Source organism: Equus caballus, chromosome 4 (genome assembly GCF_041296265.1).
Source record: "Equus caballus isolate H_3958 breed thoroughbred chromosome 4, TB-T2T, whole genome shotgun sequence".
NCBI lineage: Eukaryota > Metazoa > Chordata > Mammalia > Perissodactyla > Equidae > Equus > Equus caballus.
Genome location: NC_091687.1, coordinates 41,206,160 through 41,494,517, shown reverse-complemented (window position 1 = coordinate 41,494,517; position 288,358 = coordinate 41,206,160). Strand labels below are relative to the sequence as shown.

The following is a 288,358-nucleotide window of genomic DNA, read 5'->3' as shown; positions in this document are numbered from 1 at the left end:
ACTAAAATACACATTGAGAAAAAAAAAAGAAATTAGCCCAGTTTAGCAACTGCTTTGTGTCATTGTCAGGCTAAGCAGAGTCATTAATCCAGAAATAGCAACTATTTCCTATTTTACCTAAAAATAACACTTAGAACAGGGCAACTCAGTTCTGAGACTCAAATTGTGCGTTTTACATCTAATAGTCATAATGACTGCTTACCTCAAGACTTATTTTGTGGATTAAATAATAACTGTGCACATAAAAGAACCCTGGAAATCATGGGAAATAATATAGTATTAAAAATTGTTAATATTTTCTTACTTTATGCAGAAATACCTATGTTCTTTAATTATGTTTACACAATGTTTTGCCATGAAGTGTTTATTTTTATTCTACACAATGCCTCACTATTTTCCTTTACAGTTTATGCTTTTATTACTATGCTTAAGAAATCCTTTCCTCTCTAAACGTTACATAATGTTCATGCATTTATTCTCTTAATTTTTTCAGTCCCTACATTTTAATATTTAATCTAGCTAGAGTTTAATTTTGTTATAAGATGTGTAACTTATTTATCTAAAATTTTCTTTCTTGCAAATGATTAGCCAGTTATCTTTTGAAATGGCAGGGCCAAAAATGCTATGCCGTTTTACAGATGAATAACAAAAGCTCAAGGAAGTAAAATGATGAACAGTGGTGTAAAAGCCAACTCAAACCTGATCTCAACAGCTGATTGTAAGCAGCATTTCCCAGTTCCACATCTACAAATTGGACGTGGTGAAAATATTTACACCAGAAAAAGTGGCAAACACTACAACCAGAGCTTCCTTCCTTCCTTCTTTTCTTCCTTCCTTTTGACAGCCAGTTTGTCAGCACATCATTGGAATAGTCCTCATCCACAGGTGGTGGTATGCTGTGCTAGGGCATTAACAGGATGATAACATAAACATGATCTTTCTTCCTGGAGTAGCATTTGATTTAATGGTAACACATTTACATATAAGAAACACAAGTACAGTATATAGTAGGATATAAAATTCTCATAACTTTTCAAGATTTACATTCATATTACAAAAAATATGTCCTTGTGGCAGACAGATTTCATACATACCCCCAACTCCCAGTACAGATATGAAAAAGATAGGTTAACTCTCCTTGTCCTTTAGGATATCTTCAATGGGAAAGCTTGAAAAGCAGTAGACCAAAATACTTATAAGCACTAGGGTGTCCTCCTACAACCCCTAGTTTGCACATCGTATAATTTTAAGTGATTAAGCTGGAATAAATTTGAAGATCCTCTGGCAGCTCATTGGTCCTTCAAGAACAATACATAACTATTTTCCACTGCCTCATTATCAGCATAGAATTAATGTAAATAGAGCAGAAAATGTACTGCTGGCCAACATACTCTAAATATTTGGAGTGTTAGCAATCATCTCTGATTAGGCAACCTCTAAGACGGCTGGACTTACTGACTCACTTCTAATGAATAAAGTATAGCGAAAGTAATGGGATGTCACTTCAGCAATTAGATTTTTAATAGTCTGTGGCTCGTTTTGGGCCTTCTCTCACTCTCTTCACTTGCTTTCTCTGAGATAAGCGAGCTGCCATGTTTTAAGCTATAGAGAGATCCACATAGCAAGTAACTGATACCGCCAGGCAATAGCCAGCAAGAATCTGAGGTTTTCCAACAGCCACATGAGTGAGCTTAGAGGCAGATCCTTCATGAGCTGGGCCTTGAGATGGAAAGGGTATATTCTCAAAGAATCTGGCTGATACTTTGATTGTAGCTTTGTGATAAACACAAAGCCAGAGACCCAATTTAGCCATGTCAGGATTCCTGACTCTCAGAAACTATGAGATAATGAATGTTTGTTGTCTTAAGCCACTAAAATCTGGAGTGGGATTTGTTATGCAGCAATACAATCCCCAAGGGACTCAACTCAAGGATGATACGGTTGTGAGGGTTTACATGTTAACAGTCTAATGGACCAATGATCAATTTCCCAAACAGATTCCAATGTCATCCAGTGCACCGCTTCTCTTCCGAGAGCCTTTTCCATTTACTCTTCTTGAGGCATAAAGATACCACTACTTACTCCTTGATAGTGATATCTGAATTTCATATATTTGGATTTTTTTTCTTAATAGTCCAACACCTTTTATCTCTGCTCTCCAACTATCACTCAAACACTTTTATTGGCAGCTTAGAGCTGACCTTTTGTTCAGCCTGGAGCTTTGGAACAGAATTATGCTTGGCACAATAGGAAGTGGCCATAGGAAGACTGTATATCTGATGCGAACCTTATTAGCATGAAACTTTGATTGATCAAACTGCCTCAGACTCAGGAAACTGGCTATGGTTGGTCTGCTGAGTGCAGGGACGTGGTTCCATCTTGGCTGAAAATGCAGTAGGGATTTCCCAGGAAAAGAAATAGCTGCTCATAGAAGGGCCCAATGTGTGTAATTGTGCAAGTATGCAGTGACCTCACTCTTAGAGTTTTCACATTTTTAATCACTTTTGCCCTCTCCTGTGTTTAGAGGGCTTTGCAAGTACTCTCTTGTATACCTGGCTCTACTTGATTTTCTTGCTCTATACTACGTAGTTTGCCATGTGGTTTTAAAAAATAACACCAACACAACTTTTCCAGTGGTGATTATCTCTCTGGTTGCACTATGCCATTGTGATTTATTGCTAAGACTTACTGCGGCTCTGGATGGTTGGGGAACGCTTCAGCGCTAAGTGAGTGTAATGCTTAGGAGGAGGTGCTGTCAGCTACTTGTTAGGAGAGAAATCTGCCGTCTGGAACTTATTAAACCATTGCCCACAGGTCAGTGGCAAGGCCAGGAATATGGCCCTGGATTTAATATTTTCTGTCTTTTCCTTGCAATGGAAACAGCATGCTAAGCATTTCTTCCATTTTCTAATCCCTCACCACATAGACTCCTTTAGAAGGTCATCTCAACATCCACTGACATTCATTGCAACGACTTGTAAAATTCTGCTCATTTTTCTCTCTCTGGCTTGACACCATAAGACTACTTGTTTGACCTTGCTCAGCCTAGTTGGCTGCCACTTTTATTGATATTTATATTATACAAAATGGTTCTATTAACCAATCCCCTTGCTAATAAATTTAAACAGTTCTGAATCACTGTTGGTCATTATCAACCTGGTCACTACACCAGTGTGGCCAACTTTTGCTAAGTGATCTTTAATTGTTGCAGCTTGTCCTTTGATATGTAAAGTTGAGTTGGAGATGAGGAAGAAGCATCTTTGACAGTTTACCTCTTCTTCCAGCTGATTTGTCTTGTGAACTGTCCAGGACTAATGCCTTTTCTTCCCATGAGTTAACAAAACTTTCTCTCACAGGAGGATAAATTTTCAGCTACCACATATTCAGACACGTGTTTAAGCTGGATAATGTTTACTAATTTCGGTTTTTACATAGGAAAGCTGGATTGTGGAGGGGAAAGGACTCAGGTTCTCTATTTGCCTACATCCTTCTCCACCTTCAAAGCCCTAATTAAATACCAGCTCCCCATGAAAGTGTACCAAATTTTGCTGGTTGGAAGCAATATCAACAACCTAGGAACTCCTTAGCATTTGGTTGTACCACTCTCATCATGAACCACAGGCAGCTTGCAATTTAGCTATTTGTATGCATCTTTACCTCCCTTACTAAACAACTGACTCCTTGAAATCAATGACCAATATTCATTTTTCCTTTGTATTGCCCCACAACTTCTTGCACAAACACTTGTCTACAGAAGGAGTTCAATAGATATTGGATGAATTGGATTGGATGAATGAAAAAGTGAATGAAAAGAAGGAGTCTACATTTGACAAGGGAGGATGGCACTGGGCAGTTGAGGACCATGGGACTACTAGTAGGAGGTACAAATGAACCTTTGAGGGGGGTGACAGGAGCAGTTGAAAATGATGAATATCTTGGGGGACACATGCAGGTAGTTGACAGAACCCAAAGGTCACCAGTTTAAAAGGTGTGGTCAGGGGCCAGCTGGTGGTGTAGTGGTTGAGTTCCCACTCTCCACTTTGGCAGCCCAGGGTTTGCGGGTTCAGATCCCGGGTGCAGATCTACACACTGCTCGTCAAGCCATGCTGTGGCAGCATCGCAGATATAAAATGAAGAAAGATTGGCACAGATGTTAGCTCAGGACCAATATTCCTCACAAAATTTTTTTTTAAAAGGTGCAGTTAACTTAAAGTGGTATATTTTGAGGTTTTTGTTTGTTTGGTTTTTGCTACCACAAAACTGAGAGAAACAGTTAATTCCCAGATAGTCCCAGAACTATCAAACGGTGAGTAATGGGCATTATTTGACAGTTCTTGAGCATTTGAATTGAGCTAGGCTCTACGTCAAAACACGAAGTAGCTATAATAGGCATATGATATGTTTCCAAAGATCACACACCGTTATTATTATCTCGTGAAAACAATCCTGGAGATCAGTACTTTCAACACTTAAATCACTTTGTGGTTGCAGTGCTACGATGTCACTTCTATATACTGACTGTCCTGAGTTTCTAAATGTGTAAGATGGTAGAAAAAGCACTGATTAGATTTGGAGTATTATCCAATTGTGTGTCTCGCCAGCTGAATAACTTCCAGTAAGCCCCTCTAACCTCTTAGAGTTACATTCTTCTAATTTTAAAATGAGGTCTCAGGTTGGGAAGGCCATCAAGTCACTTCCAGGTCTAACATTCATTGGTTCTGTATTTAGGAATATATCACACAAATGCAGAAAAGACTTTCCCTTTTTTTCACCTCCTCTATCTGGACGGGTCCCTTCCTTCTCCACCAGCCACGGGTTTTTTCCGGACTATGAGGCTTCCTGGATCACAGGAACCCCCTAGTGGCCACCTGGGGAACTCTCACACTAGACGTTTGTTCCGTTTCCTAAACCTTGAGGGAAGCACAGGCACCCTAGAATTCAGTTGATGCTACTTTGTGTAATCTTTTCTCACCTATCAATGTACTTTTCCTTTTCTCTTCCGACTTTTTCCAATTGACTCAGAAAGTATCTTTTTTTCTCCTTTTATTCCCCTTCTACTCTTTATTTCATTGCCTTACATGGTTTATTTATGAGATAAAATAGGGTAACATTTCATTTTTTTAGTAAATTTTTTTCTAAAAACTTCAATAACTTTTTTTGATTATACAAGAACATTTATGTTTATTGTAGAAAGCTTGGGAAATAATAAGAAAATAAATTACCCACAATATTACTATCTAGAGCTATCTACTGGAAATATTTCAGGATATTTCCTTTTAGACTGCTTTTGTATATATATATGTGTAAATAACTTTCAAAATGTAATTTGGATTATGCTACACTTTTATTTTTGTTTTTTGTAACCAGATATTTTTCACTTAACACTTTATACTTTATATCCTATGTATTTTCCAAAGTCAACATTGATTCAACTCTGTATCTCAGATCCCAAGTCTAATAATAATACTTTAGTGATTATTATGTGCCTGGCACTGTTCTAAGCACTTTATATAGATTATCCCCTTAAATCCTCTAAATAACCATGTGATATAGACACTGTTGTTATCCACATCTTAGAGATGTAGAAACAGAGACAGAGAGATGCTAAATAACTTGTTCAGGGTAACACAGCTAACAAAATCTAACGTTGGAATTTGAGCCCAGGAGTACAGCTCCAGAATTTATGCAACTAATTATTATATATATACCATCCTTTATCAACTTTCCTGTCAGCTCTAACTTCAAATACATCCAGAATTTTGGAACTTCTCTCCACTTTCTTGCCACTTCCCTGATCTAAGGTGCCATCATATTTTATCCAGATTATTTGAAAAGCTTCACATCTGGTCTTCCTGCTACTGACCTACCTGTCCACAGCCTGTTTTCAACAAAACAACACGTAAGTACTATCGAGTCAATTCTTCAGTTAAAACCTTCCAATTGCGTCTATGTGACCCAGGACAAGAGCCAGACTCCCTTCTGTAAGGTGGTTCTCTGTGTTCACTTTTAAGTCCCCCATTCTTCTCCTTGCTCGCTGGCTCCCCGTTCCCTCATCCCTCACTGGCCTCCTTATTGTTCCTCAAGTGCATCACAGGTCATTTGTACTTGCTGTCCCCTTTGCCTGGAACATTCTTCCCCAGAACAGCCATATGAATTGCTTTCTTACCTCCTTAAGGTCTCACAAACGTCACCATCTCAGCAAAACTTTCCCTGACCATTGTTTTCTATTTCCTTCAGCCTTATTGAGATATAATCGACAAATAAAATTGTGAGATATTTAAAGTGTAAATGTGATGATTTGATAAATGTATACCTTGTGAAGAACTCACTATTGACTTAATTAACATATCCATCACTCACATATTTACTTTTTCAGGAGCCTCCTATGTCACCACCTTGGTCCCTCACTCTCTAACCATTTTGTAAATTGCAAGTATTCTCTCAATTCCCCCTTGTTGTCCTTGGCAATACCATCTCTCCTCTCTTAATTTTTATTAATATATTAATAAATTGATATAATAGATTAATGTTAATTTTATATAAATATAGAAAAATAGTATGATTAGTATTCTTTGTTTTCTTTCTCTTCTGACTAGCATAGGCAGAGTATGTGTGTGTTTTCCCATTGCTTTTGTGTCAAAAGTTTTCTTCTCACAAAGATTAACTCAACATACATCTTTTAGATGTGTGTTATTCTTAAAAAATATGAATCCTTTAATGTATCTGGAATTTATTTTGCTGTATGATGTGAAATAAATTTTTCCTTCAAACAATTTGATGAATAATGTACCCCATCCACATTAAGATGTGATACTTACTTTGCCATATACTAACGTGTGTATTTTTAATTAATCTCTCTGGCTGGGATTGTGTAAAGCCCATACTCTTTTAATGATTGTGGTTCTAAAAATGTTTAACTATATGACAGGGCAAGTTAACTCATCATCAGTGGTGCATTAACTTTCTCTTAAACACTTTGTCAGGTATTTTCATCACTTTATTCTTAGAAAGTTAATTTAGAATTATGTTGCCTACTTCCAAAACGGGACTGTGATTAGAATTTCATTAAAACTATAAATTATTTGGGAAGAATCAATACTTTCAGGCTATTCAGTGTTTTTATTAAAGAACATGCTATATTTTATTTGTTTATATCCATGATTTGTTCCAAAAGGACTTTAGGTAGATTATATCAATTCATACATTATAAAGCCTTCAATAAGAAGATGAGGAAAATAGGAGAAGAAGAGGAGGAAAACAAAACATAACATGTAATGAGAAGTGAGATCAATGAACAAAATGCATTCCAAATGCTTTTGCACACTCTGTGAAGGGGATCCACAAATCTGTTTAAACCATAGAGAAAATAATGCAAAGAGGGAGCTCCATAGTTTCCCTAAGATTAAAGAAAGCTTTGAAACCAGCGATCAGTTTCTCCCATAGCTGGACTGAAAGTGGGCTCTGAATTGTAATGAACAGCATCTTCAACACATCCTTATTCTCATTCTAGCAACAAACACTATAGGGTTGAAAATTAATTATCCCATATTGCAGGATATCACATAGCAGCACAATTCAGTTCACTTTTGTTGTTTGTTGTTAGTGCTGTGGGGTCGATTCCGACTCCTCGTAACCCAGTGTACAGCAGAGCAGAGCCTGCCAGTTCTTTCTGGACCATCCTCTCACCTTCCAGCACTGTATCAGTCAATGCTCCACTGCTATCCATAGAGTTTTCATGGCCAATTTTTTCGAAAGTGGGTGGCCAGGTCCTTCTTCCTAGTCTGTCTAGTCTGGAAACTTTGCAGAAAACTGTCCTCCAATCCTGCTGGGATTTGAAATACTGGTGGCATAGCTTTCAGCATCATAGCAACACAGTGACAAGCCAAGAGAGGTGGCTGCTTCCTTGATGGGGAAACAACAGGGACCACAGTGCTCTGCCAAATCTTAACCACTAGACCACCAGGGCTGGCCACTTAGAGTTCACTTAGAGTAAAATTATTCAGAACCAAATGATTTGAACCACATTCATAGTTCCTGGTGGATGTCTTAATACAGGGGAAGTTTTAGAATACTTAGATTATAGGGTGGCAATTAGTTTCAACTCAGCTACAATGTCTGATTGGTTCTTGACTATTTTGCGAACAATTCTGAAGCTTCACTGAGGCTTAATAAAAAGGAGTTCTGAGATCAATTACTGATATCCACTGGGCGTTCAGGAGTGAGCAGATGTCACTTCAGAAGCCATTAATTCACTTTATAGGAGGAATGAATGTATTCACAGTTTCTAGAAAATCCTGTATAGAAATAATTTGGTGAAAGATATAAATTTGCAGACTAAAAAAACAAGGCAAACCCCAAACTAGATAATTTCAAAAGACAACAGCAAAAAACCACACCTAGATGTTTTACAAACTACTGAAACCTGAAGACAAAGAAAAAAAATTGAAAGCAGCTGGGTGGCGGGCAGCATGTTAGGTATAGCGGACCGACCACTTGAATGACTGCAGGTATCGCATCAGAAACCAGGCAAGACAGAAGACAAATACCACTTTTAAAAGTGTTGTGTAAAAAGAATTGTAAACCTAGAATTTTTAATATGAAAAAAATCCATCAATAATGAAGACAAAGACACTCTCAGGTGAAGAAAATTAAGAGAATTTGTCTCCATTGATATTTCCTAAAAGAAGTGCTAAAGAAAGTTTTTTAGGCTGAAGGAAATGATAGCAGAGGGAAGCTTGGCACTTCAGGAATGAAAGAGGAACACAGAAATGATAAACATTTTGGAAAATGTAATAGGTCATATTTTTTCTTAAGTTACTTAAAATATGTTTCGTGGTTGTAATAAAAAATCATAATATTGTCTGGGAAAAGGGTTTGGATGTATGTGGATATAATACACTTGGTAACTATGATATAAGAGAGAAGAGTTAAGGGGCCTATAAGGTTGTAAACCTTCTATTTTTTGTTCATTTGGGGTTTTTTTTGGATTGTGACTTATAATTTTATTATTTCAACTCAATCTTCCACCAGCAAGTATTATGCAAGTTTATAAGTGTTCAGGTAAGAAGAACCCTTGAAATTTCAGTTCTCATAAATTACTGGACTGCATTTAGAAGAAAACAAGCATAACATTTGCTTAGGATTCTGTTTTTTAATTATTAGAGGAGAGAGCCTATCATCACTTTCTGGTTTTTTATCATTTTTCTCAATATGGTAAAAAACACACAACGTTAAACATACCATCCTAACCATTTTTAACTACACAGTTCAGTATATGTTAAATACATTCACATTATCATGGAATAGATCTATAGAATTTTTTCTTCTTCAACACTGAAACAATTCCCACTCCCCCCAGTCCTTGGCAACCACCAGTCTACTTTCTGTTTCTATGATTTGGGTTACTTTAGATATTTCATATTATGGAATCAAACAGCATTTGTTGTTTTGTGACTGGATTATTTCTCTTAGCATAACATAGTAGAGGTTTGTCCATGTTGTATCATGTGACAGGATTTTCTTCTTTTTTAAGGCTGCATAATATTCCATTGTGTGTGTATATATGTGTGTTTGTATGTGTGTGTAATCTTAAATATAGATCCTATTTTTTAATCCATTCATCTGGCAGTGGACATTTGGGTTGCTTCTACCTCTTGGCTATTGTGAATAAAGCTATGATGAACACAAGTGTGCAAGTATCTCTTTGAGATTGTGCTTTTAATTCTATTGGATATATATTCAGAAGTGGGATTGCTAGGTCATATGATAATTCAATTTGTAATTTCTTGAGGAACCTCCATACTGTTTTCCATAGAGGCTGCACCATTTTAAATTCCAACCAACACTGCACAAGAGTCCCAACTTCTCCACATCCTCACCAAGACTTGTTATGTTCTGTTCTTTTGAAAGTGGCCATCCTGATGGGTGTGAGGTGATATCTTATTGTGATTTTCTAAATTAATTTTTAGAGCACTTTAAGATTTACAACAAAGTTGAGAAGAAGTTACAAAGGTTTCCCATATACCCCTTGTCCCCACATAAGCCTAGTCTCCCCCATTATCAACATCACCCAGCAGAATGGTATCTTTTTTTTACCAAGGATGAACCTACATTGACACATCATAATCACCCCAAGTTCGTAGTTTATCGTAGAGTTCACTCTTGGTGTTTTACATTCTATGGGTTTGGACGAATTTATAATGACATATATCCATCCTTATAATATCATACAGAGTATTTTCACTGTCCTGAAAATCTTCTTTGTTCTGCCTGTTCACTTCAGCTCCCCACCCACCCATGGGAACTACTGGTTTTTTTATTGTCTCCATAGTTTTGCCTCTTTCAGAATGTGGTATAGTTGGAATGGTACAGTGTGTAGCCTTCTCAGATTGGTTTTGTCCTCTTATTAATATCCATTTAAGGTTCCTCCATGTTTTTTCATGGCTTGACAGCTCATCTCTTTTTAGCACTGAGTAATATTCCACCATCTGACTGTACCACAGTTTGTTTATCCATTCACCTACTGCAGGACATCTTGGTTGCTTCTGAGTTCGGCACCTATGAATAAAGCTGCCGTAAACATCTGTGTGCAGGTTTTTCTGTGAACTTAAGTTTTCCGCTCTTTTGGGTAAACAGCAAGAAGTGCAATTCCTGGATCATATGGTAAGAGTATCTTTTATTTTGTAAAAAACCATCAAACTGTCTTCCACAGCAGCTGTGCCATTTTGCATTCCCACCAGCAATAAATGAGAGTTCCTGTTGTTCCACATCCTCACTAGCATTTGGTGTTGTCAGTGTTCCAGATCTAGGCCATTCTAATAGGTATGTATCTCATTGTTTTAATTTGCATTTCACTCATGACATGATGTGAAACATCTTTTCATATGCTTATTTGCAATCTTATCTTTTTTGGTAGATCTTCTTTGGTGAGGTGTCTGTTAAGGTTTTTGGTCCATTTTTTATTGGGCTGTTTGTTTTCTTATTATTCAATTTTAGCAGTTCTTTGGATAAAAGCCCTTTATCAGATGTGTTTTTGAAAACATTTTCTCTTGGTCTATGGCTTGTCTTCTAATTTTCTTAACATTGCTTTTGCAGAGCAAGTTTTTAATGTCACTGAAGTACAGCTCTTCTATTATTTCTTTTGTGCATTGTGTCTTTGGTGTTGTGTCTAAAAAGACATTACCATATCCAAGTTCATCTAGATTTTCACCTATTTTACCTTCTAGGAATTTTACAGTTTTTCATTTTAAATTTAAGTTTATGATCCATTTTGATTTAATATTCGTGTAGGGTGTAAGGTGTGTTTTGATTCCTTATTTTGCACATGGATGTCCAGTTGTTTCAGCACCATTTGTTGAAGAATCTCTCTCTTCTCCATTGTATTGTCTTTGCTCCTTTGTCAAAGATAAGTTGACTATATTTATGAGGGTATATTTCTGGTTCTCTATTCTGTTCCATTGACCTATTTGTCTATTCTTTCACCAATACCATACTATCTTGATTATGGTAGCTTTATAGGAAGTCTTGAAGTTGGTTAGCTTCAGTCTTCCAATTTTGTGCTTCTTCAATCTTGTGTTGGCTATTCTGGGTCTTTTGCCTCTGTCTACAAACTTTAGAATCAGGTTGTTAATATGCATAAAAGAACTTGTTGGAATTCTGATTGGTTGTGTTGAATCTATAGTTCAAGTTGGGAAGAACTGACATCTTGACAATATTTTTTCCTATCCATGTAACATGGAATATTTCTCTATTTATTTAGTTCTTTTTTCATTTCGTTCATCAGGGTTTTGTAGTTTTCCTCATATAGATGTTGTATATATTTTGTTAGATTTGTAACTAAGTATTTCATTTTGGGGGTGCTAAAGTAAATGGTGCTGTGTTTTTTAATTTCAAATTCCACTTATTCATTGTTGGTATATAGGAAAGAAATTGAATTTTGTATATTAATCTTGTATCCTACAACTTTGTTACAATCATTTATTAGTTCCAGGAGTTTTTTGTTGATTATTGCAGATTTTCTACATGGATGATCATGTCAGCTATGAACAAAGACAGTTTTATGTCTTCCTTCCCAATCTGTATATCTTTTATTTCCTTTTCTTACCTTGGTGTACTAGCAAGTACTTACAGTACAATGTTGAAAAGGAGTGATGACAGGATGACAGAGACTTTCTTGCCTTGTACCTGATCTTAATGGTAAATCTTTGAGTTTCTCATCATTAAGTATGATGTCAGCCGTAGGCTTTTTGTACATAGTCTTTACCAAGTTGTATAAGTTCCCCTCTATTACAAGTTTACTGAGAGTTTTTATCATGCATGGGTGTTGGATTCTGCATCTATTGATATCTCATTGTGGTATTGATTTTCATATCCGTAAAGATTAGTGATAGTAAGCATATTTTCATGTGCTTATTGGCCATTTGCATATCTTCTTTGGAGAAATGCCTATTCAAGTCCTTTGCCTGTTTTTTTAAATTGGGTATTTAATTTTTATTGTTGAGTTGTAGACGTTCCTTATATATTCTGGATATAATCCATATCAGATATATGATTTGCAATTATTTTCTCCCATTCTGTAGGTTGACTTTTCACTCTATTGATTGTTTCCTTTGAAGTACAGAAGTTTTTGAGTTTGATGAAGTCACATTTGTTTATTTTCTATTTTGTTTCCTGTGCTTTTTGTATCACATCCAAGAAATCATTGCCAAATCCAATGTCCTGAAGCTTTCCTCCTATGTTTTCTTCTAGGAATTTTATAGTTTTAGGTCTTTAACAGATTTTGAGTTAATTTTTGTAAATGGTATAAGGTAAGGATCCAAGTTTATTCTTTTGCATGTGGATATCTAGTTTTCCCAACAGAATTTGTTGAAGGAACTCTCCTTTCTGCATGTAGCCTTGGCATCTCTGTTCTATTTCATTGGTCTATATATCGACATTTATTCCAGTACTACACTGTATTAATTACTGTTGCCTTGTAATAGGTTTTGAAATCAACAAGTATGAAACCTCCAGCTTTGTGCTCCTTTATCAAGGATTTTTTGGCTATTCAGGTCTTTTGTGATTCCATGTTAATTTTAGGAAGTTTTGTTCCCTTTTTCTGCAAAAATTGCCATTGAGATTTTGACAGGGATTGCATTGAATCTACAGACAGCTTTGGGTAATGTGAACATTTTAACAATATTAAGGCTTCCGATCTACAAGCACAGGATGTCTTTCCATTTATTTGTGTCTTCTTTGATTTCTTTTAGCAACATTTTGAAGTTTTCAATGTACAAGTATTTCACCTCCTTGGTTTAGTTTATTCCTAAGTATTTTATCCTTTTTTGATGAAATAGTAAATGAGATTGTTTTCTTAATTTCTTTTCCAGATTGGTCATTATCATTGTATGTAAATGTAACTAATTTTTGTGTGTTTACTTTTTATCCTGCAACATTGCTGAAATTGTTTATTAATTGTAATAGTTTTTGCGGAATCTTTAGGGTTTTCTGAATATAGGATCATGTCATCTGTGAACATAGATAATTTTACTTCTTCTTTTGTGATTTGGATGCATTTTCTTTTTATTGTTAAATGCTCTGACTATAACTTCCAGTATTATGTTGAATGGTGGTGATAAAAGTGGACATCTTTGCCTTATTGCTGATCTTAGAGCAAAAGCTTTCAGTCCTTCATTATTGAGTATGATGTTAGCTGTGGGATTTTCATGTATAGCTTTTGTTATGTTGAGTTATTTCCCTTCTATTCCTAATTTGTTGAGTGTTTTATCATGAAAGAGTGTTGAATTCTCTCAAATGCTTTTTCTGTACCAATTGAAATGACCATATGGTTTTCCTCCTTCATTTTGTTAATGTGGTATATTACATCGATTGATTTTTATATGTTGAACCATACTTGAATTCCAGGTATAAATCCCACATGGTCATGGTATCTGATCCTTATACTATGCTGTTGAATTCAGTTTGCTAGTAATTCATTTAGGATTTTTGCATTAATATTCCTCAGGGATCTTGGTGTGTAGTTTTCTTTTCTTATTTTGTCTTTGTGTGGTTTGTGTATCACAGTAGTGCTGGCCTCATATAATAAGTTTAGGGGCATTCACTCCACTCAAATTCTTAAGAAGAGTTTGAGGAGGATTGGTATTAATTCTTCTTTAAATGTTTTGTAGAATTCATCAGTGAAGACTTCTGGTCCTGGGCTGTTCTTTGTTGATAGGTTTTTGATTGTTGATTCAATAACCTTACTAGTTTTAAATCTGTTCAGATTTTTTATTTCTTCATGATTCAGTCTTGGTAGGTTGTATGTTTCCAGGAATTTATCCATTTCTTCTAGGGTATCCAATTGAGGGGAGTATAATTGTTCATAGCAGTCTGTTACATTCCTTTTTATTTCTGCAACATCCATTATAATGACATCTCTTTGATTTCACATTTTGGCTGTTGAGACATCTCTCTTCTTTTCATAGTGTATCAAAGGCTTTGCCAATTTTGTCGATCTCTTCAATAAAAATAACTCTTTGTTTCACTGATTTTTTTCTATTGCTTTTCTATTTCATTTATTTCTACTCTAACCTTTATTATTTTCTTCCTTCTGCTAACTTTGGGTTTACTTTGTTCTACTTTTTCTAGCACCTTGAAGTGTAGGGTTAGGTTGTTGATTTGAGATCTTTCTTTTTTAATGCGTTTACTGCTATAAACTTCCTTCTTAGTACTGCTTTTGCTGCATTCCAAAATTTGGAATGCTGTGTTTTTATTTTCATTTCTCTCCAGATATTTTCTAAATTTCCTTGTGACTTCTTTTACCTATTTTGTTTTTTAAGAGTACAGTGTTTAATTTCCACACATTTGTGGACTTTCCTGTTTTCCTTTTGCTGTTGATTTCTAGTTTTGTTCCATTATGGTTAGAGAAGATACTCTGTATGATTTAAATCTTCCTAAATTTGTTAAGACCTGTTTTATGTCCCACCATTATTCTATCTTGGAGAACATTCCATATGCACTTGAGAAAAATATGTTTTCTGCTGTTGTTGGATAAGGTGTTTCTGTTTATGTCTGTTAGGTCAAATTGGCCTACAGTATTGTTTAAATCTTCTCTTTCCTTGTTGATCGTCTGACTGGTTGTGTATGGCCTCTGGTTTTTACATTAAGATGTAAAATATTAATTCAAAGAAGACAACAAAAAGTTAGGTACATATATTTTAATCTCCAGAGAAAACATTAAAAAATAATACAAATTGATATCAGTCAAATGCCAATACAGAAACTAGAATGTAATTGCTTTAAAAAATTCAAATATCCAATATAAAGTATCAAAGGAGGAACAGAGGGACAAATATCGGTGAAGAAAAATATAAAAGTAATAAAATCCAACCATATAAATCATTACATAAATGCAAATGATCTAAATACACCCATTAAAAGGCAGAAATTATCAGACTGGATTTAAAAAACAGACTCAACTGCAAGCTGCCTATAAAAACATAACTTAAATAGCATGCTACAAATTGATTAAAAGTAAAAGGATGAAGCAAGATATACCATATTTATGAAAAATCAAAGGAACTAGAATGTCCAAAAACTTAAAAAGAAAATGAAGTGGAAGACTCAAGTACTTGATTTAAAATTCATTATAAAACTATAGTAATCAAGACTGTGATTTTGGCAAAAGAATGGGCATGTAAATCAGTGGAATCAGTTGTGTAAATCAGTTGTCTTTTCAACAATTGCTATTGGGACATTTGGTCATCCGTATTCAAAAAAATAAACCTTAATATATATTGCACACATTGTTCAAAAATTGGCTCAAAATGGATCATAGAGATAAATGTAAAATATAGTAGAAAATCTTTGAGATCTTGGGTCAGGCAATAAGTTCTCAGACATGACATCAAATTCACAATCCCATGAAAGAAAAATATGACGACTTCATCAAAATTAAAAGTGTTTGGTCTGTGAAAGACATTTCTAGAATGAAAAGACAAGCCACAAACTCAGAGAAAATATTTTCAAATTACATTTCTGACAAAGGACTTGTATCCGGAATACATGAAGAACTCTCAAAACTCAACAATAAGAAAACCCAATAACAATGGGTAGAAGACTTGAACAAATACCTCACCAAAGAAAATATACAGACGGCAAATAAGCAGATGAAAAGGTAATCAACGTTATTACTCATTATGGAAATACAAATCAAAAATAGAATAAAATTCCACTACCCACCTATTAGAATGACAAAAAAAAAAAAAAAAAAAAACCAATACTAAGTTCTGGCAGGGATGCAGAGAACAACTAGGATTCTCATATGTTGCTTGTGGAAATGCAAAATGGTACAGTCACTAAGAAAAATATCTTGGTGGTTTCTTATAAAGTTAAACATACAGTTACTTTCTACCCCAAAATTCCACTTATAGATATTTATGCAAATGAAGTAAAAACATATGCCTACACAAAAACCCGCTGGAAAATGTTTATAGCAGCTTCATTTGTCAAAAGCTGGAAGCAAGCTACATGTTCCTCATTTGTAGAATGGACAAGTAAATTGTGTTAAATCTATTCAAAGGAATACTACTTAAGAATAAAAAAGGTATGAACTACTGATACCTACGACAACATGCATATGTTTCAAATATATTATGCTAGCTGAAAGAAGCTAGACTCAAGTCTACATACTGTACGATTTATTTTATTTGACATTCTGGAAAATGCAAAATTATATGGATAGAGAACAGCTCAGTGATATCAAGAGTTAAAGAGGTACGTCTGACTATAAAGTGGCAGCCCGCGGACATCTGGAGGGAGTCTTGAAGCTATTCTGTATCTTGACTATGGTAGTCCTTACGTGACTCAACGCATTTGTCAAATCTCATAGAACCATGCAACATAAAGATTGAAATTTATTGCTTATAAATATAAAATAAATTTGAAAAAGATTCAAATGTCCCCACGAATTTCTATTTGAGTCAGAAAACTGAACACAGATTAATATATAGTGCTTTTTCTTAAAAAAGAATGAAAATTCACTATCTTTAACTCTCATTATTGTTCTAGCATTTCATCTTAACAAAGAAAAGTAATAGGATTCTTGTCTTCCTATTATAAAGACATCAATGTACTCAGCAGTGTTGCTAAAATACTCCGTCAAAGGGATGGAGGTAGAAAAGAAGAGATTATGGGCTTTTTGATAAATCTTTGCTTCTGCATGTGTGGTTGTTCTTTAAGCAAGGAAATCTGCTAGTTTTCTGAATAAAGCTGTCCAACAGGAAGAATCAATGAAGCTACTGGCTGATTAATGAGCATGAAAACGCAGACTGTTACTATCTTTATTAACAGTGAAAAAGTATAGAGGGAGTTTAGGTCAAGATGGCGCTGTGAGCAGACGTTGAACTCGCCTCCTCCCACGAACACAACCAGGTTACAACAATTTTGGGAAGAATCACCCTGGGTTGAAAACTGAAAACTGGATAAAAAGAACCCCCACGACAAGGGACGGTCCTGACGAAAGCAGAAGAGGCAGTAACTCTGGCCGGAGAGGAAAAAAGCCACCTTTGGGAGCAGCGGAGCTTCTCAGCTGGACAGGCAGGAGCCACCCTAAGGTACGCAGCCCTCCCTGGAGGAGTGAGGTCTGGAGCGGGTGCAATACTGCTATAGCCATCCTTCGGACTCAGCCCAACTGAGACAGGGGTCTTACTGTCTGGCTTTGCTGGCTATTAACTGCAGCGAGGACACCCCAGAAAAGCTATCGGCCGAAAGCCGAAAAGATCTGGGTCTTAAAGGGCCCACGCACAAACTCACTCATCGCAGCAACCTAAAATCACCAGAGAGAAGGCTGACAGTCCTTTGGTGAAACAAGACTCACTTGGTGGGCTCTGGGGGCATCTTGGTGAGAGGAGGATCCTCTCCTGAGACTGAGACACACTTCGGACCTACAGACACTCACAAACTGAAAGTGAAAGGATGGAAAAAGATATTCCATGCAAATGGCAAAGAAGAGAAAGCAGGGGTAGCAATACTTATAGCAGACAAAATAGACTTTAAATCAAAAACTGTAATAAGAGACAAAGATGGGCACTACATAATGATGAAGGGAACAATCCAACAAGAAAATATAACACTTGTAAATGTCTAAGCGCCCAACATAGGAGCACCTAAATATATGAAGCAATTATTAACAGACATAAGAGGAGAAATAGACAGTAACACAATAATAGTAGGGGACTTTAACACTCCACTTACACAAATGGATAGATCATCCAAACAGAAGATCAATAAGGAAACACTCGCCTTAAAGGACACATTAGACCAGCTGGACTTAGTAGATATACAGAACATTCCATCCAAAAACCAAAAAGAATATACATTCCTTTCAAATGCCCATGGAACATTCTCCAGGATTGATCACATATTAGGCCACAAAACAAGTCTCAATAAATTTAAGAAGATCGAAATAATACCATGCATCTTTTCTGACCACAAAGGTATGAAACTGGAAATCAACTACAGAAAGAAAACCAGAAAAGACAGAAAAATGTGGAGATTGAACAAAATGCTACTGAACAATGATTGGGTCAATGAAGAAATCAAAGAAGAAATAAAAAAATTCCTGGAGACAAATGAAAATGAAAACACGACATGCCAAAATCTGTGGGATACAGCAAAAGCGGTTCTATGAGGGAAGTTTATAGCAATTCAGGCCTACCTCAACAAAGAATAAAAATCCCAAATAGACAATCTAAAAGTGTACCTAAAGGTACTGGAAAAAGAACAACAAACAAAGCCCAAAATAAGCAGAAGGAAGGAAATAATAAAAATCAGAGCAGAAATAAACGAAATAGAGCCAAAAAAAAAAAAAAAAAAGTAGAAAAAATTAATGAAACCAAGAGCTGGTTCTTTGAAAAGATAAACAAAACTGACAAACCCTTAGCTAGACTCACCAAGAAAGAAAGACAGAAGGCTCAAATAAATAAAATCAGAAATGAAAGAGGAGAGATTATAATGGACACCTCAGAAATACAAAAGATAAGAGAATACTATGAAAAGCTATACGCCAACAAATTGGATAATCCAGAAGAAATGGATAAATTCTTAGAAACACACAACCTTCCAAAACTGGACCAAGAAGATGTAGAAAATTGGAATAGACTGATCACCAGTAAGGAGATCGAAACAGCAATTAAAAACCTCCCAAAAAATAAAAGTCTAGGACCAGATGGCTTCCCTGGTGAATTCTACCAAACACTCAAAGAAGCCTTAATACGCATCCTTCTCAAACTCTTCCAAAAAATTGAAGAGGAGGGAGGCTTCCTAACTCATTCTAGGAAGCAAACATTATCCTGATACCAAAACCAGACAAGGACAACACAGAAAAAGAACGTCACAGGCCAATATCACTGATGAACATCGATGCAAAAATCCTCATCAAAATACTAGCAAATCGAATACAACAATACATTAAAAAGATCATACATCTTGATCAAGTGGGTTTAATTCCGGGGATGCAGGGATGGTTCAACATCTGAAAATCTATCAATGTGATACACCACATTAACAAAATGAAGAATAAAAATAACATGATCATCTCAATAGATGCAGAGAAAGCATTTGACAAGATACAGCATCCATTTATGGTAAAAACTCTAAATTGCGTATAGAAGGAAAATACCTCAACATAATAAAGGCCATATATGACAAACCCACCACAAATATCATTCTCAATGGAGAAAAACTGAAAGCTATCCCTCTAAGAACAGGAACCAGACAAGGATGCCCACTGTCACCACTCTTATTTAACATAATATTGGAAGTCCTAGCCAGAACAATCAGGCAAGAAAAAGAAATAAAAGGGATCCACATTGGAAAAGAAGAAGTGAAACTGTCACTCTTTGCAGATGACATGATTTTATATCTAGAAAACCCTAAAGAGTCCACTAAAAAACTTTTAGAAATAATAAGGGAAAACAGTCAAGTTTTGGGATACAAAATCAATGTACAAAAATCCTTTGCATTTCTATACGCTAACAACAAAGTAGCAGAAAGAGAAATTAAGAATACAATCCCATTTACAATTGCAACAAAAAGAATAAAATACCTAAGAATAAACTTAACCAAAGAGGTGAAAGATCTGTACACCAAAAACTATAAAACATTGTTGAAAGAAATCGAAGAAGACACAAAGAAATGGAAAGATATTCCGTGCTCTTGGATTGGAAGAATTAACATTGTTAAAATGTCCATACTTCCTAAAGCAATCTATAGATTCAACGCAATCCCTATCAAAGTTCCAACAACATTTTTTACAGAAATAGAACAAGGAATCCTAAAATTTATATGGAAAAACAAAAGACCCCGAATAGCCAAAGGATTCCTGAGAAAAAAGAACAAAGCTGGAGGTATCACACTCCCTGATTTCAAATTATACTACAAAGTCATAGTAACCAAAACAGCATGGTACTGGCACAAAAACAGACACACAAATCAATGGAACAAAATTGAGAGCCAGAAGTAAACCCACACGTTTATGGACAGCTAATATTCGACAAGGGAGTCAAGAGCATACAATGGAGAAAGGAGAGTCTCTTCAATAAATGGTGTTGGGAAAACTGGACAGCCACATGCAAAAGAATGAAAGTAGACCATTCCCTTACACCATGCACAGAAATCAACTCAAAATGGATTAAAGACTTGAATGTAAGACCCAAAACCATGAGACTTCTAGAAGAAAACATAGGCAGTATGCTCTATGAATTGGTCTGAGCAGCATATTTTCAAGTCCCATGTCTGACCGGGCAAGGGAAACAAAAGAAAAAATGAACAAATGGGACTACATAAAACTAAAAAGTTTCTGCACAGCAAAGGAAACCATCAACAAAACAAAAAGACAACCTGACAATTGGGAGAAGATATTTGCAAACCACATATCAGATAAGGGGTTAATATCCAAAATATACAAAGAACCCATACAGCTCAACAACAAAAAAAGCAACAATCCGATTAGAAAATGGGCAAAAGATCTGAACAGAGATTTCTCCAAAGAAGAAATACAGATGGCCAACAGGCATATGAAAAGATGATCAACATCGTTAGCTATCAGGGAAATGCAAATCAAAACTACAATGAGGTATCACCTCACTCCGGTCAGAATGGCTATAATTAACAAGACAGGAAACAACAAGTGTTGGAGAGGGTGTGGAGAGAAGGGACCCCTTGTTCACTGCTGGTGGCAGTGCAAACTGGTGCAGCCACTATGGAAAGCAGTTTGGAGTATCCTCAGAAAATTAAGGATAGATCTACCATATGATCCAGCTATCCCACTGCTGGGTATTTATCCAAAGAACTTGAAAACACAAAGGCATAAAGATACTTGCACCCCTATGTTCATTGCGGCATTATACACAATAGCCAAGACTTGGAAGCAACCCAGGTGCCCATCAAGGGATGAATGGATAAAGAAGATGTGGTATTTATACACGATGGACTACTACTCAGCCATAAGAAATGACGAAATCCAGCCATTTGTGACAACATGGATGGACCTTGAGGGTATTATGCTCAGTGAAATAAGTCAGAGGGAGAAAGTCAAACACCATATGATCTCACTTATAAGTAGAAGATAAAAACAACAACAAAAAAACACATAGCATTGGAGATTGGACTGGTGGTTACCATTGGGGAAGGGGGGAGGGGGAGGGCAAAAGGGGTGATTAGGCTCACATGTGAGGGGATGCACTATAATTAGTGTTCAGGTGGTGAACATGATGTAATGTATCCAGAATTTGAAATATGATGTACATCTGAAAAAAATAAAAATGAAACAACAACAACAAAAAAAAAAGAAAAAGTACAGACATTAAGAAGAAACGGAGAGAAAGACACATGAGTGATTCGTTTTCTCTAGCCCTAACTCATTGTTCTCAGGAACCTACTTATATCTGCATGTTAATGAAAAATAAACTGTAATAAATATTAGGGGTTTTTGGTAGGAAATGACGTTGTAGTATTGTGGGATAAGATTGATTTGATCCTATAAACAATATCTGATGTAATAGATGTTGTTTTTTAATTTCTTGGTGTTTCTTTTCCTAAATCTTCATTATCTACTTTACTTCTCATCTTTTTCTGTTTCTTTTGTCCAGTAGGAGAAAATAAAATACTTTCATTTTAGGTGTGTTATGGATTTTGCTAATTCTTCCAAAAAGCCACTAGTATTAGTGGAATAGGCAACTCCATCATAGTCTTAACCAGCTTGAAAGATATCCCTGAAACTAGTTAGTCAAAAGGAGAATCATCAAAGTGGACATGAGGAAATCATATTCAGCTGTTTCCCTACAATTAATCGATTCTAAGTCCCTTGCAGTTCTTCTTACCACACTCCCATGTTATATTGTTGTTGTGGCCGTGGAAATATTAGAGATGGGGGAATTGATAGAACCAAACTTAAAATATAGTCTTGTATGTAAGTATATGTACAGGTACATAATTTCTTTACTTTGCATCAGATCACTTTCTGTTAACACAATTTCTCTAGAAAGAAATGTAGTATTATAATGACAAATTTTCCAATTTGGATAATTTCCTGAGTACCTAACTGTTGAACTCTAAATTTAGTGTTGAGGAATCAATATGAACATTTATTAAAAGTGGAACAACATGCCATTTTCTGCTTCTGTTTGATTCATTGAGGAGTGTCTCATATATATTAGCTCATGTTTGTGATGAATGTTAGTGTTTAGGATCCAAAGATCAAGGAGAGATGTGTGGACCACAGGGGAGGGAAACATAAGAGGTGATGACCATGGAATAGGGAAACAGGTCAATCCTTTAGGCCTAAGGAATAACGAAGAGATTGAGTGGCCAACCTAGAACCCAGTGTCACCTACAATGTAACCCTAGTAGAAAACTGAAGTCTACAACTCCTTTGTCTCTCTGCCTTTGGAGTATCTGTCAACACTCCTCTTTCCCCAGTCCCTCCTCGTCACAGAGTCACTAGCTCCTCCCCTCATCCCATAATCTTGTCCCCATCCCCTATCTAGCTCAAGTTCCTGTATAAGAACATTTTCAGTCACTTAGATCTCAGAGAGTCTCTGCTTTTACCACCCAGAAGGCAATACGTTAATGGAAAAGATCAAATATTCTCTACTAGAGTGGGATGTTTCTTTGAGAGACAACTTTGAATATGTTTCCCACAGAAACATTGCACTATTGTTATATTAATGCAATACTATAACTCAGATATGTTTAGAATTGGCCTTACCAAGAGATATAAATATCCTGCATGATATTTTCTCCCAAAGAAAAATGTCTTCCAACTCCCGGACAAGTAATGTACAATCAAACTTTTAAAACCCTACCCCCATTGTTATAGTAGGAATTTCAGGTGTATTTGTATGCATTGTTTTCTTCATTACTGTAAATTTCTGGGCATGAGGGATAAGATTAAACCTTTTATAAGATTAGCAAGGAAGATAGAGTATCTAGTTTGTGCCATAAGCTAGGCTCTGGAGAAGAGAAAATTAATCACCATCAGTTGTTTATTATACACAAATTTGGCTATGGTCTATGCTTGGACATTTCAAAAGGAAATAAACAAATCTAGTCTCTTCCCTCAGGGAACTTAAAATTAAGCATTGGCTATTCCAATAAAGCCATAGAGGTCCAGGAAACATGTAAATTAAATAAGAAGTATTTATCAGTCAAAATAGAAATTGAATTAAATGAGAATTGATCTTCTCAGAAGAATAATCCCCAAAGTGTTCTGAAAGGTTATAGTGCATCCCCTAGCAACAGTGAGGGGCTGTACTGTGATGCTTTCCCTGAGACACTTGGCTTCGCCCACCACCAAAACTGTGGAGGACCTTTCTGTGCATCAAGAAGCACTGGGAACACCAAGCGTCCACTCTCAGTCTTAACACTGCACCTGTCAGGAAAGCATGACTCTGCTCTGATGCTCTCTTTATTCTCTATAGTCATTCAAGATTGGAACTTTATTTTCTATTTTGAAAATAAGGAATTCCTTATGTTATAGCATGTTGGTTTGGTTGAAGGACATAAAGAAAATCTGGCCTCACACAAATATATAATTGGAAAAGGGAGGAGTATTTTAGTAGGCTTTTTAAGATAATTTCATATTCAACAAGATTTTATAAGTGGTAGTTTCTTAAAAGTTAGTTGAAACAGGAGATCTGAAACAATGTCAATAAACTTTCCATATTCTGTCACATTAAGTTGATTTGTCTATCTTGAATTTTGAATGAATCTTGAATCCATGTAAGATTTGGTAACAGCAAACATTGGTCATTTGGAAAATATTGGATCATTGAGCTATGCAGGCCTTCTAAATGTTCACACGTTTCATGAAACAACATAAAGAACATTTGTCAATATCTGTAACAATCTTTTCAGGAAAGTCTTTATGTATTGGGAAGCTGTCAGGCTCATGTTGATGGATACAAATTTTCCAAAAGCCTAATTTTCACTTAGAATGTCTATCATCGGCACTGTTTTCATTTTCAATAGTGTGCTGTGGTTGCTTTGCAATGGTTTGTGAGACCCAATTATCTATTCTCATGTCTATGTTCAATGACATCAAGTTGGTAGTTTGAAATCAGCCGAGCTGGGAGAACTCACACCGCAGAAACTGACTACAAATCTACACATTGGGACTTTCTTTTTTGCCCAGAGGGCTAGTTGTTAAATATTTATCAGTATATCACTGGTTGTTTTCCTTGAAGTGACAGGTTTACATTTTGTTGAAGATAAATTTGCTGCCAAATATTTGAAATTTAAATAATGATAGGTTGTCTGAAAGTCATTCTTTAAAAAAAGAAATGTTCCATGAAGAAGCAGTTCATTCATCTTATAATACAAACTATTGGACAAATCCTTTTCCTTCAGACAACAAAGGAACTTTTTAGTTCGCAATATGCTTTATGCACATTTCTTCTTCCTTGAAACAGAATAATAAAAAAGACATGTATTCAAGTGTCAAAATGTAATAAAATTAGGAATTTTTACTGCTTCATCAAAACATTCCTACAGAGCCAGCAGTTTTACCCACCATTGCTTTTCAACACTTGTGCAAACGTCACCTTGGTGAAAAATGCAAATAACACCTTAGTATTTTTATCAAAATAGTTTTATAAATCCTCTGAGAGTATCTCAGGATCCCCAGAGTACTATAGTCTATACTATGAGAACCATATTTTAAGACAAACAGAAACCTAGAAAATTTACTACCAATATACTCTCACTTAAAAAAGTCTAAAGAAAATAAGGCCTAAAGAAGAAAATATCAACATTAGATGATATCAGAAGGAGAATTTGAGATGCAAGAAGGGATGATGAAAAAATAAAATGAGCTAGCCCTGACAGCCCCGCAGTTCAAGTTCAGCACACTCCACTTCAGTGTCCCAGGTTCAGTTCCTAGGCAGAACCACACCACTCATCTGTCAATAGCCATGCTGTGGCAGTGGCTCATGTCGAAGAACCAGAACGACTTACAACTAAAGCATATAACTGTGTACTGGGGCTTTGGGGAGAAAAAAAAATGAGAGAAGGATTGTCAACAGACGTAAGGTCAGAGTGAGTCTTTCCCAGCAAATAAAATAAAATAAAATGATATGCACCTGTTAAATGAAAATAGATATGACATAATAAGCATGAAATAATAATAATGTATGTGCTGAGGGATTAAATACACAAGAGGAAACTAAACTTGCACATAATAGAAGTATTTAACTCAGGAGAGAAGGCAAATGAAAATAAGATGTTTGAAATTCTTGATTTGTTTCAGAAGAGGGACAAGACGTTAACTTTAGACTATAGTAAGTCAAATATGAATACTAAATTTTCTGGGGAAGCATTAAAATATTAGAAATAATACATGCCCTTACATTATACTTCAAATATGCAGAAGAAAAAAATTTAAAAAATAAAGGGAGAATAAATAACTGAAAAAGATCACAACAATATACCTAAGTAAATTTATAATTAAAACAAATAAAAATCAATTAACTTATCTTATTAAGAGGGAAATATTGAGGATTTCCACTTTTCTCTATGATAGAGTAGTTTGTAGAAGACCAATCTTCCCATTGAGAATAATTGCCGGCTGTAATAAAAATGAAAAAAACAACTGTTTGAACACATCAGAGAGCAGCATAGACTCTCAGAACTTGAGCAGCCTAGATTACAGAGAGGATGGAAACACACTGAGGTGGCCATCACATTCTCTGACTGTTTTCTCCTTGAAATATTTGCCAATAAGTATTGTTGTCAAGCTAGAGATCTAGCCAAAAGCAGCAGCTCTGAACCTTGAACACTCTTCTGAGGCTGGGGAGACAGATCGAGTTTAACACTCCAAGACAGCAAGAACTTGTGGGACCAGGATCCTGCAGTTTAAGAAACTACAGAGAACCAGCCTGACCTTCTGCATTGCTTTTTCTCTTGATACATTTTCCGTATTCTATGCTTTGTAGGATAGAGATCTAAAAGCTGAGAAACCAGGGGCTGGCCCTGTGGCCGAGTGGTTAAGTTCACGCGCTCCGCTGCTGGCAGCCCAGTGTTTCGCTGGTTTGAATCCTGGGCGCAGACATGGCACTGCTCATCAAACCATGCTGAGGTGGCATCCCACATGCCACAACTAGAAGGACCCACAACGAAATATACAACTATGTACCGGGGGGCTTTGGGTTGAAAAAGGAAAAAATAAAATCTTTAAAAGCTGAGAAACCAGTTGTCTTATGAAATTCTCCATCTTGACACCTATTTTCTTGAATACAAAAATCACAATTATTTTAAAATTTACATATGATACTTCCAAAACCTAGTTCACCTGTGAATCTGTTTCTATTAACTGTTTTCTTTGTTTGCTTTTGATCATTTTTGTCACGTGGCTGGCCTCATAGATTTTATTTGAATATTGAACATTGTGTATGTAATATTGTAGTTTATCTGATTGTTGCCATTTTCCCCTAGAGGAGATTTAAAGATTTAATTTTCTTTTTTCAGGTAGTTAGAATAGGGTCACATCTTACTTCTGACAGAAACATTTGCATATTGATGAAAAGTTTTAATCCACAGAAATACATAATAATTCTAAACTTGTGTATATCTAAGTGTAGTTTAAAAATGTATCAAGCAAAAGATAGGCAGAACAATAATAAGTAATTCTACCTTTTAACACTGAGTAATTCATAGCTCAGGAAAACATTCCCCAGTAAAGACAAAGATTGAACAATAGAACGAATAAGTTTGAACTAATGAAAATTATAAACACTGTACTTATGCATAAGAAGCCAGAAGATGCTCCTTAAAAATATACATTTTTAACTGAACCTAGAACATTTACCAAAATTGGCTGGGCTTTAGGCCATTAATCAAGTCTTGATAAATCTCAATCCCACAAACTATTTCTTTCATCAAAATGCAATGGAGATAGAAATCAATATCAAAATATATCTTTCAAGGGGCTGGCCCCGTGGCCGAGTGGTTAAGTTCGCGCGCTCCGCTGCAGGCGGCCCAGTGTTTCGTTGGTTCGAATCCTGGGCGCGGACATGGCACTGCTCGTCAGACCACGCTGAGGCAGCGTCCCATATGCCACAACTAGAAGAACCCACAACGAAGAATATACAACTATGTACTGGGGGGCTTTGGGGAGAAAAAGGAAAAAATAAAATCTTTAAAAAAAAAAAAAAAAGAATGTTTTAAAAAATATATATATCTTTCAAAACCACATATATCTGGATATTTTAAAACCTTTGTAAATAATTCAAATACAAAAAATCATAACAAAAATTAGAAATATTCAGGGCTATATAATGAGAAAAGTAGAAAATCTCAAAACTTGCATGTGATGGTTAATTTTATATGTCAACTTGACTGCGCTAAGGGAGGCCCAGAGAGCTGGTACAACATTATATCTGGGTGTCTCTTTGAAGGTGTTTCCAGAGGAGATTAGCATTTGAATCGGTGAACTGAATAAAGCAGATAGCCCTCCCCAGTGTGGATGGACATCATCCATCTCTTGAGGACCTGAATAGAAGAGAAAGGCAGAGGAAGGGTGAATTTGCTCTCTCTCCTTGTTCTGAGACATCCATCTTTTATCCTTAGACATCAGACATCCATGCTCCTGGTTCTAGGGCTTTCAGACTCAGATGGGAACTTACACCATCAGCCCCTCACACACACACACACACAAACACAAACACACACACACACACACACACCATTCTCAGGCCTTCAGACTTGGTCTGAATTATACCAGTGACCTTCCTAGTTCTCTAGCTTGCAGACAGCATACGCTGGGACTTTTCAGCTTCCATAATCGTATGAGCCAGTTCCTGTAATAAATCTGTGGGATGCATCCAAAGAAACACGAGGAAGAAATTTTAGACTTAAATGCTCATGTTAAGAAAAAAAGACAAAGTGAATGAGCTAAGCTTTCAGTTTGTTAGGAAAAGCATACAGAATAAACCAAAAGAAAGTAGAAAGAAGAAATAAAAAAAGATCAACAAAGCTAAAATTTGGTTTAACGAAAGACCTAGTAAAATTTATAAATTTCAGGTAAAGCTGATGAATAAAAATAAAAGAAAACACAAAGAAAACTATTTAAAATGAAACAGAGAAGAAAACGTTACAGCAAAGATTTATAAAAGACAAAAAGAATACATTTGAAAACTTAGACCAAAATACATTCCTAGGAAAAAAACTTTACTGAAACTAAGCGTAGAAAAGGAGAGTCCTTAAACAGTTTCAAAAAATTGAATAAGTAGTTAATATATACCCACAAATAAAACACCAGGTTCAGATGGCTTTAAGGTAAATTCTACCGAAACTCAGAGGCAGTTATTTCCACTTATTTCCTCTTCTAGAGGTTGTAAACAAAGGTACTCTCCACAATTCGTTTTATGAGGCCAACGTTATCTTAGTATTAAAACCAGAGAAGAACCGTATGTGCATCAAACATTACAAACTACTCTCAATTATGAATATAGATCTGAAATCTAAATAAAATTTTAATAGATACGACCCATCAATGTGATTTTAAAAACTGTATTTATTCCAGAAGTGCAGAATTAGTCAACATTAGGAAATCTATCTATGTTATTCTTCGCATTACATTATATAATCATCTCAATAGATTCGAGGGAAATAATCAATATAAGCAAACATTTGTTCATGTTAAAAATTCTTATCAAACTAGGAATAGAATTTATTTCCTTAATTTGATAAAAGATATCCTCAAAAACCCTCTAACAAAGAGCACATTCAGTATAAGTGTGAAAGCAGCCCTTTAAAAACCAGGAACAAGACAAATACGTCCATTAACACCACATAAATCCCACATTGTGTGGGAGGTACTGGACAGCTTAAAAGTACAAGAAAAGGCAGGCATGTTAAAGAAACAGAACAGAAGCAAAACTAAATTATTTGTAGTAGATACGAATTGCCTACAAAGAAAACCCAAAAGAATGCATAGACAAGATATTAGAATTAATAGGAGAATTCAGCAAGAGTACTACACATAAGATCTAGGCAAAAATCAATTGCATTTCTATACCAATAACAAGGTGTTAGAAAATGTAATTAAAAGATACAATTTTCAATAGCAACAAGGGATTTAAGGTGTCTGTGGTACCTAGAAATACACCCAACAAAAGATATTGTGAAAACAATTTTGGAAGACATTAAAGATCGAAATAAAAGAATAACAAGAGCATGGAGATGGAGCTAACAAAAGATGAAGCTGAAGATGTAGTCAGGGCCAGATCATGATGGGTTTTGGGGTCTTTTTAAGTTGTGGGAATAATTCTGAAAGCAATGAGTATCCACTGAAGGAGTTTAAGTAGGGATAAATATGCTGGCAATGGTTTGGTGAGCAGACTGAAGAGGGGTGACATTTGGGATCAGGAAACAAGCTAGGAGGCTTTTTCAACTGTCCTGGTGAGATTGAGGGTGACCTGAACTAGGCTGTCCAAAAGGTCCTTGGTGGCCTTGTCCTTGACTGCCTCTCCAGCTTCACACTTTATCAGTCCCATCTTGTGCTCTATGCTCTATGTTCTTGCAGTTCAATGGGCTCCACATGGTCTCTCATACCTCCAGAACTATTATGAAACCCGGTATGCTGGGACACATTTCAGATTACCTTTCTCTGACAGTGACCTGGGTAACAGTCATCTTTCAGATCTAAGCTTAGCTGTTGCATCCAATTGGAAAATTTTTACTGTTCCTCCAAAATTGAGGCAGTTTTTTCACATAATAGTCTTTTCATACTCCTACTGTAATATCTAAAACACTGTATTGAAATCGTCTCTTTATTCTGTTGCCTCCCCTATTGACTGAAAGCATCTCTAAGTCAGACAGCTAGGCCTTATTCAACACTGTATCCCTAGCACCTAACATATACTTGGGCTTCAAAAAATATATGTTGCGAGAGAGAGAGATGGGTGCAGGGAGGGGAGAAAAGGCAGAGAAGGAAGGAAGGACAGAAGGCAAAAAGAAAAAAATTCCATCCATTATTTGACATTTCAAAGGTCTTTTTCATATCCCGAATAGAACACTAGCGATAATTTAATGCAACTGAAAAGCTTAATCCTGTCTGGAAAATGTAGCTCATGTGGGATTTCTACCTGCACAATCTTACCCTTGGGTGGAGGAAGTGGTGGATTTTTGCCTGAGTGAAGGTACAAAGCAGAAGTTGACAAACTATGGCCTGTAGGCCATATTTGGCCTCAGTCCGTTTTGTAAGTAGTTATATTGGAACCGAGTCATGTTTATTCATCTATATATAGTCTTATGACCACTTTCATTCTACAACATCCAACATCTAAATAATTGTGATGTAGACCCACAATGTCTAAAATACTTACTATCTTGCCTTTTACACTTTCACAATTCGTTGTGTAAAGAGCCAGAGCTCACCTGGTCAGTTGTAAGTTTCTTAATTACGACTATCTCCTGATGGCAGAAGAGCACAACAGAACCTCTGCTCTCTTTCAAGTTCAGTCCTTGGTGTAGTGGGTTGGGTTAGACAACATGACAAATCACCTTGGGGTAACAGATTATTGTACAAAAATTTTTAAATGAGAGAGACAGAGACGGAGAGAATCATTGATAAGAGTTAATGTCTGAATATCTTCTTGATATAGAAAAAGAAGTCCTCTCCACTCATATAAAATAAAGTGTCAGACACTATACCCAGGACGTGGTTTTCTTTTGTCATTTTAGAATATTTCTCATGCTTATGAAAGATCTAAGACTGGAGTTGTGGAGGCTGTTCTATTTTTTCTTTAAAGATTGGCACCTGAGCTAACATCTATTGCCAATCTTCTCTTTTTCTTCTTCTTCTCCTCAAAACTCTCCAGTACATAGTTGTGTATTCTAATTCTAAGTCTTTCTGGTTGTGCTATGTGGGTTGCCACCTCAGCATGGCTTGATGAGTGGTGCTAGGTCCATGCCCAGGATCTGAATCAGTGAAACTCTGGGCCACTGAAGCAGAGCGCTTGAACTTACCACTCGGCCACAGGGCCAGCCCCTGCTCTATTTTTATTTAAGAATAGCTGATCTTGGCTGAGGGCTATGGAGCTGTTAATGTCAAAGTTCTTCCTTTCACAAAGACTCAAAGAATTTTTACCTTTTGTGGCTATGGCACATTTGTGTCAACTACAGTCACTTCTCAAGGTGAGCCTCATGACACAGATGTTTCCTTAACAGATCCAGATGCAATCCAAATAAAAGGGTACTTCAAGAACTTACATATTTTATTGTGGCTCTAAGTTACTATTTTCAAGAATTCATATAGAATCCTAGGACCGTTTTAAGATTGGAAAAGTCACACTTAGGTCTATTTATCAAAAATTGGAAATATCATACTGATTAGTTTTACTTGGATGCTTCAAAGAATAATTAAGCAAACCATCAATTAATCATTTTGCAGTTACATAAAAAATAACTCTCTGGGATAAAAATTATCATAGTTTTGTGACAAGTTATTCCTTTCAGCTATCCTTCTAGAGCTGCAAAATTATGTCTCTCAGTATTTCAAGAAAAATATTGGTATGTTTGTTCTTTATTGTGCAGAGTTTACTTCATTTACAAATGTATCTTTTTATATACTTTAAGATCTTTCTAAAAAATTATGTATAAACAGAATTTCTAGTAATATGTGTCAAGAATGTCTTTTTTTAATCTTAGAAATTCAGATTAAAATCCTGACTCTTGCCTTGTATTTTAAGTGATCCTGTAAATTATTTAATCTCTCTGAATTTTCATCCCCCTTTTATAAAATGGGGAGAACGATAGTATTTATCTCCTAGGGTACTGTGAGGATCAAATGAGCTAACAAATGTAAAGCTATATTGCATTATCTGGAATGTGGTAAATGCTCAAAAAATGTTAATATTATTATTCTGCCTGCATTGAGGAAACTAACTATGGTGTTTCACCACAAGTGAAAGCTCCTTGGTGAAATCAGTTGTTATACAAGTAAGCTTTTTCCTACTTGATTGAATTCTGGGCTTTGTGTTGGTATTTGGAGTTTTTTGTTTGTTTTGCTTTCTTGTTTTTAGCTAATTTGTGTTTCTTCCGTGGCTTTTCTTAAAGTGGTCCAGCTTTACCCAGTATTCTTGGCAGATTGTCACTTGGATCATAATTACTTGGCAATATCTTTTAAAAGACATAGCAAACCTATAGCACACGCGCCATCACTTCATTCTTCCACTCCAGAAAAGACACCGTTAATCAATGACAGCACTTCTTTTCCACCTGAGTCCTAACATAAGCTCAGAATTCTCCTCAATACGTGACTCCTGGAAAGCAAGAGAGTAGCTCAAGGGTAATATATGAGCTGAAATCTGGTTGGTATCCCTGATTTAGGAGATGGCACCTGTTAAAATTGTTATTTGTATTTTTTATCCTCCAATACCTTCCACTCCTTTTAGGTCTTCTCTTCAATGCCTATCTTTTTACTTGCCTAAGTCTTGGATCTACCAGTGATTGCCACCCATCCCATCATTTCTAAGATCCATTGCTAACATTGATACTAAGATGCTGCTTATTAAATTTCTATACTACAAGGAGCTGCATAGAAAATCAAACTTGCCTGTAGTAGATTACATGAACATTAACAAATAGACACATTTAAAATTTAAAATGACAATAGAATCAAATGCTATGGAGGAAAAGTATATAACAGGAGTCCTGATGAAATCTAGTGAGTCAGAAAAGGCTTCCCTAAGGTAGCGATGTTTACGCTGAAATGCAAAAGATGAATAGGATTTAAGTAGAAGTAGGAGTTGGTGAGAAGTAAAAATATTCCAGACAGAGAGGCCAGTATGAGTGAAGGTTTAGGGATAGGAGGAACTCAGTATGTGTAAAGAACTGAGAAGTTCAGTGGTAGGGCCTTGGATTGAAGGTAAGGGGAGTTGTGGTTAGATAGGTAGGCAGGGGCCAAATCATTTAAGGGCATTGGGAGTACATTAAGTATTTGTGACTTCATCATATGAACAAGTTGAAAGTATTAAAGAGGTTAAGCAGGGGAGTGGCATGATCAGATTTGCCTTTTTAAAGATTATTCTGGGCAACATTTAGTAGACTGATTACAGTCGAGTAAGAATGCATGCAGGAACTTCAAATGGGAGCCTATTAGAGTAGCCCAAGTAGGAAATGATAGTAACAGATCATGGAGAAGTGGGGGGAGATGAAAGATATTTCAGAGATAAAATCAACAGGGCATTTTGATGCATTGCATATGATAGGTGAGGAAAAGGGTGATCATGGATGACTCTCAGGTTTTTGCTTATGGAATTGGGGGCATGTGATGTCATCCCCTGAATTAAGGAACATTGCACAAGGATCAGCCTTGGGTAGAAGGTCATGAGTTCAGTTTGGGGGAAGGTTAGTTGGCTACACATTTGAGGTGTTCAAGCACTGACAGGATGCAGTTGGATACACACATCTGAAACTCAAAGAACTCAGACATAGAGATATAACTTTGTTAGTAATGCATGTATAGTGGTAATTTGTTATATGTGTGGATAATACCATAAAAGGAGAGAGTAAAAATTGTAATCAGAAATGGCCTTAGAATTCAGACTTGAGATCCCTGATGTTTAAAGGTCAGCTGGATGGAAAGAAGCCTATAGAAGAGGTGAAATGTTCAGGAATAGGGAGAGAATTCAGGAGGAAATCAGGAAAATGTTGTGTCATGGAAGCTAAGAAGAGACAGTGTTTCCGAACAGAAGGCAACCTAAGAGCATTGAATGCTCCTGAGGTAAGTTAAGGTGAAGGTTTAGACTTAAAGTAGAGGTTTTTGGGAGATTTTAAATGAAGGCTAAGTGGTGGGGTTGGAAACTAGATTGGAAGTAGCTGAAGGTTGTGTGATTTGTGAGGAAATGCCAATGGGGAGCACAAGGAGAAGAGAATTTCAGGGAGGAAGAGGGTTCAGGGAGGCTCGGTTTGATTTTTCAGACAGGAAAGACTTGGGCATATTCAGATTGATGAGAAAGAGTCTACATAGAAGGAATATCTGAAAGTATGGTAGAAAGGAGAGGTAGTGGGGAGCTTAAGGTTCCTGGGAAGGAAAGGGGACGTGGAAGTCAGAGCACAAGTGGTGGTCACAGGTAGAGGAGGCACATCTCTAACGTGAGATGAGGGAAGGAGAGGAGAATCAGACAGATGGAAGTAGGTGTCTCAGCAACAATGCGAGGGGTACAGGAAAGGCAGAGTGTACAAGTGTGGGATTTTCCTCATACGACCAGCTTGAGGTCATCATGGCTTATGTGAACTACATCCAAATCTGTGCTTTAGAGATAATAATATCCAACCCTCTCCTCCTTTTTGAAAAAAAATAATCAGGAGATTCTTTTTCTAATGTGCTCTTAGCAATCAGTAGAAAGCAGGGCTCAGAGAGTTCTAACATTGTTTGGTCTCTTTAAAATCTCCACAAGGTGCATTTTTAAAATTATACAGAAACTGAATCCTCTTCAAATTGGCAGAGATGAGGAGAGTGTTGGTGTGGCTCCGCCTTGCCCTGTCAGCAGGTATAAAGACTTCTGCTCCTTAAAGCAACACAGCTTGGCCTCAAAGGGAGTATAAAGTTTTACTTTACGCAGGCAGCTTTTATAAAACAGTAGTTTCCTTTGGAGTTGAAAAGGCGTTCACCTTTTAAACTTCACTGGAGATAGAGATGTTATGGAGGCAACTTAAAAATGCGTTTCTTTGGTATAAAGAGAAAGAAAGATGATAAAACAAATTAATATTTGACTGGGCATGTAAGTGGAAGAGTATCATCTCATTAATTTTAGGAAGGCTCAGAGTCACATCGCCGTCTCTTAGCTGTCACGCCAACATGGGACTGGTTAATGAGAAACGCTGCACTGACTTGAATTTCACTAGTCCCTCAGGTCCTTTTTCCTATTTCATCTCAAAATAACGGACCAGCATGTTTCAGTTAGAAAAATCTTCAGTGATCTCATTACCAACTCATTGTCTGTAATTAAAATAGCCATAAATTTAAGGAAAAGGATAATAGGTTTTGATATGCTAGTCCCAGTATAGCCTCTGAAAAGAAAGTTCTCAAATATTTTTGAACACTGAGGACTTTTCTGCAGTTTTCATGCTAAGGAATAAGGGTGAGAGTTTTCACCTCCAAGAACTTGGTGACAGAAACTTCCCTTTTCCTTTCTTCTGAAGTATTTCTTCCCTTAATGTCTATTTAACATGACAAAATCACAGACTTAAACTACTTCACTGCATTGTGGAGTAGTCTCAGTAAATAAATTAGGTACATAACTGATAAGCAGTATCTCATTATTGAATTCAGCCTGGTGAAGTTAAATTCATTAAATTAGGCTCTTAACGTGCCTTTGCCCTGGGTTTCAGTCTCTGGTGAGCTAAAACTCCCAGCCATCTATTTACCCATTCCTTCTTGATGGCTCAGTCCTCACCGCTTTCCCAGTTTGAGATTGTTTCGTCAGTTACCCAGATCCTAACTCGTTGGTTCTATCTGCTTGATTTCCAAGTAAGTAAAGATCTTCCTGCCTCAGTTATTTACAGGTTACTTTTTCCTTCGTATTGAATTGTGAGTCTGTGCAATATCTAAAAAGTTGTACTCCCTCTGTCCCCTCTATCCTCTATACTGCCTCTAATTTGAAAACTCAAATGTCTATAGAGACCCAGCATGTGTCATAAATAAGAGAAGTGATTGAAGTGTAATGCAGTAGAAGAACCTGTAAATAGAAGGGGCTGTGGCTACTCACTTCCACTCTAATGCAGCCATAGTTTTGCTAGTCTTTCCAATTTATCATAAAAAGACAGACATCCAGACTATACAAAATATCTCAGGTATTAAGTGTGGGCAAATAGCTCAATATGTTGTGTGGGTCAAACAGATTTATGCATGGATTTGGGGCCACAGGTCACAGCTTTGTTGCCTCTGGTCATCAAGTTCGTGAGAAGGGCCAGTTCGGACACTGTGGGTGGCTCAGACTCAGAGGCCCTTAGCACCCAGCCACACTGATATGTTGTTGTGTTTCTGAGAACTGCAACTGAGCATGAATGTAACCTGAGAGGTTGCAATTCAGCCTGCACATGGTGGGACCAGCAAGGTCCTCCTCAAGAGTGGACAAGTGCCCGTTAGACTGTATAGGTCCAAGCTTCAGCAGCAACTATAATAAAGAGCATAGGTAGTAAACTGATCAGTCTTTCTGGTCTTCTGTTTACTTGCTACTTGGAAAGAGGATTAATTCCTCCTTTACCCCCTAATTTTAGTGCCTGAATTAGCCTGTCATGTTCTTAGGAAACTGGGGAGGATGGTTATCCTCAAGGGGATAATGCTGAACTAACTACAACAATACCAGACCTTTAAAAATTCATTTAAAACTAAGTATAACTATGTTTGTACCCATATTGGTGAAAAGGACAGTAAGAGTGAAAAGAAAATCATTAATACTTCTAAAATTTCAATTTACTTTTGGATTATTAACACCAGGTGACTGTCAAACTCATGTAAGTCTGGGGTATTTTGTTAGCCATATGTTGTGCAAGTTAGGACCCTTTAACGAACACCACTATTTTGTTAGATAGATCCCATTTGGATCTCCTTATCCATGCATCAATGTTTAGAATGAATTCCTTAAGGTTTTGCAGCTCAGTTGAGAAATAGGCTTTAACCAAGAAAAGGAGAATTTGCAAAATTAAAGTCACATATAATTCAGCAATCCATCATCATCCTATAAAGAGGGAAATAGAAGCTTGAGCAATCTTCTGGAACCCCAAATGAGTCCAAGTCAGCGTAGATGGAAACTGTCTACTGCCCATTGTTCTCATTCTTGCAGGGCAAACATTAAAGCAAACTTCTTAGGCAATCTGGATTAGAATGTCAACTATTTACAGGAACCGTCTGGGAATGCTATCTGCCCAGCACTTCTAGAGGACTTTATAGTCTCCACTGCAATGCAAAAGCCTCTTGTCCCACTGGACCCAGCTAGCTCATTTTCAGGAAACCTAGACTGAGCACCTGGGCTCATTTTTGTATAGTCCTGCTCCTTGTATCACACCAGAGAAGTTCTACCTTCCTTCACTATTATTGGCCCCTTGAAAAGCAAATATCCATGTCCTATACAAATATGCAGACATCTGGTACTTTATACATCCAAATCTGGTAATGGGAGCTAGAAAGTGCCGAGAAAACTAAAATACACATGCAATTTCCAAACTTCACTTATCACTTATAAACTGTTCTTTTTGCTAAACCTGCTAAGGGACCGACAGGCAATTTGTTAGATCTGGGTTTTAGGTATTTGACCTTCACATGTCTGCCTTGGAAGTGGCAACGTGTGTTGGTATGGTTCAAAGACAGAGAGAGCCAGGATGGTACCTGATTGACTGGTGGACATACCACATAGAGGGAGTACCTAGTGTGCCTCTCCAAGAAAATATTCAGGACCTTAAAAGGGCAGTGGGGACATTCCTCTAACAGGAATGTGTGGTTCTGGCTTTTTCTGTATTTTAGATAGTAGTTGTCATGGTTTTTAAACCCAGAAAATCCAAAGATCATGTCTGGATTGTTTTCTCTGTCCCAAGATGATGTTGAAGTGGACTCTGGTCAAGATTCTAGGATGACTAAAGCATACTCCTGTCTTGAGCCTGCTTTGTGGAAATATTCACTCTGGACCAATTCATCAGAAGATGTATTCTTTAGCTTCACAAACATCTGTCCCTCCACAAACTCTTGCTCCATCCTGGAGACCTGAGTAGGGTAGGGTACTCAGTCATCTGCCAGGACCAATAATTGTTCATGTAGATGGGAAGAGCACAATGTTGATGCTCTTCATATTATTGTGCATCTGAGTCATGGTGAGAAGCTAAGTGATGGTAAATGTGCACTGGTTGGCTGATTTTTCTTAGACTCATTTTATCAGCCAGGGATCCAAGAGAAAACAAATGGCATAATGGAATTATGCTAACTTAGGATAACCTTATGAGAGTTTAATACAAGGACTTTTTACAAACTATGGTCAGGATACAGGGAAATGAGAAAAGATAGTGCAGGACCCTGGGAGGGGGAGAGAAGAGTTCACCACCCTAAGCCTAAAGGCAGATGAAGAGGAGGAACACTTATTGGAATTGGAAGGACAGAGCTAAGAAATGAGAGCCACCTATCAGAAGCTAAGGCCTTAGATGGAGGGACTCACCCAGCCATCACACACCCCATAGGAAAGAACTGGGGAAACAAATATCCTGACCTCACTTTCTTCCATGCCTCTCCTCCCTCCTTTTCACCTCCTATTGTGCTACCAACTGGCAAAATCCAGTGCTCAATCTGATCCCAGAAGACCAGGGCAGAGCGTGTTGGAGAATAATAAAGAATGAATCTGAAGAGGAAAGGAAAGATATCCAACACTCTCACCCACTAAGTAGGGGGAAAGGAAGTGACATTCCTCGTGAAGGGTCAGTGAAGACCAATAAAACAGGCCAAAATTATAATGCCCAAAGTGCCTCAGAGCTTCAGGAGTCAAATTAAAACTGCCAGACCACATGGAACCACAAGTGACCTGCTTATGCTTTCTCCATAGGAAAGGCTCCAGAACACTGAGGTCTCCATTCCTTTTGCTTTTGCCAAATGACCCCTTCAATTGGTACTGGGCACTTGGGTGTTATCTGAACCTCATCACTCAGCACACATTAGTGACAAGTGTTGGATGGTACTTGGCTATAAGAGGAACATCCAGAGAGAGTTGATTTCTTCACACTGATAGAAAAGAAAATCAGGTAGACGATGTGTGATATTGTGACTATGGACAGTGACGTATATTCTAACTTGTTTGTTTCTGACATCATTCTTTTTCACCCATCATGCCAAGGCTTGTCACTCCTAATCAGGTTCACATCATTATTCTCACATGAGTGCTCAGCTATCTAATTTTGATGATGCTGGTTATTTTTAAGACAGCTTCTCTTTCTTTTATTCCTCATCTTCTGTACCTTTGGTATTAAAAAGATTTCCCTAAATTTCTATCTTCAGAGAAAATAGTAAGGACCAGGGCTGCCTGAACTTGGACATTCTCAGAACTTTCCTTTTCTGTCTCATAACACTTCTCTTGTAACCTTTCAGAGTCCTGAGAAAATAAAATGAAATAATATATGAGGAATCTTTTTCAAAAATATTTTTGTTTTACTCTTGTGCCTCTTTTTACAGTTTCTGTATTTTCCCACGATTTCTTTCAGGGAATTGGCTGATTCCTATTTTATTTTTATTTGTATACGAGGAGCTTATTTTATCTTATTGATTTTCGTTGTAATAAAAGGAAAAGCCCATACGCATAAGCTCACGTGTGTGTTCACACACACACATACATCCATTCACAGAGAAACCATACGCAGCCATTTCTATTCTTTCTGAATGTTCATGTTTGAAAATTATTGGAAACAAGGCCAATGAATTCGCACCTAGAAGCAATGGTGAGAAATACGGCCACTATCACCTTTAAGAGGAAAAAATAATATAACTTGGGAGTAAGTTCTTCTTAGGAAAATAGTGTTTCCTTTGCATTATTTTCTTAATTTTCTCTTCATGAAGGAACTAAGAGAGCTTTGTCAATTATTGCTCTCCTTCCTACTATAAAAATTATAAGCATTTTAGAAGGTCTGAAGGTTAATTTTCTACAATGCTTATTTTAAAATATAAATTACTTTCAAGTGTATGACTTCACTGTGCATGTTATCTGTATAGTAAGAGTAGAGAGTAATATACATTGAGTTCACATTAATAATTTGAAACTATAGTATTATCATGTAGTTCACCCAGACAAATTAACATTCATTGAAAAATGATATTTATACGTTTTATGCCTAATGTGAGCACCTGAATCTTTACCACTGTGGCAGAATCCATCTTCCAAGTTCAGAAATCTGTCTATATCTTAATCTTTAGAGAGGCTCTTCAACTGGAACTCTTGTGGTCTACAACATCCCTGAACATCCACTCTGAAAAGAGAACTGTATTTAGTGTTCACTACATTTAACACAGGCATAATTTTTTATATAAAGCGATGTTTTGATATAAACTTCCAATTCTTCCTCACCTGCGATCGGTAAGCCCCTTGACCAGTATGTCTAAGAGCACAGTGTCTTTTCTGAGCCAATAAGGATTCCTGTTCATGAAGGCACTACAGCTCACTCTCCTGGTTTCTGCTGAGTCTGCCCTAGGACACTGTCTTTTTATATCAGATATCCTTACCGTCTGGAATAAATTTTTAGTCTTTGCTTATAGGCTTCTTCAAAGCTTCCTTTCAGTATAGAAACCTTATAACTTTGTTATTAAGGTGGTATTACTTTCTTCCATTACATTCAAGACGTGCTTCTGATCACTCATTAAGCTAGGAAATACTAGTCTTTCTGAGATGCTCAGATGCTGTCTTTCTTTTCTCTCTGAATACTTTGTGTCCTAATCTATTAGAAAATTTCATGTTCTACTTGAAAATTCAAATGTTCTATTGTCGTATCTAATTAAAAACTGATTTCCATCTCACCTTCATCCTTACCCATTGCTCAAAATTGTAAATACTGAAGTATGTCCTACATTGCACACACAAACTCTTGGTATAATATCTCAGGGAGGTGATAGTGTTTAAAATGTATACACCTAAGAGTATATAAGTGAAATTGACAAACATGTGGAATAACTGCCTTCATTTCCTCTTCTTCATCCAAGGCACAGATGTTCAATGAGCCACAATATTTTTTTCTATTGGATCCAAATTTCAACTGATCAGAGTTATAAGATGACATCCACCTACCTCCCAGATGTAGTGGATACATTATCCGCCTTAAGAATATTGCATTTTTGGCAAGGTTTATAACAAAAAGTAATCTATGTTTCTGTAAATAGTGTCATGAGGAAGATCATTAATTTGAAATAAAAATATTGAGAAGGATAATGGGAGGGAAAAGATTCACTTCTATCAACCCAATGGATCGGCTACTGAAGAAGACCATTTACTTCAGGCTAAAAGTACTATGGTAATTCACCTTAATGAACCACTAATTTGCTCTAAAAATTGCTTTAATTTAATACGACTCAGAAAATATTATGTCTCGTAACTTTTTATGCCCAACACTTAGCATAGTACCTCACGGAGTGTACTTGTCTATCATTATTCATCACTTCTGAGGTAATCTGTCTTCCTGCTTCCCTGATGACCACATATTGTAAACTGTAAACTTCTATCCCCAGCCACTTTTGATTAAACTATGGCTTCTCCCAGAATTTAGAAACTTATGAAAGATCCAGGAGTCAGGAATTGGCCCAGAGTTATGTTGTGTCACAACGTTTTCTTTGGAAACTTTAAGAGGATAAAGTAAGGGAAGCACATTTTTCATAAAAAAAAAGTATTGATTGCTTAATTAAGAAACTATGAAGTTTTTTGCCACCAATTATGCCACTTAAATGAAGTAGCTATGACAGAGTAATGATATTACCAAAAACAGTGAGAAGAGAAAGATAAAATGCAAATATTGCTTATAAGAAACTGTCAGTGACCTGCCAGAACTGGAGGAATCTAAACATAAAGAAAAATACACCAAAGCACATCATAAATAAATTGCTCAAAACCCATGGTAATGAACAAACCTTAAAAGAAGCTATAGAAAAAAAAAAAGATAGTAAGGAGGAACAAGGATAAGGATAACAATAGATTTCTCATTGGTAACAATGCAAGCAGGAAGTCAGTAGAGCAATGTTCATAAAGAACTAGAACAAAAAAACACTGTTAACCAGTTAACCTATACCCAGTTAACATATCTTTCAAAAGTGAAAGCAAAATGAAGACTTTTTCAGACATGCAAAAGCAAAAAGAACTCATCACCAGCAAACCTGCACTACAAGAAATATTAAAGATAGTCCTTCAGGGAGAAAAAACCCCACAATATCAGATGAGAATATGGAACTACAAAAAGAGAAAAAGGGCACCAGAAATGATGCCCACATAAGTAAATATATAACATTGTTTCTAATTTTAAGAATCACATTGAAATATAATTTACTATTTAAACAGAAATAATAGAAATGTGTTGTGGAGTTTATGACATATGTATGTAAAATGGGTGACAATATTACAGAGTCTGGGAGGAAATATATAAAAGTATAGTATCGTAAGATTCCTATACTATGCAGAAAGTAGTAATATCACTTGAAGACAAACTGTGATAAATTAAAATTACACTAAACACCCTAAAGCAACCACAAAATAAAACAAAACATGTTAGTTAATAAACCAACAAAGGAAATAAAAGCGGAGTCCTAAAAAACTACTCAACTAATTCACAAGGAGTAAAGAAGGGACAGAGAAGGATTGGGGCAAAAAGAATGGAAATAGCAAGATGACACACGATTTAAAACAAACTGTATCAATAATCACATCGAATGTAAATGGTCTCAATAGTCCAACTGAAAGAAAGACATTGTCACATTGGATTTAAAAAGCAAGATTCAATTATATGCTACCTATAAGAAATGCACTTTATATCATAAATAACTTAAAAGTAAAATAATGGAAAAAGATATACTACACTAACCTTTATCAAAAGAAAGAAGGGGTGGCTATATTAATATCAGGCAAAGTAAATTACAAATCGAGGAACATTACCAGGAATAGAAGAGGAGGTCATTTCATGATGATAAAGCAGTCAATTCAATAAGATGTAACGATTCTAAACATTTATGCCCCTCATAACAATGCATCAAAATAAACGAAGCAAAGATTAACAGAACAACAAGGAGAAATAGACAAATCTACAATTACAATTATAGATGTCAATATCCCTCTCCTAATAATTAATAGAACAAAGTGACTTACATCAGTACAATATAAAAGGCTTCAAAAGCTTGATTTAATTGACATAAAACACCACCCAACAACAGTTTAACAGATATTATTCTCAAGTACATGTAGAATATGTACCAATAGGTCGTATTTTAACCCACAAAATATGTTCCAAAATTTTTTAAAGATTCATGTCTGTTCCAGGACAACAGTGAAATTAGACTGGAAATCAGTACTAGAAAGAACACTGAGAAATCCCCCAATACTTGGAAACAAAATAATACGCTTTCAAGTGTCTCATGGGTCAAGAGAAATCAAAATTAGAAAGTGTATTTGAATTCAGTAAAAATGAAAACACAACATATCACAATATATGGAATGCCACTAAAGCACTACTTAGAGAATATATTGAAAAGTTTCAAAGAAATGACACAACTTATACTATAGGAAATTAGAAAAAGATGAGCAAATAAAACACAGTTAGCAGAAGAAAGAAGATAGTAAAGATAAAAATGGAAATCAATAAAATGGAAAATATAAAAATAATATAAATAATAGATGGAAGCAAAATCTGGTTCTTTAAGAGTATAAAGTTTACAAACATCAAGAAAGATTGATCAGGAAAAAAAATAGAGACGGTAACTAATGAGTAGGTGATATTAATACAGATTCTACAGATTTAAAAGATAAGGAAATACTAAAAATAACTTTATGTCAATAAATTCACCAGTTACATGAAATGGATAAATACCTTGAAAAATACAAACTGCTAAAGCTGACTTACAAAGAAATAGGTAACCAAAATAGCCCTGTGCCTATAAAAGGAATGGAATTTGTGGTTTAAAATCTCCCTACAAAGGAAACTCCAGGCCCAGATGACTTTGCTGGTAACTTCTAACAAATATTTAAGAAATAAATAATATCTATTCAAACTCTTTGATAAATTCAATGAGGAGGAATGTATTCCTACTCACCCTAAGAGGCCAGATTTATGCTGATAACCAAAAGCAGACAAAGACTATACAAGAAAGAAAACTACGAAGTAATAACCTGGATGAATACAGATGCAAAATCCAAACAAAAAATTAAAAGAGTTGTATAATATATGAAAATGACAATACGTCAAACCAAGTGTCATTTATCTGTGGAATTTGGAGTTGGGTTAACATTAAAAAATCAGTCAATGTAGGGGCCAGCCCAGTGGAACAATGGTTAAGTTTGCACATTCCACTTCGGTGGCCTGGGGTTCGCCAGTTCAGATCCTGGGTATGGACCTAGCACCGCTTATCAAGCCATGCTGTGGCAGGCTTGCTACATATAAAATAGAGGAAGATGGGCACAGATGTTAGCTCAGGGCCAATCTTCCTCAGCAAAAAGAGGAGGATTGGCAGCGAATGTTAGCTCAGGGCTAATCTTCCTTAGCAAAAAGAGGAGGATTGGCAACGGATGTTAGCTCAGGGCTAATCTTCCTCAAAAAAAAAAAAAGAATTGGTCAATGTAATCCATCATATCAACTAACTTAAAAGAGAAAAATCATAGATCATTTCAATGGAAAATATTCACCTTATAGTCATAGTAAAAAACATCCAGCAAGCTAGTAATAGAAGGGAACTTATTCAAACTAATAAGGGGCATCTAAGGAAACCTTACAGATAACATGGTATTTGATGCTTTTGCCCCAAGATGATGAATGAGACAAGGACGCTAGCTCTTGCCACTTTACTCAACACTATGCTAGAGATTCTAGCCAGTACAATAACAGGGAAGTAGAAATAAAGGGGATCCAGACTAAAAAATAAAAAGCAATATGGCATTTATTCACAGATAACATGATCATCTATGTTGAAAATCTGGCTGGGATGAAGAGAAAGCCAAAGCTTCATTTATTGCTGGCAGGAATGTAAAACAGTACAGCCTCTTTGAAGAACTGTTTGGAAGTTTCTTTAAAAGTGAAAAATAAACTTACCTGTTATTCAGCAATTCCATTCTTAGGTATCTACACAGGAAAAATGTAAGCATGTGTTCAAACAAGGACTTGTACACAAATATCCGTAGCAGCATTTTACATAGTAGCCCCAAACTGGAAACAATTAATATTCATTGACTGGCAATGGATAAACAAAATGTATATCGCTACTATTCATCAATAAAAATAAACAAACTACTGATAACATACTCAACATGGATGAACCTCAAAAATACTACACTAAGTGAAAGGAGTCATACACAAAATACTACATTTGTATGGCTCCATTTACGTGAAATATCTAGAAAAGGCAAATCTACAGAGACAGAAAGATCAGTAGTCGCCTGGGGCAGAGTCTGAAGCAAGTGATTGACTACAAACAGGCATGAGGAAACTTTTTGGAGCTATGGAAATATTTTAAAATTGCATCATGGTGACAGGTGTACGACTCTATAAGTTTATTGAAAATCACTGAATTGTATAGTTACAGTGGGTGAATTTTATAGTATGTAAATTATACTTTAATAAAACTGTTTATTTTAAAGCCAATGAGGGCTTGGAGTGCGATGTTTAGATGAAATAAATTTGGCAGTATATTTATAATTATTGATGCTAGGTGATGGGTAATGGGGGTCCATTGTAATATTCCTTTTACTTTTCTGTATGTTTGAACATTTTCAGAATAAAAACTAAAAACAAAAAGAGAGTAACTGATTCATATTTTGATCTATTGTGCAAATTCTTTTGTACAATCTGACTAGTGTATTATTAGCATATGCTATTCATACCCCTAAGCACCCATATTCATTTTTAACCAATAACTCTGTTGACCTAAACTTCCTAATATTTCCTATCTCAATCATTTATCATTGTTAATAAGTCTGGAGAGCCACTTTCAATTTAATTTTTCTCTTCAATTATAAATGAGCCAAACACCTGATTTTCATGCATTTCCACATTTCAGCAATCTTGTTCAATACACTATGAGATTACCGAAAGCTTGGGCATTAGACGCTCCGTGCCAGTGCCGAGGCAAAGGAAGGAAAGAAGCTGCTTTACATATTGCTTCCAAGTTTCCTCCTTGTTTTTACTTTAGTCATTGATTAATAGTTCCCTAAGAAGTTATAATATGCCTGAAACTAGTTTATAAGTTTTTTCCATAAGGAAATTGTGAGCACTTGAATTTAATCCCATTTCCTCAGCCGCTACGTCAGGAGTTCCTGTGAAGAAGTGGCTGGTTCTCTCTCAGTTCTGCCAACAACACGTACTGTGATTTTGGAGAAGTAGTCACCTAACTTCTCTTTATCTGAGTCGTCTCCAAGATTAGGACCACAACTCTTAAACGCTACTCACTTGACTTGGAGATTGAATCCTAATTCATATTTCTGGAGATATGACATTCATACCAGGTGAAGTTTCTGAAGTCCTCCATGATTTTTTCTACAATCAGAATTATTCATTTCACCTGAGTTTTAATATCACTTTGATTATAATTCATCTTCAAGTTTATCATACTGTGATTGCATTATGGGAAGACAATTTTATGCCTGTCTCTCCAGTGAGGGTATAAACTCTTTGAAACGTGACGTTGGACAAACCACATTCTGTTAATCTTTGAATCTCAGAAGTTAGTGTAGCGATCTCTCAAAAAGTTTGTTGAATTGAATTGAATTAGAGTTCATCTTGTCCAATGTCTACATTTTACAGATGAAGGGACTTAAGCCTAAACAGTATTTCTTCACCTTTTCCACATCACGACACACACAGGAAATATGAACATTTGTGCAGTACACTAAGGTCATTGAATGAGGCTGCTCCAAGACAGAAGCTTCCCTGGAAGCTCCAGCAGGCCCAGGCGTCCCACCCCCACCCACCTTGCCCCTCTCGGGATGCTGCTGGCAGATCATTATCTCAGCCTGGTCATAACCCTTTCACAGCAGACCTGAGTGCCAAGGCATACCAGGAGGAGGCGAGGCTCTGGTTGTGTGTCTGCCTCATCAGCCAGCCTTCCAGCTTCAAATACTTTCCATGTTCAATTGCAATTAAATGTGTGCAATTAAGTTTGTATAGCAATAAACTTGTTACTAAATAAAACACTTGCTTTTTTTATTCAGATGGTGGCCAACTCCTCCTGCCTTATTTCTGTATAATTCTCTGTGAATAAAATCATCTTAAATTATGCTCTCCAAAATGTGAGTGGGATATTTTGAATAAATATTAGGTTTCATTTTCTATGTTCTCAGATACAATGTTTCTATCCATCCTAGTTTCAGGTCATGGACTCTTTTCTTCATTAAAAAAATACTAATAAAAAAGATCTTTTATGGCTGTGTTGTATAAAGATGAATATAATCCAGGCTGAATTAATTATTATAGACTCATTATTATAACACATTTTTTTCTTACTTTAAAAGAAAGTATAAATAAAATATTTTCTTGGGCCCTATGTACTGTGCCTAATGGAAAAGTTGGCTCTGCCCAGTTCATTCTTGATTTCCGGCTTTGAAGTTTACCCACATAGGAACACTTTAGTTAACCATTCCATGGGCTAAATTTCTGGATGTCTCCAGCAGCAGAACAATTGGTCTCAGCAATGATTGAACAAAAAGATAGCAGAGTTGAATGTGCAAGCAAGGACAGAAAACAGTGTATTCTAATCCCTACTCTAGGGCACATTAATGTGCCCTGGGCAAGTCCATTGGATTTAGCCAAATTACCTTTGTTCACTTAAAAACAACTCATGGGAGACTAAGTTGGAACACTTTGAATCATTATCTAAGACTTCACACCGTGAAGAAAGTTGCCCACCTGACTGCTGCTGAGTTATTGATGTTTGTCACAGAAACTGAAGGCAAAATCTGAATTCACAGGCTACATAGAATCTGATCTCTCATGCTTTCTGGTTCCTAATTATTTTCAATTGGAAAAGGCTCTCATGTTTTCCAGAGAGTAAGTGGCTCTGAATTAGTGTAAGGCATGATAGATTGATGGGCACAGAGTAAGTGGCTTAGCTCCTGCTCTTAGTTGCATGGTGAAGGCAGAAAGCCTTTCCTTGCTTTTCACTTTTCCATGGGTTGTATTCAGCGCTCTTTCTCACAGTGCATCTGGGTGAAAACTGATGTTAGGTGAGGAGTCTCTTACCTTCACTCAGACTCCATTCTGAAATGTGTCATTTCCAGGTGGGCTCAGATCTGATCAAACACCAAAAGTCTAGGTCCCTGATAGCTCTCTTTTCTACATTCTTTGATATGCATAACAGGGCCAAAGTTGCTGCTGCTAGTTTCATAAAGCACCGACTTCCACAAGGAATCTCATGATTGTCGACTTGCATGCCAGAAAGACAACTATTTTCCACAGGCATTTATCCCCTCTATTTCAATGAACTGCTTTCCTCGGAGAATTCAGCGCCTCTTCCGTGTTGGGAACTCAGATTGGGTGCTGACTACTAGCGAGGGCTCTTTCTCCCTTCGGACTCCTCAGGAAGGAGCTCTCTGTTTAATTCCTTTACAAAGTCTTCCGGAGGTTGTTCCGGCAACACTTCTGCATTCAGACGTGTAACTGAGACTGCAATCTCCTCTCAGTCCCAGGACCTATGGGTGGGATAGCGGGGTGGAATTAGTAATAAGAAAAGCAGCTATTGTATTTGTGGATTTTAATTTACCCATTTAGACATATTTATTGAATGTTTACTAAATACCAAGTCCTAGATTCCAATACACAAAGAGGAAAGACAATTTCTGTTCTAATAGAGTTCACACAATCCCAGAGAAGAGACAATAAGTAACAACACTTATATTGGAGATAGATAGATGCTATGATTGAAATAACAAGAAAAAGATCTGTGCATGCTCTACAATTGAGAAATATCAAGGTGGTGACACCTTATGGTTAACACTAGATAAATTCAGATTATTTCTTCATTTGGGCTTAATGTGTTTTTCCTACTTCATGGTTTCTATAGGTGGTGGGTACTATTCTCCGATTCCTGCTGTTTCAGTCTTGTTGTTTAATATCATCTGGTGTCCTGTTCATTCTAAAACTCATCTTTCCCCAGCACCATTTTCCTATATTCTTCCCAGATTTTCCACCAAAGAGGTGAAATGTTTATTTTTAAAAGTTAAATAGAAAAGATATATATGCTTTGTAAATGCAGAGGCAGGGTCCTGTATTAGAGTCCCATGACTGCTGTAACACATTACCACAAACGTGCTGCCTTGAAACAATGCAAATTCATTCTCTTACAATTCTGGGGGGGCTAGAAATACAGAAGCAGCTTCACTGCACTAAAGTGAAAGTGCCCACAGGGCCGCATTCCTTCTGGAGGCTCCAGAGAACTTATTTCTTTGCCTTTTCCAGCACTAAAGATACTCCTTGGCTTGTGTCCCCTTTGTCTATTTTCAAAGTTCATCAATCCAACCTCTACTTCCGATGTCACATGGCCTTCCTTCTGGTTCTGTTCCTCCTACACCCCCCTTATAAGGACCCTCATGACTTCATGGGTCCGCTGAATAATCCATGATAATTGAAGAATCCCTAACTGCATCTGCAAAATTCCTCTTTCTATTTAAGGTAATATTCACAGGTACCAGAGATTAGGCTGTGGACATATTTGGGGGACTGTTATTCAGCCTATCATAGGTATCTCGAGCCCAAGGAATTTGTGAAATAGATTCAGCTCTTATGTTTCTGGGTGGCACATTCTATACCACCGCTATGCACTTCCCTAGGGCTCAGCACATTCCTGGATCTTGATTATATATCAAAAATATTTTTACACTGTTAATATAAATACTAATATGTGCTAAGATACAAGTGTAGTGGGTGTAATAATAAAAAAAACTCACGACCAGAGAATAAGGGAAAGAATGCTGCAAGTTACTTAGTTTCTGAGATCTGGTTTTTTGGAGACAACATGGGGTTGATATCTACCTTGTAGAACTGCAGTGAGGATGACGTAAAATGTATTTAATGTCTTATTACAGTACCTGGGACAGGATCAAACCCTCAAAAATAGCAGCTCTGATTATTATTCATAGCAGTAGCATTATCAAAATTATTATTATGTCAGAGTCCTTTTTAGGTAAATGAGTGAAATGAATCCTGAAGGAGATTAAAATGTGCCACCACCGGCAGGCCTTCAAAGCCTAATTATGATTTGGTTGCAATAAAATTTATTAAAATCACGACTCTTTATAACTACGTGTGCCATCTCCCTTCACTCTTGTGAAATTCAGAGATTTTCCCCAAGATTCGGGGTACAATGGAAAGAACTCTGAATATGCTGGGTTTAAAATGGTTAAATAAAGTAATCATTGTTTTATGATATCTTTTGGCCTTCTACTAAAGAAACTGTGCAAGCAAGCATGTCACCCTGTCTTTTGTGCTTATTTCGTCTCCCTTATTTTTCATGAAGTGCCTAGAGAAGGGCACTTTCAATTTCTGCCACTTATTGTTCTGCAGTAATTTCTGAAACATTCATAAGAACGTGTTTAAGGAACTGAATACAAGTGTGACTGGAGAAAGCAAGTAAAGTCATATTAGGACTCTTGGCTACGAGTGACAGAAACTCAAACAAGCTTTTTTCAAAAAGAAAAGATAATTTATTGGTTCTCTTAACTGGAAAATTTAAGAGCTGAATTTTGGAGTTGAGATTGTTATGGAAGAGAGAAAATTCTTATGATTAAAAATGAATGTGAGAACCTGCATTAATATTGAAAAATAATTATAAGCCAGTGAAAGTTTCTGCTGAAGCAAGTACGGTGGTCAAATTTGAAGGGTGTTTTTTTCAGTAATGAAATAATGCATTTACTCAAAAAATTTGGATGACGCACATAGTTGGACCATATTGGGTTGCCCCTCACACAGACTTTCTGCCTTCTCTGCCCTACTGTGTACTTCAGGACTGACTCATATGAACTGGGCTTCCTTGTCCTCTACTTTCTGATTTGTTCAGCCAATATCAGGCACTGTTGGAAAGTTTAACGGTAGAAGGAGACAACTCAATGTACTTATTCCTACAGTTCCTCCTGCTCTGCCTTGTGTTGACTTAGGCTGTGTTCCTTGACCAAAACTTCAGCTTCTTACATATGAGTCTTTCCCGTAGCTAGAGGTCTCAGAAGGTTCCAATAAACTTTTGCTGCCTTTTTCCTTTCAAGCCTACAGGTAATAATAGCTTTCAGCTTTTGCTAGCTGTTGGGAGGTTTGCCATTCTTTATTGATTTTCTTTAAACCTTGTCACATATGTGTAAAAAATTGGTTTATTAAACTATTTTTCAACATCCCCTTATAATGTTGCTTTTTCCTGCTGATTTCATGTCTGATACAGTAATTTATACTGGATCTGGCCCTGACAAAGACCTTCAAAATGTAATTCTGTAATTGGGTTGCTCTCATATCAGATGGGTACACTAACTGTATTGTGCAGATGGGAGGATGGGCCTTATTGATCCCAATTCTTCATCTCCCTACAACAGAATTGTGCAGCCATACTCTTGCCATGGACTCAAGATGGGCAGAGCGAACTTTCTCATCCCTTTATGAAAGTAGATGATGCTTCCAAAGCATGAGCCAACCACCACTGGAGCCACAGTGATTTTGCAGGTTATATGTTCATAATCTTAAGTCAAAGTGAGCAGTAGCACCTATCCTGCATGTCCCCTCAGAGTCCAGGAAGGCCTTAATCTCTCTGAGTCATTAGCCAACAGAATAATTACTCTTAGATATCTATTCCACAGAGCAAGAACTAAAAGAATTAAATGACTGCTTTTGCTCTATGTAGAGAGTATCTAAGTACCCAAAGCAAGAGGAAATTTTTCAATGATCAATTATGTGGAAAAAATGAATAAGTTGTTTGAGTTAGAAAGCGTCCAATGAAATATTCTTACGTATCTCTGGTAATGAGAGAGCAATGATATGAAGAGGGGAAAAGCCCTAAATCAGGCATAAAGTTGACTTTGTTACATCCCTCCCTTATATTTTGTATAATTTCTGTGGGGTCAATCACATAATTTGCGTCATATCAGTTTATATTTTTAACAACTGAGAGTTTGAGGGACCTCTAAGTTTGCTTCTACATTTTATATTTCAAATGTCTGACAGTTTTTAATTCTTTTTGAAATTTCTGCATTCCAAGAGGTCTTCTAAAGCCTCAGCAACTTGGTGAAGTCAATCAGGACTTTAAACACAGTGTTCCAAGTAGGAAATGGAATGTAAACACAGGCTGAGTATCTCAGTGACCTTTGAAATAGTGGCGCCATGCCGATTGCAAAGTAATATCATATCACAGCACTGTCAAGACCATGAAAGAAGACATTTAAACTAAATACCAACAAATAGAAAAAAGGAAGAGTGCCACTGAATCAGCTGCTGCATTGTATTCCATTCAGAATCCAAACAGAAATTTTTGGTAGTTACAAAGTTTCACACAGGCAATTTCAACCTCATGCGGAGTATGAGCAGTACGAGGATCAGCGGTATGGAAGCATGAGCAGCGGATTGGCAGGATTGGAGAAAAGCAAAACATTTCCTCTAGCTTCCAAGTAACTCCCAACATTGTTGAAAAACTCTCTTAGGTCTAACAGAGTAAAGTGTGCAAAAACGTGGAAAAGGCTAACAGAGGTAAGACAGGGCAGCTGGTGCTGGCCTTCAATTGCTATAGAATCTGTTAACCTCCCTTATCAGAAAGAAGGTTTGCTCAGAGCAAGAGTACTGACCATCCGGGATCCCTTGAGCCTGGTCTTGCGGTGGGTACTTTCTTCCCCAAAGTTAAAATGCATGGAGTTGATTTACCAAATTGGTCATAATGGGAAAGGGGGCTTGAAATGAGTGTCAGGTGCCAAGATATAGACAAAACTGAGGGCCAGAGAACTAGGAATATAGGAGTTAGGAATACTAGATTAAAATGAAGAAAAGAAGAGGGAGTGTGAACAAATTCTGGAGCTAGAGGTTCATTGCTTGTGATAGAACCTTTAGACACTGCCAATATATGTGGGTTGGACTCTGGGGTGGGGGAAAGAATAAAGCAATAAATATCACATCTCTTCACCATCCACGTTCTGAACAAGTTGAAAAATAAATAGTAGTTATGGAGAGCAAATTATCACTTTTATTAACCAGTGGTTAGGTTGGAGAACCTTTAGGTGGAATAGTGAAGTAGATTGCCAATACTGGGCCCCTGAATTAAATAGACTTAGGCACCTAGTTGCAAGCAGTGCTGGACTAGTCAAGGCCTCCCTGCATTGTGGAGATCTGTCCAAGTAGGACTCACAGTATGAGGAAGTAGAGGAGAACTTGTCCTGTTGCAGGCAGGCATGGTCCCAGAGAAACAAGTAGCACTGAGCCAAGCCTGTCTAGTTATCCTCCCAAGTTTACCACTCAGATAAATCATTCTACTTCCTCAGGACATAGCAAGTAAAGCAGAGGACAGAGATCTTGCTTATACTGATTGAGTTCTAGTCACAGGAAGGAAAGATTAGGAATAGGGAAAGCACCTTCCTCAGTAATAGGAAGTAGCTCAGTTTGGATGGACTGACAGGGGCCAAAGCGGAAAGAGCTCAGAAAGATATGGAAGCATCAGCCAGGAAGGGTAGAGGTCACAGTGCTGTGCCCCAGGAGCTGGAAGGAAGCAGTGCCCATCCTAATCCAACCTCTATGCAATCGCCACATTTTCAGGAACCTTGGAAATCCAGCTGAGGACAAAACATGTTAATCAACCCCGGCACTTTCATCATGATATTCCTATAGCTGTTTGTACTCCAACACTTCCCTATAGTCACTTGGTACTTTATACTTTTCAAAATAGTTCCATATATTGTCGTTTTACTTATACTCATCATCATCCTGTTTGTGGAGACAAGACTATCATTATTATTTCTATTTTAAAGAAAAGTACAGAGAGCTAAAATGTCATTTTCTTGGAAGATATTTACTAGAAGAACTAAAACACGATACTAAACAAGAACTGAAACATAGGTTTCCTAAAATTTTTATGACTAGAATATGAAACTTCTGATTTACTTGTTGGTATATGCAGAAGCTAATAAAGAAAGCTAGATATGTATCTTAACATATTGGCCTTATTCTTAGAATATGAAAATTCAAATATTTGGAGATTCAGGCTGGAGCAAAGTCATTAACCATCTTGTGCGGCTACCTTTGACCCATTCAATCCATGAGCTAAAATTTTACACATATAGAGAAAATTCAGCTTTGTTTTTTTTTTTTGGCACATCTATTAAAGGTGAGTTTACAGATTTTTTTTTTAATTTTTATTTTTTTCAGATGTACATCATATTTCAAATTCTGGATACATTACATCATGTTCACCACCCTAACACTAATTATAGTTCATCCCCACACATGTGACCCTAATCACCCCTTTTGCCCTCCCCCTCCCCCCTTCCCCAATGGTAACCACCAGTCCAATCTCCAATGCTATGTGTGTGGGGGGTTTTTTGTCGTTTTTATCTTCTACTTATGAGCGAGATCATATGGTGTTTGACTTTCCCCCTCTGACTTATTTCACTCAGCATAATACCCTCAAGGTCCATCCATGTTGTCACAAATGGCTGGATTTCATCATTTCTTATGGCTGAGTAGTAGTCTATCGTGTATAAATACCACATCTTCTTTATCCATTCGTCCCTTGATGGGCACCTAGGTTGCTTCCAAGTCTTGGCTATTGTGTATAATGCTGCAATGAACGTAGGGGTGCAAGTATCTTTATGCCTTTGTGTTTTCAAGTTCTTTGGATATATACCCAGCAGTGGAATAGCTGGATCATATGGTAGATCTATCCTTAATTTTCTGAGGATACTCCAAACTGCTTTCCATAGTGGCTGCACCAGTTTGCATTGCCACCAGCAGTGAACAAGCATTTATGGACAGCTAATATTCGACAAGGGAGCCAAGAGCATACAATGGAGAAAGGAGAGTCTCTTCCATAAACGGTGTTGGGAAAACTGGACAGCCACATGCAAAAGAATGAAAGTAGACCATTCCCTTACACCATGCACAAAAATCAACTCAAAATGGATTAAAGACTTGAATGTAAGACCCGTAACCATGAGACTTCTAGAAGAAAACATAGGCAGTACGCTCTATGACATTGGTCTGAGCAGCATATTTTCAAGTCCCATGTCTGACCGGGCAAGGGAAACAAAAGAGAAAATGAGCAAATGGGACTACATCAAACTAAAAAGTTTCTGCACAGCAAAGGAAACCATCAACAAAACAAAAAGACAACCTGACAATTGGGAGAAGATATTTGCAAACCACATATCAGATAAGGGGTTAATATCCAAAATATACAAAGAACCCATACAGCTCAACAACAAAAATCCAACAATCCGATTAGAAAATGGGCAAAAGATCTGAACAGAGATTTCTCCAAAGAAGAAATTCAGATGGCCAGCAGGCATATGAAAAGATGCTCAACATCATTAGCTATCAGGGAAATGCAAATCAAAACTACAATGAGATATCACCTCACTCTGGTCAGAATGGCTATAATTAACAAGACAGGAAACAACAAGTGTTGGAGAGGGTGTGGAGAGAAGGGAACCCTTGTTCACTACAGATATTTTATTTCAGATTTCTTTTTTGCTAAACTGACAGTAATATAGAAAAATCTTCCTAACCATTCTTTTTAAGGGAAAGGACTTTTGTGTGTAAGCCAGTCACTTATTCACTTATACTAAAGTGCACAATAAGTGCTAGGTTCTATTCTGGGTGCTTGTTTATACAAAGAAGAGAAAGATTTGTCTTTAGTTGTGTATATTCAACTCACGGAAATGGACACATAGGTGAACGTAATAAATTATTGCGGCTGAAATGATAGGGGGATATATACCCTGCAATGGAGGCTCAAAGGATAAAGTAAAGAAAATTGGTTTTGAAGTCTAAACTTTTAGAAGTTTTTTGGAGATTTTGTATAATATATAAATTCTTTTCTACCAGAATTTTACTTTACAAATTGCATGGGAGCTGGGTTTACCCTACTCAGCGTGTAAGCAAAAATGATTTATCTTTACTATCCACAAAAATTTTTTGAAGGGAAAATGTAAATGATCGATATTAATTATCATTGTGTGAATGATCACTTTAGCATTTCCCTGGTTATTACAGTGTCATAAGGTGGTGATTAGGAGAGAAAAACACTTGGATCCCAGAACAGTTAGAATAATATAGGGACTGAATGATATGTTTCTGAAAGACAACATGTTCCATTATCCTAGTCGAGAACAAAGTGACAAGTCCCTATAGAATCTCCAGACTGACTTAGCAATTAGCTAAGAATTTAATGAATCCACAGAAAAAAAAACTATTTTCATGATTTTCTCTGTGCCCATTGGGGTACTTTCAGTGAAACACAGGATGTACCTAATCACATAGAATCCCATGAAAATGACTTATGCTGTTACTGAAATACTGAGCCATCTTTTACAGAACAGAAAATATTTCTAGTAGTATCCACCTTGCAAGAATCTTCATCTATGAAAAGTTCTTTAGAAAAAGGTTTTTCTGCATAAGAAAGTGAGCCTGTGCTAGTTTTCCTGGTAAACATTCTCTATCTCCCATGTCAATTGAATAATTCATTCTATTCAAGTAGAGAGGATCCCATAGGGTCTGTTTATCTCTTGATGGGAACATAAGCCATAGTTATGACACAATTGTCCAGCTCTGAAGCACTCAGTTCTAAAAATATTCACCTGTGTCAATATGGGACCCACCTAGAAGACACAAGTGGCACAATTATTCACAGTTCTATAAGAGTTCTTTCATTATGATTTTTTTCTTCGTCCTAATGCATTTGTGTCTCACCTTTTTCTTTTTGAAATGAATAACCTATGTAATTGTGTGTTTCTCAGAGACAATTGAGATATGAACAGCAAGTAATTCATAGATTTAATTCCCTGAGTTTGGTAAAATTCTTGAGAAAATCAATGGCCTTAGTGCTAACAAATGTACCTCAAAATAGGGCATGAGATTAGAGCAAGCTGCAGTGAGGTCACGGGTGGCCCCACAAAGCCTGATAGGGAAAAACCTGTGGTACAAAGTCACTAGGCAGCACTTCTAGAAATGACAGGCTATTTGTCATATAACGAGGAGTAAATAGCATCAGGCTGTAGGTGTGAAACTGGTAGTGGAAATGTAGAAGCCTCAGAAAGGGCAGATAGAGAGGTAGGAAGAAATTAAGCTACAGGGTTGATGTTGGGCGTTCACTAGCAGTCAGTCTGATAAGGTCAAGCTTCATGGTGCCCAAATAAAAGAACTCAAAAAGTAGACACAGTCAATGTTGGTTGATGATGATGATAAGTTTTGAGGACAGAACCAGCCAAGAGTCTGAGCTAGATAGTGCAGGTAAAATACTATAGGGAAGATTGAGTAGACAGGTGGTATTAAACTTAGTACTGAGAGTCCCAGGAATCGAATCTCTGAGTTAAGAGGAGGACGAGGAGCTGGGAGGTCAGCAAGTGTTATGGATTGAACGTGTTTTCCCTCAAAATTCATACGTTGAAGCTCTAACATCCAGTGTGGCTGTATTTGGAGTAAGGAAGTAATTATGATTAAATGAGGTCATAAGGCGGGGTCCTGATCCAATAGGATCAGTGTCCTTATAAGAAGAGACACCAGAGCTCACTCCCTCTCTTCTGTGCACACACAGGGAAGGCAACGCAAGCACACAGTAAGAAGGCAGTTTCTGCAACCCAAGGGGAGAGCACTCACCAGACACTAACAGCCCTGCTGGCACATTCATCTTGGGCTTCCAGTCTCCAGAACTTTAAGAAAATAAATTTCTGTTGTTTAAGTCTCCCAGCCTGTGGTATTTTGTTATGGCAGCCCAAGCAGACTAACTGGCAGGCAAAGAACTTTGGAAAGGGAGTTATATGATTTTAGGATTCAGTGAAGCCTGTGAGCTGAGGAATGTGCTGCTATAGTGTTAGATTTTACCTTTCTCAATAGGACGTAAGCTGCAGGACAGCAGGGGCTTAAGTCATTTCCTGCTACATCCTCAATTCCTAGAACACAACAGGTGTTTGATAAACATTTGTTGAGTGAATTTCACCTTACCAAAATTGGCCATAGACCTGCAGTAATGGCAATCAGAAACAAAAGCAGAGAATAAAATAGCTCCCAGTACAGCATTTTGTACACAAAAGACACTGGACTGATATTTACCCAAAACAGAGATAATGTGGAAACCGTCATTATACCTTCTCCAAAGTTTCAGAGTAAAAGTCATTCTTTAGACTGCTAAACAATTGCCTCTGGGCCAATTCCATTGTCTTTTGAAAGGCAAGAGGTAGAAAACACTGTTGATGAAAGGCAGCTCATTCAGGATGAACTTAATGGACTTCTTCATTTTTCCAAGAAAATAGTTATTGAGTGATCATGACCTGATACTGGAAACAAACTAGGAAACAATGTACAAAAGCCAAAAGTGTGTATGTCCGTTTGTGTGTTATGAAACATCTCATAATTCGCATGTTGTCCAGTGATAAAGTCAAGTCAATCAAAGTACAGATGATTAATATTGTGAAAACCACATGATATATGTACATGTATGGGAATTTTATAGGGAACGACTAGAGAGCGTAGGAGCAAGCCCCACAGTGTAAGCCCATTTTAAGCCACTGTTTGTGTCATGTACACTGACATTCCATTAGTCAAAGCAAATCGCAAACAAGGCCAAAGTCAAGGAGCAAGAACATTCATTTTACACACCAAGAAACCACAGCGAGGATGCACATGTGGAATTGCATTACAGAGGAATGAAGTGTCGAAACCAATAATTCAATCTAATACAATTGGTGTTTTCTGATTTTTAAAGTTTTTGAAAATCTTTGTGATTAGTAGTGTTAAGCTACTGCAGTATCATTTTGCTTATTCTTGATTATTAAAGAGATTAAACATATTTTCATGGAGTTATGTGGCCAGGTGAGTTTCATATTTTTCATACGTAGGAGTGTTATATATATACTCCCAAATCAAGTTAATTGTCCATTGTATGTTTTGTGCATATCTTCTCTCACATCTCCTAAAGTGGCTTGTCTTCACTTTCTTCTAGTACTTTGAGGACCAAAAGGTTTCATTTTAATGTAATTGAACTTATCTATCACTTTTATACTGGAAGCTATTCTATATTTTTAAAGAACTTCTTCCCTATTCAAAAATTACAAATAAAATTTTATATTAATTTCTTTAAAATAGTAGTTTTGCCTTTAACAATTAGATCTTTATTTCTTCTGGGAATTTTGGGCAGATACAGTATGCAGTAGTAGTAGTCCAATTTTGTTTCTTTTTCCCACATGGATTCCCACTTTTCCAGCACCTTTTGTTGAACAGTCTGCATTTCTCCACGGATCTGTTATGCTCTCTCTCTCAAATATCGTGCCCATTTATGTATGATTCTTCTCTGGGCTATTTGTTCTGCCCACCGTTCTATATGTTTGTCGCTGAAACATGTTGTTTTCTTTATTAGAAATTAACAATAATCTTGATATCTAGTAAGAAAGGTCCGCTTACATTGTGAATAGGGCAAGTTAAAATGTCATACAATTCAATGTTCTTACTCAGATTCATCTATTTTTCTTAAATAAATGCTTCTCAGTTTACTTCAAGCCTTTGGTTAATTTCCAGAGTTCTACCAAGGCTGATTATCAGAATTTTTGCTAGCGTTCCATTGTTTTTATGGACAGAAGGATTTCTGGAGGTCTTTACTCTGCAATTTCTGCTGACATCACTCTGAAAAATAAATGTTTAAATACTAAATTAATATCCAACAACTTACAACAACTCACCTACCAATTCTAAAAATTTATCTATCAATACATTTGAAATGCTATATGTTCAATCATTGATGAATAGCAACAATTTTGTTTCTTTTCCATTCTTCAGGATTTTTTTTGCTTTATTAGAACCTCTAATACAATGTTTAAGCAAAGCAACTTTCTTGTCTTATTATCAATCACAAAGCAAACTTTCTGGTTTTGCTGTTAAGTGTAATGTTGCTATAGATATTTTTCTATGACCTCTAGCACATTAAGAAACTTTGGTTTTTCTCAATTTTCTAAGATTTCTATCTTACATGAATGTTGGATTTTTCCGCATGTGTTAAAACAAAAATATAGTTATTCTCCTTTACACTCTTAATGTGGTGATTTATATTAACAGATTTTTTAACGTTAAACCAAACTTTAATTTCTTAGATAAATTCTGTGATTTCTTATTCTTTTATGTTTCCTGGAATATAATTGCTAACATTTTGTTTAGAATTTTGCATCCCTATTCATGATTGAAATTGGCTTGTAATTTTCCTTCCTCAAGTAGTGGTGGCATCAATATGATACCAGACTCAAAAAAAATGACAAGTTTTTTCACATTACCTGGAAGATTTTGTGTAAAATTAGAATACTTTCTTCCCTGAAATCACTGAACCTTGGATTCTGCTTGTGAAACAATTTTTGATTGCTAGTCCAATTCTTTAATTCAAATTTGGGTTCTTTATTTCTTCTCAGTTGGTTATGGTAGCTTATACTTTTCTAGGAATTTATCCATTCTGCCTAAAATTTCAAAATTGTTAGTATAAAGTTTTCCATAGTACATTGTTACAATTTTTAAATCTCTGTATCATTTATAATGATGTCACCTTTTTTATTGCTGATATTTGTGCATTTTTTTTATCAGTCACTGGAATTTTGTCAGTTATGTTAGTTTTTTTTCGAAAAATCAACTTTTGCCCTTTCTGCTCTTTTCATTTGCATGTTTATTTTCTATTTTATAAATTTCTTGTCTTGTTTAATTTTCTTATTTTTATTTTTCAATTCTTATTCTGACATCTTGAGGAAGATCTTAGTTCTTTAATTTGCAGATTTTTTTAATAATATATGCATCAAAGTCTATTTTTTCCTTTAAATACTACCACTGAATATACATGTTCATATTTTATTCAATATTTTGAATCTTTTTCAAGCAGAGATTTAATATGAATAACTTGGCCCAACATTTTGCCAGAAGTAGAAGTCAGTTCTCGTCTTCTATTGATAGAACCACCACTTTCTTCTTGGCTCATCCTATTCTTAAAATTATCAAAAATATAGCATTCTATATCTTTCTCCACCTTGTCTTTATTTTTCCCAATGCCTCCTTGATTTCAATAACTTACTATATTCTATTGCTACTATGTAAGTTTATTTTACCTCTCACATTTTATACAGTAGACTTCCCTTCTGATCAATTCTATCCAGCAACACGATCTTTTGGAATCATTGCATAAAGATCAGAAGATATATCTAGATTTCCTTGTATATTTAAACACTTTCAATATGTACAAATATTTCTGAATCTTTACATGTTGAGTTTCACTCATTCACATCATCTTTATTGTTACATTTAATTTATTTAATTTGAAATATAGAGCTTTCTCAGTCCTTCTCATTCAGATTTTTTTTCAAGTGACAAGAGACCATGGCACTTACCCTAAAACCCAAAACAAAACAATCTGGACAAGTTTCAAAATAATACTGAATTAAAGACACCAAGAAATACAAATGAGCTAAAATACAGAAAGTGATAAGACATTAATATTCTTAGAACACTAGTGAAAGGAAAAAGAATATGACATAGAAAGAAGTACAAGAAACAGCTGAACTTTTAACAGCTGCATGTAAGTTAGTGTGACATATTAATATCCTAAGGAATCTCAGCTACAGATTGAATCTGTTACCATCTGCCAATTATTTCCCTCATATCTTCACCAAATATTCAACAATAGTATACTGAAACCTGGGAGCAGGGAAGGTGACAAGGCTTCCTACATGTTCCAGATAACAACCTTAGCAAGTAGGGGGTCAGGAAAAGAAAGATAAAAAAATTACAGTGCTGCCTCAGGCTTTCAAATATCAAAAACTGGGGACACATCCTTGTTCAAGAGAAGAAATAGTTAACAAATGCAGATCAAGAGATTTTTAAGGTGGTGGAATTAATTAACAGGGACTTTAAAATAATTGTGATTAAAATGCTAGAGGACCTAGTAAAAATGGTGGGTGAAATGTGTAAAGAGGTGGGAAAATGCATCAGAGAGATGAAAGCTACAATCAAAACTAAATGGAAATGCTCATAGTGAAAATTACCACATCCAAAATTAAAAATTTATTTATTGGACTTAGCAGAGGAGAAGATCAGAAAACTTGAAGATAGGTTAAATAGAAACAATTTCAACTAAAACTCAAAGATTTTTCCAAGTGAACATAACAAAACAATTATGTGTAATTGTAGTCCCAAAAAGAGTGAAAGGATGAGGCAGAATGAACATTTGTGATAATGACTGAAAACTTTCAAAAACTAGTGACACACATCAACTATTGATCCAAAATTCTCAGCAAAGTAAATATCATAAATACAAAGAAAACTATACCTGTGTACAGCATGATCAACTCCTGAAAATCAAAGATAAAGAATAATTATTGAAAGTAGCCAGACAAGAAAAGACTGAATACAAAGAGGAAGAAAAGAATATAAATGATGCCAATAATTTTATCAGAAATAATAAAGGCCAGATGACAATGGAATGATATCTTTAAAGTGCTAAAAGAACATAAGATAAAAAATGTCAAATCTAGAATTTTATCTCCACAGAAAATATCCTTCAACTATGAAAGGAGTATAAAAATGTTCCCAGATAGCCAAAGCTAAGAGAATTTGTCTCCAGCAAATCCACACTTCAAAAAAAAAAAAAATATATATATATATATATATGAAGGAATGAAGAGTATCAGAAAGAGTAAACAGCTGAGTAAACAAAAAATATTTTTTTAAATTGCATTTATTATATTTGCATTATATTGTATTTACAAATTTTTAAAAGGTGATTCTTATTAAAAAATAGTAACAAAAATTTTTGGAGATTACAGGTAGAAGTAAGTTAATAATAACTTCAGAAAGAAAGAGTGGGGAAAATAAATGAAATTATATTATTATAATTTTTTTAAGGTTCCTATGCAGATCCTGAAGTGCCTTTTATTGCTATTATTTAAAGGTGGACGGTGGTAACAATGATTTCTGTTGTAATCTCTAGAGCAACTACTAAAAAAATAAAATAGATATAGCTTAAAAAGTCAATGCAAGAAACAAAATAAGATTGAAAAAATGGTATTTACCAAAAGAAGGCAAAAAATGAGAAACAGAGAAACAAAGTACAAATGGAATACACAGCTAACACCAAAATGAGATACTGAACCAACTATATTAATAATTATATTAAATGCAAATAGAATAACCATTCCAGCTAAGACAGAGATTACTACACTGAAGGAGAAAACAAGACTCAACTATATGCTGTTTACATAAAACAGACTTTAAGAATAAAGGCACAGACATGTTGAAAATAAAAATGGAAAATATTCCCATGCAAACTCTAAGCCTGAGAAAGCTTGTATGGCCATACTAATTTCAGACAAAAAAGACTTCAAGACAAGAATATTACTACAGTCATGCACCACACAGTTATGTTTCAATCAACGACGGACCACATATATAACAGTGGTCCCGTAAGATTAGTGCCATATAGCCTAGATGAGTAGTAAGCCATACTATTTAGGTTTGTGTAAGTACACTCTGTGATGTTCCCATAATGACAAAATCGCCTAATGATGCATTTCTCAGAACTTATCCCCATTGCTAAGCGATGCATGACCGTAGAAACAAAAGAGGGCATTTCATGACAAAATAACAGTTTATCAAGAAAACATAAAATCTGGGCCAGCCTGGTGATGTAGTGATTAAGTTCGTATGCTCCACTTAGTGACGCAGGGTTCACGGGTTTGGATCCAGGGCAGGGATCTACTCACTCCTCATCAAGCCAAACTGTGGCAGCACGCCCCCTTACAAAATAGAGGAAGATTGGCACAGATGTTAGCTCATGGCCAATCTTCCTCACCAAAAAAAAAAAAAGAAAACATAAAATCCCAAACATGTGTGCACCTAATTATAGGAGAGCTTCAAAATACTTTAATCAAATTTGACAAAACTAATGGAAGAAATAGATAAATCCATAATCAAAGTTGGAGATTTTAGCAAACCTTTCTCAATAACTATTAGAATAAGTAGAGAAAAAGTCAGTAAAAATATAGATTTCAAAAAACTCTCAAACAATCTGAGCCAACTAACAATTATAGAACACTACTCCCAAATGCCAACTATACATTCAAGTGCACCTGGAACTTTCACTAAGATTGTATAGTGGGCCTTAACCAAATTGCAATAAATATCAAATAATTGTAATTACACAGAATATAATCTCACACTACAACAGTGTTAAATTAGAAATCAATAAATATATCTACAAATATATTTAGAATACACAGAAAGTATAGAAATTTTAATACTTAGGAAATAGAATAAGTATGTATTTAAGTAAATACATATTTAAATAAGTATATAAATACACATATAAAGTAAATACAATATATAAATATATAGAAATTATAAATATGCAGAAAATGGAGAAATTAAACGAAGTATGCCCTAATTATCCTAGGTCAAAGAAGATATACAGGTAAATTAGAGCATATATTGGGATAAATAATAATAAAACCACAACAAATAAAAATATGTGAGCTGTGGTTGAAACAATGCTGAAAGGGAAATTTATAGCTTGAAATGTAATTTTGCAAAAAGAAGAAAAGCCTAAAATTCTCCTTGAAGAAGCCAGAAAAAGAGAAGCAAATTATATGTAAGGTAAAATTAAAAATTAAAAATGACTGGAAACCATTGAAATAGAAAATGAACTAAAAATAAAGAAAATCAAGAAGCTGGAAAGTTGGTTTTCTGAAAAGAATAATATAGGTAGAATCACCAAGAAAAAATAAAGGAACCACAAATTAAGGAATCAGGAATAAAAACATTAAAATGATAAATAAGGACGTGTGAGCAACAAAATAAAATGTGGATAAATATAACAGCCAGCAAATGGATGGATTTCAAAAATACCTTGTTTAATTAAGGAAACCAGGCATGGCAGACTTCCCAATATTTCTATTTGAATTCCAAGAAGAGGTAAACTTCATTAACAGTGACAGATATTAAAGTCATGGAAGGTGTTGGGGTGGCAGAGGGGAAATGATTAAAAAGGTGCATGAGGGAAGTTTCTGCTGTGCTGGAAATGGTCTGTAGCTTTGGTGTTTACACAGGTGTATACAATTGTTAAAATCGAGCAATTAAGATCTGTGTAATCATTCCATGCTAACCATTCCTCAATTAAAGAAAAAAAACTTGAAAAGTAGACCTTTCCTGCTTGCATCCTACTTAGAAGAGAGGTTGAGCCCTCCCATTAGCATTCTTTTACATCTTCAGCGATCTGATATTCCTCCTTTCTTAGCTTTCTCTCAATCCGCTAGCCCTATGTATCTCTCCCCAAATATGTTTTTCCGTCTCTGTGAGCCTTTCCCAAAGCTATTTGTGCTTTCTAGAATACTGTCCTCCTTGACCTATGCAAATTAAAGCTCAGTTTTAATCTCCCTTAAGGTCTTGCCCGTCTACTCTTGCTGTTATTATTATTGTTAACATTACTAATAATAATAACTGCCAGTTATTGAGCACTTTATATGATGTACGCTGTGCTGTTTTATTAGTTAAGTCACTTCTCATAACAGCCACAGGAGATAGGTGATATTATCCGTAGCCCTTTATAGTAAACTAGGCTCAAATGCAATTTGCAGAATATTACACAACTAGAGAGAAGTAGAGCCAAGATCATCTCACTATGAAGATTGTGCTCTTAGGCCCATTATACTACAGTCAATCATATGCTTTCTTTTGGTCAGTAAAAATAAGCACTTTAATATAGTGGTTTTTTACTGTCACTGTCTCTTAAGGATAGAAACCAAGGCTTTCATTTGGCTTACTCCTCCTAAAATACTTAACATATCTGTAGTCACATAGACAACTAGGCAAATGGTTGTTGATTGATTAAAAATAAAGTCATTGTCTCCTAATCGCTGGGGCTAGATCTTTGCCTAAGTAAATAAAGGAAACAGTCACAATAATTATGGCTAAAATAATGGGAGTTTTGTTGACTTGAACACTAACTTATTGCCAATACTATCGCTTGTCTGACACACCCTGGGTGGGTTATACCATGGTAATGATGAAAGCCAACCTCTTAAACATTAACATGAATATAGGGACACACTTGTTATCTGTACAAATATTTGTTATTAATTAGAGCTGTAATGAAAGCAGAGCTGTCATTTGGGTAAAGAGCTTTTAACACAAAATTAAAGCTAAGGGTGTTTTATTCTACTTCCTTGTATTTCTAAAAGACTACGTGACAAATGTTGCTTCCTGTAATTTGAGTTGTCTCTTGTTAAATTAGTTGCGTGGAAATTCCCTGTCGTCTTTGTTTCTTTACTTAAAAGCTAAGTGTTGCCTTTCTGAATGTCCCCAAGTGTTCTTATTTTATATCTCAGTGAATAGTCATTGTGCAAGTTTTCTCCACCCCTGCCACTTCTGATCTTCTCAGTGTCACAGAGAACTACAGTTATTTGCCTTTCCCCTGCCCTCTGACTTCAGGTAGGCCTGGCTACCATTAGGAGGAATAGCAAAAGATTGGAGGGCAGGAATAGGGTAAAATCCAGGATATTTCTTTCTTTCTTCTCTCTCTAATTCTGGTGACATCTCTGGCAGGGGTCACATATTCTGCTGGCTCCAACTTCCATCACACAGCCTTCCATCTACCCTCATAAAAATATCTAGCTTCTGGATTCTAGTAATACCACCTCTTCATCTTGTCCCTCCAGCCCTGGGATGGTAGTGCTGCCACATCACAAATAATATTATTAAAAATTAGTGCCTTTCTAAAATAATCTGTCATTGCTCTGTCTTGAGATAAAACAGAATATATTTTGTTAAACCAATTGAAATTCAGGACTCATTAGGTCTACTGTAGAGACTCACTGAGATGAGCCCTTACTACAGACATCTGGAGCTGCACTGATTGATGTTGTCCACTGTCTCTTAGATATTCATCCAGGAAACTCAGAATTGAAGCTTTCTATATCAGGAACAGAAAATTAAAAAGTGTTCTTTGTACCTACCATTCTATTATGAGTAGATAGGAGTAGCCACGTGTCCCACCAAGGCCAGCACAATCTTTAATAACCTGCCTGATGTTAACCTGACAGCAAGTTAAATGTCTACAAAGTTGGTCAGTGAATAAAAGGCCTGAACCCATGGTTGCTATCATTTACCTGAAAAGCTCCATCAATGTCCTCTATTGACAACGAAAAAAACAAAGATAGCCTAACATAGGCATATCTAATGATTCTGGAAGAGGATTTAACGTCACTTAGGTAATGTGTGATCTTAGAAAACATACTTCATCCTTTGGACCACAATTTACAGACCGCAGTCTGTAGCAGCTGATCTCCAAGTCCCTTTTCCTTTTAATGTTCCTTGTTCTGAAGTCTCCCATCTGCCTTTATTTGACAATATTCTCTCCTAATTAATTGGCTAGACATGTGTAAAGGAAAATGAGAAACAGGACTCCCAAAGAACTGTGATATGGAAAAATAAAATTATGGGTAGTATATGGAAGCCAGGACTAATATTAGTGGAAACGCTAAAAGAAAAAAATGCTAACCCATGCAAAAAGAATACTATCAGAAAGTCAGACTGAGTGGAGTGAAAGGCAAAAATGCGTAGCTCAATTAGAACAGAAGCAAAGAGAAAAGCACCAAAGAGAGAACCCAGCAAAAGAAGCTAACGAGGGAATAATTTTCTTGTACTCTCTCTTAAGTACAAGGAGCAGTAAAGCCCGCACTTCATTTCAGTCCCTGAGATAATTATAAATAAATACACATAAGAAGATGATCTTTTAAACCAAAATTTATGGTGTCTCAAACAATGTGGAAAAGCTTTTTTTCCTGTTTAATAAGTATATACTCTGAGATGGGGAGTATTTTATTCTCAGGCTAGTGGAAAGGAATTGCTTGATCATCTGACAGAGTCAATCTCCAAAATATTTCCAACCTCTTTTCCCTTCATTTCTCATTCTATTTCATTCCCAGGTAACTGGAAATTAAGCAGGAGGGAAATCCAATCTCTTATGTAGTTTCAATTAAAAATAGAAAACAGTTTATCAAGTTGAGTAGGTTCCTTTGAGCATTTTTACTCTATGAATAATGTATTCCTGAAGAGTAACAGAGAAGAAACATCAGTGGAAGAATGTCACACAACAGAGGCGTACCTCTGTATTTGGAGAGGAATTTGCCAGAGAGAAAATTGAGTTGCTCAGTATTGTGGTCAATGTATACAATTATAAGGAGTGTTATGGCAATACAAAATAGCTTCAGAATTTCCCAATACCAGCTCACTGTTTAATCTATAAAGTATTCTGAGTGTCTTCAGAACTGGTTGCCACAGAGTTTGGGGGTTTTCTCTTCTCGTCATGGGATAGGGCATGATATCGGTTATTTTATACATAAATGGAGAACTCAAGACTTTGACAATAGAGTGGAGCTCCAAGATTCCAGAGGTAAAATGTGACTCTCACAGCATGTGACCACAAGGACCGTAGGAGCATTACATAGAATAATTTATGTTATTTGCTCCCAAATCTCCCCCATCTCTTAACCAATCTACCAACCCTGAGTGTAGAAGGGAAAATATCTGATCCTTTGGAATCTGTTCCACTAAGTTGGGAGTACTAGATACTCCTATGGGGTTGGGGATCGTCAATCCTAGACGTGATTGTCAAAATAGCAACATAAATATAGATATTGTATATAATATATACTTTATAATAGTAAATATTATATATATTTTATATATACAATATAAAAAACAAAAAAGCAATAATAATAGTAGTTATATCTAATACTTACTTGAGGACTTATGTATACATTACCTTATACTTTAATTTTCAAAACGATTCTCTGAAGTAGGTATTATTACAGTATACCTTTTACAAATGAGGAAAGCAAGACTTGGAGAAGTTATATCAAACAGCCACAGGGCATGATGTACTCCTTTCAGGTCTCACCCACTAGCAATGCTAGATATTTTACCAATTATATTATACTAAAATTACATTATATGTTTAATGTTGTCTCTCAGAAGAAAAGTTTCTGAGACTACAGAGAAAATGCTTATTTTTAGAATGGTTCACGAAAGTTTCTGTGTGTGGCTATGATGTTAAACAAGATAATGCAGTACTTCCATTTCTATTTTGCCAGTATATGTAATAAGTATTTAGATTTTGTTTTAAAAGCATTTCCAAGTTGTGTTGCATGTGTACAAATAGAGATATTCATCATTTATATAACGAATATATTCATGACTTAGTCACCATCAGGTTTCTAACTCAACTGAAAAATACCAGCCACTACAGTGATTGCTTTTCAAACAACTTTACTGAGATATAATTCACATATGATGCAATTCACTTACTTAAAGTGTACAATTCAACATTTTTAGTATATTCACAGGGTTGTGAAATGACCATCTCAATCTATTTTAAAATATTTTGTCCTCCCTAAAAGAAATCCCATGCCTATTAATAGTAAGTACCCATTCCTCTTCAAACTTCCTCCCCCACCTCCATTAGCCCTGAGGAACCACTAATTTACTTTATGTCTCTATAAATTTCCGTATCCTAGATATTTCATATAAATGTAGATATACAATCCATGTTCTTTTATGACTAACTTTTTTTTACTGAGACTATTGCTTTATAGATTGTTCTATGTTGTAATATGTACCAGCTCAATTTATTTTTATTGTAAAATAATATTCCATTGAATGAATATACATCATATTTACCTACTCATCAGTTGATGAATATTTGAGTTCTTTTTACTTGTTGACTGTTATGAATTATGCTACTATGAACATTGTGTAGAAGAGGACATAGGTTTTTATTTCTCTTGGGTCTACATCCAGGAGCAGAATTGCTAGTCTATACAGTAACTCTATTTTTTACTTTTTGAGGGACTGCTAAACTGATTTCAACAGCAACTGCACCATTTTACATTTCAACTAGCAATGTTTGAGTTTCAAATTCTTTACATCTTTGCCAACAGTTGTCATTATCTATCTTTTTGATTATAGCTATCCTAGTGAGTGTGACCTGTATCACACCATGGTTTTGATTTGCATTCCCCTAATGACTGCTGATGTTGAGAATTTTTTCATATGCTTAATAGCCAGTTATATGTTTTCTTTGGAGAAATGTTTATTCAAATCCTTTGCCTATTTTTAAAATTGCTATTTTTTTTATTGAGGTAAAACTCATGCAACATAAAATTAACCATTTAAAAGTGTATAATTCCATGGCATTCAGTACACTCACAATGTAATGCAACCATTATTTCTAATTAATTCCAAAAAGAATCAGGTGTTCCATATAAATCATACTATTTATGTAAACTATATAGACAACGTTTATAGTATGGCTCAAGACCCTAAGCATGCAAAGCACTCTTACCAGCCAAAGCATTCCATGAGCTCAATTCTCAAGAGCTGGCCAAAGGTCAACAATAAAAAGAAGCTTTTCTGGGAAACATGCAAGGTTTGCCCTGCTAGGTTAACCCTTTTCCACACAATGTATATCCAGAACATATAAATAACTCTTAAAACTCAATAACAAGGCAAACAAACCAATAGAAATGGTAAAAAGATTTTATAAAAACCTCCACTAAAGAAGATATGTAGATGGCCAATAAACACCTAGAAAAGATTCTCAGTATCTTTGCTTATCATGGAAATGCAAATTGAATCACAGTGAGATACCACTAAATATGACTAAAATAGGATAGAATTAGGCAAACTAGTCTGTAATGCTGGAAATACGATCACTGGCTGCTTAGGGCTGGAGATGGGGAAGTGGGGTTGACAGCAAAGGCCACCAAAGAATTTTGGGGAGTAAAGAAACCCTATCTTGATTAGGGTTGTGGTTGTATACATTTGTCAAAACTCATCAAATAGAACCTTTAAAATGATTGCATTTTATTGTACACAAAGACATATACAATGACCTTGCAAAAGTAGATTTGTGAAAAATAAAGCTAGAGCCACCGGATCAATACTATTGCATTTTACCACTTGTCTTCCAGTTATGTGAGTAAATAAATCTCCTTACTTTTAAACCAATTTGAATTGATTTTCTGTTACTTGCTTCCAAAAGCATCTTTACTGATATATCCATCAATTGTGAACAATACAGAAAACATTTACAGATAATCCAGTCAATTATTTTGTGTATAAAACTCATGCATATCAAACAATTAGATTATAAAAATAGTTCTCATGTATTTTCACAGCTTCAACTACAATTATACTTTAATCTGTATTTTAATCTGTATTTTAACATATGTTCAATTCCTAACTAAAAATGATACATCATTTTTAAAATTTATTTGTTGCTAACGATGCACTTTCTCCAAAAAAGATGGAATTTAAACTAAATTAAACTAAAATCCTTAATTGTTAAATGGTATATATGTGAAATTTGCCTTTAAGTAAATATTATTAAATTCAAAAAAGTATATATATTCAGATATATTGTGAATTTCATGACATTCTGATCTGAAATTACATAATATATATTACAAATATAAATACCCAAAACTATTAATTTTTAAAAATTTCCAATATATAAAAAAGAATTTAGATGGATAATGATGGATAAATAGATAGATATTTGGGATAAACTTTTCTAAATTTGAGAATGTTGATTTTCGGTATTAGAGAATTGGAAGTATTATGGAAAACGTCACAGTCACAGGCTGCTAAACATTATTGTAGTTAGTTTTTTTTTTCTTCTTCTATTGTTAGTCATGACTGCAGCTCTCTCCTTTTGATTCTTTCATCTATCCTCTTTGCTATCAATGAACACCTTAAAGAAAGAAAGAAAATGACCCAAAACATGTAGATCGCATGATCAGCCCAGGAACGATAAGGAATTTCCATTTATTCCTGAATTGTATCCTTTATTCTTATATCTATCTTTCTCTGTATGTTTTCCTTAGAAACAGCACAATGGAGAAGAGCAACAAGGCTGCCACTTTGTCAGTTAATTTGGATTGGGTACCTGCTTACATTTCCACAATGTGTTAAACTACTTTCCAAATTCATCTCAGAAGGTGCTTCTGATGTGATTGAATTTTCATCTCAATAACTGTGGGATCATTTTATGCCCTGGAATCAAAGTTTCATTTTCTTTTGTTCCATTTTCATTAATGAATAGGTTAACCAGATACTCGTGCCTAGCTAAACAAAGTTGCATTATATTTTTCTTGTATGATGCAGTAGTGGTGACGCTGTGTTCTAATTCAGTTGGTTCGTGCTATAGTTACATGTTTGTGTCCCCTCAGAGTTCATGTGTTAAAAATCTAATGCCCAAGGTGTTAGTATTAGGAGGTGGGGCCTTTGCAAGGAACTAAATCATGAAGAAAGAGCCCTCATGAAGGAGGTTAGCGCGCTTACAAAAGAGGCCTGATGGAGCTTCCTAACCCTTCCACCATATGAGCATGCAACTGAAAGTCAGCAATCTGCAAACCAGAAGAGGAACTTCACCAGAACCCGACCACGCTGGCAGCCTGATCTCGGACTTCCAGCCTCCAGAACTGCAAGAAATAAATTTCTGTTGTTTATAAGCATGTGTTATAGCAGCCCGAGCTGAGATGTTGAGTTGAGATGTTCTCACATTGATATTCTTTTCCAGCACTTTTATAGTGGAGCTCCCTATATAATGTCCATCCACACAAAATAAATAGATGAACTTATTTTCGCTCTGTAACGACTTTCTCTTTTCAATAGGTTAAGGAAAAAAAACTTCTAAGTAGTCATTAAAAACATCTTCTGAAATATGAGACTCTTATTAAATAAATATCTAATAATTACTACAGAGAAACAGTAGAAGATAGTGGTCAAATCCTGGGGTTCTGAATTCTGTAGGCCTCGGCTCCGAAGAGTTTTCTACTAGTAGCAGTATCACCAAGGAGACACAACCTCTCTAAGCTTTACTTTTCTAATCTAATAAATAGACAAATTAGAGCAGTCGTAAGAGCAAAATTAAATTATAAATAAGAAAATGAAAGTGTAGTTAGCAAAGTGAACGAAGTGACAAATGCTAGTGTTCAGTAAAGGTTAACTTTTGTTCTTAAAATTTACCATTATTATTTTTTCCAGACCCTAATAATAATATTTTATTTTAATTATTTGCTAAGCTATTGGATTATAAAGATAAATTAAAACATCGGAAACAGTGTTGTTCAGCCTATTAGAGAAACAAGACATGCTAACAGATGCTTATAATCTAGTGAGATTATCATGGGATGAAAACTGTGCTGTGGTATTTCAAGGGAAGAAGATATTATAGATTAGTTTTACCTGAGAGTACGAGAGAAAGTAAAGGGTGACAGCTGCTGGAAAGATGAAGAGAAAATCTTCATGAATGTTATGACGTTTGTTTCCTCATAAACTACCTGTATGAGTCTGGTCATTTAAGTCCCCCATTTACCACAATGACTATTTTAGACTTTATCCACCCCTCCTCACACTTACAATATCTCCTTTCCTCCCCACATTCTCAACAGATGACAATGATTCATAGTTTTTGGAGGAAATAGAAGCCAGCAGTCTGGGACCCCATTAATTTCATTTTTCCTAATTTGCAATCCTTTCCACATGAGAATCTGTCAATATCCCTTCATTCCTGTTGCACTAAAGGAACTTAACCTCCTTGTGTACTTTGGCTCTCATCTCCTCCCCTTCTCAGGAAACAATATTATCTATTCCTCCTTTCCTTTTGTTTATTTAACAACTCTTTTCAACTGGATTCTTCTAGTTGGCTTTTAAATACATTGTGTCACTTATAGAAAAAAAAAAACATCTCCAGCCACTTCCTGATCTTCTCCCCTTCACACTTTAGAGTTTTCTATATTTATTGTTTTTTCCTCACCCTCACTTTTCATCTCACTTCAAGCTGGTTTGTTCCCCCATTGTTTCATTTCAACAATTCTTTCTAGGGTAATCAATAAATCTCATTTGACTAACTGCAAGAAAAATACTTCTTATTTGACATCTAAGGAGCATGTGTCACACTGGCAATGCTCTTTTCCTTCAAACACTTGTTTTCTCAGTTTCCATGACACAATACTTCTTTTTCCTTCACAACTGATTGTCTGTCTGTCTCCCACGTGGGCTTACTGACCTCCACTTGGCCATTAAATGTTACAATTCTTGGGGCTGGCCCTGTGGCCAAGTGGTTAAGCTTCATGCTCTACTTCAACAGCTCAGGGTTTCACCAGTTCAGATCCTGGGCATGGACGTGGCACCACTCATCAGGCCCTGCTGAGGCGGCATCCCACATAGCACAACCAGAAGGACCAAAAGCTAGAATATACAACTATGTACTAGGGGGCTTTGGGGAGAAGAAGAAAAAAAAAGAAGATCTGCAACAGACGTTAGCTCAGGTGCCAATCTTTAAAAATGAATAAATAAACAACTTAATTAATTAATTAAAATTCTTTAAGTTCCATCGTTTTCTCATGCTATACTCTCCATTGGTGATGTCATCCATGTCCATGACTTTACTTATCACCATTACACCAATGACTCATATCCAACTGCCTACTAAGCATCTCCTGTTAATTATCTCAAAGCCACATCAAACTCTACACATTTAAAGCCCAGTTCATGTTTTGCACCTCCTACAACCACAACATAACCCACTTAGCATGGTGGTCTTCCAATGTGTGACAAACCACGAATGGTGACAAACCAGACATCTGCTTCCTTATCCCCCAATCTGTCTCAAAGTCAAATCAATTTTAGCTCCTGAATATCTCTTACTTCTGTCTATCTTTTCCTCTATATCCACTACCACTGCCACAGTCCAAGCTGCTATTATCTCTCACTCCAGTAACTGTAATGTCCTCTGTATTTGTTTTCTTTTGCCAAGTAACAAGTTACCACAAACTGAGTGACTTAAAACAACACCAATTTATTAGCTCACAGTTTTGTATGTCAAAAATCCAGCATGGAACAGGCATAGCTAGGTTCTGTGCTCTGGGCATCAAAAGACTGAAACCAAGGTGTCAGGTAGACTGAGTACTTATCTGCAGGCTCTGAGGATGATATGCTTTGAAGCTTATTCTTGTTATTGGAAGAACTAAGTTCCTTGCAGTTGTAGGACTGAAGTTCCCATTTCCTTGCAGCATGTCATCCATGACTGCTCTCAGCTCTTTCCTTCTTTCATTCCTTTCTCTCCATATTCAAGTCATCAATGGCACATGAAATCCTTCTTGTGCTTTGAATCTCTAGCCCTCTCTTCTGCAGTCTGCTAAAGAAAATTCTCTGCCTTTAATGATTTTAAGGCCAGGTCAAATCCACACAGATAATCTGCCCATTTCAAGGTAAATGGATTTGGGACCTTAATTCATCTGTAAAATCTCTTCACAGGAGTGCCAAGATTAGTATTTTATTGGACAGCTGGGAGAAGGTATGTGTACACCAGAGAACAGAAATCTTGGGGATCATCTTAAAAATTCTGCCTACCATACTCTCTATATTTATTCTTGTCCCCTCCTACAGCTAATTCATGCTTGAGCCAAAGTAATCACAGCATACCCCATCCTTGACACTGAATGAATAAACTCCACTGCTTTTTTGTTGGTGTCTATATAAGGTAAAATGGAAACTAACCATTTAAGTCTTTGTATCATTTTGATCAAAGAAGTGTGATATAATTTTCACACAATTGGATGATAATTATCTAGCAAAAGGGCTATCAGCAAGGAAGAATTGTGTAGGGCTCAAATAAAATAGCCTCAAATATTGGACTACTCCTTATTTTATAACTACATGATAGTTCAATGATTTGAATTATAAACCTAATTTGAACCTGTAAGTAGGCAGTTCTGAGAGGCACCTTGGGGGACAGTTTGTACAGACAATCTAGTGAGAGCTGAGAGGAAACCTGATAGAATAAAAAATAGATATCAAACAGAGGGTTTGAGCTGTGTCTAAATATGAACATTCAAACATGCATATATAGAACTTTGTGATACTGCAGACTGGTTTCTTCTCCCACTGACCAGTTGCCCATGTCAGTGTAAGTAAATTGAATTTTCGTGGTTAAACTGTTAACTGTTTGGTATGCTCACAAAGACAGGTATTTTGTTTATTCGTTTGCTTGTTTTGGTGAGGAAGATGGACCCTGAGCTAACATCTGTTGCCAATCTTCCTTTTATTGCTTGAGGAAGATTGCTGCTGAGCTAACATCAGTGCCAATCTTTCTTTACTTTGTATGTGGGATGCTGCCACAGCATGATGAGCCGTGTGTATGCCTGCACCCGAGATCTGAACCTGCGAACCCTGGGCCGCCGAAGTGGAGTGTTCGAACTTAACTACTATGCCACCAGGCTGACCCCAAGACAGATTTTTAGATGAGAAAAAAGCAGAGTTTGCTTCCTTGGAAGGATAATGAATTTAAATGGGATTTTAGAGTTATATGGAACAGCTCTGTTTAATTGGTGTGGTGACCAAGAGTTGTGGGAATGACCAGCAAATGGGCTAGAAAAGACATTGTTAACAGAAATAATGAAGATATGGATATGCAGTATACGGGAGTAATAGCAAACAACTTGGGATAAAATAGAAAAAAAAGAGCATGAAATTTGGGAGATTAGAAAGGCATATTTGAAGTATGTGATGAAAAGTCTCATTTTCCTTGAGTACTACAAAGGGTTTATTATAGGCTGAATGGGCAGCCTTCTGTTATGGGCAAAAGTGCAATGGTATCAAAGATTCTCCATCTCTTGGCATCCTATGGCATCCTTTGGAGAGGCTCCCTGAGGACAGAGTGCAGCAGGACATACCATGTGGCTGTGCTTTAGCAGAGAAACCACACCACTCCCTCCCCCCGCTGCTCCCACACTGACTTTTTGTTTTTAATGGGGCAAGCCGAGGTACTCATTGTAGAGTTTGGGTCAAAATAACCTGCTTTGGCATCAAAAAGTCTGAGCTTAAGTGCCAGCTGCTCAGAAGAGTACTAGAAAATCCAGGCACCTACAAGCTGGAGATACTGGTAGTCTCTCCAACTGGGAACAGGAGACCTTAGTCCCTTAGTCAGGCAACTCAGGGAGACTATCTAAAGCTACACATCAGAGGAATCCTGGCTGCATCTCCCCATACAATGCTAACAGGATTATATTTCATTCTCCAGGGTGGGAGAACCATTGGAGGTTTCCAAACAGGTGACAGACATGACCAGGTCAGTGGTCAGGATGACTAGTAACAATGTGAGTGGTGGATTTGGTAAGAGAACATACACAAGAGGTAAAGACATCATTAAGAAAACTATAAAATAAGGCAGACCATGAAGTAGGCAGATATCCTGCAAGAAAGGGGATGGATTCTAGAGATATTCTGTATATCTGACAAAACTTTAACTCAGTCATCTTGATTTTCATTAAACCACCACTCTATCATTCAATAAGTACTCTTTACATGTTCTTCTTGGAACTAAATTTAGGTTTGTTGCTAGGACATTAGCATCATCAAAGACCCAAAAGATCTTCTGGAACTCTCTCACCCTTAATTTCTTAGGTATCCACCCAGCCATGAAATATGTAAATAAAATATATGTTTCATACAAAATCAACATGTAACCAAAATATATATTAGTTAAAGCATTTTGAAAACTGTAAGGTATTGAACAAATTCCTGATGCCTAAACTTTCTTAGGCAGATTCAACTGCACTCCTATCTGATCACCTAAACATGCAAAGCCCAGAGAACAAGATTAATCTACCCAAGGTCTTTTGACTTCTGTGAGAATCAAGACGGTCCTTGAGGTAGCCCAGAATGTCGATCTTTATTGAACGATATCCTAATCAGGAGTCTTGTCCTTTGGTCACTTCTACTTTCTCAAAAACAGGGGACTTCCTACTCTTTCTGATATATTGGTAGCTTCCCAGTGAATCACAGAATTCAATTCTATTATTCAATTCAATCCAAAGGATTTTTATTAAGCATTTACTACTTATGCAGCATGACTGGTAGACACTGTGAGAGAAATCAACAGTAAGTAAGCAACTATTACTACTCTCAAGTAATCCAAAATCCAGTAAGGAAGACAGACATAATCAATTAAAATGTAGTGTCAAAAGTGAAACAAATGAAGGTATATATAAAGGGCTATGGGGCATAGAGTGAATATCAAATTGTAACCCTTTTCTTCCCCTACTAATTTTCCAGGAAGGTTTACCAAAAACTGACATCTGGATTTATTTTCAGAGGCAATCTATATATAAATAAAAAGAAATAGTGTAAGATCAGTTATTCCTAACATTATCAAAAATAAAAATTTCCAAATATCCCTACATGAGCGTAGTTTTACTTTAATTATGGATTGTTTGGAAAACTCAGAATGACAAAAAACTTTTGCCTTTAGTTGGTAAATAAATCACAAATTAAATTTCACATATATCTAATAGAAAAAAATGCACCGTGAAAAATCTTTTTAATCATTAAAGTATTTTCCTTTAATTTAATGGACATTTAAAATTGATTATTTTAACTTTACTAATCATGGGAATATCTATTTATATTTCAAAAATTAAAATGCATACATATGAGCTACTTTCAGTCTATAGAAAATATTTGATGCATTTAAGGATTTACATTTTCTTCAAACTCCAATAAATCTACAGGCTCCCAGACATTTGAAGTATGTAATTTGAGAGTTACTAGTCTAGGTGGCCTATAACTCAGAAAAGGAAGAACAGTTTGGATCTCTGGGACACTAAGAAAGAATTAGAAAGTGTGTGGGAAACTAGAATGGAACTGAGAATAGTCATAGGTGTTTTACACTCAGTATGTCTGTGTGTATGTCAATATGTCCCTAATACAAAATGTAAAATTGTAGGGACATTAATGATTTTCTTTTTTGGTCCTTCTCATTTTACAGTGTGGGAACTGAAAATCAGGGAAGTTAAAATATTGCCAAGAGTTACCAAGCAATACAACCAAAAGTATGATCTTGGTTCTTGACTCTAAGTATATCCTTTTATCCAACCCATTAAATTAAAGGAAAATATCCTAATGACTAAAAAGATTTTTTGCAGTGCACTTTTTTCTAATAGATGATGTAAAATTTAATTTATGATTTATTGACCAAGCTAAAGGCAAATTTTTATGGTAATTGTATAGAAAAGAAGACAATTATAAAGAATATAAAATCTATATTGATAGTAATTTGTATATAAATAAGTTTGATTGGAAACTTGAAAATAAAAATTGACACATTTCCCTTCCCAAAAATGGGACCCCCACAAAAACCACAAACAACTTAAAGCTTCTTTCCTCCAAGAAAGACTTGTGTTTATAGCTCATTGAGCATTCTAGGTCAGAATAATTATGCAGGAGAAGAAATACCGGACAATGCAAGAACTGACACTTCATTCCTACTCCTACAATAATTACTTGGCTTCATTTCCTAAAGTCTTAGATGAGGAGTTAATTTCCTTTCTGTTGTTCTGACTATAAATGAGACTGTCATTTACTTCTGTTTAATTCTGATTAAAAGTAATGACCACTTAAGTATCATTATTTAATCTAGTTTTAATCAAAATCGTCTGTCACCACCAATAATAGAATTTAAAACATGTAATAATGTGATGTATTTACCCAGCATTTTATGTGTAGCTCAAACAAGGAAACAAGTCCTACATTGTATCTCTTTAAAGAGCATCTGTATTCTTTTACAGAATGGATCAATGGTGGATTTTTGTCACCAAGGACCTTATAGTTCAAAGTTCAGGAGGCACAAGGCTTTTGCATCCTGCATAGAAAACAGTTGGAACTGAAGGCCTTGCACAAAGATGAGTCACCTGTCACAACATCACTGGGATGAGACCTTCCCTCCCAAAGGTTTCAGACATTGTAACTATTGAATCAAGACTACGAACATAAACACTTAAATTAAAGATATAAAGTAAGAATTTGAAAACAGGAAAACAGAAAAATTAAAAAGCTAATGAAAAGTTAAAACACAAATAGATTCAGCTGAAATTTTGAGCTATTAAATTGGGAACTAGATATTGAATTAGATGCAGAAAATATAAAAAAATTAGGAAATATAGAATGTGTAAAGACAAAGCCTGTCATAAGTTCACGGGAGCTCCAGAAGAGAAATAAGAAAATGGCAGTGGGAAAAAGAAAACCAGCTTTACCGGGTAAAAGTTCTAGAAATAAGAGTTCAGATCTGGGAAAGAAGCTGGAAATATAAAGAGGAAATCATGGCAGTGCAAGAAGAAAAGTGAAGCCAAAATTCAGAGTATAAACTGCCCAAATCACTACTAACAATTACATATGCATGATGGGGTTGATCCCAGGGACTTGGAGGAAAGGCTCACAGAGACCACAAAGAAATCAACTCTTGAAAAGTAGAGTGATACTGAGCCAGATCTGTGAGTTTGATGATTTTTTTGACTGAGTGTCAGATCTAAGAACCTCAACCAACTCCAAGTAAGATTGAAAAATACAAATAAGGGGCCATCCCAGTGGCATAGCAGTTAAGTTCGTGCGCTCTGCTTTGGTGGCCCAGTATTCGCCTGTTTGGATCCCAGGCATGGACCTACACATCGCTTATCAAGCCATACTGTGGCAGGTATCCCACATATAAAAATATAGAGGAAGAGGGGCACAGATGTTAACTCAGGGCAAATCTTCCTCAGCAAAAATAGGAGGATTGGCAGTGGATGTTAGCTCAGGGCTAATCTTCCTCAAAAAAAAAATAAAAATAAAAGCTCTTCTAGACACATCATACTCAGCTGTACTTCACCATACTGATGAAAGCCAAAGATAAAGAGAAAATCTTGAAACCAGCCAGAGAAAAATGGCATATTATATAGAGAATAATAATGATTAGATAACAGATGATTTACCAGAAATTCTCCAAGCCAGAAGACATTGAAATGACATACAGGCATACCTCCATTTTATTGCACTCTGCTTTATCGTACTTTGTAGACACTGCCTTTTATAAAGACCCTCCACCAGCAAAAAGATTGAAAATCACTGAAGGCTCAGATGATGGTTAGCATTTTTTAGCAATAAAGTATTTTTTTAACTAAGGCGTGCACATTTTTTTTAGACATAATGCTATTGCACACAGACTACAGTATAGTGTAAAGATAACTTGTAGAAGCGCTGGAAAAATAAAAAGTTCATGTGACTTGCTTTTTTGTGATAGTTGCTTTATTGCAGTGGTCTGAAACCAAATCCACAATATCTCCCAGGCTGTATTCATGGGGCTGAAGGAAAAAAGTTCCAGCATTATTTACAATAGCCAAGACATGGAAAAAATCTAAGTGTCCTTCAATGGATGAATGGATAAAGAAGTTGTGGTATATAACTACAATGGGATATTATTCAGCCATAAAAAAATGAGAAAATCCTACCATTTGCAACAACATGGATGGACTTTGAAGGCATTATGTTAAGTGAAATAAGTCAGACAGAGAAAGACAAATTGTATGATCTCACTTACATGTGGAATCTAAAAAAACAGGAGATCAAACTTGTGGTTACCAGAGGCAGAGAGTGAGAAGAGAAATAGGAGGAAGGTGGTTAAAATGTACAAACTTTCAGCTATAAGATAAACAAGTACTAAAAGGTAATGTATTGGCAAGTGGGCAAATGGGACAATATGATGACTATAGCTAATACTGCTGTATGGTATATAAGAAAGTTGTTGAGAGTAAGTCGTAAGAGTTCTCATCACAAAGAGAAAAGTTTTTTCCTTTTTTCTTTTTTTCTTTCTTTTCTTTTTATTATATCTATATGAGAAGATGGATGTTGAACCTATTCTGGTAATCATTTCACAATATATGTAAATCAAACCATCATGCTGTACTCAAAACTTATACAGTGATGTACATCAATTATTTCTCAATAAAATTGGGGAAAAAATTGCCAACTAAGAATTCTATATCCAGTGAAGATAAACTCCAAAGATAAAATTGAAATAAATAAATTTTTGTATAAACAAAACCCAAGAGTATTTACACCTCACAGACTTGTTCTATAAGAAGTACTATAGGGCAACTCAAATCTACAGAAAGAAATTTTAAAAACCAAAAATGATAAAGATGTGAACATATATATGAGTAAAAGTATAGAAGATCGAATGACACCAACAACCACATGGTAACTTTGTGAGGTAACGGATGTGTTAACTAACCTCATTGTGGTAATCATTTTGCAATATATACATATATCAAATCATCACATTGTACACTTTAAACTTCTGCAATATCTGTCAATTCTATCTCAATAAAGCTGTAAAAAATAACCACATTAACCTACTACCAATTTTATAACACTACATCCAACAACTAAAGATGCATATTCTTTTCAAGTGTTTATAAAATGTACATGAAGGTAGACCATATGATGGACCACAAAACAAATCTTTAAAATGTTTGAAAAGGTTGAAATTTTACACAATATATTCCCCTACAAAAACGAAATCAAATTATGAATCACCAAATAATACATCTACAAAAGCCCCAGATATCTGGAACTTAAGCCATTTACATTTAAGCAACTCATGTGTCAAAGAAGAAATCACAAAGAAAATTAGAAAATATTTTTAACCATTAGTAATAAAAGCACAACACGTTAACATCTTTGGAATGCAGCTAAAGCAGTATTTAGAAGGAAATTTTAGTCATTAAAGGCTTATGTAAGAAAATAGAGTCTCAAATCAATGACCTAATCTTTTCCACTAGAATCCAACAACTAAAGAAACTAGAAAAAAACCAGCCAATTACATCCAAAGAAAGCATAAAGAAGGAAATAATAAATACAAAGGCAGAAAACAATAAAACAGAAAACCAATAGAGAAAATCAATGAAACCAATGTTTTTTCTTTAAAACAAACTGAAGACTTCTATTAAGGCTGATCAGGAAAAAAGAAAACACAAGTTATCAGTACCAGGCATGAAAGAAAGGACATCACTACAGATCTTACAGACATTATGAATAACTTTATACTAATAAATTAGAAAACTAAGAGTAAATTAAATCCCTTGAAAGACATAAATTACCAAAGCTCACTTAAGGAAAGATACGTAACCTGAATAAGCCTGTACCTATTAAAGAAATGGAACCCATATTTGAAAACCTTCTTACAAGGAAAACTTCAGCCCCAAATAGCTTCACTAGTGAATTCTACAAAACATTTAAGAAAGAAATACCAACTTTACATACAATGCTTCAGAAAATTGAAGAGGAAGAATTATGCCATAACTTATTTTATGAGGTAAGCCTTATTGTGATATCAAAAATCAGACAAGGATATCACAAGAAAAGAGAATTACAGAAATGTAAATGCAAAAAATAAATATGAGATATAAAAGTTCTTGAGAAAATTCTAAAGGAGCAGAGAGAAGACAAAATGAAAAGAGGCTGTTGGATGTCCAATACTCTACAGGAAGAAGGCAGGCTGCTAAAATTACTCAGGTGCACGCACATGCTACCTTTCACCAAAAAAGAAATATGACTAAGAGGATGAAATCAAGAGCAGAGAGAGCATAGCCAAGACCCTCCAGGGCACAAATGAGAGCTCAGAGGGCAGAGTAGAGAGCCATGAAGGATTATCCCTGTCTTGAAATCAACCCAAGGAACTCAAGCTAGAGTTTGCCTTGCTAAATTTCAGAACTGTGTTGGACCAATAATTCCGTATTACCTCCCATTTTTGCCTTTTTTGAATTGGAATGCCTATAATTGTGTGCCTATTCTTGCCCCACAATTGTGTGTAGGGAGTGTTGGGGGTCACATAAATTCTCTTTTCAGTTTCACAGGTCCAAGGATGAAGAGTACTTGTGTCCCAGGAGTTACACTTCATGGATTATACCCAGGAGCCTCATTTGCATGTAACTCAGATAACGTAAATGTTGAGAGTTTGAACTTTTGAGCTAGTAAGATGTAGACGAGATTCTGGATTTGAGCCACTGCTGCAATGGGGTGAGACTCTTGGATCCTTGGGAGGGAATGGATGTGTTGTGCATTTGGCAGGGACTTGAATCTTTGGGGGCCAGATGGCAGACTGTGGCAGGCAGAACTGTAAGACAGCCCCCAAGAATTATCACCCACCTTGTACACGTGTCCTGGTAATACCTGGGACCTTGAACAAGATGGATTTTACTCCAGTGATTAGGTTATGTTATAGGCAGAGTTAACCTTAAGATAGGAAGATTATCCAAGTGGATCTGATCAAATCATATGAACCTTTAAAAGCAGAGAATTTTCTTCAACTGGTCACATAACAGACAGTGAGATTTTCAAAGCGTACAAAAGATTTGATATGTCATTCGTAGCTTGAAGATCTACGTTATTAATATGCCTTACCTGGACTGATAGAAGGTGGAAATGGGGGTGATAAGGAAGAAGAGGGAAAATTATATGACCCAATTATATGTAAAATTATGTGTCTGGGAGTGTGGATGAATGCACAAAAGATACATTAAAGCATGAACTAAAATGTTAGTGGTAGTTATTTAGGTATAGTGACATTTCAGGAGATCTTACAAGTATCTGTATGTATCTTTTGAATAACACAGAGATGTATTATTTATTTAATACTGAATAAAGTGCAACTGTTTTTACCATGGGGAAAATAAAATTTAAAAATATTTGTTCAAAAATAACATACAAAAAAGTAACTGTGATATCACAAGTGAAATAAGATTGGAAGATGGGGGAGTCAAGGTGGGAGAGAGAAATTCTGTAAATCAATAAGAACAAAGTCAAACAACCACGGAGAAAAATATAGCAAAAGATATGAACAAAAATTTTCAGAAAAGCAAAACTCAATAGCAAATAAACATAGGACAACATGCTAGTGATCATATAAATGCAAAATAAAATCACAATAAGATTCAATTTCATACTCCTAGACTGACAAAAAATACATAAAAATAAGGTCTAATAATAGTAAGTGTTAATGAGATTGTGAAATAATAAGAACTCCCTTATACCTGGCTGGGGAAAGTGTAAGAGTAAGAACAATTTGGGGATATCTGGTAAATCTGAAGATGCATTTCCTCTGATCTAGCAGATTTCTTGCCAGAGACCCTCTCACACATGTACACAGGAAGACATACACACAAATGCTCAGTGCAGCACTGTTTGTAACAGAAGCAAATTGTAAACAACCTAAATGTCCTTCAGTTGAAGGACAGATAGATAAACTTTACTCTATTTATCTATGTAAGAGTTGCATCAGCATGGATGAATCTCAAAAAATTTCATTTTAATAAAAAAACAAGTTGTTAGAGGAAACACTGAGTATGAGACCATTTATTATAAAACAGGCAGAACAACAACATATGTAGTAAAAACTTACATGGGAAGATAAACACTAATTCTTGAGGTTGGAGAAGGATAAATAGGAATGAGACCAGGATGATACATGTAGGGATTTCCAGCAATAGTTTCTTTTTAAAATTTTTTTTTTAAAAAGTGACAAAATGTTACGATTGACAAACCTGAGGGAAGGATGAAAGATGATGATGATGAAGATATAAAGATAGATGGATTAGATCAAATGTTTCATAATGAAAAAATCTTGCAGTATTATAAAAACGTATTTTCCAAGCTTCTGCTGATAATAATTTTTACAATGGAAATATGTCTAAAATTACTTGGCACATATTAGCTAATAAAGCTTCACTTTATTTTACTAATTGAGGATAACTTATTATTACTGAGCTGTCAAAGTTCTATTAGGGTTCATTTTTTTTATCATAATTTCATGAGGAACAGAACTCTAACACAGATATACCTAACAATTGATCAAACCAAGGCACAGTTGAACCAGTCATTTCAACCCTCATCAAGATCAATACCAATCACTACAATATTGATTGGAATACAAAGCCAGACATAGATAGTGAAGCTGGAGGAAATGATTACCTCAAGCTGATTCTATAACCAGTGCAGAAGTGGTCCAAGGGATGAGAAACAGCAAAATCCTTCCAATGTGTCAGCTGCATTAGATTAATGTAGAATACTACCCTTCAACTCTTCTTTGGTTGTTAATCCTCTACTTTACTTTCTGGAAAAACTTTGCTTTTAATTCTGCCCTTTTGGGCTCAGAAATGACTACATTATTTCTGAAGATTTCCTATACTCATTTTCCAAAGAGCAGGTCCAATCTATTTGACAATATAATTAAATGGGAATGTGGCTTCTCTTATGCTGAATTAAGAATCAGAATGTAAAATCCAGAGAAGGAAGATTTGGGAGACTCACACAAGCTGTGTGAGAAGGGACAAGATTGTGATGTACTGATATTTCATAACATAAACCATAATATTATTATATAACATACATCTTCTTGAAATTTGAAAGCCTTTATAATGAATGAATACCTTTAAATACTCTGTGGCATATGAAAATGTTGATTTATTTCTATATGATTATAATCATTACTAGAATTGAAATGCACCAACTGTAGGACTGTGATATACAAATAGAGAAGACAGTGTGCTTTTATGGGCATTTAAAATGCAGTAGGTAAAGATATTATTCATGTTTCTTTTATTATCTTCTTAAGCCAATCCCCATAATGACACTTGGAATCGTGGAATGCATTAATTGGTGAGATAACATAATCTGGGTACTCAAGCAGCAGAATTCTGAATATCCAGCAAAGCAAAAGCCTCTAATAGTATGCTTACAAGTAATGCCATCGAGCTCATATAATAGAGGTATACCTAATAGCTGCTGCCAGACATAAGGTGTAGCAAGCAGCTTTCAGAATATGGAAGGGCAAAATTCTATTTCAAAACGTTTTTTCCCCCAAGTTAGGGGAAAGATAGAGAACATCCCTATAGACCTCTCAGCGTTTAAACCTCGACAAAGCAGTGTGGGAGAGGTAATCTGATGGTGCTTGTGAAAGAAAAGATGTAGATCACATTATTCATGGATACCACCTGCTGGTAGACATGCGGCGTTGCTACACAGAGAAGGGCAGGGAGGGGAAACATGCGAAGAAATGGAAAGACCAGAGTATACTGAATAGAGAAATAATGATATTTAGAAAAGAATGACAAAATTGAGTAGGGTTAGAGCAAGCTGGTGACAACACCTATTCCTTCAAGATCTTTGCAAACAAATTTCTGAGTTTTGACTTTGAAAAGTCTGTAGTAGTAGTGACGTAGCAATTGGCTCCACTTTGTAACTAACAATAATTGTACCTAAATCCAAGATTTCTGGGCTATTAATTCTTATATCTAGAGCACTGATTTTCAAAGGGGACAATTTTGCTCCCCCCATTGGGAAATTTGTCAATGTCTGGAGACAATTTTATTTGTCACGATGCGGGGGCAGGGAGGGGTGCTACTGACATCTAGTGCGTAGAGGCCAGGGGTGCTGCTGCTAAGTACCCTGCAATACACAGGACAGCCCCCACAACAACGCATAAACCAGCCAAAAATGAAAATAGGGTCAAACTTGAGAAATCCTGACTGAGAGGAATCAATTCAAAGATAAAAATACACAAAACTAATGTTAAACCACAACAAACCTGCTGGGTTTTATTTTATTTAATAAACACTTATGTAGTACTTACTATGCATCTAGTGCTCCTCTGAGAGCTTTATAAACATTAACATATTTTATTCTCATAACAACCCTAGGAGGTATATATTATTAATAATTCCATTTTAAAAATGGGGGAACTGAAACAGAAAGAGCTTCAACAGCTTGTCCGACTTGCTTGTCACAACTAGTCAGTACTGGAGCCGTAATCTGAACCCAGAGGGCCTGGCTCCACAGTCTATTCCCTAGACTGTGAAACTAGGCTGATCATCTTTCAGTGGATATGTTCTTCTAATTGAAGGAAATATCCAAAAATAGGATTACCATTTCAATGATTTTCCTGCTCACCTTGGGGTCTTCTGCTAGAACAGCATGAGTTCAATGTGTTGTCAGGCACTGCTCCCTTTGGCATCCCTGTTTCAAGGGAATAGGCTAGTGCAGTGAAAAAAAAAAACTTTGGGTTTTGAAATTCAGAAGGCCTGAGTTCAAACTATCCTTCTTCCTTAACATTATGGCCTCCACCAACTATCTAAGCCTCAGTTTCCCTCTTATAAAATAGAGTCATTAATACTTGCAGACGTTGCAAAGAATAGAGATAAGATGCGTGGTGTGTGTAGCACATAGAAGGCACTGAAAGGCTAAATAGCCAATAAAAATGGTTATTATCATTATTTTTCTATTTAATAGACTGAAGTTTCTTACCAATATCCAACTGGTCCCACATTCTCTCTTCCCGTCCATTCAAGTCTGAATATCTAGTTCTTGAATGATTCAGACTCTCCCAGTCAGCCCCACTAAATGAAGCTAATTCTTCCATTTTCCTGGCTATGGAATAAGTGAAGTCACTGGGACAACGCATATAGAAATACGTTTTATTGTGGTTGAGACTTGAAGTTCTTGAAAAAGTAATTTTTATTCATCCTCTTGCTATGTTGATTTCTTTGTCTTAGCCGGTTTAGATATAAATTCATGTCTCCTATATTATTCTTTATCTGAAGCAAGATAACGCCCTGGTCTCACATAGACTATAACATTACAAATAGTTCAATTTGTGTTTACCATGTCAAATTTGACTCATTAGATTGCCAGTAGTAGATCCACTCAAGAAAAGAAATTCAGGTGTTAATTCATACCACTGGGAAGTTTGGAAATGTAGCTAGGTCCTGGGATTCAAGCATGGCTAGACAGAGAACATTGCCTCTTTGGACATCTCTTAGAATCTTCTGTCTCCACTGGTTTTCTCTTTGGCTTCTTCAGAATAGAAAAGATGACTAATAGTTACCCCATATATCCCACACTTATAGGCTAGTGGCTTTGGAGCCTCAGCCTGAAGGGCAGGCATCTGTTCTAACACACCTTTGGGAGCCTGCTAGGATGCTCTCTGGGTACAGAGACCATCTCCGCACTTCCTTCTGCGCACTCCAGGGCGCCAGTATCTCCTGGAGGGGAACTTTTGCTCTGGGGCCCAGCTCTTTGCGCCGCTGCCCAGGGGATGCTCCTTGATCGCCTGGCTCCGGGTCCAGGGGTCCTTCCCTTCCTGGGTCCCAAGGGACTGTAACAATTGGAGAAACAGTTCTTGGTAGGATGCCACCCCTAAGGCACCGCACAAACAGCGGGCTGAAACACATCCATTTTTCTGTGAAAGAGGCCTGTTTGCTCATCCTGGAATCTGGCGTGAGGGGCAGGCTTCTGCTTTGGCACACCTCTAGGGCCCTAAGATGTGCTCCCAGGGAACGGAGGCCAGAGCACCCATCTTTGGGTTCTGCCGCTGTCTCGCCACAGCTCTGCGGTATCTCCCAAACAGGAGCTTATGCTCTGGGTTGGAGCCCCAAGTTTTGCGACTGCCACCCAGGGGACACTTCTAGATCACCAATGGCTGGCCAGAGGGGCATATGCTTACAGTCCGCAGGGCTGTATACACTCGCATACTTTAACAGGCGCTGCCTGAAGTCTGCCTTCCAGTCGCATACACAAATATAACACGTTAGAAAACTCTAAACAAGAAAAATTGTCTTCCACAATCTCAGCAGCAGGCCTTGACTTTGTCATTTATACCACTCTCCAGTCCTTGTTCACATTTATTTTCAGAATCTGTATTGACTTTTACCTTCTACTGTGGTAATTTTAAAATACAATATTTGTTTTTAAAAAGATCTCTCTTAATGAGCTATGCATAAGCTCTACCAAACATAGCATTAGTTTCTAATACATATGTCATGAATAACTTTATGAATATCGTAGGTTACCGTCCTTGTGTTTCTTGTGCTCTCCTGCAGGATTTTATGGGCAGTATTTCATTGGATCAAAATAAATATTTTATATTCATCTTTTCAATTCTTGCTTATTAAACTTCACAGATATAGTCAATGGTTCCCTGTGATACAATACTAAGACCAAACAATTAACTCATTTTATTTAAAAAAATTTTTTCTAGCTTCAAAACCTCTGCATGCATTTACCACAATCATTTGAGGATTTTTTTAAAGATCCTTGTTAATCTTTTGAGGTTCACTCATTAACTTTGCCAAATATAATATCAACAAATCTCTACAATAATGTTTAAGCAAATTTGGTTACTTTTAAAACAAGTTTGCAATGTTTTATTTATTTAAGCACTTTTGGAAATATAAAAAGACAGGGGGCATCCTTGAAAAGCAACTATTTTAAAAACTTATAAATTCTCTGGTACATGAACTTTGTGTTAATACTTGTATAAATGCATACCACTGCCTCTTCCAGTACCGTAAGGCTTAATGATTATGACCTTAGGGTAACATTAAAGTTTTTTTTTTAAGTAGGTAGTACCTGATATATTTTTGTGAACATTTAATTTTTCACTTGGAGGCAGGGTGAGGGATTGGTGACTCTGTGATTATTTACATCAGAGTAATTCTAATGGGTAGCCTTCCTTAAAGTAGATAAATTAACCTTATCGTTAAACCTTATTGCATTTTAAATGCTCTTTGTGGTCTTGACTGTTTGAGTTACATATACCACATATTTAGAAAACTCTAAATAAGAAAAATAATCTTTCACACTCTTCCCAGCAATCTCTGACGTTTTCATTTGTGCCACCCTCCAGTCCTTGTCCACATTTATTTTAGATAGTTGTCATAGAATTGTGAACATTCCAGGCTCTATGGCAAGAATATAAGGAAGTTATTTTTCATCAGACCTCTTTGCATCATTCTGCCCAAAGTTCACGAGTAAATCTTTTCATTACCTCTTTTTTCTGGTCTTGTTTTTACTTAATGAAATCTATTCCCATTAAAAAAGCTTACCCAGCACAGGTCTTCACTATTGGTTAACATCTATCTTTCCATCCAACAGTGTCCCATTTTTCCTGGTCCTGCATTTGGTATCCTATTTAGATTTTGTCCAAGTTTCACTATTACTCTTTATGTCATCCCTAAAAATTGTATGGCAGAAGAAAACATCCCCTCAAAATTGTTCAGACAAGATATAAATCCAAGAGTTGCTTACTACAAAAAGCCATTTTCTTGGCATCTTAACTCCATTTCTGAGCAATTGAGAGCTCAACCAGATGGGACACAAAACAGAAAATATTATTAAGTACTATTCTAATTGCTTTTCACATATTTTAACTTTTCTAATATTCGCAATAACCCAATGATGTAGCTACCATTATTAATCCCATTTTGCAAATAAGGAGACAGGCAGAGAAAGGTTAGACAACTTTCCCAGTGCAAGCAATCTGGCTCCAGAGTCTGTGGGTTTAATCATTGCACATATTTTCTCTTTTATATACGATTAACATTGCCCACCTTGTTCTCGCTTTCTGCCATATACATCCACAGGTCTTAGTCATATTTGAGAGTACCTAAATATACATAAGGAATGCCGTCTTAGAATTTTCTATAAGTCTTGAGCTAAAAAAATTAGATTACATTTCCAATATTTTAGATTTTAAAAAGAATTTCAGGAATTGTAATTCAACTTCAGAAGTATTTGAGAAAAGGTCAAGGAGATTGTTGAAGTATAGACTAGTATTTTTCATTTAATTGTAGTCTTATAACATGGTACAGCAGACAAGGAATTAAGCTAGAAGTCGGAAGACTCAGCTCTGGTCTTGGCACTGCTCCTAGATATGTGTGTTAGTTTAGATAAGTCACTTTCTTTTTAAATTAGTTTCTTCATCTGATAAAAAAAATTCCAAACAAAAATACATGTTTTGCCCATATCACTGTTCTGAAGACAAATGAGATAATGTATTGGGGGCACTCTGTAGGTTAGTCAGTGTTATGTACGATGCTACACAATGGGAGTTATTCTAGAATGTGGCTAAGAGCAGGCTCTAGTGTCTTTTTCATATACTTCCTAGGTATATTACCTTGGCCAAGTTCTTTAAACTTTCTAATATTCCATTTCCTCAACTTTAAAAAGTTATAAGAGGGCTTAATAATAGAAGAGACTTCCCAGGAGTTTTGTTTATTTTATATAAGATAACGCAAGTATAGTCTGAGTTTCCTCAGACCCTGGTCCTGAGACAAGGATTCAAGTGCAACTAATTTAGCGAGGTAGGGAAATGAGACAAAGCAGGCAAGGAAGCAATAAAAGGTATGTGTGAGACAGATTACCACCTTGGCTTACTGGGAACTTAATCCTGCTGGGGAGCTCTTGAGTCTGAGGAAGGCACGGAACATATACTTCAGAAACATACAAAATCATTCTGCTTCATTTGGACAATTTCCATCTACTCATTTTAGAGTTAATTGATCCTCTCATTTCCCATGTCCACTCAGTTACCAAACCCATCAAATCAATGTTTGTTTCTGATATTCTATTTTCACTTCTAGAATTTCTACCTGTCTCTCTCTCACAGTTGCTATTTCTCTGCTTTAATTCTGCATCTGTTCACATCTCTTCTCTACCTGTCCTGTTTATTATTGCTACATAATAAATTACTCACACGCTTAGCAGCTGCAAATAACCATTCTAGTTTGCTCATGATTCTATCGTAATTCGGGAAAGGCTTAGCCTTTGCTGTCTCCCATGTGGTTCTAGGAGGATACCAGCTGGGACCGCAGTCATCTGAAGGCTCAAGTGGGCTGGGTATCAAGATGTCTCAACCCACAATGGACAGTTGATGCTGGATGTTACCTGAGAGCTCAGCTAAGGCTATTGACCTGAGTACTTACATGTGCCCTCTCCAGGATGGCAATCTGAAGGTAGTCAGACTTCTTACCTGGCATCTGGCTTCCTCCAGAGGAAGCAACCAAGAGGATCAGAAGGAAGCTGCATAATTTTTTCTGATATAGCCTCAGGAGTCACATAGGATCACTTCTGCCTTACTCTGTTCAAACTTTATCAGTTTGAAGCAGATAAAAAACCTGTCCACATTCAAGGGAAGGTAAAATAGACATCACTTCTCAGTGAAGAGTCTCAAAGAATTTGGGGACCATGTTTTAAAATCATCACACCACTTTTACATATAAATTATTTAATATATTTGTCATAGTCATTTTAAAGACCTTTTCTGCTAATTCCAATATCTGTGTTGTCTGTGGGTCAGCTTCAACTAACTCTTTACTTAACTGTGAATGACATTGTCCTGTCTCTGCATACATCATTATCTTCACAGGTGGTTGATTTGCTACCTTTACTGTATTTTTGCCTTTTTATTCCCTAGTATTTTGTTGTGTTTTTTTTTTTGATAATTTTCTTATCACTATTTGTGGTCTTTTCTTTCCCACTTAAATAAGTCCCTTCAGCATTTCTTGTAGAACTGGTTTCTTGGTGATATATTCCTTTAATTTTTGGATAGAGTATTCTTGGCTGTAAGTTTTTTCCTTTCAGCACTTTAAATATGTCATGTTACTCTCTTCTAGCATGTAGGGCTTTGGCTGAGAAGTCTGCCAATAACCTTATGGGCATTCCTTTTTACGTCACTTTTTGCCTTTCTCCTGTCTCTTTTAGGATTCTCTTTTATCTTTAATTTTGGACATTTTAAGTATAATATGTCTTGGTGTGGGCCTCTCGGTGTTCATCTTGTTTGGTGCTCTCTGTGCTTCCTGTACTTTGATATCTGTGTCCTTCCTTAAGTTAGGAAAGTTCTCAGCTCTTATTTCTTCAAATAGAGTCTCTGCCCCTTTGTCTCTCTTTTCTCCTTCTGGGACACCTATAATACAAATGTTAGTGGGCTTGACATTGTCCCAGATTTCCCTTAGACTGTTCTCATTCTGTCTGATTCTTTTTTCCTTTATCTGATCAGCTTGGGTGATGTCCTCTAGTCCTTCTTCCAGCTCGCTGATCCATTCTTCTATATCATCTACTCTGCTATTGAGTCCTTCTAGTGAATTGTTCGTTTCCAGTATTGTATTCTTCATTTCTGATTGGTTCTTTTTTATATTTTCCAATGCTTTGTTGACATTCTCACTGTGTTCATCCAGTCTTCTCCCAATATCGGTGAGCATCCTTATGAATTTTTGTTTGAATTCTTTGTCAGGTAGATTGCTTATTTCTATTTCATTTAGTTCTTTTTATGGGGTTTTGTCCTGTTCCCTTGCTTGGAATGTGTTCCTTTGCCTCCTCATTATGCTTCTTTCTCTGTGCTTATATCTATGTATCAGGTGATTCAGCTATGTCTCCTGATCTTGGAGAATTGGCCTTATGTGAGAGATGACTTTTGAGGCCCAGCAGTGTACTTCCCTCTCCTCACCAGCCCAAATGATCCAGGAGTGACCCCTGTGTGGGCTACTTGTGTCCTTTTGCTGTGGCAGGGTTGCTCTTACTGCAGGTACCCAGGGAGTCTAGTCTTTCCCTCCCTGGATGGCTGTTTCTAAATTGGGTTTGGGGAACCCCAGCACCATTGGCTACAAGGTCTAATAGCACACTCTGGTAGCAATTTTCCTGTTAATTAAGTAGGTACCCAGTGTAGCTGGTTTCTAGGCTCAGGGGCTTACTGTTGCTACAGGCCTCAGGCCTGAAAGGCAGTTGTCAGCTCTCTTAGGATTGCAGCTGAGTGGGGCTGGTCTTAGGTACAGGAGCACCCAATAGTTTCAGGCTTTGGAAGGTGGGGCTGATCCTCTTTGTGGCTTTTTGTGAAGCACAGGTCTTCTGCCACTGGTAAGCCCCACCCCCGACAGGTCCACACACACCATCAACACAGCCCTGGTCCATACACACTTCCAGACCCTCTGTAGCATACCCTATCACCCCATTGCAGTGGCCCTCACCTCTCTACCAATGCCCCCCACACTTCACCTGGTCCTCACACAGACCCTGACCTACAGAGGTGGACACAGTCACCTGCCTGTAGGGGATCAAGGCACCCAGTCTATGCAGGCTGACAAGAAGCCTGAGGGCTTGCTATGGGTGTGGCCAGTCCCTAAGGCAGGCTGCCTGCTGTGTCTTAACTGGATTAAATCTGCACTCTAGTGAGTGTGGCAGACCCCTGGGCTAATAGGCCAGGGGAAGAACTTCAATGGCATCTGCCAGGGTCTGTGTCAGCATGCTTGTGCTAGGTCACAACAATGGCTGCCACCAAAGTCTGTCTCTGGACAGGTCTCATCTCTCACCAAGATGCACCTAGAGCCTACCAGGTGAGTTTCTTTTCACCAAAAGACTGTGCAGCTTTCTTTTTGGTGATTTTAGGTTGCTCTCTGAGATGGGTCAATTTGTGCGTGGGTCCTTTAAGAGGTGAGTTTTTCAGTTTTCATTCAATAGTCTTTCTGGGGGTATTCCCCTTTGCAGTTAATAGCTGGTGAAGCCAGATAGTAGGACACTCATCTCAGTTGTGTTGTGTCTTAAGGATGCTTATAGCGGTAATGTGCCCCCACTAAGGTCCCCACTTCTCCAGGGACGGCTGTGTACCTTAGGGTGGCTCCTGCCTGGCTGGCTGTGAAGATCTGCCACCTGTGAAGGTGGCTTTCTTTCTCTCCAGAAGGAATTTCTGCCTCTTTCCCCTCAGTCAAGACTGTCTCTTGTTGTGGGGGTTCTTTTTATGCAGTTTTCCGTTTTCTCTCCACAGTAGTTTTTCCAAGAATAGTTGTAACCTGGTTGTGTGTATGGGAGGAGGTGAGTTCAGAGTCTGCCTATGCCGCCACCTTGACAAGATCTCCCCAGGGACTTATATGGATAAAATTACCCTAGGAATTTCACATGCTCCCCCTCAGAGAGGCCACTAGGTTGTGCTGGTGAGTGAGTATAATCTACAGTTGGGTGATCTGTCTTGGCTTTTATTTCAACTTTAGCTGGATCCAATTCACCACTGGGTTCAAATATTTCAATGGTGAGATCAGGTCTTTCCTGAGCACAGGAAGATGCTGAAGATCTCTACCTTATAGCCCAACTGCCAACATTATATATTGCTGGAACTTTTCTTTGCTTTCTAACTTTCTATCCTTCTTTTCTGGCCCCAGTTTTCCATGGGCCTATGCTTGGTGATGGTTGCATCCACCTCAGGGCCATCTCTCTGAGCTCTCCTGCTCTGCCCTTAGCCTCCAGAGGCCTGCTTCCTTGCACTTGATGAGGGTTCTTTGCACCTTGGGGATATACCTCTTAGCTTTCTTTCCCTGCACCTAGCTTTCACACTTTCTTGCTGTGCTTCATTGAAGGTCTCATGGGAAAGAACTTACGCCTATGTGTGGACTTGCTTTGTGACTGGGGTTTTCAGAAATCTAATTGCTCATTGCCATCTACATATAGTCATTAAAAGTTCATTGAAAATTTAGCTATTTCTCTTTACCTCTATCTATTGAAAGCTTCTCCCACCAAGGCTCCAGGGATTATAGCAGGCATAAGCATCTTCTTTCCTAAAAAGAGCTAATTTGTTTCCAGAATTAAAGTTATTTGGATTTCTTTACATCCTCAGCTCTCTGAAAAGTTTCTGAAAGACTATGATTTTATAGTAGCATATATGACGTGTTTTTGTTGTCACGGAGGGGAATGATGATCTCTTTCAATGTTCTACATTAGAAACTGATTTTGAATGGGAAGAATTTCCCTGCTATATATAGCATAACTTCACTTCACGATGCTAAGGTCCGCAATGTGATTCTTCTATTAGGGCTTGCTAGAGATTCCATACATTATATCATTTGACAACATATCCCTGGTGCAAGGCCATGAATGTCTATTTTTGTTCATCCCACGTGAATGTGAAATGTTTTTGATCCTCTTTCTTGATTGAGATTGAAAAAAAAAAAAAAACCCACTCCTATCAGATGAACAGTAGTATACAATATGCCAGAAACTATACTGATCTGTTCTAATAAAGATATATCTGGCATAGCAACTGTAATTGGGGCTACCACTTACTCAAGTTTTAAGAAGCATACCATTATCCACCATGGTCCATTTGGTTTTTGCAGGAATAACATCTGTGTGCTTTGGTTTTTGAAAGTGGCAATGATCTCTGACATTCTAGCTAAGATACTTCTGATTTACTATCTTGCATGGCACAATGCAGTTTAAGGGGCTTTCACATGGCCTTTCCCACTATAATGGATATCATTCCAAAGGTAAAGGAATCAATAGGAGAGTCCCATCAGCTACTAAATATATCTATCCTTTTAAGCATATTGGTATTAGATAAATAACCACAAGTTGATCCATGGACCCATTGAACTCACTGTCAGATGGACTTAGGTCATGGCTCTATTTTGCATCCGGCTTCAGTATACTTCACTCTAACTAGAGAGTTATCATAGCACTGATGTGTCCCAGAAGTAACCTCTGAGACAAGGTGAATTAATTATCTATTGTGTACAACAAATTATTGCAAAATATTATGTTAGCATTTATTATCTTACATAATTCCTGAGAGTCAGGAATCCAGGTGTGGCTTAACTATGTGATTCTGTATTAGGGCCTCTAATGAGGTGGTAGCTGGAGTCATCTAAAGGCATGACCAGGGCCAGGAGATCTGTTTCCATGATGGCTGATTCACATGGCTGTTAGCAGAAGGCCTCGGCTCCTTGCCACATGTACCTCTCTATAGAACTACTTGAGTTTTCACACAACATGGCAGCTAGCTTTCTCCAGAGCAAGTGATCAAAGAGAGACAGCAAGGAGTAACCCATGATGCCTTTTACTCCTACACAGAACGTCATTTCTACCATAGCCTATTGGTTAGAAATAAGTCACTAATTCTAGGTGAATTAAGGGAGGGAATTTGGCTCCACCTTTTAGAAGGAGTGTTTAAGGATTGTGGTCATATCCTAAAGCCACTCCGAAAGGATTCGTGCACAAATAGTTTAGTCAGAAAACAATCCTAGGAAATATCAGAAGGAGACAGAGACAGAGAAGAAAACGATCCAATAAAGGGCATATTAACAAGTAAGTTACCATTGAAGACAACTGAAGTGTAACACCACTGGGAAGCTTGGAAAAACACATCTCAGAGTTTTCTTACCCAAGATGTGATAGAGCAGATTATTTGTGCAAGAACTCCACCAGTCACTAGTTAACATACAACACTTATGCTCACAATTTGTTTTCCATATCTAGTTACTGGCCTCAATCAACTTTAAGGAACCAGGATGCCAAGAATTGATGACCACAGCTCTTAAGAATCAAATCCTAACCCAGAAGAAAGAAGGGCCTAGAGTTTCTTCCACAGTGGCAGATTGGAGAGATAATGGCAACCAATGAGAGTCCTGAGGGAAAAAGGAATAATAAGGGGTAAACTTGGAGGTCACAGGGCCTGAGGGAGAAGACGTGCGGTCTGGGGGTTTCCCTATCCCTCTGTCACCTTTACCAATGAATCAGAGAAGGCCTGATCCAACATCTATAGATTGATTATGAGGACTCACTGCATGTTTCCCATATTATTAGCCATGTTATCTATTCATTTCACTAATTTGTAGGGTACTTAACATACAGCTGTCTTCACTTGGCCTACAGAAGAAGCAATGCCTGAAACTCTGCTGAGCCTCGTCTCTGCTTCCCATGGGTATTCCCATTTTCTATAACCAATGGTACATCCTTGCTTCCATAGAGGTAGTGATAGTAAGGAAAGGAAAAGTTCTCAGCCATTGAACTTGGGCAAGACCAGATAATGATGAAACCCTGTTATTTGCTATCTTTCTGCTAACCAATATATCTGGTTAATGAAATTCTCTATTTCCCACACCAGGCTAGATATCTGGAAATGTATTATATTGAGGAAATAAGTGTGTCAAGCTTCTAATAATCTTATTCATTTCCATCACTACAGGTAGAGTAGCTTTCAAATGAAATGTGAAGTGAAGATCCAGACCTTCTGTGATCATTTGAGATTTTATTACACTTTCCATGAGATTGACGTTACTAACCCCAGTGCCTTGCTCAATTCAAATGAAAGTAATTATATTTTGTCTCAGTCACCTTTTTGAATTTATAATCTCAAAGGAAAATGATTTCTTTTTTCCACACATTGGGCTTTGATTTTGTGCATTTTTAGAGAGTTCCTAAGTTTGTCAATCACTTTAAATTTCACAAAGAAGTCTTGACTTTTAACCAAGAAAAAAAAAAGATGGGAACTATTTATTTAAAGAAGCCATAATTAGCAGTGTTACCAAATTAAACCAACATATTCAGCATTGGATTTTTGTGTGAATAAATGGATATTATCAGCCTCCATGTTACCATAGAAATAATCAGCAAAATACAATAAAAGATAGCACGTTTCTCTAATATGGGGAAGTGGGAATATTAGCCAAAGATCTGGCAGGTTCAGGGCAGATTTTCCTCTAATCAAAACAGAATTAAATCTTGGAAACAAAGTAATGGGGCCAGACAGAAAACAGGTAATTTTTAGCTGACTACTTTATGATTTACCTCGGAGTTATTAGGTTTTGTCCACTAGAAGTTTCCTACTGAGAGGAAACTTCTTTCTGAGGGAGCTCAGTTCATATCAGTCCCAACTATCCCCTAGTTATTCTTCACACTATTATTTCACTTTGTAATATTATTCATCACAGTTAAGAATGATAATTCTTTGTCCTAGTTTATGACATATGACATAGAAAGAAGAGGTAGGGAAAGTATGCAGATTGAATATTAGCCACAAAGATTTTGCTTTCACATATCATTAAATTCATCTTTTATTTACACTACATTGATGGGTCATTTCTTTTCTCTGTGTTTCCTGAACACCTTCCTGAGAGCAGAATTGTTTAGAAATATAATTTGGTGATGTGTTTCTAAAATTGGCTCTGGAGATTTTGTTGAAAATATTGTAAATATTCCTTGCATGGGTCAACTTATTTTTCAAAAAGTTTGTAGTGAGAGTGAGAGCATAGAAAGGGGAGGTACTGAAAATATATGATAAGCAACACGGCCTGGGCTCTGACCAATCAGAATGGATGTTACAACTAATAAGAACACGGGCCACAAACAGTGCATCTATATCTGCGCCTACTACACAACTATGTAATGTGAGGGCAGCGGTCACCAGGATAAATTGTTAGGATGTAGGAATAATGATGAAGGTATGTGTGTATTTTTTTAACATCTCAGCAAAGCTGATATAATGTAGGATTAAAAGCACAGTAACAGATATTACAATGCTCATTCTCTTACCAAAAGGAAAAATAAACACTGAAAGAATCTTAAGATAATAAGATGCCTGACTGATTTGAATGTAGAAAAATGTTTTATAATTACTAAAGTGGAATAATGGTCATCATTTCTAGTGGCCTTTAAATTTATGTTAAAAGATTTTATTTTGTATGCAATGCATACACCAACGAACTCATGTCCCACATCGGTAATCATTTCTCTATCAGATAACAGGATTTACATAGAGATGAGTTTCATGTGAAAACTGCTTTTGGTTTATTGCTAGCAATAGATAATTTGGTGAAGTCTCTAACTATGCAAAGGGGCCACCCATGATTAAAAGGGCTCATCGATGCCCCCTGAACAGTGCGTGGAATGCTTAGAATTCCAAGAAATTATCCAAATTTCAAAATGAAAAAATAATAGGATGACCATGGAGAAAAAAGATTATTTTGAAGTTATTTCAGAAGAGTAAACACCCTAAGCTTTCTTTTGTGTACTCAAAAAAGAATCTAGAGAATTTGTTAAGATTTACATTGGATACAAACAGGTCATGAGATTGTAAAGAAAAAAGGAACAAGAAATGAAAATGATCACTCAATGAACCCTCAGCAGTTTAAATTCTTGTTTCACAAAGTAACCACAAATTCTCATTTGACCTTCCATCACTCCCAGTCACTCTCTAGACACCTACAAGAAGAGAAAGTGCTTTGTCTAAAAGAGAATTTCTCTTTGTGAGATCCTGAACAACCCATGCCATATTCAATAGTCCTGTAGAAGATGGAGAATGTGTGTATTCTGAGATAATGGTGTATTTCATTTCCTTCCCTTTTTGTTAACTTTAACAGCCCTCTTTGGTATATCAAACTATTTACACACAGGAAACTAATATTTACAACTTTCTTGCCACTTAGGTGTGTGTCTACCCAGTTAAGATGACAATTTTCTTGACTTCAATCATTGGACCTTTGTAAAACATACATTTATAGAATCATATTTTCATAAATCACTGTTTTTCAAGACTTCTTTTACCACAACTCAGTAAAAAGTACATTTTTCACTGGCCCAGTAAATGTATTCATATGCTTACATATACATGTAATTGAAACAAAGACCCTCACTATACAGTGAAAACCAATATTCTCTATTTTGTTGCAGTTGGGTCACTCTTAAGCTGCTACATTGTATGTGTTCATTTTAATCTCTTGTCCAGACCTACTAAATTGACGTCACAACCCATCTATGGCTTGCTTTCTTCAATTTGGGAAACACTGTTGTGAAAATCTCAAAATGTTATCTAGACCCTTGTTTCAAATGGGAACAAATCAAGAAAAGGGACTCTCTCTTAGAAATGATAAATTCTGTGGGGAAAAAAATCACTCTTTCCTGAGATAACCTACCAAGCCAACTGAGCAGGAATCTGTTTCAGGCCCAAGGGCATGTTTAGCTAAATGCTTTTAAACAATCTCTGAAGCTTGATGGCGAAAGTCCAGAACCTCACAATGTGTAGAAACTCTATAGTACCGCACATGAATTCACCATGCAGTTCCCCTTTATTGCTTCCAGAGGTGAAGTTATGCGTTAAATGTAGAAGGACTGAAAGAGGCAATTGCCTCTTTGTCTGGAATAAGACCTTGAGGAAGAACAGGGGCTTAAGGGCTGTGAGATGCCAGTGTGAACCTGATGCTGTGACATTATTTCAACACCGTGATATCAATATCAATGTCAAATAGAATGGGTATTATATAGAGGGCTGACAGAGGCAAGAGCCACACAAAATGATCTCATGGTTCTATAAGCCTACCCCAAGACATACTTAGTACTATTTTTATGATATAACAAAAAAAGTGTTCGGAGCATTTTCCTAGTGTCTAAACTGCTTAGCATTTATTTCATTTTAATTTGTCTTTGCTTTCTCTAATGTTCCACTGTACTCTTAAACCACAAGTTCCCAGGCATGGTCCTGTGTTTTAATCATACATAAAGAATATATATATTCTTTTAAGTTACAAATTAAAGTTTTATGGCCCTTGAAGCCCTTCGAAAGAAAAAATATGCACAGCAAACAATGTTTTTCTTCTCTTCCTAAAGAAAATGCAATAAAACAGCATGACTAGAAAATTTTTCCTCATTTAAAATATTTTTTTCTGGGAAAGGTATTATTTGGGTCGGTGTAAGGACTTAGTGGCATGGTTTATTTGATATGATCCATTATCTGGCATTATGCATTATTTTACCATGGAATATATTCTAGTAAAAGGAAGTAGAGGGATCATTTTTTAGAACCACATTATCTTATTCAGGCTTTTGAACTGTTCATGCACATTGAAGAGAGAGCTCTGAGTCCCCAAAGGTTTAATGCACCCATATGAAATAAAGAAGAGAGTCTCTTCCTCCTGGTAGGCTTAATGTGGAGAGAAGAAAGACCAAGAGACAAGAAAATTCAATAATACAAGTTACACTGAATTTAATACAAACATGTACAGTCATCCCAAATAAAAACATTTTGATACACCTTAAAATTCTAAGCAACTAAAAATAGCTATGCAAACACCAGGACCATCTTGTTGCATAAAGTTTGTGATCTCTTTGGCATAAAATAGGAAAGTATAAAAAGGAAGGCATATATGTAGATATGGTATGAATATACTCTCATCTCTGAATGAGATGGAGAAAGTAATTGATCGTTTTGCTGGCGGTTTTTTTAAAGTCTTTTAGTAGATTATCTCAGTCAGATATATGGTTTATTTGTAATTAAAATTTTTATATTCAGCAGGATATATGTCAGTCAAATCAACCCCAAACACATTTTAAATAATCACTTATTCAACAGGTGACTTGATATTTATCTTATATCCTCTCACATCCAAAGTTTTACTATATATTTGAATGAAAGCTACTTGTTATTATAATAAATTGGAATTTTTTGACGTGTAAGTACTTATTTAAGAAACAAAAACTTAAGTAAAATTAATCTGGAGAGGAAAAATATGTATTTGATGTGAATTTATACTTTAAATATGTATTTTAATGTGTGTCTGTGTGTGTGTGTTTGTGTGTATGCTTACAGTGGCACTATTTTCTCTTTAGAGTAAAATAAGCAATTTTTAGTTAAAGATGGCATTAGCAATTATAATATTGCTGAAGCCAAATTTTCTCAACAGTAATATTGAGAGTTTTAGAGTTAGCTGAATATTGAAAACAACTTAATTACTTTAGTCTTAAAAGAGACCCTACATCATTTCTCACAAAGACATTTCAAGTCATGTGTGACTTGATTTCAAATACTACAGGTCCATATTATTAATCTTTGAATGCCAGACCAGAAATTAAAATTAAAAACCTCCCAACTGCAAACCTTTATCTTTAATCATTAGCAAATATTTATAACACAAGCTCGATAGAATATCTGAGTTTGCTACTTGTTAAAACAATTTTTTTAATTCTAGAAATTTTTCTTATTTTCTTAGACTATATAAAACATACTATTAATCAGTATCATTAAAAGACATCCATTGTGTGGACAGGAAGTATTAATACACAAGTGTCATTTGCCACAAATGACTCATGGTTGAGGAGGAGCTCTGTTTAGACACTTCCACATGGCCTCTGAGAAGGCCTATAGGAAGTTTAGGCAAGCCCAGGTCAGTAAGGATTAGAATAGAATCTAAAGTTCTGTTTTCCTGGTTCTGTCTTTCTTCGGGGCAGTGAGAGTGGTGTTTTAGTACATTGGAGTGGCGACTTCTGGGAAGATGGAGGAAACGACCAAAATAGGTCTCATGGCCTGCTTTGGCTTAGAGCTATTTGGGCCACAAGGTTAGGAAAAAGGACTCCTTCACACAGCCCAGCCCAGAATTCTTGGCTTTTGAGACAAAATCCCAGTTAATGTAAAATATTACATTGCCTGCTTTGTCTCCTTTGTGCATGGATTCCTTCTGGGAGCTGAAGGGGAACTAGGGGTGTTTGGACTAAATACTGTGTTTGGCATTCAGCCCAAATATTATGCATCTGGCCTTGTTTCAGTAAGCCAGCAAGTACATGCCTAGGAATGGACATTTGGAGAAAAATTTACAATGTGAACAAATTTCTGTATCAGAAACGGCTTCTTCCTTTTAAACCACAAAATGAAAGTTCACTTTTCTAATATTTATAGGATTGGGAATACAGAAAATTCTGGGATTTTAAAGGATAAGCCATTTAAAAACCTGCTGATGAGATTCAAGGGAACAGGCATCCGGCCATGGCCAGAACAATATTTGTTTAGGAGAATACAGGGACTCATTCTTAACCTTCAGAGCAAAGGGGAAGTTGCTGTTCTTGTGGCCTGAATCCCACAAGGAGTCAGCAGAGCTCTTGCTAAATCCTCAGTGGGTATCAAAGGCTGGAACTTGTTTCTAGTGTCAAGGAAGCCTCAATCCAAACCAGGAATATGGGTGTTGCGGATTTTGCTAGCCTGACTTAACTTTGCTTTGGTTATTGGTATATTGATTGGTTAGTTGTTTGATCTATTTATTGATATAAAAAATCAGCACTGAGAACTTTCATATTTCTACATGGGAAGTCAGGTTATATTCCAAATAGAAAAAAAGATGTAGTAGACAAAGAATATTGAGTTATAATAAAAATGTTTTTTCATTTACTCAGCAGATATTTATTGAGCACCTATTATGTGCTAAAGGAGTGAAGCCCATTCACAGCCCAAGAGAGTTGAGATGAGTTCAGGAAACGAGCAGGTATGAGTTCAGGAGAAAGAAGGAGTAGGGTTACAGCTGGAGACCTGGGAAGAGGGTATATGCTTCTGATTTGGCCCTGAGGAGCCAGTCTTCTGAGGGAAGCATCTGGGAGCACAGCTTTTGGCAGCAGAGACTTAACAAGCTCCTTCAGATTTCCAAAATATCATAGGGAAGGGCAGACAATAACACAATTAATCTCTTGTTGCAAGATTTCTTTCAAATGTCTCGACATCTGGAAGATTGAGTGACAGCCTGGAAACCTGAAACCAAGAGACTCTCCCTGTATATTTTCTCTATATTTCTCCTGTCTACTTTCTTTCCTCAAATAACGCTAATGCTCTTTAGATATCAACTTTAGTCTGGACCTAGATTTTCATATGTACTGACTTGAAGAAATTTCTTTGCTTGGGAATTATAATTGTATAAGAGAATCAGCATTTAGAGTATAAGTTTCTACTCTTAGATTTTGGGGTCTTGTTGCATTTTGGGGATATTTATAGTTAAGTCACATAGGTATCTTTCCAATGTTATAGTCCTATGTTGTGTTGACATTCTGGAACCTCAAAAAATTAGAATATATGAGAAACTGGTCATATTAATTAACTTTTCTTACACAACAAACAAACTGTAATGACTTCTATTTGCTCATGACTCTGGTTTGGCATTTTAGGCAGGGCTATCTGGGACAGCTTGTTTTCAAGTCTTGGCAGCTTGGCTCTCTCACGTGTTCATGGTCAGTTGGCAGGTGGGCCAGGGTCTGGCTTGCCTGGATGGCCTTGCTCACATGTATAGTAGCTGGCATGGGCTTTCAGCAGAGGTGCTTCAATTCTTTCGCGCATGGCCTCTTCATATGGCTGATTCAGGCTTCCCGACAGTGGCTGGGTTTCAGGATGTCATGGCCCAATGCACAAATGCTTATCAAGCCTCTGCCTGCACCACATATACTGATGTTTAATGGGACAAAGTAAGCCATGGGGACAACCCCAGAGTCAATATGGAAAGGAATACACGAGAGCATGGATGGTTAGAGGCATAACTCATTGGGGCATTAATATAACAATATGCCACAGTTGTGGTGGAATAATCCCTCTTTAGTGATAATGAAGGATCCAGCTTAGTTCCTTGCAAAATGACATGAGCTAAACACACACACACACACATACTTATTCACTTGAGGGGAACTCTTTTAGATAGAGCCAAATAGCATAAGAAGAAATGCTAAAGGTAAATCTTTGAATTATCATTCCATTGTGAGAAAAAGAGTGATCCATATGTAAGCAAGTAATTTCTGCTTAGTAGAAATAAGTCAGAAACTTGATTTGCCCTTCTCTGTGGAAACAGGCATTTTCTTGATACTTAAAGGAGTTTGATTGCATTATTTGGCTATAGTCCCCGTATCACAATGTGTAACACTGTTTGTTGAATGTGATTGGACAGCAAGGAGAATTATTCAAGATAGGAAATGAAAGAGATGGCAGATTCTTGACTTGATGTGGCCTTAGAGTTAGCTTAATGTTTTATCTTGACTGATTGCAGAAACTTCTGGAGGAATTATAAAAGATTTGAGAGTGTGGTGGTTTTGAAATATGTCCACAAATTCTTTGATAGCCCTTCCTTCAAGTCGCAGAGTTTCATTTCCCTCCTCTTGAGTGTGGACTGGAATTAGTGACAAATAGAGTGTGGCAGAAGTGATGGGTAGCGACACACAAAATCAGGATATAAAGACATGTTGGCTTTCTCTTTGGTCTCCTCTTGGATCACACATTCTGGAGGAAGCAGCTGCCATGTTATAAGGACACTCAAGGGGCTCTACTGAAGGGTTCGTGTGGTGCGAGACTGGGGCATCCAGCCAACAGCTATGTGAGTGAGCCATCATGGAAGTGGATTCTCCAACCCCAGCCAAGCTTTCAAATGACTGTAGTGCCACCTGATATCTTGAGTGCAACCTTGTGAGAAACTCTGAACCAGAACCACCCTGCTTAGCCATTCCCAGATTTCTGTCTCTCAGAAACTGTGTGAGATAATAAATGTTTGTTGATTTAAGCTACTAAGTTTTGGGGTAATTTGTTTCACAGCAATAGAGTACAGAAGAACAACCTCTATCATTAATCCCAGATGCACAAAATAGAATACTGAAAGCACTCAAGAAAATCACCCCAGTGATGCAGGTGGGACTTACGGATGTTTGCTGACATCTTCCCCAAGGAGAAACAGCCCCACCTCAGCTGATCATAGACTCGACCTTTAACTCTATGGAGTTAGTTTCACAGAAGAACGAATGCAAAGATAACAATTTTGGCTTATGGTTAAAGAAGCTAAAACTCTTCCTCAACCCCTCTCCTCCTTACTCTGTCTTCAGGATGAATCTGAATCTACTGAAAAATACTCTACCACCAAGAAACAGCATGTACTACACTGAATTTCTGGGAAAGGAACCACTGGTTAATAAATCCGGCACAAAGAGGTGTGGCCCCATTTAGACAATTCCCATGAAGCCTAGGTGGTGAGAAGCCTGGGGCTACTGCCGCAGAGTAGGGCCACGTACTCTTCACTCTTTCTTTCTACTTTTTGAGAAAAAAAATTCTATCCACAATTCTGAGAGAAGCCCAGAAGTTGTTTTCCCTTTAAAAAAATAATGCCAGCTGTCTCTCCTTCTCTCCTGCCTCTCTTCTTCTCTTCTCCTTCCTGGAAACTAGACCTGCACTCTTGTCTCACTAGGAGAATATCTGGAGTGAACTGCTTAGCAAAATTCCATTCTAGGCAACAGAGGCAAACATCAATCTCTAATCAATCTCTCTCTCTCTCCCTCATTGTGCTACTTTCTGACTGCTTTTTCTCAAACACAAGCACAGGTGTTGCCATCAGAAGTAAGATCCTAGGTTCCAAGGAGGATCTGGAGGGGAAGTAGCCTACCACATATAGGGAAAAAGAGTTTTCCACAAAGCCCAGCCTACCTACTACAGCTTTACACTGGGTTCTAGAAGAAAAACCCAGCTAAGAATGAAATATCACTTTGCCTTCTTTGTGATTCTTTGTGTGTATATATGTCTTTGGGGCTTTCAGGAAAGGAGGCAGAAGCTAGGTTCAGATGTTTGTTGGTTCTAAGTGACAACTGTTATTTGTTGTTTTTTTAAATATATAATTACTAAGTGGAATTTGGGAATTGTTTACTTGCATTAATTGGGGGATCAAGTTAAGAAATGGATACAATGTCATCATCCTAGACCATCATATTGTCAAATTGTCAGTCAGGCTAATGCTCTGTAAAATGTGAGGAAATGAAGGATTATTCCAAGCAGGAATTGGGCACTGTAATAGCAAAATTCTGTAGTGTCAAGTTCAAAGTGAGGCACATTGGAAATAGCAATTTAACATCCTTTGTCCTGATTTTGTAGTTTCTGTACCCAACTCCCATTATTTCAGGAGGCAGTTTGCCTGAGTATGAACTGTGGAATTGGATCACAGCTGATAAACTGTGGAAAAATTTAACCACTTGTAGAAAAAAACGAATAAAAAAAGACCCAAGAGTTATCACTGTCATGATAGCTTAACGAAATCTTCTGTTTGGTCTGAAAAGAACTTTAAAAAGCAAAACTCTAGTCAGTCTAAAGAAGTGAATATCACATATTAAAAGTATCGTTGAGTGTCTGGTATATGCCAAATTCACTATGTGATTATCTCATTTAATTTTCATTAAAAATGCCTGTGAGGGCAGCTCTATTATTTTATAGATAAGGAAACTAAGGCTTAAGAATTTAAATGTGTTCATGATCACACAAAGAGTCAGGAGGCAAATCTAGGTAGGCTGACCCCAGAATGTTCATTCCTAACCAGCCACTATAGTATCTCTAACAGAAAAGAACCACTAAAGTACCATTAAATACCACCAGCAAATTCTGCTAGAGAATTATGAGATTTCACTCATAGAAATACTTAAGACCTGATGATTTCAAAGGAGAGAAATAAAGAATATTGGTAATATTATAGTCTGTCTGTCTGTCTCTCTTCTCTCATTCTTTCTCTTATTCTATCCTTTTTCTCTGACTCAAACCTGGGTATCCAGGAGATATTCTTTATGTAGCTCAAAATTGCCACTTTCTTCCACATTCAAAACACAGTCTCAGGTCATTGTGGTCATTTCCTTGACCAACAGTTCCCAGCATCCCAGAGAAAATCTATATGCTGCACCCATCATTGTTGCCCAGCGAAGCTGTTGTAAAATGTTCTTCTCTTACCTGCATCACTGAACAGGCAGCTTTCTTATCCACTTCAACTGTTCTGGTACTGAATCCACAAAAACAGCATTGCTCTGAGCCCTCAGCTTTGTACAAGAATATCAGCGACATCTGCTGTTTGACTCTCTGCATTATCTCCTCCTTACTTTAGAACTCTGGCATTGAGCCTGAGGGAGCTAGCTAGACAATCTGAGTATCACTTCACCATGACGAAATGAAAGTGTGCTCTCCTCATGTCATGTATGAAATGTCAGGAAGATATTTCTTCCTCAAGCCTTATGATAATTAGGGAAAGGAGAGCAGAGATGGTTGTCAGCCCCGGGAACAGATACTTGTTTTCTCTCCACCAGGCTCCTTGGTTACTCATGAAAACAGCCCCTGGTAGATCCACTAACCAACCCTCAGAACATGCCCAGATAAATCTGAATCTGCAAGAGACAGAGTTAGGGTATCATTCTAGCATTCTGAATACATTGTCATAAACCCATCATTAGTCAGTCACAGGACAGTCACTATATTATAACCTATTCAAGTGCCCATTTTTAAAATGTGTGCTTTAGGTTGGTATCAAGTAGTTTGTGATAATACTAAGTATTTTTTATGATTAAACTAAAAGCTCAACAATTCTGCATAAATTACAATTTTTATATTTAGGAAACCTTCCAATTTCATTTCACAAAGAAAATATTATAGAAAATTATAATATCGTCAGTGTATTTGTGTGTCGATTAAGGTATAAATATCATGCCAGTTAAGGACATTTCTAATCACAGAGACAGCACTGATAAGATCTTGGTTCAGAAAGATGCCACTAAAATAAACCTTCTTTGTTATGCAAAAACAAGGTAACAATTAAGTATATATTTGCAGGGCAAGTTTGTGTGGGGAAGTTGTAAAATAACCTTTTTTCAATGAATCTAAGCTGTCTTTTCTGATATCCGTGGTATGCAAAGCTCACCAGTGGGAAGAATGGACAATATGCATAAGAAATGTAATACCTTTTGGGAAAGAACTTGAGAACCCAATCTCTGCTCTCCAAGACTCTACATCAAGACAACTTGGCAGAAGAGACTGAGTTGCCCTCTCTGAGGTCCACTGGCAGAAATGGACTCTAAAGCTCCCCAAAAGGAATGAACCAAGTGGGAAAAGGCAGTTTGGACTCTTGACACGGAAGCTCAGGGTTCACGGGCAACAGTCCAGGGCTGGTTATAGCACAATAAATCTAGGGCTGGAAGCCCTTTGGGACCCAGCCAGCTTGCTTTGAGAAAAAATGGTTGAGGATGTCAGCTATTCTAAATCAAGACCTTTTGGTGCTGTGATCACCATGGGGCCAGCAATGGCATCTCTTCAGAGTGAAACAAGCATTCCTAGTCTTGTGTGTGACCAATCTTCAACATTGCCACTGGTATGTCAAGAAGCAACAGCAAGAGTAGACTCATGAACTTCCAGTTATGTCTCAGTCTGGCATTTGAAAATAGGATTGAAATTTCACTCTACTAGAACTGAGTAACTCCTAGAGTTCTTGGGTAAATTTAAGGTAAAAGGATACAAGAAACATCTAATGGCCTTCCAGCAATTAAGAACAGTTGGAAGTGTTAGTTATTAATCCAATTTATAATAGAATTATTTGTACATATATCCCCCAAGTTGTGAAGAGTCCTTATATTGGCTTTTCTGCTTACCCATCTTCCTGCTCCAGTTGTCTTACTCTTGTTTCTTAGAATCACCTCCCAAATGAACCACCTATAACCAAGTGTTTGTGTCAAGCTCCACTTTTGGGAGAACACAAATTAAGACAGGCACTTTGAGGAACAGTAGTGGAATAACTGGGTTCCAGGCAGGGATGAAATCTTGAGCAAGAGCACAAAAGTGGATCAGAGGGTGCTACTAAGAGTGTCTCAGCAGATTGGCTTTAACACAGGCCTGGGAGGAATGCAACGATGAAGAGTGCACTGGAAAGAAAGCCTTCGTGAGAGCTCAGGCTAGAAAAATACAAATTGCAGAGTGATTTGTATGTCGAGCTGAAAAGTTTGGATTCTATTTTTTTAAGACATAATGATTCATAGAACAGTTCTGAGCAGCCAAATGGAAGGTGCAAATATATATTTCAGGAAAATAACTCCAACAGAAGTATGGAGAACATAGGAAACTGGAGAAATAGAGAGACAAGTTGCAAGACCACCAGTGTCCCACATGAGAAGACATGAGGCCTTGAACTAAGGTAGTGGTGTAGAAGTAGGAAGGAGGCTAAATATTTGAGAGATATTTAAGAGCTATAATCAACTGGAAGGCAATGTAATGTGATGGTTAATAGTGTAAACTCTGGAGTGAGAGTGCCTGGATTTCAATCCTGTCTCCATCATGGCCCAGGTGTTGTTTGAGGAAGGATTTTAAACTTTCTAAGCCCTAATTTCCTCATGGGTAATATGGGGATACTAATAGTAAATGCCTGATAGAGGTATTGAGTATTAATTGAAATAATGTTGAGTTCTTGGCACAATGCCTGGCAGATCGTGATCATCACTGACAGTATAGAAAGTCTGATAAAAGCGTCAAAGATACAGCTATTATTTCTATTTGGTCAAAAAGGATTAAATTTTTTTTCAAAGCTTTACATTACCATAATAAAATATAAAATTATTTCTATATATATCTCCTCCTAGAAACACTTGAAGTCAAGTGTTATTATTCCAGTTAAGATTCACGTAGAAGTAATGTCTTGCCTAAGGTCACACAGGCTGCAAGTGGCAGGTCCAAGATTTGAACCATGATCTCTTAATGTCAGTATCACGTCTTGATCCACTAACCTAGAAATGCCCCTAGGCACCAGCATGTACATGTGTGATAGGATATGGAAGATAGGAGTTTCCTTCATACAGAAGCCATTTAGGAAGAGCCTACTCTGTTACTAGAAAATCTCTTAGAGGCTAACTGCATAAGACCTTGTACCTGCTCTGAAGACTGCCATAGCAATGATTGGGATGGAAGGATATTGGACATCTATAGTTTCTTGTGGTATCTTGGTTAATTCTCTTAACAATTCAGTGAGGTAGACATGTTCATCATTATTTTCCAGATAAGGAAATCTAGGCTGAGAGAAATTAATCTACTTACCCATAGTCATAGGAGCAAATGAGAAAGCTGAGATTTGGGCCCTGATCCGCATGATTCTAAATCATAGTTTTTCAGAGTTTGAGATCTTAGAGATGTGGTGTTCCCAGGAGATCACAAATTCTAAAGATGCATTCAGATGAATACAGACCAAAGTGGTGTGGAGATTGAGAACTTTGAAATTGAAGATACCAAAAACTGATGAAAGTAGATCAGAAAGTAAATGATGAAAATCTAGAGAATAAAGGCAGAAATTGTCATGGAAATCAACTCATATGGGTCAAGTACGGGTTATTGAAAACACAGGGACAGGTCTGTGTGAAAGAGAGTGAGGTATGCAATTAAACAAAGGCAGACAGGTTTGGCAGACGGTTTTATAAGTGGATAGTGGGATTTGAAAGAGGAATTATTTTTCTTGATGGCAGGGTAATAACTTCCTAAAGAGTTAGGGATTTCTTGCCACCTTACATTTAATCCATGCCTTTTTTCTGAGTAAAATAATTTTATAGATTATATTGTACTGAGTTTCTGCTATTGGGAAACAAAAATCTATATCATCTTATAAATTGGAATCTGAAAGTACTAAGTTGGAGAACAGGATACTTTAAATTCCCATTGTTGGCTTGGAAATTAACTTAATAGTTTTCTTATATTTTATATTAAAATAACAGTGTGATGGTATAATGACTGTGACAAGGTTGTTAATTGTCTTCCCCCAAATCCATTCTCTCCATTCACCCTCGGTAACAGAACTCAGTTTTGTTTGGGTGACAAGGTTACTAGTTAAAAGACTAAAAGTTGCATATTTTCTTGTGAAAACATAGAGCTCAAGTCAATGAGATGTTAGCGGAAGATTTATGTGAGACTTCAGAGAAACTATAGGTTGCCTCTGAAGACTCTAAGGATGGCAGAGTAGCAAGATAAAGGGAGACTGGATCCCTGATAATCCTAGAGTCATCACAATGCCAGCGGCTGCCTACCTCTAGACTCATCTATGAGCAAGTTAAGATTTTCCTGTGTGTTAAGCTCCTATTACTTTGGGTTTTCCCATTTTATATGGCCAAATCTGATCCTAACCAAGATATGACTAATTAGATTGACTCATCACTGAGTTAGGCTGTTGTTAAATACTAGATAATTTTAAATTAAAATTGAAGTAAACAATGACAAGCTGATGATTCAAGTAATTTAAAATTTACAAATGGAGTTTATAGCTGAGTTTGGTCCATGAGTATCAAATGTAATAATTATTTGAAAGTTGTTCTAAGAGAAATGAGTCAAAGTTAGGTGATAATAGATAAAAATTGCCTTGAATTTCTTCCCCATTTCCAATATTTCACATACAGAGCATAAGCAACAAAGTGTGTGAACTATTTCCATACATAATCAATGTTCTTATGCTAAAAGGAAAGTGTTCAAATGCAACAGCAATGCAGGAGCTCATTTTAATCTCCAATATACACTGAAGTATCTATACTTTTCTGTTAAATTATATTGTTGAAGAAAATGTGCTATATTTAAAGGTAATGTGATTCTTAAATATAAATCTTATGATAATCCACTATACATTAAATTAGTAATAAAAGAAATAGCAGACTGTGGAAGAGTCATGAATATGCTTGTTAAAATCTTTTCCCAAAATGTTGCTATAGTTTGGCTATAATTCTTCTGTTTTACCCTCTATGTGGGTTCCATACCTGACTGGGTAATTCCAGACTGAGAGAAGACCTTAGGAGATATTGATCCCAGCATAGGGTACTTCCAAAAAGAAGGAGAGGTTGGAAGGAAAGGATGATAGCACAATACTAAGTGGGATATCACGCATACTTGTTAATTGGGAGAATGAAAAAAATAATAATTAATGATAGAGAGAATGTAGACAATCAAGCCCAATTTCTGTCAAGAAGTAGAGAAGGGAACTCCAAGTAGCAACTTTCTTAGCTTTAAAATGAAAACAGATCCACTTAAAGTGTCACACTAGTCAGAAAGTATTGCTTATGCCCTGATTTTATCTTGTTTTATGCTTTATTACAGAGTAATTTATGTAACCCCACAATCTCAATCATCACTTCTTACAGATGAATCTCAAATGTCTCTCTCCAAGCCTCATTTTGGCCCTGAATTCCAGACTTGAATACTGTTATCTTCATATGGACATGAAATAGGCATCAGCAACCCAAAGACATTAAAAATGAAAAATAACTATTTCCCTCTGCCCTGCTCCCAACTTACATGAGCTCTACCTAGGTTATGCCATCACCTTTACTACCCATTTTTACCTACTCTCTCTTGCTCGTCCCTAAATGGACTTACTCCTGCAAGTTTCCTTTTATTTATCGCCTCCTTTCCATTGTCTCTGCTAACGATCTAAATTAGCCACCATCACCCCCCAACACCCACTCAGACATCCAACAGGACATCCTTATAACTGATCTCCATCTTTTCTGTCACATTCCCCTTCAAATGAAGACAATGCATTTCCTGAAACCCAGATCTGACCATGCTTATTCTCTCTTTAAAAGTCTTCAACGACAATCTATCCCTAACCCCCTTTACGTTTTCACCTCCTGTCATTTATTTCCCATGTCCTTATAGTCTGATGACATGAAGCAATTCACATCTCTTCAAACAACATCAGCTTTTGGGGCCTTTATGACTTCCTGGTGCTCTTTCCTCTGCATGAGATGCACTGTTTACTCCCCTTCTGTGCCTGTTCATATTACCCACATGTGGACGTCTGTGGCACCTTCTTTGGCCTTCCCTTTCAAAATGAATTGTTCTCTCTTCTTCGTATTCTTAAAGCATTTAGTACACACATCTATTAAAACATTTATATTTTGTGTAGTGCTTAATTTTTTACTTTCCTTTCCATCACTAGGCTGTGAGTTCTTTGAGAGCAAAGACCACATTTTATCTGTTTTTATATCCTTAATATATAACACCCTATATTGTACATAGTAGGTGCTTGATTTTTCTGAATTGATATAAAATGTGCTGTCATGTTACCCAAATAAAGGTTGTTTTTTTGTTTTAGCGGCTTTCCTCTCTCCCTGAAAAAAAAATATCCATTACTTTAGCTTTATTCTCAAGAGGTAATGACCTAAAGCGAGCAGAGAATCAAACTTGGGAGATACTCATACTACTATTGCATTTATATGGCACATTTTAAGTGCACCATAATGCTTAATAATCACCCTAATTATTTATTAAAATTTACCTCTCTTTTCCAGTTAATTAAACTTGCATTTGGTAAAGCTATCCAATTTTGGCAGATAAGCAGCTTATTTTATGCGTATGTATGTGTGTTAAAGGCTGACTGGATACAATTTTTACAGCAGTAGAAGTTTTCAAATTTCTCTCCCTACTTAAATACATGGCAACATCCCTTCTTTAATAGAGGAAGGCTCTTCCAAAGAAACAACGAGACTTAATCTATTGACTCTAAAGGGGTAAATCTTAAATAATTTAGAGAGTTGCTGGTTTTTTCCTTTATATATCCACACACTTATAGATTAAAAGTACCCTATTTTAAAAAACAAAAACATAAATATTAAGAGTTTATAGCATGGTTTTTGGTTTTCCTAAATAATTTTTCCTACTATGAGTAAATGATCTACATTTTATGCCAAAAAAAAAAAAGTAGAGCTCTTATTACTTTAGACATTCTCATCTTGGAAATGTACTAATTCCAATATTCCTTTTCTAGGAGCTATTTGCCTTCCTCTCTGTTTTTTGGATGCAGGTGCCATTTTTGGAGTACACAAGCAGAAGCACACACATTTTACAGATGTGCAGAGTCTCTGGAACTGCTGGTATAATTCTGGAGCTTCAATCACAAAAATATCACATTCCAAAAGAGTCAGTCTTCTCGCGGCACCATTCTGTAAGGGGCTTCCTCTGGACATCCAAATGGAAATGGTATTGAAACTCGATTACAAGTTTTATTTTTTCAAGGTAGGGGGGCTGTAATTTTTTTCTTTTTACAACATTTTTGTTATGTATATGTGAAATATTTTAAACATACCAAAGATATACAGAAATTAACTTAGCCTTCTATATAACTATCACCTAGATTTGACAGGTGTTAATATTTTGTCACCGTTTACTTCAGATTTTTTAAGAAATAAAACTGTATCAATATATCCTAAGTCCTACTCCCCATCCTTTCTCCATCTCTCTCATCTGAGTGATAATACAGATAATAATAGTGTATCTTGTTTATGGATGCACCTACATGAAAATATAATGAAATGAAAATATAATGAATGTATGCAGTGTATGTGTGCAATGTAATGTATGTAATGTAATGTAACGAATGTAAATGTAATGAAAATATAAAGGCTTCTTTTCACTAGAAACTTGACAATTACAAGTAAGAATATATTCATCCAAAATCTGCGAAACCATATTCTAGAGTCTAGAGCAGGAGTTGACAAACTTTTTAGGTAAAAGGCAAGATAGTAAATATTTCAGACCTCTGTTGCTACTACTTGACTCTGCTTTTGTAGTGCAAAAGCGGCCATAGACAATACACAAATGAATGAGCATGGCTGTGCTCCTATACAATTTTATTTAACAAAATATATGGCAGACCGGATTTGGCCCACAGGCTGTTGTTTGCTGACCCCTCCACTAGACAGTCTGGTTTGACCTATTTAATTTTATTAAACAGTTACGTGAAACACAATTATATGTAGAATAAGCTATAAATAAATAATATTCACTGTGGTTCTTGTAACAACATCTCTAAAAGAGATCAAAATTGTCACCAATATCCATTCTCCTCTTCTTTTATAATGATATAATTTTTAGCATATGGTGGTCTGGCATAAAGCCTGATTTTCCCATACTCCTTTGTGGTTTGTGGCCATATGACTAAGTTGTGCCCAATGAACTATAAGGACAAGAGCCACATAGCAGCGTCTGTGAATTCTCCTCAAAAGAAAGCTGGCACACACCCTTTGATACGTTTTCTTTTGCTTCCTGCATCCTGCTTTGCAATGCAATGGCAGTCACTGGAATGCTGTCTTAACTCAGGAGGCCATGAGCCTCACCCTGGCAATGGGAGAGCAAGGAGTTGGAAGGAACCGGGTATTTGAGGACTTGGTAGGAGCAGATCCTATGAGCCATATTATCCCTCAAATGCCCATGTCAATATATTTTTTGATGAAAGAAATAAACTTTAATATTATTAATCCACATTTATTTGAAGTTCTTTCAGCCATACCTAATTCCTGATGTAACTTTCAGGCCTATTCAGGAGGCAATAGGCAAAACTCTCAAGCTCACCCAACATCAATGTTCTCATCTAACATAATCTCCTCCCTCCTCATCCAGATTCTGCACTGCTCACTTCTCTTCATCATGGAACCTGTGGAAGACTGATCGTATTTACTTAGAATAGGAAGTTATACAAAATGTAAAGAAGTATCAACATGCTCTCTACAACTGTTCAAAGCATAGACCTAAAATGCTATGCAGAGACTTTATCCCTTTTATTTCCCTAATTCTGATTAACACGAATACCTACAGTAGATTCATACAAATGTTAAAGATTTCACTGTGCTTTGTTTTAAATGTTTGTGCCTATTACCTTGGATAACTCTCTTTAGCTGTACTGCCAAGTGTTTCCCCACAGGCGCTGCTATAATGGTAGTTGTTGTTGTTATTTGTCCTGCCATAGCCGTGGCTGGAAGAAAACAGATTCCAGACTGGACAAAACCTGAAAAGAGTTACCCTGAGGCATGAAAACCCTGTAAACTGTATGTAATCCATACCATGTAAACCATGTAATCTATACATTGAACTTCCTATCATATGACCCACTAGATATAACATCCTGGGTTTGGAGTCATTCGTTTTACATGTGTTTTTATATAAAGCACTTTTGCTCATCAGATCCTAGATGATGACTGGAGGAGGGAAGTTGCAAAGGGAACTACAATCTCAATTTAAATGCAATTTAAAATAAGAGAAAGATAAGCAGATACAATTAATATTTCTAACATGGGAAAACTACTGGTGAGAAAAGAATCAGAATGTTAATGCTGCTTATCTCTGTGAAGTTATAGATGATTTATTTCTTCCTTTTTATTTTCTAAATATTCTACAACAAACATTTATTACTTTTGAAAACAGAAAAAAAATTTATACTTTAAGTTCCTGAAAAACTTGATTAAATTAAAAAAACACATATAATGAAAAATATGAGGCAAATCAACATGACACATAAATTAAGAGCAAATAATAGACCACCAGTTCTCATTCATTTGCATTAAAGGAAGGCAACCAAGATATAGCTACCCAAAGAGCAAATGACCCAATGTTCAATTTCAGTTTGGTTGGTTTTGGAACACTTGTGCGATTAACCCCCTGGTCTCTTCTTCTCTGAGCCCTTGAACCTCAGTTTCCTCCTCTGTCAAACTGTAACCATCTCTCAGAGCTGCTGAGAGGACTGAAAATTGACGTGAAAGCACCTGGATTTCAATTTCCAGCAGATGAATAACCAGTTCCTATTATTGTAAACAGCGATGTACATCTGTATAACAGATGTTCAATAAATTCAGGAAATGCTATGTGAGTGCACACTGTGAGTGCACACTGTGAGCATCAGTGTTGTGTGGGAAACAAAGATGAATGGGAAAGCTGCTCTGCACTCAAAGACATTACAATTGAGTTGGAGGAATAAGACATATATCCAGATAGTTACCATACCATGTTCCTGGTAAGAGAGGAACAAAGTACAAAGAAGTTCAGAGGCAAATTAAGAAAGGTTTTACAGGGCAGGGTATTCCAGCATAAAGATGTAAAGAGACATTCTGCTAAAGGACGTAAAAATCCTGAATTCTAGAGTTGGCTGCCCCAGCAACTATGTGAAAAAGGACAAGGTTATAAACCCTGTCTGAGTTTCAGATTCATCATTTTTCCAATTAGGAGAATTTTCCCAGATGATCTCTAGGATAACTTCTGCTTTTATAACAAATATTGATATAGTATTTTGTGCAAAAATTGATCTAACTTCTTCATAGCTATAGCTATAGATAAAGATTTTCTGTGTGTGTGTATGCGTGTATGTGTGTGTGTGTATGTGTGTGTGATATAGTATAAGGGCACACATATAAACCTTAGGATACAAATACAATTATTACCTTTCCCATTTTTCAGCTGAGGAACTGAAGCACAGAAAGATAAAGTAAATTGCCTAAAACCACGCAAGTTGGATTCAAAGCCAGGCACTCTCCAGTCAGTACCATTTGAGTGAAGCCTTGAAAGGTTTTTAGGATTTTATAAAAAATAGCAAAAAAGGAGTACTTTCCAGAATGGAAACGCACTATGAGCAAAGGCAGAGAAGCAGGCGAGTCAGAGAGCTTCAGGGAGGCAGCATGTGATCGAGACAAGAGTTGGAATATTTATTCATGTTGTGACAGTGATAAAATTACTTAAATACTACAAGCTTTAATTTCTGTAAGTTAGGGATAATGACATGCTCCTTGTAGAGTTGAAGAGAAGATCAGATAAGATAATGCATGTAAAATGCTAAACACAGTGGCTGGCACAAGGTGGGCACCTAATAAATTGAAGCTGTTACTAATTACTAATGGTGTGAATAGCCTAGTTTGGCTAAAACAGGTCAGGATAGGGTAAGACCTGGACAGTAATTGGCTACAAAGGTAGTTCAGATACAACTTGGGAAGATCTTGAATGTCTGGCCAGGAAGTTTGGATTTTTTATGAAGTCACTTAAAGTTTTCAGAGGGAATTTTGTATGTCTACAGCCACTATTAAACTTGTTTGAGTTTCCTGAGCACTCATTTAGTGAGCAGGAGGAAAATAGTACTATGGGAGGATCCTAGGCTAAATAATAAAGATGTATGGAAAAAAATCCACATCCATTTCTAAGGACACTGGCTCTGACCCCCCAGTTTGTGAGACTGTTCAATTTTCTAGATAAAAAAATATATTATTATATTCTAGAAGTACCAATTTCTAAAAGACTGAAATTACAGAAAGAAATTTTTAAATAGGAAATGATTAAACTGCCTTTATTCGTTTATCATCCAAAGGTCAATGCCAAATCTATGACTTCTCATTCTGAGCCAATGAGGCTGTGTCAAGGAAAAAAAAAGACAGACAGAAAGAAAACATGAACCAAATAAAAAGTCTGAATCCAACCTAGTTGAACATTCACAGGAATAAATGTGAAGTCAGGCAATTTCATTGATAAGTAATCAACATATTTATTGAATATGGGCTATATGCCTTACACTTTGCTAAGAGTTCGCATGCTTTATTTTGATTAATTCCCATAGCATACTCATAGCTAAGTATTTTATTATCACCATCTTTTAAATAGAAAACAAAGTCTCAGAGACATTAAGTAATTTGCCAAAGTACACATAGATGTTAAATGACTTGAACCAAGATTGAAAAACAGTATTTGCTGCTCTATTATTTAGTGCAAACTAATAAAATCACCATTACTACCACCTCTACCCACATCTCCACCACCACCACCATCACAACCACTAGCACTACCACTGTCACCACTACGATTACAACCACCACCTCCTGCAACACTATTAACACTATCATGACTATCACCACCACGACCAAATCACCAGAAATACCAACACTACCACCCATCGGGACTACCACCACCTCCACCAGCACCATCACAATCACTAGCACTATCACAATCACTAGCACCACCACTACTACCTTTATGTCTACCACCACCATCACCACTGCCACCACCACCAACAGCAACATCTGCCCAACAACCATACCACCACCACCACCACTATCTCCACCACGACTACCACACCATTGTCACAACTACTGACACCACAACTATCATCACCACCACAACCACCATCACCACCAATACCACAGCTAATACAAAGCACCTCCACCACCACCACTCCCTTCTGCCTCTAAAGAAGACTAGTTCCTTTACACCGAATATTGTCCCAGGAAAAATATTTGATATCCATAAAATCTCCCAAGAATAGATTTGTTTCCCAACTTCCTTCTACATGAGGGGCTTCTCCTCATCAACAACACTCCCCTCCCAGGACAACTGTCTACTACAGATATTTCTGCTACAGATAGTTGCCAAGATATTTTTGAGATCGAGAAGACCAGAATCAGTCCTATTTTCCATGGTCATGCACTTATGTATTTTATAAGGAATATTTCTAAATGTTAAAAGAATAAAGTTTATAAGATGAAATGCATATTTGAGAGGAATGATTCTAAAACCTTGCAGCTTCAAGGATGATCCATAAACCAGTGTCATGGGCCCGGGAGCTTGTCAGAAATGCATGGTCCCAAGCCCTGTCCCTGATCTTTTAAATCAGAATCCGCATTTTAACAAGATGCTCAGGCGATGTGCCGCATGTTAAAATTTGAAATGTACTGCCCTAAACCCCTTAACCAAATCTATCATCCTGCACACAACCGTGGGAGATTTCTGTGTGTCCACTTGTTTGAAGAGCTCAACTCCAACTCATAAGAAACATAAAAACATTTCCTTTTAAATAATAGTATAGAGTTGTTTTCAAAAAGCTGAGAATCTGATCATCGAGTGACGAAAATTCTTTCTTAGAAAGGGTAAGGCAGGTTGCAATAAGTAGGAGTAGAAATTTTGAGTGGAAGGGAAAGAAATATTAGAAAAGGGTTAAAAACAAGGTAAAATTTGAACAGATATTTGAAAGAAACAATAACAGAGAGAAAACGTTCTTTAAATAGAACAGGAATAAAAAGGACATGGGAAAATGCTGCCCCCCTTTGAAGTAGAGAAGGGAAACTGGTAAATGCTGAAGCTAAAGTGCCAGAGGCTGTTAACGAGGTTCTGAAGATGTGTTTTTCACTCACCCCCCCATATATAGAGTAATCTGTAATCAATTTAGTAATCTAATCAATTTAGTATTCTGTAGGAAATTTTTAAGAACAACTACGGTGACGAGGGTAGTTTAGGAATCACCAGGGATGAAATACCTGATCTCTCAGAGTCCCTTCCTCCCCTTTAACCCTTGTTCCTAGTCACGCTCTTTCTCTTTATGCTAAAAGACTCCTTTTTCTTTTCAGTTTCCACCTTTGAAACATGCGTGCACCCTGGTCATCATCTGCCTCTCTGAGTAATGGAGGCAATTAAAATCAATTTCTGAAGTATTTATAGATGTTTACCATAGGCCTAACCTTTTGTCATTTAGAATCACAGGATTTTAGGAAATCAGAGAGTCCTACCTGAAGTGAAGCGGTCCATCTGATTCTGTGTCCCTTATAAACCAGTGTCTCTGTTCATTCCCTCTGTCTCTCCCGCCAGCTGGGATTGGTGCCGGTGGGGCAGAAGATTCCAAATTCTATAAAAACATTTTCATACATTAAAGGCCTCAATTTTAGCAGTTGGGTCAATTGTTTCTCTCCCTATTTTTATTTTGCCTTAAAAATATCTTTTCTCAGTGTCTTAGACTGATTCCATTTTATTCTACTCTTTAAATGCTCCGGCCATGCATCAAAACAACATTTTTGCTTAAACTATGAACTGGAAAGAATCTACTATAAATGTTTAAACACAATATCCAAAGAAAAGTTGTGTGGACAATATATTCTACTGTTACAAGATTTCATTCATGTATATTTACCATATAATTTTAAATATCACCTCTTATTTTATACTAAAAGAGGTAAATTCTATTTCTGGGGTACATAAAGCTCCGTGTTTCTAACATTAGCCCACCCACACCAGAGTCTGTTAGTGCCAGAGTATTAGATTTCAGAAAGACGATAACTAGTAAAAACAAATCTCTTCCCAGGCAGAATTAATCCCCTCTTTTCTGAGCTCCCAGGGCACTGGAACATACTTCTGCTGCAGATCTTTGAATTATTATTAATTGTTTAAATGATTTGACTCTTCCATTAGACCCTACTGTGCCTGGAAGGCAAAAAATCCACTGTAATTCAGATGGCTGGCTGTTCAGTTTGTGGTTGGTTGAAACAGAAATTATTTTTTGAAAGATTTTTTTTGGCTGTCACTTAAAAATATGTAAATCTGTATAGAATTGCCTATTAAAATACTCTTGTGCCTCACTATTTTCTATCTATAAAAGTATATCTCTGTGCTAAGTAGTTACTGAATCAAGGCCAGTCAAATAGATATTAATATATATATATATATGTATATCATGTATTAGACTGCCTGTGTTAGAATCTGGGCTCATTTGTCCAATCATTTCACCCATTAAGCATCAGTCTCTGCATCTGTACAATCGGGATAATAAGCATGCCTGCTTCCTAGAGTTAAAGTGAGATAACGCGTTAAAGTGCTTAATACAATGCCTAGCATACAGTAGGTGATAGATGTTCAATAAAGCTGTTGATTTTTAATCAGAAAACAGAAAACTCAGAATCGTGGATATTAAACACAAATCAAAGTTTGCTTTAGTTCTGAGGGGAGTTGTACATTCTCTTGCATTTTAGCACTCTGCCAACATATCCTCAGACAACCCCAGCTGCAGGGCCAGTGCCATGTGAGGGTTCTCTCCTAATTTAACTTCATATGGATAGTCCAAAAAGCACTGAAAATTACCACGACCTATGTCACTCAGTGCAAGCCAAATACCTCCCATTTCCCGGATTCCTGATCACAGACTAAATACAACCAAATTACAGAGAGCCCTTTATACATACACACACTCACACATATACACATAATCACAAAAGAGTAGATTCCAGACCCTTGTGGTATTTATTTTCATTTAATGAGGGGCTGGGGGAGGTGAAGCAGCACTGTATGAGAATTTTACTAGGGGGCTCAGAATGGCTGGTTCCTTCTCATCCACATCCCAGCTCAAGGAGGGCCTTCCCTGAGCATCCTAGGGCAGTGCTATCCCATACCCGCCTCTCAGTCCTCTGTCCATGATCTTCATAGCATTGTCAGTATCTGAAATCAACTCATTTCTTATTTTGTTTATTATCTATCTCCATCCTCCCATGAGAATGTAAAATTTTTGAACTCAATTATTCATTATTTATTAAATGAATTAATGAATGGATGCATGCATCAATTTACTTCCGCAGTTTTTCTCCTGGCTCCTGTGTTTACCTCTAGAATTCTCTCTAGAAGCTAGAAAATATCTGACTATTTCCCAGCTTCATCAGAGATGGAGGAATTAGTTTCCACTGCTACTTAATGGTGTATGCCCCTGCCATCCCCTCCTAGCCTGAGTTATTTATTCATAAAGTTAACAGTTAACCCAAGTGAAGTTTATATAAGTACAATCTGGAAAGACACTTCCTAGTTTAAGTGGAATTTGTTTTTTCCTCTGCCAGGAGACACATTCTGTAGAGAAACACAATGTGTTATACCCTTTGAAAGGTGAAGGGAGAAGAGAGCCTTACAAGAGCATCATCTCCTATTTCAGGAAAAGAGGCTGAAAATCGAAGCACGAGACTACCCTCAAGAGAGCTTGATCTATCAGGTGGAAGTTCAAATTATTTCTAAAGGAAAATATTTATTTTTTGCCAAGGTGAATTATTATTCTGGCATGATGAGATCTGTAGATGTGCGAAGAGTAATTATATAAAAGATAATCGCCAGCTGTTGTCGATTTGGAAGGAGGCTACAAGAGGAAGAAACAAATGTCCTCAAATAGATTGTGGGCTCACTGAGGATAGGGGCTGCATATTATATTTTGGGGTCCCTCATGGGTGGCTAGCTCAATGTGTTGTGACCTATGGTAACATTAAATCTGCATTAAATTGCAGACACATACGTATGAGGGATTGAGCTGCATTTCAATGTGAGGAAAACTTTGCTGATCAGGGAGTTAACAAAGCTAGGAAATGGATTCCCGAGAGAGGCCAGAAACTTTTTCTTTAAATTTCTTTTCAAAAGAGAACAAACTAATCCGATAAACGTTTTTTTCCCCAAATATAACAAAATGCATACTTCGTTTTAGGCTGACTTTTCTGTCCCTCCACATGACCTTCCCATGTATTACCATCTTTAACAAGAACAAGTTGTAGTCAAGTTAGTTTTTAATAAAGGGCAATCTTCCTTCCACTCACTGCAATTCAAAAATTTCATGATTTTATGGAAAAGTCATCGGACTCTAAAACCATAAATGGCATTAAAGTGATATGGCCCAAACCTTGGTTTTGCAGATGAGTAAAGCTTGTTCTGGAGAGACGGAGTTGAGACGTCACACAGCTCTCCCACGGTGACTTACTTCCTCAGGAGTGATAATAGACGGTTTGAGGATAGAAGGAGAGTTTGCATCTAAAGGCTGTTCTTTAGTACCCAAACATGGGAGACAAGATCTACAACAGAATTCTCCCTAAATTAATATCTGCCCAATGGGGAAAATTTTTTAAGGGGGGGGGGCAGAAGGAAAGAGGCAAAGTCTCATAAATACAGAGAATTTTATAGTCATAAGTAATCAGTAAAAATACCAGAAATGTGTGATTACCACATTTTAAGATGCTTATTTACTGAATGCCCCTTTGATGAACTAATTTCCTTTGGAGGCTTATTTGTAATTATAAAGTATTCTATTTGAAGACTAGCTTATTACAACCTTGATTGTGAGTCGCAGAAACAAATATACTTTACTTGCATCTCAGTACACACATAGAAGACACACAGGTTTCAAGAAACCATGCTCACACTCACCACAGGAGATGCATTCTACTACTTTTCTCTTCCACTTCATTTTTAAAACATTGTTTGTGCCTACTAAATTGATTTCAGTACCCACTAGTGGGTTCCACGGCATTTCCCCAAATGCTACCAATTCCTCTTACCAGACCATCCCCAGGTTAATACCCACTCTCCAAGGATTTACAACACTGTATCCGCATAGAAAATATTTTGACAGTGTTAAGACAGCAGTAGAGTTAAATTTCTGTAAATTCCAAGTGCTTCTAACAGGTGCAAACCCCTTCGTGCTCAATAAACATGTGTTGCTGATAAAGTCAGTTTTATCCTTTCCAGAGACCAGAGAGCCTCATCCTTGATCCACTTCTACTCTACCCTTCCCTGAAATCTTCTTCCTACAGAGTGCTCTCCTTTTTCCCTCCAATATTGTCTCTAACACAATTAGCACTTTAATCAGTCTGGGTCTTTTATGCTTCTACCGCACACAGTTTAAGGTTTATAATACACTCATGCCCTTTTTCTCACTAATTCTTAGACTTCTGTTTTGTCTCTCTAAGTTAAGGTAAAGGGCTGTGTCCCACACATCTTCAGTAGCTGTGCGGAACCAAAACCGTCCTGCCTTCCGAAAACTGGTTGTCATTCAGTGACGTAGGATGCCCTAGGTTAACCTCCAGCAGAGAAAGCTCCCTGTGCTTGCTCGATCACGCAATGCAGAGGACAGCAGCACCCTCCATTCAGCAAAAATCTCCCTGATTCAAAGTTATTTCTGTGATTTGGGCTATGACGGGGAAATTCTCAATGTTTGGCCTCCAGCACTTGACCATAGGAGACACTCAAACAACTTTAATAATTTTCTGCTTGTTGGCACCGAAAAAGGGTAATTAGAGTTGTGAAAGAGAATTCTTAAAGGAGAGCATGGTCAGGTGTTGGCTGGTCAGCAGCAGCTGGGAAGCAGGGAGCTATCGAACCCAGGACAGATGTCAAAGCACAGAGTGCATATTTGCATCTAAATGCTGAATTCAGAGGTTTCTTGTACAGGTTTTGTTTCTGTTATTGTACATGTGTGTGTTGTGTGTGTCTGTGTGTGTGTTGTGTGTGTCTATGTGCTCCTTTGCAAGATTTCTCTCCCAATTGCGCAGCTTCCTTTCCTGGTCACATTTTTTTTACTGCTAACAACATCATTCCCACTTAGATCCCCCGAATAAAGGGACTCTAGAATATTCCCCTGCAGTGGGGCGGTGCTGTAGGGTTTGAATGCATGGTGAGTCACACGCAGCCCTCTGGGTCACCAGACTGGAGGTGGCAGGAAAGGGGGGGGGGCGCCAATGGAGGTGAGAGAGAGTCTGGAAAAACAAAACCCCTGAAAGGTCTGGTGGGAGACCTGATCTGCCCCTGGACTCTGTCTTCTGTTGGGTCCCCTGAAAGCCCCCAGTCACAAGAATTAGGGGTCCCTGAAGTCCCTCTGGGATGGGGAGTGGGAGCTCAAAATAGGACAGAGACACACGCACCTTTTGCTATAGAGTAACTAATCTCTCCAGAGAAGGGATCCGAGCACAGATGGGTGCAGGTTGCAATCCCATTCCCAAGGCATTTCTGTCAACTTGGTGCTTAGGAGAAACTCAGACTGCCCAGGAAAGTGTGCTGTGTTGCCATCTGGCTTTCTTGCTGTCCTGTTATGTTGTTACCATTATTTCTTTTGCTGAGCACACAGTGTTGGTGACCTGGACGGTGCACGGCCACTTTGCAGTCCTGGGATGCGCGGGATACTGCTTTCTTAGCCCAACGCCCCTTGAAAAAGAGTTAGGAAAAAAGTGTCCGCTGCTGCCTTGCTCTACGCAGCGGTGGGCTAAAAGATGTTAAGGGCTGTGCGTCTTTGAAGCCAACTTGCCCGCTTCCCAGGGCGCTCCCGCCAGCCCGGGTTGCGTCCTGCTTGGAATCGGATAGTCCCAGGCTCCTCCTGGCATCAAGGGCTTTAGGAGGAAGAAGGAGGAGTTGCAGTCTCCGACACCAAGTCTAGTACTCGAGACCTTGGTCTTCTCACGCCGTCCTCACTGCGCTCATTCACCCTAGGCTACTATGCCCATCAGCAGCCCCCTACGTGGAGGGCGCTGTTCCCCAAAATCCAGCCTCCGCCCCATGCTCCGGACAGCTGCCTAACTCCGGATGCTTTCCCAGGGCTTGCCGGACCCCTGTAGCCCCTCTGCCTCCTAGCTCCTTTTCTTGCCTCTTCCCAGCGCCCCAGCTCCTAGCCAACCGTTTTCCCACCCATCCCCATATACTTTCACTACCTCGCCCACTACCGACTGTCTCCAGAGGCTCCCAGGTGGTGCTGTCCCCCGAATAGTGGCTGAAGGAGCCAGAGTGGCACGATCTCTGGGTGTGGGTTCTTTTGGAAACTCACCTCCCTCCGGAATTTGCATCCTCCGGGGAGAGGACAGGGCTCCCAGAAAGCTGTCTCTAGGGACGGGCTACGAATCTCGCAGCCCAGACTGTCGCCCCCTACCCATCCCTCCCTACTCAACGTCTAACTCGAGTCCCTCTCTTGCTTCCCGTGTTTACGCGGCGTTTTGGTCTCCGGGACCCTTGGGGTGAGCCCCGGCCGGGACCGGAGGAAGGCAGCCCCTGCGGGCGCAGCCCCATTAGCGGGCCGGGGCTGGAGGGGCTGGAGCGGAGGCGCTCGGAGCTCTCCTGCTCGCCCCTCCCTCTCCAGAGACAGGAGCCGGCTGACGGGGGCGGGAGGGCAGGCGCTCATCAATTCCGCAGCCACCTCCTCTGCTGCCCACGGGGAGGCGGGCAGGGGTGGGGCGGGAGCGCGGGTGAGTATTAAGACTCTTAAGTCGGGAGAAGTTTGCGCACAGCTCACAGCTGGGCGAGGGAAGGAAGGCGCCGGCAAGGTGAGCCTCCTGGACTTTGGGGAGGTGGAAATAAAGCATGGGGAAAGAACAGTTGCCTGTTAGCCTACAATACAAGCTGGGGCTGGGTTTAAACCATCACTTAAGGCAGAATTAAAGTGTCAGGAAATCAGGAGAGGGGCAGGAGACAGAGGGCTCAGGACTAACGCAGTTTGTTCTCATGTCAAATTAGGACGGCCAGCCCCCCAGACGCTGGGTGGGCTGTGCCGCGCGGCTGGCGGACCTTCCCGGGTTGGAGAGGTGCGCACCGTCTGCACCTCACCCCGCGGCTGACAGCTCCTGCTCAGGAGATGAGCGCTGTAGCTTGAGTTCCTGAGTCTCTGGAGCCACCACTTGCGAATGTCCTTCGCTTCTACTGAGCTGTGCCCAGCCGCTAAGTGAGAGTATTCCAGGTAAGGAAGGTCTGGGAACCAGCGGGACTTAAAGCTTTGGGATGTTCCCGGGGACGGTTAACAGTGCAGGTGTGCTAGGTACCTTGTTGTTTGATTGCAAAACTGCAGTTTGGCTGTGGTGTTTGTAGGGTCTGATGTAGGGTCAGCTTAGTCTCAGTCGCTTCACTTTACCCTTGATTAAGGAAAAGATAGTTGTCCGAAGAAGGTGCTACAACTTACGGGTTCATATTGAAGTCTTCTAAATTTTTGAGACTTTTACTAGGGTGTTAATATCAATTTTCCTTCAAAAGTTTTATTCTCCAACTTACTGGATATGAAAATTACGGGGCTGAAAGTTGTGGATTTTTTCCAGAAGATGTTTACTAACTAACAAACATAATCTCATCTATGTGATGTGTCATGGTTGTTCTGGATATTGGGAATGAGTACAGTGGTGAATGGAGTTGCTTGTTAAGTCATGTTTTACAGAGAATTATTTTCCAACAATCATTTATGCATAGCAGCCATTCTTCACACCTATTAGGAAAAATATGTTGTGTGCGTAGTTTCCAAAAGGGACTCTTTTTTTTTTATGATGCTCTTTCCAAGCCTGGGTGAAAGACATCAAGAAAAGCTCTAGCAAATTAGTTCTTCTTCCCAAAACATTCATTTTCCTTGAGGTCCAAGGAAATCCAATCAAATTCAAAATTCAACAATCCAATTCGATGTTTAACTCTTTATTCAGACTTCATTTTGCAAATTACCTAAGACAAGTTCTATCTGAAAGCTTGAACCTGTTAATATATAGTAACTGCAAGTCTAGAAGGCAGGGTTCTAGCTACTGATCTTCCGGAGACCCTGACGATTTCCTGGCTGTGGTTAACCTGAACCAAGTCATCTGTTCAAGACTACTTATTGAAATTGTTGGGTGATTGAGAGTGAAATGTTCAAAATAAACCAAAACGTGACGACATAGTTCCTGAAACTAATCTTTAAACAGCAGAGTGTCCAAGTTTGTGTGTCTTAAGTGATAATAGAAATCAAATGTTATATACGTTAGGGCCACTTTGGCTTACCGTTAAAGACAAGGTAGCAATGCTTTTGGTGTTGTGGGATTTATAAAGTATCATCTGTAGTAGCATACTGCTAGCCTACTATGTGTTCTGGTAAACAACTCAGCTTTGAAAAGTCAAAATTGCTCGTTTTCTACACTAGCGTTGTGAGAGGAACTCATAGGTGATTAGATTTGCAAAAGGTCTTTGCAGTTGAAGTCAGTATTCTCAGTGGGCACTGATTTCTACTCAATATTTTAACTTAGCTCCAAACATCCGTCAGTCGGGATTTGTTTGGGTTCAATGCCTCTAATCTACAGTTAATTTTAGGAACTATAGCCACAAGAATAATATTCAGTCATATTGTAAAATGCTCCAAGATTGTTTACTGACCACACCAACACAATGAGTATAGTAAACATGAAATCCTTATTATAAACTTGTTCACAAGAACACATAAATAATCTTAGAGTTGCATTGTTTCATGATGCTTGGAGTTGAAGAAAATTAGCTTAATATGGCTTCTGCTTCCCATTTTCTTGTGTCTTTGGAACTCCGGATAATGAATGATGATGAATGGATAAAGATAGCATTTGTTTCAATCAGTTAAAGAAATGAAGCTAAATCTTGGAATAGCAGTGCTGTGGCTGCTCTGTTCTTGGTAAACTTCTCAGACTCTTCAAAGTTGACATGAATAAAGATATTATCTACCGTTGGTTTTTACTGCAGTAAGAATAAAATGGAAATAGGAGACGTGATATTTTCAATGATAACCCAACCAAGTGTTCTTACTCAGGCTCCGAATTAGAATCAACGGGAGAGCTTTCAAAAAATATGGATGCCCAGACCCTATCCCAAACCAATTAAATCAGAATAGCTGAGGAAGAGGTCTACATTTTAATTTTTTCTTTTACGTCATTGTAATGTGCAGCCATGATTGGGAACTACTGACCAAGATGGTTCCTGTCGGATTTGGTGGAGCCCGTTAATATCGGAGAGTCTTGGTGAAAATAAATGCCGTATGTTCTATTCTTGGTCTAATCTTTTCTTCTTTAAAAAAAAAATACAACTTGATTTCCCAATTAGAAGAAAGAGATTTTTTTTCTTTGATGGTAGATGTTTAAATCATAACAGCTTCAGGCAAAAAACATTTTTTTCCAGAACAGCTATTGAGTTTGAAGCGTATCTGACCATTCAGGAAATGCTTTAGTAAATTAACTCTGGTTTTAAGAGATGTTAGAAATAATGCTTTATGAAACACAGAATTTCATCTCATTTTGTTAAGACCTGCATGATGTGTAATGTGCAAGTATGTACCCTTTGGAAAGGGGAGAAGGAGGAAAATTGTACCATTCTCCTTGGCAAACCAACTAACATATCCCAGGTGCTGATTATGTTCTAGTATTTTCACATAAATTATTTTCTTTAAAGCTCACAATAGCCTTGTGAGGTACCAGCAATTATTCTGATTTTACATATGAGGAAATTAAGGACCCATTAGGTTAATGAACTTGCTCAAAGCCACAAACCAAGTAAATTTAATATGTATTTGAACCCAGGTTTTTTTATTCTAGGTTCAATATTATAATAAAATATATATATTTATATACATAGTTCTATATATTTTTTTAATTTAAGGACAGCATTTTTTTAAAAGCAATATTGGCTAGGAACATAGATTCTGGCATGGCTCTGCTTGGGTTTCATTCCCGGCTCCATCACCTTCTAAGAAGCTGTGTTCTTTTGAGCAAGTAATCTAACCTCTCCATGCTTTAATTTCCTTTGTAAAATGAGGTTTTTCTAATGAGAATTAAATGAGTTAATATTTGTAAATTATTTTGGGTAGGTGCCTGGTGCATAGTAGGTTCTATGTAAGATTTTTTCTTAAATGTCATTTATTTAAAAAATATTCTTGATTGTTTATTGTATGCCAAGCATTGCATTAAAACTGAAGATATATAGACACGGCATGCCCCTAGCCTCCAGGATTCTGTGTCTACTTGAAAATAACCAATACATAAATAATATTCCACCTAGGTATTAGATTTTCTTCCACTTTAATTATAATTAAAAGCATTATTTTGTGTGACAACTGTGTGCTTTTCAATGTTAATATGATCTTCCAGAGGCCCATGTAATGAGTATTATGAAACCAAGTGGTAATATTTTGTGTTATCACAATGGTATTAACTTGTTTTCAATTCTACTATCAAAACACAGAAAATAATATTAACATATGTTTCTGGCTTCAATTTATAAGTTCAGAAAACTGGTAATATGGAAAGGTTTCGAGACTTTAAAATTTTATTTTAGAGGGGAAGCATTGGTAGAAAATGTCATCAGACTCAATTCCTCAGTTCTTCTAAGTGCAATTTTCTTGAATTGGTTTTCCGAAAAGAGCATTGTCTGATTGCAATGTAGTGGGGTTTTTTAAGAAAAATAATTTTACAGTAGGAAGAGTGGATCAAGGAGTACAGTTAAAGGTCTCTGATATGGAGCTGGCTTGGCCAGAATATACATCATCGGAGCCGACGATGCTCCAGCTCCATGCCACTGCCCAGTGTCGCATGATACCTCCAGGGTACCCGTGGATACCTGAGGTCTAAGATTCTGTCTTTGTTCAAATGGAAAGCCTCTCTTTATTAAAAATGGCATATGAATTGGTATTCTTTGTAAAAGAATAACATAGACACTCTAAGCCTAAGGAGCAATTTCTCAAAGAAATAAAGTACCTGGCTCTTTGAAATATTTTTTCTGATTTTGTAATCAATATTTAACCATTCTATTTCATTAAAATTTCTGTTTGCAAATGTGTGTCTTTCTTCTCTCTTTTGAAATCTCAAGGCTACTCCCAATATTTCCCATGGATGCTGCATTTTTCTTCCTTGTAGTTTCACTGCTACCTCTCTAGTTTAAGCTTTTATTACCTTTAACAAAATAGTTAAATATGCTCCTAATAGTCTGTCACATTCAGTCTCTCTGTGCTGCATTCAGTGTTATACAACACGGTCAGATTTGTTTTCCAAGCTCCCATGTCGTCACCCTCTATTCATAATATTCCGTGATTGCGCAGGAACTATCAGACGTAGAACCACTCTTCAGCCTGGCATTTAAGATGTTTCATGACATAATCCCATTTTATCTTTCCTACTCAAGTCAGGTAGAAAACCACAACAGATGCCTAATTCCAGTGCTGAAGCCATAGTGACACCACAAAAATTGACTCCAGAGTCCATCTTACTCTTTCAGCCCTATGCCCTTGCCTGTCAACCTCAGTTTGTATTCTATTGCTTCAGAATTGGGGTGTGTGGTGGGGGGAGCCCTATACATCAATGGTTCAGCTGCAGAGCTATTTTGCTTTGATTTTGGTTTCTTTCCGAAGCCATAGTCCCTATCCCCACCTTTTATCTGTCTGGTAGTTCAGAATTTTGGCATTTCAAGTCTTACGTTCCTCCGTCCTTCAGAATATATTAATTATTCCTCCATAAGACATCCAACAAATTTCCATCCTTGTAGCTTTGCTCATATTTTAAAACAATAAATATTTACTAAATTCCTATTACAGTTCCTGGCTTCATGAGGACTGTAGTAGACAGACTAACCGACAGACAATTACACACGTGTGTGGTATGGTAAGTACTCCAATAGAGAAATGCCATGAACATTCTGGAAGCAGGGAGGGACAGCACTGAGCTGGGCATAGGGAAGCAGTCTGAGGAGGTGACCCTAAAGGGGATATGACTCAGCATTGAAATGACAAGACAGAAAGAAGCAGATAAGGAGGGGAAGAGTTGAAGCATGTTACAGGTAGGACACCAGACTGTAAAAAGCCCTGGAGACTTGAAACAACATGGTGATTTAGGGAAGGTGTTTGGGTTGGTCCTGGTGACGTGTTCTGGGCACTAATCACAAAGAGGCTTATGTGCCTGACACACTAAAGGGTTTGCATTTTGTCATGAAGACAATGGGTCCTGGAAGGAGTTAAGGTAAGGGACTGAAATAATCAGATCTGCCATTCTGGTAGATCACTCTGGTGGAAAGATAGGAGGAATATTACATTGAAAAGGGAATGGATACAAATTAACAGGAAGCCCGGAGCCTTATTGCAGTAACAGAGGGGAGAAACAATTAGGAAGAAAAACAGGAGAGTTTTGTAGGAGTAGCTGGTGAATGATAGAAACTTGAGGTGGGATGAATGAGGGAAATGGCCGATTGTGTGATGAAGTCTAAGTTCTTTCACAGATAATAGCAGAGAAGGATGTCATTCACACAGTCAGAACAAGTAATATTTTGGGGAAGGAAGATGAATTTTATTTGGAACATGATGCATTTGGCTTATCCATATGGCGAGGTCCAGTAGAAGTAGACACAGAAATTTGTGTCTTAAGAGAGAATTCTGTACTAGAGATATAGATTTGGGAGACAGAAGGGTATCTATTTCAGCTGATGATGTAGGAATGGAGGATATCACCTACAGAGAAGTAAAAGAAGGAAAGAAGAAAATAAAGGCAGAAAATTAAAAAAAAAAAAAAGAAAGAAAGAAAGAAAGAAAGAAAAACATCTAAGATAGACCTTTGAACCTTGGGGAGCACCAATTTTTTTTAAAGAGACAAATGGAAAACAAGCCTACGAAAAAGACAGAGATGAAAGGAAAAAGCACAAGAAGAAGGGATTTTATGGAAACCAGGGAGAAGAAAGTGGGCACCTAAGCAGGATGTTGCAAGTAAATCAAGTAGGATAAGGACTGAGAGATTGCAGGTGGATTTAACTAAGCACAATTTCCATAGTGGGTTGGGTGTGGGTGACGAATAAATAGGAAGTAAGGAGGGGGCCAGCCCAGTGGCACATTGGTTAAGTTTACACATTCCGCTTTGGCGGCCCCAGGGTTTGCAGGTTCGGATCCCAGGTGCGGATCTTCTCACCGCTTGTCAAGTCATATAGAGTAGAGGAAGATGGGCACAGATGTTAACTCAGGGCTAGTCTTCCTCAGCAAAAAAGAGGAGGATTGGCAGCAAATGTTAGCTCAGGGCTAATCTTCCTCAAAATAAAAAAAGAGAAGATAGGAAATGAGGAAAGGGAGACACTGAGTATACACAACAACTTCAATCAGTTTGGCCATGCACTGCTTACTTTATGTCCCCTTTTTGAAATCTTTGTTGTAAATTCCGTCAAGTCAATTCCAGTTCCTAGCTACAGCAAAGTAGAACCCGGCTGGTATTTTTGCGGCATCCTCAGAAGTTGGTGGCCAGGTCTTTCTTCCTAGTCTGTTTTAGTCTGGAAGCTCTGTTGAACACTGTCCATCATGGGAAACCCTGCTGGTATTTGAAATACCAGTGGCATGGCTTTCAGCATCGCATCACCACTGCAGCCGCTGAAGTAGGACAACTGAGAGACAGGTGGTATGGTTCCCTGACCAGGAAACGAACCCAGGCAGCGGCAGTGGGAGCTCCAAATCTTAACTACTAGACCACCAAGGTTGGCTTTTGAAATCTTACTGTCCCCTAAAGTTTAACTTAAATGCTGCTTCCTTTTTTTAGCCTTACGTGGATGGTCAATGACACCTGCCCGGTAAGCAAGATGTAATATGACATCCTGATATCTCTTTCCTTAGAGTTTCCCAAGGTACCATGTGTGCATACGTGTGTGTATATTCCTCCACTGTGTCATTCATTCATTGACATAAACTCTCTTGATCTCTTTATTATAATAGTGTATTGGGGGAAAAAAATATCGGTTTTATAAACCCCTACCCTCAAGGATTACAATCTAGAAATCCCAGCATTTCAGCATCCAAATATTTCTCTGAATGTTTGTGCACTCAAAAATTCCACAGATGAGTTTTTCAGGGAAATATACCAATGTGGGATCACAAATTATACCATTTTATACTTGTGTTATGGCTGTTTATTCTCCCTTTTCTGTTAATTTTTTTTATTTCCCTACTAGATTAAAAAAGACAGAGTCACCCTTTTATCTTGTATCCAGCACACGCAGGAGACATTCTCTTCTCTTAGTGAAATGAGTTAAACTTACCTAAATGTGGCCATAAATATGGTGCTTTTTTTTCCTAAAATGATTTTTCTCATATTGAGGCTTAAAATTTTCTTCTTTTAAGTATCAACTAGCTATTGCCCCAGAGATTTCAGCCTCTTCTCTCTGGTACTTCCTCCAAATCAATAATCCATTCACATTTCTTACCTTGGCACTCTTATTTCCGGCTTAAGTCACTGTTGACTTGAGAAGCCACCTCTGTTTTCTTCATTGAGCATTTGAAGCATAACTTACATACTCAGAACACAGCATTCAGTTTGAACAGAACTGGTTTCCATCAGCCTCTTTACCTTTTCTTAATCATAAAGTATATACCTACTCCTACCCCTGCCTCTTGCACTAAGTTGAAACTACATAGGTGGTATTTATACCTCTGTAGACAAAAAAAAAAAAAAAAAATGGGACTTTCCTTCTCATATTCCCAATATGAACTGGAGCCCTGGAAGCAATTAATCCTAAATTATTTGAATAACTGATCATCAGTAAGTTAATATCTCCTAGACCTTAGGAATATAACTAAAATAATAACAAAAACAGCTCCAATTCATTGAACCCCTATTGTCTGCTGGATACAGTGATGCTCAGTCACTTATCATGACAGTCCTATGAGATATGATCAGGCCCATTCTGTAGGTGAAGAAACAGAGACACAGAAGACTTACATGACATGCCAAGGTTCACATATCTCAGAAGCTGCAGAGCTAGAACTCAAACCTAAGTTTGCCTGATGCCAAAAGACTATGCTCATTCCACTACTGCAGTCAAGTGACACTTTGATGGTGACTTAAAGATCTTTTTGTTGTAATTGATATTTATTAACCATCTTGAATGATCAGAGCCTTTAATAACAGATGGAATTAGGAACCCCTCTCCGTGGACTTTTAAGTCAATCTCTCTGGAGGCTTTAAGCTCAGCTTTCCAACCCAGTGGGGCTACAGGAGCCATGACTATCCTGATGGACAGAGCCCAGTCTTTTGGAACAACCCAAAATGGTCCAGGCTCATGACATGTGGCCAGTGGACATTTTAGGTCGCCACGTATTTAAGCAGGAGCTTTCCGCACAGCAGTGAAAATGTGAAATGTGAAATAGTTCTTCTGGGAATTTAGACTTTCGTGTCTGACCCAAATCTATTTCCATTAAGTAGACACTAAATGAATTTATTGTAAATAAATATGAATTTGGTGTCAGCCAAATATGAAAGCTATATTTATCCTTTCCTGGAGCCCAAAAGTAGCATCACTTGTCCCAGGACTATACTAGGAAAAAAATATCTCCTTGATAATAACAATTTTTAAAGGAAAGTTTTGCCATTTGAGGAAATTTCCTCTCTGGCGGGCTGTTCATAAAGTCAACCCGGACAACAGGGGAAAAGGAAAGGCAAATTGCACTGCTGCCAAATTTAAATTTCAAATTGACTTGACTCACCCATTAATTAACCCAAACTTTGGCATAATTATTTGTTGCTGACCTTAAGTCTGACACAGAATTCTTGCAAGCATGAGGGTGTGTTGTAGAAAATGTTGGTGTTTACAAACATTGAGATGGGCTCTCTTTAGCCCAAGATTCAAAGAACACAATAATGCAAATTACTTCAGCACCTCCATCCCTGGCCTACAACAGGGCTAAAAGGTCAGGACAATATTAGAACACTTTTGCATTCCCAGCATCATATAGACTGCAAAGATGGCATTAAGGCAGAAGCCCAGTAAAGTGGTGAACGATCATTGTTGCTTGAGGGCCAATTCAGGAAAAGCAAGAATTTACTGGGTTGGTTTTTTTTTCCTATTCACAATGAAAATAATTTCACTGCATCCAATGAGAAAAATGTATATTCTTGCAAATTAGATATTTTTTAGTGAATAGAAGTTCAATGTGAAACATGGCATTTCTTCTTAGCTACTAAAATATTAATAATTTGGGCAAATTTAGGGAGTAGCAACTTGGAGTCAGAAAATACCAAAACTGGGAGTTGTAATCTTGTTGAGCTGCGTTTTAATTTGTTGAAGAGGATTCCTAGTATTCGAGGTGATGCCATACATTTTCTTCGAAACTAATATTTTACCCTTATTATTGACCAGGAGTGTAATGTTTTCATTAAAGAGGAGACTGAGTCAGAGATGGCATATTTCCCCATCAGCAGGTGACAGTACTGCCATGAGCACTCCAGCCTTCTGACTCCTAGTCTAGTGCTGTCCCTGAAGAGTCTGCAAAGTTTCAGGGAGTCATGAGCATTTGCAGAAAAATATTTGCATGACTGTACTTATAGATGACCACAAGGAGAGTTAAACACATAAATAAGGCTGACCCTAGACTACATTGCATAAGAGGTGGAGCCTGACTCTGGTGTCCCCTCTCTTCTCTTTGTTTCTCAATCATCTACTGCTTGCAGTGTTCCCATTTATTCCAGAAGCCTGCTTTCTTAGGGAAAAGCCCCGTTGCTTGAGTCTTTCCACAATCTCCCCCTCAACTCCCTTTTGCCTGCCCAAATTAATTGCTTTTCTTTTACCCTATTCCTATAAACCATGCTGTCTGCAGATAATGTAGTAATGGAATAAACCTTTATTTCCTTCAGGAAAAAAATATTTGCATTAACAGTGATCAGGAGATGATCCTTGAGCCTGACATTTCCTGATGCGTTATTTGAGCAAATCAGTTTGGATCTTTATTCTCAAACTTGAACCTTTCTACTACACATAAGCGTATTAAAAGTTATGAGAAGTCCACTTCAGTGCATGTCCACCACTTGTACTGCAGCTCACCCGCTGCCACGTCTCCGCGGACCACTCCAACGGCCTCCTGCTGGCCTGCTCACCAGCCCTTGCACCCATCCCCTGCACGTTCTCTGCTCAGCACCCAAGTGAATTCCTAAAGTGTAAATCAGATCAGGTTTCCTCTCTGTTTACAACCGTTTAATGGCTTCCAACCACACCTGAACCCATGCTCACACCCTCCTCACCATGGCCTCAAGCTCCTCTGTGATCTGGCTGTCGCAGCCTGGGGCTCCAACCTCATCTCCCCAGACTACTCACTCCACCACACTGATCTTGATCCATTCACCAGAACACACCACATTCTTTGCTCATCTCTCTGTCTGGGATGCTCTTTAACTCACTTTCACATGTTTAGCTTTTTCTCTTACTTCAGGCTTTAGCTTAAATGTCGCTACCTCTAATGTGTTGTCCTGTCAATCTCTATCTCAGCTTCTTGTTTATTTCCTTCATAATACTTGATACAATGTAGTCATCTTACCTTTTTGAGTCCGTTTCTTTTATGTTCTATCACTTGCATTAGAATACAAATTCTGTGAGGTCCGTTTTGTGGACTCTTTAAATTTCCAGCACTCAGTAAATACCTGTTTAATGAATGAAGGAAGTTATCCATCTAATCTTGTCCTATCACAGCGTTTCTCAATTTCTGTGACCATAAGACCCTTTTGTGGGGCACCAACTCTTAATATCCTGCTGAAAATCTTTGGGAAATCTGCCTTTTCTGAAAGAAAGTTAAGATAATAATGGGGGTTTTAAGTGCTGAAGCAAGTGTGGCTTAGGGCAGGCGGGCCTTTTTGGTAATTTGCAAATCTCCCTTTAGATGTGGTGACTCACAGTGGGATTGACCGTCTGGTTTCGTGTTTATGAGTCTGAATGGGCCCAGTACCTGCTGAGGTAAAATGGTACCCAAGTCTTTAAGGGCGAATTTTAATCTATATCACTCTTGGAGGTTATGGAGGTTTTTTAAATCTAATGATTTTTATAAGTTATCGTAACGACATCTACTGTGCATGGCCTCTGTTGAATCTGCAGTTTTTACCAACCACAGTTGTCACCTAGCTGCCTTATTGCCTATACATAAAGGTAGGAATTTCTAAGTAAAATGCTAAAAACTTTGCACAAATTATTAGGTTCAAATGGGATTTTTTATAAGTATCGCAAGTTGCAACATGCAAAACCAGCTGAAGTCAGAAGGGCACCCCATCAATCATTATAACTAACTTGTACATGGTAGAGTCGTAGAAATTAAGTGATGATGTTGGAACTGACCAGATCATAATCGAAACAGGGCCAAATGTGAAACTTGGATCAATATCCAATTCCCAGGAAAGTGTAATTTCCAGTTTTTAAGAAAAGCATGTTTTAAAATTTTCAAGGAAAATTAGACGTAAAATAAATTAATAAATTTATTGAAAATTTCAAAAATGATAATAATAATGACAATAGTAGCTAATGCTTACATAGCACCTACTATGAGCCGGTAAAATTCTAAACATTTTGTAGATATTAATATACTTAATCTTCACAGCAACCCTCTCAGGTAGGTGCTATTATCCCCTTTACACAATGAGGAAACTGAAGCACAGAGAGGTAAGTAACCTATGGAAGAACACACAGCTAATCCATGACAGATTTGGAAATAAAACTAAGGAGATCTGGCTCCAGAGAGTAAGTAAATCTGAAAAGGGAAATGTGCTGATTATAAATTTATGTTAAAAGCTTAACAACCTAAGTTTTGTCATTATGATGTAAAGTGGCTTGCAGTTTTGCATTTTTGAGTCTTTCAACAGTGGATCCATGGGTTTCTCTCTTTTTCTTAGAAAATTAAAGGAATCAAGTAGTGGCTTTCCTTATTTGTTCTAAATATTAATCTCTCCAGCTGTCACGGGATGTACCCATGCTAATAGTATTCCACTCTGCCCTGTGGTTTACAAGAAGGAGAAATTGTACTTTGCCAAGTTGACACCTCATTCATAATAAGCAGAGTCAAATGCAAGAACTTAATTTTTTGTTGTTGTTTTAAAGGTGTAATTTCTACTAAAAAAATACAAAACACAACTCTTGACAAAACATGATTGTAAAGGGCATTTCAAAACTACATTTTGATTATTTACGGGAAAATTAGTCAGAAATCCATGATCTTTATGGTTGTAATGGGTGAAGGAAAAAAAGTGGTCTAAAAATGGCCAGTTGAATTTTAATTAGTCTAAAAATGGTCAAGTTTCCTACTCACTCACTTAGCGATGATAAACTTTCCAATATCTATTTTGGAGTGTGGCAACTCTTTTCCGTGTGTTCTGCAGGGTCTCATTTCCCTCTGCGATGACTCCGTTGGCACTCTCTGTACTTGTGCGACGGGAGGGATCTGTTCAGATGCCCAAAGGAAAATCTATGTGTACTTCCATGTTCAATTACTCAGCCTTTTGCACATGATTTTTATTTACCATCCATGATATGTTTTTAATTTATTTACCAAATCTGCAATTATTTTCTTTTCTAGTATTAATTTTAGCTCTTATATTTACTGTTTTAAAATTTTTCATGCATTTTATTCTGCAATACGTTTTAGTCTAAAGCTTTTTTCCCCTTCTGCACTGTTAACAGCTCATCTTAAGAATAATGAAAGGAAGAATGGAAAACGTGTGTTTCAGGGAGATTTCTCAGAATATTGATCTAGAACCTAACTGCTTTGCATTAGATTATCCACTTTCCCTGGGCATCAGGTCATTTTTCCAGCAGTAGGTTATCATTTTAGAGGCGAGGAAATGAATACACTAGAAAGTGAGAAGATTTTTATCTTTCAGAGTTATATAAAAGTGTAATCAAATTCATGGAGAAAAAGACATGTATACAGCACAAGGAAAAACTGTTTTATTTCAGTCTAGTTGGAAAAGAAAATCTTAACATTTCTTCTCTTAATATTTCTTCTATCAATTTGATATGATGCTATATTCTAAGTATTCAAGAAAAAAATAGTTCGAGATCTTCTTTGCCCTTTATCAATCTCAAAATATTACAGAATAATATTTATATTCAGTAATGCAAAATATGCTCTGAGGACAGGGGGAAAAAAGCACCTGATCTTTAACACACAAACGTGTAGTGAATGCTTTTGCAGATTGATCAGCGTCTCTAATAGAAGAGAAGCAGTCATCATTCTATTCAGTTTAGGGAATCTTCAAATAGCTAAGTTAGTCAATCAATTTAGCAGAAGCACAGAGTTTCATAAACATTGCAATACAGAATTCATTTAGACCCTGCCCGAATGTTTCCCTGCCAGAAAGCCAAACAGCAATCCAGTCTACAAACTTAGGAAGGTTCTAATTCAGAGCAGACCGACTCTGGCAATAGCACGTTGAACCTCAAAAGACAAGATAGAGCCTGTTTTCTCTGACTTCTTTATTGATTTCACAGTCATGGATTTTTCTAAGCTCCCTTTTGTTGTTTGATATTTCCAATCTGTACCACTTCTTAGCAAAACAAGAACAATACGTTTGAGCTCCTCTTCATATTTACTATAAATTCCCACCAAAATGATTCAGGATAAAAGCCCTAGTTTAATACCGCAGGTATTGTCAATAAAAGTTCTCTCTCACCATCGATTTTTACCTATGCACACCTGTCCCCAGCCTTCGCTCGCATTCTTAAGTGTTCATTATGTTAGATTATGCTCATCCGTAATCTACTTGTATATTTGAGGAATCTTCAAAAGAACATAATGCCTCCCTCCCATGTTCCCTCTTCTTCTCAGTCACTCACGTGTAAGTCTTCCAAAGCAACCTTCTCCCTTTTCCCACTCCTTAGTACACAGGTGCTGATAGATGATTCTAGCAGATCTTAGACATCCTAATCCAACTCCTTCATCATATAAATGAAGAAATAAAAGAGATATGCCTTCTCCAGTATCACATAGATATTTTCTCTTTTTCCCTCTATCAGATGTTTTGAGGGGTATAGGTGGGAATAGCTATTCCAATTCCATCCAGTGGTGCACCAGACAATTTTAGATTTGGATAGAGAAGTGTATATTAGAAAGAAAATAGGACATTCTTCATCAAGGAGCCAAGATTATAGCAATGTAGGCTGAGTTTATCCCTCCTTTTGACTGCATTACTGTCCAGAATCTCCCAGTTGGCCAGATTCCACCCCACATGAAATAAAAGAAAGGGCCGGGATCCAGACATAAGCATCTTGGTGACTAGGGGGCAGTAGATGTGAGAGATAAATGCCTCTTGGGTGACTCCCTGAATTGTCCAGGATGATGGACACTTGAAAATATAGACATAGACAGGAGAGAAAGCTAGCTTCTCTGGTCTTACCATTACTCATTGTATCCAGGCTGGAGGGTTTTATGTTGTAAAGTCTTCTTTTTTACTTTCTTCTTCACAATACTTTTAAGCAGAGCTCGAACATAGATAATGCTGAATTTTTAAGAGATAATTTTGCATGTATTTTGCTTTTAGGATTTTTCAGTGTGCTTGTTTAAATAACATTCAAAACTTTTCCAAGGCAATTTGTTGATGGAATTGCTTTCAGATGCATTCGGAACCTTAAAGGACAAATAATTGGGACAGGTAAGTTTTTAGACACATGGTAGAGGGATTGGCTGGAACCTGGGACAGAATTCCAAGTAGGGCAGCAAAGAGGGGTTTGAGGGAGCCAAGAGCAGTCTGACAATAGCGAATGAAATAGGGGAATAGGGAGTGGAGAGGTCACAAAAATAATAATGACTACCATTTATCAGGCTTCTGATAAATGTCAATCTATGTACAAATATGCATTATCTCATTTAGGCTGCACAACAACCCTGCAAATTAGGTACTTTTATTTCCACTTTACAGATGGGAAAACTGAAAATCAAAGAAGCTGAATAAATTAATAATAAAAGAAGAAGAAATCAGAATAAAAATGATTATAATTAATACTAAGTTAAAAACGAACATTTTTGAGGGCTTATTATGTTAGTTCTTGGATAAATTATCCCATTTAATTCTCCTTATAATCACAGGCATTGTTATACCTATTTTACCTCCAGGGAATAGTGAGGCTTAGAGACTTGAAGAAAGATGATCTAACTAGAAGCAGAGGCAGGATTTAAATGTAAAGTGCCTAACTAAAGAGCCTGTGGCTTGAATTGCTGTCCTGTGCATGCATTCTCACCCAGGTCTGTGTGCTGCTCAGTTCATGATTTTTCAGGCTCTCACATGGCATTTAAAATAGTAGTTCTCAAATTTGGTCTGATGACCCACGCTGGTCCACGATGGAGTTTCACTGTCTGGCAGCAAAATAAAAACATCAAAGACAATGTCAGAAGTTTCTCTTACCACTAAGTGTGTTCAATTTAAAGGATTGCACTTTGTTCTGAGACTATATTCTTCCTGTTCCAGAGCAAAAATGTCCCTTCTTTTTAATCTAATATGATGATAATTTATGATAGTTTTTAAAAATATTCTTTATTTAAAAATTATCAATTTGTCAACCCTATGCCCCCTACTTCACATCAGGGACAATGGGAAAGGACATGTATTTATTCATAAAATTTAAAAATCTGGGCTCCTCTGAAAAAGGAAAAGAATGATGTTTGGGAATGAGGGGTGGCACACAAAGCAAACTCCAACTTTGCCCAAGGTTAACCCTTCTCTAGTGAGTACCACTTTATATTTTTATAGAATTTCCAAAGAAGCAGGTTACACTTGAAAGAAAATGATATCAGTGTATAAATATATTTTTATAGAATAACACTCTCCATCTACAAAACGCCTAAGCTTTGGTTGAGTAATGTGCACACGGTCTAGGAAGCTTGTTCACATTCCGTATCTCATTTGATCTGTGCGCAGCACTCCCTGACACAGTGCTCCTGTAACAAGAAGGGTTCTGTGTTCAGAATATACAGTAGGATATACTACTTAGTACTGTTTGGCCTCTCTTAGCCTCAGTTTTCTTTAAGGAAGGAATGATTTCTATCTTACAGGATTGTTTCACAGATTTTAAATAAAGTAGAAAAAGTGCCGAACATAGCACAAGGCACACGTCAGTCAGTAACTGCTATCTATTATAATTATTATGATACTCATTTTACCGAGGAGAAAACTATAACAGATTAAAACACAAACTAAAGTAACTCATCTAGTTAAGTGATGGAATTGGGGCTCGAATCTAATTCTATCCACATCCCAAAGCTTCTTTTGGTTACCCCTCACCTACAATTCTATGTGAATCCCAAACCTCTCTTTGCTATCCCACATCTCTGTTCCAGTGATGTTAAAAATCCGGGACATCCCATTGATTTAAATGGCCTCCATCATTCTGTAGATACATTTCAGATGATGCTGTCCATATGGGCACAGCACATAAACTTCTCAGTACGAAAACCAGATGAAGTTTAAAATGATTTGTTGTGTATGTCAATCCAATAAAGTAACATTAAAACAAATATGAGTAGGAATGGAAATTGTAAACATTACCAGATGATATGAAACATAAGATCCTGCAGTGCATAAAGGAGGCAGTAGCTGAAGGTCATCAGTTTAATGAGAAGATAAAATTTGAAAGTGAACCTATAATTTTGATATCTATAAAAGAGGCTTCGTTGTGTGACTAGTGCATGTCAGCAGGTGTATTTTCCTAAATTACAGACACTGATTGTCAGTGTGGTGTTTGTTATTTAAATTACCTGAAGAGTGACTTCATTTCCTTAGGATAGAGTGTGGCTTTAGTTGTCGATGGAAGATTAGAAAAAGTGGGCATCTCACTGATTCCGTACTCAGGCACTTTGTTTTCATCATAATCCTAAAGAATAAGAAGTTTCTGTCTTTTTAAAGAGAAAGGAGAAGTATGACATATCTCAGTCCTCAGAGCAAGCAAATGAGGAAGGAAAGCCAATTCCTTTTCTTTTCTTTCGGAGGGGTTTTCTCTTAATATAGCATGCTCTAATTTAGAGTTCCATCTCTTGTTTTGAGTTCATCAGAGATCTGGATCTTAAATAGCTGCTTCTAATATGCTCAGAGACAAATGTATACTGAATATACACTATGTTGTGAGAATGGGTACCTTGAACTTAAAGAATTTAACAGTTATTAACTAGGTTGCATATCTTCCTGTGATTTAGGGTGCAAATTTGCAGCAGAGAGCTTGTCACATGGTGTGGCAGCCACCAGACAGGGAAGATAAGAAGGCTGGATTTCCAAAGGGAAGTTAAGAGTAATACAAGAGACAAGGACTCCAGAGAGAGTATGAAAGAGTGGGAGATAATGTTTGAGAATCTCACTTGCTGTACCGATTTTTTAAAATTTTTATATTCAAAGGCCAGCAAATTTTTTCAACTAACTTTGCCCCATTAGTAGTAATGAGTAGAACATCCAAAATGTTTTTTTCGAGTACCTGAGTATCTTGCCAGCAATTCACCACGACTCCTAAAAGTGAGAAGGGGAGAGAATCCCAGCATTTAGCTTTGAGCTCTGCAGGTTTATTTCAGGTAAGGGAAATATTTTAGGTGAAATAATTGATTTAACTTATAATACCAATGAATCATTTTGCTAAGCCACAAAAAGGCAAGGGCCTTGGTACACAACCCATGAGAGTGTGGAAGGCACTTCTTTATCTGTTTATTTCTGTTCTCATCACTTTATTTTTTGACCTTTTTCTTTTTTTGTAGTGAGAATGCTGAAGATCCACTTTCTTAGTAAATTTCAAGTATATCGTACAGTATTATTAACTATCGTCACCTTGCTGTATGCTGGAAGTCCCTTCTTAATAGGCAAGATGTAGGAAACAAGATCAGCCCATTTTCCTAGAAAGCAATCATGGGAACTGATTTGTTTTAGAGGCTGGGGGTAGAGAGCAGAAAAGTTTTGGCTTACTGGTCTCCAATTAAGCAGTTCTGCCCTGTGCACTGTGCGAATCTTGCTAAGAAAGAGGTACCTCAGGAACTTACCTGCCAAATTTCAAAGTTACAATTTGCTGCCAGTTTTACCCTATTTTTTCAAATAATTTTCTCAACTTCTCTTTTATCCTCATGACATGGAAATTGATGATAGGGACAGGGATTTTATTAGTTGTCAGATTTTTTTAACCTCCCATCTCCTCTCCTTACTGCACTGAAGCGGGAGTTGTTGAATTTTGACCAGCAACAGAAGCACTCAGAGCTTGTTAAAATGTGGATTGCTGGCTCCACCCCAGAGTTTCTGTTTCACTCTAGGCTGGAGCCCCAAAATTGACATTTCTATTAAGTTCCCAGGCGATGCTGATGCTATTGGTCAAGCTGTCAAGCTCACAAATACCTCCCAGGTATCCCTTTCAACCACTCTCTTCCTTATCCCTTCATAGTTCAAGGGTTTTCAACTTGACTTCTCCATGCCCATGACTGTCTCGCTTTGTCAGCCCTTGTTTCCCCGGCCAGTGTCAGCAAAGCACCAATAGTAATGCGATTGTATGTGAGTGAAGCATTCCAGATGCTTTCCTTCTTCACTGCCCATGTTGCTAATATTTCCTTTCCTTCCGATACTTCCAGTATTTTCTTTCCAATATTTCCAATTCATATCAAAAATACCTGGGTGAATAGGAAGAACAGATTGTTTTTCTCCCTTGTTTTCTTCATTCCAGTTAAATGTTGATTAATATAATAAAAGGAATCATCTTTGTTTCAAAGACCGTCGAGAACAGCAAGACATCTGAAATCTGCCCTCCGTTCTCAATATCTCCACTGAGGCTTTGAGAGAGACAAAAAACCATGAAGCCCTATTTATTGCAAATGGCGTTCTTTAGCTCACTAAAGGTGAAAGTTCCAGCAAGTAGCTATTTTTCCTTCCTAAAAAATAATGGTAATAAATTACCAGGGTAAATTATTTACCAGAGTAAATAATGTCCTTTTAAATAGTACACATAAATTAACAATTGCCAAACCTTGGTATACAAAGAAATAAAGATCCTACCAATATGACTGCTTTTAAAACTACTACTGCTGGCATAATAGTTATATGGAAGGCAAGAATTGCTTTGTTTCTTTCTAAAAATTAGATATAGTGCAATAGTTACAAGGGTGTTTTTATCTTTGTTTTATGTTGTTTTCTGTATTTGTTTAACAATAAAAAAGTCTCAAGGAAAAGCAAAAAAAAATGAGTGTAAAAAAGACTACTAGATTTAAATTTGTTTATTCACATTGCATATGTTGAGTACCTATTCTGGGCCAGGTAGTTTTAGGCAATTAACATACAGCAATAAAAGACAGACAAGGCCGTGCTTCTCTGGATGCATTCTAATGCAGAAGACAGGTGAAAAACAAATAAATATAACCAAAAGATTAAAAGGAGTTAGAGTCTTGCCTTATCAAAGGTCAAAACACACCATGAAACTGAAATGACTAAAATACTATGATATTGACACAGAAAACGATAAATGAATGAATGAAACAGACTAAAGTCTCCAGAAACACCTTGGAATTTAGTATATGATAACATCAGCATTTCAAGTCAGTGGTGAAATGATGGGAAATTCAAAATACCTATCTACCTTGTGTCACTCATAAACAAATACTGATGTATTTCAGGTCTAAGGTCTAATGTATTTCAAGTCTAAGTATAAATATTAAAACTGTAAATGTATGGGCCGGCCCGGTGGCGCAGCGGTTAAGTGCCCACATTCCTCTTTGGCGGCTTGGGATTCGCCGGTTTGGATCCGGGGTGCGGACATGGCACCACTTGGGACACCATGCTGTGGCAGGAGTCCCACATATAAAGTAGAGGAAGATGGGCACGGATGTTAGCTCAGGGCCAGTCTTCCTCAGCAAAAGGAGGAAGATTGGCAGTAGATGTTAGCTCAGGGCTAATCTTCCTCAAAAGAAATTTAAAAATAAAAAATAATGAAAAAAACTGTAAGTGTACTAGGATGAATATATAAGAGAATATATTTGTTATATCTAGGTGTTATCGTTCTAAGCTTAATGCAAACCCCAAAAGCCCCTAAAAGGGGGGCAAATGAAAGATTTGACTATATCTAAATGTAGAATTTCTATAAACTGATAATTTTCAAATGTAAAATTATGTCACCTAACCACATGGAAAAAGTATTTGCAACATGTAGAACAAATAATATTTATTGAACACATACTCCATACTAAACACCATCCTAAAAATTAACAAATATTGTATCATTCTTAAGACTCAAGAAAAATCTATCCGGTGTGTAGTCTTATTATCCTCATCTTATATGTGAACAGCCTGAGAATTGGAGACTTCAGACGAGGTGCTGAAGTCGTCTAGTAAGAAAGAGGCAACACTGAGCTTTAACTCAGGGCTCCCTGGCTCCAGAGTTGAAGTCACCAAACACTGAGACACAAAGAGCTCCTATAAATCTGCAAGAAAAAGGAACAGTAACCCAGTTTTTAAAAAATTAGAGTTTATGAATCCATGGAAGATGAACCAAGTGGCCAAGGTCATTACAATAAGGCATGCAGGCTCACTCCTATCAAGGAAAAGCAGGTGATTTGGTATTACATGTCAAAATTAGGAATGCTGAAATGCTTTGGCTGGCCCAGCACTTCTATTTATTATCTACCCCAGAGAAATGAGGGTCTTTGTGTACATACCCTTCAGTAGCTCTGTAATGTGCCTTGCAATATTATTTGTAATACTTCAAAGATGAATACTCCCTACACACCAATCACTGGGGAACAGTTAAATGTATCATGGCAAACCTGTATCGTGCAATACTATACAGCTATTAAAGAAGCATGAAAGTTGATCTATATGTACTTACATGGAAGAACATTTCAGGAGAATATATCTACATAGATCAATGCATCCTGTTTTGTAAAATTGCACATTCTACACACATCTATGTGCACACGCAAAAAAATATCTAGAATGGTAATCCTCAAATCATTAATGGTTTCTACTTTTGAGCAGTTATACTGGGGAAATGGGATGGGTATGAGGGAGAACTTTAACTTATATAACATAAAATGAAGTATAAAATAAGATAAAGATTCTCTCCAATTTAGATTTCGTAATTAAGAATATGTATTTTTTAAAAGAAATAAGAAAAATGCAATGGAAAATATTTTTTAAACAAATTTTAATTAAACAGTAAAGAACATATCAAAGACATTCCAAGTAAAACAGCATAGCCCATTTCTTCTTGAACATGATCTCTGAATGCAAGGAAAACACTTCCCATTTATATCTGACTAAGAATATCAGTGCTCTTGAGTGTCAAGCTTTGCTTTCATTCTTTTCCAGGCCACTGATGACAAAAGCCACCCAAATTCCATTTCCGTTTCATCTTCCATCCCCAGTCTGCTGTTTTAAAGCAAAATCTTGCCCTAGAAAAACAAATTCAAGTATCCCCATGAATCTTGGTGACTGAAGGATAACATGGATGAATTCAGAAAGGATTGCACGCCCATATTCATTGTTGAGCTATTTGCAGGATGTAGTATTTGGTTAAAGTAAGCCATGCAGTGTGAAACATCTGCTCCAAGCATTTGGCCATCTGAGTTACTCACCTCTATATTACAGATTAATTTTATTCTTTTCACAATTGGTGAAAAGGATCTCAGTGGATATGGAATGTTTTGATTTGATTAAAACTTGAGCAGAAATACCTGTTCATTCATAAATGTGATAAACTTCCTCTGTTCACCAGTCAACCTCTAGTCTTGTCTTCTTGCTGTCAAGTTCTTGTTTATCAAGCCCTATTTTTAAAGATATGATTTAAGATTAGATGTTACCTTGATGTTTATACCTGTTTTACCATACCAGTCATAAACTCAGCACTGTGCTTAATCTGTAACGCTTTGATGTGGTCATTGATCTGCATCAATAAACTATCTAACAAGTTTGGAATTCAATGTCTCCCCTTTGATAAATGCCTATCCCTTCAAAACAACTTGAAGGGAGACATCATTCTAAAAGCTTACATTTAATCTGCTCCACAAGTAACTTTTTGCTGTTTAAACCACTATCAAATTTACTTGGGCCTATCAGCCCTAGGCCCACCCCAGCTATTCCAAGGAGCTTAGGAGTATGCAGGCCTGCCATTTCTTCTTCACAGCCAGTTTGGGGATAATGTCAGTCTTTCTCTAGCCCACCCACAGTCCCTAAGGGCCCCAAGTTAACTATGCCCACACTGCTTTGGAGCACAGAGGGGATGGGGCATTGCTGGATCCTGATCAGATCAAAATCCCCTCTATCAAGCTCCTGACCTTCTATTCATCCAGAAGTTTCTCCAGCGGCGTGCAAAGTATTGACACCTGAGTAGTAGTTCTGTTTGACATTCTCTGATAGGTCTCTGGCTGGGACCTACCTGCATGGAAGTTCCCACCAGCTCTTGAGTCCAAGGGAGGCTGGCCCAACAGTTATCCCAAAACCACAGTGACCCTCAGTGTATCAGTGACGTGCAGAGACTCTGGAGTCAGAGTTTCTAAGATCAAGTCCTGGCCCTGCCGGTTACTGGCAACATGGCCTGGGGCAAATAGTTTAACCTGCCATGCCTCAGTTTCCTCATCCATTCAGTAGAGGTATTAGTTCCAACCTCTCAGAGTTATGGTGTCAATAGAGATTTGAATAAGTAAGGCTGTTAGCAGAGTGTCTAGTACAGAATTAGTGCTCAAATATTAACGACAATATGTACTTTATAAAATGGCATGTACTTATAGTATGTGGCCTGGCAATCGGACTGTTCACCATCTCTGCCTTCAGAATTCTGCATTCGTCCTGTCCCTGCAGCTGAGCCCTCTCTTTGGAACGCAGCACTTAGCTTAGACTAGAGATAGCTGCTGCTTCTTGGTCTTGAACTTTCTGTTCTTCCGATGGACAATTGCTGGACTCTTATCCTTATGGTCCTCTTATGTCCCTCATTCCTTGAGATTTAGCTATCTTGTTCTTAGAAAAGGCTGATGATGAATATCAATGCTTTTCTGCAAACAAATTATAACAGCGTCATCTTTAATACTTTAGGTCACTTGTGCTAACTTCTATCTCCTTTGATCTCTTTGCATGTAGATTTCCTTTCTTTGAGGATAATAAATGGTTCTTAATCTATAAGGAATAGGAACAGATCTCTTCTAGGAAGTGTTGAAAATCTTTCTTGCCAATCTCTAAAGAACAGAATATCAAGAGAAATAAATATACTGTCAAACAGATGACTTCTAATAGAAGCGGCCCCTCTCACAAAGCTCCAAAGCACCTCTTTATACACCAATGTTCATGATGGGTTATTAAAAATACACATCTTCTCATACGAAAAAATAAACAGATCAAACCAAAGTCTTGTGGCGATTTACCAAAGCCACCATGAAAATATCACACCAAAGCACAAAGTAGAGTGGATTTGTCAGTCTGAGGTTTATCTTTTGATCCTGACAAGTTTCACAGTTAAAGTTCAAATCCAGATGTCTTGAACAAATTAACAAGTTTCCTCTCTCTTGTCTGCTCTAGAGCTCTATGGTGAGAGTGATGCTGAGGTCACATCTAGGCACAGTGGCATTGAGTGCCCTGCCAGAAGATTACTATCTATCATTGCTACAGGAGTGTGAAGTGATGAGATCTGTACCACACAGTTACCATTCCTGCTTCTTTTTGGTTCTCACATACATTCCCTTTGTGTAATCAAAGTATGTGTGCATTTGGTAGAAAGGGAGAGTGCAATGAAATCTGGGGAGTAGAGGCAGGGATTATTCTGAACCAGGCATTATTCAAAGCACTTCACAGGTACTCATTCATGGCATTACTACAATAACCCTAAAAAGTACATACTGTTGTTAGCCTCATTTTATAAATGAAGACATTGGGGCACAGAAAAATGTCAGTAACTTGCCAAAGATGGTACAGCTAATAATGAGGAAATCTCCTTGGCAGAGCTGACAGGAAGTCTGGTTTAACACTCTGTGTCTTCACCACTGTACTAATATGCCTGCTAAGTTTTTTGCGCAAAAAATAATAGAGATTAAATTTTCAGGAATCTCTTTCTACACCATGAGTTTTGTAAACCTCGCACTATAAAATCATAGCATGGGAAGGGATCTTGCTGGTTATCTAGACCAAACTTCTACCTGTGAAAGGATCCAGTTCCTGGTACCCAGTGCCATCTCTCCCATCTCAGTATCTCCTGGCTCTTCCCTAGTTGAACAGCTCTCAAAACTCTTTGATATATGGAACCAAAATCTACCTCCCCATGAGTCACACCTTTGATCCTATTTGTGTCCTCTATGGAGCAAACAAACCAAACTATGCTTTCTTCCACATGATGGCAATCAACATGTCATCAGTGAAGTCTCTCTACCATGAGTGAAATTTGATAAGCAAGGAGGCAGGAGATTTTCAAAACAACTCGTAATTAAGTAAAAGGTCGTTTTATTTTAAAACTTTCTCTCTCTAAACCAACACTATACATTTCAAAAGAAGAAGAAAGTAGTTAGAGTTCATATTTCCATTCATAGCTAAAAAGATGGATACCTTTGGGGCTGGCCTGGTGGCGCAGCAGTTAAGTTCCCACATTCTGCTTTGGCGGCCCAGGGTGCGCTGGTTCGGATCCCGGGTGCGGACACGGCACGGCTTGGTAAGCCATGCTGTGGTAGGCGTCCTACATATAAAGTAGAGGAAGATGGGCACGGATGTTAGCTTAGGCCAGTCTCCTCGGCAAAAAGAGGAATATTGGTTGCAGCTGTTAGCTTAGGGCTAATCTTCCCCCAAAAATAAAAAATTAAATCAAATAAAAAACCCATTGAAGGAAGTTGTTATTGTTTGAACATTAAAAGATTGATTCAGAGCATATGAATTATGTTAGCAAAAAGCCTTCAGTAATAAATGAGGAAATAACTTGTTATCAGAAAGTTGGAAAAGCTTCCTGCATATACCCCAGAGCTTTATTCCTACCAATGCCTTGCTGTTGAAACACACATTTCAAGTTCTTGAGCGCATTTTTTGGGAGTTGACAAGTTGTCCAGTAGGTGGCAGAGTGTTAACACTCTGTTAATGGCTTTTCGTGTTAAAAGGAATTTCTTAAACTTGGTTGAAAAGCAGTCTCAGGAAGGACTTGCTTTATATGTATGTTGTTGAAACAAACATGCAGCATATTTATCTCATTTTTGGAAATACATTTCAAGATTAAATAATTTTTGAGTTTTTATATCTTGTTTGGGGTTTGTTAATTTTATACTCATTCATTATGGCTTCTTCCTCCAAATATTTATATTATACACTTTCACTTTTCTTCCCTGAGAAATAAGTAGAAGCAGATATAGATGAAAAGTGGGTTTTCTAATATGTCAAGTAGGTGTTCTGCCATCTTTAATCCATCCAGATAGTGTACTTACCTAATAATTCTTTTCCAATTGTTCCAGTTCCCACATCTCATTTTCTTGAGTGTGTGTGTTTAGCCCAAATGGAAATTCTTCATTACAAAAAATGCAAATTCTAAAGATGCTAAAATCTACCAAATTGACAAATTTCTCCACTAATTTGTCTTTAAGTGGAAAATAAAACCACATAGTACATTATGTAGTAAACACTGTCTAACCAAGTCATCATTTTAAGAAACAAAGCTGATTTAATGTGCTGCACTGGGTAAGATAGAAAAGATCGCACCTCACATTTTGACATATTGTATTTAGCTAAAGTGCAACAAATGATGAACTCTATCATCATGTTCTGAAGCAAATCATTGCATTTAATTATGTTGCCAGTCTGATCTTTCCAGAAGATAAGATTTTTAGTGACTGAAACTGAATTGCTTATTTGCAATGGTTGAAACCCTGCTCCATCAGTAGCCTGTGGTAGTTTGGGATAGATTAGCTCCTGGATAGCCCCTCTTGAATGTAGTTATTGTGATAATATTTAAACACTGCTCGCGGTCTTTACATATCAGTTGAGTCACAAAGATGCATAACTGCATCAGCCTTGCATTTCCCATTAACTCTACTCTATAAGGCCTTCAGTGAACCTTCCCTCTGCAGAGGGGTCATCCAGTCAGATGGTCTAAATGAATTCTAAGAGCAACCTCTTAACTTTTTTACTTTGATCTCTTCATCTTGATACCCTAATCACAAATCTTAACCTAAAATTATTCTCTTGGGAAAGTTTCTATGAAAAATAATGAATAACTTCAGCTTCCAAAGTAATTGTCTTCATAGTATCTAATGTCAGTTTCCTAAGCTGGGTATTTGAAATGGTCCACTAGCTGAGAATGCTCAAGAAACAAACTGGAAAATTCAGTAGTTGAGAATATCTCATTCTCTCTTTTCTACCAGTTTTCCCCTTCTCACTCCACCTTCCCTAGTTGAAAGGGGTATAGAATTGAGAATTATGTGAATCATCTGAAAAATGTTATTGTCCTTAAGGTCTAAGAGTACTTTATCCTCATTCAGTCTCCAACACTGACATAAATCTCCAGGCGAATCATAGTGTCCATATGATGTGTGGTCTTGTCTCATTGTACACTGGTGACAGATAGAGCAGTGATCAGTTTAATTAAAGTTAGAATATTAAAAGTAACTTTTTGGCTGGACCATATTATTGTAAATGCTTTAGACAAATTAAATCAATTACATCAAATTGCACATTTGTTGTAATGAATGATTGGCAAATCCAATAAGACTTACCAGAAGCAAACCACGTGTTTCCTGGACATAAGTAGAAGACTCCAAAAGGCTCAACATTGAGAACATTTGCTGTTACATAAAGCAAACTTCCTGCCCCTGAGTCTACTAAATCCTACTTCTTGTTCTTGCATGTCAACCAACAGGGCTGATCACATTATAAATTAATACATAAACAAGGTCTGATGGATCGCTGAACTACCACATAAGGTTGAAAGCTAGAAATATTTGCTTCTTAAAGTTACAATTTTTGAGTCAGGAAGGGCCTTGTTGAACCCCTGGTCTCCAAGTGGAGTCATTCTTCATATGAATTCTTCAGCAGCTCTTCCAAAGTTGCCGTGGCAGTGAGGGAGTGGCTGGGCCATAGCCACAGCCAACTTCTACCAGAGCAGCTCAGCTTTCTATTCTCCACCTGAGATCCCATTGGAATAAAGAGTGTGGAAGCTAAAATGGTAAATGAATCTCATTCAACCCCTTCATTGTAAACGTGAGAAAATGAAGGCACAAAAAGGCTAAATGACCAGCCAGACATCCTTCCTTGAATAACCTCTAGAAATGTAACAATAGAAAATTCTACATCATTTATTTTTGTCATATGCGTTAACTCATATTTCCTTTTCACTTCCTAAAAGTAAGGAAATAATTAACTCAGTGTAACACTTTTGTACTTGAAAATAATTTTTACTTGAAAATTTTGATGATCAAACCATTACAGTTCTCTGAAGGAAAAACAGTGTACAAATATAAATCTTAAGAGTCCCAGATAATAAAAATTTAAATATACACACACATGAGAATAATTTCTTCTGGATAGCATTATCATTGCAATTATTATCAATTTACAATTATGCAAGACAACATAAATACACCATGAATTTTAGTAGTTACTAAATATCTAAGTAAAACTTTACTGTAAGTGCTTCTCTTAATGAGACGGATGAAGTGTTTTGTTTGTGAAGTTTTATTTTTCTGTTTTTCTTGCTGAGAAAATTTGTTTACATGAAAAAGAAAATGTAATAGGATGAGTTTTATTAGAGTTATGTCCCTCAGTTCTGTGAAGTCCTCCCTCATTATAGGTCAAAGTCAAAAGTCACTTAATGATTGACATTAAGTTAAGAATTTTGTCTAATCATTTTTTCAGCTTAACAATCTATTTAGTTCTTCCTGTAATTTTGTGGAAAGCAAAGAATTGGACTCCAACTAACTTGCAAAAAGATTTGTTAGTCAGTCATCATATGTCATTCACTTTACCAACACAACAGCAGTATTTGGAGCCAGGAAGGTTCTTTACACACCAAAAGATGCACTAATCATTGGTGAGTGGTGAACTTTTGTGTTTTGTTTATTTGTTTGTTCTTTTGAAAAGTGGAAGAGAGGTGTTTCTGAAAAGTGATAAGAGAAAAAAGAACTTGGCCTACCTCAGACAAATTCTAAGGCAGATCACTCTTAGGAAAGAGTTTATGTAGAGGCTGAGAATCTAGAAATTTATACTCAAAATTACTCATATGCCCTCTACCTTAGAAAGTGTTCGCATAGCCGGGATTATGTGCATACCCATTTGAAGGCCACTGGTTTAGGGAAGTCTCAAGGTGAGCAACGTGCTAGAGCCAGAGGAGTGTGGCTTGAAACAGTCATTGGTTCACATACTTAGGAATCAGGGAAATTGGACAAATTCCTTTTTAGAAGCAAACTTTCTCCCACACAGTGGTTGTAAGGCCTTGATGAGAAGGCACACTTGGGAACACAGAATACAGAGGTCAAATGGATCCAGAAATGGTTGATTCCGGCACATTGAGTTATTGGGACCAATTACTTGCATTGAATACTCAGGTAAGTGTGACTTTCCAAGTATTATGAAATGTAATTGCATGGGACCAGCTAGAGCTGGGATTGGGAGAGGAACATCCACATTCTGACTCAAACTCCACGTGATTGACCTATGTGACTTCGAGTGGATCAATAAATGCCATTTTCCTGTCCATAAAACAGAGATGCTAATTACCTGTGGCCAGCTTCAAATTCTTTGTTGAATGAGGAATAGTACAAATGTGGTTGTCGTGGGCAAAACCACACAAAAGAAAAATTATTCAAATAAAATACTATGATCTTCATTTTTAAGGCACTGGAAGTTTTAAAGATCAAAAAAGTAAGGTAATTAACATAATAATAACTGACATTTTTAAAATGCAGTTTACTTAGTACTCTCCATTTATTTCTTTATTTACCCGAAAGAGTTTTCTGCATTCAGGAGTTAGAGATCAACAAAAAGCAATGCTACTTACAACACTAAGTATAACGTGAACTTCAAAGGAAAGTGTGTTCTAGAAATTAGCACATATTGTCCTCATGTCACACTAGCTGGGCACTAACCACCAGCTAGAATATTCTAACTCCAGTTTTTAATCCAAGTCCACCTGCTAATGTCTCAAGAGTAGAGTTCCCACAAGCCACATAACCATTCCTGAGAGGTCTGTACCATGACATCAGGGGTCTTTTTCCCTGCTTCCTGGAAGTTGCTAGGGTCAAGTGGGAGAATTTCCATCCTCCTTCTGCACTTTCTTCCCTGGGGGCTAGCAGACCCCTCTTTCTGCGAGCTTGTCCTCTCATGTATCTTTACTACTTTGAGTTCCTAAGGGGGAGAAGAATGAAAGCACACATAGCAGCTTTTCCTCATGAAGAGAACTCAAATCTGAATCCAGATTCTGCTTTACTCGAAGAATATACTATAAATTAGGAGTCACTCAGCTTCAGGACAAACCTTGGGGACACGCCATGACAAACGCTGAAGCCAGACTGCCAGGGTTTGACATCCAGCCTCTCCCAGTTACAAACTGTGTGGCTTCAGAGAAATTACTTAGACTTTCTATAAATTAGTAACTCACCTGCAAAATGAGGATCATAATAATAGTGTCTTTCTCATAGTTCTTGTTAAAACAAAGGATAATAGGTCACATAAGTAATATGACCTTATAAAGTATCATTCAAACTGGTGCACTTTTGTGAGTGGACAAGGATGTTATTAATAATTACATTAGGACAGTAGGAATAAGCCAGGATTTTCCTGGGAAATCCAGGATTATGAGATTGTCCCATCATAAAACACCCAGCATGATGCCTGGCACCTTGGCAGAATGAGCTATTAACATCCTATTAATATTGCCTGAGAGATTATGGCCAAAAAAATTTCTGTTCCATATTAGTATTTTCTGTTCTCTTCCATATTAATACTAGTATTAATACTAATAAATTCAGAATTTGTTAATTTGCAGGAGCTTTTTTTTTAATAAGGGGAAAGGATGTGTGCTCAAATGTATATGTTTAGGAGGGTCCCTTACCACTGTTTCACTTATTCAGGCCCTACCTTCACTTTGTGCAAGAGAAACATAAGCATGGAGTGTACGAAGGAGGCTCCTTGTGTTCATTCCAATCCCCACCCTTGCCTGATGATGAAAGAGGGGTGATGTGAGGGCAGCCCCAGTGGTAACAGGACTAAAGTTTAACTTCAGGAAGTTGACCGTTACTTTTGTTTAGATTTAAAAAAATTAAAAACACTGTGTCAAAAGTCCAGCAAAAATAATTGGTAATAGAAGCAAAGAAATTCCAGACTCAGAAGTCCCATGAAGTCATCTCTATACCTCTTGCCAGCATAGGGTCTTTTTAAAGCATGTTCTCAGGGTCCTGGCCAGCCTAGCATCAGCTGCCCCAAGATGGGGCTTCCCTCATTTCTTTGGCAAAACATCATTGAAGTCCAGCAGGCAAGGTCTTCTGACCTGGATTTCTAGTTTGGTATAATCCTATTACTAGGAGATGCCACATTAAGTTTCTGTTAAATGCAACTTCTTAACCAACATTTACTGCTTTTGAACCTGTGCATCTAGAAGCAGAATTTACATTACATAGTTCAAATTCTTTTAATATTTACCATCCAAATTATCTTTCCCAAGTCTAAATTTAACAAAACCAGCACCCTATACTTGGCAAGAGGACAGGACTTTTTAATCTATGTAACGTGAAAGGCAACGGCATGCGTGAAGATCACGTTTTACTGAAGAGTCTAATAGGTTCCTTTTTTCCTGATAATAGTATCGACAGCAATAGCATTTGCATAGGGCCTCCCAGTTTACAGAGTAAGCCAAGATACATTATCTCATGGGTATTTTATTCTTTCGGTTCCACCAATTTAGCACACAGCAGGTCCAACCTCGTGCCTGAAGCGGCCTAAAGAGAAAGCCCAGGCAGTAGTACCATGCAGTGTGTTTTCAGCCCTTCTCCACAGTCCAGGGAAAGTGTGGGACAGCTCGCGAAAAGATGAGTTCATGTTCAGCCTGGGAAAGCGGCACAGCGGCCTTTCCTGCTGCTCGGCATGAAATGAGCCTTGAGCAGCATGAAATCACTGACCACAGGTGTAGAGATTCACAGTGACATAAATATCTTTGCTGTTTAGCAGTTGGAGGAAAGCTGTGGGAAGATTTGCCACAAGCTCCTCCTGGCCAAGTCTGCCTTTATGAAGAAATGGTCATTTAGGCCGCACTGTTGCCAGGGAGCTTGATGAGCCTCATCCCAACTTCCACTCTTCTTAAAGGGCTAAAAGACGCGAGGAAGAATTGGAGGTGATGTAGGTGGATACTTGCCTCAGGCCTTTCCAAGGAAAAGAGCAAAGAGGAAAATCATAGAGTGCCCAACCGGTAGATATGTTTGACCACAAACACTTCAAATTTTCTATGTGTTAAAAAAAAAACTCCATAAACAAAACTTACCAAGACAAATAAAGGCAAAATGGTAACCTATATGACAAATTATCAACAATACAACTATATAGAGTGTTTTAAAATTCTTTCAAAAAATGAGTTAAACATATGAAAATACAAAAAGGGAAAGCAAATCACTAAAAGGGGATAAAATCTTAAAATATGTGGAAAATGTTCCAATCCACTAATGATGAAAGATATGTAAATTAATGTAATAAATATACCATGTTTGCCTATAAAAGTGGAGATCTTTTTCTTTAATTATAGTATCCAACCTTAGCCAGGGTGTGGAAGGGGAGACTTTGTATCATCTGATTTCAATTTTCAACACTTCTTTCATTTTATTCGGTATCAGACTAAATTTCACTTATCTATTTTATTTACTCATTTCTTATCAAGGTAAGCAGGATATAGCTGGGTTTTTTAAACAAATTAAAAGTTATTGTCTTTTAATGGAAAAATATATTCCAACTATGTGTATTGTCAAAATTGGCATGATTAATCTTAAATTTAGCTGTAAATTCTCCAGTGTCCCTTCATTCTACTATTTTTTTATGCAGTCTATGTTTTGTTTACTTTTAATTTCTGTTGAAATTTAAAAGGTAAAATTCTTATAGCAATTATTATCACATATAAATATACTCTAATTACTAATGGCAATAGTTATAAACAGACCATTAAGAGAAAAAATACAAATAACCAATAATACAAAATATTAAATACAGTATGTTTATCAATTTGATAGAATATTTTGTAGTTATTAAATTTTTTATTTTTAAAAACCTTTTGGCATGGAAAAAACTCACAATATAATAAAAGCTTGACAAAAAACTAGTACAATATGATCCCAAATGTATATGTGTGTGTGCGTGTGTGCGTTTGTGTGTAGCATTCATTGAAAAAAGGCTGAGAGGTAAATACGTCAAAATAGCAACAATTGTTACCTATTTATCAATTATGGGGAACTTTTTCTCTACCGTATTTTTCTAGATTTTCCAAACTTTATGTAATGAGTTCATACTATTTTTATAACCCCAAAACAACTATTAAAGTGAATTTTAACATAATGCTTATCAATGTGCTTCTCAGAAAGCAAAAACATCAGACACTCATCTAATATCTTCTAGCAGATTATAGGGATTATTTAGAAGTCCAGAGACCCAGTTTACAATGCATGGTGACAGGCCAAGCCCTTTAAGAAGAGTGGCTAGTTCCAGCCACACAGCAAGCTCGATATTTGTCCGTACTGATGGACAAATAGACAGAATGAAACTTGACTTGCACTCTGCAAACTGTTTTCATACATTAGCATAGAAGTCACAACCTTGAGATGCCCTCTAGCCCATAGATGGTCTAACATATACCAAGAGAACATAAAATAAAACACTTTAGCAGCTGATTTTTTAATTATAGAAGTATTTGATATATTGTTCTGAAGTCAATATTTAATGCCAATGCAGCAGTGAATGTATTTTCCCCTAGTTTCTATCGCCTGATTTCAATTCTGTTGCTCTTTTATCTTAAAAAGAATTCAGTGCTCAGTTTCTGTTTCATTTACAAAGCCTTAATATGGTTTTGTTCCTTTGGAGTTTGTCATCTAATTTGTATCTATGGTTCAGCCCAGTGGAGTGAATTTGCATGGCAATCTAGACTACAAATTACAAACTCAAAATACCTCTGAAATTTTGCAGTCTTTATAAGCCTACAGTTTTAATGCCAAATCACTTGTCATTTTTCTTAATGAAATTGAATTTTTTGCTGCTGATATTGAACTATTTTCTATTAAATCCTTCCCAATTGATTATAAACGAGGAAAGAGGTTGCATCAAGTTGATTTATAGACGAATGCTAATTTCATATATTCCCATTCTCTGTTGTAGCACTCAAATGTAATGAAGACATATATCTTTTCCTTAGAGTTGTCTTAAAGTTTGAGAATTTTAAAAATAGGACAATTTGGGATAAAACAATACAAATTGTTTAAAAGGAACAAGAAAAAGTATTTACTTAAAATAAATTGATTACCATTGGGCACTAAATTAGCCTCCAATTTTCCTGTAAATAAATGCAAATACAAAGACACATAAAGATCAAAATAGTTAGAAAATGTATCAGCAAAGTAAAATTTTTTCTGGATCTCAGTTCAAACAAAACTTTATCACATGGTTCCATTTATGAAAAATATTAAATTTCAGCACAAAATACTTTCAACCACAGTTTTACCAAAGATAGAGTGACTGTATTTAAGTAGACAATGTGTCCTTCCATACAAGAGAACCATAGCCAACCGTTGACTCCTTTCTTCCTACGTAATGTGTTCATGCAACTGTTTCAGAGGTATCAAAAACTCACCAAGTCCAAAATTGAACTACCTGCCCCTCAAATCCTGCTGAATTAATCAGTATTTTGGATTGCATGCAACAGAAACTAATTTGCAGTCACGTTAGCAATGAGTATTTTTTTTTGGAAGAATCCTAGGGCAGCTTAAAGAAACTGAAAGTAGCTACTCTCTCCTCCCTCTTACCTCCCCTCTAGAGAATAGAACTAGACATTGAAAGGCCTGCAAGAAGCCTGGCAGTACTTTCTTTCTAGCTCTTATCTCTGCTCCTCTCTGCTCATCTGCTTCATTTCACTGCAGACTTGCAATATCTATAGCAGAAGACAGTTGCCACACAGATCCTGCTTTGATGTGGGTCCTCCAGTTCAGGCCATACAAAGACATGGACTGCCTCTTTTTTCTTAATCTCTAGAATCTTGTCATGGGAAGGCTTCTTTCAGTGTCCAGAGCACACCATTCTCTCTCCCAATCACAGGCTTTGCCTGTTTCCCCAGCCAGCACACCTATGCCTAGCTAATTCTTAGGGATCATTGGGCTGTCACCTTGAAAGTCATTTCCTCCAGGAGGCTTTCTCTTAATTCTTAGACCATTCTTTCATTAATTCATTAACTGAACAAATATTTACTGAGCACCTACTCTGTGTCACACACAGTGATGGTACTGGATGAACACTGGTCCTTGCCTTCAAGGAGCTTATGTTCTGTGAGAAATATGTAAGTATTCATTATGATAAATACAATAAAGGAATGCAATAGGATAAAGAATAACAGGAGGACCTCAGGGTGGTCAGAGAAGGCCTACCTGAGGAGGTGATATTTCAACTGAGACCTCCAAAGGACAAGGAGTCAGGGCTCTGATCCAAGCAAAGGAATCAGAATATACAACAGCTCCGAGGTGCATTTGAAGAATTGAAGGGAGACTAGTGTCTCTCAAGGCACCGAGAACATGAACAAGAGTTGCCATGACAGAAAATGAGATCATTCCAAAAAATGGTGGTAGAGCAGAGGTGAACAATTAGTAAGGTGCACACCAGATTTGGCTGTAGGCACATTTTGATTGACTGGTAGAATATTTTAATTATCTTTTTAAAAATGTTACTGCGTTAGGCAGGGCAGCACTCCACACTCCACACTTCCATCGGGCCAGATTCAGACTTCTATGCTACTTGCCAGTCCCTGGAATTCCATTTGGAAGGTGCTGGAAAGAACTGGATTAGCTGTTGCACATGCTGTTTCTGAGGATATGTGGAAACCCCTAATACAATGTTTATAAACTTTGAGGTTATTCATAAAGTGGGATGAGCTGAATGGAATCTTGGAGCCACAGTAGAATCCAGCTCAAGATGGTAATGAGAACCGAGAGCATCTGCTTGGTCTTATTGCAGGCTGGCCCTTTCATTTATCTGGATAGTAAATGCTCCCAAATTATTTACATAAGGAGATAAAGGCAATGCTCTTAAAAGTTTTATATCTTTATACAAACATATAACATATCCCATACATATGTTCTCAGGATTGATTACTGATTTTTTTCCTTCTTTTTATGAAGGTTTTCATAACAGTATGATTTGCCACATCTGCTGCCTTCACTTCTTTCAGTAAAATTCTAACTCAATATGTAGCCCCTGCATCTGAATTAGACAAATAATATATTTTAAAAAAGGCATGGGGGCCAGCCCGGTGGCGCAGCAGTTAAGTTCGCATGTTCTGCTTCGGGAGCCTGGGATTCGCTGGTTCGGATCCCGGGTGTGGACTTACCCACTGCTTGTCAAGCCATGCTGTGGCAGGCGTCCCACATGTAAAACTGAGGAAGATTGGCACGTATGTTAGCTCAGGGCCAATCTTCCTCAGCAAAAAGAGGAGGATTGGCAGCAGATGTTAGCTCAGAGCTAATCTTCCTCAAAAATAAATAAATAAATAATGAAATTTTTAAAAACTGCCTGAATCAGTGTCCCTTGAAATTTTTAAACCTAAATCTAACATATCTCAGCTTAGTGATAATCTTACTATAAAAAACACTTACAAATAATTATACTGCTTTCAGGGTTATAACTAATTATGTTTTTTCTTTTAAAATATATTATTCATACCGTGTATGTGTATATGCTGTGTAATGTTTCTCTTTATCAAAGGAATTTCCATAATTTTTATCCTTTATTTGTGCCTCCCTGAGATTTTAATGATACCTGGGATTGTTTGTGACCATTTTCTATCAATGATCAGTCACATTTCTTTTGAAAAAATCTTTCTTGATGATAAAAAAGAAAAAACAGCTCACATTGTTTTGATATATCTAACAATTAAATCTTAGAAAAAATTATTTGAAAAATACCCTGAAATGACAGTTATCAGTTACAGTGGGTAAACAAAAGAAGATGACACCCACTCAGACACTTAAAACTGTCAAAATCAAAACTGAGCCAAATTGGAAGCTCAAACTGAGCTATACAAAACTGGTTCCAGCTTATTTTATATAAAGGACATAGATACCCTCTTATTAGATTTCTTTTTTCAGCAATAGGAGTAAAGGACACAGTGAAATTCTTTAGGACTTCTGTGGTCTTTCTTTAATGGCATTTTTTGCCTTCTTATTTGTTTTGGTGTATTTTCAATATCTGATAAGGCAAGGGAAAATAAAATAAGGGTCTACCTTTACACCTGAGTTATAGCCTAAATATACATTCACTTGCCTGGGGAGGTACCTCTCATTGGACTCTGATGTTCGACTTCAGTAAAGTCAAACACAGTAAATGCTCTCCTTTACTTAATTGCTGTACTGAAAGCAATTTTTAAGTTCATACTGGCCAAATTATGTATTCACAGATCTAAATTACACCTATACATTCTCTCTTTTCAAAAGGCTACTTTTGGAGTGATGCATATCTTAATTTACATAACAAAGAACCCAGAGACATTCCACTAAATTATCAGGCATTTTGCTATAAATTCCGACATTCGCTTGCTTCCTGTCCCCTTTCTGAAAAATGGTGGCTTCTCAGAGAGTTTCAGAAGGGCTAGTACAAGCTTAATCAGCACTTCCCAACTTCAATTTCTTTCAATCTAATGTGGAAGACAAACTCTAGCTGTCTCTGTTTGTCTCTTATTTTTCCCCTTTTAATTTACAGGTGCAAATCACTGAGATAGCAAGCAAGAATTTAATTCTGAGTTTTGATTTTTGTGGTTAATGATATGTAATGATCTATACCTAGAAATTTTATTAGCTGTATTATGTCAAAAAAGAATGGAACCTTTAAGTAAAGCCTGTGTTTGTCCACACAGATAAGAAATAGCATGATTCCATTATAGAAGTGCTTTCAGAAATATACTGCACTCTGAAAATTGTGGAAACATATTAAACGTACAAAAATGCTTCAAAATTTATTTATGTGCCACAGAAAATGGTGACCATAAATTAATTCCTAATGGAACACTGTTATGTCATGAACGATTAACATGTATTCGGTTATGGTATTAGGAAGACCAGCTTATAATGCCAAATCATAATATAAATCTTAAAGGAAGCATACAGAAACATAAAGTGGTCCGTTTACCTATTTCTTTCTCTTATTTGTTAACAATTTTGTTTCAGATTTGAAAACTTAAAGTATGATTTGTGGTTTATCTGACTTCAGTCTGCATTCACAAGCTTGTTATGCAATGTATTCGTTTTCCACTGCTGCTATGGATACACCTCTCAGGATCCCCCAAGGTTGAAATCATGATATCAGTCCTCCTCTGGTCTCATTAGAGTTGGGAGTCCTCTTCCAAGGATGTTTCAAGGCTGTTGGCAGAATTTAGCTTTTTGCAGTTGTAGGATAGGGGTTCCTGTTTTGTTGCTGGTTGTGGGACTGAAGTACCAACTTTCTTCCTAGCTTTTGGCCAGGGACCACTCTTAGCTCCTAGAGGTTGCCTATAGTTCTTTGCCATGTGGCCCCTTCCACATGCCCTTTCATTCTTCCAATTTCTGATTTCTGGAAGAGTCCATTTCCTTTAAAGACTCACCTGATTAACTCAAGCCCACTCAGGAAAACCTCTCGTTTGATTAACTCAAAATCAACAGATTTGAGGCCTTAATTATATTTGCAAAAATCCTTCACTTTTGTCATATAACATAGCCTAATCATGGGAGTGAAATGGAATACATTCACAGTCTCGCTCACACTCAAGGGGAATGGATTATGTTGGGACAGTAGACAAGACAGGCAGGAATATTGGGGGTCATCTTAGAATTTTGCCTACCACATGCTGAAGAAGCCAACATCACCAAGAAATCAAGTAATTAACTCTTACTGAGTACTTGCCATGTGCCAGCTCCATGCTAGGCAATTTGCTTCTATTAATTCATTTTGACACTCACAACAATCTCATGGTGGAATTGGTCTTATTATCCTTGTTCTACATATGAGGAAACCAAGCCTTTTAGAAGCATTTGGTGACTTGCCCAAGAACACACAACAAGCAAGTATCAGAGCTGGGATGTAATCATAGGTCAGATATATCTGATTTCAGAGACCTGTGCCACATGGAAATGACTCGCCTGGATGTCATTGACCAAAGAATACATTGTCATAGACTCTTAAGGAGAATTATTGATTTCAGAGGAATGCGTCTTCTTTTAATCGTGCATTTATCAACCAACAAAGGTTTATCAAGTTCCTCACATTTCCTGGAACACTAGGCTGAGCAATCAGTGGTTATACGGCTCTCTACTAGATCCTTGTCCTCAAAAGTTCATGATCAAAGTAGGAGAAATAACATACAATCCAGTATGATTAACTGTAGTCACTATGTTGCTAAGAAAGTATACCTTAGAAGTTCTTATCAGAAGAAAAAAAATTGTAACTATATCTGGTGATGGATGTTAACTAGATTTATCATGACAATCATTTGGCAATATATACAAATAGCAAATCATTATATTGTACTCCTGAAGTTAATATAATGTTATATATCATTTATATCAATAAAAAATGAGAGAAGATAATCGTTTGCCTCCCCTATATAGCAACCAAGATCTTAAATGCATAAAACATGATACATTTGTCAAACTAATGGTACCGTAAATAAATGTAGACCACTTTGAGCTTAAAAACTTATAAAAAACTTCAGAAAGGAAATGAGACTTTGATTTAAGGGATTGGGATTTCATAAATCCTTACACTGGGTGTTTGGATGAACTTTTTATATATAGAAGAAAATTATCTGGGATCTTTTGTGATACATCAACATGTATCACATGTTGTATCCTAAATAAAGCATATCAGGCCTCTAAGTTCAGATTCTTCTAGCGCTAAGAAACACAAAACCTGGAGAGAACATAGAGTAGAGATTCTTCTCTGAGGCTCCTAGACACTAGACGAGTCTTTTTCAGAGTGTGGTGCAGTCTTCATACATCAGTTTCATTTAGAGTTTGTTAAAATGCAGATTCTAAGCCTCTCTTCAGTTGTATTCAGTAATATCTCAGGGATTTGGTCTCAGGAATCTACTTCTTAAACAACCACCTGAGAAGATTCTTATTTCAATAACCACTATCCTGGAGGGTGCACGTACAGGCTTTGAGGTAGAGCATATCCTGAAACGGTGCACAAAGTCTTAACATGTGTGCCTATCTGCCTGGAGAATGGCTTCCATCAGACTATCAAAAGGGTCTGTGACCCAAAAAGAGGTTAAGAATCACTAAAATATAAGAGAGAAGGCTAAGGTATTTTAAAGATAGAGAAACAGAATATTTCCAACGTTCAGAGGATCAGAACTGTCTAGCTCAGGATAGAAACACTACCCTGAGGGTGGATCTGAGCACGCAGTGATGTTAAATGGATGGTAATTCTGACCAAGTGCTCGTCACCTCTGTTGAAGGTAGAAGAAGAATAACGATCATAAACTGTCGCAAAAGGAATCGAGACAGGACATAAACACTTCTTCACACTAAAAATGCTGAGAATACCCCAGAGGGTGGGAAGAAACCAGGCAGTCACCTATCCAGAAAGTCAGACACACTGAAAGATACATTATTCAGGTCTGTCTGCTTTTCCAACAGAAAATGTAATTATGCATTCTTGGTTGTTTAATAAATTCTTCCTGTTTGATAAATGCTTTATAAATGCTCATTTACAATGAAGAAAACTATTTCACAACTTTTTCTTAGTTTATTTCTTTAACTTGTTTTCGTAGAACTTCAAACTTACTAAAAAATCACAAGAATAGCGTAAGGAATTCCTACGTATCCTTTATCCAGATTTACCAATCCATTTGCTTTATCATTTTTTTATAATTATTTTTTTGGACCATTTAAGAGGAAGTTGAAAACATTGTGCCCCTTTACCCTGAAATACTTCAGTGCGTATTTTTTAAGAATAAGTATATCCTTTTACATAACGACAGATGAGTTCTCAAAATCAGGACATTTAACAATGATTGAATACTATTATTTAATCCATAGTCCACATTTAAATTCCCACATCACTAATTTTTTATATCAAGAATGACCCAAAAGAAACTTCATGAAAAAAAGGCCAGAAAATTAAAAAGTCACTAAACATATAAAGAAACAAAAAGCTTTCCTCTTGGGAAAAAAAAATGATGCTCTCTACTATTCTTTACAATTTTCACAGATTTTATTTTTCCATAATGTCAGAAGAGCTGAGAGTTTTCTGCGAGATCTCTGGTTTTTCTTTCCAAAATCAGTTAACAGGAAACATTAACGTTTCTTAAACAGAGGCTCATGGCATGAGACAGATCTCTTTAAGGTGATCAGTACAGCGAGAACAAAATTAATGCCCAGAACTGGAGACACGGTAGGCCTCTCACTTCCGTGAAATAGCATGTGTCTGTCTAAGGGCAAAAAGCATTTAGCATAGAAAATAGCTATCCGGATTTATTTTGCACTTTAAAAATGCTTTTATGCTTCCTCCTGGCACTTGCAGCTGATAATCAATGACTAGAAGCAAGAAATAATTTCTGGACAGTCTCCTCAGTCAACTTATTCCTTCTCCTCAGACAGAATAGCAAAATACTAACCTGAATGCGTTTTCTCTCTTGGTACATGAACATAAACACATATGATATTAAATAAATAAGCAAAATTTATTTTTTTATTCAATTCAACAAAGGCTAAGACAGCTGAGATTTGAGAAGATGCAAATAACTATTTCAAAGGTAAAAAAAACAATTGAAAATTCTTTTTTTATGCAAAGAACTTTAAATACCGCGGCATTAGTTGACAGTTCAGCCTGGTTTGGTAGTTCCCCCGAGTCCACACTGGCTCCTAATTTCCTGATTAAGTCAGAGAAATGGTCATGCTGCCTCTTAGGCCAGGGGCAAGTGCTTAGAGAGTGTATACAGCCTTGAGTACATAAGCCAAGGTTATCTACTTCTGGTTTTCAAATTTTTAAATTCTTAGGCAATTTTCTGTATATCTCAAGTGAAAACTACTGAGTGAAGGAGGGATATCTTTTGGTCTCCATGAGAACATTAATTCATTCACTCATTCAAAAATTGTGAACTTGAGTTTATTGATAGAAGTAGCAGCACAGTAATAATCATTGTCTGTATATTAGTTTTCAGTTTATAAAGGACTTTAGCAAACATAATACCATGTAATCCTCATCCTTACTCCTGTAAGATAGAGGCTCTAAATGTCTTCATTTTACAATGAACTGTGCTTAAGTGCTAAGGAGAATGAAATGTTAAACAAGGAAGGCCTGTGTACTGAAGGAATTTAAGCTTACATGGTGAAGTACACAGCTAGGTGGAATTTTATTTTAATATGAAGAATACAATTTGCATTTCAGCTTGTTTGATATAAATTATCCAATGGATTTCTTTTGTGCAATTACCAGGGTCTCATAGAAGCCGTGTCTTACGACTAGAAGAAATGCTGACTGTACTTGGAGAAATGGAGCACAAGCATATAACTAAAAATCATAGGTCACAAGAGTCAATGCCAGTGAAATTTACACTCATTTTGCTGTGTATTCACATGAAGAATTATGGGAGAATTATTGAGGGGCAATATAGTTTACTGAGTTAGGAAAATTTAGCTCTATCACTAATTTAATGGTATTGGGCAAGTTTGTAATTCTCTGAATCTCAGTTTTCTCTTGTATAAGATGAAGGTAATAATCAGTCTCTCTCTTGGTTTTTATATAGATTGAGACACTATACATAAAATACCTAGTATAGCTCAGTAAATGTTATATCTTTTGTATGAGTATTTGAATGGTTCTGTATGGGACTATTCAAATATTTCTAAACACTGTAGGCTCTCTGGACTTGTGTAAGAGTAAATATTTCTTGTAGCATCTGTGTCTCTCTTCAGTAAAGCCTTATGATACAATGATTTTACTGAAAAATGGGAGAGGAGAAAATATAATGAAACTTGTTTCACAAAAATATTGTCCTCAGTTCTGCAACCACTATTACACGTGTGTTTAATAATCTCTCATTAGCACTACAAGAAATGCAAACTCTTCCTAAGAATGGTTTCTTTTGATACCATAATTAGTAAAACTTTGGAATTTTGCTGGAAGGGGTGCTAACAAGGATAGATAGAAATAACATGTATCTGCATTTACATCTTTATTCAAAAGAACAACAAATTGTGCAGTTTAGGGCATGCTTCTTAATCTCGCTCAGCTTTACTTTCTATTCTTTCTACAGGAACTACTAATGTTCACTTTTTAGGGCTGTTGTTAATATTAGAGATAGTGTGCAATACTTGCCAAACATCTGATAGGTGTATAGTAAATCATATTTCTTAGTTTTATATTCAGCTATTTGATACAGAACCTTATGACACTGACAAAATGTTCATAGTCAGCTTTCCCCTTTAGATCATTCTTTTTAAAGTGGCATCTTTAAAATCCTCCTTCTGTTGGATAAAGGGATCTTTTGTTAACCAATGGTTAGCAATATAGAGCTGGTCTTAGGATAATGAGAGTATCTACACCAACTGCTAAATAAACGTCAGGAAGGTACAGGCATACTGCTACCAAACTCGTGAACAATGACCCCCAGATTTGTTTCCCAAAGAAATAACATTTACAGCAGAAAAAAAGTGAATACTTTCTAAATTTACTGGGCAAGGAGGAAAACAGCTCTAAAATGTTGATAGCTTATCTCTGTGAATTTTAGATCTACTTACTACTAAGCCTCATAAGCAAAGGACCCTATCTTTCCACTCTCCTTCAATCAGAGGAAACCCAGTGTAAAACAATGAGATGAACAGCCTTTTACTTTAATGTGTTTCTCCACCCTCACTTCCCAGTTTGTGTCTATGCTGATGCTTCATAAACACAAAAACATAAAAATCAATAGCAGCTTCATGCTTTATCTCTCCCATTGGTCTTTGCCTTTCAAAAGAAGTCAAAGGCCAACTGAATTTCAATCGAAAACATGAAGCATAATTTGTAAAAATGTCTGGCTTCTGGAGGAAAAGCTGCCAAATTAGGAAGACAATTAGAACTTTCTGGAAAAATAAAGTCACATTGGATAATTGGTACTCAGCCATCTCTTGGGCATTTTAGTTAATCCAGGAGAAATGGAACTGTCCCTCAGACACACTTTTGGCTTATTCGAAATGAAAATCGCAAACTGAGTCCCACTGAAAAGGAAGTATTCTTCAATTTACATTACCTCTTTTATTGAATAGAACAAAAATAAAAATGAGAAAATCAGCACCACTTTTATTCTCTAAAATGTTAGTCCCTGGGCAACTTTTAGAGAAGTATCATCTTTAATCCCTCAAATTTCACAAGATGTGTTTCTAGGTGTTGTCCCACTTCATACTTGTCAGAGTCCTGGGAGGTATTCACCATTATCATCCTTGTTTTGTGAAAGATCAGAAAAAATAGTTCAGGTTGAATAGGTAGTTATCAACAAAGCTGAGGGTAGAGTTAATTTATCCTGTTCAGTGGACTAAGTACTGAGTGCCTCTTGTGAACCAGGTCCCCTTCCACCCAATGCTGCTGGGCTTTCCTCTTTATTATTGCAGGATTTCCTCTCTGCTTGGCCATGGTCCGGCAGAGCAAAAGGGGCTGTGCAAACTCTCACTACACTAATGCTATGAGTTGGCCAACAAGGCAGAGGGCTTTGGATCCTCCAACTTGCATTGCACCACAAAGCCCAGAAACCCCAGCCCATACTGGGTGATCCTCCTGGCTGTGTTTCCTGGGTTAGACTGCATTGCCCAAGAGAAAAAAAAGTCAAAGCTCTTCTCTTTGATCTAGAACTGTAAATCCTTTGGAGGCTTTTATTCCATAATCTTTCTTTGAGCAGAAAAGTAGTATCTGAAATTGGCAAAACTAACTAAAGCAGTTGATAGTCAAGCAACTAGAACATATGATCACTTTCTTCCTAAAGTTAAGGCCAGCTCTAATTTTAATGATGATCCAAAGACGTCTTGGCTCTCTGTGTCTCCTGGGTGTACCAGAGTCATATGAAGGAAAGCCAGAACACCAATTTTCCCACTGGTTTGGCAGTACCTTGATCTTTTGTAAGCATATTAGCCAAGCATATCAGCCTCTTATCCTACATCTGGTTTGCCAAACATTTCCACATTGACCAGGAAGTGGAAAATTGTCTTTCACACCAACGACAATTGAATACTCACATCATATTTGAGATTTTTCTGCTTTGGACATGAGCAATCAGGCTCTGTGGTGTAGATGTATATTGAATTCCTGCAGAGTCCTCTAAGTCTTTTGGCAAAGGAGCACCCCTGCCATTTTTATTCTAAAGAATTGAATCCATAGGCCACAATCTGTCCACCATTCCGAAGCCTAGCCAAATGGACTGTGAGTGAGGCTGATCTAATTTGGGAATCATTCCAGTTCTGAAATAAAGTGCCTTAATAATTTTGTTCCATGTGTATCAGCCATTGACTGAGGTTTTGGCCCACCACAAACAGCAATTATGCAGCTTTCTCATTACTATCATTATCCGTCTGCAAAGCGTCCTGTCGATAAACTGCATTCTCTGCTGCTGCTTGGAGGTCTTCTTTAACCTAAGCTCCTGAATAATATTCTGTTCTGCCTAAGGTAAAAGGAGATGTGGCAAAGATAAGCACATGCAACAGAACGGCTTGTAAAGGTAGATCAGTGAGACCGGTGGCTAGAGGAGGAAACTGTGAAAGACTGGCAAGAGTTCCCTTCTTGTCTTCAGCACAGCCCTACGCTCAGAGCTAACCCCTTTCAACACCAATATAATCTCTTTGGGGCTTGTGGGTGTAGCTGTTTATTATAGAGCCTGTCCTTGCCTTTAGATAGCCTTAATCATGCAGTGTCTGTCCCAAAATTGAGAAGAGAAGTTTTGAATTAGTGAGAACTTTGATTATTTTACCAATACTTTCTTTTATTCATATCACACAGTTATGACAATTATTTCTGCATGGCCATTTATAGCTAGTATTTGAGAGTATTCAGTAGTGTTAATACTAACAAAATTCATATTCATCTTACAGTTTGTGTAAGTTGTTTTCTTAAAATCTCAGAAAGAATTATATTTTTAATTTGGTGAGAATGTTAACTACATTATGAGCTTTGTTGATTTATTTATTCAGTATACTAAATATTCTTCAGCTAAATTTAAAAACAACTTCTGTGATAATTTGTTGATAATGATTTCACTGTATTAAAATTTTAGTTACACTTTGAATTTTGATTAAGACTTTGGCCACCAGATCTTTGGGTTGTTTCAATTATCATAAAGCCAGAGGGTTCCTGTTTTTGTTTGTTTTTAAGCTTCTATTAGTAGTGGCTTTCACAGTTGGCTCTGTTGACATGGAAACCAATATAAAGAAGAAACAGAATAAAAGAAATAAGGATTAAAAGAATATAAATATAATTTTATGACCACATATATTCATATTCCCATGAAATTCTGGAATTACTTTGTAGAGTAAATAGAAATAAATTCAAGGAAAAGGAATATCTTTCATATTGGCTCCCTAGATCGGTAATTTGCTAATTTTTCCATCTTCCAAGGTGGTTTGTGATGTTCAGTTCTATTTTGTGATATATAAATGTGATGTATGATTGAAGAAATATTCCTAAAGTCATAAGACATGGAAGATGGACATACGGAACACCAAAGGTGATAACTTAGCATCTCAGGTCCCTGGAAGGATGCAAAGACTTTAACAGCAACTCAGCCTAGGTTCCCACACTCAGTAACTTTCAAGCTACCATTGCCTAAAGCAACTTCTTCTTCACAGAGTGAAGTCGCATTTAGCATCCATGTAGGGCTGTGTTGATAAATTATTAATTCAAATACATTAATTCTAATGAATTCAAAATGGAAATTAAAGATGAGAATTAAACATCCTACCGTGAACAAATAATGTTTTATAATTGAAATATAACATAAATTATAATATTACTTTAACTTTTACATTCCACTGTGTTCTCTCTGGAGAGCCTCTTTTCCAGGCACTTCCAAGTAGCTTAGAGCAGAGGTTCTCAAATTTTAGCTTGCATGGAAATCATCTGGAGGCTTTCTAAAAGCACTGATTGCTGGGCCTCACCACAGAGTTTCTGGCTCAATAGGCCTGGGATGCAGCCAAAGAATTTGCATTTCTAACAAGCTCTCAAGTGATGCTGATGCAGCTGGTCTAGGGACAACACTTGAAGAACCACTGGCTTAGAGGACCATCTATCCTGCTAGGATTGGATTTTCCGTCAATCAGCCATTTTGAAAGCTCTAAAATGAGCAAAGAATTAATTTTTTTCTCAGCTTTATTGAGGTTTAATTGACATGTAACACTGTGTAAGTTTGAGATGTACAACGTGTTGCTTAATGAGCAAAGAATTTATATAAGGATCGAAGAAAGTTGGAGTATTGCTAGGAGATGCTTTGAATAGCACCTAGTATTACTGTTTGTTTCTGGAGATTCAGAGGTTCTTTTCACAGATGGTGCTGCTCTCCTCAATCAAAGAAGTTAACTGCCAACATCTGTGTGCCTAATTGCCATCTGTGCTCTCTGGAACCCTACTAACAGGAGAACATGTCAAAGATCTTTAATAAATTTTAAAATACAACACTTATGGATGATCTTAAGCACTTTTTACATAAAGGAAATTATGGGCCTCCTGTCTAATATATTGAGCTTAGACTAAGCAAAAACATGAATATTTTGATTTATAAATTTACAACCTCTGTGTGCCACTGACTTCCTATGAGGATCACTTAACCTTTCCCAGCACTGTATTTTCTCAGTTCCATAATAAGGGACAATTATGTTGACCTGTAGCATAACTATATGAGAACATGATTAATGGAAAAGAGCTCTTTTCAGAACTTAGCTTTCTAGACTATAAATAATGGTCAAAGTGCTTATTATCATATGTTTGCTCAATTTGGCTAACCAATTTGCCTGAGAGTTCATGATATAAAAACATGAGTACCAGTAGAGAGCAGTGAAAAAAAGATCTCTGTTTTATATATAGAAATGTAGTAATAGTGATGTTTATGAGGCTTTTGCTATTATGAGGGGAGTATAAATTGAACTGTTAATCTAAACACAGAGGAAAATTTTGCCTTCATACATATGAAGAGTAATTTTATTGTACTATCTTTCCAATGACTACTGTATTTTAGAGTGGTAATCACTGACTTTGTCCAAACCTTAGTCATCTTTCCATTCATTTATCCATCATTCATTGAACAAATACTAATACCTAGTGTTCTATTTGAATTGTGGTTGGAACTGTGCCTTGACCCTACGTTTTAATTAAAGTTGTGTAAGTCCCAGACACAAGATGTTCAAACATGAAATTAAAAGAAATAAAGAAAACAAATGAAAACACACCTGGCTTTTATGGGATAAGTGATTTAAGAATAAATGAAAAAGCATAATATCAAATATGCTGTTTTGCAAATTTTCGTGGTTTTCAAATTTTTGCTTTACTTTGAAACTATATGGAATACATACTTATACCTTTATCATAGGTTCACTTCTCAAATTTCATTCACTAAGTTGTTCATCCATGTGTGCAACAGGCATTAAAATAAACTAATTTTCCTATAATCATAGTCCAGGCCAGTGCCTACAGATATAGAACACAGCATTACTCCAAGAAAAATTGGAGACCAAGGTTTTCTACAGAAATAAAGCCAAACATTTCTCTTTCACAAAATCTGCAATGAAGTTGGTTAAATACCATCTATCAGTTTCAGGCTAAGTTAGCACCTTGAGTGGGGGTAATCAGAAGTCTTATTCAGGAGAAGTATTTTGGGGTAGAATAGAACATTTGCATTATGGAACTCTGACTTTAGGAAATTTCACTGTGGCTTTTCCTTTGGTTTAATTTGTTCTTTAAAGGCTAAATATGAGTAAGACATATTTCTAATTATTTTCCCATTAAAGTTTTAAAAAATTATATTACCTTTTCAAATTAAAAATCAATTTTGATATATTTAAATGGAGAATAACGTTTTAGAGCTTATTTATATTATATCATAAAATTTAAAATTTCGCAGCGATTTCCCAAACATTATTGAGGGTACAGTTTGGACCAAACACTATGCAAGACTCTGGTAAGGTAGAAGTGAGTAGATGTGAGGTGGACCTGAGAGCGCTCAGGCCAGTGCTAATCTTTGTTAGTAGTGGACAGAATTTATTTAAACATAAACTTAACTTTTGGACTAATCAGAGATATGAGAGCATTTCCTGGGCAGTTTTAGACTCTTTGAGGAAAAAAGACTAATATTTCATAGCAATAGACAATAGAGTGTTATAGTCTGGAACTTCAAATAAGCCATTAGATTACTATGCTTCTTTAATAAGCTTACTAAATTAAATTTAAAATGTTCACACTTTGAGGCAATGAATAACAAAAATTTCATCTCTGCAATTAAAACCAAGCAGGTCTGTTTTCTCCAGAGATGCCTCAGCTTTAATGATTTTGACCCTGAAGACAGCAGTTCCTTTCCCACTAGAGCAAACTTGCATGAAGCGGCACAGAAGTCTGCCCCCATGAACGGGCTCCTATTAGTCAAGCACTTCTGTTGTTTGTGTTTATCTTCTGTAATAGCGGGGGCCATTGTTCTGTCTCAGAAGCTTATATACAGAGCTATTCCTAGACAGTATTTTGAAGTGGGCAAAATTTGTTTTGGATGCTTTCTTTCAAGAACCGTTCAGTCATTTTCTGAAGATGTCTACCTACTTCAGTTGTTTGTCATCTTCAATCAAAGGATCTAAAAAAATTTTTAAATAAAATATTTATTACTCAAAAATCACAAAACTAAATAAGTATAAAATAAACTTAAGTGATTAAATTTTCAAATGATGTTCATAAGTTGATAGCATTTATAGTTTGGAAGTGATTAAAGTTTAAAACTATATGAAGACTTTTGAGACACCTTTAGAGAGAGACAACATTTAGATATAAAATTTAACTATAGATTTGTGCTTCTTAATGAATAGTATATAATATATATTAACTTATAAAAATTATATGTCATACATACAAATTTGCATTTATATGAATATTTCAGTATGTATAAATATATGTAAATATGACATAAATATGAATATTTTATATATATATATATATCTCTTCTGAAACTCACTCATTTGCCAAGCCACCTATCTGACAGAGAAGGAAAAAGATACGTTATTGAGTGAATTTAAGGTTCTGTTAGAGCTGTAGAGCTACTTTTGCATATAATCACTTCTTATAAAGAAAAATACATTTCATAATACGAATCCAAATTTGAGAGAAAGAGAACACTCATGAAGAAGAAATAGATTTTTTTCTCAAAACTATTTTATTCTGATCCATAGTTTTATTTGCTTTGGAAAAATTTGGTTCACCTTGTATCAATAGATAGCTAACCTAACGTCATGCATTCTGAGAATGGAATGACCCAAAGCTAGAATTTTGGTATCTTATGCTTATTTATAATCTTATCCTGTCAAACATAGACTTTCTCTCTCCTTTAAAAAAAAATTTGTTGAAGTCGTAAGGAACTAAGTTGTTGAATAAACTAAAACTTATATAGTTATAAAAACTAACATCTTGTATGACCTCTCTATTGACAGACTCATGGAATCATTTTCTTTCTTTTTGCAATAATTTGCTGTTTAAACTGTGTGACCACGCTGAATGGAGTAGAATTTTATAAATTATCATTTCACATTGTTTTATACTCTCTAGAATATCTTGAAAGTCTTCTTATTAACATTATTTATGACTACACTTAAATAAATAACCCATATACAAATCTAAGTGACTCAAAATATTTATTATAAATTGCAGTCTAATTTTTCTCTTTACCTTGTCTCTGAATCAATATTGGTAATACTTTACCTTTTTTCCTCCTTCTTTATACTATTTTGTAGAGGATATTGACCATTTACTTCTAAAGGGCAATATCAATGTAGTGAATTGATACAAGTAAAAGAATAAATGCCGAAGGAGGTGGTGTCTCTATCATGTTCTCTACTGTTGAGCAGTGTCAGCTTGGAGAAAATCGCTTCATCACTCAGGGTTCAAGTTTCCTCACCTAAAAAACCAAAAACAATCGAATTCACATAGATGTATACTAGAGGTTCTTTCTGTATTTTACTGCCAATGAATCCTTTTGGAATAGTGGTTTCTAATCTTTACATTGACTCCTCATTAGAAGAGCTCATTGAGAAATATCCATTGGTTGTAATCACATTCCATCTGTCCTTGTTTATCTCCTATGTCTAGAAGTGACAATGGATACAAAAAGGTGAATTCCAAATTTGCTTATGTTTTCCACTAGGATTAAGCACTGATTTTTCTCACTATACAATAATTCTTTTCCAAAAAGCACTCAGTCACTTTTAAATTAACTTAATAAGAAACAAGTCTTTAAAACACATAAAGAACATTAAACAAAAGAAAATATTTGAAGCCCTTACTGATATATTCTATAGTCAAAGAAGTAATGAGCAAATGGAAGTTATACACATTTTGCAACGCATGTAGAGAAGTGTTTAAGAACACTTGTAAAAAAGATGTTTCTAAGAACACAAAACAGAGAGCGAGAGAAAAAGAGAGAGGGAAAGAAAAGAAGGAAGGAAGGAAAGAATTTAAGGATTAACACAGATAGACTAAAAACTAGACTAAAATCTCTAGCCTTGATCTCAATGAGCGTACTGCAGTAGTGATATCCAGAGAGATAGATTGCTGTCTGGCAAAATAGATCCAAATTGAGTTCCTGGCTCCTGGCTCCTTTTGCTTTGTGTTTAGCATACACACTCTGACCTGCTCTACACCATCTTCTGCTCTCAACCTTAAATTGAAAGGCTCTCTGCTCTTGATGGGATAGTTATTTCATGTTATTAGTCTGAACATAGTTCTAAGAAATCCAACCAGGGAGCTTCTGAGATTGAAGCTTCTGCAAGTCCTGAGTAGCCTAGCAACTTCTGTTATGCTACATTCAGATTCTGTAAGAAATTCAAGTAATTCGAGAAAAGTACAGCAGGGAGTCAATGTTAAAAGGTCATGCTTTTCAATATTTTTTGAATTGGTCAAAGGGGAAGAATAAGATGTGTAGAACAGTGGAAAGATAGGAATGTTTAAGTGATTTCTAAAAGAATATTATTACCAAAAAAATGCTTATCATTTTCTATTTAATTGAGACCAGGAAAAGAAAAAACTTTTAAGCCTCAAGATTTGAGACTATTATTTGGCCACAAGACTTTCCCAGTAATGATAATTATAATTGACATTTATGAAACACTTTCCATTTGTTCAGGCACTTCTCTATGTACATTGCATACATTAATTTCTTTAATTCTCCAACCAACCCTATAAGGTAAATATTTATAGTAGCCTTTTATTTTAAAGATGAAGAGACTGATGTTTACAGAGGTGACATGATTGCTTTAAAATTTTCAGTTTTATGCTAGAAACCAATACAGACACAAAATGCTCTCTGAAGCGTACTTTTTTATAAGTGTCTTTGGAATTAATTTTCTGAAAAAGGTTGTAGAGTCTCATTATCTACTTAGGGTCCAAGGGTTAAATATAGAGATATTTATAAAAATTATACACACGCACACACACATTATTTTCATTTTTATTTATTTTGTTTCCAAGTCTAATATTTTGATAATTCTTTGAGATTAATTGCATATGTGAGCTCCTTGTGAGAGGAGTAATTTTATAAATATCAGTAAGTTTATGATAACTTGGAATTAAGTTTGCTTACTTAGTATTAGAATGCATTTTTCTCCTCAAGCAGAAATGAAATTAATAGATAAAATATTTGAGATTTAATATTAATTTGATGGTAACTTGGAAAAGAAAATTGTAAATATATGTACCAAATAAATTGGAAAAAAATATAGACCAAAATATTGGAGGTGGTTGTGTTGGGGTGGTGGGACTCTAGCCAATTTTCTTCTTCATTCTACATGTATTTTCCATTTTATTTAATGAGTGGTTGTTACCTCTATGATGAAAAATATTTAAGTATGGAAATAGGAAATGTAACTACAGAGTGCTATAATTAGAGAGTCTTAGAGTTATAAATATATTATCTAGAATAAATTTCTATAAAATATGGACATCTATTATAGAAATTTCTAGGCAGTGATATGCAATTTGTTAGATTTGGGATCTTAGAAACTCACTACTTCAAAAGGAAATCATTAAAGTATTAGATATTGAAAGTAGATCTTGAACTTTCGATATCTACTTATCGGAAACATTTATCTTGACCTAAATTTTATTTCACTATTGTGGTTTAGACTTAAAAATATAAGAATTGCGTATAGATTTAAAAAAGCAATCAAAGGGAATGTTTTGCTCATTTGCCTAGTGCCTTTGAAGTACTTTTGAAGTGCTGCTTTAAGGCACTTTGCTCAGCACCATTTGGGGCTTGCCAAGCCCAGCAGAATATGAGTCCTGTCCTCAAAGAACTCCCAGTCTAGTTGAAGACGTGAGACATATACCCAACAAAAGTTAAAAAAATATTGAAGACATAAGAGGGATAGAATTGATTCATTGGTTCATTCAGCAAACGTTATGGAACACCTACTAGTTGATGGGAATGCAGCGGTCAGCAGGATACAGTCTCTGCCCTAGATATCATCACAGTCCATAGAGGAGATAGAGAAGAAATCCAGTGATTATGAGACAAATGTACGCATTTATCCATCCTTTTATCTCTAGTTCGTTTTTAAAGCTTCGCTAAGCACCCTCTGTGAAGCTACCAAAAAAAAGTGAGGGGTAGAGAAACACGTCAAAATTAAATCCTTGTGGAGAGGAATTTACTACATAGAATGAAGTAGGCAACTGTTTGCATTTGAAATGATTGGAGAGAAAATTTAAAACAATCCTTCTAGGTTTTGAGTGATAAGGAGGGAAATAAAATAGAAACCTGATTAAACTAGGGGCACATTCAGGGATGAAATATTCTCGAGCATTCATTTTAACAATAACTTTTGAATTACTATATTCTATTAAACTTCAAAGAGACAGGTATTGTGAAACAATATTTTTTGAATGCTAATTTAAAACATTAACAATAGTGTAGTAGCAGAGTCATCTCAATTTTCTTAACCTATTTTACACAAACCAAAAATACAGCAAGTAATAAGCTAATTAAAAATAAGTTGATTATGCTTTGGTTTTTGCTTCCAAAAGGTTTGCAAGTGGCATAAGAGAGCATACTTTTACAAATTTTTGTTAAATTCTGGTCTTTTTTCTTAGTCATTTGCACCTTCATAACAATGTGAGAGGAACCACACAAAACAAGATGGGCTGATGGAGTTAAAAGAAACCTGGTCTACAGGTGGCACGGCTTTTCCTTGCTGTGCCTTAGATTAGCTTTGTGATCTGGTGCAAATGACTCAAGCTTTTCGTGACTCAGTTTACTCAGCTTCAAAATGGGAAAATCTGAAGGAAATTGTAAAAAGAGCTACCTTTCAGCTTTATAATACTTTACTTTTATAAATCTTTGACTCCTAAAAATTTACTCAAAAAGAGCAAGTCTCGCTCTGTCTCCCTCTCCCTTCCTTCCTTTCTTTCTCTCTCTTTTTGCTATCTCTTTTTCTCTGTCTCTTAATGTCATACATGTACACACATATATGTATTATGTGTAAATACATATATGTACATACCTATCTATCTATCTATATGTATGTGTTTATATATATATATATATGAGAGAAATATGTATATATATGAGAGAAAACAAAGCCATAAACAGGTATTTGAGGTTTATTTTACATGTTATATTTCCTCATTTCTTGTACTGCTTGGAATATCTCCTCAAAGAAAATTTAAGCCACACTTTCACTTCTGATGTCAATTTTTAAACACTTTCAGTAAATGCCACCATCTTTAGTTAACATCTCCGAAGTTTTGATAATTCACCAAAGGGCACATACCTGGTTGTACTATTTCCTCAAGGCCTCTGAGATATAGATGTCAATTTAATGATCAGTAGTCTGCCTTGACTATTTTTAATGACTCTGGGCTTGATGAGAGATCTGTTTTTGAATTGTTAGAAGTACAATTTGAGAAGTTTCTGATGAATTTCCAGAATGACTTACAGTATGTCATCCCAGAAAACTGCACTTTTGTTTGCAGGAACAGACTGAAATTTTTGTTTGAAAAATCATTAACATTTTATCAAGATTGTAGGTCCTATAATCAAAAGAACAGCAGGTGGTTATAGATATCTTTGTTAGCTCGGGGAATACTATTTGTCGTGTGTGTGTGTCTGTGTGTGTGTGTGTGTGTGTGTGTGTACACATGAGCACACACAACCTCTGGTTCTGAGAGTCCTAGAAGAACCCAGAGGACCAAAAACTGAAAGAGATAGAAAAGTACTTCATAGCCACACATTATCTAAAGCAAACAGTCATGTAATATCCAATTCAATGAAAGACGATAAATCTCACAGAGAAAAGAAAAGTAGTTTCAAACATTTTACAAATCAATAAATGAATAGCAGCATTGAGAGCTTTAAATTTATTTTCTTTTTATTTTGCTAGATTTACCACCTAGAGAATCGGCTACTCAGTTTTTAAGTTGATGAGGTATCTGGCTTCCTCCATGATATGAATGATATGCTTCACACTACTTAAAAAAAGTCACTGCCCAGATACCCACACAAACATATATGCAGGGTTTCCTCATATACTTATACTTGGGATATTATCTTGGAACTGTTGTGTAAAAAATAAAAACAAAACTATCTGGGGAAGAGAGGCAGAATTCACTGAAAATGATAAACTCCAGATGTGTATTTATAGCTTTCTGATTTCTCCAAGATGATACTATAAAATCATAGCCTAATTGCATAACAAAAGTTTAGCAATCAGACTATTGCATCCTTCAGAATTTTGATAAAGTAGTGATAATGCAGGTTTGAGGTGTTTACATAATAGAGTACATATCAGCTATGTATGTAACAGATATGGGGATATCTATGCATGTTGATATACGTGGCTCTGCACAGCTCTAAATGGGAGAGTCCCTAACAATCAATTTATGTGGATACAAAAAGAATCTGTTGGAAAAAAAATCTAGAATCCAGGATGAAAAATAGAAGGAAACACACAGGGCTTTAATTTTGACTTGTCAGTAGCAGATTCTACCCCTAGTTTTCTGAGTAGCAGATTTACTTTTTTGGTGCCTTAGTTTTTTTGGTTAGGTAAGAAAAAGATTTGAGAACTGTGAATGTGCATACTGTGATACATGACCTATTACATTTTATCTATGAAAATAGAGTTTCTCCTCCTTACTGGTAGGATGAACAGTCTACTATTTCCCATGTCCAGAAGAGGTGGTCAATTGCTGCTCTACCAAACACATCTTCTGAGGAGGTGCTCTTGTGGCCTGTGGCGATGGGTTGCTGGACAGACTTACCGCTGCCTGGAACTGCATGAAGTTACCTGGCCCACCCAGGCTGGTCACAACTTTGGCCTTATGGGCAACAACTCAAGCAATTGGAACTTTGAAGTACTGGAACTTAATAGGCCTTAGAGCTGTTTACTAAATTAGAGTTAAATAGGCAAATTATTGGGCTTCTTGAATAGGTTGTATCTACTAGGTTAAGTGTTTGGACCTTTCACTGGCTGTGAAAAAAAGGAAAGGAAATATGCTCACTACACAGGGGGCAATGGAGAAACACCAAATGTTTTATGGCCGTGATGTCTTATTGCAGAAAGCCACGGTGACCTTTCTCAAATTGCATGTGTTCATTGCTCATGGGCTCCGACATCGTTTAAAGTGGCCACATAAAAAGTATAAACACAAAAACACCCACCAATTTTGTCTTCACCTCAGAGTAAAAGGGCTCACCGAAACTTGGCCACTCTGTAAAGTAGAAAGTGCAGCGTGTACCGTTCAAAAAATAAATAAATAATAATCAGGCATCTTCTGTGGGTGAAAGCCTGCATTTCTTGTCAGAGTATTTGTTGTCATAGTCAGCTCTGTCTTTGAGAAATAAATGATTTTGGTAGGGTTAACTTTTTCCTTTTTTTTAGCTATAGGTGGAATTGTTTCGAATCAAGCGACGGAATCTGTTTAATTATTAAATCCTGGTATCAGTGAAATGAAAGGAAAATATCTGGATAAATGCCACACATGTTGTTACATGTTACATTTAAATAGAGTAAAAAAGAACAACTTAAACTAAGTCCTCATATACACCTATCATCTCACTGCCCCGTCAGGTAGAAGGACGTGATTTCCCTTTTCCTTTGTGAACACTCTTTGGCAATTTTGATTCAAGGTTTATCTTCCTCTTGTTTTCTTTCTTCATTTTTTGCGTATTCAATAATTTCTGCTTGAGAAATTGAAGGTAGCATTTGCAACTCTGATATTTTTCTACAAATGAGAAGTAGCTTCTTCATCTTCAGTAATAATAGCCATTTATTCTATTTTATAAAAATATTTTGGAGATTGTATTTGAAGACCAGACTATATCATAATGGAACTGAGTTTAAAAATATCTTTCAAAGTATTTTAATAATAATATAAATTATGATAACACTCAACACATTAATTGAATGCTTACTGTGTGCCAGGGACTGTTAAACATTCTGTCTGTATTTATCCAATCCGCCAGCTGCCCTGTAGGAACTATCATTCACATTATTGTACAAATGAGAAAACTGAGAAGTTAAGTTACTTTCCTAGGGCCGTACTGCTAAAAAATGAAAGAGCTGGGGTACGAATCCAGAAAGTCTAACTCTAGAATCGCTATCCAATAAAATAATTTTATTTAAAATTATTATATTGATGATAGGTATCCGTTTTCATTTAGGCTAATTTACGTTAAGCTAACCAGATAATTATGGCAATATAAAGAATTCTAGATAATATGACAACCAAATTTACAGAACTTAAATTCACAGAGCAGATCACACAGAGGAAAAGATTGGTATGTATGAGTGAAGACTGGAAATCTTTAAAGTCTGTAACTTTAGGACGATCTTAACACATAGGAGATTGTGCAGAGCGGTTAATGAGCATAACTCACTAATTACTTAGCATGGTTTAAGCTTTTTATTATAAAATTAACATGCGTATTATATAAAAGTTAAATAATACAAAAGATTTACCTAAAAATAAAAGTACTTTTTCTCTCAAGCCCACAACTCAACTCCCCAGAAGGACCCACCATAAATAATTTCTTTTGAATCCTTCTGGATACTTTTTGGTAAACACAAATATATGTTTATTAGAAACACAAATGAGATCAAACTATAAATACTGTTATAGAGGTTTTTTTTGACTTAGTGCATCTTGGGGTCTTTCCATGTCATCCCGCAGAGATTGATTGCATTTTTTTTAACAGTTAATGTTCCCCTTCATTGATGAAAAATAACTATTGTATATTGTTTCCAAATTTTTGCTGTTTCAAAATAATAACACATTTTAGTCTTTGCTGTGTGAACAGGTGAGAAAGTTCCTCATGTTAATTTGGCATTTATTTAATTATAATGGAGTTAATTAATTATTAATAGTAGAGTTAAGAAAGTATTTAATTATAAGTGGAACTTTCCCATATTTATTTTCTTTTTACCATTTTTATCATGTTTTTTATCTTATTTTTTTCTTTGTTTTTATAAAGATTTAGGCTATTTTCTGTCATATATGTTGTGAATATTTTCCCCGGTTCCAGGTTTATGTTTTGCTTATTTATGTTTTGCTCTGTGTGTATGTGTATGTGGTACTGTAAAAAAATTTTAAATCTCTATCTTGTCAAAACTATCAGTCTTGTCTTTTCTGCCTCCTGAGTTTGATATTCTTGGAGGGCTTTTTCCTCTTCCATGATTATAACAATATTCATATTTTTATCTACTATTTTTAATGTTTCATGTTTTTGCACGTATTTATTTTATCCGCCTGAAATTTTCTTAGATATAGGGAATGAAGAAGTAACCCAGTTTTTTCCCAAATGGCTTTGCGGTTGTCCCAGCACCATTTATTGAGTAGTTCATCTTTTTCCCTACCAATATAAAATGCCATTTTTACCCTATAATAAATTCCCATGGAGAGTTGGACTTATTTCTGGATCTTCTATATAGTTATAGTGAACTACTCCCCTTTAAAGTTCTCCTTGGGTCACCATTTTACTCAACAAGGTTTCTTTATCTTGGATAGAAAATATATCCTCATTATAGCTAAGAGATAGAAAGTAATCCTAAGAGGTCAATAAGACAGGCTGCCTTCGTAGCAACTATACACAAAGAAGTCATATGTGTGTATATGTTTAATATCTCAAATCCTTAAGGTTTTAGCAGCTTCGATGTAAGAATAATTTAGTTTTCTTTTCTTTCTACATAATGTCATCTACTCTTAGTTCTTAGTCAAATAATCTTTAAGAATTCTAAAAAGATGGCAGCATTGTTATGAATTGTTGTAACATTATATTTAAAAGGTCTTTTCAAAAATAAAAATAATTTATGTGCAATAATCATTCATAGTTTATAATATGTAATTATTTAGTCTTCCCAAATATCATCTAAATTTTACAGTAGGGATATTTGTCTCAGAAATGCAAGTCGTTAGCCCAGGACCATATGGCTAGCAAATAACAGAGATCTCAAATCAAACTCAGGTCTTTTGACAGTAATCCAAAACTCTTTCCAGTATTTCAGATTTCCTGGTTAGAAGCATTTTCAGAGTTTGGGCTTTGTGCCTGGCACTGCAATAGGCATTGAGTGGTAGAAAAAGAATCTTCAGTTCTGACCCCCTATGTTAAAGTGGAAATCACCTCTGAAGTCCCTTATAGACTAGCCAGAGGCAAACTGAAGCGGTGGCTTATCTCAACACCCTCTTGGCAACTTTATAGTATCCTCTTCTCAAACACCAGTCATGTCATGCTCTCATGGTTCTAATGGACAAACAACACCCCAATGTCCTACCCAAGCCTGTCCTCCTTGGACTTACGTGCTCTGAACCACAATTCCTTTTCACTCTCAATGCTGCAAACTTACTGCTCTGCATCCTAAAGTGGTGTCCTAATAACCCAGAAGAATTTAAGAGTGATGCCACATTCTCCTCTCTTCTGGGTGTTTGTACTTTAGGAAGGACTTCTAGCAATTGATTATTACCCTTTTATTATAAAAGTAAATATATAATCCTGTTTAAAAAATAAGTAGCATTATGGGAAACTTCACCCATCATTCTACAATAAGAGATAAACAATCTTAATCTTCACATATATGTATATATTTGCATGATAGAGCAAAGAGAAAATGGGCCTTTGAGTGGAAAGATCTGGGTCCTAGTTCTTTCTTTAGCATTTATAAATTGGGTAATAATGGCAATTTCCTTGAACTCCTAGTCCTATATCTAGCCTATATGGTAAAACATGGACAAGTTTGACTTGTCTAAGCCTCATTTCCTTATCTATAAAATCAATATATTTGTGTTTGCTCTCCCCATTAAGGGCTGCTGTGAGATACAATTGAGATCATGTATATAGAAATCAACTGCAAAATATAATGTAGCATAAGATCAAAGATTTAGAACAATGCAGTCTTAGGGATGCTGATCTTTGTATAAGTCTGCTCATACCTTTCTGCTCTCTATTGATGTGAGGGATCTACTGCTGGTACGTAAGGAGATTGAGAATGACACAAACAAGTGTGCTAATTATTCTGCAGAAGCATTGAGGCTTTAAAATAAAAACTCCATCATAACATACAAAAACAGAGACGCTTTCCATCTCTTCCCTTGCACTATGAAGTAACCAACAGTTTGTTCTCACTATGTTGAAGGTGGGCATAACTCCCCTAAAATAGGTTTTCTTTGTCTTGCCCACAACTGGAACTTACTAATTTTTTTATTAGGCAAGTATAGCAGCAGAAACAACTCAGTCAGCAGAGTGGAGCAGATTACATCTATAGGATGTCAGTATCATTTTCCCTGTTTTCAAGGCAAATGAAATCTTTCATGCCTTAGTTTCAATGACTAAGACAAGAAGCTGGCCTGTGGGTGGAGGTCAATTGCAATTTGATAAGGACCTTGGTCTCAAAATATATTAAAGATCAGAATATCATATTAAAGATTAGAATGAAGTTTCCTGAGCTGTTATAAGAACTAGAGAATGCCAATTTTCAAGGGACCTTAGACATCAGCTAAAAAAGCCCTTTCATTTTATAGATGGGAAGCTAGAGCCATATATTGATTAGCCTAAGATGGTATGGGTACAGTGAGTGGTAAATCAAGACAAGTATTGATCAGTAACATCACTTGAATATTAAAATTTGTAACTCCAGTAATTACTTACACTCTTTAAGTTTTCTTCTAATTTTGGTTATAAATATCGCTTCATAGGTACTTAGGACACTCTCTAAAATGCTCTCTCCACCTGCTCAGGACACAGAAGTTGTTCTGTATATGGATTACATACTCAGAGGAACCTTTCCATAGAGAGGGGAGGAAGAAGGATAGGAATGCTGCGATTCTATTGTTTCTGTTGTCACTCTTCCTTTCTCCTTATTTCTTTAATTTGAAAGTTCTACGCTCAGTTGCATCCAGGATGTCTAGAGCAACATGCCCCAATATGATGTTCTCAGGATGTCACGTCAGTCACTCCTTCCTTTCTTCTTAATCTCTCTGTGCCTCATTTTTTTTTCTTCTGTAGAATGAGGGTGACAGTAGTATCTACCCCATTCATTAATGTGAGAATTAAATGAGATGACATATGTAAACCACTTTGAACATTGCTGAGACATAGTAAATACTAATAATATTAGCTATTATTATTACTATTGTTGTTTACTAAATCCTTCCTTCAGACAGTGTTAGTGAGATACCACCTTCTAAAGTAGGTAAGGTTATTCACAAGGCACGTGGAAAAATCTGGACAGACAGCTTCAATATATTTTTTGATATTATTTTAAATCCCAAATCTTAAAAGGCCAGTTTAAGAGCAAAATAATTTTAAGATCTCATTGAACATTGTTCCTTGTAATTATAACGACAGAAGATTGTGTAGAGGATAGTATGTGAATCAACATAACTTTTTTTTACTGTGTAAAATTTAAAATTTGGTTATGAAAGGAAAAAGTTTGCCAGGAATGCCCAAAAACAATCCCATAAATGTGTGACTCTATCCTAATAATCTTATTGCACAAAGAGCCAAATGTTATTATCTTAATTCTGTAAGCTTTCTAAGGACTTTTTACTTCTTGGACTGTATCTGGACCCTTTTCCTGACTTCTTAGGCTTTCTGGAGGCTGCATTCTTAAATTATAGTTTGTTCCCAAAGAGAAACGAAACTTGTCCAGGTTACAATAAAAGTAAGTGTCTATATATTGAATGCTTTTTGCCCGTCAAATGTTTTATGGACCCAACTTCCTTGAAGTTCACATTAACACTGCAAGACAGACATTATGATCCCCATTTTCCAAATGAGAAAATGGAGCCTCAGAGACATTGACTGATTTTCCCAAGGCCACACAGCTTGTAAATGCCATAACAGGAATTCAAACCTAGCTTGGTCGTTTCACGATGCCATGTGGAAAGTTTAAGAAGTTTTATTGAGAAAACAGCATTCTATAAAATATTAGCTTTTAAAATATATATAGAAATATTAAGAATAAAACATAAGGAACAACTCAAATGGAAATATAAAAACAGAAGAAATATCTTTTTAAACCAGCTGTTCTGTGAGAAATCAGTGGATTTTTATTGCAGTATTCAACAGAATGTCCTAGCGAATAAAAATATATATACTTTTACTTTGAGCCATGAATGTTGTTAGAAATATTTTTCTTCATTTTAACATTTATTAATATGAGTGATTAGCTTGATTTTCCTTAAAAATAATAATTTTTTTCACATCTCTGTGGGGCAATTGAGACTTCTAATTGTCCTTGGGGATTATTCATATCCCAGTTCCCTCTGCAGCCAATATTACTTTAAGACCATCCTAGAAGCACATGATGGGGCATGGGGGGGGCGGAGTTGGGATTCCCATGCAGGTGAAGGTCCCCTCTCAGGGCTTTCCGGGTAGCTCAGAGCATTATAGAGGTGCAGCAGCCTCCTGCAGCAGCTTTTGTCTGGATTTGGCAATGGGCATGTATTGAGGAGTGTTAATGGTCACTCCTGGCCTTCATGGGGCCTCTGGTTTGCCTTAAATATTTTGTTTGTTACATAGCAGGCTCTACTGCCTTATTAATTAGATGCCAGTTCCTAAGTATGGTAATCATACATTGGAAAAAAATGTGGTTATCATAAATTATGTCAGTGTTGCCATTTATCGAGGAAAAAAATTTTATGAATGCTATTTAGAACCAGCCAATTTTCTATGGAATCATACGATACTCTTGTGTGAAGGGACAGATGCAGCCAAACTGCATGGAGCTCTTTAAGAACCGCTGAAGAGCCTTTCCCACTCTGAAAGAGAGCTCCTTTTTAATTAGACTTTTCAGATTTTCTGTATGTCATAGTATCAAAAATATAATCATCTTAAATATTTTAGGATCTCCAGCTGAATTTAATTAAGCATGAGTGCACCCCCGTGTTTATATGCACCAAATGGTTGTTGATTCCATGTACATTTTACAAAAGTTTCATGTTACATATATTTTTAAGGTTCTGAATTACTTTTATTACTAATTGTGGTACCATAAAACAAAAGAAACGCTTTTCTAAAATGAGGAAACCATCGTGAGGCACTGGGAAAATGAAAACATGGTCTGTAGAGCCAGAAAAACTTAGGTTTGAATTTAGACTCTGCCTCTTACTAAATGGAAGACTTTGAATAAGTCTCTTAATCTCTCTGGAGTGCGTTTTCTTCTTCAATAAAATGAAGGTGACAACAGGGTTGTTGTGAAGTAAAAGCTTGATGCCTGGCCATACCAGATCTCCAACAATTTTGAGTTTAAGGAGATTGTTAGCAGTACCTATGAATCCTTCCCCAATCTCACTCCATTCCCTTCCCACTCAGAGGCAACTATTATTTGTTATTCTAAAATTTCTGGTTGTTATCTCCATTATTTTCCTAATTACATGTGTTTGTGTCCCTAAGCAATACATATATCCTTTTTTTCACCTTGCGTATTTTGACACTTGTCTTTCTCTTCTCAGCTCAAGGTCACCTTCTCCGTGAAGTCTTCCCCAGACCCCCAGGCCCCAGCTCCCTGACTGTTCCTGCCTCCGGGATTGCTCTTCCCCAGCCCATTCTCCAGATAGAATCCTGTCACTCTCCTAATCAACACTCTAGAGGCTCTCCAGTTCTCTTGGTCCAGGCTTAGAGATGAAGGATTTGATGCAACGTATGCAAATGCAGTGTTCTTCCTCGTTTTCTCAAAAGACTGATTAAAGCTCCCTTGGGAAAGCCTGGCTACTCCCTGATGGCTGCCTTTCTGGCCCACCAGGAGAGAGTAGGATCTTCACAGAGCTGTCCCAGAGAGGCCTGGAGGCTCTCTGGCAGTGAAAGACGACCGACCCCACCTTAATATTTACTGGGGACCTTTCCTCCCGGGGCTATTGGACAGGGCTTGAGCTCCTCATGTTACTCTGAACCAGAAAAATGTGGAGCAGAGAAATGCTGACGTACTCCGACTTCAAAATATAGTTTTTAGGGGAAGACACATTGTTATCACATTGTTATCACATCAATGTAAATCATTATGGAGCACTCACTCCTCTACTCTGAGTTCCACTCTGATCAATGAAATAATGTAAATAAACACCTTTGCTCACAACAGGGAAATTTATAGGGAGAAAAAAATATCTCAAAAGCCTTTAGAAAAGTTTTTTTTCAAAAAGATATAGGTCATTCCAAATAATCTCTGAAAATCCCTTCTATATTAAAAAAATTAGTAGAATTATTATAAAGATAATACCTAACTAATGGTCAAACTAATGATGTAGGCAAACTGTATTTTTATGTATTCAGCCTATAAATATCCACATTTTGGAATTCTAATTAAATATTACTGATTTTACTATAGAGATTTTTCAGTTCTATGTTTAAACTTTCATGATATACTGGTGTCATATATATAACTCACTTGATACTGAGTCCTTAGTGACATAGTCTACAAATGCAACATTGTTCCTGGACTAAATATTATTCACTTGATGGAATGATTTCCATTGAGGAAATAAACTGGGAACTTGGTGTTTGGCAGAAAGTTAATCTCCAAATGTGAGTATTCCAAACGTTGCTTTGGCCAAAGTCTTTAGAAAGAAAATGAAGCTAGTTTCTGCTTGGAAAGCAGTTGACCTCCAAAGTTTTAGATTGATTCTAAATTGGAATTTTTTGCTGAGTTGTCTTGAAAGTTTTTTCATTTTGTTTTGTTTGATCATATGTACTAAAAGGTCCAAAAGGCCCTAGGGCATCTGTTTATTTACATGATATGAGGTTAGGAATCGTGGTAGTTTTTAAACACCCTATTAGGGTCTTCTCTTTCCCAGATAACAATATCATATTTCTAATAACTTGAGACTCAGAGTTGCCAGCAACTCCTGAGAGACTGGCTCCCCAAATTAGATTTCAGTAATGTGCAAGAGAAGCCTTCATCATTGCCTGTCCAAAAGCCACTATTGTTGGGGACAATTCAAGAGATTTGGGGGAAAGCATTTTGTCTGGGAATCTTATGGGATTCCTGCCTGCCTTGCTTTTATGTGAACCAACGTGGCACCACTGTGCCTTGCTCTGCCCTCACCTCAGTCACACTCTCTCGAAGGCAGAGTCCAACTTCTAGAAACAAAACATCATTTTCTCTCACTAAAACCAGGTCATCTTTCAAGTGAAAACATTCTATCTAATTTGCTGATGGTCATCTTTATGTTTCCTGGGCAGGTGGGCTGGTGGTTCTGAGAAGGACAAATTGATGCCCCTCGCCTGGCAGAGATTTTCATTAGGGTTCAGTTGAGTCACAGCCTCACAGGGTGGTGTTTTCCTTTATGTCATAGTTCATTTCTGCAACACAGGATTTTTAACGTAGGAATTGGATTTTCTATGATCAAGAAAGAAGAATCATATAATTTTCATGTGATTTTCTTCCCTTAAAATAAACTGTTTTCCTCATTTCAGAGTTAAGAATCACTTTGTTTATAAAAATAGAAAAGCATACCAAATGCCTCCTGACAGAGAAGCTCACTTTTCCTCTCTTCTCTATTTCCCTTCAGGTAGAAATCTCAGGGCAAGTGAAAGGCAAGAGTAAAATGAAGAGCTAAAAGTTAATTTTAGAGGTAGCCATACTTCTCCCCAGGAATTTAAGGGGATGTCTCCTTCCCTACCCTTGGTCCCACCCAGAGAATGAGAACCCTGAATGAGAGGCCAGGGAACCAATGTGCTTTCAGAGTTCCCCAGGTGATTCTAAAAGGCACCCAGGCTTGAGAAACCCTAAAGTTTCCCATCGTGAAACAAGACTACCTCTTGTGTCCCCAGCTTGCACTTGCTACTACAAATTACCCATGCAACTTAATATTGGCTATACTGTTTGTGTATCTGAAAGGTGGAGGTGGTGAGTGGTGATAACTGTTCAGCTTTTTTTTTTCATTGTGAAAACCACAGGCAAAAGCACTTACCTTCCGTATAGCAATTCATTCCTTTAAGGATGTTGTAAATGTGCATCAGTGTGATTAGGATGATTGATACAATGTTTCCACTCCATCCACTCTGTCAGAATTAAAGCTCCCAAGGTATATAGTTAATGGCTATTATATTCGTCTATTTTTAAATTTTTCATTCATTCATTCATTCAACAAATATCCGTTGGATATACCTCATGATATTCTCTTATTTAGAATGCCACATCACAGGATCATGGATCCCAGTGCTGGAAGGAACCTAGTCCAATTTTCCCAATTAGAAGACGGAAAAACTGAGACCCAGAGGTTATCGTACTTATTCAAGACTAGTTACACTGGAGTAACACAATTAGTTAGTGGCAGAGCTAGAAATAGACACCAATACTCTTCCTTAATATTTTACCTGAGGACCTTGAGCTATATTTCATTACAGTTATCTATTGTTGCATAAAAACTTACCCCAACATTTAGTAGCTTCAAACAATAAAAATCACTTCTTATTTCTCACTGTTTCCGTGAGTCAGGAAGTTAGACGGGGCATAGCAGGAACAACTTGATCTTGTTCCTTGATGTCTGGGGCTTCACTGGAAGAGTTATAGGTAGGGGACTAGGATCATCTGAAGGCTCTTTCATCACATGTGCAGCAGTTGATGCTGGGACTATCAATCAGATTGGCCCTTCCATGTATTATGGCCTGGGCTTCCTTATAACATGGTACCTGGGTTCCAAGGGCAAGTGTCTCAACAAAAAAAGAGAGCCAAGGAGAAACCATCAGCCTTTTGTAGCTGAGCCTAGAAAGTCATGAAGAACCATTTCTGCCACACTCTGAAGGTCAAGTCAGTTCCTAAGATATGCCCAGATTCAAGAGGAGGGAATATAGATCCCAGCTCTTGATGCAGGAGTGTCCACACCATATTGTAAGATCATGTGGGATGATATATAGTGGAGCTGCCATATTTGGGAGAATACTATCTGCCACAAGTCAGAGGTTACTTATGGGAGCATGATACAAGTTGAAAACAGTATCCATTACTTTTTTATATAAATGGGCCAAGACAGCACAACCCCACCAAGAATACCTCCTTGAAAAGCCTAAATTCAATCATGCTTTAACAATATATCTCCTCAAACACAGGCACACACATACAGTTTATGCCCTCCACATTTAATGTTCTGCTCTATCTTCATGCTCTGGCTTATTAATGCTACATAAATGATGGTAGTAAGAGCCTTGAAAAATTGAACAATATTCTTTATTATTTTTCACAGTGTTTGGAAAGTTAAGGGACTTTAGTCCCATCAAACGGACGCTCAAGAAGTCAGAAAAAATTATAATATATCTGGGAAACTGAGTAAAGTAAGGCAACTGAATGTCTCCTGGAACCTAGAACTTTCCCCTCCCAAGCGTATATTTTCCAGCTTCCTCTTCTCTTCTCTTCTCTTCTCTGTATCCTTATCTAGAACGTAGCTCTGAAAGGATATTGCTTGTGCCTTTCTCACCCGCCATCACATTTCGAGTGCTAGCATAGTCCTTGGCATAATATGTATATATTTTGATATATATGATATATATGTCATATAATATATAGATATGTATGTCAATATATATATTGAGCCATTTTATATCTCCTTTCAGAAATGTAAGGTGTGTAGTGTGCACAGTGCAGGGTGTGTGTGTGTATGCTGAAAATATCGAAAGACTTCTTTTTATTATCATTGCAATTTTTTCCTTCTGTTTATACATGGGAGAGAAGTAGAATTGTATTGGCTTTATTTCCAGCATGGATAAGGAGGTTCATAGTCAAAACTCACTAGAGATTTATTAAGTAAAGTCATATTAGAAAATATCTCATCCTTTTAGAAGATTAAAGAGTGTATATCTGAATGTTGAGAGATAAGAATCATTGAGAGATTTTAAACCCAATAGGATATTATTTTCTGTTGTGATTAATGCAAAATAACAAGAAAAGTTAAAACATTTTAAATCATCTAACTAATTTAATTTCATGATGGTAAACCTTAGTTTTACTTTTTTGTTTTTAAAATTTACTACATTGACATCTTGTTTTGGAAAATAGTCCATTTTTGGCTGCCTTATTGTTGCTGATATAGTTGAGCAAATATCACTATAATTTAGCAGATTCAAACTTTTTAGACATGCAATTACCAATTTGGCTACTGACACAGGGGGCCATTGTTATTATCTTATTTAGGAACTATCTCTCATATTGCATGTAATAACTTAAATACATGCATAGAGATAATATTAAAAGGTAAGATGAAAAATCTCTCTAATGCTTTCAATTTAATCTCAGCATTAATTTGTTGTGTAAGTCTCAAAGGAAGAACATTCTAATTAATTCATCCTTTCTAACCACTACACATGTAGAAGATTTAAGTCCTTGTTCTCTCAATTTTCAAAGTTCTATCAATTCATTTGGGAATTATTTTCTAAATATTTTTAGAATTTAAAACACAGTCCTTGAATTAAAAATGTAGCAGGGACAGAGTCCTTGATTCAAGCAGCATTAATTGAATAACCCTTAAGTCAAACCCCAACTGAAGAGTCCTTTAAAACTAACTTGAATTCTAAAATACATTCCTAAAGAAGCACATGTATAAAGTTTTTCCTGAAGTTATAACATGATTAAAGGCAATGTTGAAAGAGTTAAACATTACTCAATCATGACAATTATTTTTATATCCTTTAAAAATGAAAATCTTGGGCCATCTATTTAGCAGAGCGCTCTACTCTATAATTATGATGTATCTAAAACTTAAAGACTTGTTTGGAAAAATACCTAGTATTGTTAATCTGCAAATGAAGGTCACAAGTCTTTTTAGATGGTCCATGAAGTTTTTTGTTGTAGCATCTATGTTTATGATCTATTTATCTATAATCGCTGTCTATGCTTTCATTCTTGGGAGGAACTAATAACATATTCTTTTTTCTTTCAACTCCTAAAAAGAATATATATGTAATGACTTTATATTGTGTACACACACATGCAGTGGAAGGCATAAATGGGTGGGACAAATGATTCTTGAATTCCTTTGCCACTCAAGTTACCCATAAATTGAAAATGTGAGCACCACTTATCTACATAATATCTTATTCCTAGTTTGCCTGAAATTTTCCCTTCATTAGTTGATTCAATCTCTTCTGGCATCTATTTGGCATAAGTGCAGCCTATTAGAAATTAATTCCCCAAATTTTCCTGATTAGTGAGTGCACAGATATGATAACCATTTTGTGAGTACTGAGAGGTAGAAAATACTTAGCTAGCTTTTTCTGTACTGAGTATCTAGTTTATTTAATTTTAAGCAAGGGAGTATGAAAGAAAAACCCAAATTCCCAATTTTTAACCCAGCTCTATAGAAATTAAAATCAGGGACCATGACAGCATAGTCACTAAGTGCATGGATTATAAGATCTCAGAGATCTGCTATTGAATCCTAGCTCTGCCACTTTCTTATCTACAAGTCTTCCCTCATAGGGTTGTTGAGTGAATTAATTTAGACAATGAAAGTAAAGGCCTTTAGCACCTTTCCAGGCACACAGCTATTATCACACTTACAAAGTGATCATTACAAGGGCCACACTCTACTGGACTTTTATTTCAAACAGGGTTAATTAAAAATATTTCAATGACCCTACCTACTAGACCATTCAACTATTTACAGTCATGACTTTCATTTTGTTTATTGCTGAGTGCGAGTTTAGTGCCAACAGAAGCAGAATTAAGGTTTAAGTTCAATTAAATTGCATTAAAAAGCAATTGTATTTAATGCTTTAATTGGAGTGTATTGAAAAGCCCACCCTCCTTTGTGAGTCTACCTGCTTTCTGATAGCCACACTTCTGAGAATGTAGTCCATCCATCTGGAAAATATTTTACATTTTGCTTTGACTCATTCTTCCCTTTTGTTGACTAAACACATTGAATTTGTTTTTGGTAAAATACCCAATATATACATTTGGCTGGCTCTCTTTCCCACAGTTCTTCGGTTTGGGAGAGCCCTGAGGTCAGGGTCTGTGAACAGTAGCCTCATCATTCATACTGGGTTAAGAAGAACTTTGATGAACTGAGTATTTTGGTTTTGATCTTAATTATCTTTGGTTGTATAGACTCTGCATTTGATTCTGACAAAAAGAGAAAAACATAGAACTGCATTTTAAAATTCCATAATTTAGGAATATTGGAGCAGTTAATCAAGGAGTATTAGTTGTAATCTAGCCCAATACTCACCTTGATGGCCAACTCTAGAATTAGCTCAATTCTGCAGAGAGCAACCTTGAAACCGACATTGATGCATTTGTGAATAATTGCTTCAATAGAGTTAAGTTAGAAAAAAATCTAAGTAATTTACATCTGTCTTTAAGCAATAATCATTCCAAAGTATTATTAGCTTACACGCATGATTTAGATAAAAGTCAATATAGTCAATACAGTTGATCTTGGAAAATAACATTTGTCTAATGTTATTAAAATGAGTAGCCATAAATCTCTTAATGCCCTTTAGATTTGGTCCTCATTGGAGGTTTTTGGTGGTTATACTGGGTTGCTAACAAGAACAAAGAATCGTAATTAAATTTCTGATTAAGTCTTGTTTATGTACCATAACTTCTTTATATACTTAATTTTTTAAAAATGAACTGGGAAAGTGAGTAATTTGCCAGTTCTTCATAAGGACCAAGGTTTCATTGATAAAACAGGTTGCAACATGTTCACTTCACCCGAAATATTAAATTGTCACATTGGCATTGACTTTGACATCATCATTTTAGATAAAAGCTCCTTATAACAGAGGCTTGAATATTAGCTGTTAGGAACATGGTGGGAAACAACTGCTATGATGAAAACTATTTGCATCATCATGACCGACATTTAGGGATTCAGTGGCTGGCCATCCCTGATGTCATTAATCCCACTTAATCGCTGTTTTTCAAAGGAATTTAGCTAATTTTACAAAAACTGCTTATTCAGCCATACAAAAAGGATGATTTCCAAGACTCTCAAATTTCATGGAAATGGGTCCTTAAATAATAGGAAGAAAAGGAAAGCTTTGTAATTATTAAATTACATTTGATGGTGCATTTCTCTATTAGCAAATATATGCTACTGGAATTGGAAATACAGGGGCAAGCTTGTCCCTCGTAAGGTTCTAGGTGAAATATCTTTGTGTGGAATCCCAGAAATGGTGAGAAGATTGGAAAACATGTGTAAATAAGAGGATCCATGAAGGTAGCTCCCACTCAGGCATTCTCTGTAGTGCATAATGACTCATGAGAGCAAGAAGGCGTCTGAATCAGTAAATATTTGATGAGTGAATTTATAAATACAATAAGTGCTCTCTACCTCATTCCATCCCACCTCCATTTCTGCAAACACAAATTTACAGAGATACGAGTACAATGAGCAGCAAGGATATGGGAGAGAGGAGGAAAGCGGAAAACTCTACAGCTAGTGAGCATTGATGCAACAGTGCCTATGGTTAATATCCAACAATTGTTCTGATTGGTGGATGTTTAAATAGCAAAGATTGTTAAATGCTTTGAATAACACTACAGGATATTCCTTTATTCAACCCATTTTATTCAGGTCTAGGCACCTTCTACACTAAGATATCCTTGAAATCAGAACCAAACAAAATTCCTGAAGGTGATTAAGCGAAATCAAACTGGATGAGAGGATGAACTGACGTCCTGGGTCACTTCTGTCTCAACTACACCCGGCCTCGGAGGCTTTACTGGCACAAGACTGAAGCCAACTAGGAAAAACCTTTGATGTGAGGCAGGGCAGTAATTTAGAGTGTACACTAGTTTGGGAATCCATGATAGCGGTTTCCCCAGAGCTCTTCCATTAACTTTCTAACCAATTTGAGGGAAATCATCTCAGTAGTTTTTATTAACTCATCTGTCCAGTGAAAAGTTTGGAAAATTTGAATTCTAGAATCCATTCCAGTTCATTGTCTAATGAAATCAGGCTTATCTTTTTCTGAAAGAGGATTTTTTTTCAATAATGTGTGTATAAGGACACAATAATGAGTATATAAGAACTAAATCATAAACCTACAATTTTAAATTCCTGTTGATATTTATAGAATGATTTGATGTATGTATGACATTGAATTCTACATAAACATTTTAAAGTTTGACTTAAAAGGGTTCATAGCTTGTATCAGCCAATGCACATCCTCTCAGGAAGTCTCCTCGGTAAGAGAGAAGGATATCAGTGTTTGTGAAACTGGACCTTCAAAACAAAGCACCAACATGTTTAACTCAGTCATCTATTCATAAGAGTTGAGATAATCTAGACAAGTTGTGGCAAAGTCTTGCAATTTCTGTTCCAATATAATAAAGAAATGCTAATAAGTGTGCAACATTCACCTAAACCCACAGCCTTTTCTGCTAATAAAGAGAGAGCAACACACCTTTCACCTTTCATTCACTGAAATCAAAGGAAGTCAACTATTAGCGAAGCTTGCCTGTTCATTCTTTGAGTGTTGATTGCACATTATTATTGGTAAAGATAATTGGTAACAAGAGTTAATTCAAATGAATTTAATTAAAGGATCCATTTTTGCAGGACTTCTCAGAACTTTTAATATCCTAACATAAATATCTTAACATAAATATAAAATTTTTCCAGAAAAGAGCACATGGTATTCCACATTGTTCAAAGCTTCTCTTTTTCATCATTAATTAAGTAGTCACAAGGATCATGTTTCGGAGAACACAAGGTGGAAAAGGCTGTTTTCATTTATTTTTTGTTGGAGGGTCAAATAGACCCAATATTTATCTAATTGCTATGCTGTCTGTGTCTGCAAAATATGGTTTTAGTATTTTGTTGCAGCTCAACTTAGAGCCACTGTTGGAGTGAGGAGAACCCTTAATTACGATCCAGTTGCCTAACTTATAGATAGTGAAATTGATGTCCAGAAAGGTGCAATTATGTGCTTAAGAGTCATGTGAAGTTTGAGGTTGTTCTAGGATTAGAATATGGATTCCTTATTCCTACCCCCAGTGTTTTTTTTTTCGTTACACTGCACTGCCTCCTCTTCTCATATTTACCATAGCCGATGTCAACAGAAGTGCTTATAAAGAACCCATGAACATTCTAATTACAGTCAGCTGCATTTTAGGTTCTCCAAATAGAAGACCCTGCTGACAATTCAAATTCTGTTTGTCCAAATTTGAGTTTATTTCTTCCTTGTTATATGCCAGTGTATACGTAATGTAATGACTAAGAACACGGACTTTGGAACCAGCCCGCATACAGTTTCTTCAATGTATTCAGTGATTCCTGCATCCTCATCTTTGCTCAAGCTGACCCTTTAGACTGGAATATGTTTCTCCCAACCTCTCACATACTGAAGTTAAACTTTATCTTGAGATGGCATTAAAACACATGTAATAAGTGCATGATGTATTTTTAATTAAAATGATTTGAACCAAACAGTTTCTATCTCCCCTTTCCCTATCATGGCTGCTATTGGAGATCCAGTAATAGAAAGTATTCATGGAGTTACAGTGCCCTTTCCTCAAATTAATTTTAATTAGCCAAATTTTATCTAATTATCCATGAATAATATCCATTTGAGTAATGGCACACTTTGAACTGCACATGACTCTGAACTATTTCTGCAAGATCTCATCACTTTTTAATGTTACCCAGCCAACTGCTTAGAGGCAATCTGTTTTATTCAATACATGTTTGTTGAGCACTTACTATGTCAGGTCATTGACATGAGTCAAAGAAAAAGTCTTATTTCTTTTCAATATGACATCTGTTTTATTCTGCTTCACTTCTTCTCCAGATTCTTCCTTTTACCTTGTGTGCCAACTGTTTACCAAAAACAGCTCCCCGATGCAGACAGTGCTAGTTTTTACCAGCAAATCTGGATTTAGATGGGCATTTTAAACTCGTAATGAGGAGCAGGAAGGCTCTCTGTTTTGCTTAATGTGGCAACCTAAATTGGATTTATGACCTTATGCCTTGGCAAATTAGTTCCTATTGTAATGAAGGATGATTTTCTAATAGGTTATATAACCAAGGAGTTATCCAAACAGAAGGCAAGCTAGCGTACCCATGGCTTCACAAACTTCACTTACCTGTTCACTCGGACCATATCTACAGAAATATTAAATAGAGCTATGTTCAAAAGAAATACCAAGTTTCAAATTTGAAACAGATGCTAGGCCTTGGGTGGCATAAGCCCACAGCCATTTTCAAATAAGGAATGCCTGCCTTTTCTCTTTCCTACTCTTCACCCATACCCCTCATCCAATTCCTTGTTATTATAGCCAGGGTATTAGAGAAGAGGTTCTTGACGAATAATGCTCCAAAGGAGGAATTGCCTCTGAGATGCCTTTTATAGCTTTGGGCTTCATACCAAGGCTAGGGAGTATTTAAGACCTCAAAAATTCCACTTTTGCTCCATGGAGAAGAAAAAAGAAAATTTTAAGTAAAAGGGCAGCTCTTTCTCATGAGTTGTGGACTTAATTGACTATCGTGGGTTAGAAATTGCCATTGAGCCAAGAGATCATTTTCCAAAGTATATTCTGTAGATGTGTTAATAATTGTTATCATAAAAAAACTTTTTTCATGGTCAAACAGGTTTGGAGAATTAAGAGTTAAAGTCAAACTAGTGTTTTTGATACAGGAAAATTAGATACTTTAAAGTGCTAATGTCTATGGTAAATCTCTAAGAGGAATATAGGAAATGCTTAATTTCCTGAATTTTTTGGCCATGGAAATTTTATTTTATACTGCTTCTCAAGGGATTACTGCTATTCTATGGAATACACTTTTGGAAATGCTGATCTATAAGAATAGACACATTATTTTCAGACATTGACATTTCATATTCTTTCCACAAAAAAATAAAAATAATAACTTTACTTTTCAAGGAAAATCTGTTCTCCGTAAATGAAGATCATTCTATTCAATCATCATCATTGCATTAGTGATTTAAACTCTATGCTCAGGAGGCATGGTGTCCACTGATCAACTCACTCCTGCAACAGAGGGGTACAATTTTCTACAAGGAGATTAGTGACGAGTGTTCACCGTGGATTCAAAGCAGTGCAGATTCTGTCATCCCACCCAGTAATTGAACCACTGTCCAAGTTTACTTCATCTCTATTTTCTAAATCATGCTCCACAATTGGGTTTTTAGAGTCCACATTCATGTGGTTTATCAATGGGGCTCCCACAAGAGCTTCTGTTTAAGAAAGTGGTTAAAAGACATCTCAGAAACCGCTGCCCTAGGTAACTAGACTACTGAGACAGATCCAAGGGGATCAGTATGCTTCATATATGGGAGTGTGTTCTATTCAAGGAGGAGACAACTAAGGAGTCTTTCTATAGACAGAAAACTGGCATAGAGGTGAAGCTCCTTGCCCAAAACTAAAGAAATAGTAAAAGTAGAAGCAGAAATTAGAGTCTCTTGGCTCCACAATTAGGGCTCTTTGGGAACAGAATAATGCTTCCTGCCTTGCCAAATTCTGACCCTAAATCATCCCTTAAACTAAGCAACCAAGATTGACTGAGCATTTGCTATATTCCAGACTCTTTCCTAGGTTCTAGGGTTACAAGACTGAACAAAGTTGTTGCTGTAGAGAAGGAAGAGGGAAAACATCAAGAAGCAAGTAAACAAACAAATAATCAGATGTCAAAGTTAACCGGTTTTTTTTCTGAGTCATCTTCCAGGTGTACCAGATGACTGTCTGAGCACAGATTAAGTCTCACCTGTTCCCATTCCAAATTGAAATTTTCTAAATTGCATTTTTATCTCCATTAGCTGCCGTTTGCCTGACTTTGTCATTTCCTATCTGGGTCCAGGTTTAACTCTAAGCCTGAAGTCAAAACTCTTCTCCTCAAGGCCACTGAATTCTGAACCCTGCCTATCGAAAACTGCACATTAGTCTTGCCCTAGATTAAACCCTGCAGTCTATCCATCCTTTAATCATACATTCAACTAAGCTATAAATCTTTGTTAGTTCATTTTGGGTTTTCCATAGCTGTCGCTCTTATTAACTCTGTTTCTTCATTCTTTTTTCTCTTTCCTTTGAAGAATCTTGAGAAGGAGGATTACCTCATTCTGCATTCTGGTTCTACTCCTCTTTGCCTATTTTTCCCCCTTAAACTCATAAAGCCCTGTTTTTCTTTACAATCTACCTATAAGTTCTTTCTCCCCTTATCACAAACCGCCATGAAATACTTTTCTCAAAGAGAGGCATATCTATAAGGTACTGTTTAACCCTGGACAGTTACATTTGAACTTTTCTGACTCGAGGCAGGTTCAGTACAGCCCAGATCTACCATAAAGTTGCATATGAGGAATTTGTTCTAGTTCAAAATAATGCAAGAGTATTTAAAATTATAGACCTCTTCAATTAATAGGAAAAAAGAAAGGACTTTGTTTCTTGGCTAAACCCCTCTGTCATTTCCAAATGTTCACTCTCAGACCTATTTTCATTCGCCTTAGTTGTTCATGGTAAAATTGTAAAAGCAGTGTGTGAAATCAAGGGCCTTAACATCATGGGGCTCCCCTTTCCTACAATATGGTGACTGTGCAGCTCCATTCACCTTAGGGGTGACAAGTCTCCCACCACCTCTATTGCTTCTTATTATAATGATACTGTTGAGTCAAAACTGAGCAACTTACACTTTACAAAATATCAAATGACATCAAATATATGACACAGATAGAACAAGCCAATTAACTGCCTAACTGCCCCATAGTCACCTTCATAGAGGAGCTGGCATCTCCCTGAACTAAGCTCTCACATTTGGAATTAATGAGCAGGACTTTCATGTGAAGAAGAGATCTGACTTTAAATTCTGACACCTGTAATGTTCCACACATCCTGCTTCCCTCAGAGGCTAAATCATAGGACTATCATAAGAAGCAGACCTTTAGGAATTCAATGTATGTCTATGATTTCCTTCTAAAAATGCAGGATCTAGTTAAGGAAAGCTGTGTTGATTTCACAAGTATGTTTACATTTCAAAGGTCCTACCTTTCACAGCAGGATATAAATCTTCTTCAATACTCAGGTAGTAATATTCCCAATTAAGGGAGAAGACAGATTAAAAGCTCCTCCTCTTCCACCTACTTCGCCTTCCTGAATTCCTTCATTATTGGTCCTCACACCCAAGCTAGCAATCTAGGAGACAACTTTAATTTCTCCGTCTTTATTTCTCTCCATGATTATCCTGGTGCTTGTTGATATAGGAGGACCCTGTATTATATTCCTAGCCAAGAGTTTTATGTATTTACTTAAAGTCTGTAGGGAATCACTGAAGGAGGATACAATTCTATTCATTTTGGTGTATAAAATGGGTTCGAGATCAAGACTTGAAGCAGGGAAACTAGTTGTGAGGCACTTGCTAGTGTTCTGAAGAGAAAGATGGAGACCTACACTAAGGTAGTAGAGAGGGGTGGACATATATGAAAAGATACCAAATGCAGATAGAATCAGAGTCCTGGAGACAAGATCTTGGGCATGGAGGAGTGTGTGGAATCAAGGATGATCCCTGATTTCTCCTTCAGACAATTCATGGATAATTGTGCAAGTCACTGACATGGGAATGTGAAGAATTGGAGAGGGAAAATAATACATTCAGATTTGTTAATGTGGTGGTGTAGAGAGGATACAGTTGGAAAATATCGGAGTGCTATGCTTCATTTAATTTGTTAGACCGCAAACCACCATCATTGTCAGTAATAATAATCATGTGTAAGTGATTGTGTGATGCACCAGGGATATCTAGATAACTAAAACATAGTTCTTATCTGAAAGGGGTTTAGCATCAGGGAAGGTTATTAGGTTGTGTATATGCATAGATGAAAATGTATGGCAGGCATATAAGTGCCAAAAGGGTGTTTTAGGTAATAAATTTCCAAGGCACTCAAAATCTACTTTTCTAGCCTTATTTTCACTTCCTGAGAAGTTCTAAGCTCCAGCTAAATTATATTCCTTATTCTTTGGTTACCCCTAAATTTTCCTTTCTCCATATCTTGTTTTAGTCTGCTTTCTTTGCCTATATGTCTTTGCTTTTCAAAATCCTATTCACTTTTCAAATTATATGTCAATATACCAATCCCGGCATGGCCCCCCAATCAGGAATCATCCCTCTCTTTTATGAGGCTCTGTATTTGTACCATTTTATGAACTTTTCACCCAGTTTGTATTATGGTTATTTTGGCACATCTTGTATTATTCGTATCTACTCCATGCCCCCTCCCCATGCTCAATTTCTTGTAAATGGAACCATATCTCATCCAGCCCACCCATATTTGCATTCCTTGTAGTGCCTTAGCAATTAATACGTGTATGTTTGTGTTTTTAACTAAGTAGTGAACTTGAAGTAAATCAGAAGCAATAAATAATGATTGCCATATGACACTTGAAAATTATACTTTACATTCTCAATTTCCTGTCATACAGATATGTAAATTGAATACAACTTAGGCTCTTGGAGGGGGCAAATCTATTAGGCACACAGTGTAGATGCTAACTCAGCAGAATACATAAGTGTAAGATGTCAGATGCAATCATAACTACCCCCTCATTAAAATATAGTTTTCACATAAATCCCACTGATGAAAAAAAATGTTTCAGCCCTTTACTACCTTTCCTGTGTAAAATTATTTGCAGAGTCATGAAAAACTGTTTGATATTTGTGACAAAGCAGACTGCTTCTGACTATTGTGCTCTTGAGTAAATAGTGAGCTGTTAGGTGATGTACTCAATTCTTGCTGTGGAAGAAATTTATTGTTAATAGCAACTTGAAGCTTGAAGAAAATTTTGTAGGAAGGAAAAATACTCAAGGCTCCAAATAAGACTACTTAAATAAAAGTTGACCTTAAAGTACCTAGAGGGCATGACTATTGATCATTTACAAACCATGGATTTTACTTGTTCGTGTGCAATGAGAGGTGACTTCTGTGTGAATGTTTCCATTGAAATTTCCAGCAGTTCTATTGATGCCACATGTTAACTGAAGTCCACATTGATCGTTTTTGATTTCTCTCAGTCCTTTATTTTGGTCCTGATATGTAAAGGTGGCTCCAGAATTTCTTAATAGGAAGACTTTAGACAACAACCAGATACAAAGCCTTCCTGGCTGAAAGGAAGGGTGATGGAATACGCAGCTGCATTTGCATCACAATCATACCATTCTTAACTTACATGGATTTTATTTAGGGGGTCTTGGGACATCGATCCTCTGCAAATCAAATAGAAGACGAGAAAAAGAAACACTATTGTCAATATTAAAGCTATGTTAATTTAAATGTCTTTGTTACTTTTACATTTTTCTAGGACTTATAAGATCATCTTCAAAAACCAAAAATGAAGTTCTCACTTACGCGCCGGTGCTTGGTACTGTTCATCTTCCTAAATGTAAGTAAAACAAAATTATTCTAAACTATGTTAATCAAGAGTGCTTAAAAAGGGAGGAATCTTTTGAATATGATTGAAGGGTAGACATTATTCTCCAGAAGCCAAAACTAAGTTCCTCAAAACTATCGTTTTCTTAGTATTTTGTTAACAAATCTCCCCTCTGAACTTTTACTGACTTAGGTTAGTGTTATGGTTTACCCAGATATGTGAGCTTTGTTTGTTTACAAAAATTTAGCATTAATGTGGGGGCTGGCCCAGTGGCATAGCAGTTAGGTTTGTGCTCTCTGCTTCAGCAGCCTGGGGTTCGCTTTTTCGGATCCCAGTTGCCGACCTACACACCATTTATCAAGCCATGCTGTGGCAGCATCTCACATATAAAGTAGAGGAACATGGGCACGGATATTAGCTCAGGGCCAATCTTCTTCAGCACAAAGAGGAGGATTGGCAGTGGACATTAGCGCAGGGCTAATCTTCCTCAAAAAAAAATTAGCATTAACTTGAGTCATCTCCATATTATTTTGGAAATTAACATTGAAGGTTAATCATGTTCTTGGATAAATGTTTTCCATGTTAGACATGTGGATTTGAATTAGAGTTTCTGGGCCTCTGTCTTTATAAAACATCCGAATTCTTTCAGTCTGAGGATTGATTTCAAATGTATTTATCAAATACTGACTAAGAATCTTAAGTCTTAACATACCACAGTCATTCCATAACTCTACAGCCTTTTAAATCATGTCTAGTTTATGTAATTTTATATTATTTTATTGCTAAATGATTTGGCAAGTAGTCAGAACTATAATTGTCTTAGAAAACACCATCAATGCCTATTTATTTGCATCAATTTAGTTAACCCACCATCATATCAGCTTCAATAGCACATGAAAGGCAGATAGTAAGTTTTACATAAACAAATTTGGAGTTGTCTTGATCCTTATCCTCTTTACCACATCAGAACAACATTGGCCAATGACTTATAACTGGTAGTAAAGATCCCTCAATATCTGATGTTGTTATACTCACCCAAAGCTTGCCTAGGGTTCCAGGATTTCCATCGTTAATTAATGTGTAATCACAGGCTTCTAAATTTGCATAAACTGTTTCTCTTTACATTATTTGAGGAAAAGTATTACTAATATTCCATAAATGTTAATTTAATTTTTAAAGGAATTTTTATTTTATAATATTATAAATCAAATAAGTAGTTTATGGCAATGATTGCTAATGTAGCCCTTTTGTACCTATTTGGATAATGAGTATAATTTATTTTATTATGTAATACTGTCATATTATTTTAATTTTTAGGCAAAGTACAGTATAATTTGCTAAACGTAATCCAGTATTTGGAAATGCACATAACTTCATGCCATTGGAAATATAATAAAAACATTTAAACAAGAATATTTTAGAAACTATTAGAATATTTTATTGTGTCTGTAAATGCCCAAGCCTTATGCTGTATTCTGTTGATGCAGAAATATTGGTATATTCTCTTCATAAATAGATATTGTTATTTTTCATAGCTCAAATAAAATCCTATGTGATCAACTATATGTGAATATTTCCAAATAATTTCATTTCATAAAGCATATACTTATACTAGATATTGATAGAAGAAAAACTAAGTAACTACTAGATATTAAGATAGTTGGAATATTACCACCTTTCTTATTATGATGACTACAGGTAATTTTTGATGTGTTAAAAACATGAAGTAGGTCACTTTTATTCAAAATTTTTACCTTATATATTTTAAAATTCAAAGACTGAAAGAATTTCGCATATTTGCACCAGCCCTGGACAGAAATGTTTTATGGTTTGTGGGCGTCTCTTTTACTGTCAGACATAATTGCACCGGGCACTTAAATGGCTCTGTGCTCTCTTTGCTGTAACAAGAAAGTTGCTTTTCTGTCTGTATTTGGATTATATATTTGATTTGGAGGATTTGTCCACAAAAAATTTTTGATACATCAGTTTCCTTCTAAAACACTGATTGTGTTCCACATTGATAGTCCTCAGAGAAAAGTAAATTTTTTAAAAATAACATTGATTTTAATTCCTTCAAAATGTCACTTCTTAGATACATTATTGTGAAAAAACACTACCAGTATATTGATTAAGTTCTACTAACCTGATTTCCAAATGGTCTTTAAAGTGCTAGTTTGGGTCACCACATTTCATTAGCTACGTCTGCATTAACCAAGACCACCCACTCGCTTCCTCTCCCTTATCTGCAGTAATGCAACATGGTTAGAACAGTGCTGGGCACATAGAGAGCGCTCAAAAAATGCTGGTGCTGCTGCTGCTGCTGACAATGATAACACCAATGATTAAGACATAGGAAACCTGGTTCTTCTGAGAAGCATTTTATTGTTGTTGATTACTTAGCTATATTCTCCTATTTACTTTGAATTGATGCTATGTGCAACAGTTTTGTTCTTTATATAATGCTTAAGTAGAAAGTACATAGGACATCAACCAGGCATCTAATCCTACCTGGAAGAACCAGGGCTAACACTTTACAAAGTTGTGCTTTATCCTTTGTTATTTTGAAAAGTATAAGTAACTGAAAACTACCAACAATTACAACTAAAAGTTACAAATAAATAAAATTACAAATAATTCTAACATATACATTATTAGTATTAAGGATGGCAACATGGAAATCCTGTTGGTTATATCAATTTGACTCATATTCCTTTTAGAACAGTTCTATCCTGTGGCAATCAGCAGGAATCTCTCCCTTCAGCACAGTAGCATGGGTCCCTACATTCAGTAGGTTTGAACCATTGCAGAGATGGATGATTTCTCAAAGTTCTACTCAGAACCACTCTGTAATTGTTCTGTCTCAGTACTTCTAGAAACCACCTGTAACCCAAAAGTAGGTTGATTGTCTTAAATCATGTATCTTACATGAGGTGCTTGAGCACATGGCCATTCAAATCATATTGCTTTCCTCTGGACTCCATGATTAGGTGGAAGAAACCTCCTAGAATGTAAGCTCGATGAGGGCAGGGACCTTGCCAGTCTTGTTCACTGCTGAATCTCCAGAACCTAGAACAGTGCCTGGCATGTGAGAGGCACTCAAAGTATTTATTAACCAAAAGAACCAGCGATGTTTCGGCTGCGGACTACAGCTGTTGGTGGCAGCTTGGTGGTCGTATGTGTGGCGCCATTTATTTGACCCCTTTAGGAGTGACATCACATATACGGCGGCTAAACTGCTACATAAGACAACAATTAAGCGGTTGTTTTTGTTTTGTTTTGGAAGAATCATGTGAGATGGCTTGTATGCAAAACTTTGAACATCAATCTTTATTCAGAAAAGCAATATGTCCCTACTGTCTCATTTCTATCTTCATGTCATATATTTCTTTATATCCTCCAAATATATAGTATAAACATAACACTATGATAAGTAGAGTATTTTTAAATCTTTCACATCATTGGTAGTTTTATCTAATCACTACTGCTTCTATTGTGCCTTTTTATTGCTGAAAATTATACCACCTCATTAGCAATTTTTATCTGTATTACATTATCAGCAAAAAGTTTAATATGTTTAATGAACTTTATGAAATTTTTGTACATGTTATTTTTAAGCAGTAGTAATTCCATGATTGGATTCATACGTATATAATAGCTATATAGCTATATGTCTATATCTACATATCTATATCTAAATATCTGGTATATATACATATATAACAGAATGCCTCAACCTGTATGTTATTTTCAGAAGAAAGTCTGAAAATTCAGCTACCACTGGAAAAATTCCATCATCAGTGCTCAGACATGAAGCAGACCAGGAGCGGACTCAGATTATTATGGCTCATCTAAAGACAAAGGTTCTAATTCCTCATTCCTTCAGTGTTGAAACAATCTCTGCTGAACCAGGCTCCAAACTACGTTCACTGGAGTTTGTTTCAATATTGCAAGAATGATAAAATTGATGCTACTGTCATCTACATGACCTATACCCACTCTTGCAGATGGTCTTATCTCCACTATTCCTGATGTTAAAACTGCATTAAACCAAATAATGCTGTAGTAGAAAATACAAGTATAGGATTTTCCACTTGATATCCTTGCACATACTGCCTCCCCATGGCTTCTATGAATTTCCAACTAGTGCAGGAATGTTTCTTAATTGGTTGTCCAGTCCATGTAAAGATAGAATTCAGAATGTGACTTCTGGAAAGAATGCCAAATTTAAGCAAAATAGTCCCTAATGTCAAAAATATCTAATATAAGTGACAGAAAAGATTGATATATGACATCGTATTTCATCTTCTAATTTGATTTGAAGATGGTGAGAAAATGGCCTAGACATAAAAAATATATCAGATGATAATTGTTGTATCAACTAAAATTTCTAAGAATAGAGCCACAAAGAATCTAACATAGGTGTACAAGCTGAACCAATCATTAATATTTCTTACTGTGAGGACACAATAATTTATTAAAGATCATGGTTACATTATCTTTAGTCGAATTGTTAAAACACACACACACACATTCATAGAAATGTAGGCTAATAAAATCCCACAAGAAGCTTTAACATAAAATTTCTTCAAAATACGTTTTTTCACCCCCAAATCACATTCCAATTCCTGATGGAGCATCTCAGCATTTAATGATTGATGTTTCTTCACCTCCCACAATTTCTGGTGTCAGGAAATATTTTGTAGTGTTGGTCTTTCTTGCTAGACTGTAAGCTCCTTGAGGGCAGCATCTATGCTTGCTTTATTCAGCACTGTGTGCCCAGCATCTAGCATAATATTGGCAGATCAATTTCGATGACTATTTGCTGATTGATTGATCTTAAAACCAGTTGGAAAAGGGCATTTTGAGAACAGAATGGTGTTTAACTACGTTGGTAAAGGATTTGTACATTTTTAATCATTTTTGTTGGTTCGTTAATTTTCTTCTATCATAAATTCAAGAGGCATCAAAATTAGAAATAATCCTAATATTTAAAGAGTAGTGTCAACTATATTCACAATAAGTGTCCATCTAGGGTTATAACAGTAATAAGCATTTACCTTCTCCTGTTTGCAAGCGATTTCTACTCAGATGGCTTGCTGGCACCTCCAAAACAAGTCCGCATTAGACCTGACCTTCTTCCCTCTAGTAAAGGTTTCCTTTCCTAACTTCTCCTCTTTCTCCGAGCACTACCATTTTTTTTCCAGTTACATAAGCTAAAATATATGGGCTATTTGACTATTACTGTTCTCTATTCCTTATATTCAATTATGCCTTTGTGCTTTTATTATTTGAGAAAGTGCTGAGGAACACACCTGCGTGGTACTAGTCCATGCCTTCAGCTTCCCGGCTGCGTCCCCAACTCTAATCTGTGGACATCTGATGTCTCCCACGAATTCTACTAGCACTCTCCTTTCTTACCCTTCGCTGATCACAAAGCTGCAAAACTCTTTGTTTTATTATCATGTTTTAATAATATTAGCTAAAATGTCATGAGCCTTTCATGTCCCAGGCACCTTGTATTTGTATTTGTTTTCCCAGGGCTCTGCTTTATCTCATTTTCCTCACCTCCATTTCTTACTAACCCTCAAAAATGCCCCCCTCCTGACAGGATGGTTTCCTTACAGTGTCTCACACATGCCTTTCCTGCCTCTGGGCTTACCTGCGTTCCTTCCCCTCCATCCAGAAAGCCTTCCCTCTCCTTGCTGCCCATGCAGACACTACATAGACTCGAGGTCCGGTTCAAATTCCACCCCATATCTGTAGTCATCCCTGACTATTCTTGCTCCGTGCTCTCTCTCCACTATGAATTTTTATTGTATTATGTGCTGTACAGTTTAGCGTTTAGCGATATGCTATCTCATAGGATAGGATGCCCCATCTACACAATGACATACACTGGAAAACAGTGAGGCTCTATCATGAATAGCCTGGGGTAGACAGGTCAACTGAATTATGCTGAGTTTGTTTTAGAGGCTGTGGGGAAGAGAGAAAAGTACATAACACTATTTTTGCCATTGATACATTTGGGAAAACTTCAATCTTAGAATAATTTAGACAGAATAAGGCCAAACAAAAGAATATTTCAACAGATGCATGATAGAGAGAGAGCAAGAACTATTCTCAACTTCAGAAGAAGAAAAGTCAGTGCGGGCTAAAGCTTGCAAATCTTCTCAAAAAAAGTCTTTATTGAGAACATGGATATAAAAAACCATGGATGCAAGCACTACAAAAAAACATCACAGCCACAAAAGAAACTGAAATCTATATAAACACAACTTAGGACAATATGTCAGACGGTGCTGTCTTCAGACACATACACACACATCAACTTTAATAAACAGGACCTATGATGGTGATGAGGATTAACCAAGACTGACAAAACTAATGCCAGCCTGTACCAAAAAAGCAAAAGCGCTAAGAGAAACATTTAAGATTTACATTGATTTTCAGCAGTCAACATGAATTACCCTGTATAGGTCATCTGCTGGTGAAACCAATTCAAAGAGATTAAGGCCAGTTATCCAAGGCAAAATATCTCAGAAGAACAGAGTTCGTTCTATGGAATAAATGGGGTAAATTTTTGGCAGTGTACACAATGTAAGCACAAATAAAAATTAGCTGGAAGAATCCAATAAAAAGCTTATTTATTGCACTAATATATCTATTTTTAATAACATGATTCATGATTCTTTGGATTTCCAAAGAAGGCAAAGTTGATTTAATATTAGTATGTTTTGGAAATCAGATTATTTGCTTTGTTTACTTCTAAACTTTACAGTGATAATAAAATTAAAACAATTTTATATGATAAAGAGTTGCATGAGTTTGTGTTGGCGCTCTACATTTTCAATAGTGAACAGAATGAATGCAAATAAGAAATTTGTACGTAGAATTTGTAGATGAAATATAAATAAGCTTTTTAGTTATAAAGCAAAAATATAATACATAGAGACCATGCATAATTGTTCCTTAAAGAAGAAGAAATATGTGCTTTCAAACTTTTTGATTGTCTCATTTATTTATGTATACACCCATCCCTTCTCCTATAAGTAACCGACTTTCCTTTTTAATACAGCACCCAACCCCAATTCTTCCTGCCTCTTCGAATGACACCTACCCTCCAACAATAGAGTCCGAGCCATTTCTGTACGTTCTAGGACGAAAGAGAATGATGGATGCACAGTACAAATGCTATGACCGAATGAAACAACTACCCCCATACCAAGGAGAAGGTAAAAAGAAGGATGTATGTGAACATGTGTTTCAAACATCGTTAAAGGGTTATTTTCTTCCATGGGTAAATACGTGTTGACTAATTTTAATGTAATGTGCCAGCAGGTTTAACAGCAGTTTTCATACCATGATACGTTTGTGTATTTCATGCAGCAGACATGCCTAGTTTCTTTGCTCAAGTTCAGCCAACTGCTTTTTTGGCTAACATCTGCACCTATGACAAAACTATTTCAGTAACTCAGTATTCACACCTGGCAAACAGGAACAATACAGGACTAAGTGAGGAAGAGGAATTGGAAAATGACAGGAAGGGAATTGGAAAACAGTAGGCCGAGAATTTGCCTGAGGTGGAACCTGTCAAAACCCGTTTTGTTTGGGTTAATTATGCAGTATCTTCCCTTAACTGTCAATTGGTTGGCAACTCATGGTATTCTTTCTCCTTTTCTACCCTTAGTTCGCAGAGGAATTAGAAAAAGATATCTCCTAGGCAGATATTGTTTATCTGTCACCTTCTCTAAGATGCTCTAAGTAATTGCCCAAATGTTCTCGGGCTAAGTATATTCTATTAGCTATAAAGAGCTCAGAGAAAAACAAAAGGGAGAATGTGGTGGCCAAACATTGCTACATCAATTTAAATTCTCTCCCTTGTCCCCCAGAACATTTGAAAAGACCCAACAAGATCTTGTACACCCTTGTGTATTCTAAGACAACACAGCTTGGTATGGGGAAGAATTGGTTAAATATACTCTATTCTACATATGGTTTGCCTTCAAACCATTAAAGTTTTAATTTGTAGTTCCTATTTTTAGCATTTTCCACTGAACAAAAAATCAAGTCAATTGAAGAAAGATAGATACATATTCTTCTGCCTGCAGTAGTTTCAGGGTTTTTTTTAAGAACCTGAAAAGGCTTTAGATGCAACTTGGGCCAAAGAAGAAACCATTTCTCTGAAGCAAATGAAGTAGAAACAAGACTGATATTTGTAGAGATTGAGTGCAGTCTCCTTCGCTTTTGTCTTAGATATCTTGGGAAGCTGAACTTTCGTGCTATGATCATTATTTAAAACTTTTTTTTTTTTAAAGAACTGCCTTCAAAGCCTGAGGCTCATTCTTTTGAATATCTTTATAGAGGTAAATCTTCATGTTTTAGGATAGATTTAAGTTTTGAAAGCAGTGAGAAACCACTTGGACCTAATGTTGATGAATATATAAAGTGATCAAACTGAGCATTGTTTTAGCCATTAACAAAGTGTGATTCTAAAGTAATAAGACTTTTATTTGTGATCCATTTACTGGCTGCAAATGCATCACCAATAGGAATTTTGAACAATTGCATATCACCTTTCGATTAAGAATAGAAGTACCCAAGCCAACCTTTTTGGAGGTTAATGCTTAATAGGATACATGCGTTCCAAAGGCATATAGTTTTTTCAAGGTAAACCTTTTATTCACGAGTGATGTTGCATATGCTTTCACCAGAATTATCTTGTAGCATTTCTGGAGATACTTTAAAGGAAAGATTTTGGAGGGAAGATTCCGTACAGATGACATATATGTCTTTTGAGGAACAAAAGGAGAAAACCCTACAAAAATGTAAATTTCATTAGTAGTTAGTAAAGTTAATAGCTTTATTTTGTTGTTGCTGCTGCTGTTACTGTTGTTTTTAATATTTCTATATACAAATGGAAAGCCCCTGTCTATGCCCTGTAAAATCCTGCTGAGGATTCTGCGATTTTGGACAGCCCCAATATTAATTTCTTTCTAAACGGCCAGGTCCGTACTGCAACCGCACCTGGGATGGATGGCTGTGCTGGGATGACACGCCGGCTGGAGTTCTGTCCTATCAGTACTGCCCAGATTATTTTCCAGACTTTGATCCAGCAGGTAGAACATTTATTCTCATTTTATATTTTGCTATGAAGATTTTAGAGTTTTCCTGGTTCTGTAAAGAAAATCAGGTGTAAAATATACCTTCCTAATCATGCTCTACAAATTTGAGCATGTTCTGAAACATTTCCATAAGTGAAATATTACCCAGTTGCACAAATGTTGCGAGCTATCCTATTTTTAAGTCCTGTTACTGGTCACTTGTGCACATCAGTCATAAATTCTATTAAATTTTAAATAAAAATGAAATGTTTATATATTTTAAATATTTGATATTAAATTTTAATAAAAATTTAAGTTATTTTTTCTAAAACTGTGAAACGTTTTATTTAAATGCGTTTTTAAATTTTCAGTTGTCTTACATTTGATGACATGCAAATGCTTGCTCTAGAGTTTGCGTATACTGAGCTGGTATAACGTGCATGATGGAAATTTTATATAACTTTGGAAATTACATAAAATTGTCATGTGTAAGAGAAAATAAATCAGAAGGTAGTAATTATAGACACTTACCAGATTTCTGTTCCAACAGTAGATTATTAAAATATGCTCAGTAAATAAGACTAAGACCGTTAAAATGCATTATACTTAACACCCAGCTCTGTGCCCTGCACAAACGTGAGTGGTGAACAAATGTGGGTTAAGTAAATTAGTGACACCAAATTCACTTTCGTTATAAAAGTAACATATAAATACCTTTCATTGAATATCTTTTTTTAAGTTTTCAAAACATTTTTTTATATATTGTCTCATTTTGTACTCACACAATATTTGATACAAAACTGCAAGTGAACGTGAGTCTCCTGAGCTCTTACCTAACCCTCTCTCTATATTTAAGCTCAACAGTCTTGGAAAAGCATTTGAGAAACAGCATTTCTAAATCTCCGTACAAACTTGTGCAGATTGAAGCACTTTTAGAACTTTCAAGGAAGGAAATATTTTTCCTTTAGGCTTCAATCTAGTCACACTGGTGTGGTAGGAAGTTGGGCTAGGGTGCTTAGGCAGGATGAAGATCTGGGAGTACCAGGTACTGAGTAGAGTAAGAATCTAGAGGGTTACAGTTGTGTTTCTTAGAATTGCCAGATATCCAAATAGATTGAAGCCCTGAAATCCAAGAGTCTCAGTGGCTAGTGGTCAGAAGCAATGCAGAGGAGTGTTCGAGGAGATGTATGAGGTGGTATAACAGCCTCGATCCAGAGACTAGACACATGGGGGTGGGGAATGGGATTGCGTAGGTGCTACTAGTGAGTGATTCTCAACTTGGCTAAGAAGACGGGAAACTTAAAAACTTCCTGATGCCTGGGACCACTCTAGACATTCTGATTTAATTAGCCTAGAGTGCAGCCTAGGCATCAGGATTTTTAAAAGTTCTACTTTTGACTAAATGTGCAGCCAAGATGAAAATATGTCAAAGAAAGTCCAGATAAGAAAGTGGCTGCGGAGGGCTAGCCTGATGGACTAATTTTTGCCATTTTGGCATGCTCCACTTCGTCAGGCTGGGTTTGCAGGTTCAGATCCTGGGCGCAGACCTACACCACTTGTTGCCATGTTGTGGCGGCAACCCAGATATAAAGTAGAGGAAGATTGGCACAGATGTTAGCTCAGGGCAAATGTAAGAGAGTTAGAACTTCCACTCAGTGGAAGGGAATGCCAGGGTCCTGACAAAGGAGGATCTTTAAATTATCTGGTGTGGACTAGAACTAGCATTTTGAAGAGAAGAGTCAGTATTTGTTTCCAGTTTAAGAGATTATGGAAAACCAACCTTGACTTTCAGATTTTTCCAAGAGCTGTCTGGTCAGTTTCTACCATGTTTCAAAGTCAACCAGCCCATCTGGTTACCTTTGCTTATTGACTATGAATGACAAGAGGTTATTGCCCATAGACTACAAGTGAGGACATCAGTTAAGATAGAAAACAGCAGTCACATGGTAAAATCTAGGCAAGAAAGTTTCAGGAATCCAGATTAGAGCAAAGAAATTAGTATATGCCTGAGACAATGTTTCGGAGATGGTTTTTGTGCTTCCTTCAAGGATGAGATACAAAGTTCCACCCCAGTAAGACAGAGATAATGGAAAGGGGATTACATGGGCCACTTTTAAAACAAGTTCAGGCCAGCTACCTCTGGGAATTCTCATTTGATGGAAAAGTCTGGGTGTGAAGAGAGAAAGAGCTTAATGTTGAGCAGAGCACTCCTGTAAACTAACTAAATGCTATTTGACGGTCACCCTTCAGGCCTTTATTGGCTCTTCCCAATAAATGGTGCTCCATTAGTCTTGATTTGACAACTACATTAGCAGTAACTTGATTGGCGTAAAGAGCTGTTCTGCAATTGAGGCTACAAGGCCGCTTCCAAAGCAGCAATGGGCTCTTGCCAAAGTGGCTATAATTATTGACTAAAAAGCAAGATTTTGGTCAGCAAAACAGGGACTTCCAGGCATAGATCTATCTTTACAGCCTGTTTTTTAGATAGAACACCCTCAGCTGGGGGACAAATCCACTTCAAAGGAAAAGAACATCTTAAATATGCCTATATTCAACAAACTTGGACACTTTAGGATTTACTGTTGACCCAAAGCCAGATCTTGATACACAAAACAGTTTTATGAAAGATGACAGATTTCATCTTAAACAAAGCGCTTGGTAAAAGACAGGTAGATCATGAAAGCATGAATAACAGTCTTGAAATTCAAAAGAGGCTGAAAGTCTGAAGGAATATGCTAGAGTGTAAAAAGCCAGTTTAACAAGGTATTTAGGCCCTGACCTTGGAGTCAAACACTCAAACATTAATGGCACAGAGCCAAGATGGTCACCATATGGTTGAGGACAGTGATTCTCAAGCCTCATATCCTTTGGAACTGGTGAGCTCTTTAAAAATGCTGATTCCTGGGGCCTCCCCAGGTCAAGCGAATTTGAATCTCTGGAGATTGGGCCCGAGAGTCTGTAAAGCTCCCTCACGTGAGTCTAGAGTGAGGGAAACATGCTGTCCTCTTCATGGGGCAGTCCAAACTTCGAATATTTTGGAAGGAAACACCAATATCAGAGCGCATGCAGACAGGCTCGAGGCTGTGAGGGCACAGCAAGCTGTGTGGTGTGAGTAAAGGGGCAGGTCTGGTTTGGAAGGGGAAGTCAGAGTAGACATATCCTTTCTTCAAAGATTGAAAGATTTGCCAGGTGGAGGAGGATGAATTCTGATAGCTGCAGCAGTTAGGACCAGAAAAGGCCTAGATGCAGACTTTGGTTAAATTAAAGCAAAACAATAAAATTTCCTACAGTCCTAACCATGACTGGAATGGACTTCTTCGGGAGGAACACGCCTCCTCCATGTAACATATTTTGCCATGCATAGCTACGCAACTTTGTTAAAACCACATTATATTCATTTCGATAAAACAAAAAACTACTTACTGACAATATAACAAAGATAAAATGCTACAGTACAAACCACTTTTTTAAAAATTGCAAGTAAGCTTAGAATGGTCATTGTCAACAAATAACATTAGCAAAATCGTTGTCCAATTTTCAACATCAGCTTTCTGTGCTGATTAGTGCTAACCCTTTTTGAAACACTGTGGTGTCCAATGGTGAGTCTTTAAAGAGTTTTTGTCCAATGGCTGTCTCAGCAAATTCACAATTTTAAATTTTTCTATTTAACTTTGCAACAAATTTACATTAAGCAACGACGATTCTAATAGGTTGCTTAACAATATCTTTTGCTTGAAAAATCTGTTTTTCATTGATTTTAAATAATGGTTGGAGTAGACATACAAACAAATCTACAATTTGCAGTTTAAATCTTGTGTTTAGTTTAGGGTATCTGTTTCAGTCATACAATGAAAAATGATACATTTCAACGAAAAATTGCCAAAGATAAAAGGATTTTCGTACTAGCTCTTAGCATACTGATTGACTAACCAAAACTACTGACATAACATTATTTTAATATTATCAGAAATGAGTGATATTTCAGCCAAATAAGGGTTTTTTTTTAACGTGAATTGTTTCCTTAGCCTTCAAAACAATAACAGTATCCTCCAACTGTTAGTGTGTGACTCTGACTTCTCTTTTAGCACCTCTAAAAAAAATTAGAACCATATATAAAAGGATTATTCATGGGTGTGATGGCTTTGCCTTTGCCAATGAAGAAAAAATGCTTCAAAAATATTTTCCCTAAGAAATTTTCAAAAATCAAAACTCTGTATGGGTTCCAAATACACTGGTAAAATCTCCTCATGTTATATTAATGCAGGGTTGCTATATGATCTCTGAGGCAATAAATGCATTGGAGAGGTACTTTGGAGAACTAGAGGAAGTCTGAATAACTCAGATTAAATTTGGCAAGTGCATCCATTTTAGTGTTTACTTGTTCCTTGTTTCTATTTTACTTAATTCAATACATATAATATTTTTCTTCCAATTGCGTAGCCAGTTAGGTTAGAATTCAAATACTATTTTGCAGTCAACAAAATTATTTACAATCCTTTGGGTCACCGGAATGGAGTATAGATAACCTTGCCACAAGACTATGAGGCTTAACGCAGAGTTTACTGGCCTTGCAATAGCTTTGGAATCAAGTAAACCTGGATTTGATCCCTGCCCTTACTACCTCCTGGCTGTGAAAAGGGAATTTACTCAACTTCTGTGAGCCTCAGTTTCCTCATATGTACAGTGGGAAGACCAATACCCACCTTAAAAGGTCATTATCAACATTTAAGATAATCCTGCAAAGTGCTTAGCACAGGGCCTGGTCCATAGCAGGCAGAAATCTTGAATATGCCAATCCAGCTGAATCAGCAAATTTCAGTAACTATCACCTAAGAGATGATTAAAGAAGTATAGGGTAGGCTAAATCTGTAAATTCCTAATACATTTTCTGTGGGATGAAGAGAGATGATTCATATGTTATGCCCTTTTGAGAGGCATAAAATGCCTTCTTGATACATCTCTTAGTTTGGGGCTTCTTTGTTCTATTGGATTTAACCATATGATGTTGCCAATATTTGACTATTTGACCCACAAACACTGCAATTTCACACAGCCAGCCTAATTAGTAAATATTCATTTATATTTATTCAAGTGAATAAAGGAAGAAAGTATGGTCTTGCTCTTCTCACATAGTTCCCATCTAAAATCAGAAGTTTAACATTGTTTAAAAATATGAGGTACAGTGAGGGTAGCACTTTGGAGCCTGACAGACCTGGGATTAAACCCTCGCTCAGCCACTGTCTAGTGACTTTTCAAACTCCATAACCCCCCTCACTGCCTGCTTCCTGTTTGTGAAGTGGAGATAGCAATGTCTGCTTTACGTGGCTCTGCTGAAGATAAAGTGAGACAGCGGATATTAAAGCATCTTGTGTAATGCAGGATTCGTGGTGATCTCTATTGACTTCTACCCACATTCAAGTTCCATAAAGTGATTAACACTTTGGAATGGCTTTTAAGCCTTAACTTATTATTTTTCTTTCTTGGTGTTTGAGATAATAATGTGATAACCGTTATGTTTCATTAACAGAAAAGGTAACAAAATACTGTGATGAGAAAGGAGATTGGTTTAAACATCCTGAGAACAATCGAACCTGGTCCAACTATACTATGTGTAATGCTTTCACTCCTGAGAAACTGAAGGTAGGTGATATTTCAAATTTCAGTATTGGGTAGGAATGCCATTATTTATACATGGAAATGTATTCATAACTGTAAAATATGTGCTACCGAGAAGCCAGCCTGTTTTAAAGAAGGAAATAAGATAGTGACCTGTACGTTCTAGGGACTCCATGAAGTGGTATTAGAGCAAATGACATTTTACTTCTTGGTTGGCACTCAGTGTCGATGGGAGTTCCATGAGCATACGGAATCAGGCCACTTATGGCAAGGGGAATAGTGTCATGGGACACATGATGGGATTCCCTGTGATGCCAGATATTAGGCAGCATTTCCAAGGACTCTCTAAGATCTCTCTTCTCCTGGAACAGTTACAAAACTCCAGATTTCTCCACAAGTCACAAGCTAACACTTACCCCCACTCCCTGCCCGGAGATGTCCAATAGTTTTACCATCAGGCCCTGAAGGAACCCTAAGAATGGGGAGTCTCATCAGCCTGTTGATACAGATATGGCTATTTAGGTGATTTTCAGTGGAAATCCATTCTGATTTGTTAGTACTTGTCTCATGCTGGCTGTTAAATATTTTTGATATCATCTTTGCTTAGAAACATTTAAGCCAATGGAAAAAGCAAAATAACTATTCTCTTCTTCAGATGCAGCAGAAATCTGAAAAGATTACCAGTTAAACAGTTGGTCAGTGTTTAGCCACACAGGACATCTCTGAGCAACCCTGGTGGCTGCAACAGAAATCTATTGTTTCCTCCAAAGATAGGCCTGTATGCTAAACAACTCGGTTGGGAGGTGAAAGCCCATCAGTGCTTTTGTTTGCTGTAGAGAAACTTTAGGAGTATAGAAAATTTTCCTTTTATTAAAAACAAAACAAGGGCTGGCCTGGTGGCATGGGGTTAAGTTCAAGCGCTCCACTTTGGCGGCCCAGGGTTTGCAGATTCGGATTCCAAGGGCAGACCTACACACTGCTCATCAAGCCATGCTGTGGCAGCATCCCACATACAAAAAATCGAAGAAGATTGTCACAGATGTTAACTCAGGGACCATCTTCCTCACACACACACCAAAAACAACACAAAACAAAAACAAGATGAATACATAGCTTGGAGACCAGTTGACTAGAAGGACACCTTGTCAAGGGCACAGGCTGAGGGCACCGAAGCCAGTTACCTCTTCACAAATTGCTTAGTCACTCCCTAATGGAGAACTATTTACTTAATAAGGTCTGACTGAAATGACATGTCACCGAGTAAGGAATTTCCTGAATAAGTGCTGATTATGATTTTACAGAAAAAAATTATAACCCTGTTAACTGACTTGTTATAAAGAGTACAGATCCAAATAAATAATTCTCCATGCTGCCATATTTGACCTTCTCACGCACTCTGGCCACATCTGAGATGGAAATAAAGTATGTTAAGCATAAATGCTTCCCCCTAGGCACCTAACATAATGATTGAAATTATTTGCACAAATCTCCTGTCTATATACATGTACATAGATGGCAAAAAAATTTTTTGAAGAGTCAACCTGGAACTTATTAAAATACAAAACAAAACACTTCTCAGTCTAAAGAATGACATAAGAGTGGCAACTAAATTATGAGCTATTGGTTTAGTCTTACACATTTACACAACTCTATTGCAGAAGAACAAATATTTTTTAAACTATTCTGGAGGCAACTGAAAGAAAAGAAATTAAGTTATATGAAGTTTTCTTAGAAATAAAATATGCAGAGATAAAAATAAAATACTGACAGAGGATAGGGGCATGGATATGTATCCAAATTAAAAACAGTATTTTAAATTGAAAGGGGATTCTATGTGGTGAACTATTTAAAAGGAAGAACTTTTAGAAAATGGTATTCCTGGTTTTGTCTAGTGTTGAAGTTAGAAAAAATAGCCAGAAAATGAATTTCTGGGTGAAAAGAAAGAAACTAAGTGTTTTCTTGCAAAGATTCCTAAATACCTCCTAACAAGGGATCTATAGTTATTTTGAGGTTTTTATCAGCTCTAGATATAAGCCAACCATTCCAACTTTATGCTCATTACCTGCAAGGATAAAATGTGCTGTTAAGAGAATAGTATCGACAATGAAAATGGCAAACAATATGTAAATGCCTGGACAAACAGTGCAACAGGCACAATGCAGGAGAAGTTGATTTAGGTCACTTTGAAATTCTAAGGCCTAGAAAGGCATTATTTTTCCTGTTCAGCAACAATGCACATAACCAAACAAAGGACTCTGCATGCTTTGAGAGCCTTTTAGCACAATTAGCGCTTCAATCTCAGACACTTCACAAGGAAATTGACAAGCATCAAAATGTTCAAGGGTAATGATTTGTACATAAACATCACATTTCTCCCAGGAATTCAAAGAACTTCATAGAAATTATCCCACTTGTCTACACTACATTTGCATTCGTACCAGGACCCAATAAACTGTGGAAGGAACTTAAGACCAGAAGGCAAGAGCTTGTGCTGTCCTCATTTCAAGTCACTTGTCCTCTCTGGGCCTCTGTGTTTTTCACCCTTCCAATGGATATTACAGTTTTTTTTCTCTCCCACACAAAATATAATAAACGGCTGCCAGCTCTGAAAACAAGTTATAAGTTTGGGGGCTGGTACACCCCCCCAATAGAGAAGGAAATCATCCACTATTATGTGAGGAGTGCCAAAGGCCCACCTGCCCTTAAATGTCTCTCCTCTTGGCATCATAAACGTAAAAGGTGGCACTGGAAAACATAAAAATGTGAGGATAAAATAAGTAAAGAACTTAGATTTAGCATGATTTTCTAATAGCGCTTTGACCACTCGTGTATCACAGACCTTTAACTGCCTGATCATTTGTCTGCAGGTGATCAAAGATTACACACAAAAGGTGCTATTTCTTTTCAATTTAGAACACACATTTTAGTTTGTTGAAAATCAGAGAGTTAGGGGTCAATTGTCATTTTTTGCCTATTGATATTCAGCTGACCCAGCAATATTTATTGCAAAGAACTTCCTTTCCCTATTGCTTGTAGTGTCACCGTTTTTATATATCAGTGACAATACATCACCACATGCTCCTGGACTCTTTATTGCGTAGGTCTCTGTCTCTTCTTGCACCAATACCACACTGCTCGATTACAGTAGCTTTGTTATAAATCATGATACTCCACGGAGCAGGTCTTCCTCCCATGTTCTTCTTCAAGATTGTCTTGTTTATATTTTGTCCTTTGTATTTCAATATAAATTTTAGAATCACTTTGTCAAATTTCACACATAAGGAAAGCTTGTGATTGCATTGAATGTACAGATCAGTTTGAAGAAATTTGAGATCTTTATAATATTGTGTTTTCCAAACATTGAATAGTATATATCGCTCTATTCATCTAAGTCTTCAATACCTCTCAATAATGTTTTGTAGATTTCTGTGTTGAGGTCACACACATCCTTCCTTAGATTTATCCTCAGGCATTTGATTTTCTTATGCAATTGTGAATTCCATTTTTGAAATTTCATGTTCTATTTGTTGTTCATGTATTAAAATTTTTTATATCCAGCAATTTTGTAAAATTCACTTATTAATTTTCATAGTTTATCTATAAATTATTTTGCATTTTATACATACAGAATTATGTCAGCTACAAATAATAACAGATGAATTTCTAGGTAGCCATTAATCTACTTTCTGTCTCTCTAGATTTGCCTGTTTTAGACATTTTATACTAATGGAATTGGACAATATGTGGTCCTCTGTGACTGACTTCTTTCACTTACCATAATGTTTTCAAGGTTCATCCATGTCACAGCATGTATCTGTACTTCATTCCTTTTTACGGCTGAGTAGTATTCCATTCTATAGATAAACCACATCCATCAGTTGATGGACATTGCAGTTGTTTCTATTTTTTGGCTATATGAATAATGCTGCTATAAACACTTGTGTGAACATATATTTTTATTTCTCTTTGGCCTTTTTTTTTCTTTTTCAGTCTTGCTAGGGATATTGAAATTAATGTCTTTTAAGAATTAAATTTTGTCTTAGTTGGTCCACTCAATTGTATGTTAAAGTTCTCTATATCATTACTACTTTCTTTCTTTTACATTCTTTGAGTTTAATTTTCTTTTTGTTTGTCTTAGCTTCTTTAGATGGAAATTTAGATCATTGATCTTCAACCTTCTTCTTTTCTCATATATGCATTTTAGTCTTTAAATTTTCCTCTATATGCAGCTTCATTCATATCCAATAAGTTTTGGTATGTCATTGTGAGTTCTTTGATCTAGTGGTCAACATTTATAAATGTATTACTTAATTCTCAACAATATGAGCATGTTTTTTTAAGTTATCATTTTATTAATGATTTCTAGACTACTGTGGTCAATGAAGATGTGGTTTAAGATTTCAATTACTTGAAACATGTTGATATTTGCTTTACTGGCTAGTGTATGTCAATTTGAATAAATATTCTTTGTGCACTTGAAAAGAATGGGTATTCTGCAGATGTTGGGTGCAGTTTTTATCATATGTGAATTAGTAAAATTTGTTAATCATGTTGTTCAAACCTCTGTAGCTTGATTTTTTTTTTGTCTGTATGTTCTATCAATTACTAGAGGACATCAGTTTTTGCTTTTTGCTTTATGTGGTTTGAGTTTATATTATTAGGTGCATAGAAAATTAAAATTGTTATATCTTCCTGACTTAACATCTGGACCTGTAAGATATTACAGCAGTTTTCTTATGGTCATGTTTACCTGGGTCATCTTTTCCATCCTTTTCCATCCAGTATTTCTGTAGCCCAGTATTTAACAATGTTTCTTATAAGTAGCATATAATTGCTTTAAAAATCAACTGGTCCAGCCAAATTAATTTTTAGGTAAGGACAATTGAGATCTAGAGAGGTGATATGACTGACTTATGAGGGCTACACAAAGACTTAATGATAATATGCTGAGTAAAGAACAGTTCTGATAAATGCAGTCTTACTTTCCTGCCACCACATCGTGAATATTCTAATGTAACTGATAATCTTATAATATTTAATCTGTTAATCCAACTTATTATAATTCAATATAATTTAATTCTCCGAAATATTTTCTATAATTTCAGCAGATTATTTTTAAAGGAAGAAAACAGTTATTGATTTACACTGATATTTAAAAATAGAAACTATTTTCCCTCTTTTATAATCATTTATTTACCTATCTGCTTTTGTAACTGTTTTTTGTTTGGCTGTCGTTCCAGAATGCTTACGTTCTGTACTACTTGGCTATTGTGGGCCATTCTTTGTCGATTTTCACCTTAGTGATTTCGCTGGGGATTTTCATGTTTTTCAAGTAAGTACCATTATAGCATCTACATTTTATTTTCTTCTCTAAGGTACTGAAAGAAATGGCAAACTCTGCAAGAATGTGTGGGGTGAGGGTCTTCTGCAAATCACAAGAGACATGCAACTTTGGGAGTCATAAAGTAGCAAGAAAATGAAATTAATTAAATTATGCTTTTTAACCCTAACTTTAAGGAAAATAGGATCAATTCTAATAATTTTCAAAGCCAATATACCTCCTTCCCAAAGTGAGACAGTCCTACGAGTCCATCAGTGCACTGTGTTAACTTGGTGAAGGTTTCATTCTTCATGGCTAAGGTTCCATGAAGTACTGAAGAGAGGATCCTCGTCTTTCTTTACCCCTACTCTAAAACATGGAGGCCATGGCCACAAGTCCCTATGCACCCTACCTAATGATGAGCTATATCACAAGTGGATTTGGCCAAAAGAGAAGTGGAGCTGGTGAGGCCATGATAGTGTTTACCAGAGAAGTTAAATCTCTCTTCTAGCCTTGACTCACTCAGACAGTGTCAAGGAGAATCTCTGGAAGAAGATGGCCTATTGTCAAGTGTCACTTTTTTGCCCTAGCATTGTTAACTGAAATTATCTTCTAAGACACTGTGAGAAATAAAATTCCAATGAGGGTTTCTATTCTGAAGCTGTGTCTATATATGTGGTGCATTATCTATGGCAAAATGATTAAGTTGATATAGGCTTTCACAGTAATGGAGAATTTAAAACAGTGATGTTGTATTTTCAGGAATGATTTCATAATGTATGTGAGATAGTAATATATGTTAAATTGGTCCTAAAATCGTGTCCTAAACTTAGTGTAATTTATTTAAATTAAAGGCAGGAGGCACTACATTACCCTTTCATGAGAATTCCAATTACCCTCTAGACTACCACAGTGTCTTCTTCCACTAAGCCTTTTTTTAATTGTGGTGGTATAATACAAATGATGAAGGAAAGCTCCTTCACAGGCCCAGACTACAAAGAATCCTCCACACTTTAGAGATGTGACATGTAATTAAATATACAGTGAATCACGTATAGAAAAATACAATCTTAATTTGATTTTTGTTAAAATATTATCATGATAATACTAAAGAAAATTAAACGGAGGGGAGACTAACCTGTAAAAACACTCTTAACACAACTGCTACTATTATTTTTTACTTGATCCTTTTTTAATGTTTCTCTACATCTTATATCATAATTATATATTATGTCTATATCTTATATAGTCAAGATTCTTATATTGACCATCTGAATAGCAATTTTTTGTTAACTGAATAGCAAATAATAATTTAAATAAACAGAGAATGAGCTCCTTCTATATATGATTTAAAAGGAGAAAGACATAAACAAAGCAACAAGACATGAGGGATTAATTACTAGAATTAGAACAGAAGAGTGTTTTCAATTATAATGATCAGAATGCAGCAGAGTGAACACATAGCATGATTAATCCTGGGATGTCTGCTCATTTTTCAAGCGCACTTGACCACAGTGAATAAATACATCATCGTGGCTCTCATAAAACTTGGATTAAATAGTTTGTCACTAAAAGGCTATTCTTTAAAATTTTTTAATATGACCATAAGAAAATTGAAAGAAAAAGTCTCCAAATTTGTAATGGTGCAAATAGTAAGTGTATTTGGGACTTTAAAGATAAAAAAATGTCAAGGGGGGTATTTCTTAGTTCTTTATTTCTCCAGTCCCTTGAATAAGTGATGAGATAGGCAAGCCAAATCAGCAAATAAAATAAGAACATTCTTTCAATAATCATTTCTCTATTAAGCCACTGAAGATGGGTGTTTAAAAGTGCAGTGCATGGGCGAAGTCAAATATTTCTCAACTCCGCTTAGTCCCAAAACAAAACTAATCTGGTGAAACCCTTAAGAAAGTGTAGAGGCAGATTGTCTAGGAAGCACCTGATTTTGTCCTACTGTCTCTCACTCCCAGGAACCTACCAAACAGCAACTTAAATCTTGGGAGGAAAAACAAGCCCTATTGAATTATAATCTGAATATAATGATGGGAAGACATAAACTAAAATAGCTGGCTCTCCAGAGCACACACACCAAGAAACGAACAGGATGTGAAAAACACTCATGCTGAGATGCTAAATGTTCAGATCCAAAAGAAGTCCTATCTGATTTTTATGCTTGTTCTTTATCTTAAACCTACCCAAACTAAAAATATCAAGGGCATCTGTTCTCTTAAAATTAAAGTATGTTTCTGATTCTTCAAATTTTTTTCTTTACATTTGCATTTCAGAAATATTAAAAGTGATTGTGAAAAATAAAAGGTAATTCTGATCTATCACTGGATTTTATCTTTTAATTAGCAACATTTTCCCAGAATTGTTTTCAAAAACTCAACATCACCCTTAAGGCCTTTACTGCACATTGCAATGGAAGGTTTTAGGATTTATACACTTAAATGGCATCATCTTTGTGAAACCTGAGCAAAAAATAATTAGCACTCCCTTACTTAATTCCGCATTCCCAGGGTTGAGTTATCTTGCAAAATCCAAATAATCTATTTCATAAAACTTTCATGAAACCAAAATGAGAAGTAACACCCAGCTCCACTTCTGAAACCTAATGCTCCATTCATAATCATCCCTCTGAAATCTCACTCTACATGCACAAAATGTGCCTTCTAGGGCCGATGAGAAAGAATAACCCTGCAGGTGTCCTCCTCAAACCAGCAGGCTAAGAAGACCTGCAGAGAAAGTTAAAGTTACTGAATATATGGAAGGCTGTGGAACTGCCGATACTTTGCTGCTAAAAATCCTGGAATATTACTCAGAATGCAATCATTAAGGCATGCCTCTAATCTTAATGTGATTTTATTCTGAGCACGCAGAGGAATGTAAAAGGCAGGGCTATGTAACCCTGAAACAAGTAAGAATCATGCTCCCTGTGCTATCATAAAATGAATGTAGAAATATATATAAAGTCTTTGTTATTTTAAAAGAAGAAAATTGAGCTTCTGTGTCCTCTTCAAGATAGGGGAAAAATTTCAGTGATTTAAATGATATAAAGGGCAATACTAAAGACCTTAACTGCACAAAAGTGGCAGAGTTAAAATAATGTTCAGGATGATATACAGGTTACTTCTAGTCGACTAGTTTAAGGCTGAAGACAGCCTCTTTAGGATGGTATTTGGTTTATGACCTTGGTGGGAAAAATGGTTAAGAAGAATAATATGGAGAAGGATTAAATAGAAACATCAAATTAGTTCAGCAAGACTCCTCGCTACTAGATGCCAATAGTAAATGTCAGCAAGAGTTAAGACGAAGATAGCCTTAGGGAAGGCTGGCTTGAGAAAGTCCCATAAGTGGACTTTTGTTTGTGTTGTTTCCTGACCATTTTAAGCAAGTTAGCAATAAATTCACTTATCCCATCAGTTCCACTTACAATTTTATCAATTTACTTTTCTGTGGAAAAATCCCAAATAGTGGAACACCTCACTGTTTTCTCTCAAGAAAGCACAATAATAGAACATTCATTAACATCCACTTTGACTGCTTGATACCCATGTCTTCCTGATTGTTAAATATTTTTAATATTAATTACTCTTGTCTGTAAGTTTATAGAGATATATGTTGGGAGATGGGGGCGGGGGGGGCAGTTCTTCCTTGCATTACATTGTCCACATTACATGACATGGGCCACATCAGCAAAAAAGGAGGGTTTCCACTGGGACCTCCAGGAGGAATACTGAGTCCTCTACTACTCACTCGGTATTCCCTATTATTCTGTCACATTGACATAGTGCATGGATAGATAACTCTTTATCTTGTACAGTATCCATCTGTACATGTTATACATCTCTGGCTGTCTTCCTATTCCTCCAGAGAAACCACTAAATCAATGGCACCCAAGATAGCCTCCTTTCTCCCAACCCACCCTTGACATGACAGCACAGCAAAGATAACTGTTGATCATATCTGGGCAGACAGTTCACTCATGGAATAGAAGTGATAGGAAAGAAGCAAGAATTATGATCCAAAGGGGGTTCCTTAAAGTTGACAATTTTGTTCTAAATCCAAAGGTACAAAGTCCCTTGTCAGATTAGAAAGATGTATAATGTATTGTGTTTTGAATTTTTCTAGAAGTTTTCACGCAATCCATTCCCCATTCCCTCTCCTCTTCTCATTTCTCTTGTCCATTGTGAACAAGGTACGATACCTGGGTAAGAGAAAACTTAGAGTTACACTGGAAGATAGGACTTTGCTTGTATCAGTCGCAACAGTTATTCCAAATGCGTGTTTTCCCATGCACCAGTAAATTCAGAACAACTTTTACTTGTTTTATTAGTGCTGCTTTCCTTGTTTGCTTTGAATGTGATTCTAATTACACTGTCTTATGAAGGAGTGAGTGCTGCTGTTCCTCATCCTATGATATCAAACTGATTTATGCAATCTACAAAACTCAAGGCAAATAGCAAATGCCTTCTCATACAACTAAAAGCTCCCAAAAAGCACGCACATACATACATAGGGTACCAATACCTTGAAACAAATTTTTTAGTGTGAAAAGATTTGTACCAGGTAAACTAAAACCATGAAAATGACATTTTCCTTTGGTCTTAAAATATGACATCTTGAGATTCGTGCGCAAGTAGATCATCATGTCTTCTTCACATTTGAGTGACACCTTGATTGAGCCGAGACAGAAGGAGATTATGTTGTCTTATCCTCCCACTATTGGAGAATCTATAGTACTTATGGTTCCCTGTCACTCAAAGAGGAAGCAATGTCCTGTCCATCTAAATACCTATTTTTTTCTTTATCAAGAGGAATTAAGTATAGCTGCCATGAGGTTTGTGCTCTTTCTACATACGACATTTCAGATCTGACAGGAAAATGCTGTCAGCTTCTCTCATGTTCTTTAAGCAATAAGATATTTGCACTGGGAACAATTAAACACGTAATTACGTATGTTAAGTTCAGTTAATCCTCTTTAGCATCCTATACCTCTCCTTCATAACAGTTACCATCAGAGTAAATAAACATTTATATAGTATTTCAGGTCCCTGATGGCAGAAGCTATCTGTTTTGCTCACCCATGTATCCCCAGCATCTACCAGAAGGTGTGAATCATAGTGGGTCCACAGGAACACATGTTGGATTATTGAAAGAATTTTAATAAATTTAAAGCACCTTTAACTCATTTCAAAAAGCCAAGTGGAAATGCCATCAAGTAAAAGCAATAAAATTTTTAAAACTCAATAAGCAGAAATTATATTGAAACCTTCAAGAAACAGAAACTCATATTATATATTAGTCATATACTTCATCTGGAGCCTAACAGTTTATCTAGCTTTAAACCACTATTTTCTCATTGTGTACATAATGCAGTCAGTACTGTATATATGTATTAGCTAGTGTTGAACAACAGGGTATATGCCCAACATTAGTTGGTTAATACCTATATTAAGAATTTGGCCAATGTACGGTATGATTCAAAGTATAAGATATGAGATCATCTAGCATTTAATGTAATTCTCTGATGTACCAGAAAACTGTTTATTGGTCATAGCTCAAAGAAAAATTGTTCTTATATAAAGATTTTTACTTCAAAAAATTAATATTAAGCCCTACGGTGTATCAGCCACTATTCTAGGTGCATAAAACAAATTCTTTTAGCACTTCCATTCTAATGAGAAAAAGGAGAAAATAAAGGCAGTAAACATATATGTCAAGAAGTGATAAGCGTTAAGAAGAAAAATAAAGCAGGGATACAGGGACCAGAGAGTAAGCTGGAGTTAGAGGAAGTATGTTTTATTCAGGGTGGTTCTGATTTACACAGGAGATTGAACATTAACCAGTCCTTTAGCTAAGGTACATCAGCAGATTATTGAACTCTCTCCAGTCAAAAGAAAATCAAGCCTGAGAACAGCAGTGCTGTACGATGCATTCATCCATTTTCCTTAGTCCTGGATAATGTCCACTGTCATTGGTTTTAGCCAGGCTGAATCCAATAAGGAGACCACAGATATTTGCCTTGCAGTGAGAAGGGGAGTAAATAAAATGCTATCAAGACTATATAAGAAAAGGCAGGTGACTGGTTTAACAGTGCTAAATGCAGCAGTTGCAATATGAAAGAGTTTATGCAGTATAAATAGGTATAATGTTTCATACAAATAATTTTTTTCTTTTTAAAGCCTTATATTTGCAACCTGCTTTTATAGTACTATTATAAAACCAATTAGATTCAGTTTATTTAACACAGTTTTCTGCTGCTAAATAAAGTAGCACATGGTAGTGTGTCTGTGGGGGAGAGAGAGAGAGAGAAAGTTCGTTCTTCTCTAAACCCCATCTTTACCATACACTACCTCATGGATATAGAGTTCTGAATTCTACCCCTGCTCAACAAGTTGAGACTTTTAAAATATTTTATATTAACTATTTACCAATGTTTGTGCTTCCTGTAAAGTTGAAAAATGTAGCTACAGTAATCAAAATATGCTCTAACAGATGTCCTCATTACTTAAAATTTGATCCTTACTACAGATAATTGACAACTCATTTTCCTTTGATTTGGAAATGTAGGAAAGCATTCTAAATAAACCTAGGCCATTCTCATATTTCATCTTTGCCCAGAATTTCCTTTTCAAAATTCCTGGAATTCTAACTTTATTCCATGAGATTTTTTTAGGAATAGTCACTGTGATCAATCGTTGGCATCATTAACTGAATGTTTTAAGTTTTCACATTATGCTAGACACTTTTTGTCTGGATCACATATGGCAAATACAGGATTTTTATTCATTTAGGATAATCATTCCAATTTTGGTATAGCCATCCTGCAGGCTCTCTCTATTTGCATCCAGAAGTAAAAAGGATATTTGAAGTAATGTTTATTTATGTGAACATTCACACAAATACGTATGTACAAGTTTATGAAATGGTGGAGAAAGGAATGAAAAATCCAACGAATTGTTTAGTACCCAAAGGTGGGAAATGGCTACGCCAGCAAGCAGGAGCCTTTGGATAGGACTTGTCAGATCCAGACCACAGCGTGCCTCATAATGAGATCAAATTTGAGCCTGTTTATTTCTCTACCTGTGTCTGAGCTCCACCATCAGGAGGATGTGGAAAGGAGGAAACACAGAATTGATTCCAGCTAGAGTAAGAAGATGTTTGTGGTGAAAGAGAAGGATGACAGGGGCTTAATAAAGTTTGTGTATGTGATGGGTCAAGGACATGGACGGAGTCCTCTGTCACAGGCAGCTTTGGTTCTGACTTCATGCTCTGTTATCCCATTTGCCACACAGTTTCTACCTAGTTGCATCAATGCATAGTCGACTTTTTATCTGAAGCACACTCCAAACCCTAATGGTTTCTCTTGTAAGAGTCTTTCGCTTAATTAATTTCATGCCGTTTGCTATAATTAAAAGTGATTTTTATCACTCACTCTTTCAGTTATTGCACAAAGTCACCCAGAGGACTGAAAACTATGAATTACCGTGACTGGAAAACTGTTTTGAAAAATCAGGCAGAAAAGTAGTAATGAGTCTTAAAGATGGGACAAGCCTCACTTATTTCTATATGTTGTCTCATCTGTTGCTAAAGGAAACATTAAAAATATTGCCCCAACTTTTTTCCAGGTACTTCAACATTTTGGTGCTGGTTAACGCATTCTGTTACTTTTTCTTCCAGGAGCCTTGGCTGCCAAAGGGTAACTCTGCACAAGAACATGTTTCTGACTTATATTCTGAATTCTATGATTATCATCATCCACCTGGTTGAAGTCGTCCCCAACGGAGAGCTCGTGAGAAGGGATCCGGTAAGCACTGAGTGATTTGTTTTTAATTTTATTTTTTAGGATATACTACCTGTAAATAGTGAACAGGGTGTTATTATTTGACTTAAGCAGCTGTTTACATGTACCATCGTATTTACTTTTACAGTTGAGTTTTGCATTAAGCAAGGCATACCATTTCCAGGTAGTTATTGGAAGTAATTATTATATGCTATAGTAAAGGGCTAGGAATAATTCAATCATAACGAAATAAGAATTATACAGCAAATCATGAGTTTTTAGTACTAATCAAAAATTTGTTAATGTCCATGGGAAGTTTACTGATACTAGGCATACTAAGGCAATACCTCCCAGTGGCCTCAGTGTGTCACTAATGGGTTACAGATGTGCTTGATCAGATCCCGTCAGTATTCTGGCACCAGGCTGGGTTTGGGCCAGTCAGCTATGAGTAGCTACACATTTACTCTAGTAAGCCGTATAAATATTATCACGTTGTAAGTCTGCATGCCTTGAGAATTCACTCACTCTCGTCTCCCAATCCCTGCTGGTAGTTCCCGTTAACGGAGCTTGGCCAGAAACCAGAGGGTGAGGAAGCACTGATGGAGATGTACAGATCCGTTTCTCCGGGCCCAAGGCCGGGAGAGAGGCTGGAGAGTACACTTGAAAGCACAAACAGAAGCTATCTGGCCCACAATGAATGGCCAAAGGATATTTTCATTTTTGTTTTTCTGCTTAACTGTGTTATACAAGCATCTGTAGATAGCCTCATCTTTCAAAACTGGCATTTGACAGCTCTGCCAACCCAATGACAAAAATGCGTGAAATCTGCCCAGAGCATGCATCCTGCATGACAGTGGCATGGCATGGGAAAGCAGCTTAATTTGGCTTCTAATGGATCCACAGTGTTAATCATTTTGGCAGTGTGAATATACCCAGAAAGGCATTATGATCCAGCTTTTAAAACCACGGCATCTGTTCTCTGCGACACAGTCCTATCTTACCTGCAGAATGTGATTATGGGTTTATCTCGATGAGTTTTCTTTTTCAATGTCAACTGATTTTAATAAAAGTAATCTCATTTCATTTAATCCTCACAAGACCCCAGCAATGGGTGAATATTATCCCCATTATTAACTGAGTAAACTGAGGCTCAGTGAAGGCACATGTCCTCCGTACTGTGGATAGTTAGAGATGGGATTCAAACTCAGACCTGTCTCATACCAAAACTCTTCCTGTCTCCTCTACACCACATGGTGCTCTCGATTGTCTTGATTTATTTCCTGAGGAAGATGTGTTCTTAAAGAAATGGGCTCAGTCATTCCAAAGTGGTAACTGTCCATAATTCAACATGTGCACTGTATTTAATTAGGGAAGCTGATTCCCACTAAGTTTAAAATAGATATAGAAGCAACTAACTAAGCATCTTTCATCAGAGAAGACTCAAATTTTCAGCTTCCCATCTCCAATAAATGTGGAAACCCTGAGAAAGTTACTATCTGTACGGAGTGGGCCAGGAAATGGCACTTCAGTCATTAAAGAATCAACCCACTGACGTGGGAGCAGCGCTCACTCAAATTATGAAGTTTTGTAAATTCTCGAATAGACTCTCACCCATCTCTATTGTAGGGGGTCTCATACCCATATATCATACCACAGCCCATTCTCTGGCTTAGGGTGAAGGGGACATCTCATCTGTTGTGAAATTGTACTAAACCTGTTATCTTCCTGAAATAGTATAAATTCAGGATTTTTCTGAGTTTGCAATTAAGTTATAGAAGCTATTTAACCTTATCCATTAAATGAAAATAATAAAAACTTCCCTGCTTACTTCCAAGAGGTTGTCTTGGAGTCCCAAAAGAAACACAAAGCTTTTAAAATTTCCCAAGGGCCTAATACTGTAATTGCTCACAGGGTTGCTGCTAACCCTTGCCCTGGGGCCGCCTCCCTGGGTCTCTGCACTTGGCTTTCCCAACCAATCTGTTACTCTATTCATTGCTCATAACGGTCTCATGAGTTAGCATGTTTTCGTTTCATAGGCTAATTTATGGGCAAACCTTCCTATGCATTCCTCCAGTGTCTTCACACAGGCTGCCTCCCAGGCACCAACAAGCCAGCCCAGCTCTGCCTTGCAGATCCCCTACTGCCTAAAACTCTTTAATAAAGCCTATAAGCAGGTGTCTAGGGGCCTGGCTCAGCCACTATGCAGCTGATTTCCTGGGAGAATGTAAGCATGAGCAGAGGGGAGCCAGAGAAATTAACGGGAAGCTTTCTTCTGGGTAGGGGGAAGTGGGGGTGGCTTTCTCACACACATTAGGCGTTCTCAAAGTGACCTAAGTTTGAAAAACAGGAAAGAAGCTTACCTTTATGGCATGAGTAGTACCTGGTTCTCTGATCAATGTATTGTTAACCTAACAGATTTGGTGTTTTTAGCTATGCAAGAGCAAACTTCCTATCAAACATTTGAAAGTTAGAATTTCATCCAATCAATCAAGCGTTTATTGAGCGCCCAAAACTCAAATTTTAGTCTTCAGGGTGAACTAAATTCGTGTGATTTGCAGAAAATATCTATTTATGACATTCCCTTCACAATCTGTAGGAATGTGCCAAGCCTCACGTGGGAACAGCTTCCTGTCTCGCAACCATACACAAGGAGTTCAGTCCTTACTTGACCTACTTCAAAGTGTGTGTGTGTGTGTGTGTGTTTTTAATGGAAAACAAAGGAGCAAAAAGTCTTTGTGCCTGAATGAGAAACCTCCCTTCCTCTGAGGGTACACAAAATGAGAGTAAGCCACCAATAACAAGCCACTTACTATAGTAAACAGGAACGTCATAATGTATGGGCACACGGTGCCCTCCTTCACATTTCCGAATGTCTGTTTCTTCCATAAGACAAAATTTGGAGACATATATCTCTCACCAAATATGTGTAAGTAGTATAAACTAAAAACAAATGACTACAATGACAAAAATTAATTTATGTTTGTAAATTGTGAAGCATACACTTGACCCAAAAGAAAAAAAAATTAGGTCATTGGTTTTTAGTACTTTCTCTCTTTGAATACAGCCACTGTTTTCCAGTGAGAGTTTGTTAAATCTCTTATCTAACCCTCCATTTACAAACAACACAGGACTACTCTCTCTAGACAAACAAAATTAGTTCAAGAAAGACCAGGAAAAAATCCTCAAGTAGACATGTCTTATATGTTATTCATCTTTGAAACTGCTTATTTACTAAGACACAGGACTTTATTAAGACCCAGGACTTGACATTTGTGTTGTATCTCCCCTTGAAAATGCAAATTCTGTCATAAATGCATTCATAGAAGCCCAATTTCTTGAGTATATTTTCCTATCCAAAAGACTATTCAAGTGAATTGCAGTTGAAACTGAAATTCAGGCAACAAGAAAGAAATGTTCCCCTTGTAATATATTTGAATATACAGAGGTTAAACAAGAAGTAGGAAAGGTTTAACTAGAAAAGTCCCGTCTTTCCTAGGAGTGAAATTCTTCACCTCTGGAGACAGACAAAATAGCATCCAAATTCTAAGACTGAAGTCATCAATATATTACTAAGTGACGATAATAAAGAAAAACCCAGAAGAGTCCCCCAAAAAAGAAAAAAAGCACAAGAAATTTTTGGAAAAAGGAAGTTATTGGACATTGTCAATCTACAAATATTGATTGAAATTTTAACTAACATGAAAAACATAACCACAGTCATAAATTAAAGAAAAGCTCATCCATCAACACTTCATCTCTCTGTGATTCAGACATACGTGTCTTTTTTAAAAAAGCGGAATATATAATTTTTAAAGACACTTTCTCTCTTAAACAAACTAAAGCAGAGTTGTGGGTTATTTTTTCATTTTGACCCAATTCTCAGGGCACTGAATCAGCAGTTAAGGGGCAGAAAGCTTTTCCTTCTCAGTTCCCAAGGGAATATATTAAAAAGAGTTATTTCTTGTAAAAGGGGGCTGCATCGTCCCAAATGCTGTCGCGCTACTTCTGTAAGAGTTTATTTTGTTGGGGGCAAAAGAAAACACAGTGTTCTCCCTCCTCAGTGGGGAATCCCTATGGGTTTGTGGTTTCTTTCTCATCAAAGTAGTCATTTCTTCCCTTGGACGTTGTTTGGTGAGGCAGAGCCTCCCCTGTAAAACCAACGATGAGAATCTTATTCCTTCACATTGATTTTTTTAAAAAGTTAAACTCAAAATAACTCATGGCATAAATAAGAGCTGAATAGATCCTCAGTTTATTGAGTGATGTGAAAATTGCCCATTGTCATTTGTGTCATTTGAGCATTTGATTTCCATAATATCTAAAATTTCATTTTCTTGTTCCATCTGCTTATTCGATGATCTTCATGTAGAGAGTCAGGAGGCAGAATTAAAAGCATTGTTCTTGCTGAATCTAAAGGACGCTGGCAGCATACTTGTCATTTTCCAGAAAGAAATGTCTCTGAACTTTTTATCTGGGTCTGAAAGGGACAATGCAGGGAGATTAGTTTTTACTCGGAAGCTAAGCACTTTGCAACTCAAAAGTCAAAACAATCGAGACACATTTTCTATAGCCTCCTAGAAAGTAAAGTCAAATGAGTCCCAACTTCTGAATAGCAAAGTGAATTTCTTCTTAGTGTCATTTGTTTGCAACAATTGAGCTGCTGGGCTATGTCAGAACGTCATCCTAGTCACAGGAAGATCAGCTTGGAATGGATGCTCAGAAGTGAGGCCCTAGAGACTGAGGAAACCCAGAGTGGAAACTGGACTCCTCCTGCCCAGCCCAAAGGAGGCTGGTGCAAGAGAGGGCATGTAAATGTAAGGGAGGTGACAGGGACAGCTGAGTTTTTGAAATAAGAGTTCAATGGCAGATAAAACTTGATTGGAAATTATCCATTTCAGTAGCCTATGGAAGAAATTAGATTGGGAATGAAAAGCTATGATGTATTTGAGGAATGATGCAGAGAGAATAATGCCAAGAAGTGCTCATGGAATAAAATATCCTACCCTGCTCATTTATGCTACTTCACTTTACTTATATGTCAAAACCAATAAACGGTCTTTTAACAAAGATCATAAGGTGCATAAAGGTATAGAAGATTCCTTTATTCCTTTTTAAATGTATTATTTATAATCAACAACTTTCCTATATGGATTTGAAGAATTTATTCCTAAAATGGCAATACCCATCAACCCAATCTCCAGTGTCTCTCTTCTGGCCAATCTGAGCAGTGCCTCTGTGCCGGAATCAGTGACTCACAAATGGTATCTTGTGAAATGGTTTATATAGTGAGTCTTCCTCTCACCATTTGCAGTTGGCTTCCCCTGCTTTGAGAAGGCTGTCATGAATTTAGTGCAGAATTTCTTACAGATTTGTTTTCATTCTCAAAAAGTTTCAGTGGCGATACGAGGAGTTTTGTCCCCTCCCATGGGGTCTGTTGGTTCATTTTCTTGGAGCAACAGTGAATTTGATATCTGCTGTGCTTAGGTGGATTGTTTCAAATACTATAGCATTGTTCTTGCTGAACCACAGGATCTCAAATCCTAGCTCTTATGCTTACTTACAGATTACTCTGTCATCTTGAGCAAGTTACTTAACCTCATTGTGCCTCACTTTCCTAATGTGTAAAATGGAGATAACAATAGTACCTTCCTCACAGAGTTGTTTGTGAGGATTAAATGAACTGATACACCTAAATTTCACAAAACAGTGTCTGGCACGTAACAACGCTCAAATGTTAGCTGTTATGATTTATATTATAGTTGTTACCATTGTCATTAGGCCTCAAACACTTGTTATTTTCTAGCTTGGCACCCAGTTTCATTTCTGTGTTACACAGCATAGGAGATATGGAAACTCAGAGCATTTGTAAAATACTGTTTAAATCCAAAAGGGCCTAAGTATAAAAGCAGAATGCCCATAGCCAGAGGTTTGTAAATCACAAATACCTAAAAGGGCTGTGGTCTAAGAATATAAAACTAAATCAGTCACGGCTTGAGAATCCCCTGTGAAAAGTGATATAATATCCTCTTACACCATATAGAGAAAGACCCTTGAGGACAGCAAGCTATTTTTGTTCTCCTGCTATATTTCTAACAGGCTTTCCTTTCCATCATGTATTGAATCCTCCTTTTCTGTTTACTCTGGCTTTATTTTCTGAACGCTTCCAGAATATTTCCTTTGCTGATTTCTGGATCATCTTCCAATGTCCTTATCTCAGATGGGACTTTTTTTCTCCAGTGCATTTTTTTTCCCTAAACACACTGAATCATGACTACAGTTGCACAGATTCAGGCTCATTTTCTCTAAAGTTTTATCAGAAATCAGCTCAGGATTGCATGACACACTTAGATTTAATTGAGAAAGTTACATCTTTAAATTCCTCTGGAGAAAAAAGACTGCAGGACTTTCCTGCAAAGTTACTGAATGCTGACTCTCTGGCTAGAGGGTTTCTCCTTCGTTCAGCTAGCTTTAAAGATTGTACTCATTGACAGCTTTCAAGTTGATATGAGAGCCTTCATGCCCTTTGGTTTATCAACTGCTCTGGCATCTTAACAAAAAGTTCTGTAGTTCCTCTGCGTGAGGTTTTAGTATGCATGTGAATCGAAGTCAGGACGTCTCCCATTGCACTTGAGTCTACTGGAACAGGAAGCTTGTGCTCTTTGATGATTAGGATTATCAGCACTGAAAGGCCAGCAGGGAACCAAAACAGGAGTCAGGAACTGAGGACACTCCCTCTGTACCCTAAATCCATTCAAATTGTGACCCATAAACCAACAGCATCAATCACCTGGGCACTTAGAGAAATGCAGAATCTCAGGCCCTACACCAGATCTTCGGAATCAGAATCTCTACTTCTAGGACCCAAGAATCTATGTTGTAACAAGCTCTCTCAGTGATTCTGATACATGCTAAAATTTGAGAAGCACTACTGTAGACGCTTTTATTATTTATATTTGAATTGGATATTTGGGGAGGGATTCATTATAATGGCACTACTTTCAAGATCTCATAGTCTTATAAATAAGCCATGCTCATGCCTTTTAGAGTTTAACATCAAGGAGTAGATTAAAGGGCATTTCAAGCTTGTAAGATGCATGAAGGGATGAAGAAGAAAAGGTAAGCCGTGCGTCCTTTCTAGATGTCTGTGTATCAAAATCGCCCTGTCGCTTCAAGAGAGGAGAGCTGAGAAAACCACCAACCTAATCAAATGTCAGTCTCATTTGATCCATCCTCTCTGCTAGACAGACAAAAGTAATTTCTCTCCACAGCGTTGCCCACTTCAGTTATAAGCAATTCAGGGAAGATGATGGACATGCAACCTCCATTCCCCAGAAGTTTGCGTCCACACAAGGCAGAGTGATATACACACCACTGAGACACAGTGCTGGCTGGTGCATTGTTGAGACATCTACAGTGGCCAGCCCTCCCAGGAACATTTACAAATGAACAAAATGTCATTTCCAGAAATTGATCTAACCAAATTGAATAGAAGATCAGAATCCCTTTTATTTTGGCTTTTAGTTTTTATTAACTTATCTCTCTCCCACGAGAATTCTCTTCTCCACATTTTTACCAATCCTTCCTTCCTGTCTCCTAGTTCTTCTGGATGGTTTCAGTGAGGCCTGCTCTAACGGAATACCCAGTTCTCATCTCTGACTGATCTTGGTGTTCTGTATACAAGTGACTAGAATATAGACAAAGTCCTAACCCAGGTGGTCACTCAGAGGTGACTGCATTGCTCTTATGCGCCTGACTACTTTTTCCAAATGAAACTCCACATTGACTCTGAAAGTATAAAATTCCTCTTCGATTCCCTCTGGGTCCACTTGTCATGTTTCCCTGGAGAAGCTGGAAGAAGCCCTTTCTAGATCCACACAACATCCTGAGAACACCCTTGAGTGATAAAAAAAACACTTCTCTAGAGTAGCGCTATTGTAGCTCCCCAAAAAATTTCTAAAGAAAAGTTGCCCTGAAAAAAGTAATCAAGAATTACCCCTATGGGAAGATAAAGAGACCTTGAATGTTTAGAAATATCATCTAAAAATAAAAATGCTTTTGAAAAAAAATTAACGCTACTATGACTGAAGCAGGGTAAATGCTAGTCTGAAAAGCAGACATATTATAGGCAGGGAAAATGTAGGGCGAAAACAATAAGGTAAAAATCTTCACTGAAACCTAGAAGCATTCAGGACTTGAGGCTCCAGGTCTAACGTGTGCTGCCTTTGAAATACATATATCACATTCCAGAGAAACATTTTCATTTCTCCCCGTAAACTCTCTACATTTGGAAAGCAGTTCAATGGTTTAATGTGTCAGTGAAACAGATGACATTCCTAAAAGTTGAAATAATCAAATACCTAATGAAGAAATTTATTTGAAGAATATAAATTTTGTTTGAAAATGTAGAGGTTGTTCCCCTTGAAAGTAAAGGTCTGGAGAGAGAAGCAATACAGTGGAGAGATATCATACTAGGGGTGTTGGGTATTAACATTAGCCTAGAAAAATCAAATCCTCATAGAATCAAAATTATCCTCCAAAATCTCTTAAGTCATCCATTAAGTATAATATACATCCCTGTACAGAAATTCTTACACACACTAAAGTTTGAAAATACTTTGGGTCGTTTTTCTGGGCATTTTTCTCTGCTGGGAACACTAAATTTATTGCTTTAAAATAGCTTCCAGAATGATAAGGGACCATATGCAAGAGGAAGGAAATGACATTGATAATTAACATCATTAATTTTTTGCTAAATCTTTTTGGAGAATTTGTAAAAGTGATATTGTTTTAGAAGAAAATAAAAGCAATAGAAGAGATGAAAAAAAGAAGAGTCCTTGACTCTACAATATGTAAAACAATTTGCCTTTCTTCAATCACATACCAAAATATTCAGATATCTCGTTGTCCCCTGACATGTCTCAAGACACAATTCACAACTTCAAGTAATTAGGTAAAGGAAATCAAACTCTTCTCAACATCCCTCATCAGATGTAGTATATCCCATCTTGTTTTGGTCCAATAACTGAGTTCAATAATGTTTATAATGAGTGAGAAGTAAGCCACACTTCCAATCATATCACAAAGAATGGGAACACAAATTTTTTTCACATGAAACTAAAAGCTAATTATGAAAGCTCGTCTCTAATAATAATACTTTAAAACTATCCAGAAATCAAAATTCTTTGTCATGGCTGGGGCAGACTGGTCCATAAAGTAGGACTCTGATTTTCAGTTATTTGAGTGTTTTCTCTAGAATTTCTGTTTTCTGAGGAAATGCAGTTTGGGATGGTGTCATGGGGAGAAGGGACACTGAGTATATTTGATTCAGACAAAAGCTTGTTTCCTTTTAATTGAAATGATAAGGGGAGCAGCAAAAAGACATACTTTTAAACAGGTCTCATGTAAAGATAGCCATTGTAAAAAAATGTTTCGATTGCATACATAAATAGTACTCCAATGGAGAGCATCCATCTTAGCGTCACATGCAATTGAATTCAGCTGATAAAGGCCTTGCATCTCTCCTTTATGAGAAAAACAGTGATTATGGATTTTACGTGTAATAAATTCAAGGGCCTTGAAATGTTCTGAATGATTTGCATGCAGTGTAAATAATTGAAAAACGTAAACCCTTGTTACAGAGTGAAAAGCAGATGTATTATCAAAATTAAACTACCAAGTTTGTAGACAATTATATTTTTAAATATTTTATTTGAACTTTATCTCAAGATGGGAATGTATTAAGATAAACCACAAATCATGAAGACAGGAAGTATTTTCAGAAAGAAGAATTCATATGCCCAATTTGAAGATCACTGTGCAAAGAGAAACAACTTTCTACCAGGGCTACAGGGTATCAATGACAGGATATAGCCAGCCTTAGAGATGCTGCCTTCTAAAGATACCCTTGCTGGAAACTTAGAACTTGACATCACTTAAGATGCATGCCGCCCCCCACCCTGGGATTCTGCCCAGGGTTGTAAGTTTTCTTTGATGACAGTAGTCTGATGCTTTCAGACATTTACAAGAATAAGATGGTTAGGAAAAAATTACTCTGGAATTTGTCAAATCTTGTTAAGCAGCTCTTGCTTGAGCACTTGATAAAATGATCATCAAATTAGGATTTAAAATACTTTCAAGGAACAATATTATAAATGTTATCCAAAGTCATATTCATTTAGATATAATAGGCATCTACTCTCACCTTCTGTATAAATGTCATTGGGTTTAAGTCCTGAGGGTAGAGATGAGAGAAACAGCAGAGACAGAAAGATGAATCAGGCAGACACATTTAACAGCAATTACATGTTCACTCAATATGTATTCTAAATGTCCATTAAGTAAAATTTACTAAAAGATTAACCCGGTAAACTTAACCAATAAGGACCACAAATCTTTTTTTCCTATAGTAATCATATGTGCTTTAATAACTTCAACAAATGAGCTAGAAAAATCCATCTTTTTTTGAGTCAGAAATGGGACTTTATTCACAGAGAAAACATTTGACAAGATCTGGCATCCACTTATGGTAAAAACTCTGAATAAAATGCATATAGAAGGAAAGTACCTCAATATAATAAAGGCCATACATGAAAAACTCACAGCTAACATCATACTCAATGGTGAAAAACTGAAGGCCATCCCTCTAAGAAAAGAAACAAGACAAGGATGCCCACTTTCACCACTATTATTTAACATAGTATTGGAAGTCCTAGCTGGATCGGAGGAATTAGGCAAGAAAAAGAAATAAAGGGAGCCAATTTGGAAAGGAAGAAGTGAAACTCACTATTTGCAGATGAGATGATTTTATATATAAAATACCCTAAATAATCCACTAAAAAACTATTAGAAGTAATAAATGAACACAGTAAAGTTGCAGGGCCCAAATCTTTATTATTCACGGTCTTTTAAAATGTCTTTTCTTTCGCGTAAAATATCTAGAAATTGACTTATCGATTCTTCTTGCCTCGCTCAAGTAAATATAATTTGCACCCTTCCTTCTGTGCTAAAATGAACCGATGAGAAAATATTTTTAGAAGCTTCAGGGAAGTGTAATCATGCATAATCACTAGAGATCACTCTGAACCTACAGCGAAGTTTATTTCTGCTTTAAAACAAGACTTAGCAGAAATAAACTTGGCAGCTTTGATTCAGTACAAAGTATTATGGAGTTAGTACTATTTAGACCATTTCAAACTAATTTTTCAGTATTTTAAATTATTTATTTATATATTGGTAGAGTGGAGGACGTGGTTTTGTTTGCCGTAAGTTTCCAAACATACTTATGATAGCCCCTAGTAACTGAACAGCAAGGAAATATACTCCTTGCATGCTTTTCATTTCTTTCAATATTGTTGATGCAAATTTAAGAAGTAAGTTTATAGTCAGCTACCTTTTTTACTATAAATTAGTCTGTATTGCAGCCCCCAAACGATGTAAAAATTGGAGGAAGAGCAGAATGCTTGACAGTGCTCATTAATGTGTTCGACTTTGGCAGAATCTACTATGTCATTCCTTGTTAATTTTCACACAAATGGAATGGATTGTTTACTGTCAACAACACAAACCCCATTAGTTTGATTCATTTATTTTCTATGATTTAGTTGCCAGGCTTTGCTGTGTCTCTGAGAAAAGAATTTAAGTCTTAAAGTTGGTTACAGAAATTACCCTTTTTAGAAGTCATTGTGCATGGTCGCACTTATTTGTTTCCATATGTACCTCCCCACCAGAAGGTGACTTCCTTGATTGCAAGCACTGAAGTTTATCTTTGCATCCCTGGGACCTAGACCAGGATTGAACACAAAAACACAAGCATAGTTTCTGCGTGAAACTTAGCTACCATTTTGAAAAACCAAAAGATCTTAAATAATAAAATACGCATTTTGATCAAACTCTAGCAGAATAAGTCCTTTAAGAAATATGTGGTTGTTATTTTGAATTCTCCTTTGCCAAATTTGTTTTAAAGCAAAGCAAAACCAAAACATCTCATAATTTTTTCCTTAGTATGCTATTGTCTCTAACCATATAGAGTCAATATAAGAAGCCAAACCTATCCACCTGATTTTCCATTTTACCAATGAGAGAGAGAAATCGCAAGCATTTTTTGTGAAAGGTAAGAGTTTTTGATCACCTATAAAACGTATCATGAGCATGAAGTGTGCACTGAGAATGAAGCGTGCACTGGTTTAACACTGGCCAAAGTTTTCCAGTAGGCACGGCTTACCTTCAGCATTACTTCCCTGGGCCCTCTTTTTGTGAACCTCTCAAGACTGTAAGTTTCTTGGGAATAAGGACTGTGTTTGACTACTTTAAATTTTCTAGCCTAGTGCCTGCATCCAGTGCAAGATCAATAAGTATTTGTTAAAGCACATTCTAAATCTGCGTTTTCTATGATCCTCCATCCCCTTCCCTATACCTTCTTTCATTCTTCTATTCTAAGTTTTCTCTGAATGAATGATAGGGTTAAATGTGTAAACCCTTCCAGAGGTATTGGCATTTCAATAAGGAAAATGGCCATAAGCTAAAGAAATGAAATTATATGGCACTTCAGGCATTGGGAAGATAGAATGAATTCTTAGGGACAAGAGGGTATTCCCCAGCTCCCTTTTACACCCCCCACAACAAAAAAATTATCCAATGCAAAATATCAATAGTGACGAGATGAGAAGCCCTATTCCAAAGGTGATTAGGAAATAATTTAGGATATTGTTATGCAGTTTAAGTTATAATTATTTCTATACAGACAACAATATGTAGTTAATCTGATTCCCCTAGAGGTGTGGCTCCTACATCTGCATTGAGCACTGAGCAACAATGCCATCCTAATCTCTAGGAGCCAAACACTCAGACCCCAACATAGAAACCAAACCTCCCATATGAAAACAAAATGGCTCACATCAGTTATGTTCAGCATAGCTCCTGGCTCATTTTTGAGAATTTTACCTCCTGGTTCTCTCCTCTTTACTGCTAAGGAGACATCAGCAACAGATCAATGAAATTCTGGAGCAGCATTAACAATTTCTGGATTATTCGGCTCATTGGCCATAGAAAAAGGGCCATAAAAGTCATGTGACAAATCTTTGGATGTTCTCAAAAATCATGGGTCTCAGACACATTGCAGGAAAATGAACCTGTCTAGTCTATATGTCACCATAATGTAATGGGGAAAGAAGATTATGCTGGGGACTAGGCTTACATTGCCCTAGATGGCTGTTTACATGTAATACTAGTGATCTATGCACTATCACTCTGATTCATGGATATAGAGGATGGCACATGTTGACAGATGCTTGGGGAAACTGTTTTGCAGGCTAAATGTAGATACTTTGGCTCATTTTTACATTCACCCTCTGTTCACTACCAGACACTTGCCGATGTCTCCCACTGAGTATCTTCATTTCTTTTGAACAGGTGAGCTGCAAGATTTTGCATTTTTTCCACCAGTACATGATGGCATGCAATTATTTCTGGATGCTCTGCGAAGGGATCTATCTTCACACCCTCATCGTGGTGGCCGTGTTTACTGAGGAGCAACGCTTGCGGTGGTATTACCTCTTGGGCTGGGGTATGTATTTTCTCCAGCTGAGTTTTGAGCCACCAGTACTTCTGTCTATATATTTACAGTCTTCTTCTAGTCTTCGTCTCAGAGAACAGTCAGGGCCCCAGGTCCTTTGAGGAATGATGGGACACAGGTGCTGGCAGGAGATCAGTCTCCAAGAGAGCTTGGTAGAAGCCCTTTAACAAGTTCATAAGGGCTGTGATGTGTAGTAGGGTCAGTGCAGAAAAGGAGGGAAATGATTATGAGAATGTCTGCAGGAAACAAACACAGGTAACAGACGAATAAAAACATGCCCTGATTGAGAGAAGATCTGATTAGGCCCCTTTAGTTTTATTTATCACCTGTTTATAAAGCAAAGGTGAATTTCACATTTTGAATTCAATATCTCCTCTGCCCTGGCCCCACTTGCCTTCCTCAAGAACATTCGTTCCTGTCAATCCATCAGCAAGACTCCACCAGTGAAAGGTCAAGAAGTGGAGTCCACCTGAGCAATAGACATAACCACATCGGCCTCCGAGTAGAACCTACCTGACACCATAGCACATGGCAATGGCTTTGCAAAGCCTACAGTTGGATTGCTTAAGATGTAGCTGCTTCTGTACAGATTGGCTAAGGTAGGGTGCTGAGGTGCATGAGGACTCTCTAGAATTGTTTCCCTTCCCCCAGGGCTGCTAAAAATCTAGCTCACTCTGGTGGAAGGGGAGCAGATGGATAGTGAGACAGTAAGAGTAAAATGGCTCTGGGACAAAGACACATGCTGCCTTATCAAAAAAAGACACATCCCATGAAACTCACATGCCAGAGGAGGATCATGACTATAGAGCCAAAGGCTGCCCTTACTATCCACTGACAGGGTGACTTTGACTCTTGGAGTAAAGTCTGTGGATTGCTTTCAACTAAGCCTGCCCTTTAATGCAGCATTTTGGGGAGCCCCTAAAAATATTTATAAGAAAGGAAAGATTTAAATGAGAAGGGAGGATAATCCAAAGGCTTTCTGAAAAATAAACGTTTGTATTTAAACCCTTGCCCAACACGCATTGTTACCAACCATATAGAAATGTGTCTGGGAAGTCATATAAGCAGCCCAAACACTTTGCCACAATTTATACAGGGCTGGTCCTGTGCGATACTTATTTCCACAACACCCCTCCCTAGCAGGAGTACATGGATTTTAACCAAACACATGACCCAAACCCAATGGGATAATCCAAAATGGTAGATCAATGGGGCAGATATTTGGAGTGTCTCAATGTTGAAATGATGATGCTACAACTCTTTGGTTGCAAGAAACAGGGAATAAGTTGTTCTAATTTAAGCAGAAAGAGAGAAATTATCAGAATCTAGAGTATCTCATGGAAGTCAAGAGCCAAAATGCAGCTGGGCTGCTAAAAGGGCTGTACCTCTGGGACCAGGCAACGAGGAGAGTCTCTCTCTGTCTTTTGTCTCTGCTTTTCTCTGAGCATCTGTTTTAGCCATCTCTTTCTCTGTAGATAATAGATCACAGAGTCTCTGCTCCTCCAATCCTAATGGCTAAATACAACCTATCCCAAAGTTTCCTGAGTTCACATTTTTCTGTTCCAGGTACACAGAAAGAAAAAATGCTTGTCTTTAAGTCCCAGTTCTGAATAGCAGGGCAAGAGAATCTGATTTGTCCAACTGAAGTCAGGGGGCCAGCCATGGTTCAATGAACTGTGGCCAAGGACATTGAGAGGGTTGTTGTCACATGGTGCAAACATGTCTGGGGTTGGGTGACCCATCCAGAAAAAACGGGAGAGGGTCTTTGTGAACTGAACATCCCTCTAGAATACACCCCAAAACACCTCATCTTGTAGGCTGCTCTCCTCAATGAGCAGCAACAGCAGCAGCCCCAGCATCCTGTTTCCTTAACCATCCTTTGGGGTTAGAAATCAGGCTTGTGACTATCCTCCTGCTGGTCCCATAGCAGATGCTGGGTTCTCATGCTCTTTCTTGTCCTCAAGGTCAAAATCACCTTTTATCGTTTTTTTTTTTTTTCTTTTAGCTCCAGCCTTTTCCAAGAGGTTGATCTTTCCTTTCCCTGCCCTTTTCAGCCTCATATATGTAGCCTCATATATGCCCTCTCAATGATTTCTAATCTTCCAAAGCTGGTCATACTAGGAATCAACTGAACACAATTTAATCCACCCAATAGCAATTCTGATCATCACAATAGTAATGATTAGTGCTGGTCAGTTGCCTTGCAATTAAAGACCTGAAAATAACATCCCACCCAAGCCTGCCACACACACACACAGACACCATTTCTGTCTGATCCATTTTGCTTATTTCCTTTGAAATAAAATATATGGCATGCTTCTTGTACTGGTTTTGACTATTCAAAAACATCTATCTGCCACACTCAGAAAATTTTCCACGGAAGAAAAAGGCTGTAAATTTATTCTTGCCTGTGACATTCAGCAGAGATGAGGACACCCTGAAAGGAACAATTTACACTGATCTTTCTATACTGATGCATTGTGAATTAGTTATAAAACTTTTTGGCATCATCATAGACAGCTCGACGAAGACATCTTAACATGCATAAAGAACTCAAAGGAAAAAAGGAACAAGCTTCTCAGCTGTGTCAAAAAGAAAGTAATGAAAACAAGTAAAATATTTATGGGATACCTTAACTTTCTTTAACCAGAAAATAACTTAAAACTTTATCAGAATGATTCAAGTAGAATCCTAAGGAACATTGCACTCAGAAAGGTAAAGACAGAATTGTCAACTTAAAAGAATGAGAAGGATTTGCATTTCCACAGATAGATGATTGGAAAGACAGATAGTCAACCAATATAGTTCTAAAATGTAATTATTTTTTAGCATGCCAGAGCTAAATCTTTCTCCACTCCTACACACACACACACACACACACACCAAAATTCCATCAAACTCCTTGCTATTCAAAAATCATAGTACCAAATCTCAACTCTGAGAACAAAACTGAGAGACACCCATGATGACATATTTTAAAGCAATAGTCCTCTCTTAAAACTTTAGGCAAGCATTACCTTTGGATGGGAGCAAAACAAGTAAAATTACAACCAAAAAAACTGTTTAAGAAAAATAGTGTCACAGAAACTTTAAAGAATTTAATGGAACGAAGAAGAAGAAGTTTCTACTGGATAATATTTGTATTGTCTTTTTGAAATTATTTTCACACTGAAATAGTATGATAGGTCCTAAATTTTACAATGCCATAAAATAAGGCATAACCTAGACATTGAAAAGAGTCTGAAGGTGTGACAGCAGAAGATTTGGCCCAAGAAAGCTTCGTCCTGAGACCTAACCTTGTTTGTAGGCAATGTACATCCCATTCATTCATTTCAGCTGTGAATAATATTACCCACTCCAGGATCTGGAACAGATCTCAAAGTATAAGAGATGTTATGAACATCACTCTCTGAGTGAAAGCATCTAGTGGTTAAATTCTCCCCAACAGAAAATGAAAGAAGGCTTCTTTCAGTAGTTACTCCCTTACAAGTCTACACAAGACCACTTATTGGTTGATTTCTTTCAAATTGAAACAACTTCAAATACTGAATTTTAATTATCAGAAAAGTCATTTATTTTACAACCTTCTTCAGATTGATTCTTCACCTTGCTGGTTCTCCTCTTGCTGTAAATCAAACTAGGAAATTCCCCCTATGGACTTTTACAATGAACAAATAGAATTTATCTAGTCCGCCTAAAAGAAGAATCCTATGGAGAAAGGGTTATTCTTACCCTCGCCATCCTTAGTAGGAGGGAATGGTTGTTATGGCTCTTGGGGCCTAGAGGGAGAAGAGAAAGAGGAAAGAACAGGCAAACTGCTTAAAAAGAGGCATCATGGCTAGAGGAAGGCAAAGAACCCCAGGAGTTAGCAGATATGGGATCTACACTCCTCTCTATATTAAGTAAGAAACACATTTTCCTTTGTACAAAATGGTAAGGTGAGAGTTAGATCTCCATATGCCTCTCTTGCTAATTCTAAAATACGTATTTCAGAATAAATCTAGAGAATAAATTTCTGTTTCTAAACCCAAGTGGGAAAATGTTATGTTAGAACTGCTCTGAATAAAACAATTATGTTTTGTGTAAATAGTCAAACTCAAAATTCTTTCAGGTCAAACATTTAATCGATAGTCCTATTGAATTACATGCTCCATGGGTTAAGAAGCTGAGGTTGTTCTCAGTAGAAACTCAGTATTTTGAGGTGTTCTCTTTTTGTGTATACTTCATAGAAACTAAAAGTGTGTCGGTCTAATTCACTTCTGAACCCATTTCTTAATCTGATGATAATTTTACAAGTCTTGCTACAAATGTCTCAATCAAAGCAAACAATATTCTATTGTGCATCGGTACATCTGAGAAAAGAGAGAATTTTTTTTACAAAAATCACAACTTTTCTCTAGATCACATTTGCAGAATAAAAATCGATTTTAAAAAGATGTAACTAGACAGGATGCATTTCCAGTAACTACCTCCATCGTTTCATTTATAAATTCAAAGTTATTTTTACTAGAACTTCAAGTTTAGTCAGGGAAGTAGGTACTAAGCTGCCTTAATCAAGTTCTGCAGCCAGAACTTACAGAGGGTAGGGAAAGCACTAGCTACTCTCAAGTGTTCTCGTGATATAAACAGACAGAAAAACAAAAAATCTAAAGGAAATATTGTGAACACCAACAAGGCTTTCGGCACAATCACACTATTGCTTCCATATGCTGTCCCAAGGCACATCCCTCCAAGGTGACCCAGTGCCTCTCCACAAGAGAGCCCAGTTCACATGCAACGCGATGCTTTCTGGCCTCAGTTAATAGTCATCATCATCATCATGACAAACCTAACAATGGTATAATAGTCATAATAAGAGTCATAATGTAGCCACCATACTGGATCATTTGGGAGAGGCTTTTAATTATCTGGCTGTTCTTAACCAAACTTGCTGAAAACACATGCTGTTCTAACCGAGAGCATTTTTTACCTGGCTTGACCAAAGATAATTTGTGCAAAAATGTCAGGGAAACATCTCGAAAGAGAGATTAAATTTGCCACCACTTTTTTTTTTTTTTAAAGATTTTATTTTTTCCTTTTTCTCCCCAAAGCCCCCCAGTACATAGTTGTATATTCTTCGTTGTGGGTCCTTCTAGTTGTGGCATGTGAGACGCTGTCTCAGCGTGGTCTGATGAGCAGTGCCATGTCCGCGCCCAGGATTCGAACCAACGAAACACTGGGCCGCCTGCAGCGGAGCACGCGAACTTAACCACTCAGCCATGGGGCCAGCCCCAATTTGCCACCACTTTTGAAAGTAAACTAATATTTTCCACGCAACTGTAGTTATAGCTTATGAGCAAGAAACCCAGTGTGATTTGTACTTCTTCACATTTTCAGGATTCCCGTTGGTGCCAACCACTATCCATGCTATTACTAGAGCGCTGTACTTCAATGACAAGTAAGTATTATGGTGGGTTTTAGTTAACACATTTGTAAATAAAATGCACTTGGATTGATGTGTTCCCCCCTTTCTTTCAGCTGCTGGCTGAGTGTGGAAACCCATTTGCTGTACATCATCCACGGCCCTGTCATGGCTGCATTAGTGGTGAGAATTGCTTTTTACATCCATTATTAACAATGTTATCTCTTTATGGGGATTTCTGTGAAGATGGTTCTATGTAACATATGTATTGTAACTTCAAAATGAAGCTAATTTAATGATAATCTATAATAAGAACAATTTGATTTGAGAGTCTTCAAATAAAAAAAGTGATTATTTGGGGCTGGCCTCGTGGCTGAGTGGTTAAGTTCATGCGCTCCGCTGCAGTGGCCCAGGGTTTTGCTGGTTTGGATCCTAGGCATGGACATGGCACCACTCGTCAGGCCACGGTGAGGCGGCGTCCCACATGCCACAACTAGAAGGACCTGCAAGTAAGAGATACAACTATGTACCAGGGGCGATTTGGGGAGAAAAAGCAGGAAAAAAAAAAAAAAAGATTGGCAACAGTTGTTAGCTCAGGTGCCAATCTTTAAAAAAAAAAGTGATTATTTAATATAATGGAGGGGGGCATAAGCTCATTTCTATGCATACCATAACAACAATATAGGTGGTTTTTTTTTTTTTTTTAACAATTCTATAACTAAATTCTCCTAGTTAAAGGTAAAGACCAAGGGGCTGAGGCATGGCAAAAAGGTGTTGCTGATAAAGTCAGAGACATAAGGTCCCTCTGACCTTTTTCCCTCAGCTTTGCCAAACAAAACAACTTCCATTTCATCTTTGGTACGTGAGCCATCACCATATTCACACCTGATCATGCACTTAAGGTATTTCAGGCACTTCTCATACATTGCCATGCACTTCCTAATAGCAACCCTTCAAAGTAGAATCATCAGGACATTTTACTCACTAGGAGAACTGGACCCAAAGACTTAAGTAAACCCACCCCAAATCACATGACTAGTAAGAAGTTGGAGTAGGGCAGAATATGACTGTCTGAATCTATATCCAAGCTCTTTTATTTCTGCCCATGGTTTCTATATGTTGGCCAGCATCAGAACATCAAATTTAATATTTAGATATTATTTTTCCCGTTAACTTCAGTGATGGTGTTTTCTTTGGATAAGAGTAAGACAGATAAAAATAGTCTGAGTCATGGACCGTTCTGCTTCTGCACTGAAGAAGCATCCATTAGTAACCGATCAAATTGGGTTATCATCCAGACTGTGTTCTAACTTTCCTAGGTTTTCCAATGCAAATTCAATTTCCTTTGCCCTTTTTCAGAATAGTGACACACTTACTACCCCACCTCTCCTTGCAAGGACCCACTGATGTGGGTCTTGAATATTTGCAACACCCCATAAAAGTTCAACTTTACTAAGGTCTCTTTCTTGAATTTTTTTGGCAATAACATTTATTTCTATTCTAGGTAGAAAAATCAGTCTGATCATTTTTAAATAAATTATCAATTAAATTTTAAAAATGATTTTGGTTTCAGAACTAATCTTCACAACCAAAAATAGTTTGTGACCCACCAGAATGGCTAATATTAAAAAGAGTGACCATACCACGTGTGGTCAAGGGTGAAGAGCAACTGGACTTCTCTTCTAGTGCTGGAGGGAACACAGAATGAAGCCGCCTTTTAACAGATTGGCAATTTCTTATAAAGTCAAACACACACTTACCACATGAACAGGCAATTCTACTCCTGGGTACTTATTCAAGAGAAATGAAAACATGTGTCCACACAAAGACTTTTATACAAATATTCACAGCATGTTTATTCATAATAGTCAAATTGTGGAAACCATTCCAATTCCCATCAACAGGAGAATGAATAAACAAATTATGTGTATTACTTATATAATGGAGCAATGAGCCCAGCAATAAATATGAATGAAATGCTAATATACACCACATGGATGAATCTCACAGATAATATATCAAACCAAAGAAGCCAGACACAAAAGAGTACATAGTATATAATACTCCGTTTCTATGGTAATAGAAATCAGTGGCTGCTGGGGGTCGGGGGAAGGGCCTGTTGACTACAAAGCAGGAGGAAACTTTCTGGGGTGATTGAAGTGTTCTTGTTTGGAGTGACTGTTACACAGCTGCATACATTTGTCTAAACTTCTCAACGTAAACTTAAAATCTCCATTGTATTGAATATACATTATAGTTGAATATGCCATGAAGTTATTTTCTTTATAAAAAATGTTATAAAAAAAGAAGGCTGGGTTAGCTGTCTCCACTGAATAAACTTTACAGGTAAATTTTTCAGTCCTCATTTCACTTTGAGGTAAGTAGTCCTGGCTAAGGGGGAAATCTTCATAATGAAATGACAAGAAAGAAAGATCTAAAAATGTCATTTATGACTCCCTTTTATAAAAATTATAAAAATCAAAATAAAGAGTTGAACCTCACTAGCATTGAACCTAATAAATTTACATGTACAGGAAAATATTTCCTCATTTAGGGAAAAAAAAAGGAAATGTTAATTCATGTCTGAAATGAATCTTTGGTTATCTGACGCGCGGTATGCCAGCAATGCTGAGTAAATTATACTCCACCTCAGGTGGTCTCTCATGCCCTGTGGAGATGTCATCTGCTCCCCACACTGGGTGAACAAGAACTGAAGAAAGTGAGTGCCCTTAAGTGGTAGTAACCTGGATGATTTGCTCATAACTTCATATCTTTCCAGGTCAATTTCTTCTTTCTGCTCAACATCGTCCGGGTTCTTGTGAGCAAAATGAGGGAAACCCAAGAGGCAGAATCGCACATGTACCTGAAGGCTGTGAGGGCCACTCTGATCCTGGTGCCCCTGCTGGGAATCCAGTTTGTCGTCTTTCCCTGGAGACCTTCCAACAAGATGCTTGGGAAAATCTATGATTACCTGATGCACTCTCTGATTCACTTCCAGGTAAGGAAGACAATGGTGTATTTAGTCAACTACTTGCTCAGCAATAAAAATGAATGAAATGCTAATACACACAACATGGATGTGTTGTGTCTAGCTAGCTGCCACAGGATGATCAATTTTCTGGGGTTCATCTGTGACTAGAAGGGCCCTTTAGACTATATGTAACTTGGAAGGGCTACAGTTCCTCTATTTCTCATCGCCTGCTATCCTGTGTATTGAATCTTAAAATTACGGAAGGAAGCAGAGGGAGTATGAGCTTTAAGAACATATCTTTATGAGGACAAATATTTGTCCAGGGAGTGACCCACTGCACAGTGCTGAGGACAGAGCTTCTACTCCCACAGTCCTTTCGACCTTTCCTTCCCTTTCCTAGTAGTTTGAGGGCCACATTTGTTTTCGCTTTATTGAGGGGAGTTTTCAAGGTCAACATAACCAATGCCAATCAGTCGCCCAACCTGGATTACTATCAACATAGTTGCTAACGCCATGAAAACACAACAGCAGAGAGGCAGATGTTTCTATTAGTGTGAAATGCCTCCACTGGACCCTGAGCTGGAAGCTATCTCCCTCTTAAACTGGAACCCAGTTTCCAATTACTCCATTTCACTACCTTGGCCCTGATTAGAGAGGTGAGGACCAGAGACTCTCAGTTTAGCCATTCCTACAATGTTAGGCAGACGCCAGAGAAGGGATATGGCTGACATTCTCACGTTGTCTAATCAAAAATAAAGATAATTATAGCTACCATTTATTAAGCACCTAAAGTGTGAGGTAAGTATTATTACACCAATCTTACAGATAAGGAAATGGAATTTTCTGGTTAGTGGTAAAGTCAGGAGATTTAACTCTAAGTCCCATGATCTAAAATCTCATAACTTGCAGCCTCCAAGTCAACAGGCTCAGCCAAAACTGTGAAGGAAACTGAGGTTTGTGAGGCACTTTGTTGCTTCTGCTTTCCCATGACTCCCAGGGCCTTCAGCTGGTCCCACCCAGGCATATTCTCCCTGGTAACTCATACAGAAATTTTCAGACTCTCTTTTCATAAATAAATATTGAATCAGTTTTTCCATGAGGCATAATGAATTTGCACAAAGCCATCCATGCCTCCTGCTTTATCACCCGCCATTTGTCAGAGGGATGTCAGGAATCCATCCAGAACAGACCAGTGACTATAAAGGGAAGTATCCAGGCCTCTCCTTATGTGGGAGAGAATGGAGTGGGCTCTCAGGGGCTGTACTGGGTGGTCCCGTGTCTGCCATACAAGAGTGGAGAATGGCTGCCCTGTTTCCATTCACTCTGCCCCCGATCCAAAGCCCCATTGAAGACACAGTGCCAGGTATTTTGAAAGCCAGGTGGAGCATGGAGGGTCCTAAGTCAGCAGTGAGTCTGCTACAGGCTGTTAGGCCAGAGTTTTGCTGTCTCAATTTTAAATTTCAAAGTAATTTTATTTTCTACTGCTGAGGCTTAATGTGAAGAAGGATGTCAAGATTAGTAGGGCTAAAACCAAAGTTTAGGGGTTGTTTTAATAATCTGAGCTATTGCTTTGGCCATTTCCATAGATCATTAAAGCTTAGACACAAGGAATCTTCTGAGTAGTGACCAGGACCTCAGAGGTTGCTTATTCGAGAGATGTCCTTATTTGGGAGATGAACTTGGCTGTAGGTACAGTACTACACCAATTCACCATGAAGACGCAGGGCACAGTCGGGCCCACAGCCATGCACTGTGACACTTGTGCTTGCAAAAGTTTTCTCTACTAGACTACAAGATCTCAGTTTTCAAATTTTTTAAGTACAAAATTTTTTTCAAATCCTCTATAATCAGCATATATAAATGTCCATGTTAAAAGCAGTAATATATTAACCAGATTGACTAGAGCTGTCCTTGTAGCCAAATGATAAAATCCTAAAAAGAATACATTTCTAATGGAATATTTTGTAGTGAGGGACTGAATTTGCATGATGATAATTGTTTCTCCTTGAGCTTAGTCTTGCCGTTGCAGTAGTGAAATGTTCCTTTCCAGGTTGTCTATTTATATTGATTGCCAAACAATATAATGCACACAAAAATAACGTCAACTCTATTTTTCCTCCTCTTTTTAGGGATTCTTCGTTGCGATGATTTACTGCTTCTGCAACAACGAGGTAAGCATGCATTTCATGTAACACTATCATTTGTTTATATAAAACCAGCACTTTACAGTTCCCAAAGGGCCCCCACACATTTTTCACTTGCTCTCACTTCTACAGTTGGCCTCACAGGACTTCATGACTAGCAGGATTGTGCTTTTTCCACTACTCCAAGCTGAATGTTATCTGTGTTTGTGTGGTACAATTGCAGATATTATCCAGACAGGCAGCTAAGTTCTGATTTCCTTGGAGTGCACCCTAAACTGGTCAGCACCCTGAGCAGCAATAGTGACAGCTGTTCTGGATTCCCATAGGAAGAGAAGTCATGCCTCTGTTCCCTTTGGAAGACCCAACTCCTCACCAAGGCAGAGCCAATGTCCAGTCAACTTGTACTGGTTCACTACCTTCTTTTCCAGTTGTGAAGCACCATGTCATACTACTTATAAAACATTTTGAAAATCATCCTAAAGTTAAGACTCAAAAAGAATTCTCAAATAAGACACTTATTATCTCAATATTTAGATCAGGAAAATCTAGAGATGCATGAGGCGAGTGTTTTCAGGGGTTTTTTTTGCCAGAGTATGCTTTCTTCCAATGGACTCTTGCCTAGGAGCCCAGCTTGTAAAACATAAAAATGGAGCCGCTAAAATTTGGCCCAAAGAACTGCCAGGGCTTCAGGGAACATGATTCAAAAGCTTCCTCATTTTTCAGGTGAGAAATCTAAACTCCAAAAAGATCACGTGACTTACCCAATGCCACGATCTTAGTTGTACAACCAGAACTAGAACTCAAATTCCTGATCCTTAATTAGGTAAATTTCCACTGCCCTGCATTATGTCTATGATTCCTCCCTGAGACTTTATTGGTTCACTTTCTCCAGTTATTCACTGCATAACTTTTAATGTTAAAGTATTTCTGATAATTTTAAATTAATTGCAATTAAGAATAATTCTATACCAAAGCAAATCACATTTTGTTAAGAGATCAACATATTATTTGCCTGTTAGTAATTAGAAACATTTTCTAACCATTATCAATTGATTTTTAATTGATTCTCTATTCTTTATTTCTTCAGTTAAACAATATCTAGTGAACACCTATAATATTTTTGCTGCTTGTGACCTATTACTCATCTCCAATCCTAACATCACAAGAATTTTGTTGCTCCTATTCTCCCTTTCAACTGGCATATTTTATTCCTTCCTTCATCCATTCACCCATCAACTCATTTCTTCACTCAACAAAAACATTATGCCTTCACTATTGCTAGGAGTAGACTAGAGGCTTGGGATAGAAATGAAAAAACATCCTTCTGTTGCCAGCTGTTAAGTCTCTTCCTTTTTTTTTTTAAGAATAGCAAAACTAATAAGTAAATAGGGCTTAGGTCACCCCACCTTTATATCAATTTCTGTGAATGCATATCTCTGCCTTTTGAGTTGTTCTGGGTGGCATACAAAATAAATTCTTTCATCTAAAATAATATCAAAATATGCCTAATATAAAAATCAGGTTCAGAAAGGGCATGCTTTGAAAACATGAGAGGACTGCATGCTTTTGTAAAAATACCTCAATATAGTCATGCTTTGCATAACCATGGGGACACGTTCTGAGAAATGCATTGCTAGGCAATTTTGTCATTGTGCGAACATCATAGAGTGTACTTACACAATCCTAGATGGTATAGCCTACTACATACCTAGGCTATATGGTACTAATCTATGGAACCACCTTCATATATACCATCCATTGTTGACTGAAATGTCATTATGTGGCACATGACTGTAATTATTATCTTAACTATGATGCTGTCTTTGAAGTATCAGACATAGAAAGCAAACCCAGAGGTACTCCTAACAATTAAATGTTTCTAGTTCATTTGAGTATCTCTGTATTTGAGTGTCTCTGATTTTTGAAGTAAAGAAACCATCTCCATTTTAATTAAGGTCCTGTTACTGGGGAAGGTACAAGTGTGACACTTCTAATAATATACAAATTGTGTAGTATGCCAAATATCATATTACAACCCCATGGATTTTAGGCATCTGGGTCTCAGCTGGGCTTTCTGTGAATGTATTGTCTTACAACATTAAACCTAGGTAGGGCACTCATACATGCAGGGCATTATTTCCAACTGCATCTGAGATACGGTTGTGGTCAAGCTTCACCTGGCTGAATATTAAGTTTTAGTAGAGATTTAGCAGGCTAATATGTCAGTTGTACAGTGAAGATGGAAGTTTTAATTTTTATTTATTATTTGTATGTTATCAGTGATTCCTCCTATGGAAATGGATCAGATAGCCAATTGGTAGATCAGAAACAGGGAAGGAATTTTGAGAATTACAGTAATAGGAATCAGGAGATGACCAGGAAAGCATGCTAATGTATCACCCATTTCCTACAGCTCTTCCGAGAGCATGGACATTGACTATCCAAACATTTCAGTAAATTATTAAGCATCTAAGAGACCTCAAAAAAGATGATTACAGCTATAAAGATGTCCCATTCTCCCAAGCAGTGGCTTAAAACTTAAGAGTGAGTGCTAACAACACACAGTGGATTTTCTCTCTTTCCTGTCTTGCTAGTGCCCATACATTGTGGATAAAATAGTTTGTAGATCAAAGTAACTTGATCAGAAGGATCTCAATTTAACAGTCACAAATTGGAGTGGATGAAAACTAAAACTTTGTTTATTTGCTATAACTTATCTTGCTTTGAAGAGCCCATTCCACCAGCCTCTAATAGTTTACAACAGTCTCTTTCTAGAAAATACTTAATTCAAAACCCTTTGTCCAAAGGTGCAGGTGGTTACCACGTATTATGCTGACACCCCCTGTTGAAGTTCATGTGGCTCCCCTCACTTTGACGACCCTGGAGATCCCTTCACTCTCTGGCCTCCTTGACCTGGACCCAGCCCTTTTCTGATACACTAGTTCTCTCTTCCAAGCCACCTGAGGAGCCCGGGAACGTGGGCTCCTTTCTTCACTCTGTGAAGGGTCTGTGAATTTGCCTTCAGCACGTGCCTTAGCCTCGGCTCAGGCACCATGTTGGCCATAGTACCAGGCCAAATGTGGGACTCTTTACAGGGCTCTCAGTTTTCAGGACTGTGCTCTCAGAATCAAAGAGAAAGACCTGCTTTACTGGGGTGTTTCTATTATTCCTTGCTTTCTTTCTTCTCCTCATTTTCCCAGGTATTCCCACCATGAAGGGGAAATGCAAAGTCATTGTGTCTCTATACATCTCTCTCTTCCTCTCAGGACTGGAAGGGCTCTGCACTTGCCCCTTGCCCTTTCTGTCTGTGAGGGACTCTCCCTATATCATATCCTGCATGTTCTCTATACTATGGCTTTTAGTAAAATCTATTTTCAGACCAGTAAAGTTTTCTCAACATATGCAAAGATAGGCTTTTCTGTTTAGAAATTCTTCCTCTTACTCAATAAAACCTGGTTTTCAAAACCATTGTCTTTCTAGAGAGTCAAGAAAATCAGCTTTGGGACTCAAAGCTAAGCAATGATTTCTTTGTTCTACACCAGTATTCTCAAACTTCAGTGTGCATCAGAATCACCTGGAAAGCTTGTTAAAACACAGATATTGCTGGGTGCCTACCAGCAGAGTTTCCTATTCAGTAGGACTGAGAATTTGCATTTCTAACAAGTTCCCAGGTAATGCTAATGCTAATGCTTCTGAGCTGGAGACCGCACTTTGAGAAGCATTGCTCTAGACAGAATCTACTTTGTTCTTCAAGCAATGAATGACTCTGCCTTAATGAATGAGGGAGATGCAGGGCAATGTTATTTAAGAAATACAGTGTTAAATATTTTCAAAAATATTAACCTGATCATAGATTACACTTATGTATTGTTGTCTTTTAGAACAAGAAATCTTCCCCAAACATAGGAAAGTAGGCAGTGAAATGGAATTAGACAGCCTTGATCTTGTAATCTTCAAGTACTCAATTATCTCTCACCATAGAGCATAGAAATTTTATAAGGTAAAAATTCTGTAAGATAAAGACCAGTAGAGAGCTTGCTGAAATGTCCTTTAAAAAGGTGAAAAAATATCAGTTGCAACTCTGTGAACAATATTCAGAAGTATCCTTCAGCATCTAATTACTAGGGCTTAATAGGGATCCAGCCTTGAAAAGTCATATGAAAACATTTAAAGCATGCAATTACTTTTTAACTTCCAAGTGAATTTAAAGTGTTTTTAAAACCCACGATTTTTTATCTTAAATTCAGTTTGCAACAGGTCTGGTGAGTTGTGATGGCAGCAAGTGAAGTATGGAGGAGCAGGCCTTGAAATCCTTTCATTCATTGAATCAAAACTTCTGGGATAAATCTGACCTTTAATTCAGCAATACATAGCAGCAGGGGCTTATAATGAACTGAACTGGAAAACAAAGGCCAAAGACAAATACATGCAAATCCAGCCAAGAAGACTCCAACCTGGTTTTCTTTTTCATAAACGTAGAAACTGAGACCCAAATATCCCAACCTTGTACAACTGTTAATACTAGAGCCAGGCGTAATAATTACGTCTTCAAACTGTCGGACCAGAGCGGCTCTATATTTTAAAGTTATTGTAATAAGTGATGAATTTACACAATTCAAATTACACTTATCCCATTGGCAACTCCTAATATTTCTGATGCCTTTGGGGAGCGACAAACGTCTCCCTGTTTCTTTCAGATTCAATGCCCTTATTCTTGTGATCAAAGCAGCATTAGGCTCAACCTGTGGTATTGTGGGAGATAATTGCCCTTATTAAACTGTAATTATTGAAGTGTCCTCTACATGCTGTGAAGGGTCTATTCTTTTTTGTTTTTTAAAGATTGACCCTGAGGGGCCGCCCAGTGGCACAGCGGTTAAGTGTGCACGTTCCACTTCGGCGGTCCGGGGTTCGCCGGTTCGGAATCCGGGTGTGGACGTGGCACTGCTTGGCAGAAGCCATGCTGTGGTAGGCATCCCACGTATAAAGTAGAGGAGGATGGGCATGGATGTTAGCTCAGGGCCAATCTTCCTCAGCAAAAAGAGGAGGATTGGCAGCAGTTAGCTCAGGGCTAATCTTCCTCAAAAAAAAAAAAAAAAAAAAAAAAGATTGGCCCTGAGCTAATATCTGTTGCCAATCTTTTTTTTTCTCTCCTTCTCCCCAAAGCCCCCCAATACATAGTTGTATATTCTAGTTGTAAGTCTCTGTAGTTCTGCTATGTGGGACGCTGCCTCAGCATGGCTTGATGAGAAATGCTATGTCGACGCTCAGGATCCGAACCTGCCTATTCTTCTATATCTGGTTTGCAAACTGAAGCAGATTGCCATCTCCACACAAGAGGATAGGTTATAATTCTGTAATACAATTATAGATGGCCATGAACATTTCTGTAATAATAATTTTAAATATTAAAATAGACTTCAAACCCTTGGGCCTCATGTGGGACTGGGTTCTTCATTAATATGCATGGATATGCCAATGGGGATAATTTTAAAAGGACAGGTGAGGTGAAACAAAAACTTGTTTTTTTTCTGCTGGGCACTTTTGCAAACTCACTCCAAACTTGTAACTGTCTGCCTCACATACCTCTAAATGTGAGTGTAAGTTTTAGCTATACAGACAATGTCGGTATTTGAGAGGTGCTGAATCCACAGAAACTATCAGCTCCCTTTGTCTGGGGACATTGCTTCTCCAAAAATATGCTGAACCAGTATATTTCCTAATTCCTTAACAGTATACTTCCTAATTCCTGGGCGTTTGATGGTTCCTAGGTTATAAAGCTGGCGTTTGGGGACCTACCTTTAATAGACAGTACAACCCAAATGAAGTCAAGCCACCTCTTGTCTAGTCACAACAGGATAATGCATTGTAAAGAAATCCAAATCCAAAGTCCCAAAGAGAATTGGAAAGCAATTTAAATATTTACTAGATTCTTGAAGAGAAAAGTAAAATTTACTCATGTTTTATCTAAAAGTATAACTCATTAGGGATGCTCTTTCCCAGATATATTCAGTTTGTGGTTTCATATCAATACTTTCTGATATAATCAGTCTAGTCGCTCTTGAATTCTGTAGCACTCCCTTCTGCACAGATTACAAAGCAAAAGTCCAGAAACTAGACTGGGAAGCAAAGGATCGTCCTGGGGAGTGGTGTGGAGGACGAAGGGAAAGCTGGAAGAGGAGAGTCTGAACTACTTACTCATTCATACTTTAATAAATGCACTTGTATTTGAAAACATATTCCTAGAGATGATCTTCCCACTGAGAGTATTTTCTTCCCTTTTCCCAAAAGATCCAACACCCCCGTTTTCCCAGCGCAAACCAGAGTGTGAGGAAACTCGCTCATTTACGTCAACTTCAGATACTTCACAGGACGTGGCAAGCCCAGGTTATACAGCATTTTTTATGGAGACCCAGTTTAGAATGTTTGAGAGACAATCAAATGTGATATCAGGAACTATGTGTGTAATTAAGATTCTTTTTATTTTCTTAGCACCACCACCCTCCAAAAAAAAATATGACAGAAGAGTTTCATTTTAGTCTAAAGACTTAAGGTCAGCATCCTACCTTAATAACAGTATAGTAATACTAATAATAATAGTAGCCACCCTGCACGGTACTTTGTAGCTTAAAAGCCATTCTGATATATACTATAGGTAGAAGAGTTGTATTGAAGGAAGGAGTCTCAGAGTGGTTAACTATCCTGCCCAAGATTACATTGCTCATGTGGGCAGAGTCAGTTTCTTGATCCAAAGTTCAATACTTTTTTTCAGCACATCAAATGAGACCCAGTGAAATGATCTGATAGATGGAAAAGGAATGGAAGGGTGGTGTGATGTTACCCGATGACAACCTTTCTCTGCTGCCCAGTTGGTTGCTGATACAATATGACAAGTGTTTGCTTCTGATAATTTCCAAAAGTAGCAACCCATGGGAGCTCAAGAGCAATTCCCACGAACATATACCACAGCATGAGAGACAATCTACTAATGGTTGTAGATGATCTAACGTCCAATCGCTTACAATTCACCTCAGGGAGGAATTCAAGCGCTCAAAAAACACCGATGCTAAGTCTTATATCAAAACTCAGTTTTGAGTTGTGTGAAAAAAACTTCAGTATCTCTCTCAGGTTCACTCTAGACATTTTCAGCACCCCAACCCTAATACCACTGGATACCAACACACTAATTATAATATAGTCATGGATGATTATTTTCTTGACTGAAAAAGTTATGAACTCATTCTAAAATGGATGTTGACAAACAGTCAACAAATATTTGTTGAATAACTGCTATATGCCGAACAGCATGACAGGTTCTCGGAATACAAAGATGAATAAGATGTGAGTCCTGCTCTTAAGGATTTTACTGTACAGAAGGAGAGAGAAACATAATGAATCATTGCAATATAATGTAGTAAGAGCAATCGTGAAGACATGGACAAGTGCAACAAGAGCACAGAAAAGAGACTTCTAACTCTGTATTAAGGAGACAAGAAAAGTTTCCTGGGATGACAGTAGAGTTGAGTCCTGAAAAAGGAGTTTGGGCACCGGTGAAGAATAAGAGAAGGGCATTCCAGGCAGAGGGAACAGAGTGAGCAGAGGCCTGATGGGAAGTGATACAACTCAGAGGGAGAGAGAGGCAGTTTGGAAAATTAAGGTCACGGCAATAAGTGGCTAAGAACCACTTTGGCAGAGAGATGAGCCAACTCAGGCAAAAGCACTGGCATGATGGGAATTTTCCATTCCTCCCACTGACACAACTCTAGGCCTGGTGTCCAAGTGCTCTTGCTGGATATTAAATCCCCCCATATGTGCCTGGCTGAGTGACTGAAATGGAAGCATTTTGGGGAAATAACTAAAACACAAAACCATCAGACCAAGCCTTCAGGTCACTTTTGATGTGGATTGAATTCCTTCTCCTGAAGAGAGTAACCCTGATCAAGTTCAGCCCATTTGGAGTACGTCACCCCGTTGCTATTTTGAATGGCAATAGCTGAATGCAAGAAGCCAGTGTGTGAAGGAGCATATTGTTTTGATTAGAAGGAGTAAAACGACTTAATCTTTCAGACCTTGTCTTCTCTGTGTGTCCTGACCTCATGACAGAAATATTCAAAGGGTTAACAAACTAGTCAATGCTCAGTTATTCAGCACTAGATGTAGACAGACTGTCCTGCTTGATTTGCTTCTTCACTGTTCCATTCTTCCTCACCTCTACCTCTTCCATTCTGCCAATCCAGCCTTTTCTCTCAACATTGCAGCTTCCACTTGTGCATCTTCTAGTAATGTGCTCAGCAAACCACAGGAGGCGAAACACATGCATGAATCAATTTTCAATCAGTAAACACCCCTAATGAAGAACTGAGCCAGACAGGATCCTGAAAGTGCTAGATAATAATAAGGGAGATACTTGACTCTCTCAAATTCAGCCACGTTGATTGGAAAATCCTTGGTGGTCAGTGTAGAGAGAAAAGAGGAGAAAAAGAAGGGAATTACTGCTGCCATGCACCAGCACCACTCTGGGTGATTTAAACAACCTCAATAAATCTTATCAATATCTCTGTGAATTAGTGTTATGACCCCCTTTTTACAAAGGAGAAAACTCTAAGAAGTTAAAGAAAAAACCATGCAGCAAACAAACTGGTACTCAAACCCACAGGGCACAGTCTTTGGAGCATATGCTTGAGCACTTGATGCTGTCGTCCTACCTGTGCAATGACCACAAGAAATAAATCCTGTCTTCAGTTCAGTTCTAAACATAATGGTCAGCTCTCTACTGTGTGTGCTGTGGCCAAGTGGCAGGGTCAGGAGCCATGGGCTTCACCTGGGTCTGTGGTTCTGCCACATTCCAGTTGTCTGACCATGGACACATTACACAACCTCAGCCGTCATCTGTAAAGTGAAGAGAATAGGACTGTGGCGAGGATTAAATATATTAATACTAATCAAGTGCTTGGCATATGGCACATGGTGAACCCTCAATAAATAGTAGCTAAAGCTCTCAGGCCATCCTTTACTCCCCTGTATGGCTTTGGTCAATGCAAAGTTCAGCTGCATGGCAACCAGCTCACCCAAGCCACTTAAAGTTTTTGTCTTTGTCTCTTTTAAATAAAATTAGATATAAAGTGCTTTGCACTCAAGCACTCAAAAAAAAAAAAAAAAAAAACAACCAGAGTTTGTTGCCTCTGTAATTTGGAGAGACTAGTATTCCAAATATCAGATTACAAATTATTCTGTCATTTGTCATCTTGAACCCTACAGCTGCACCGCTGTATGAAAATGAATCTCTCCAACTACAGGTTTCATACCCTCTTGACTTGCTTTTCAATGAATCATTTGACTGTTTTGCGTTTTCCTGAGTAAAATATTTAAAATTATATGACAAATACTAATAATTACCTGGAAAGATTGTTACTCTACTACATACAGAAAAAATGTATTTGCCACAGAAACATTCAGCCTTATGTCATACATACAGCTTTACAACATTAATAGGTTGTACTATTGTTTATATCTTCTTTCAGATCCATGCAAATGTAGAGGAGATGAAATGGCTCTCCACAATCAACTTGTTACGTGATTTGTGTCACATCATATTATTTCCAGATTTCCCTTCATGTGCCCCATAAAGTTTAGGTGTTATATTTAAATTTGGCAGCCAAATAAACTAAGGATGTATTAATAAATCAATGCAAGTATTTTGTATATAAGCTTGTCTTAGGTACTGAGCAATAGAAACTCTCAGAAATATAGAGTAGATATTATAGCAATAATCTCTTATTTTTTACTTTTGAACAGCTATAAAGAAAAGCAAGAAGTTAGGAGACAACAGGAAAGATGAACTTTACTAAATTGAATTCAGTTCTGTAAAAAGCAGAGCTAGACAAGCAAATTTACCACCTGTGTTGTTCTCAGTTGTGGTTATTGTAGTTTTTATGTTTGGAGCACCCTGGCTAGCATCTTCTCCTCCTCTTGTGTTTGATATAGAATTTATCATATTTATAAAGCAAGTTTGTTAAGTTTGTTTGCATATTAGTCTTTCAATAGAAAGAGATTGAAATTTCATTTTTAAATGGTTGTCACTCCATTAATCAGAGTTTTATCTGGCACACCCCATTCAAGCCATATTGGATAAAGGAAAATTGACAGGATGAGGCCATTATCATAAAACCCACTGTGCTATGGTTTACATATATATTTCCATGACCAATAATGAGTAGATTTAGATAAAAGCTTCTACCTTATCAGAGGTGGTAGCAGGTAAAAAGTTTTCAAAATCTTTCTCCCTAATATGACACGTATGCCATATTGAGGGTGAAACCAGATCTAATTTCATTCATTCCACATAAGAGCTAAAGAAACCTTTGCTCAGAATAGCAAATAACCTTGCCAATGGTAGCTTAGGCAAGTAACTCAGTTCTGCAACTCACAAATGCTTCTCCCGAGATGGTATATTCCACAGCCAGAGCATATGCCACACAGCCCTTCAGACCAGAATTACAGTTCAACCTCTTTAACCTCTTATTAGCTCCAAGAACAGTGCTCATAAACTCGGCTTGAGTCATTTCTGACAATTACATGAAAATAAGTCACCCGCTTCTCTTCCAGGTCCAGACTACCGTGAAGCGTCACTGGGCCCAATTTAAGACCCAGTGGAACCAGCGCTGGGGGCGCCGCACCAACAACCGCTCCATTTCCAACGCTGCAGCCTCCGCTGAGGCCGGTGATATCCCTGTTTACATCTGCCATCAGGAGCCGAGGAACGAACTCGCCAACAACCTAGGTGGCGAGGGTGCTGAGGTCATCGCTTTGGAAATCATAGAGCAAGAGTCATCCGCTTGAATGTGAATAAATACAGCATCATGATCACTGAGCCTTCATCTCCTGGGAGAAAAACAGACCATGCATTTAAAGTGATTCCCATCCTCCCAGGAGTCGAACATATCATTTGTGAAGAATTATTAAGTGAATTTGTCCATAGTGAATTTGAAGAAAGTTATATTTGGTACTATTGCTGTGGGAGACAGTCTAGGAATGGAGTCTCCCACTGCAACACTTGTGAACTCCATCTTTCATCCAGGACTGAGATGCAGATGTCATAGTAATGCAAGCAAAGTATCCAAGAAAAACACAATTAAATTGACCTAGTTCAGAAACAGGGTGCTCCTTGTTAATCTTGAGCCATTTTTACCTTTGAAAAATTAAAATCACTGTCAATATTTTTCTTTTTAACTCTAGACTTTGAATTAGAATATTTCTGTATTTGGCTATAGATCTGATTTTTAATTTTTTTTATTTCAATCAATTCTGATGTTACTCAGATGTTTTACCATCAACACAATGTAAACCACACAAATTACAACATGACCTCTGCAAGACAAGTGGCTTTCTGATACAGAGATGACTGAGGATGTGGGGAAAGACCTGCCTTTGGCAGGAAGACTTAATACTTTGAATGAAAAAGAAATTGAGAGTCAATTTGCTCGAAACCTAAGATAGACCAACTTGCTCATTGGTTTGTTAGTATCAGATGCTCAGCTTGGCTTTGGCTAATCCCGTCCGTTGGGCAAGCCTAACTGCTGTAAGGAATTGGCCTTCGGTGCGTTGGTGGCTGACATTTATAAACTGGGAGGTTGCAAAGAATCCACCCTAAATTTTTCACAAAACTGCCAAAACTATAATTCCTAATGAAAGAGAATACTCTCTTTAAAGAGAGTTTTCCATTTTCCTAAACTCCAGGATTTATAAAGCAAATCACTCCAAGGTTTGTAAAGCAGATTACCTCTTGCCCTTGGGTGCTATCTAGCAGTAGAAGATAAATTGAAGACTGGTAATTAAAAGACTCCATATAAATCCATTAACTGCCTTCCACGCAGCTTCAAACCTTAACAAGATCTTAGTCTTTTCCAGGAAGATTCACGAGGGCTAATTAGAAGTCAGTTGGTAGTTGACCTCTTGTTTGCCGCTATTAGCAAAACAGGAAGGGGAGAAAAAGGACCTGCTACAAATTTAACCTTATACCAATTCATTTAAAATAGAAGTAGAGTTTCTCATTAAAACTCAATATTATATTCTCACATGTCTCTTTACTTCCTCAGTATAAAATCTTTGAAAATCCCTGAATAAACTAGTATCGTTACTGGCACCTGAAACTAATTTCTGAACTCGCAACAGTAATCAGAGTTACCGTTATTTAATCTGTGTGCTTAAGTGAGGCGATATATTGAAACCCTCCAAACCTTGTCTCACCTGTGTCATCTTATGCCACTGCCTTTCAGAAGTGATTTAGTTGTAGAAAGAAAAAAATTGATTTGTTCTGGTTATATATTTAGTGCACCCAAAGAAAACTATATTCCTTCGATGAAAATGCATTTTGGATACTAAAGTAGCTGAAGTCTCCTCTACTGAATGTAAGGGAGGAGTCAAAAGAAGGTATTTTCCAATCACAGTGTTTATGTAGTGGTGTTCCTATTTTTGTTTACAAACATGGAAAACAGAGTATTTCTGGCAGCTCTAGTACAAATGTGATAATCTATTGCTGAAATATTCTAGATGCTATTGTGCTAATCTAGTAGGGGCTGATGACAACAAAACAGCTTACCATAGAATTGTACTACAGTGCCAAAATTATGTGACATGCTTATGCCATGTATATGTATAAATTAATACAGAGTATGTTATAAGCAAAAACTTGTATATTTGCATATTTTTCTAAAGAAATATATTCTTCATCTTTTCATTCATTCATCTCATCTCCTACTCATTCCAAGTTCTTTTTATTCTCTTTTTCATTTCAGCCATGAACTGCTTGCATCCCATCTTGCTTGTATTACAGGATGAGGAAGGATAATCCAAAAGTATAGGTTAGAAAACCAAGTGCAGGGGCTGGTCCCGTGGCCAAGTGGTTAAGTTTGCGCGCTCCGCTGCAGGTGGCCCAGTGTTTCGTTGGTTCGAATCCTGGGCACGGACATGGCACTGCTCATCAAACCACGCTGAGGCAGCGTCCCACATGCCACAACTAGAAGGACCCACAATGAAGAATATACAACTATGTACTGGGGGGCTTTGGGGAGAAAAAGGAAAAATAAAATCTTTTCAAAAAAAGGAAAACCAAGTGCAAAAACATCAAGGTTATTATCTTTGTCAGTATAACCATCTTCAGTCTTCATAACTCCAAAGCACAGTTCTCACACCCTTGATGATGCCATAACCACACACAACTGTCAATCTATATTGCACAAGTTTGGGAAGCATGGCAAAGAAATCTAGGGCAAGAAACTATCACATCCTTTTATTGTTCTTTGGGGTTTTTTTCATTATTCTGTGACCAGACTTGAAGTGTCCAACATCATATCAGATCATTAGAATTGTTACAATTATTTATTTATTTATTTATTTATTTTGGTGAGGAAGATTGGCCCGAGTGAACATCTGTTGCCAATCTTCCATTTTTTGATTGAGGAAGATTGTAGCTGAGCTAACATCTATGCCAATTTTCCTCTATCTTGTATACGGGATGCCACCACAGATGGCTTGATGAGCAGTATGTAGGTCCGCACTTGGCGCACCTGGGATCCGAACCTGTGAACCCCAGGTTGCCGAAGCAGAGTGCACGAACTTAACCCCTATGCCACCAGGCCAGCCCCAACAATCATTGAGTTTTTAATACAGTTTGGGAGAGAGACTAAGGCTGGATAAAAGGAAAATAGTTAAACATCATTAGAATGCATAAAGGCCACTATGAGAAAGATTTTCAGATCTGGAAAGCATGAAATGGAAAGAACGAGGATTAAATAAGAAGAGTGATGGACTAATAAAGGAGAACAGGAGCAATCTGTAGGTTCTTACACTATGTGACAGCATCCAAAATTCTTGGCCGCATGAGATCTGGAGAACTTTTTCAGAAAGAATACATCAGGGCTGCGTCTTTCCCTTTGTGTTCCAATGGGCTATAAAATAGATATTATCACTCTCGGGATCTTGAAGAACAAAAGTAATTTTCCCTCACACCATAAAATGATTCTTCAGGAGGGTAACATCAACTCAGATCAAGTTGCCCACCTGCTTTGATCCCTGTTACAAAGTGATCCAAAATAGCCCTTTGGGTGCACATGAATATCATGGTCACTGAAGGAGGGAAAGATATTAAAAAAGGAATGACAGAAACACTATCATCATGGAGCTCCAACCCTTCTCATTCATTCCTTCATTCATTATCATTGATTCAACAGACATTTCACATACCTTTCATTCAGCTATACAACAAATATCAATTAATACTAGTTATTATGGCAAAGTTTCTTTGCAGTGGTGACTTCTTGTCTGTGTCAATGGTAAAAATCAAAACTTGCCAAGTGAACCATTATCCTAAAACCATAACCACTGATATCTTTGGAGTGGAAGAACAAAGTGAATGTGGTTGCAGGTGGTAGCTGAGTGTGATCTTTCCTCATTGGCACTGGGCAAGACAGCTCAAGTTATAAGAAACATTCTCAGAACAAGATCTCTGCAGAAAGCCTTAGTAAAGACTCATTTTCTTCACAAACAAGGTCTAAAATAGTGATTCTTCCATTGGCTAGATTACAGTTCAACTGCTTATCATAGGAGTTAAAACACTTTGGAGTTTAAAATAAGATTATTCCTGAAGAGGGGAGATCAGAAGCCATATTTAGAAAAGCAATCAGGCACACTCAGAAGGAAACTCCATTTGTTATTTTGAGAGTGGAGACAAGACACCTCACTCCAAGCTTAAGCTTATGAGAAATTGATTTTACTGAACTAATCCACAGATAATTAGTGTTACTAGTGAAGTGCTGAATAGAAATTCAATAAAACCAGTTGAGATGTCTTTAACGGGAAAAAAAAAATTCAGAATAGATCAGGAAATCTGTCCATCTAACCCTGCCAGACTGGCTGATCAAAGCTGGCACACTGATCTCTCACACAGAGGCCCTGCACCCAAACATACAGACAGCTGCAAACTCTTGAAATCTTTTCCCATCAGGGTAGGGGTTATTCTCAAGGCAGCAAGCATTTCTCCACTGCACCCATGTAGTGTAAGCTACCCATTATAGCTTCTGTATGCTGTCATCACAAGAGGGCTATTGTGGTGCTTAAAGTTATGGAGAACATCCCTTAAACAGAGATGATTTAAGAAGAAAAAGAAAGGAACACCGATTATTGAAACACTGTTGTCAATAAAAATACTTATAGACATTAGCTCACCTGCTCTTTATAACAACTAAACCTGTTTTTATCCTCATTTTAGTGATGAGGAAACTAAGTGGAAGAGAAGTCGAATAATGTGTCCACCACAGACACATAATTAGTAAGTGGCTAAGAAAGAATTTGAATCAAGATCACTCAATGCCTCTGCTTTTTAAATTGCCCTCTTGGTTGGCCCTACTACACCATCTTGCCTCTCAAAGCAAGACTTCAGTTTCAGGATACCAGATAGTTGTTTCCTGTTGGTTGACAGGACAGGGATTATTTGCAACATGTATCGTTTCAGCTCAAAATTAACTTAATTCGTGGTCCATAGATTCCTTCCAATATAAGTGGACTTTGAATGAAATTCATCTTTCTATAGTTTGAAGGGTTTCTTTCTATAGTGATGATTTCATTCTCTAGCCAGAGATCTTTTTACACATAGAGCTGGTTTGCAGCTTTTCCACTTCAGATGTGGTCTACACGCAGATATTTGGCAGACAAAATGTGTTTGGGGAAACTTTCCATGGTCTCTTAATGGACACACCAGGCCTAATTTGAGGCCTGCTGAAGAGCTGAGTAAGAGCAGGCAGAGCTGTTTTTAGCACTGTCTGTAATAAGACTTACACTTAAGGGTTTTCAAAAATGGAGGCCTGAATAGATACGATGGTGAAGACCATGAATATTCATTCACCCATATAACTAGGCGTCAGGTGATGAAGAGAGGTAGAGAGTGGAGAAAGAAGCTTGGAAGAACTGTTGGACCAGCCAAGATGGCAAACTAGTTAGGGCTGCTGGCTCCTTCCCCAGATATCAACCCTGCAGAAGCTGTAGAAACAGAGGGGACACATGCATTTCAGAAATTAGTATTTAACGAGAAAAAGGAAAAAAGAAATAAAAAAGAGAAACTCTAGGCTTCTTGAACCACTGTGCATTTGGAGGAAGGGAGAAGGAGCCTAGAGACCAGTTAAAGGCCACAGGCAATAAAGAATAGGATGGAGGAAAGAGTTTTATTGCGTTCTGCTCTACACCTTCTCTGCTGCTCTGGGACACCACCTGCAGCAACGGTCCTCATTGCTGGTCTCAGTGTCCACAGGATATTCTCAGGGCAGCACAAAAGTCCTAAAGGAGCATTTCCAGGGAGAACCACAAAGGTCTGTACCTCATCTTGTGAGAGAGGGGAACCTGCAAAGTGAGTAGTATGTTTGTTTGATTCAAAAGTTCACAGATGATAAATGTTTTAGAAGCAAGCAAATATCCTGATTTGGGGAAAAACAACCCTCCTCCAGTTTATTGGAAGACTAGAAAGAATAGAAGAAAATAATCCTGAAAGTTCAGAAAGGAAGCAAAGTCAAGTTTGCAGCTTAGTGCCTAGAAAAACACACGTAGGAAAAACAACGCTTGATCTGATTTGTGTGACAGCTACGTGGTCAAGGAGGGTGAAACTGAAGCATTTAATCAACAACGATGAAACAACCAAAAACCCACCAATCTAAAAGTCAACTAATAATAAGAAATAACCTACCTACACCTGCACTTAGTATATGTGTTGAAATAACTGAATCAAAGAAGGCACTTCATGCATTTTAAAAATGGATACATTTCTCTCTATTCTAGAAGAGTGAGTATGTTGATGTACTGATAAACCGATCACTACCTCTCCATCTAGTCCACCGTCTAAGAGATTCCGTCTACTATGTTCAGACCAGATGACCTCACCGTCTTTGCCACAGCACATTGGACACAGCAGACACCTAATCTAAGCTGAACTAATCAAAATCTCTCTCTCAGGATTTTAACTAAGAGACATAGAAACTATTTATTATATGGTGATGGATTTTGGAGATATAGGTCCACAAAGATTCTGAGTTTGCAGCCATTTTTAGCCATATATACACTGATAAATCAGAAAGAGAATCAGTACAAAATAGACACACTGACAGAATAGAGACAAGAGACCATGATGAAGGGTAGTGGGGAGAGAAATGGAAACAATAGCTGCCTGATTACTTTCTAACTCTCAAGAGACCTGGCTGTATTTCCAACAATTGGATCTTATAACACCATGTATTCTTACAATTAATCCCTCTTTTCCCTGAAATAGTTTCAGTAGATTTCTGTCTCATAGCATAATGTGCCCTAAGATAATTGGCTTCTTAGAGCATATGTCTAAGTCCTGGACAAAAGCTTGCCAAGGCTCATTAAATGCACCAGACATGTTCTTTTTAATCCCATAAGAATGAAAAGTAATGTCATAAAAAATGTTTCCTGTCAGAGGGGTTTAGGTAAGAATTGAGGGTGTTGGAAGCACAGATTGTTTTCATCTCTTCTTCCAAACGAAGGTAGTAGCTTGGCAGAGAAAGAAGATAGAATGAGAGGAGTTCAATCTGAGCATATCAGTGAAAAATAGAATTTGGTTTTCTGAAACTTATTACAACAGTACATTGAGGCCTTGCTGTGGGACTGCCTGCCCATCCTAAAGGCTGAGAGGATTTTATTGGGCAGAAAACCTACTGGTAAAACCAAGAAATCTTTGAACTTAAAAGTGAGGAAGAGAGGAATAACAGTGCACACATACAGCTCCAAAACCTTCTCTGGAGGACCCAGCATGAGAGACAAAGTAGAATCAGAGAAGACGAATAGGGTCTGTTTCATAGAAAATTATCTGGGAGGGAAGTCAGAAATAATTCTCTTATCCTACAAAGACTATATAACAATGCAAAGTCTAGGCATACCAAAATGAATCAGAAATATTAACACAAATAGAGAAGTACTGTCACGTGGTTGTTACAGAAAGGTGGAGAAACAACAGCAATAGAAAGACGTGATGACTTTTATATTTTACGAAAATTAAAAACTCAACTATTGAAGGAGTGGAAGGCCAGAAGAGTATATTTAGAACGTGTGGAAAAATCATTGATCTGCCTATAGCACCAAGAGTGGACCTGATGAGGAAGGTGAAAAGACCATCTAAAAAAATCAGCATGGTGTCCATGAAGTTCTCTGAGCAAGATACAGTGTATTATGAAGAAATATGCACAGCTGGAATCCTAGTTCTATTAGTGACTGATTAGGTAATTCAGATTAATTCTGTCTCTGAAAACAACTAAAACTTTGACAAAATATTAAAATCATCCTGTTAAAAACATAAAAGTCAAAATAAGAAGAAACAAAGCACACAAATCAAAAGTGAAAGATGAGTGCTCTCAGAAGCCACTCACACCCCGAGGGCATTTGCCAATGTGAACCTTATTTTTGACAGACAGAGAAGACAGACAGCCAGCAGACAGAAAAGAAATCCTTCCCCACAGTTAGCTGGCATCCCCAAAAGGCTACACGGTCAGGATTCAGGATGAGGGTGAATCAAAGTGAAATAACTCTTATGGAATTATATCCCATTCCACTCTCCAGGAAAACTAGCAAATTTCAACTCCTGAACTTCCTTTAAGTTCTCCAGAAACACTTGTGCTCCCTACTTGTGCTAAAGCACAAAAGCCCAGCAAAAGCAAACAAAAATGCTCAGTTAAAAGAAAGTATAAGCTTTATTAACAGTCAAAAAAATTCAAACATGCTGTACAGCACACAAAGACTAGGTACATAGGAACTAGGCTTATGAGAAGAACTGGAAAAGAAGAGACTTGCAAAGACATCAGGTATTGAAATTGCTGTTACGTAGACTATAAAACAACTTTGCTGACCATGTTTAAACATACAAAAAAAGTTGACAATATCTGCAAAGGATAAAAAATTATAAAAAGTGTAATAATATGGTAAAAGAATCAAATGTAATTTCTATAATAAAAAATACAAGAATATTTGAGATACAGTAGATGACTTAGGCAGAGGTATAGAGTATTCACGGACTGGAAGAAGAGTGAGAAGAAAATATCCAGAGTTCACACACAGATAGATAGAAGAAGTAGGTAGAAGAGAAGCTAAGGGATGTGAGAAGGTCTAACATATATTTAACCAGAGCTGCAAACAGAATGGAGAAAGAGAGTGGGTTGCAAATAAAATTTGAAGAGATAATGGCTTAGAATTTTCCATAACACTTGAAACACATCAATCCACAGACACAAGGAGCCCAACAAAAACCAAGAAGAGTAAATAACAAGAAATTCACACCGAGTCATACAGATTAAGCCCACAGAAATCCAAAAGTAGGAACTCTTAAAAAGCAGCCGATTATGAAAAACAGACCAATTTCTAATGATGAAATTACAAAGCTGATTCTCAACATTAATAATGGAAGCCAGAAGACAGTAGAATGATAGAACCAATAAGATAAAATAAAATGAGTATTAATCTAGATTATGCATTAACTGAAAGCATCTTTTAAGAATGAAGGCAAAATAGAGGATAGACACATCCAGAATGGCAGAGTAAGAACTTCCAAAAATCTGCGTCTCAATAAAAGCAATGAGAACACTGGCAAAAGTTGTCAAAAAGTCAACATTTTCAGAACTCTGAAAATTAACTAAAAACAGAATTAGTCCAGGAAAGTCATTAAACAACTCTCAGCAATAGCTTCTCCCTGGGGAAGAAAAAAGTTGGAGCATACTTCCAACGTTGCAGCTTTGGGGTGGGAGGGTTGACCAAGAGACTTATTTCTGTCTCACCCACTAGAAGCACTGACCAGAACCCAGAATAGTCTATAAGCCTGAGGGCTACTGAGAACAAAAGAAAGCTCAGAGGCGTGCAGCAGTTCCAGAGAACCTGCAGTACTGCAGAGAGACACTAGAAGGAGTAAGAGATTACAAGCTCCTGAAAAAGAAGTTCAAATCTGTCTAATTGAGAATTTATGCACAGAAATCCAGAAAAGATGCATCAACAGAATAGGTTTGAGAGGCCCCCAGAATTTCTAGCTAGACTGAATGGTGAAGGTCTTTCCTTGTACAAAGCCAGCTCATAAAGACTGGGAGAGGTAGCTGTTTCTTCAAAGACATGGATATCAATACAAAGTTACAAGGCACAAGAAAAAGCAGGGAAACATGGTCCACTCAAAGGAAAAAAATAAATCTACTTTATTTCCATACCCTACTTTCAATAATGGGTAGGACATCCATACAGAAGGTCAATAAGGAAAGAGAAGACTTGAACCTGTGAGGTCTGTCTGGTCTACAGAGGTATAGACAACATTCCAAGCAACAGCAGCAGAATACACATTCTTCTCATGTGCACACAGAACATTCTCCAGGACAGATCACATGTTAGTTCACAAAACAAGTCTTAACAAATTTAAGAAGACTGAAATAATTTCAACTATCTTTTCCCACCACAACGGGATGAAACTAGAAATCAACAGCAGAAGGAAAATTGGAAAATCCACAAAGATGGGCAAATTAAAAAACACACTCTTGTACAACCAATGGACCAAAGAATAAATCAAAAGAAAATTTAAAAACTATCTTGAGATAAATGAAAATGAAACATACATACCAAAACTATTGGGATGCAGCAAAAGTAGTACTAAGTGGGAAGTTGCTAGTGGTAAACACCAAGATTAAAAAAGAAAAAAACACATCAAATAAACAACCAAACCTTACATCTCAAGGAACTATAAAAAGAAGAACAAACTAAGTCCAAAGTTAGCAGAAGGAAGGAACTAACGAAGATTAAAGCAGAAACAAATGAAATAGAGAAGAGAAAAACAGTAGAAAAGTCAATGAAACTTAGAGAGTTTTTTGAGATCAACAAAATTGACAAACCTTTAGTTAGACTAACTAAGAAAAAAAGAATACTCAAATAAATAAAATCAGAAATGAGAGAGCAGACATTACAACTGATGCCACAGAAAGAAAAGGATCGTAAGAGACTAGAAAATTAAGTGCTAACAAATTGAGTAAGCTAGAAGAAATGGATAAACTCCTAGAAATGTACAACCTACCAAGAACAAACATTTATAGAATTAACACCAATCCTTCTCAAATTCATTCCAAAAATTGAAGAGGAGGGAACATTCCAAACTCACTTTATGAGGCTGACATTATACTGATACCAAAGCCATACAAAGGGACTACACAGAAGGAAAACTATAGGCCAATATTTCTGATGAATACAGATGAAAAACCCTCAATAAAATACTAGCAAACTGAATTCAACTGCACAACAGCACATCCTCTGGGATGCAAGGATGATTAGCCTTATTGAAATCAATCAATGTGACACACCACATTAACAGAAAGGATAAAAATCACACGATCTCACAATAAAAGTAGAAAAAGCATCTGACAAAATTCAATACCCTTTTATAGGGAAGACGCTCAAAAAACTAGGAATGGAAGGTACCTCAACACCATAAAGGCCATACATGACCAGCCCACAGCTAACATTATACTCAATGGTAAAAGACTGCAAGCTTTTTGTCTAAGATCAGGAACAAGGCAAGGATGGCCACTCTCGCCGATTCTATTCAACATAGTGCTGGAAGTCCTCACTACAGCAATTAAACAAGAAATGGAAATATAAGTCATCCAAATCAGAAGGGAGAAGTAAAATTATCCCTGTTCATATGACATGATCCTGTGTGTACAAAACCCTAAAAATTCCACAAATCACTGTTAGAACTAATAAACAAATTCTGCAAAGTTGCAGAATACAAAATCAATATTCAAAAATCAGTTGCATTTCTATATACTAACAATGAACTATCCAAAAAGGAAACTTTCATTTATGATAACATCAAAAAGATAAAATACCTGGGAATAAACTTAACCAAGGAGGTAAGAGACTTGTACACTAAAACTATAAAAGGCTGCTGAAAGAAATGATATATTATAGTCCATTAATATTTAGACAATAATAATAAAGCCTGTATGTGAATGAACTGGCATCTGTAGGGAGAAATCACAAGCATTTTGATTCATTCTCATCATTTCCTTTAAACTCATTCTGTAAACTGGTTCTCCCACATTGCTGGATGATGCTTTGGGAAGGCACATTTTCATTCACAAGAATAATCTTATTTCAGGAATTAAAATGTTCAGGACAGTGTAATAATCTCATTAACTCCAAACTTCTTTCAACTTAAAACGTCTTCCCTCCCTAGGTCCCTCAGTCCTGGAATCTGCGGAGCCGACGGCAGCATGGGAAGGGCGTGTTGATCAGGGTCTCTCACCGTGACCACACTTCAGGGCTGGGTCCAGGGAAGGCAGGATTAGGAGGCATGAGGGTTTTATATGGTAGGCACATCTGTGATCTGTCTGTACTCCCTCTGGATGTATAGGACCTACAGTTTTCTGGCTATTTCTAGTGCAGTTTCCTCAGAGGTCCTCCCCTCTGATGGAAGTGGGTGGAGGGAAGGACATACGACTGTCTTACCAGCTGACATTCTCTTAACCTGTGGACATTCTCCCACCATCCACTCCCTCTGATAGGGTCACCTCTTCACTCTAGGCTGGTTCCCTTCCAACTGGGTCCACATTTGGTCCTTGGAGATCATGCACCTCTGCCCCACTAGAAGTGAAAGCACAAAAACCCTCTCCACACTGGCATTAGCCAGGGCAGCTTCAACCAGGTCCACAGTGATAGGCTTCTTGGTGAAAGTCAGACACTAGTCTTCTCTTTTCTTTAGCTTCTTTAAGAATATCAAGTTTTATTCTCTGAGTGTTTCACCTTTCAGCATTTCTAATTTGGTTTTAACGGGGAACAAACAACTACCTTCCTTCTGCCATTGATGGGAGAGGGAATAAGTTGGGCATCTTGAATATTTACAACTCTCCTGAGAAATCCCTTCTCCCAAGGCCCTTTTACCTCAACTCTTTTATACTTTCAAACTGTGTTATTGGACAATGTTGGGAAACTAATTTACTACTCTTGGGACCTCCAGTGTGGGCTAACCTCTTGCTTTAGGATATTCTGTGGGGATATTGGCCAACTGTCAGATTGTTCTTGGCCATTGTGGTCTCAGTCAAAACTGAGACATTGTGCTATTGCGACATTCTATTTATAACACTAATTAACATACATGTACATGAACTTCACAAACTTCTTATTTGGAGGCAGATTGGTATAAAGAAAAGAACACAGCTTCTAGTATTGTATAGAATTTGGTTCAAATTTGATCTTTGTCGCTTAGTAACTGTGTCATATTCCTCAACTATTAAATGTAGATATCTAATTTCACAGCATCTTGAGAATTAAACTAGATAAGTAAATATAATTACTGACTCATTGCAGGGAGTCAACAAATCCACTTCCTTATTCCCTCCAAAGTTTCTGTGAGACAGACATTGTGATCATCAGTTTCCTAATGACATTAAATCTGGAACTATATGACAGAGGCTATTCTCAAACACAGGCCTTCTCACTCCAAGTGTCACTCTTTTTACTACCTCAGCTTGCCCTTATGTGAGAAACCTTGAGACTGTGAGAGAAGCTTCAGATAAACATCCTTCTCCATTGGCTATTCTTAGTCTGTAAAACCTGTAGAGATGGTGGAAGACACATTCCTAAATTGCTCGGATATTTCCTTAGTGGTTTAGATATGCATCATGCATCCTGAATGAGCCCATCTGTGTTCAGAATTTTGATTACTTAGCAAATTCACAATAATTTGAAAATCAGTTAAGATTCAATTCACAGCTCTGGGTATGGCTGTTGATGACTATATTTATAGAGACTGGTATGCAGAGAGAATGATTGAATGTTTGTCATTAAAATGTATAAATTATTTTTGCACTCAGGATGTTCAAAGTCTTCACATTTGTAGGAATCTTCATCCAGCAAAGTAAATAAGACATTGGTCTCATAGGCTTATTTATTTATACCATGCCTGTATCCATAGGTTTGCAGATTTAACAAAAAAGAGATTAGGATGTTGTAGATATTGCAAGTTCTCCATGTAAGGAAGGACTGGCTGCCCAGATGTGTGGTTAGCTGGCAACTGCCAGCTGTTAACTCCAGGTCGCCCTCATCTTTTGGGCTGAGCACACATTCCTGTCAGGGTGGCCCCAGTCAATGACTAAGAGGTATTAAATTTCTTTAAAGTGAAGTGTAGAAGCTAAAACATGCAAGAGAAGATCTCAAAGCTCAAAATCCTATAGATTTTTCCAATCTTTTACAGTTGTCTCACCCAAATTTACTTCAACAGCAATTTTGTAACTCATTCATCAGTATTGTTGTTCCAAAGCATTTAACTTAGTTTTGTTAAAAACAACTCTCTCTTTTCACACTCTTATTTAGCTATCTGTGATACTTAGTTAAACTATGTAATTACAAAAGCAAGTGCAACTGGTACCAAATGATCTGGGATCAAAGATTTCTTGAGCAGGTGTACTTGTCATGGTGCTTCTTAAACTTTAATGTGTTTATGAATCAACTGGGGATAGTTAAAATGCAGAACCCTATTCAGCAGGTCTGGGTTTGAGACCTAAAAATCTGCCTTTCTAACAGGGTGACGCCAAGTGATTGCACAGGTGATGCCAATGCTGTTGGTTCTTGACCTCACCTTCTTGAATAGCTTCCGGCCCTGAGCATTCAGCGTGCCATAGGCATCTACTAGAATGTTTGACAGAGGGAAGGAAGTACATGGCTTCACCTGGAAAATCTGGAGAGTCCCATCAATAATGATAAATGAGGTTTTACTTTGGTCACATGCTATGCTAAGTGCTTTACACACATTATTTCATTTTATCCCCTGAAACACCATATCAAGGAAGATATATTCCCATTTTATGGTTCACAAAAGTAAGGTTCTGCCAGCTAACTTGCTCAAAGTCACACAACCACTAGGTGGCAAGAGATACTCTGACTAAGAGAGAACAGCTATTCTTATTCCCATTTCAGATTTGAAATTCAACTAAAAAGAAGGAAATAGAAGCTGAAGAGAAGACCAGCCCACCTCTCTCTCTCTTTAAAGTTCAAGGGATTTTCTCAAAAGGAATGTGAAGCAAAAGAGGGAATGAACAGTGTTCAAATTCTGAGACTTCTGAACAGATTGTCAGGGAGGTAAGCCCATGCCATACTTCATTTACGGAAGGCAAAATTCATATCTTTATAATAGAAACACTTTTCATGCTTGAAATTGTCTTATTTATTAATTTATAATGTTTGTGGATTTTTGAGTGCTAATGAATCGAACACACACATCACATTAGCACAAAAAGGATGTGGTCTCAAACGTTACAAATATAAGTTCGCAACCAAACCCAAATTGACTTTTACTGAATCCTAAATATTTACAGTGTTGCTGAATAATCCAGTCATTTAAAACTCTGGAAGAGATTTCCTTCTCTATTAGTAAGGACTTAAAAAGAAGAGAGAGTCACATTTACATTCTATCCTATTCTTTGAATCACTATCTTATCACCTAAAAGAGAAAAAAACAACACAATAAACTAGGATCATGAGCCAAGGAAGCAGAATCCAAATGTTTTAAAATTATTCTTCCTGAACAATAGTACAACTAAAAGAATTTTCAATTACACAGAAATTTTCTACTTTAGATACGTTAATTGCTAGTTGACAGAATTTTAAAGAATAAATGTAACTTCATAATGCACTCTAACAGAAAAACATTTTCCAGATGGTAATTTCTGTCTGTTAGGTATCTATGGCAAGACTTACTCAGCTTGGAAAATATCTCAGAGCCTACTAGCGGTTAAAGAATGGTGCTGCACTGTGCGGCCTCATACTTCTTGGAGAAGCTGAAGGTCCTGCATGCTTGATTCAGAGTCTGCAAAAGCCAACCAACACTCTTACACTCTTTCTTTAAAAAACTGAACCACAAGCAGGAAACAGGAAAAATGAAATTTAGTAACAATTATTTTTTAAAAATACAGCTTACAAATAACATTTTCATTTTCTTGAAAAACAAAGGTTTCTTTAAGCAGAAAACTATGACAGTTAAACCTGAGGTGAAGTGGAGCCTGCTGGAAGGGTCATGGAATTGGAGTCCAAATACCAGTGTTCTCACCCTAGTCCTGTGACATACTATGTCTTGGTTTCCACATCTGGAATGAAGCGCTCTGGCTTTATAATTCTATGATGGTGTGAAGCATTTCCTTAGTAATGATAGAACTTCAAAAAATATACATACAGTCATTGCGTTGCACCTAACCTTTAAGAGGGTAGGTTATGAGTCAAAGAATATCCACAATTATCCAAAAGAGGTTTTAAAATACTCTTTTTCTTTTTCTAGTATATATCTGTGTGAGGCTAGATTTTCTTTATATACCTCAACCAAAAACAACATATTTCAACAGATTAAATGCAGAAGCAAATATAAGAATCCAATTGTCTTCATTAAGACAGTCGCTAAAGAGATATGCAAAAATGTAAAATAATGCCGCTCTTCTCACCAAATGTTTTGTTTTAGAAAAATTTGTTTGGAAAATATAATTGTTTTATTAGAATATGTTATTTATGTTATCATATAATAGGTTCATTTTATTTTAAATAGATAGATATTTAACAAATAAATACAGTGATTGTTTTATTTTACAGCATACCATACTGAAATGATAGTTACCAAAAGTTGACAGAGGTTACCCCTGGCTGATGGACTAGGATATCCAGGGACTCATATTTCCTTCTCTAAATACTTCTATTTTTTCTCGAATCTTCAGAGTAAGCACATATTACTCTTACATTCATAAAATACCATTTCAAATTTGAAATAAAAATAAAATGAACCACAGTTCTTTCAATAGTACATATTACACAGCATCCATGAAAAATTTTCTCCTTATTCAATCCTAGCAATAAAGTACATATACTATTGATAGTCAGTTGTGCCATCATGGAGATATGTTGCATTTTTAATGTGCTTGACTGATATTCCTTTTAATAAAAACAAATTAAAAGAAGAACGCTTTCTTCATTTAGAAGCAGCTTGATATCATGAAAAAAGAATGGCTTCTTCCATCCTCGTATACTCGCCCCAAAATCCCAACCCTTCTACCTCTCCCAAGCCCCAAGCTGTGACTTGGGGCAAGCTGGCCAACACTTCTGATGATGGGGTAGGGCTACTGTAGGAGGTACTGGCTAACTGTCTCTCAATGCTAACACTCTCTTCTGTATTTGCTCTGCGATGCTGAGTCTGGAACTCTGGAAACTACACATCCCAGATTCCCTTGCCTGCTGGATTCCAATTAAGATTTGTCAGTGGGAGTCACTGACCGGTGATTGGAAGGTTTCCAGATTCTCTCAGCATCCTCCCCTACCCCTCACCCCATCCCCCCCTTGCAGATGACACTCCAGCTCCAGCTTCCAGCTTCTCCCAGCACTAGCTACACTAAACCTCTCAGAATATCAGCCATCTGCTCTGCATCAGTGATCCAAGCACTAGGCAGTGTGGGCCCCAGAGGCCATCAGCACCAACCACACTGCACACCTGCTGAGTGCTTCCCTCGAAGGTTCCAGCACCATTGGCTTGTGCCTTCATCTCAGAGATCCAAGCACTGGCTCTCAAAGTGTGTGTGTTGGGGTGGAGTTGGGCGGAGGTGTTCTCCTTTGGGTCCCTGAGTTCTAATAACTTAACTCTGCCCTTGTTTTCCCCAAGCTGCATGTAGGCCAATCCACCTATACAGATAAGAAATACCATTCCTCACTTATCCTTCCAGTAGAAAAATCACTCAAACCTGTGCCTCAGCATATTTGTGCCTCATACATTTCTGATCCTTTGGTTGCTTGTGAGTGTCCAAATGGTATGTTTTAAAGTCTACCATGTCAAGGGTCTATTGTGTTTCTAAAAATTGTTCATAAGAGACAGACAATAAACGTGACTGGATCTTCACATCTGCAAGAATGTTTCAAAGTCTGCAATTGCCTGCATCCTTTGTAAGGACAACTTACCCCAAGAAGTTTCACTTTTTAAGTGGATAAGTTCCCAGTTAATGAGAGAACTGATTTCCCCCAAATAAAGTGTCACTCCCTCACCA

The 288,358-nt window shown here is 37.0% G+C and overlaps 1 protein-coding gene and 2 non-coding genes across 3 annotated transcripts; all 3 read left to right on the top strand.

The window, feature by feature from the left end:
• Positions 1 to 128,924: 128,924 nt before the first annotated feature.
• On the top strand, positions 128,925 to 273,022 carry CALCR (calcitonin receptor). The gene is made up of 14 exons (XM_001493688.5): positions 128,925 to 129,030; positions 129,221 to 129,440; positions 208,299 to 208,379; positions 215,443 to 215,599; positions 217,373 to 217,483; positions 222,996 to 223,108; positions 228,325 to 228,416; positions 236,088 to 236,214; positions 249,598 to 249,751; positions 255,137 to 255,197; positions 255,278 to 255,344; positions 257,941 to 258,159; positions 260,262 to 260,303; positions 270,879 to 273,022. The coding sequence occupies exons 3-14, from the start codon at positions 208,329 to 208,331 to the stop codon at positions 271,110 to 271,112; spliced, it is 1,428 nt and encodes a 475-aa protein (XP_001493738.2). The 5' UTR covers positions 128,925 to 129,030; positions 129,221 to 129,440; positions 208,299 to 208,328; the 3' UTR covers positions 271,113 to 273,022.
• MIR489 (microRNA mir-489) lies at positions 211,523 to 211,607 on the top strand. The gene has a single exon (NR_032827.1). It is a non-coding gene; the product is annotated as a microRNA mir-489 (primary transcript).
• On the top strand, positions 212,239 to 212,323 carry MIR653 (microRNA mir-653). Its single transcript, NR_032830.1, has one exon. It is a non-coding gene; the product is annotated as a microRNA mir-653 (primary transcript).
• Positions 273,023 to 288,358: the final 15,336 nt, after the last annotated feature.

What these genes read in the sequence shown, in the direction of transcription:
- CALCR (XM_001493688.5), top strand. Translation starts at nt 208,329, where the DNA reads ATGAAGTTCTCACTTACGCGCCGGTGCTTGGTACTGTTCATCTTCCTA. An exon ending in AGCTCGTGAGAAGGGATCCG is followed by an intron (nt 236,215 to 249,597) that starts GTAAGCACTGAG and finishes TCTTTTGAACAG; the next exon opens with GTGAGCTGCAAGATTTTGCA. An exon ending in CTGTCATGGCTGCATTAGTG is followed by an intron (nt 255,345 to 257,940) that starts GTGAGAATTGCT and finishes ATATCTTTCCAG; the next exon opens with GTCAATTTCTTCTTTCTGCT.